At 48.0% G+C, this 228354-nt stretch overlaps 5 protein-coding genes and 1 long non-coding RNA gene across 11 annotated transcripts in view; 5 read left to right on the forward strand and 1 right to left on the reverse strand.

Annotated features, from left to right (window-relative positions):
• The first annotated feature begins 7967 nt into the window (after positions 1–7967).
• On the forward strand, positions 7968–59408 carry LOC144138107 (salivary peroxidase/catechol oxidase-like). Of its 3 annotated transcripts, none has more exons than XR_013315819.1 (13): positions 7969–8158; positions 12083–12303; positions 21714–21834; positions 22620–22846; positions 42824–43171; positions 44927–45028; positions 46139–46252; positions 48090–48217; positions 48743–48995; positions 53304–53631; positions 55173–55304; positions 55886–55994; positions 57510–57540. XR_013315819.1 is itself a non-coding variant. In XM_077670211.1 (13 exons), exons 1-13 carry the CDS (start codon positions 8130–8132, stop codon positions 57568–57570), a joined length of 2211 nt encoding a protein of 736 aa, XP_077526337.1. In that variant the 5' UTR covers positions 7971–8129; the 3' UTR covers positions 57571–57701. The 3 variants fall into 3 exon arrangements, 2 of the variants coding, with proteins under 2 accessions (XP_077526336.1, XP_077526337.1); XM_077670211.1 differs by having other exon boundaries at positions 7971–8158; positions 55173–55342; positions 57510–57701; XM_077670210.1 differs by lacking the exon at positions 55886–55994 and having other exon boundaries at positions 7968–8158; positions 55173–55342; positions 57510–59408.
• On the forward strand, positions 17518–19975 carry LOC144138942 (neprilysin-2-like). Its single transcript, XM_077671455.1, has one exon. The coding sequence runs from the start codon at positions 17518–17520 to the stop codon at positions 19951–19953; it is 2436 nt and encodes an 811-aa protein (XP_077527581.1). The 3' UTR covers positions 19954–19975.
• A 4791-nt stretch (positions 59409–64199) lies between the features above and the next one.
• LOC144138108 (serine/arginine-rich splicing factor 7-like) lies at positions 64200–75711 on the reverse strand. 4 transcript variants are annotated; one of them, XM_077670213.1, is made up of 5 exons: positions 75547–75711; positions 71236–71449; positions 68587–68757; positions 66124–66282; positions 64200–64562 (listed from the first exon to the last, which is right to left on the reverse strand). In XM_077670213.1, the coding sequence occupies exons 2-5, from the start codon at positions 71445–71447 to the stop codon at positions 64484–64486; spliced, it is 621 nt and encodes a 206-aa protein (XP_077526339.1). In that variant the 5' UTR covers positions 71448–71449; positions 75547–75711; the 3' UTR covers positions 64200–64483. The 4 variants fall into 4 exon arrangements, with proteins under 4 accessions (XP_077526339.1, XP_077526340.1, XP_077526341.1 ...); XM_077670214.1 differs by having other exon boundaries at positions 66124–66243; positions 71236–71522; positions 75547–75691; XM_077670215.1 differs by having other exon boundaries at positions 64200–64534; positions 66237–66282; positions 71236–71522; positions 75547–75691.
• A 368-nt stretch (positions 75712–76079) lies between these two features.
• Dor (vacuolar protein sorting-associated protein 18 dor) lies at positions 76080–126926 on the forward strand. The gene is made up of 27 exons (XM_077670216.1): positions 76080–76489; positions 77109–77179; positions 77566–77675; positions 80562–80743; positions 81227–81314; positions 91072–91151; positions 92952–93064; positions 93769–93857; positions 94822–94920; positions 95846–95930; positions 98038–98130; positions 98968–99025; positions 100235–100338; positions 101574–101634; positions 101815–101879; positions 103914–104211; positions 105071–105164; positions 106494–106567; positions 107152–107307; positions 108130–108270; positions 109412–109543; positions 110477–110558; positions 112107–112356; positions 119259–119376; positions 121786–121932; positions 125108–125166; positions 125769–126926. The coding sequence occupies exons 1-27, from the start codon at positions 76400–76402 to the stop codon at positions 125830–125832; spliced, it is 3003 nt and encodes a 1000-aa protein (XP_077526342.1). The 5' UTR covers positions 76080–76399; the 3' UTR covers positions 125833–126926.
• Positions 126927–149217: 22291 nt separating this feature from the next.
• On the forward strand, positions 149218–223921 carry LOC144139656 (adenylate cyclase type 10-like). The gene is made up of 29 exons (XM_077671949.1): positions 149218–149305; positions 153672–153818; positions 154877–155094; positions 162610–162661; positions 162795–162883; positions 163730–163877; positions 166263–166294; positions 166424–166536; positions 167112–167188; positions 167741–167936; positions 173261–173464; positions 179172–179361; positions 181604–181711; positions 190808–191094; positions 193103–193289; positions 196620–196683; positions 196784–196914; positions 198842–199041; positions 200583–200702; positions 203473–203644; positions 205616–205729; positions 208314–208444; positions 209967–210114; positions 213424–213518; positions 213595–213722; positions 215151–215247; positions 216683–216798; positions 219669–219810; positions 223687–223921. The coding sequence occupies exons 1-29, from the start codon at positions 149218–149220 to the stop codon at positions 223823–223825; spliced, it is 3933 nt and encodes a 1310-aa protein (XP_077528075.1). The 3' UTR covers positions 223826–223921.
• A 2756-nt stretch (positions 223922–226677) lies between these two features.
• LOC144139192 (uncharacterized) overlaps positions 226678–228354 on the forward strand; it is a 5954-nt gene continuing 4277 nt past the window's right edge. Inside the window, exons 1-2 of the long non-coding RNA XR_013316094.1 lie at positions 226678–227087; positions 228087–228168. This is a non-coding gene — a long non-coding RNA (uncharacterized LOC144139192). The remainder of the gene's footprint in view (positions 227088–228086; positions 228169–228354) is intronic.

Here is a 228354-nt window from a genome sequence, read left to right on the forward strand (position 1 = left end):
TAGACGTCACGCTTCCAATACCAGATTGATTTGATTGATTGATTGATTGATTGTAGGGTTTAACGCGCCGACGCAACGCAGGCGATGAGGCGCGCCGTAGTGAAGGGCTCCGGATTAATTTTGACCACCTGGGGATCTTTATCGTGCGCCGAAATCTCGTACACACGGGCGTTTTTGCTTTTCGCCTCCATCAGAAAAGCGGCCGCCGCGGCCGGGAATCGAACCCGCGACCTCGTGCTGAGCAGCGCAAGCTTCCAAAACCAGAAAAAAAAGACCTGGCTAGAGTGGTTCAAAGCGCGAGGCTTAATACCATTTCGGCAGAACGCACTTTAAAAAGCCTGCCAAGGCTGGTTTCTTTTATTATATCTTTTCATTGACACATTTCGGTATTCCTGAAAGGGGAGTAAGTGATGTTCTTGTTACAATTTTATTCCCGGTGTCGTTTGCAAGTGCATTCCGAGTGCCGTCCAAATTGGTCCCAAATTTTTTTAATACAGAATATTTATACGCGCGTTTTCATGAGAAAACCAACCGCGGTGTTTGGGCTGATCGAGACCGCAACAGAGTCTCCACACGCTTGGGAGAGAATGTGCTCCCTGTGATTAGGGAGAGGTGATACTGGAGCGACTGGGCGCCTCATATTCATGATTCTAGGTTATTGTTAATGTAGTTGTTGTAGTAGTTGTTGTTGCAACTTTTATGGGCTAGGATGGCTCAAAGCCATGAGGGGGGGGGGGGGGGGGGGGGGGGCGGTCGTGGTATGGGACGTTGCAGCCAGTGTTCGCCTTGAAGCGCGGAGGATGGTGTCGCATATATAGATATGCGATAAGTGCTCGATGAGTCGAAGGTGGAGGTCTACACCTACACAATACCGGTTGTGATAGACCCCTTTCAATGGAAAAAAATTGCAATGAGGGTGAGTGCATTCGTGTTTAATGTATGTGGGTCGATAAGGATATCTATACCAAGATTGATCGAGAGGGGCGGTGACAGATTGCGGTCTCGAGGGAATTGGGGGCAGTTCCAAACAAGGTGATGGAGATCGGGCTGTAATTTGGGAGACGTACTGGGGACATTTTGGGTCGAAAGGGATGCGTACTTGTTCCAATCCAATCCACGTTGTGATCACGGTGGTGGTAAAATACATTCGTAAAGGTTGAGGGATTATGTCGTGCTGGCCCGTTTTGGTGTCTTGGGGAAATAGGGAAAGAAAGCATGCGAAGTGGGGAAAAAGGACCTCAGTCCGGTTTTCATGCGTTTGTCACCGCGGGGTCCAACTGCGCGGGTTATTTTCCGACGTTCTTCTAGGCGCCACGTGTGCGGACATAATCAAACAGTTGTGAGGCTGTCTGATCATGTCTGATTACTTGATTATGCTAAGTTTTTTTTAGCAAACTGTCTATCAGGCTTGCTGATACGGAGGTTTACTTTCTGGCCAGGGTCGTTTGATTATGTCCGCACACGTGCCGCGTGTGTTCTTATCTTGTGCTTGCTTGCCAGTGTGCGCAAAGGAATGTGCATTATGTGAACTGTTATTTTTATGTGTATATATACGTTTTTCCTGTGGATTAAAATTTTCAGTTTCTAGTCCGCGCGTGTCCTGTCTCCGTTTTTTTTTAAAGCGTATATATCGTATCTTGTGCACCAAGTGCTCATGTGCCGCGCACACGCAGTTTCTCTGGCAGCAAGCGCACGCGTTGAAGATTGTTACTCCGACAGCATATCTGTTAGAAGGTTAAAGACACCATAATCTTGAATTCACAGCGCAAACAAGAAACAAGGACGATAGGGAGAGCACGACACACAGGCGCTGACTAACAACTGAAGTTTATTGCTGTGACGTCTGGCATATAAATACAGCAGAAATTAGGGCAACAAAGAAATCGACACATAACATGTGAACACAAAATAACAAATCCGCCATGACATCACTACCGCCATGTGCTTACACACCGTCTAGATATGGGATATCTTTTGCTGATAGCGCGACAGAAGGAACGCTTACACACTTTCCTTCTTATTTTGCTATTTTATGAGCCTCAATAATTTCCCTCCTCAGTTTATGCTTATTTTTACACAATTAATATTGCGGTGCTAGTGAAGATATGCTCGCACCCAGGACAGTCTCTACAATGCACTCCTAGATGATCGCTTTTGCTCTTTTCCACGTTGTAACTGTGTTCTTTTAGCCTATAGTTAACACATCTCCCCGTTTTCCCGATATATTCTCTGCCGAACAATAAAGGTATGCTGTAAACTACGTTTGTGGCACATGGAATGAACTGTCGTTGGTGCTTCTTCCTACAAACCGGAGGACAAGGGGTATCGCTATTAACGTGTCTACAAAGTCTCGAGAGTTTATTAGGAGCAGAAAAAACAACACTCACATCTGCACGCTTGCAGGTCTTTTTAGATCATGCGATACCTTATGTATGTATAGCAATACTGCAACCCTCCCTTTACTCTTGTTAATCAGATCATTTTATTCTTGCCTAGCCTTCATTTTCTTCAACAAACTTTCGGCAACGGACATTAATAGATATGTAGGATAACCTGCATTAATTAGGTGACTAACCTGATTCATGAAACAAGAGCGTATCATATGAACGCATGACTTAACAAGTGACTTTTTCAGGCACAGATTCGCAATTCCTCTTTTAGCCTGCAGTTTCGAATTCGCCGAGTCATACGCAAGAAGCGACTTCTTGCCTCGAGGTTCGTATTTACAACAAATGTGCTCATGATTAACAGAAAGGTGAAGATCGAGAAATCGGATACGTCCTGCGGATACATCGGATACACGCCCTCTTCCAAATACCATACATGCAGTACGTGTGCAATAAACGACGTTTTTTTTTTTTTTTTTTTTTTTCCCGCTGTCTCGGCGTGGTATGTTTGGCGTTGTGCACGAAAAGATACACGTTGGCGGACATAATCAAACAGTTCTGCAGCTGTCCGATCATGTCCGATTGCTTATGCTATTTTTTAGCAAACTCTATATCAGGCTTGCTGATATAGGGAGGTTGACTTTCTGGCCAGGGCCGTTTGATTATGTCCGCACACGCGCCGCTTGTGTTCTTCTCTTGCGCTTGCTTGCCAGTATGCGCAAAGGAATGCGCAGTGTGTCAACTGTTATTTTTCATGTGTATACATACGTTCTTTCCTGTGGATTAAATTTTTCAGTTCCTAGTCAGCGCGTGTCCTGTCTCCCTTTTTTTCTAAGTCCTTCGCCTTTGCGCTGTTTCCATCATCGACGCCCAAGCCTTTCGCTGGTCGAGTGCCCCCTTCACGAGCGGGAAACGAGCTGGCGTACTTACAACGGCGCAATGCGCGGCGGCGATACGTGCTGCTGCTGGACATACGACGATTTCCGGGACTTTGGCCACGCAAGCCTTCCGCCGGTAGAATGCCGCCTATATAATGACCGGCAACGGTCAGGCGACGTGACGAAAGTCTCGCGCAGCGTTGGCACCATCTTCTTTGGTGATGCTTCCAAGGCGCGGTATTTCAACGAGCCGTCGAGCCGAAAGGTATCCACCCTGAAGCTTCGGCATTGGTGGGTCAGGTTCAACGACTTTGACCACGAAGCTGTAAGTGGCAGGGCAGGCAGGATGACGTTTGCAACGAAGCAGAAAACGCGGTAAAGAGACGCAAGTATACCGCGCTGTTAAAGCGGAAAACTTTAACGGAGCGTACGCATAATTTGGGAGCGACTTTCCGGATAGACAAATGGGATTTAATTGCGAAGTGCGTGATCGGTTGTCTCGTTCGTCTTGCGCACGCGGGTCCTATAGCTTCCGGAACACACGTTGGAGTGTACACATGGCTGCGGCTCTTAATCACATGTCTTGTGTCAGTATAAAAATACGCAGCTTCTGGCGACTACGCACTTCAATCGTCTTCACCATGCTCGCTCCAATTCTTCAAGTATCTGCGCATAACCGCAATTTTCACCTTCGCTGGCCAGCCACTTCCGTAGGGCGAAATGTCCTTGAGTATTTTTAATGGCGTCTTCGCGAGCCGTTGCCTGCCATTGTACTTTACTCATCCAGCCGGGTGGTTTGAAGGTAGGCACAATACAATTTGACGGGATTCTGACTGCATTTCCAGAAACTGCAGTTATTGACCCAAGGGGGGGGGGGGGAAATTGCAAGGGATTTGTTACGAACTGATGACTCCTAAGCCGCTACGAGAATTGGCCGGAAAAGAGGGTAATTAACGGGCTGCGTATGAATGTAAGTTTGCAAACCGCATTGCTGCCGCAACTCAGATGCATCGTCATTTTCATTTCCATGTTTCGTGGTGGTCTGGCAAGGTGATGTCCAGATGCTGCAATCAGTCCCACTTGTACGATATAAATGTGACAAGGTCTATGTATCCTGTCCCAATTAACTGTTCCAACGCCCGAGTTTGATCATTGCTATCTCGAACACATTCCCTAATCCCGCTGTACTCCACCGAATCCACCCTTCATTATTGGCCTTGAGGACATACCGTGGCGCCACCTAAATAGACGCCGGGATATGTCGTCGTCGGCTAGAACATTTTTCTTGTGCTTATGCGTCTGCGTGTTTTGTTTTTTTTTTTGTTGTTGTTGTTGTGGGCATCGTGTGCCCGCTCCTCGTGGCTTTGATGCACATTACACAAAAAAGTGGTCTACAGACCGAACAATCCGGGCAAGCAATCAGCGACTAGCTTGTTCCCGGCGACTCCGCCGCGGCTATAGTTGCTACCATTGCGACCCACAGCTCGTACGCAGCCAGCTAACGCCAAGGACGATGCAACTGATGCCGAGAAAAGTACGCTGTTAATTCATTAGGAAATACTTGCGACGTGACATGTACGAGAGTGTGTGTATAACGAAAATAGACCTTGCAACAGCGACGGAAACGTACCGTTCAGTTGTGGCCTCACCCCGCGTATACTGCGCGCATTGCCTGGTAAATGAATGACTACGTGAGAACGGTGAGCGGATTGCTTCGCCGCACGTGCTGGTACGATCTGCAGTTTGGCTTAAGCAATGCCTATTTCCCCTGCGATGTTTTTTTATAGTTATGGCCTCATTTGTTTAACGATCACTGCCGTACTCTGTACGGCTGATACGTTTACTTTTCGTGACAACTTGTCTGCTATGTATGAATGGTACGAACGCGAGTTTTCAACGCCTCCGAGCGGGTTTAGACATGCCTATGTTTACTTTTCATTAGGACCTCACCGTGGGAGTTTATAATTTCAACGTGGGCTTTTGTCTGTTTACAGCGAGCCTGCCTTTCTTTGGCATCAGGTTCGAGAACACAGAAGGCGAGGCTGTGTACGAAGCGAAACACGCCGTTGTGTAATGATTTGGGGTAACGGGGAGTTTTAGAATAGGGGAACCAAGCGTTGGGGGCCCCCAAGAAGTTAGGGGAACCCAAACGCAACGCGCTCGCGAGCGACTAGTTTTAGGAGAGGCCTTCTCCAACAGCTCGCAGCCTGCTTCGGATGCTCGGAGTCAGATGTTGGGAACTTTAGGCTTAGCGACGCGGCAGATACTTCATCGCCGCTTTCGTTGCAGTAGCGAATGACAGTCCCTAACCGTAACAACTTTTCAGCACGCTGTCACCCCCTTTCTTATATGTGGAACTTTGTACCCGCGGTGATTGCCATTTAAGCGATCGACGATCGACATACCTGTCACGGCCTCGGCCGATTCTTGCGCGCAGGTATCGCCATCCTTCGGCCGCTCGCCGCACCGCACCTGAACGGGCCGGCGGTGGCGGGACCGATCTCCGCGGCCGGTCGGCGCAGATCGCGGCAGATATTCGAGCTTCGCCTTGAAAATCACAGCTGATGACACTACCTAGCACATTTTTTCACCGCGCTAACATTCACTCTCACGAATGTGGAACTTCTTTGCCGCCGCATCAGTGGGATTTTAAAAAAACTCCCACCTCCCCTCGCGGGAACCCCTGTGTAGATGCGACGCATAGGCGGAGCGGCGAAGGGACCGCGTTTTATAGCGCGCATAACGTTGAGGGGACTGCGTAAGCCGGTCCCAGTCGATGACGACGTTGGCGTACTTGTTAACGGCGTGGACTCTAGGTGTTCGAGCCAAGCGTGGATGTTGCTTCGCCGGAGAACGGCACACCGGTTATATGCGCAGCGCGCCCGAAGGAGAGGAAACCGCGGAAGAGAGAGTACTGCACATGCGCCGGCCCCAGCGCGTCTGCCGCGGCTATGACGCAACACAATCCAACACAATCCACTTTAATCCAATCCAAGCCAAGCCAAGCCAAGCCAATCCAATCCAATCCAATGCCCCTCGCGCGAGAGTGTTCGCTATCGGAGAGGAGAGGGGGTGAGCGGCGGAGAGCGCAGCTGGCGCGTCGAGGATAATGGGGGAGGGGTGGACAACGCCGACGACAACGACGACGACGCCGGAGGGACAAGGTGAGTGAATCAGATGCTCTGCATCTAAAATGGCGACGAGGTGTTGCTGCCGCGACCTGCGTCAGTTCGAGCGGCTTCGTGGGCCTTGCGGGAAGGCACTGCGGGCGTGTGGGCGGAGCGTTTCTGCGAGAAATGAACGCATCCTGATTTCTTGCTTCATCCATTTCTTGCGAACGGCAAGCGAAATGTAGAAATACATGTCGGCGATCGTCGTAGCCGATCGCCGAGATGATGATGGGGCAAATTAACGAGCCGCAGCTAAGCGTATACACCGAGTTCGGTCGCATACGTCCGCATAAATCACCGTGCTGAAGTTGTTTGCAGGAAGCCCACCACAGTTGATACCGCATAAAGTCCCCATGCGGTCAACCTACGCTTCGCGCGCTGAGAATTAACTTCAAACGCCGAAAATTAACACCCTAGAACGCGCGTCCTAAACGAAGTGTCACGCGCTGCAAGCCACCTATGCAGCAACATAGAAAGGGGGATCCTACAAGTGACGTTAAAACTACCGCAGAGCCGGCCTCTCCAGTGGTGGCCCTCGCGGCCAATTCTCTTCCCCGGAATTCCCTACATATGGCTCCTTCGCAATCGTTCCCCACATCTTCTGAGGATGTCTGAAAGACCATTTTCCCCTGATATCCTGTGATGAGCTGTGGGAGAGGGAGCTCAGACCTAGAGGCGCAAACCTCCTTGGTCACCACAGCTGCCGATGACGCCGCCCTGCAAAAGCTGGCTGCCACACCCACCCCATGAGCCTCACAAAGCTCAATAAGAATGTTTTTTTCTCTCCACCAGAGTGCGTGTGGTAGCCACATGGGCGTAACCAGACCTGGCGTGCCCTAGTAAACTCTCAAGTGCCGCAAACAGGCTTTACTTGAACCATATTCCCCTACCCTTACTTCCATATCCCACAACAGGCCCGGCCGGGCCCTTCTTGATAGAAAAGAAGTATTCCATGCCATTTTCTCTCTCGGCGAGTAAAATTGAAGTGCAGCTAGCGAACCTTCTTTTCGCTTGGGTTTCATTGGTGGCACCTTACTGAACAGATCGATCAACAGCTGCAGCACCTTTGAGAAATCTCTAAGAGAGGAGGAGGAAGAGAAGAAGAAGGAGAAGAAGAAGAAGAAGATGGAGCAGGAGGAGGAAGGCCGTGTGACTCTCGCCGCCCCTAACACGGACTTCCAGGCGGCGTTGTTCAGGCACTGCGATTCTCAACCTCTGCGTTGTCGCTTTTAGAGTAGCAGTGCAATTACCTCGCGCGATAAAAGTGCAACAAGAGATACCTTTTAACCCGGCAGTATCAACGCCACCGTGCGTGAACCGGACCCAGCCGTCTCTCACGACGGCGGTCGTCTGCCGAGCCCCCTCGGCGCTCTATAAAAGCGGCCAGGCATAAAATCACAGAGAGAACAATAGAATGGCTCCCTGTCAACCGGCCTCACTCTCTCCCTATCCCGCGGAAGAATTACTTCGTTATGCACGACCTGGGACGACGAAGCAAACACGTACAGAGGAAACAACAGAACAGGACGCGCTAAAAGGCGGAGGGCATGCAACCTGCATGAGTGGGCAAGGGAAAACAGCTCGCTTGAGTTTCGGAAGAGTCCGCGACGGCGGCGGCAACTTGCGTCGTCCTTCGCTCGCCGCTGACACGAACGATGCAAGGCCTCCTCCGTCGAGCGCCCTTGGAGTGAAACATGGCTCAAGGAAACGGCAACGCTCGGGGGTTCGTATACGGCGCAACGCGCACTTCGCATTATCTCCGCCGATGACCTTGTCGCTAACGTTTAGCAATGCTACCCTCGGGGCTGGTTTAACGCACCTGACATAACGTGTCGGCCGAGCGGCCCGAAGCTCGAGTGTGGGTGACTGAACTTGGGCGATTCTTCGTAGAGTAAAACGAGCGTAGTTTTTGCGGGCGAGCAAGGCAAAAATATTGTTTGAACACCCCCTCTGAGGAGTCGTTAACGAGGTTGAAGGGCTATGCGTGACCAACGGCTGTGTCGTTGCCCGCTGATCGCCGAATGGTTCTGACAGTGGGCGCTGTTTACTGTTCTGGGCGTGCTCCCTGACTGGGGTGATTGCGCTGTAGAACTGTGACTGGATCTCCGTTGTTTGGCGAAGGACGTGCGTGCCCTTGGATTGCCGAGCAGTGGTATCTTCTCCTGACTTTCATGAAGCTCTGTCGCATTTGCGGGTGCTATCCTTCGGGAATGCCAATGAACAAATTATCAGAAATTGGTTGAAGTACCTAGAAGCTTATCACTCGCATTGCATGGTTGGTTTTTCCTGTCACATTAAAGTCTGAAAGCGTATTAGGGATGCAATACCTCTAGAGGTGCCCGAACCATCTAGATATCTTTGTGCGCGCGAGTTCCTGAGCGCAGGTTTGTGTGCGCTGAGGCAATCTAAAAGATACCTTTTATCAAGAAATTTAATCGCAATGTTTTCTACCTGTTCAGTAGTAAGGAAGAAAATTCATTAAGGCATGTAGATATCACCACAGCCGATAACAGAAATGCGAACAAAATATAAACAATCATATGTCTATCAATAACGTACGCTAGTACATGCATGCGGCGGACTGGCCAAAAATAGCAGTCCCTCCCTCGATGCCGTATTTCCCACATACAATCCCCTCCAGTAATTGAAAAATCTTTTGAGTAATGGCCCTGCCATATTCAGTGTGGGTATATAACGCAATGGTGCCGCGATACGATAGTTTTTCCCCGAACGGCAGCTTCACTGCAAAGCGCGCAGCACCGTAATGCCGGTTCCATAAAGCGGGATTCACACGACGGAGAAACCCTCTCACGGAGGCGGACGGATATGTGACGTCAACAGCACGTGACCGGATTATCCGGCCTGGCGGCGCATCCACACATGCGGAGCTACGCGGAGTGAGTAGCAGACGACAGCGCCGAGGAACAGGTTCCATTCCCCGGCGAGGGCCACCGCCGTCGAGCGAAAACATGCGGAGGCATTTTCTTTCGCGGAGCCACCGCGGGCTATCCCCACCGAGGGGCGGAGCCTAAAACCGGTCACGTGAGCGGGTCCCGCGGGCCAAAAAGAGAGGGTTTCTCCGTCGTGTGAATCCCGCTTAACCGGCGTCAGTGAGCCTCCTCGATTATCTGTCCCGGATCGTCCGCGGACTGCCTGAGGCGTGATCTGGCGCTCGATTTTCCCATGTATCCCTATGGGACTTCCGGTCCGAAGGCAGTCCTTGGACTGCCCGCGGACAGCCCAGGACTGGTAAGTCGAGCAAGTACATTGAATACTAGCTCTTTCTATATTTGTCGTGACGTCACAGTGATGGCTTGTAAAGCAGAACTCACTTCCGGCACCTGCGCGGTTTTCCGTCGCTTCCACAAAATCAGAAAAAAAAAAAACACTGCAGTAATGTACAGTCATGTACGAATGAAACGCTTACATAACAATGTGAACGAAAACGCGAAAAATCGAATTTTGCTTCATGGAGATCACTCGTTTGTGGTGTATCTGGAGAGTAACGTTTACAAACGTTGCTGCTGCAATGGAGTGATGCGACAACTTGATTTGCATAGGAGGAAATTGCGCTATTTGTGTGTTCCCGATTATATTTGCGCGTTCGCATTTAGGGCTATTTGACGGCTAATATGACTTCATTCATGCAAAAAGAAAAAAATGAAATTTCAAATCAGTAAACATTTAATGAATGTATACAGTGGTCTTTTCTGCTACGTCCTTGCTAGCTACATTGTCATGGCTTGCGGTATTCGAAGAAGCAGTTGCGTTGCTTTTTCAGGAAGAGAGGTACATTGCATTTGGCGAACACAATTGCGCTAAAACTGCCTTGGTAAAGGAGGGTATTGATTTTCTTCTTGTTCTCTTGTTTTTTTTCTTGCGCCATTGCTAAAGCATCCTTTGACCGCTGTTTTGTTGTTTTCAGTTCAGGATGTCCATGGTTGTACACGTGAGATGGAAAGCAAAAAAAAAAAAAAACTGATTAGCATGCTCTGGAACCCTGAGCGCAGCTGTAAGCGTGCCGCTGTTATCTGCGAACAGCTAACGGCGAGTTCGAGTTTTCCGCATACCAACGGCTCAAAGATGCGCACGCCGTGAATACTAGCTTTCCGGAATCAAGAATGAGGATAATCATACGAGCGGAACGGCTTTGATCGTGTACGCCTCAAACCCAAGGACGTGCTTAGAGCACGAGACAAGTGAAGTGCGTACGAACGAGATGTAGCGAAAAGAGTACTGAGACTGATTTGCTTTCAGTAACGATAGTCGTTCGCTTTCGAAATCAAGGTTATTCCCTTCAAGTTAATTAAACGTGGAATTCTGCCCACCAATGGAGACGTTGCTTGTATAGGGATTAAGATCCGACTGGAATGTGGTTCTTCGAGAATTAAAACGAGATGTTTTTATTTTCTGCCAAAAAATTATTGGTGGGTGTTCATAGTGCCATAAATCCTTGCCCTGGTGCAGTAGCCAAGTGCACGCACTGCTTTCCTCACACTTTTCTGAGACCTGACACGTTTGAGTAAACCTGACAAACACAAATGTGTGCAAGTGTAACTCACTATACTTATCATCTGAACGAGAGCCGACTATCAGCGCACTTGGTACAGGACGCGCAAAAGGGACGTGGACACAGCGCTAATTACAACTGGAATTTTAATTGAAAGCGTGAACAAATGGAACAAATGTTCCGCTCTAACAAACACAAGTATGATTGAAGTACGCTAGTATAAGTTTCACTATAGCATGAACAAAACTGACGAAGAAAGATGCCCACACGACGCTCGCTAGTCATGTCACTCCTTTGTGCACCTTTCATCGTCTTGTTTTCGCTAGTGCAATGTATTCAGGTGATAACCAACTGGTCCAACTTTTTGCTTTAATCGAAGAATGCTAATCTCCTCTTTTTGTCGATCGGCCAGATAGGGCAGCTTTTCTCTCTCTCTCTCTCTCTCTCTCTCTCTCTCTCTCTCTCTCTCTCTCTCTCTCTCTCTCTCTCTCTCTCTCTCTCTCTCTCTCTCTCTCTCTCTCTCTCTCCTGTCTTTTCCACGCGCCTCTTCTGTGTCTTGTCCAACAGCGCTTTGCCTGAAGAATAATGCCGAAATACCTACTAGACCACCAGTTTCTTCCGTCACGAATACGCTCACTCTTTACACTTTGTCGTCTGTTTTCGAGGCTACCCAGTCTAAAATCACAACAGGAATACCGCGAAAAAACTAACAAGAATTTCTCTCGTACGACATAAAACTTTGTTGAGCCGACAGAAATCCTGTTGTTACGACAAAGCCATCTGCTGTTACACATTTCTGTCGTAACCACAAAGTCCATTTTCTCAACGACAAACCTTCCTGTAGTCACAACAGAACTACCACTTACGCTACTCTTCACAATGGGCAATAACATTCAAACCATGTGCGACTACTAATGGAACATTAGGATCACGACAAGACAGGAATTCGGCACGACGGAACATCAGAATCAGGACAAGAATACGACGCACGACAGAACATCAGAATCAAGACACGACAAGAATAAGACAAGACGACAGTACGACACGCGAAAATACGACAAACTACAGAAATTCTACTTTTCGTTTTTTTCGAGTGGGTTTTCTTATCCCCTCTACTATGCCCTGTTTTATGTGCAGCGAGCTCTGGGCACTGACGTCCTTCGTGCTGCTGGCTGCACTGTTGCCGTCTTCCTCCCCCGTGCTGTGGAACGTCGAGATACCGCGACCTCCTGGAAAGACCGACTTCGCTCCATGCGACGCCAGGCGCGGCGGCCATCTTGCCAATCTTAACGTCACCCTCCTATTGGCAGCCGCCCACCAGGGAGTGAGGGAGAGCGCAAAGTACCTGCAAAAGCACGGTGAGTACGCTGCACAACGACATTCCGTTCTCAGATGGGTACAGGCCCGTCACTTGATTATGATGGTGATGATTAGTGGCCCTCTCTTCGAATTGGGACGTCAATTATCAGCAACCGACTTGCCTGTTTTATTCTTTTGATTGCTAATTGTATACCCTATGTAACAAGCTAATGACGTGTCATTTGCCAAAGAAACTATAATATATCTATGTTTTAGCTTCTTAGTTTAATTCTAGCTCTGTTCTTAGGAAAGGCTCAAAATACTTTTTTTTCTGTCAAAGGTGGTAGCTGTCCTAGGCTCTCTGCTTTTAGTCCCCCAGCATTCTAATCTTCTTTTCCTCGCCTCGACAGCACTGAAGTTAACTTCCTCTGTGCTACCCTTCAATCCTAGGGCTTCTGGAAGCTGAATATTTCCCTCGTGTAGATATGGATAGATATCCTCGCATTCTAACACTGTGTACCGCATAGTTTCTGTTTCCTTTCCGCAGACCACGCATACCCCATCATTATGTGTATACTTCCCCACAAAGCTCTTAGTTCTTAAGCATCTTTCTCTAGCCTCTAAAAGCAAATACAGTCGAACACGGATATATCGAACTCCAAGGGGATCGCGAAAAAGTTCGATTTACGAAAAATTCGATATAAAAAATATGGTCTCAGAGACCTCACCTGTGGCAGGCGATCACTTACCGATCGACGCTTTCAAGAATGACAACGACTTCCGCAATCATGACGCAACAGGATGCTTTATTTGCGTGAAAAAAAAAAATCGCTGATCTTGGCCTGCTTCTACGTCCTGGAAATGAAATTAAAGACGCTGGTCTCGATCTTCTCGAGGCTGTCCAGGTGCGACAGCCCAGTTCCTTCCATGTCGCCGCAACAACGGCGAATCAAGCTGAACGCAGCAGCCACTTCAGCGACGGAGTACGATCGTGTAGCCACCTCCTCGTCCGGACGATCTTCGCCACTCGAGCTATCAGCCTGGGTTCCTCCGACCGCAGCTACGATATCCTCGTCACCGAGGCTTGCCCTGAACATTGCTGTCAGCGTTCATGAAGTCGTCGGCAGACACTCCGGCTGGAGCAGCAGCCGGGAAAAGGGACAGCTTTGTCGCGTAGTCCACGTTCTTGCGTTTGTTGACGATGGCTGCGGTTGCGGTGGCCATTGCTTCCGCGTCGCTTCACCACCAACCAGTCACACGTGTCGTGCGACGCGTACACGACGCCTGCACAACTAGCGCCTTCGCACACCGTGCACAACACGCACGGAAAAGAAGAACAACGCGCACGCAACACAAGAACTTTGATGGTGACGATTTGAAGGCTCTCTGAACGAACTCCAACAAAGCGCTCGCGATGGACACCTCCGAGAGAAACAGTGATCTACGAAAGGTGCGGGTCAACTTGCGAAACAGCAGCAACAGCAAAATGCAAAAGGAGGAGGCCGCCAGCGCATTCGTTCCTGCTCTTCCCTTCCCCGGGATGACATGGGGAAAGACAGACCCAGAGAGAGTAAAAAACATTTTTATTGGCAAGGCGGGGAGCGTACGCAGCTGGAAAAAAAGCTGTTCCTCAATACGGAGAACCTGCGCAGTCGGAGCGAAGTCGGGAAATCCCTACCTCACACTGTAACATTTTCCGAGCGTTTCGGGCTACTGTCCCTGTCGGGTTTCGGCAAAGGTGCGATGTCTCCCGCTAACCGACCACAGAAATCGGGGGTGCAGCGACCGCCGAAGAGCACCTTCCAGCTCGCGCGGCGTTCGATATACCCAATGTCGGGAAAAATACCGTTCGATGTAAACGTACGAATTCCTATACTTTTACAATGAATTTTCAAGGGGATAATTTATGAGTTCGATATAGACAATAATTCGATATACCCGTGTTCGATATATCCGTGTTCGACTGTACTGCCTTGAAATTATCGCAGAATTTTTTTTTCGTTTTGATGTTTAATTTCTCTCGCCTGTGCATCTCTAACGTAATTTTAGCTTTAATTTTTTCCCCTCCATTTATTTGTTACTATCTCCCTTGCTTTGTTTGGGGTTACTTGGCTGCCTTTGATTCTCCACTGTCGACACGCCGCTGTGGCTCAGTGGCTAAGGCGTTGTGTTGCTGAGCACGAGGACGCGGGTTCGATTCCCGGCCGCGGCGGCCGCTGTTCTGATGGAGACGAAAAGCAAAAAAAAAAAAAAAAAACCCGCCCGTGTGTACGAGATTTCGGCGCACGTTAAGGATCCCCAGGTGGTCGAAATTAATCCGGAGCCCTCCACTACGGCACGCCTCATCGCCTGCGTTGCGTCGGCGCGTTAAACCCTACAATCAATCGATTCTCCATTGTCCTTTCCGTATTTCATCGTTAGACTTCTAGTCTTAATTGCCTTGTCTACTTCCTGCGAGCACCCAGCGCCATCTATGGTTCGCTTGGAACACTCCAAGCTTGGAACACTCCATTTAGGTGGATGTCAAACTTTCCTTCATAGAAACTTACTCCACCTTGGGGATTTCCCCTAAATCTGGTCGATTAACTCCTTCTATATTTTCCAGCAACCCTTAAAGGAACTCCGGTGTTCGGCCTTCTGAGTAGCCAAGCGGCCTTTGGTGTGAATGGCCTGGGTTATGCAGAAATGCGAAAATTTTAGCCAATCAACCCGGTGATTTTTAATACTGTATAATGTTCTTATAGCTCAATTCTACCCGTTGTTCTGCAAACAAGGGTGGTTTCGTATCCTGTAGGGCTATTTAGGGGTGGGGCGCGGCACATCAACACGTTTTGTAGCGTGGGCTACACTGGCCGAGGTTGAGCAGTTTTGCGTGGCTCCTGGAGAGCCGTGTTGCGCATGCGCGAGGAGCAGTGGCGTCACACGGCGCACACCTGGCGCGCCGGAGCCACCGCCGCGCGCGCCTCGCCGGTATGCGCATTTCAGAGGAGTGACGTCATAGCCGCGGCAGACGCACTGGCGCCGGCGCGTGCCCACCTGTGCTCCTCCGTTGCGCAGAGTGTAGCGTGAGCTAAGGTTCAGCTGGTTATTCTTAGCTTTCCTGGTTGTCTAGGATTAGCTTGATTATTATGCTTACTGCTGCTTCAATGGCCCACACATGGTATACTTATTATGTGACACATGTATATTTATCAAGCGGCTCCGGCGCAGCGTCACCAATCACCCCAGAGCTAAGCTGGTTCCACAGGCGCATGCCGGTGTTGCTGCGACGCACGAGCCATCGGTTCCGCACCCGGCCACCGCTCGCATGATTATCAAGTGAACCCGGGCCGCCACGTGCGGAGCGGAGGTCGGCGGAAACGCTGAACCCAAAATCAAAAACTAAAGTTACGTCCGACGGAACTTTAAGCCAGTTACGTGCGACGTAACCCAAAGTTGAAAACTAAAGTTACGTCCGACGGAACTTTAAATCAGCCTCCAGAGTTACGTCCGACGGAATCCAGAATTGAAAGCTAAAGTTACGTCCGGCGGAACTTTAATTAAGCCAGCGTCTAGAGTTACGCCCGGCTTAACCTGTAAATGATAGAAGTTACGTCCGACGTAAGTGAACATTATCGGACGTTCGCCGACCTCGAAAACCTTACGGTACGTCGGAATAAAGTCCCTTCTCCGATGAAAGAACTTTACGTTGGACGTACCCGATGCCCAGAGGCTAAAGAAAGGCACGGCAGACTTAGCCGGTGGATGACTGTACAGTCCCGTCGGATGCGCCCGCAGGTGTATCCTGAGGTTGTGCTGTGTGGTTCCCTCTGGAAATGCAAATCCGGTGCCGCATAAGAAGAGCCTCGCGTGTGATCTCATGCGATTTACATTGGACTAGATTATCGCTGTGATATTGGTCGCTCGAGTGTTCGTCGTCAAAAAAGCCTTTGTTCAAGATGCGTTGTAGACTGGCTTCGTGGCGACAAGATACCGCCTCGCGCTCGTAAACAGAAGTCCTGGGTTCGAATCTCGCGGCTGCAGAACTTTCTTTCACCTCTCTTTTTTTGTGGATATGCTTTTAATTTTTCTGCATCATATTTTTAGAAGACGGACGGCAGTAGTACGTATTGCGCTGCTTTCATCACACAAAGCACTGCAACGATCACTCGATCTTTGGAAGCTGATGTGGAGCGGTACCATTTACCTTACGGTCAACACAACGTAAAAATACATTACATTGGCCAATCTCTTCGGCGCGCATGGGTTCGCGCAGTAGTTTTCGCTGTTGGTTGGTTGGCATTCTCGGGTCATGGCACATTTATATACACACGCGGGGGATTGGCCAAGAAGCTGTCAGCAAAAAATAGGCTGTGATCTAAGTTACTTTAGTTACAAAAATAAGTTGAAAAAGAAAACAAAAAAGCGTTCACTTGGAATGTGATAGAAGGTTCAGGAACACAGGAAAGAATGAAGCATTACAATAAGAAACAGCGCACTTTTTTTACTAGAACAAAGGAGAGAAGCATACAACACAGCTCTACGTGTGTTGTGTACGTCTCTGTTTCGTCATTGTCCAAAATAGTGCACTCTTCAGTCTTCAGGTTCCGGTCAACTACCACCAACTAGTCCAAAGTGGCGCATTAATAAAGGCCAACTGCACTCAAATTTCGCATCGACCAAATTTATTTTTAATGTGTAGTAAGTACCACCAAATCAGCTGGGACACGAGCGGTAGCCCCGTGAAACGCCTCCTTAATCCGTGAGAAGCATTTAAAAAAAGCTCCGCCGCAGACTACGCTGAGCCTGCCGGCGGATCACGTAAACAGCCATGACGTGCCTGTGACGATCCGGTCATCCGGGGCTTCTTCCTTTGACCAGCCACGCAGCTTGCGCACGCTTCACCCGTTTGCTGCTTCTTGCGTGCGTAGAGCATGCGCGCAGGCTTGCTCCCGAGCTGCTGACCGTCCGGCCACTCACTGGACGGCTGCAAGGTCATTTTAATGGCCGCGCTCTCCTCGGTTTCCGTTTCAAAATCGCCGATTTTTGCTGACCGCTTGCAGCGTCTACGCGCGTATTTAACCTTTGTATTTTGCATCCTGCTTTCTTTTTCAGCAGACTATATGGAAATAAGGTTTTCAAGAGGTCGAAATTTTGAGTTCAGTTCGCCTTTAAGAAATAGCAGCCTAGCAGGGCTTGTGGCGCCATTGCCGCCATTACTACCACCGTTACCACAGGTAGAAGAAGAAGCGGAGAAAGCAGATCGAAGCTGTCTGGCTGAGTCGTCCGCCGTCATGTATCAAGGCTCCGAGTACCAGGACTGCGACATCCAGCCGTACCATGACGAGACCGGTGTCCAGGAGGTCCCTTACCCGCCGCAGCCCACCTCACCGCCAGAGCCCGAGTGCACAGCTGTCCAGACGCGGTCGCAGACGCTCGTGCCGAGGTCACCCAGCCGGCTGCCGTACGTGGCCGTGTGCAGCGTGGGCCTGCTCGTAATCGTCGTCGCCACCGCCGTCACCGCCCACAAGCTACACACGGGACAGCACGCCATCGCGCTCTTCAACAACTCCACGGCCCTCCTCCTGAAACCCTCCGGCAACAGTCCCGCCCTCAGCGACAACGCCGCCGCGCAGAACCGATACCTGGTCAAGCACGAAAGGAACCTCGTAGCCGAGACGACCTGCAGGACGGACGTATGCGCGTGGGCCGAGAACTACCTGCGCGGAAGGCTCAACTTGAGCGTCAATCCGTGCATCGACTTCTACGGCCACGTCTGCTCGCGGCACTGGGAGGCGGGTGACATGGGCGCGCACTCGAGGGCTTACCGGGAGCGGACGTCGGGCATGATGATGCTGGACGTGGAGAGGTTCTTCCGGGACTATTTGAGGGAGAACGAAGGGCGCTACCACCAGTTTCCAGGGGTGTTCTTGCACCAGGCCATCTCGCTGCTTCCCAAATGCCAGTCTGAAGAAAAGGACGACAAGAACCTCACTTACTTGAGGCGGCTTCTGGAGGAATACAATCTGGGCGGCTGGCCCTACAGGAAGGCCCCTCGCGATGCAGACATTGTCACCATCTCAGCCTTTGTGGACCGAGAATTGGGGGTGTTCCCGTTCGCGAGGGTGTTCCTCCGAAAGCCCTTCGAAGACGACCGCGGCTACACGGTTCACGTCGAAGCGCCGAGCCTTACCTTGAAGAGGTACAACCTGGCGTACCTCAGCGAGCCGCCGGAGAACTTCACGCGCAAGGTGGCTCTTGCCTTGTCTCTCGTGGACAGCGAGAAAGACATCGCCGAGCGAGCCGCAGATATTGCGCTTCTCGAGAATAAGTTTCACAACATCACGACAGTACCACGCTTCATCGAATTCCAGGACAGACTCAAGAGTCTGTCCCAGATAGACCGCAAGGGAAAGTGGAACTGGAAGCAGTACTTGACGATTGTCTTCCAGGACATCGTCAAGTTCGACGACAACGCTTCTGTTGCCGTTATGAGCCCGGACTACGTAAGGAACTTGGCGCCTCTTGTAAACGAGACGGACACTGTAACTCTGTTGAATTACGTGGGTTACCGCCTCGTGGTGCACATTTCCCCCCTTCTTCCCAAGGTTGCAAGTCCTCTGCTGCGTCTGAGCCACGACGACCACCTGGATTTCACGTCAGACCGACTGCAGGCATGCATGTACATGCTGGAGCGAGTTTACAAGCACGGCATGCGCTTCTTCGGTCGGATGACCTTCAGCAAGGGGAACACTTCACTGCTTCTGAAGCACTACGACTACAGCATGTCGAGCCTCGAGGTGGAGCTGAAGCACGCCATCACGGACCGCCTTCTGTCCTCTTCGTCGTGGCTGGGACGTTCGGCGATCGGCATCGGCGTCGACAAGCTGGAGAACATGCGCTTCGTCTTCCTGGGCAGCACCGACGACATAAACACCGTCGCGAACTACTACAACTTCATCGCCCAGCCTCTGGAACCGAGCCAACTGCTCGAGAGTTACCGGGAGCTGCAAGCCGGAACGATGAGCGTGTACTGGCAGACCAAACCTCCGAAAGAGGATCTGGACGCGAGGTACGACCACACGGCACTGTCGCCCGGACACGAATACTTCTTCGCTCGGAACGTGCTGTTCATACCACACTCGAATGTCGCCTTCCTCAACGACATAACCAAGAGCATCGACCCTATCCTGTATCCTCTCGTCCTCGGCGAGATTCTGCGAGGCATGTTCGGTGCCGTGGACAGGCGCGGCGCCACCGTGAACCATAACCTGGCACTCGCCACGTGGTGGGACGCTGACGAGATGAGCAAGTACTCCCAGCTGGAACTGTGCTTCGAGGAGCAGTACTACGTGGCGATACGCGATCTCATAGGGGACAACTTCGAGACGCGCATGAGACTGGATGAGAACATCGCGGACAACGCCATCTTGGGCCCGCTTCACGACATATATATGAAGGTGCTCATGTCCTGGAACTTCGCCGCGGGGCTGAAGCTGCCCGTGGACGGCCGACAGCTGGACATGGAGCAATTGTTCTTCATTTTGTACGCCGTCGGACTTTGCGACAACCCGAACCACAAATTTTGGAAGCGAAAGTTGAGGTTCGGCGAGATCCCTGGCAAGCTCAGGGTCAACATACCGCTGATGAACTTCCCCAAGTTCTCGGCCGCCTTTGGCTGTGCAAGGGGCTTTCCCATGAACCCCGCACGCAAGTGCATGATCTGGTGAAGTCCTTGAATGGCCCTGCGGCGTCCCAGAACCAGTTTAAACACTTTCGGGCGTGAACCATTCGAATTGTGGTCTCAATTATTTCTATCGACTACCGTAATTAAAAAAATGTGATCCCCGATGAAGTCAAGCGCTTGGAAAGATGACCATTATCAGCGATCATCGTATTTGGCAAAACATAATTCTGGGAAAAGTCACAGTGGCCGATAAGTACGAGGCACATTTTATGCGCCAAGGCATTGAGTAAAAAAAATAGCAGTGGCTTAGCTCGGCTATATATGCTAGGATATACGAAGCGTGAGCTAAGGCTCAGGTGGTTATTCTTAGCTTTCCTGGTTGTCTAGGAAATGCCCCGTTATATGTACACCCATACTGATACCCCTGCGCATGCGCACTAAATGAGAGGCGCTATTTAGTCCGCTGTACCTTTCTTTAGCCTCTGGACATCGAGTACGTCCGACGTAAAGTGCTTTCGACGGTGGAGGGACTTCATATGGATGTACCGTAAGATTTTCCGGGTCGGCGTACGTACGACGTATCTTTAACCGCTGGGGTCGAGATACGTCCGGCGTACCTTTAATTTTCATTTCCGTCGGACGTAACTTCAATATTATTTACAGGTTAAGCCGCCGGACGTAACTCAAGACGCTGGCTTACTGGGTTCCGTCGGACGTGACTCTAGACACTGTCTTAAAGTTCCGTCAGGCGTAACTTTTTGGGTTACGTCGGACGTCACTCTAGACACTGCGTTCCTTCATTTGCAGCAATGAAAGCATTCAATAGGTGACCGGTAAAAAGCGCAAAGGCTCATGGGTACATTGTTTTCTCCCGCGGAGTGCCACCACTTCCGGTTCGGGAGCTCTCCTGGCCTTTCACGCGCGTGTGTGCTTGTTGTTTATAGGTTTTTACCGGGACAAAAAATGCTCTTGCATCGGGAACTTCCATAACTAACAACGATTGACCCTACTAGGGGTTTATCTGACAGGTAAGCGCCCTGTGACAAATAAACAACACACACGCGCACGCCTGAAAGTCGCCGACGTACGGGAGGGCAGGAGAAATATCGAACCGGAAGTTGAGGGAGCAGACGACGTACCCGTGAGCCTTTGCGCTTTTTACCGGTCACCTATAGCTACATTTAAAAGAAAGTCACAAAAGCAAAGCACAAACGGAAGGTGTATCTGCTGCGACGACCAAATCACGCAGTGCCGCTCCGTGCTGGCGATAACTTTAGCTTTCGCAGGGCTTCCAGACGCGAACGAAAGGGTGAAAACGTTTATCAGACGTGTTGCAAAGTCCCTTTAATGTCAACAAAGTGGCGACGTCTGTAGAAGCACTGCAAACAGACAGCGATGGACAGGCATTACCGGCTGCTGACCTTTTGACGAAATATTTTGGTCCTTCCGGCGTGCTGTAGTAGTTTCCCCCCAAAACCTTAATTGTCCTTTGCAATTCATCTGTCGTGTCTAGAAACGTCTAGCGGAGTAGAGTGAATATATCCGCTCTTGTGTCTATAAACGTATCCTGCGGTCTAGAGCCAACCTCTTCGCTCTCGTGTCTAGAAACGTGTCTTGCGGTGTAGAACTAATCTCTCCGCTCTCGTGTCTAGAAACGTGTCTTGTGGTGTAGAGCCAATCTCTCCACTATCATGTCTAGACACGCGTATTGCGGTGTAGAGCCAATCTCTCGCACGAAGACGGCCTCGATGTATTAGGATTGCTTTGCTCAAATTGGGGACCTCAGTGGTGCGGATGTTGCAGGCTTCCAGAAGTCCAAGTACGAGAACGTGACCTGGCCACGGCTACGGCGACGGCCGGGCGCCCGCGATTTCGAGACGGTCGCCTACGCCTCCCAGTTTGCCACGGAATACATTGCTCGTAGGTAGGCAGCATTCGCAGATCGATGGAAGTTTTATTCAACTCTGAGCAAGATGACGATGGTTTAGGGCCGTCGTCTTGCAGGAGAGGCGTCGAATACATTTCACTGCAGGCGAAAGCAAGGCGAAGACGAAGAAAGATGCACACAGGATGCTCGCTAGACTTCAGCAGACGGGCGTCCTGTGTGCATCTTCGTCCTCGTCTTGTTTTCACCAGTGAAGTGTATTGAAATAATAACAAGCTAGCCCAACTTTTTGGCTTAGCTGTGTACAATTAAGCCAGCTAAGCCATTCTGGACTGAGGAATATAGTCCTAAGTCTAGGATGGCTTGGAACTTGTTGGCAGTCCCCCTGGCTCTCTTCCCCAGTCTATATACGCTGATCCGAGAAGTCAGAGCAGATCAGCTGCTCTAGGAACTACTAATATGACCGGTTAGATGTTAAAATAAGGGTGGGGGTTTGTTGGCACTCCCGTACCAAATGGTGTAAGGTGCCAGTAGACGGGCAGTATTTACAACCACCGGCATACCGAGTGGGACACCATACATGAGAGTATTATGGGGATATCAATCTTCTTTGTAAACACCTAAAGGTGCTTGTGCCAACTGGAGAGAGTTGCGAATGTGCAAAACCTATTTGGCTGCCCGTGAGAGAGTTTACTAATTCCTAAAACGTGTTCCTTTGAATATACTAGCATCGAGGACTTTGCAAATACATTTCGTACGAACAGAGAATTTAAAGTGTGTTATAGCATAATATGGCCTAACAAGGCTCTGCGACTTTAATGCAGGTTGAAGCTGAAATCGGACGACGTCCACAAGTTCGTTGCCTGCATCGATGTCGGAGAGACTGTGTTAAGTCGCATCTGCCCGAAGGACCTGACGGACGACTACGTGTGCCCGCGAAAGGCACTACGGTACCGCACTGCGGATGGCAGCTGCAACAACTTCGATCAACCGTGGCGAGGCTCCACCTTCTCGACGCTCGTCAGACTCCTGCCAGCCAGGTACGCAGACGGTACGTTCTCCTTTAGGCCGTCTTTTAAGGCGAAATATTGGGAGGTGACCTTGAATGACCTCGACGTCGACACGAACGGTACAAAAACCGAAGGAAGGCAATATGCTCACTATAGCACGTCAGCACGATTACCAAAGTGAATTAATGACCAATTGATAGTATTGACTGGCCAGGTGAGATAATTCAGTTGGATTGGGATGGATTAATGGATTGAGACAATTTATCAAGGGGGATTTAAATTAATTAGAATGTAAAAATGATTCATAGTAATGATGAGTAAGGTGGGATTAAGGAGAATTAAGATGGATTACGGGGAATTAATTTGAATAAAGGTGAGTTAGAAGATATATTAAGGTGGATTAAGATGGATTGAGACGGTGCAATAGCGTGGCTGCTGTGTCAGTGGGTGTACGTGTATATAAAACGTACCCGTAACAATAGAACGCCAGGCTGCCACCTTCAATTAAAACACGCAAGAAGAACTAAGTGCGCGAGAATTTTTTAATTCAGTAAACTCTCATAACGGAATCGGTTTATTCTAATTCTCCCTTTAGTCAAAGTTTCTTCGGGCCACACGAGTGGAGAGAGATAATGAATCCCATTCGTTATTAACAAATAGCCGCTTATAACCGTCAGTTTCTTGTACCGAGGACTTCATTATAGCATGTGCTTATTGTACGTGGCGTTCTTCGGCTAGCAACGTGAAGGTTTGGGTGGGACCACATTTTCATCCTCGCCACTCCTGCCGCAATGGTTCTGCCGCAGGACCACATTTTCATCCTCGCCACTCCTGCCGCAATGGTTCTGCCGCAGGACCACATTTTCATCCTCACCACTCCTGCCGCAATGGTTCTGCCGCAGGACCACATTTTCATCCTCGCCACTCCTGCCGCAATGGTTCTGCGCAGGACCCCATTTTCATCCTCGCCACTCCTGCCGCAATGGTTCTGCCGCAGGACCACATTTTCATCCTCGCCACTCCTGCCGCAATGGTTCTGCCGCAGGACCACATTTGCATCCTCGCCACTCCTGCCGCAATGGTTCTGCCGCAGGACCACATTTTCATCCTCGCCACTCTTGCCGCAATGGTTCTGCCGCAGGACCACATTTCCATTCTCGCCACTCCTGCCGCAATGGTTCTGCCGCAGAACATTTTGCCAGAACATTGCCACTCCTGCCGCAATGGTTCTGCCGCAGGACCACATTTTCATCTTCGCCACTCCTGCCGCAATGGTTCTGCCGCAGGACCACATTTTCATCCTCGCCACTCCTGCCGCAATGGTTCTGCCGCAGGACCACATTTCCATTCTCGCCACTCCTGCCGCAATGGTTCTGCCGCAGAACATTTTGCCAGAACATTGCCACTCCTGCCGCAATGGTTCTGCCGCAGGACCACATTTTCATCCTCGCCACTCCTGCCGCAATGGTCCTGCCGCAGAACGTCACCTAGTTGCATTTTATAATAGCAAACCTGAAAGCGAAGTATGTATATAGGCGCTACCACTAATGGCAAGGTTCGTACATGCCAACATTGCTTCATGCACAAGTAGCCTTGGAAGGGTTAAGGCAAAAGAAAAGAACACGAAGGAGAAATTACAACATTCTTATGAATAAAAATTCAAATCGGATAGGCTTTTACGAAAATAAATAAAAATTCAGGCTAGACAATGGAATTGAAGAGCGCTGCCTCGGGCGTTGCAAGGCACAGCAAAAACAAAAACAAAAAGATGATGTACGGGTTGGAAGCGGTGTTGGCAACATACCGCATAGAAGCTGAACCAAAACAAAAGAAAAATAAACGATTCTGCCTCGCGCTGTCGCGAGCGGCGCGAAACACAACAAAAACAACACATGCTACTCTGTTCGCCTGGTTTAAACGCCACAGATCGTATAAACTTTGCCCGGTCGCCGGAAAAGAATACGAGAAGAAGACGATAAAATAATGAGTGCTACGCACTGGGTATTTCTAGTATAGGCAGTTTCTGACTTTTTTTTTTTATTCTTTCTCTGTGTGGAAGGCATGTGGTTGGTGTCAGCGGATCTGCTCTTGCAAATGGAGCGTGGTAGTCTACTTACTGCGCTTTCCGCCGCGACCTCAGCTCTTTTCGACGGAGTTTTTAACCCATGTGCAGTAATTTTCATTTGTTTCCGGAAACTCAAAGCAATGTGTATTTTTTTATTAAAAGAACTGTGTTAGCATGGGCTATGCACTTGCATTTTGTATAACATGTACTGAGAATTTCCTTTACGCTAAATAATGTTGACATGAATTAGACGTGCCACCACTGTTACTCTTAAAAAAAAGGTCGTGAAAGGGTAGTGATGGCCGTATTTACGAACTCATTACTAAACTTGCTACCCACCGGTACGGTACGTAGGCTTAGCTGCAACTGCATGGTTAGGAAATTAACTGGGTGTGGGAAGCAGTATACACTAGACTAAGGTCGTGCTTATGACTAGGTTATGCATGGCCAGGGCCCAGTTAGTAAACGCATGTAGCTCAGAAGGGTGTATCGCTAGGACTTTACTAGTCAATGTAGTTGGGTTTACTGCCTGCTTCATGATTTTGAAGGTACGTTGCGCTTGCTGTGAACACAAAGACTTGCACGGGAAAAAAACGTAGACTTTCCCGAGTGGATGGCGCACTAACAACTCTTTTTTTTCGCCGTTCTCTCGTGAAAGTCTACGTTTTTTTCCCGCGTCTTTGTGTACACAGCAAGCGCAACGTACCTTCAAAATCATGTTACACCAACTAGCCCGACATCAAACTTTACTGCCTGCTTCAGTTAGTAACCCTGACTAGTGCTGCATTTACTACCTCCAGTTACTAAGCACCTAGTGCATACTGGGACAAGTAACTTGTTAGTGTTCCGTTAGTGAATGCCACAACCTGTATCAGTTAGAAGCCTTATTGGCACACATATTCTTGTGATTTGTTTCCTCTGCAGTGATGCCAGACTTATGAGGTCAAGAAGTTATGGAGAATACCTCAGTAACCTCATATTTGCTGATGACGTTGCCTTGCTGAGTAACTCGGGGGACGAATTGCAAAGCATGCTTTCCGCACTGGGCGAACAGAGTAGAACCGTGGGCCTGAAAATTAATATGCAGAAAACTAAAGTAATGAGCAATAACCTCGGGACAGCCCAGAAGTTTGAGATAGGTGGCGAGGCAGTGGAAGTGGTAAGCGAATATATCTACTTAGGCCAAGTTGTGACCCGAGATCCCGGATCAGAATGGGGTGGGGTGAATACGGCAGACATTCTCAGATAATGAATAGCAGCCTACCTGTTGCGACGGATTCAGTCGCAGAACGCGAAGACGAAAGAAACCCCGCAGAAGCGGGAGAATGGACGAAGCAAAGCGCGCGCCGCCGCCGCCGGGGGCTGTCAACTGGGACGCTTGGAGCCAACACATCCATCGTGCCATCGCATCCAACGAGCAGAAACATCCAATTTCGTGCCAGCACATCCAACGTGCCATCACATCCAACGTGCCATCACATCCAACGAGCAGAAACATCCAATTTTGGCCACTGCATCCAACGTGCCATCACATCCAACGTGCCGCTACATCCAACGCGCCACTACATCCAACGTGCCACCACATCCAACGTGCCATTACATCCAATTTCAGCAAGTACATCCAATGCACCACACCTCCAACGTTTCATTACTTCCGGTGCAAATGCCCTCTTGCCTAACATCTTGTTTACGAACGTATTGAAAGGGCGCATGCAGTACGAACGAGTGAAGAAACAGTACACGAGAGTTATTTGCGATTTAACCTATTTTTAGTTCATGATAGTAAAGAAACCTGAGAGGGCTACAGTTTTATCCAGGATCGGGTATGACCCTCAGTGAGAGTAACTATTTTCTCTTTGCACTTTACGGGCCTACGACAACGCCTGCGTAAATGAGCGCCACTGCAAGGGGAAAAGAGTCTGCGCCTTTATAACGTAATAACAAATAAGTTTCAATTTCTTGGGGTTTTGTATTTGTGTGCGTTTCTTGCTCCTAATAACGGAAGTACTAAATTCGATATTAGCAATGGGGTCCTATTCTGGCCTCGCCATACGCTATTCGACGGGGTTGATGCGTCCGCTATCCATAAAGATGACGGGTAAACATTGCAAGGCTTAAAAAACAAACTTTAATTAAGGATAAATGAAAAAGAGGAAAAGGTTACTAGTCTAGAAAAGAAAAGTCCCTTCCTCTGGTTAGCTCCGTAAAAAAAGTGGTGCTGTCTCAAGGGCTGGCAGCGGCAGACTGGTGGTCGTGGCATCTCTGGACCCAGTCGCGGCACGGTTCCGCGTAACGTAACTCAACACCTCGCCGGGGTTGCAGAGCAGCAGGAGAAACGGGCCGAATTCCTTTTCCGGCCGTCCCCGGCTCGGAGAGGGAAGGAGAAGCGCGCGCACACGCACAAGAACAAACACACAACACACTAGTTTCACCCTCCGAGGGACACCGGCTGACTGGGAGTTCAGAGTTTGTGGCCCCTCGCTGCCTGCGCAGGAATACGAGAAGAACAGCAGTCATGGGCACGTTACCAGGAAAAAGTAACTGTGTTACAGCTGCAGGCCAAAAGCAAAAACGCCCGTGTGTGCGAGATTTCGGCGCACGTTAAAGATCCCCAGGCGGTCAAAATTAATCCGGAGCCCCCCACTACGGCGCGCCTCATCGCCTGCGTTGCGTCGGTGCGTTAAACCCCACAAATCAGTCAACCTAATTTGAGTGCCGCCGTGAAAGCGGAAGGTGATGACGGCTTTGCGAGAGACTCTATGTTTTGTAATTAACAAAACATTGAGTTTTGTTTATCACATTGGGTTACAAAATATAAAGTTTTGTAACACTTTAATGCCGCTGTTCCGACTGATAAGTTTTTGCTAACTGCATAGTTAAACTATCTCATTCTCATTTATAAGTCACTTTGTTTAACAGCACGAAGAGCGCTTAGTGCGTAAGAAATATTTTACGCAGCCATTATTCACATCAAAGCAGCGCCCCCTAATATGGGCGATGTTGGATCGCGGTTCATTGGTATCTCTGAAGCCCACATTCGGTACTTTTGTGAAATAAATCTTCGCTACTCAGAAGAAAATTTAAAAGAATGCCTTTAAGGGATTTATTAATCAATTCAAATAACATTTACGAGAAAAGCACACAAAGAGATGATCGAGGAACTATCCTCAACAAATATTTACAGGAGAAATCGCTTGAAAAGTATGCAGATTCATAAGTAGGCGCTAAATAATCCCAAGAGCACAGATGCCATAGATCCTGTCCATAAACAAATCAAAGGAAAAACAAAATAAAAGACAAATTTATATGTTCATGCACCGAACGCTCCTTAAAACCTCTAAGTTTTTTATGCTGAACCGAGATTTTCGACCGAAGGGGCTGCGGAATTCTGATGTACGTTCGCCGTGAGGGTCAGCCACCTGTCTTCCCCGAATTCCTGTCGAAGCCCTTGAAGTGGGGAACGAGTGTGCATGGCGCCTGCTTGCGCGGGAACTCGCCTAAAACTTTCGCCCCGGTTGGATCGGGCCACGGATGCCCTTTGTGTCGCTAAGTACGCGCAGCAGCTTCGTCTAGGCCAGGCAAGGGGGCGTCAAGGCACTATTTTTTCCGCAGAACGTGCGGAAGCGAAAAAGATCACGGGATGGGAAATGCCAGGGTGCGAATAAAAAAATTCTTAGGTGCCCAGAAACCGCCACGGGAGCTAGTCTTAATGCGACCGCTCTTGGTAACAGCTCCGGACGAACGAACTCGTTGACGGATGCGCGAGTGGTCGTAAACGAAGCCGCCTCCCCTCCGCAGCGCACCTACAGTCAGGATCAATTTGAAGGCTATCGCGGGAGCACCGAGCAAGCAAGACCAGAACGCCGTTCTGTGGCACTTTTTTTCATTCACGAAGATGAGATTATGCTGCCCTCCCTCACCCCCTGGCTGTTGCATAGAATTCACTCACCCCCTTCAGCAAAGGCCGACTGCCGCAGTTTTTTTTTTTTTTTTCATTCCTTGACGTATCCGCGTTTCGTTCCACGGCAACCTAATAACACCGAAGACACCTCGGCATTGCGGCATTGGGGAAGCAAATTACAATTTTTTTCTACACAACAATGCCCCGGCATGCCGGCATAGTTACCCTGAGAAGGCTGCGTATCAGTGCGAAGTATGTCGATGACAAGAGAAAAGGATAAAGAAAAAAAAAAAAAAACGAGCGTGTCCTTTATCGTTTTTTGACGGCAGTGCGGGCACTTCCTGGAACAGCCATGGGAGAGAAAACCTAGCATAATCCCGTCGTGGCTGATGCTAAAAAGTGTCACGCTAGGCGCTGTCGTCGTGGTCGGTCAGCGCTCCCGCGATAACCTTCGAATTGATCCCGACTGTACAAATTAAGGTTTTGCCCTGGGATACCCCTCTGTCCGTCCCCGAAGGGCAGGAGGAGGACAGGAACGCCTTCCCCGACGCCGCCGTGTAAAAAGCCCCGACTAGGCCCATACAAAGGGTTGCGACTCGCTGGCGTCGGCGGAGGCCACACCTCGCTTCCGCCGACGGAGGGGGACACAACAAAGCCACGAGAAGGGAAGGGGGTAATCGTCACGGCAGTGCCTATTGACGCTGCTGTCATTCCACCTTCCCTCTTCAGAAGGGTGAGCAACTACATCCAACGTGCCATCACATCCAACGTGCCATTACATCCAACGCGCCAACACATCCAACGTGCCATTACATCCAAAAGCATGTCAATACATCCATCGTGCCATCACATCCAACGAGCCAACACATCCAACGTTGGATGTGATGGCACGTTGGATGTACTGGCTCGTTGGATGTGTTGACTCGTAATCCAACTGGGACCACCGGCGGGGTCCGCGCGCGCGCCACATATGGTTCTTGTTTACCGGGGAACGTGGCCCTCTCTCCCTCGAAAGAAGGGACCGCGGCGGCGGGGAGCGGGGGGCCAGTTGGTTCGTGAAAAGCAAGTAAGACGGAACGGTGTAACCTTCTGTACTTCTGTATAAAGAAATCCTGTTGTTTTCCTTTGCACTCGAACGAGTAGTGGTGTTTATTTAACGACAGCGACCGAAAGGATCTACAGATATTCGCTACTACAAAATTTTGGTGCCGAAACCCGGGATCTTGAAAGATGACCGAACTGTGAGTGCATCGGCGAGCAACAGGGATCGACTGCTCCGTTGAACGTGGACGACGATCGACATGGAGCTACAGAAGAAGAAACGAAAGACTCTGCGGGCTCAAGTAAGTCGACTCATTGGCGAAGCAGAAAAGCTGCTACCGCTGCCTATGTCAAGTGTCGAGGAACTCGAAGTCCTGATCGAACGTCTGCTGCTTGTGGAGGCTCAGCTGAAAGATGTGAACGCGGCAATTGAGCCTTTACTGACCGATGAAGACGCAGAAGACGAGTTCACTCATGCCATCGAGTACAGTGACAAGATCGTAACCTGCCTGGCGAGACTGAAAGGCAGGGTCAAACGAAGTTGCAACAATAACTCAGGTGGTGGCAACTCCGAACAAGACAGCAACGCAACAAGAACAAGGACAGCAACGGCGGCAAAAGTCAAACTCCCAAAATTGGAGCTTCTGAAATTCAACGGAAACCGAAGGAATTGGCAGCCTTTTTGGGAGCAGTTCGAAACCGCCATTCATAAAAATTCGGACTTGGCGCCGTCGGAAAAGTTCAATTACCTGAGGGCTGCACTGATCGGAGACGGAGCTGCAGCAATTGCGGGTCTGCAGCCAACATCGGAGTGCTACGATGACGCCATGGCTGTAGCACGCGCCCCCCGCGGGCCATCCTCCCGTTCCGAAATCACAGTGCCGATTCCCCCGCATGTCACTTGCCACGCGGGGAAATCCCCCCTTTCCTTTCCCCTGCATGCGACTTCACCCGTGCCAGAACCACCCTTGAAACTGTTGGTCCCTCTCCCCGCGCGGGCCCCTCGGGTGGGCGCGGCTTTTGTGAACTTGTTTGGATGCGGAGGGCTTACGGTCAAGGGGAAGGAGGGCTACCACGACGTATTTTTTTTTTATTTTGTGAGTTTTAGTTGTTGTTTGAGAGTCTATAGTTCATCTCACAAGCTAGCTGCAGCACTGTGGAGGCTACATTGTGATCAATAGTGCGCCCGCTGAGGGTGCCTAATCCGCCGTGAAGGGGGTCCTGAAAGGACACTCCCTTCTCCCCTCTCGGCAAGTGGCACGGCACGACCCCAGCGCCTTTTGTCGCTTCCTTCGATGTGAGTTAGGCGCCCTGAGGGGGACAACAATGTAGCCTCCACAGTGCTGCAGGTAGCTTGTGAGATGAACTATAGTTCAAGTGAGCGGAGCAGCCCCTCTTTTTTGCCGAGCAAAACCGCACACGGGGGAAGGGGAGAGGTAAAAGAACGCGGAGTCAGAGCGCGTAAACTGCATTCTGTTCCTGTGTGCGGATTAATTGGTATTTACTGCCTTTCTCCTTGAATTTGGTCTTTCTTCTCTCTATCTTTGTTCTTTAAAAAATAAGTCTGAAAATCTCGCCAAGGCAGAACTTCTAGTGACCGGATATTGTAGCATCCTGCGGCAGAGGTTTGGAAACCAGGCGGCGCTCATCCAAGACCACATCGACAGCCTAATGAACCTAACACCGGTCTCGTCACCACGGAACGTCCGAGCACTGCGCCGTATGTACGACGACGTCCAAGCTCACCTCCGAGGCCTGAAGGCGTTGGGTGTGGGAGAGGAGTCGTACTGCGCCATGCTGTATCTCGGCCTACTTCGCGCACTTCCATCTGACCTGAGCCTGGATTACAACAGAAAGGTGACATCGAGGAATGCGGAAGAGGCCAGCTCTGCGGGAACATCGAGCAGCGATACAGGCTCCGAGACTTCAAAGAAGCCTGCCCACCTCGGCATGCTGAGTGACCTTTTGAACTTTCTCCGCATCGAGGTGGAGACGCTGGAAAAGTCCATCATCGAGCGACCTGACGGAACTGGTAAGCCTTCATCTCGCTTCCCTACGCATGAACGTGACAAGAAGCCACAGCAGTTTGCGAAGTCACGACAACCATCAGCTGCCGCGCTGCACGGCACAGTTAAATGGATGGAATGCTTTCTGTGCAACTCAAAAAAGCATGCCACAAAAGACTGCACCGGAGAAATCCCTCTGACAGAGAAGAAACGCATGTTGCAGCAAGGAAGGAGGTGTTTTAGGTGCACAATGCCGCATCATACAGCGAGAATGTGCACGTGCGTACTGAGTTGCGGCAAGTGTCACGGCCGGCACGCAACCAGCATGTGTGACCCGCATTACACTCCGCCTAAACGGATCTCTGACCGATCGGACGACGCGAAAAAAGAGAAGAATCCGAACGAGCCCGTCAGTCTCCAGACTACAGAAAAGGGCAGCGTGAGACCAGCCGTTCTATTGCAAACCGTAACAGCATGGGTTGAGAGTGGCAGGCAGATGAAGTTGGCCAGGCTAATGTTTGACAGCGGCAGCCAACGCACCTTCATAACGGAAAAGCTGTCACGGGAACTCAACTGCAAACTCCTCGGAACGGAGATTCTGGCGGTTGGCGTGTTCGGAGGTGAAAGCAAAGAACGCACCTTTCGGGGGGTTCTGGTAACCTTGAGAAGCCGACTGAACGACAAAAAAATTGAGATCGACGCGCTAGAAACGCCCAAGATCTGTGAGCACGACCTTCCCAGCCCTGATGAAAGAAAGCATTCTGATCAAGTTAGATGAGATTGGCCTCTCAGTTGGGGACGATTTGAGTGGACAGAGCGATCGAGACGTTGACTTGCTGCTGGGATCCGACCATTACTGGACTGCGATGACCGGACGGATCCACCGACTGACGGAAAGTTTGACTGCGGTGGAATCCGTATTCGGATGGGCAGTCCAGGGACGAACGGGGTCACGCACAAGCAGAATGAATTGTTCCCAAGCGATCGTGCTGAAGGCAACGGCGCCAGATCTCGAGTCTTCCTCGCTTCTAAGGAGCTTTTGGGAACTCGAAAGTGTGGGAGTCACCGACGCCTTGGATGACGACCCTCCGGGGGAACATGTTAGGCGAAACTTTGAAGCCAGCATCACTCAGTCGAATGGCAGATACGAAGTTGCCCTCCCTTGGAAGGCTGACGTGAGGCTCGCCGACAACAAGCAGGTGGCGTTAAACAGAATGGAGAACGTGAGGAAGAAACTGTCAAAAAACAAAGGTCTCCTCGAAGAGTACGATCAGGCAATTCGGTTCTATCAGAACAGTGGAATAGCAGAAAGGGTTGATGACGAAGGTAGCGATGAAGGAGCAGCGAAGGTGCTGTATTACATGCCCCACCAGGCTGTAGTACGAGAAAACAGCAGCAGCACAAAGCTCAGGATTGTATTTGACGCTTCATCCCACTGTGCAAACTCAAAATCTCTGAACGACAGCTTGGAAAGCGGCCCGAACCTTAATCCGGATCTGGTCGCCTTGCTCCTGAACTTCCGGACACATCCCATAGTCGCGGATGTGGAAAAGGCCTTGCAAATCGGAGTGAAGGAAGAGGATCGTGACGCGCTCCGATTCCTCTGGTACAAAGACCCTCCGCGACCAAATGAACCAATTCCGGAAATCGAGACTTGGCGAATGACGAGGGTGACTTTTGGAACGACTGCAAGTCCGTTCTTGCTGGCCGCTACCCTTCAGCACCATTTCCAAGCTATGGAGAGCGCCTACCCAGGCACTGCACGGACGCTAAGGAAATCGGTGTACGTTGACGATTTGTTGACTGGGGCGGCCAGCGAGGCAGAGGCGAAGCGACTGTATGCCGAAGCGAACGAAATATTCATGCTGGCAGGCATGAGACTCCACAAGTGGGGCTCAAATAGTGCAGCTCTAACAGGAATGTTTGAAGAGAACGGCGGCGTTGAAAGAAACTTGGGCCAAGTAGCGAACGTGCTGAAAGTGCTGGGAATGACTTGGAAACCCAAGCAGGACTGCCTGACCTTTTCTCCGGACCAAGTGGTCGAGTTCGCACAGCGCGGAGGAGACACAAAACGTTTCGTTCTCCAGACGACAGCGAGATTATACGACCCTCTCGGACTCCTGTCACCATTCGTCGTGAGGGCCAAAATCCTGTTTCAGGAGATCTGGAAACGCAACCTTCGATGGGATGACGTGCTGCCAGAGCAGCTACTGAGGGAGTGGATCGCTTGGTGCGATGAGCTTGCGAACCTGAAGGAAATCAGCGTGCCGAGGTATTACGCCACGGAGCTTTTGGGAAACGTGACCCATCGAGCGCTGCACATTTACGCACTGCGTAAATGTGGCCATGAGGCAGAGATGTGGCCCAACCATGAGGCAGAGATAATGCGAAGGATAAGAATGGATGGAGTGCATACGGCAGACATGATCGGTTAATGAATGCCAGCTACCATTGTCCCTGAAGAAAGTGTATGACAGCTGCATCTTACCGGTACTCACCTACGGGGCAGAAACTTGGAGGCTCACTATGAGGGTTCAACTTAAATTGAGAATGACTCAGCGGGCAATGGAGCGGAAAATGATAGGTGTAACATTAAGGGACAAGAAGAGAGCGGAGTGGGTCAGGGAGCAAACTGGTGTTAAAGACATATTAGTAGAAATTAAGAAGAAGAAATGGACGTGGGCAGGGCATGTAATGCGAAGGCAAGATAACCGCTGGTCATTAAGGGCAACAGAGTGGATCCCTAGAGAAGGCAAGCGGTGCAGGGGGCGGCAGAAAGTTAGATGGGCAGATGAGATCAAGAAGTTTGCGGGGATAAATTGGTCACAGTTGGCACAGGACCGAGGTAATTGGAGAATAATGGGAGAGGCCTTTGCCCTGCAGTGGGCGTAGATAGGCTGGTGATGATGATGATGATGATGATGAGGAGGAGGAGGGTACAAGAAGAACACCTCGCGCCCAGATGAAGTAATGGACAGCACAAATCGAGACGCGTAATTGAAGCAATGCACCGCTGTTCGTCGCGCGGAGTGTGCGTAAAACGAAAGGCGTTTTATTAGCCTAGAAATGCAAGAAATATTGAAAAACATACAAATTTCGCGCTACACTGACGCAATATGGGAAGGAGTGACGTAATGTGGGTCAGAACTGAAATCACAGATAGCAGTGTGTCAACTTGAGGTTAGCATACAAGTGATACGATCAAAATAAACTAAAGACCCCACCACAATCTACCCGGCCATGTTTACTGGCGGTGGCAGGCCGGCGGCAGCCAATAGCGCAAGCAACACTCTATGACGTCATAGAAAAGTTGCCGGAAAGTGTCTGGGAAGCCGCGACTGCACTTTAGGGCCGCGCCTTGTCGTCGTAGCTCGCTCGCTGGACCCGAGCCAACGCGTTCCGTCGTGGCGGCGTAACCCACAGGCTTCGAAAGCCAATCGGTTTATATAGTCATAAGCGTTCGAAACTCGAGGACCGCTGGCGCTTGTCATACATCTCCCCGTTGTTTAGCGCAAAGAAAACTGCAGGTACATTTGAGGCAAAATATAGGTAACTAACCGGCAGCGCCCGCGTTCATTCAGTTAGGAACACTCGTTGGGTTGGTTTTTGCGATAGCGATAGTAAGCGAAAACAAGTGAAAGTGCAACGCCGGCACGTGCGCGTCGAAAAGCAAGCACAAAAACACAGAACTCCCGCTGGCGCAGTTTCAGGCAGGGGGCGCGCGAGCACTGCGAAGGCGGGAAATTTGAACAGCATTGTGTGATATAGCGGTGAGCGGATAACGGCGCTACAGCCCGTTATGGCGAATCACTGCTCTGAACTTCCGACAGCTTTCACATCGAGTGGAACGGCTTTAATTTTTCTTATATATTGTTACGTGGCGGCAGAAGAGATGAGGCAATCCATGGTTGATGGGAAGCGGTCTATTTACAAAGAGATGCGATGGACGTACATATTTACAGACTGTGCAGTCATGAACAAATGAAATGCGAACACGATTTGACGTATTACCCTGATTTGACGTATGAGCAGAAACTACGTCAGAAACTCTGTATTGAAAAGGTTTAGTTTTGCTTTTTTATGCCTCACTGTTTTGTATTGAAAAAGCACTGTTTGCTGATGTTGCATGCCAGTACGGGGGGCCCGGGCTTTCTTCAAGTGAAGCAGTTCACTTTTCGCTCGGGCCTACCGCATCTAAAGGATGCAAACAAATAAACTGAAACTGAAACTGAATATATGAACCAGAACACACAAAAAAAATTGAAAATACTGTTCGTTGAAGCCCAATAATGGCGTGCTATTGGTATAGGGTCTATTCGATTCGGCCTGCACCTCTTGAACCAGTTCACAGCGGTGCAAAGCGGGTTCCGCCATCGGCGGAACCAGACCTGCACATTTTTCGTCTGCTTCTGCACCTCCTCGGCAGGGAGTGCAGGCAAAGCCATGAACCCGTCCTGCACCCGTCGGCACCACCGGTGAATCGAACGGCGCGGTTCAGGTGCCGCGAGCTGCACCGCTGAAACGAACGGCGAAGTGCGGCACCGCCTGAACTGGTTCACGCGGTGCAGGTGAAACGAATAGACCCATAGTATTTGGAAAGCAACATTCCCCAACTTTTTTTTTTAACTAAGCCAATCATCATTTTGACTTGCATGGAAAGATATCGTGCTATTTGTGTGTAATGGTTCATGTTTTCGTGTTCGCGTTTCACATGTCCATGACTGTACATGGCAGCCATTAGGTGGCGCGCGCAAGGACACAGCCACTTCTTCCACGTCGTCCTCATATCGTCTTGATTGATTGATTGATTGATTGAGGGGTTTAACGCGTCGACGCAACGCAGGCGATGAGGCGCGCCGTAGTGGAGGGCTCCGGATTAATTTTGACCACCTGGGGATCTTTAACGTGCGCCGAAATCTCGTACACACGGGCGTTTTTGCTTTTCGCCTCCATAAGAAAAGCGGCAGCCGCGGCCGGGAATCGAACCCGCGACCTCGTGCTCAGCAGCGCAACGCCTTAGCCACTGAGCCACCGCGGCGGGTCTTGTCTTAAGCCATGGCTGTATGGGGCATTGCCCGCCTATGTGTTCCGTGACATCATGTGCACCCCCCTGTCGAGGAAGCTGTCGGATGGGCAATGCGAATGGGCAATGTAATGGGCAATGCGAAGGAAATATACAGTGAGGAATCGCTTGCTGCCACGGATGACGATGACGTGCTTGGCGGTGCCTGGCCCCGCAACACCGATGACTTGAGCGGAGGCGAAGCGTCCAAGGTGTTGTCGGAGCCCCATGTCGGACGAGAGGAATGGGGCCGCATCTGCATTTCGTCTCGTCACGGCTGGTCTCGGCAGGTCTTGATCGGCCCCTCACGGGATGCGGGCACGGGCAGGAGTTTATTCAGAATTTTGATTTTGGGGGGTGTCGAAATTCTCCTGGGGGTGATGGAGTGATGTTGGTGTGTATATAAATTCCTACTCGTGCTTGTGGAATATTTTCGGGGGGAGGAGTGGTCGAAATCATCCTGTGGGTGTGCGGGGGGTTTGGGTGGTGTGTATAAATCTTTGGGCACGGGGAAGGCGACGTGGTCGAGCTGTAGTCGGGACGGGGCTGGGGCTACCCGAAATGGCTCACGTACCATCGAGGATCGTTTCCGGGCCGAGACGGCGCGAAGCTGTGGTCAGGATGGGGATGACCGACCTGCACCCTCCATCAAAATCCACAGTATTTATATCATCTGTCCGAAGTTCACGACGAAATTGGTGTCATTGTTATCGGGACAAAGCAGTCCTTTCAAAGAACCTGTTGTGAAATGGTTTATTGTTCAGCAGCGATTTAGATCTAGCACTTCACAGTCCACCAAGTTCGCGCATCACAGTTCCCGCAGCACCAACAACCCAGTCCCGTCGGTCCCGTCGACCCGCACACAGCACCCGACTACACCACCATCTCACTCCGCCATACTCTGTTGATGTCCCTGCCGCTCCGATCTCCGGTGGGCTCCCTCCGCTTGATCGCGATGCCGCTGCTGATCTGCCGATGGGCTCCCGCCCCCTCACAATTCTCCCCCCCTTAATCCGTGCATGAGGGCTTCCACGGGGGGTGGTACGTGGCAAGTTGGTCTGCGTTTGCCAACCCTTTCTGTTTCCCTGTGAGGGGATCTTTGAGGGCATACGTGTTTTGCCCTACACGGGCAGTCACCACGAAGGGGCCTAGCCGTCTGGGTGCAAGCTTTGCGGTGAAGCCTGTCCGTGCATTGCTCAAAGGGTGAGCAGTGCGAAGCACGAGGTCTCCTGCCCTGAAGGCAAACGGTCTACGTGTCCTGTTGTACTGGCGCTGCTGGAGCTCCCTAGCGTGGTCTTGATGCTGTTTGGCCATTTCAAGAGCATCTTGTAGGTAGATCTCCAGCTCCGCTGCCAGTGCATGAGAAGCGGATGGCGAGGTGTGCTCACTGCTCAGCTGCTGGCGCTCAGCCCAAAGTGTTCGCAGCTCCCGTCCATAGCAGAGGAATGCAGGAGTGAAGCCTGTGACCACGCTCTCTGTGGTGCGCATAGCAAAAGCTACTTCTGGCAGTCTCTTGTCCCAGTCTCGGTGAGATGCACAGTAGTTGACGATGGATTGCTTGACCGTGGCATTGTGCCGCTCCACTGGCTGGCCTGCTGGTCTGTAGGGCACAGTGTGTCTTTCGTCAATGCCCCAATGCTTGAGGACTCCTTTCCAGAGTTTGCTGACAAATGGCTTGCCGTTGTCGCTGGAGATGGCACTGGGTGTACCATGACGACAGAAAACTTCGACCATTTTGTCAATGATAGCCTTGGAGGTTGGTGCTCGGAGAGGGAATAGCTCGACAAATTTTGTGAATGTATCGAGCACAACCAAGATGTACTTGTGCTGCCGAGGCGTTGAAGGCAGTGGCCCAATGAGGTCCACGCTCAGTTGCTGCATGGGTTGTGTCGCCCAAGTGCTGTCCATGAGGCCCTTTGGCTTCTGTCGGTCCGGCTTGAACCTCTGACACTGCTGGCAGGCTCTGACATAGCGAGATGTGTCAGAGCGGAGGCCTAACCACATAAAACGGCTCCGGATCCGCCTCAGGGTTTTGAACAACCCTGGATGGGCGCTAAGTGGGTGGTCATGTTCCATTTGGAGAACTAGGGCCCTCAAGTGTTGTGGCAGCCAGACAACCCGCTTCAGACCTGCTGTATAGTAGAGAAGTCCCTCCGGTGATACAGAGCTGTCCTGAGCTAAATCTCGGATGCGTTTCGCCTCCTTGGTGTCATCAGGCAAGCACCCCGTCTGAAGATACACTAGCAAGAGCTGCAGCAATGGGTCTTTCTGCTGTTCTGCCACAAGTTTGTCCGGCTCGGAAAGCACAGAGGTGTCAGTCGAGCTTACCAGGGCAGCCTCTTCCAAGATGATGGTCGGCGGTGGCTCTGGTGTTTCAATGGGGAACCAGTCCTCGGCTATGCCAGGCGGCGTTGGGTCAGGAGAGCCGGTCGGGACCCGGCTCAGTGCGTCGGCCGGTATGTTGGCACGGCCTCTACGGTGCCTGATCACGCAATTAAGACCCTGTAGTCTCAGGACCCACCTCCGTACTCTGCATGATGTTTGCTCCGTGCTGAACATCCATGCCAAGGATGCATGGTCGCAGTGAACCTCAAAGGAGGAGAACTCTATGTAAGGCCGGAATTTATCAACTGCCCACACCACGGCCAAACATTCCCACTCCTGAACAGTGTAGTTCCTCTCCGCCGTGGTGAGAGTCCTGCTAATGAAGGACACTGGTCTGAGTTGGCCATTCACCTCCTGCAGCAAGACTGCTGCGATTCCTGTGCCACTGGCATCAGTCTCAATGATGAAAGGCCGGTTCAGATCTGGCAGGGCTACAACAACATCACTGGCCAGCGTTTCCCTCAACTCCTGAAAGGACTGCACTTGTGAATGCCCCCAGCTCCAGCGCGTACCTTTTTTGAGGAGCGTTGTGAGAGGCCTTGCTTTGTCTGAGAAGTGGGGTATGAAGTTCCTGTAGTAACCCACTAGTCCAAGGAACCTCTGGAGTTCCTTGACTGTTTTGGGCTCTGGGAAGTCTGAAACAGCCTGTACTTTGTCTGGATCTGGACCGCAGTTCCCAGGAGAAATAACGTGACCCAGGAACTTCAGTGACTGCTTACAGAGGGACACCTTAGCTGGATTGATCGTAAGATTTGCTGCTTCAATCCTGCGTAGCACCTCTGAGATGTGCTCGAGGTGCTCTGCAAATGTGTTGGAGTAGACCAGTACATCATCCAGGAATGCCATACAATAGTGGTGCTTAATGCCCTCCAAGACCTTGTCCATTAAGGCCTGAAATGTTGCTGGACCACCTGCAACGCCAAAAGGCATCCTTTTAAACTGGAACATGCCCTTGTGGCATATAAAAGCAGTCTTAGGCCGATCTTCAAGAGCAATGGGAACCTGAAAGAATCCCTGGGACAGGTCCAGGCTCGTGAACCACTTGGCTTGACCTAGCTGTGCGAGCACCCAGTCAGTACGGGGCATAGGGTGCACGGGCACTTTGGTTCTTGCATTTAGTGCCCTGTAGTCAACAGCCACCCTGTAGCCACCTGTTTTCTTGCCCACCAGAACAGGCGCGCTAGCCCACGGCCCCGTGCATGGTTCGATGAGATCTTGACTCAACAATTCATCCACACCCTGATCAAGAATCTCTCTTTTGCGGCCATTGGCAGGGCGTAGCTTGCAGCGTACGGGGGAATGTGACCCAGTGTCGATGTTGTGCACCATTAGTGTTGTACAACCTGGTTGTGCAGTGAACAGATGCCCAAAATCATGTAGGAGCTTCTGCAGTTGTGCCTCATCTGCCACGTCACCATCAGCTGCACTGTGGGACTCTTGCAGTTCAGTATCCTCTTGCTGTGTGGCAAACAGTACCGCGAATGGTTCTGTCAGGTCTAGGTCGTCTTCACGATCCATTTCACTGCTGCGGCCCCGTGAAGTGACCACGGGCATGGACTCTGTAGCAATTTGTCGGGCCTGTGGTGGTTTGTCAAACTTTACAACTGGCTGTGGGTCAATGCCCAGGGTCCAGCCCCCTAAGCCCATGTGCAAGGAAATGTTGGCAACTGCCAGAAAGTCTCGTCCAAGCACAACGTCGTGGCATAACTCTGGCATGAACAGAAAATGCTGTTTCCTCGAACCGCCTTCCCACTTAATGCGGCACCGCACTGCTTGAGCCGTCTCCGACCATCCTTTTGCCAGGCGAAGCGTGCGCTTTTCCTCCCTGATGGTAGCCCCCGATAGCTTGGCAGCACTTAAGGCCCGCGCATTCATCAGGCTGACACTTGCCCCTGTGTCTAGCAGCGCATAAAAGGCAGTTTGCCCAACCAGAATCTCCAGCAACGGTTCTCTGCCCCCAGCTGTCGCCAGTACTTGGAGGGACGATGCGTAGCTGCTTGCCGGAGGGGCAGCTACGCCTGCCCGTTTCCCGGGCAATCCGCTTGCCTGTGGCCTGGGCGGTTGCAGCTGAAGCACCGCGAACGAGTCGCACAGGCCCGGGCCATGTGGCCCCATCCGCCACACCGGTGGCATTTCACCTCGCCTGCTCCTGGGTTGCCTCGGGGTGGAGGTCCTGGTTGCCTAGGAGGTGTGCCGCCGTGGTAGTAGCCCTGTGGCCCCGGCGGGGCCAGGCGACGCGGTCTTCCTCCGGGTGCCTGCTGTGGTGGGAGGCTTTGCAGTCCGCTGGCTGTTGGCAGCGAAAGATGCGGCTCCGGTGTCTGACCAGAGGCCATCACTGCAGTCGGCTGGAGCGACCACATGTACGGCGTCGAGACATTTGGCATGGCCGCCACGTTAGTGCAGGGCGCACAGCCAGCAAACGCAAGGTCAGCGGCTGCCTGCGTGCTTCTTGGCGGCGGCGGTGCATAGCGGAGGCGATGCCACGCCCGTTCCATGATGGGCCCTGCCGCCGCAGCCATGTCCTTCAGACTAGCGAAAGTCATCCCCGCTGTCAAATCCTGGAATGTAGGGTGCATTTGTCGGCGGACCCTCTCCACCTTGTCCGCTTCCGGGACGGATTCGCCGATGCGGTCATAGTATTCCGCGATCACGTGGATGAAACGCTTTAAATTTTCGGAAGGGTGCTGCGTTCGCTGGTCGAGCTCAGCCTTTAGTTTGGACTTGTAGTCCACACCCGCGAACTCGGCCTCGAACGCCGCCGTGAACGCGCTCCATTCCGAGAATCCCCCAACAAAGCGCCACCATTGTTTGGCCGTGCCGTCCAACGCCGCTGGCAGCAGCTGCACCCGGCTCTCCGTGGGGATGCCGCACACGTCGCAGTATTCTTTGTAGCGCTCAAGGAATTCTCTTGGCGACTGTCCGTCCTCATAGCCAACGAATCTGGGGAGTGCGATGGGAGCACCTTTGAGGTTCGGAGAGTCGTGGCCAGCGTGGCTGAGAGGCCTAGCTGGCGCAGGCACTCCCGTGATGGTGGCGGTGGCATCGTCCGCTGACGGGGCCGCGAGTAGCAAGTTGCGAATTTGCGCGGCAAGGCGCTCCAGTTCTATCGGTGTGCCCGACGTGCTGTCCCGTAGCTGCTGTAGTAATTCGGGTGGAATTAACGGCGCTGGTGGCGTTGCTTCCGAGCCGTCGATGTTATTCATGGTGGCCGGCGACCGGACGAGCCCCCACTTGTTGTGAAATGGTTTATTGTTCAGCAGCGATTTAGATATAGCACTTCACAGTCCACCAAGTTCGCGCATCACAGTTCCCGCAGCACCAACAACCCAGTCCCGTCGGTCCCGTCGACCCGCACACAGCACCCGACTACACCACCATCTCACTCCGCCATACTCTGTTGATGTCCCTGCCGCTCCGATCTCCGGTGGGCTCCCTCCGCTTGATCGCGATGCCGCTGCTGATCTGCCGATGGGCTCCCGCCCCCTCACAAACCAAAGGTGCATTTCGCCTCCGTGGCCCCTTTAAGCAAAGCGCAAACAAGCCCGATAACCCGCCCAGGAATCTCGAGACCACGGATCGCGACCAGCGGATCGCCGCTGCCCAGCGGAAGACAGATCAGCCAGGCGCTGTCCGGTCGAGCCGCGAGCCCCGAGGAGCCCCGAGCCACGCTGATGCTGATGCAGTGGGGCCAGTTCGTGGACCACGACGTGTCCCTGACCACCCTGTCCGTGTCCCGGTCGGGCTTCCCGCCCAAGTGCTGCCGGCCGCTCATGTCCCCGGAGGACGTGCACCCGGAGTGCCTGGCCATTCCGGTCTCCTGGAGGGACAACTTCTACCGCAAGTTCGGCTCTACCTGCCTGGAGTTCAGCCGCTCGGCACCCGCCGCCAAGCGGGACTGCAGGTTGGGTACGACGTCCCCGAGAGACCACCCGCTCGGCGCGTGAAAGTCAGAAGGGCTGCTGGTAACAGGGCCAGTTGGTGTAATGACGGAACAGCGCGATCTTGACGGTACAAAGAGAAGGCAACAACACGAGCGCTCGTGTTGTGTTGTTGTCCTCTCTTCGTCCCGTCCAGATCGCGCTGTTCCGTCAAGATCGCGCACGAATTCGCATCCCTCCGAAGCTACACAACGTAGAAGGGTCTGTGAGCGAATTTGTTATTCCTGTGAATGTCTTGGATACGTACGCAGAAAAGAAAGCCGGCAGCCAATAATGCCAAGTGGGGCAAAGAGGAAGTAGATCGTCATTTTTAAAGAAGGTAGTTTTTCTTGACTAAAGTTTGGTCTGTCTGTCTGTCTGTCTGTCTGTCTGTCTGTCTGTCTGTGACTCGATCCAGCCACCCGGTCAAAGTAAAACAGAAACTACGCAATAGTCTTGTATACCCACAGCCAAATCTAAACGTCTAAGCGCTGTTTATATGTTCATACTTGTTCATAATTGTTCATACTCGTAAAGATCGTTGAACAAGAGCAAGACATTACGCAAATATATAGGAGAAAATAAATCATTAGTGATATTTGCAGTGTCCCTTTATTAAAAAAATTCTGGATGCTTGGTTTTTGCGATAGCAAAAGAAATACATCAACTGCAGAAAACCGTTGCCTGCTGTTGCCCGCGCTACCTGGCGGAATTTAAAAAATAAAACGGCAAAACCAATGAAAGGTTCCACTAGACAGGTTCTACATTCCGCTTGGAACGCTCGTGGAGTAGGGCAACGTGGTTCTATAAAAGTTGTAGTAGGGTGCCTCGATTCATGCGTGTCTTCGTCGTACGGCAGTGCTGGCATCGAGGCACCTAACTTGGAGCAGTGGAACGCGGTAAATTTAAATTTACTTGAGCAAACCTCTAGCGTGCTACCTTGGGAGGAACGAGACGGCAGAGGAACAGAATGAGAGGTGCATGAGCGGGAGAGAGAAGGGAGGCGTTTACTGTCAGAGATGCCATTCGGCTATCGTCTTTCGTCGACATTTGCAGCGAAAGGAGCAGATATGCGGCCATTTTAGTGAGGAAATAGATTGCTTTAAATGATTTTCAGAAGGAACGTGGTTAAAAAAAAAAAACTACAGCAAGTTACTAAACCCACAACCTTCGGACTGAGCGTGCCATGCTTCACCAGTTCGGCTATCTGGGCGACTGTATACCCTCCGCCACTTTCTGTGGTTCTTATGTTAATGCTACTGTATCCTAAGCTACTTGGGGGGGGGGGTAGCCAGCCCCTCTCCGACAATTCAGGGTGAGGGTGACTCCTTTTAACCCCCGGGCCGTGACATGAGTGTCTACAGCAGAGCAGTCGACTTGCGGGAAGCGCTCTTATGATATGTCTGCCTATACATGTCTGTCGTTCTGTCTGTCTGTCACTCGGATAACCCGACCAAAGGAAATAAATTTAGCAGTCACAAAAGACAGCGCATCAGAGTAACTGGCGGCAGTCGGACCATCGTCTTATACGTAAAAATTGGGTGCATGCTACCCATTAGGCCACGCAAGGCGAGGAACTCCCTTTGCAGACTTCCATGACGCACAACTGTACCGAGAGTTGGTCCCATGACGCTAATATTCTGCGGTCAGAGGTCAATTGATGTGAATTTGTGCTAACCACGCCATTACGAGCGGCATAGAACAGGGATTCCTAAACTACACCGTGGCGTATGTTGTTTTTAAGGCGCACGGGATCATACCAACCAGGTCACCGCATTCATCGATGCTTCCGCAGTGTACGGTTCCACGACTGAAGAAACTAACCAGCTGAGGACTTTTCGGAAAGGTCAGTGAGATCTTGTAGTTGCTAGACCTTAATTTTTATTTAATTCAAACATGCCCGAATGCGACGGCTGTACGGTAAAAAGGAAGCGGTTGTAATACGGTGACAGCTCGTAAGGATACAGGATACACAGGGCCGAGCCACTTCCTTCCGGAACATGATCGCATACTGTGCAGCCTGTTTCGCAATTGTGATGCTAAACATTAAAATAAGCGCGTTGTGTCAGGCTAACCATGGCCTTCTCCAGGTCAACGAACTATCTGTGTCTGTAGACTATTTTACAGGGAGAGCTAGCGATGGGAGAGGTCCAAGCGTTTCAGTGAGACATTTAAGACGCAGGCCCCACGTTTGAATCATGAACACAAAGTTCACCTTTGAAAGTTTTTCCCTACAACTAGCAGTACAAATTTAAAATGACCGTGAATTTAAGGTACGTTTTTGTTTCATTTGAAAGGAGTGGCTTTTGATAGCTCGCTCAAAACTATTCCTGTGTCCGAGGAAGTTTGTTCATTCACAAAAATAAAGATAACAGAGATGGTAAACTTTACATTTCTATTTGCACAACTTCAGTGGCATTATTAAAAATGTGCCAAAAACAGAGTAACCCGGACGTTAAGTCTACGGTGTAATTCAAGCGACGCGCTCAAAGATAACAAAAGCTATCAAAATTACAGCGTGCAGCTTCTGTCGGCGACCTGTAATTGCATAGTGTAGTCCTCAGATGGCACAGGTATACAGTGCGATAAAGTGGCTGGAGAATCAGCACTGTCTTGTTATCTTGTTATCTTGGTATCTTGTTTTCCTTGTTATCTTGCTGAACCGTTCTGACATTAGCGCCAAATTTGTATTTTGACATGGAAATATCTTCAAATGAACCAAACTATAGTACTTCGTCTTTATATAGGCCCTCTAATTAATAAACCTTTGACAATTATTTTTAAAACTACGCTGCTTCCTTTCACCTTTTTCTTGTGCACACACTGATGTTTTATTAGCACCGAATAGACAACCTCCAAGAAATTCTTATCAGTTGTCGTTGAAACTCTCGGTAAAGTGAACGTTCACTAATATCTCGTGACATTTTTTTTTCTTTTCCTCGTTTCCTCGTGACAGGCATGCTTCGGACACTGGAAGTGAAAGGGTCTAAACCGCTGTTACCTCCCGGTTCTGAAGCCGAGATCCTTGAGTGCCAGGAGAGGGGCCGCAACTCCAAGTGCTTCATGGCAGGTTCGTGAAACAAAAAAATCGCGAATCCCACGCGCAGGCGGAAATCGATGTGAAGCGAAACTTTAGTTGCGTGGCGTTCCAAATTCCTCCATCAGAAAGGACCTTTTTAACCATTTCTCTGCGCCAACAAACGACGCGCTGTTTTCGCAACGTCATAAGACGTTGTTTGCTTCGGCCCGCGATCGCAGCGAGGTCGGTGGTGCTTCCGTCAGCGCGACGAAACCTCACGAGGTGCTTGCTTGACCTTGACTGAGTTTGAAGGTCAGAGGGACGCTACCAAGCGTTTTCTGTGTTTGTTCCTAAAGAAATCAGCGTCGCTTAAAAATTCCCTAATATTTCACGTTGGTGCAAGTGCAACCGAACCACAAGCCATCGACAATCTAACTACGCCGTCTCGCTAATTCTTTGAGTGATTCCAGAGCAAAAAAGCCTCAGAAGCTAATCACAAGGCACCCCTATAACAATAAAAAAACTGTTCTTCTGGTTGATCGCCGGCAGAGGAACTGCCTCTATTCAACTGGTTGCCGATGGATTGAGCGGCTGCGCCGCACGACTTAGTGACATGTAGATTTGATACATGTTTTTGGCGCATGGCTGATGAACAGCGTTCAGAGAACATTGCTCATGTTCATTGCTCATGCTATGGGAATTAGCGTCATTCGGTTCTCATTTCGCCAAAGAAAGTAGGAGGGACCAAATAATTCAAAAGAGGTACCTAGTCTACGAAGCGCGCAGTTGTGGAGGCTGCGGGTGAAATTAGGACACCTGGAAGTCTTTGACCTGGTAAGAAATCTGGACACCGGGCTTTTTTTTATGCTCGTCTAGATAAGAAAAGCGGCTGCCGCAGCCGGTAATAAAAACCAGGACTTTAGGATCAGGAGCGCGACACCTGAGCCACCGTGGCCGGTGAAACACAAGAAATCACAAAAGCAAGGACGCAGGTGTCGCTGCGCAATCACATTGAACGAGACGGAGGATACGTGAACGAGTTGTTGATGCTTTTGAGTCTTGCAAACACAGACAACGAAATTGTTGATGCTTCTGAGTCTTGCAAACACAGACAACGGAATTGTTGATGCTTTTAAGTGCGAATGCACTTTATAAGCGACCCTGAATTCCGGTGACCGCCGTCCGTCCACATAGCAACAGCTGCGGGTGCGCGCGCTCCTCGTCTTCCTTGGCAACGGGGGGAGATGGGCGCGCGCTGCCTGGCCGCTGACATGGCACATACCCACGTGGGGGATTGGCCAGGAATCTCCTCGTCTTCCTTGGCAACGGGGGGAGATGGGCGCGCGCTGCCTGGCCGCTGACATGGCACATACCCACGTGGGAGATTGGCCAGGAATCGGGCGTGAGAAGGGCTAATGCACCCGCTTAAAGGAGTACTGACACGAAATTTCAAAGCTGAGATCCGCTCTAGCAATCAAGTACAACGACAACACAAATAGGTGTCTGTGAATAAATGCATCTTTCTTTCTTTGTAGTTGTGTGTGTGTGTGGTCTCTCTTTCGCGAACATTACCGAACCGCGCAAATTCAACTCATGCATTCGCACTTTCACATTCTTCCCCTCGGGGAAATGCGGGGAAAATTTTTGAGTCTTGCAAACACAGACAATCTGTCAGCGGTTTTTTACTCTGTTTGTGGCGTGAAGATGTTGGAACTCTGCGGGCGGGATTCTTTTTTTTTTTTTTTTTTTTTTGTCGACGACCATTGCTTGGTCATTATTACAGTGAAAAGCATTACCCACCGTGATGGCTGAGGCAATGTGCTGCCTCTTGACTCGCAGGTTGCAATCACTAGCTGTATTTTGCGGCATTTCCGTCTTGTGCCACCAGGTGACTCCCGCGTGAACGAGCAGCCTGGCCTCACGGCGCTGCACACCATCTGGGCACGCGAGCACAACCGCGTGGCCTGGAAGCTGGCCGCGGTGAACCCCGGATGGGATGACGAGCAGCTGTTCCAGGTACGCGACAGCGCCGGGTCAGCAGAACGCGGACCATGGAGTGGTCTCCGCACTCTCTTTCGTGTTGACATGTTTACAATGTTGAGTAAATCTTCAGGAGTTTCCTCAAATAAAAACTCTAGCATGTGATTGTGAAAGGATGGCTTGACAGGTTCGTCGTCATCGTCTTCGGCGCGGCGAACCCGTGGCGCGCCGGTCGCTACACGACGACGAAGGCGGTAGCTTCTCATGTGGCGTAAGCGTGCACGTGCAAGCCTGGACGACGCCGGACGCGTATACGTGCGCTCGGGGATTTACGTCTTCGGCGGGCGGTTTTGTGTCGGCCTAAACAGCTCTGCTGTTAAAAAAAACCCTATGTTGCTTTTCTTGTGCGTGCAGCAACCTCGCCCTGGCCATTCAAAGCAGACTTTTTCTTCCGCTACACGTCGATGTGGCTCGAAGTTGGTTTTCACTAAAAATCGCACGCATATAAAACTATTCAGACTTACAAGGACGCCACAATTTCTCTCTCTTGTGCTCTGACAGGAGGCGCGAAGGATCGTGGCCGCCGAAGTTCAGCACGTGACGCTGGTCGAGTTTCTGCCCGCTGTGCTGGGGGAGTCGGTGGCGCAGATATTCGGCCTCAAGCCCGCTGCCAGCCACTATTTTCGGGGATACGATCCTTCGGAGGAACCTGGCGTATCCAACGTCTTCGCCACGGCCGCCTTCCGGTTCGGCCACAGCATGGTGCCGCACGCCTTCTACCGCTACGACAAGCAACACAGGCTCCTGCTCAACGGTGCGCCAAAACCGGATATCGCTAACGTTGTTTAAAGGGGCCATGAAGACGAAACACAACTTTGTTCTATATTTGAAAGGACTACCCTTTGGCAACTCACTCAGCTCCCCCCCACGAAAGACGTTTTAAAGACGATAGCCTTTCTTGGCCTATACTTAAAAGCAGAAATTTTGGTTTGTCTGTCTGTGACTCGATTCAGCCACCCGGCCAAAGTGAAACAGAAGCTGCGCAATAGACTTGTATACCCACACCCACAGCCAAATCTAAACGTCTAATACCCCTGTCACACGCGCCAACCTAATGTCATTTTAGACGAATGAGATTCGTTTCAAATGACATTCGTTTTCAGCATAGGTGCTACACGAACAAACCAAATGTCATTCACGTGTGATGTCAATGGCAATCGGTAGTATACTTGGCGCACTCGAAATTGCATAGAATGATGATGTAATCCAGATAAGCGTTTATACTTTGAGAAAAAGTATCTAAAATGCTTTAGCATGCGTTATGCGCACTCTTTTTAGGCCGTAATTTGTTGCAATAAGTCATACGAAGCCAAGACAAATAACAAGGAGATCCGCCATGATCCATACCGCAATTTGTCCACAAACATAGCGGCGCGCGGGGACGACGCTGCGATGAGCGACGTGAAAAAGGCTGTCGCCGAGCGAACGTCTCGCTCTCGGACCATTGCGTGCGTTCGTTTGGGTGTCCCGCGGCATTGCGGGCGCGCGCATTTTCCGTCCCCATGCCGGCGGCAGCCATGTTGAAATGGTTGAAAGTTGGCAAAGGCCCGCAAAGCCGGGAACCCATGCGGTCACACTGAAAGCGGAAGTAATTCATTCGAAGTGCTCAATAAAGCAAGCGAAAACTTTGAAAACAGGCAAGATCAAATAAAAAGTGGCAAACAATCAGTTTCTTATTTTTTTAAAGATTTTTTTTTCTGGTCTTCTGCTGTTGAGAGTACGCAGTTGGTCCGAATTCACAGTCGAATGAGTTCTCTGGACTCATTTGGTACCGAATGTCATTCGCAGCGAATGTCATTAGACTGAGCCCGTGTGACAGCAGACGAATGTCATTTGAAACGAATCTCATTCGTCTAAAATGACATTAGGTTGGCGCGTGTGACAGGGGTATAAGAATGGTGCCAATGTTCATACTTGCCAACATTGTTGAACAAGAACAAGACATCACGCAAATATAAGGCAGAAAATCAATACATAATTGATATTTGCAGTGTTCCTTTATTAAAAAGTTCATAGACGCTTGGTTTTTGCGATAGCAAATGAAATACTATATACATCAGCTGCAAAAAACCGTCGCCTGCTGTTGCCCGCGCTACAATAGCTACTGGCGGTATTTAAAAAATCAAGCGGCAACAGCAACGAAAGGTTCCACTAGATGGGTTCCACCTTTCGCTTGGAACATTCGTGTAGTAGGGCAACGTTGTGCGAGGCCAGCAAATGTGAGACTATAAGACGCAGCTGCAGCGTGGCCACTGTCACCCCTGAAGAAGAAGCCGAGCCGGCTTCGAAACGTCGGGTTTTTGCCTTTTTGCATTGTATTGGTTGGAGCCTAATTAAATCTCAGTTCAACGTTGAAGTAGGGCGCCTCGATTCACGCGCGTCTCCGCCGTACGGCAGCGCTGGCATCGAGGCACCCGACTTGGAGCAGTGGAACGCGGTAAATTTTAATTGGCTTGAGGAAACCTCTAGCGTGTTATCTTGGGAGGAACGAGACAAGAAAGGAACAGCATGAGAGGTGAGCGGAAAAGAGAAGGGAGGAATTTCCTTGGCAGGGAAGCCAGTCGACTATCGTCTTTCGTCGACATTTGCAACGAGAGGAGCAGATACGCGGCCATTTTTTAACCGGAAAAAAATGCAAGAAATATTAAAACGCTTTCAAACTTCGCGCTACAGTGACGTAATATGGGCAAGAGTGACTTGACATGGGCCATTACTAAAATCGCCGTTATCAGTGCGTTAACTGCAGGTTGACATTCACGTGATGCGATCAAACAGAACTACAGGCCCTCCTACTATACAATCGCCCAGTCATGCTTCTTGGCGGCGCCTTAGATCGGCGGCCGCCATTCACACAAAGAAATATTCTGTGACGATATAGATAAGTAGCCGGAATATGGCTATGGTGTCACCCATGCTTCGCACCCTAAACTTTTTTTGCACCCTTTCTGGCCAAAAGGGTGTAAATACTTATCCCGTGGCCACCGTGCCCGTGGCACACACTTTTAAAAGGCGTTGTGACTAAAAAAGGGTTTAAAACTAAAAAAAGGGTGTGCTTGTGCACACCCTAAAATAAGTGTGTAAGGCTTCTTAACACCCTAAAATAAGGGTGTGGGCATCGCAGCTACGCGTGACAATTTTGGATCGTCTGAGCGCGCAGCACGACATACAGACACGTGCAACACGCACAAGGCACACTTGGACCACAAATGAATTGAAGAAAAGCAACGAGATGCACGGGGAGTGCGATTATTACCAACTTACCTTACAGCTACTTCTCCTCTTCTTGCTTTTACAGCCAGCAGAGGAGAGTCATTTGATAGAGTCGGTGGGCTTGTCGCAAAAATGAAATATTATAGCAATAACTTTGAAATTATGCATTTTGATGTCAGCTTGTACAAGTCAGCATGGCGATTGCAGAACTTTTAATCGTGAGACGGAGTGAGAAAAGTGCCGTTGTTATTATATTCAATAATTCATAAAATTTTATTAGGTACCAAACACCTATTGTACACCCTTTCAGCACCCTCCAAAAACGGTGTTCATTATTTCAACACCCTTTTTTGCCACATGGGTGCAAAGCTACAAATTAGGGTGTTAGAACGTAAAAGAAGGTGCAAAAGACCTTAAAATTTGGAGTTTTTTCCACCCTTTTACAGAGGTGTACACGAACATTTTCTGCGAGCGGGGGAATGTTTTATACCTCATGGTGTTTAAACCAATCCGAATTGGCATAATTTATTAACAGCGGAGCTGTTTAAACTTGAGGTTTGTCCGGTAGCATTAGCAAAAAAATATCAAGAAAAAAAAACTGCGCCGCCTGTAAAGGGTTCACCACCGCAGGTAGGGTATTATAACGGTGAAGCCGGCTTTCATGCATGCTCAAGTGTGAGCACAAGGGTGATACTATTTTAAAGGTGAAGTCTTTTTGGCTACCAAAACGAAAAAAAATAATGACGCAGCTTTCACTATACTACTCGGTTACAACTCAAGAACGGCACCACCTCATGTAGTGTATCACTCCGCCAAAGCGCCGGACCCGTGACATCAGTGCGCGCGCTTTGAAAGGGGTTTGCTATGAATGCGTGATATCGTCTGCTTGTCTCACGCAGTTTGTTTGTCGTCACTGGAGTCGTTTATAAGCATATTAAGTCCAAAAAATCACGGGAACGGATCACGCCATGTTCAAAATATTCCCAGTAACGCCCTACTTGCGCCGCGCGGAGAAACATCCGGCTACGGTGACAAGGCACAGCGGCAACTTCCGGTGCCGTTCTTAAGTTGTCACCGAGTATAGGCTGGAGAAACAGCGGTGCTGGGGCACACCCTAGCTTGTTTTCCCCTGGGATCCGCTGTCAGTGTGGGGGACCACCCGGAACGGCCTCGTAAAATCCGGCTATACTTGGCCTGATCCCTCAGCACTTAGCCTACAGCCTAGCAAGAACATCGCAAAACCTTACAAAATATAGCGAAGTCTAGCAAAACATGGCAAAACCGGAAGAAGTTGATCGACCCCAGCTCCGCTGTTCCTTTTGCAACTAACGCCCATCTCACACCCTCCAGAAAACCAACGGTGTTGCAGTCGGCCAACACCCTTTGTGCCACACAAAGAGGGTGTAAAGCTACAAATTATGGTGTTGGAACCTAAGAAGAAGGTCTAAAAAATTTACTGTGCATGCTCGCTCTCATATCTCGGTTATTTGTTAGAACTTCACGATAAAATTGGTATCATTGTTACCGAGAAAAAAAAAAGTTCAAAACACTTCTTCGTGGTAACAATGATAGCGATTTTATCGCTGTTTGATCAAATAACAGATATGAGAAAAAAAAATGCACACTAAACATTTTTACACCTTTTAAACTTGTATTTTGCTATCATGACTCTTTTAATACGAATTAACGAAGCTGAAGAATTTGATCATTGCGGCGGCGTTCGGGGACGGGTCCTTTTCGGAGTTTTAAAAAAGATAGTCCGTCCTCTCCTGGTGTATATGATGAGGTGCACTCTTATTGTGAGATGAAAGCAACTTATCAGTGTCTTGTTTTATACTGACGACGTCTGCAGACACGCCGCTGCACTCGGAGTTCTTCAACCCGACGCGCCTGTTTCGGCCCGGCGCTGTGGACCGCCTGGTGCTGGGCCTGGTGAATCAGCCGGCGGCCGGCATGGACGAGCAGCTCAGTCCCGAGCTCACCAATCGGCTCTTCCAGCCACAAGGGCAGGACTTCGGACTGGACCTCATGGCGCTCAACGTACAGAGGGGACGGGACCACGGACTAGCCCCTTACGTAGCCTGGCGTCGACACTGCGGACTGCAGGATGTTCGAAGCTTCCAGGAACTGGAACAGTTCGTGGGACCCGCGGCTTCCAAGACGCTCGGTCAACTTTATGCGTGAGTGATTTGGAGTTGATTCAAGTGAATGCCCACAGGAGGACAACGCCTGCAATGCTGAAGAACTTCATAGTCTTTTGAAGACTTTTTATTTACCAGTCATTTATTTATCATTTACGATTTATTTATAACGGTTTTATGAGTTCAAAGATTTTTGTTATACATTTTCATATATACGTACATATTGCACGTATACTTGTTAAGTATAGGAGGTCCGAAAGTAAAACCGTCGAGGTGACCTCCTGTTAATAAGTGCGATTATGTAATAGAAAACAATTGTGGCAATCAAGGTGCGGGTCAGTATACCAGAACCAGTAGAATATCTAAGCATTAGAGCAATAAATTATATATTATCTCTGGGTCAGCGGCGTAGCCAGAAATAGTTTTCTGGCGGTGCTATACGCCGGCAGTAAAAATTCAGGGAAGCTTGCACAAACGCGCAAGCCACTCTTTGGTTGGAATGGTAACAGCTGTAAGTACTAAACACACGGGAAGAAAAAATAGATATATGGATGACTTTATTATAGGAGGAGGCCGATAGTTTCTGTTGTGGGACATGGGAAAAAGGGTAGGGAAGATGGTTCATATAAAGGCTTTTTACTGCACCGTGAGCGTTCACTTAGCACGGTATGCACAGTTGACGTTGTGGCGAGAACACTCTAATACGACCATCATCGGGGCATCCAAAAGGAGCCATTCAGGATACACAAAGGGTGTTTTTGAGGAGGCATCTAGAGAGTGGGTGAACGATCCGCCATCATACTACTTTATAGAGACCTGTTTTGAGAGCGAATTCTGTAATTTGCTGTAACATTTGGGGGTTGTTTCTGACATGTTCTTCAGAAGTCGTCGGGCGTACTTGCGTTTGGTCGCGGTCAGTTGAGTAAGCTGAACAAGCCCAGATGAGGTGGAAAAGGTTCGGTGTGTTGTTGCTGCCGCAGTAGGGGCACCGAGGACTAGCGAGGTGCCTATGCGAATCCATTTGGAGATGACGTCCGGAGTGTAGGCCGAGTCCGTGTAGACCTTATTGGCAAAAATTTCTCCTGTTCTTGCAGAGGAGCAAGAAAACCAGGTGGTGAGGCGTCAGCAAGCCGTTGCCGGCAGAGGTTCTTAATTCGACGGTATTTTTGCTACCCGCCCAATTCGCATGCATGAAGGGGGTCAGGTCGTTCCTGGATGAACGCGGGAACCATGGGAGGATTGGGAGGATTGTGTAAACACTCCCGGGAAGCATTATGCGGCGAATGGTTTCCGTCCGCTCCATGCGCGGCTAGCTCAGTCGGTAGAGCATGAGAATCTTAATTTCAGGGAACAAAAAAAAAAATTTTTCCAAGAATCCGTTAACCAAAATGAACGGTGAGAATGCAACATAATGTCATCCATAGTTGTATGCCTGCAAAAATAGCCGTGTTTCCTGCAATTAGTGTAGACCTTAAGCCGCAACAATTTATGACTTCGTGCGAAGCTTGTGAGTTTCATATCTCGGTTTCATAGCTTATCTTCGCTCGTTATCACATTTGTGACAATTGATGCACATGTAGGTCAGTGGATGACATGGACCTGTTCCCCGGCGGCCTGGCGGAGAAGCCCGTTCTGGGCGGCGTGGTGGGACCGACGTTCGCCTGCCTTATCGCCGAGCAGTTCATGCGTCTGCGCAGGGCAGACCGCTTCTGGTACGAGAACGGCGGCCTCTCCAACTCTTTCACGGCCGGTGAGCGAATGCGGCCCTGTGAGCACATGCAGTTGTCGTCGGCGCCATAAAAAGTGGCAGTCAAACGCCAGCTTTACTGAACAAACACAGCATCGTTTGTCGATAAGAGCCACAAGTGCTACCAATTGGTTGTGATATTTTAGTTGAAACAAAGTTATTTAAGCCTTTAGCACTCCTTCAAATACGTTTCGTATCGCAGGTGCGTTGACTGCACATGAATGATAAGATTAGAACAACATGATCTTCTCGAGAACTGCAGCAGTATCAGCTCACGACATGTGATATCTCCACCGAGTCTGCTACAGAATTACGCCGGTTTACTATAACGAGTGTGCTCTTAAGTGTGCACGCTTCTTCGCACCACTCATGTCTGAGTACACCTAAATTCTTCCACCGATCATTGCTCAAAACGGCACAGAGGAAAGCCATTATCCATAGCTGACTGATTTTGCGCAGAACGGACCCATGATAGTCAACTTGGCTCATTTCGAACTGTTCACAGCCGCCTTTCAACACTTTTTAACACCTGTTAACTGTTTGCAGATCAGTTGCGCGAAATTCGCAAGGTGACCTTGGCCCGGGTGCTATGCGATAACCTCGATGAGATTGAGACGATCCATTCCAGAGTCATGGAGCAAGCGGACCAGAGACGGTAAGCCCACGCACTCGCAAGAACCCCGGAATCATACAGGGCTCCCCCGAGGGCTCCTCACGTGATGCGAAGCACACTTACTCGGGGTGCTTGTTCAGTAAACCGTTGTTCAGTAGAACGCGATAGAAACGATGATTCTTCGTACGTCGGAAACGCACAGCAGGAAAGCCAACTTTCTCTGACGATTATCGTGGGTTGAGTGAAGAAAAATTAAAACGCTTCCTGTGGTCGGAATAGAACCTGGGTTTCCCTCGTTATGAAGCCGAAGTCTGTCCAATTACGCCACGGCACGGTTGAATTAGTTTGAATGTGGATAGGGGTGCATGGACGTGCAAAATGATAGAAAATGAACGCCTCCATATCTAACGACGACGACCACCATACTAATCACCATTAATAAATATGGTCCGCTCGCTTCTGGTTTTGTCAATATTGGTTCGCGTTCCGCCATCGTTGCCGTTTCCAGAGAGGTAGTTGATTTTTTTATAGCTCAACTGTAGAAGAGGTATTTATTTCCCTATGGTTTAGCTTGCATCACCAGCTCGCCCTAATTCTCGCTTTGGGTATTTAAAAGATTTGATTTGGGAAAGTCAAAGGTACAAGTAAGTGTGGAATATTTAAGCCATTTGAGATTTGTGGATGCCATAATCTTGTTCCGAGTACGAAGAAAACGAGTGGTTCAGAACTTTTTGAAAGCTTTGCATTAGGCTTAAAGATTAATAGGGAAAAAGATTGAAAAGTAAGGAAGTCTAGAGATATGGACAAATGTTATTATAAGTTCAAGCCTTTTTTGATACTTGTGTTTCTACCTTCAAGCAGATGCCACACCTATAATTAACTAATGTACGGATAACGGAATCAATATTAAGACAAAAAGGCTTCTATCTTTAAATCTACCCTTAGAAATGTTGCTTATAATGTGAGCGTTCCCACTAATGATTTATTGGCCTTTTTGCTGCTGCATTCATTTGGTCACTATTTTTTCAGACTGTGGTTGCAAAACATTTTTGTAACAGTGATTTTCTTTTTCCGTTGGTCCTTGTCAGACAACTGAGACAGGTTGCAAAACATTTTTGTAACAGTGATTTTCTTTTTCCGTTGGTCCTTGTCGGACAACTGAGACACCATGCATGACACATTTACTACCTTGAAGTGTTATACCAGTTTTGGTCGTTATACATGACAGTATTACGTTCCTAACATTTTTAATTCTTTGCCTACTGAACTGTGCTCGCTCTCATCAAAACGTGCACTGAAACTCTACCTAAGAACAAATCATTCTTCTGTGTCGTGGCTTAGACTAGTTTTTGTTTGGTTTAGATTAGTGTACGCTCTATTTTTGTACTAGTTCGAACCAGTATAGATGCCCCTCCAGTGTCAAAATTTTTTCTGCCCTCTTTTGCATCATTGGGCCCATGTGCACAGCAAGCGCGGAAAAGAGCTCTGAACTTGTACATACAGCCTTATTACATCCGATCTGGCCTTGACGACTTGAAATTTTTGTTTGTATTGCAGGAACAGAAGGCAACCATGCACGAGAATCCCGGGAATCGACTTTTCCTTCTGGAAACATTAATGCCTTTGCATCAACACGTGATCAGTTCTGCGGTTGCAGGCAGGACAAAAGCAGCCATGCAAGGCTGTATGGCTCGAAACCACTGCCATGTCGTCTGTTTCGAAAACAAAGTGTCACATGGCCTTTGGAGCACCTGTCCGTGTCAAATGCGCAGGAATGTTAAATACCTTTACCCGATTCCCTGACAGCGAAGGCATGCAGCTGGGCCATTCAATGTCACTTGCCACAGGGTTGCGTGTTCCTTCGCGGTTTCCCATGAATTCACCATGTTTTCATGTCGGTGAAACAAGCGATCGACAACCCATGCCAGCGGCATGTGGTTCGACACAACAGCTTGCAAAAATGACTTCCAAATGACCTTCGATATACATTAAACGCATTACCTGCCTCGCCTAGTCCATTTTGGCTTTCATTCATTATGTCATTATTTTCATTTCATTCATTTCATTATGGTCGCTCCCATCTCTTTGGTCTTCACATTGCAGCTGCCCTCTCCTGGTGCGACAAGCTCCAATATTTACACCAGGGCTGCCTTTTCAGCCTTCGTTAAAGGATCCATGAAGAGAAAACCCAAGTTTGGTTCATTCAAAAGATTGCCTCGTTGGAATCATACTGACACCACTTTTAACGTAAACTTCACTCAAATAATTAAGCTATATAATTAGGGAAACAAAGAGTGGCCATGCGACCCACTAGCTCATTTTCCACAACAGAACCTTTTGATGTGATACCAGACTGCTCAGCGATAGGCGGAGGCCGGCAAAAGCAAACGCGAATTAGGCAGAGCTTATAAGCACGCCAAACAAGCTATGTGCGCCTAAATGTAATGCATATCCATTCTACAGCAGTAAGAATGGTGCAGTAAACAGAAAAAGTTACGAAAATACACTTAAACATAGAAGTATCGATGCGCACTGCTGTTGGTACGGGCGCACTATGCTTGTTTTAGCTGGACAGCAGTCCGACGCTTTGGAGTTGTCGGATACGACGCTGGCCGAGGCGTAACCGACGTTGCCTTACGTGACCCTGTTTGTCAAGCATGCCCCCTGGCTCACGAAGCGATTACTTTCTACCGTAACAAAAACAAGTCATGTGTAAATATGCTCAAAAACAATGCAACGGCGGAGTGCTGACTATGCTAGCGCCATCTGGGAGGTTTGACGGCAAGCAAGGCTGCAGACCCGAATGGCGCTGTGGAAGTTCTTTTGTATACGCGACGTTATGACTTCATTGAAGACGTCACCAAAACACACGATTTGGCGGGAAAATCAAAATTCTAACCTAAATTGATTAATTTCTTAGTGCATCATTTGCTGCCGCACAAGCGCTGGGGACACTATAAAACACGAAATCTTTCGAATAAAACGAACTTGTATTTTGTCTTCATGGCTCCTTTAAAAGTTCTACGCTCATTCTTTTTTCTTGCCGTTATTGATAGTTATGACGTGGGTTTACAAACTGAACGGGAAATAAAGACTACGAACCACACGAGTCAGTGGACACTCAAAGGGAGAGCTTGAAATTTCAACCAAAACGCGGAACATACGTAGGGTTCTTGGTTTGTAGTTTTTGTAATTTTGGGTTGAAAAATCGAGCGTTGTTGGCAAATTGGAGAGATCAGGGTAGTAAGAATGCATTACAAACATTGGTTTTATTTTCGTGAGCAAAAATATCCAGCAGCATTTTTTACTCAAGTGAAGAAACTTCGACACTCACACGATCTTTTACAATAAAGTTGAGTAATTCGTAGAATCCTTGTGTGTTGTTCTTGCTGCGCTAACAGCAACCTGAATTTGCAATTATGAATAGCATCAGAGCAAGAATTATAGTTGCTAGTTATAGGCCTCCTGCGCTGGAGTTTTGGCGACATGCAGCGCCCCTAGCGGCCGACGCCTCTGGGTAGTACAAAAGCAGACGACCCTCGCCGCCCTTCATGTGTTTTCAATTACAAGCCAGAGTGAAAGTTGGTTGTGGCGCTTTGTGGCGTGTTTAAATGACTGCATACTGTATGAAATAGCCCTTAAAGTAGTTGCAGAGGCCAAACAAAATAATATCCACTAAAAGAAGCCGATATGTCGGCTTTCTCTTGAGCGAGCTGTCGCGGTGGTCGCGGCGTGGGACAGTATCGCCATGTCGGGTGGTTTAACTGTTTGACGACAGTAACAGTTTTTTCTTCTTGCGTGCGGTCGACAAAGGAAAGTTCACGAGTAGCATAAACATGGAACGCTGCTCATCCTATATCCTGAGGTAACTGCAAAAGGTTGCTTCAGCGGGAGCATGCAAGCGAACGCAAGAATTGCGCAGCCGACTCAGCTGACACTGCTGGCCTGGCAGTGCTGGCACCGCCTTTGAAACGAGTGGACATTTTGTTTCGTATTTTCGCAAACTAAATGATTCTTGCGTAACGTTTTACGCCGCACGATTTACGAACGGCAGGGTACATGTATACTAGCGAGTAGGTGGGGCAATAGCGCCAAATAAACAAATTAAGCGCTATTAAAGGACGCAAAACATGCACCAAATCACACGCCCGCTGCCTGCAGAGATGATGTACTTCTATAACATCACATAACAGAGCCGCATACACGGCTCGGGGCCCCGAATATTTATATGCGATCATCACTGACTGTGTTGGTTTTCTAGTGCAGGGCCCGTCGAATCTGAACGCCGACTCGCCGGTTTTGACTTCAAATGGAGTTAGACAGCGAGACAAGAACAGAGAAATGGCGTCCTCCAGTTAATTGCCCCCCCCCCCCCCCCCCCCCATCTTCACACTTCGCCAGATTATTGTCAAATATTATTAAAAATTCGCTGAATTTTTTCTCTTTGCATTCTCTTTGTCACCTAGAGTGTTAGCTTAAACTAGAAATTTCACTTAAAATTTCACTCGTACGACCATCGATCGGTGAACTTGCGAGTAGCAGACGCCGTCACGGTCCCGGCACTTTCGTCGGCGCTGTAAACGTGTTTAGCGCTGCAAATCTTTTTCCCCTAATGCGAAGTTGATCGCTGAAATAGATCGGACGCGTCGGGGATGAGCTGGTGACCACGTCGCAAAATAATCGGGAGCGTCGAGCTCATTTTGCTTCTGTCAACACGGGATCCTATGGGACCCGCCGAGCTTTGTACTACCCGGAAGTACTGCCCGGAAGCCGCTTGCGCAGCGCCCCCTGGGCAGCGCAGGAGGCCTATAGGCACTGCTTTCCTATCAGGGGACCGTTGAGGTCTGGTTGATATGGCAGTCAGCTTAGCAAAAAATAATGGTGTTTTGCACACAGCGCCAAATTGAGTTCAAGGCATGCATGATACAATATAAGTAAAAGGAAAAGGAAATTTAAGGAAAACAATGAACCGAAAGGTCGACCTCAATTACTTGAGCTCGACCTTTGCAAAATTTGAGCTCAAGGTCGAGTTCAAAGGTCGACCTTTGCAAACTCTGCAAAATAACCCAAGCGTCATTGGACTGAAACCATTCTCTCTCAGCCAGGGGTGATACAACTGAAACAGATTTAGGAGCAGGTTTTCAAAACGGCAAAATCTCGATTTTGGACCAGAAGAACCTTAATTTGGAGCAGCTAACATTTAGAACATCATCTTAATTAGGAGCCTAAAAATCAAATTCGTAGCAACTAAGGGGGGGAGTACAGTTCTTCGTCAGTTTGGAGTATAAACATTGAAACACCCTTTGGAGAAAGACGATTTGTAACGGAGTATCACAAAGTACGAAGCACACTGCCTTCCTAAAAGTTTCCTAAATTTTCATTTATGCTGTATGCATTGACAAGGAATAGAGCGGTTTAAAATATGATCAAAGTACGGTGCAACACCACGGTGTTTTTTAAATTATTTGAGCACTAGAGATATTGATTTCTTAATCCCAGACTGTGTTGCACGATCGAGTGTGGAGCCACGGCAAAAGTTCCGTGAAATAAGGTGACGACCGTTGCACAACGCCAGCCCCTCCCATTTCGATCCGCAAGGTGCATGTTCACCACAACCGTAACTTGAGCATTGTTTCCATGTACAGTCGAGTCCACCTATAACGATACTGTTTATAACAATATATCGGGTATAATGATGAACAGCTATGGAACCGTCCGCTTTTGTATGCTTTCCATGGAAAAATAAACCGCTTATTACAATGCTCCAGCGCCACGATATCGGATATAACGCTTGAATCGGGTTGCAGCAAGCACCAAAAATGCAAGGTGCCGCCGGCTCCCCACGCCAACCCCATGCGCCTCGCATCCCGTTCACCTCTCAGAAAACGAGTCAACTGCGCAGTTTACGAGGAAGCGAGAGGAGGAGGGGAACAGTTCTCCTTCCAAACACCCCTTCCGATGCCGCCGCCGCCGCTTTGGCCCCGTCCCTGCTGCTTTGAATTTGACTGGGTACCTCCCTTTTTCGCGGATCAGATGTCAGGGCCGGTATTTTGGAAACATCTGAGTGCCTCACTGAAGAGGCGATCGTTGCGCAGATACGTGCTGCGGACAGTGGCGGCTGTGACAACTGTGACGACGCGGTTGCACAGCCTACTCGGGTAGGACCTTCGCAGGAGGCCCAACGCATCATAGTCCTTCAGGTACTTCGTTTCCACCAAGGACCCTTAACTCAGCTAGGTGAAGCACCTACAGATGCTCTTGAAAAAGATGTGTGCCAGCTTCATGTGCAGCAAACACAGCTGAGACAGAGTATGGCTTCTTTTCCACAAATAGTAGCAGCTCCGCTATCGGGCGCCGCCCGAACGCTTTGCAACAATGCAGCCCGCGCTGCAGCTTTCGGCGTGTCAATCAACCCACTTTTGCGGCTCGTAATACAAGCTCGCTGTCATAACTCAGCGTTTCATGACACTGCAATCAGTCCAGAATTTCGCTTCACGTACCCCGATTATTGACGCGCACACTGTGTTTCACACTCAAGGACGAACGACAGTGAAGGCGTTTTTGATGAACCCTGTCTTTGAGCTGTGCAACTTCCCATAGCCTGGCACACATTCACAAGCATTATCGCTGCGATAACGTCACTGTTCAGTACCGCGAGAGATAAAATGGCTAAATGGTAACTGAGCCGCCCGTGTAATCTAAAAAATGGAAAAAAATCGGCGAAGCACCTAAACTACACAGTAGCCGCTTCGCGTACCAATCGGGAAGACTGTTTACGCGAACCTGGCAAGAGAGCCAATCACGCCCTCATAGAAGCTATTGTTTTCTTCGTTTCACCATCTTGTTCTGGCGTTTGCATGTTTGTGAGAGACAAAAATATTCACGGAAGCTTGTGCTCACATGCAAGACTTTAAGAGAAAATGTCGTAGGTAATCATTTACGTTGTGTGGTGTCGTGGTTGACGTCGACAGCATGGAATTTCAACGTTGTGCAAGGCCAGAGTGAGCACGTAGTTTCGGTCAAAGTTTTTGTACGCCACTCTGCTAACGTTACTTGTCTCTGGTGTAGCTCTCAGTGTGGCCTCTTCCTCAGCTGGACCATGTGGAGTCAGCGATTACCTACAGCAGCTTCGAAATTCAAGTCGTGGCTCTTCGATGGCACAGAGCGCATGCAACAAACGAGGGGCGTACGCTATGACGGGTCTTTCTCGTTTCAAGCAAGTGTTGCCACGATACAGCGAACACTGGAGTGTTTTTGTGGCCAATGTTGGCCAATCTCCTCAAGACCCGTTCTACATGGTGCGAATTCGCAGCTCCGGGGCCGCTCGTGCAGCAAAACGATTTTTTGTTCCATTTTCACTGCCCCGATAAACTGCCAAATGCCAACCAGCATTCACAGATGTTTGACAGTTCCAAACACTTGTAAATTTGCCATGACAACTAGAACAGACTGTTTTGGCGCACTTGCAGCACCGAGGCTGCGAATTCACAGGCGAAATTCGCGCCTACTAGAACGGGCTAAGCTTGGTTTGACGAATGTGCGCTCGAGGCTTGTGTCCAAAAGTGCTCGGCATTTTCTTTGTAGTTTTAAAGTTTACAGCTGCGGACACCATACACAGACTATTTGCTAACAGCTTCGCTGTTGAAAGCTTCCCAAGATGGCGGCACATTGTAGTGTAGTTCTGGAGACGGAGAACCAAAAATAGTTTTTTCGTTACCTTGCACAAATAGTTTGTCAAGAATATTTCTCTATATAGCACTTCGCACTGGTTTTCGACAAGGAAACTTTGGAAACACAAAATAAAGCATGCAATCCGAAAATTACTTTTAACAGAACTGTGCAATATGCGTACCTGTCTTAGTAGAACAGCCAGGTCTTTCCCACCGCTGCAGGACAACTGAAAGCCTCGATATTACCCTTGGCCTTTTATAAATGCTGTTGGCATCTCTGCAATGCTGATATTTGATTCACAGTAAGGCTGTCTATACACAGCAGGAAAACGTACCATCATTGAACAAGCGCTGCTGGACTTAACCCTAGCTTCTCCGTAATTGGTGTGACTAAGCGTCGACAAGGCACAAATGTCTTATTTCCACACGCCAGTACCAGCTAGTACGAATTGAAAGCCCAGCACTAAACATTTGTAACACCTGCACAGATCAAAATTTATACCTCTTGTAACTGCCACTTTTGTTGCAGACCCCTTTTTATACCAGCAAAAAGAAGTAACACACAAAGAACACACAGTGAGTGGTGCCAGCACTTTTATTCTCACACAGAAGCAAAGGTGGGGTGAATGGTGACAAAGCTAGGGCAAGATTGTGGTTGGCAGCTCAGCGGCGACACCCCTAGCACAGCATGCATGTGAGTCTGCCTGGAACTGGCCAAAGAGGACGATGAAAAATGAGGGGTCTTCCTTCGAGGAGCAAATGAGAAAAAGCGGCACTGCCGACGGGCGTGCCAGCTTTCTAAGGGGTGAGGAAGGAAGCGCCCCCGATGCTGGCACCCACGACTGGTCGTGCCAGTCGTGCTCAGTCCAGGTTCCCGTTGCGAGAGTCCCTGCGACTGGGGGACTTGGAGCCGCTCCGGCCCCGCTTGCCCAAAGGCGACCTGACAGGAAGGAGAGACATGTGTGGGCCAATGAGAAAAGCCATACACTCCACTAAATACAGCAGAACGGAAAGTTGAGCTAGTGATCGATTGACTGTAGGGTTTAACATGCCAACCCAATGCAGGCGATGAGGCGTGCTGTAGTGGAGGGCTCCAGGTTAATTTCGACCACCAGGGGATCTTTAATGTGCGCCGAAATCTTGTGCACATGGGCGTTTTTGCTTTTCGCCTCTATCAGAAAAGCAGCCGCCGCGGCCGGGAATCGAACCCGCAACCTCGTGCTCAGAGTTGAGCTAGTTGGATCTGATTCATATTTAAAGCGCAGACAGACGATACAGAAGAAGAGGACCTCTTCTTGTGTATCATCTGTCTGCTCTTTAAATATGAACCGCTAAATACCTGTTGGCCCAAACAGCTTTGGATGTTATAGGTCTGCTGACCATATTTGCATGATTGAAATACGCCCCCGACTAACGCGCAAGCAAGTTTACGTAGAAAAATTTGAAAAATATTACTTCACGCTGACAACCACGAAGATTAAAATTTAATTTTGGCGGTAGGCCATGTCTGTGGAATTGCTGCTTTCCGCTTTGAGCAGAATTTGGCTTTGATCCCTATTGTAACGCACACACAAATTTGAGGGCAAATTTTTGAGAAAAATGGCGCACGTTAGAATCGTGTAAAAATGGTAGATGTGCACGAATTAAATTCCCAAAGCTTGCCCACAGACAGCAGACTTTTAGCTGCACACCAAGAGTATGAACTGCCTGCTTCTCCTCTGTAGTGCATAGCACCTAGGTCCCAATGTCTGGGCAGAATTACCAAGGGAACACAAGAAGCCAGGATCATGGGTGAAGGGGCAGTACACATTGCATAAGGATGCAGAAGAGATCCACCTCCACTCAATGAATCCTCGGAGCGCATAGTCCAGTATACGTCACTTTTTTTTATTAATGAAATCTACCCGTGACGTCTCCGAGTCACTGGTGTAAGAAACCTGCAAGATGCAGCAGAAGCACTCACACACACGGCAACAAATGGTGCTGACACCGCTTGTAGATTACCGCTCCCTTAGACGAAGGACATCTTGCAAACTCAGCTTTTGTACCAGGGTGAATAAACTAGCACAAGTGCAGGAATCTGACTTGCACGCTGCCTTGGAACGCAGCTCGGCACAGTTCTTGCTGTCCTCACACTTTTGGCACAAGAAAACAAGACCCTTAATATTTCCTTTCAAAGTGGGGATAACCTCGGAAGCCCCTGTAAAGGGTTTCGCAAACAATATTAGTTTGAACAACAACAATAGGGCCCCAAGAGACAGTAGATTACCACAGTTGCTCTTCACGAAGACTAAATTTGTCTGGTGCAACGCAAAGAAGTGTGCAAGCTGGGCATTGTTATGGTACAGTCAGTTTATACTGGCCCCTCTCTCTCTCTCTCTCTCTCTCTCTCTCTCTCTCTCTCTCTCTCTCTCTCTTTTGTAAACATTACAACTGAGATGGCATTTTAAAAGCAACCAACACTGCAAGCATGCAGATTCCTGTGGCCAGAAGCAACTCACCGGCTCCGCGAGCGGCTGCGGGAGTCAGCTGGAGCATAGCGCCGGGGTGACCGGCTCGGTGACCGGCCCCCTCCACGGCGAGGGCTGAATCCTGGGCTGCGGGACCGGGAGCGGCTCCGGCTGCGTGAACGGCGCCCCCGGGACCGCGACCTGTCGTCACTGGGGTCGACCGACACCAAGTCCCAGTCACGACTCTTGCACCAAAACATGCTATCTCCGGGCTTCCCCCCCCTTTGCTCACTCAACAAGAACTCTTCAGCCATCCAAACTATCTTCCACAACTGCAACAGCCTGGCCAATGTCCCAACATTGCATGCGCACGACAACTAAAGCTTTCGATTAATTCTTGCGCTAACATTTGGATTCTTTAGTATGGCCAACTGTACTGAATGCGGAACTCGGTCCAGGGGCGAAAGGCACTGGAAAGCTTTGTTGGTGCGTAGATTGAATGGCGCACCTCAGCAGAGAGAAACATTTTGTGAGCAGCGATTTCATATACACTACCTTAAGCTCTCTCTAGCATAGCCAGCCCCACCACCACCCCCACCAAAAAAACTACACACGAATCCACAAATATCAAGCCTAGTAACCAAAGCACCGCACGATTTCAACTTTCCGCCTACGCTAAAAGGGTGCCGCACGCCCAAAGAAAGACCCAAGTGCTGGCAAATGATCTAAGCTTGTATACAAGATTACAGACGTCCCAAGTGCTTACCGTTCATCCCAAAATGCCTGCAAGCAAGCCCGCATCAGTGCCTCCGTGTAAAATTGCTAGAAGAGCGTAACTGTGTTTAATAAAAGACCCACACACATCCCATGCAATCGTTTTCCCAAGCACCGAGTCCAAGGAACCACAACTAATGAGAACAATGGTAACACACACCACACCCGCCATCCAAAGAGGCCGCCCCAAGACCAACCCCTAACCGTGCCATGCACATGGGCAGCACAGTGTTCCGACCTCCACATACCACCATGGCTTCTACCAGGCTTGACCGGAGCAACAACATGCGCCCCCAGTGCTCCCCAACCCAACCCCACTAAGAGCAACCATGAAGACAAAACACGGCCTCGTTTGCCTTCAAAGAACTAGCCTTCGGGAACAAACCGGGTTCCATTCTAGCCCCAAGAGACTTTTTAGCTCATCCGGGGCAACGGCATCCGGGGCAACGGCATCTAGTATTTGTTGTCACGCGGCGTCAAGCACGCAAACAGGCTTCGAAAAGATCCCCCCTTCCCCTGGTTGGGACCGAAACTGGGCCCTTCGCATCAAGAAGCCAATGTCAATCCCACTGGGCCACGTAGGCACACTATACTCATACGCAAAGTGTTGGGGGTGATCTTTGCACAGCGCCGTTAAAAAAAAAGAGAGAGAGAGAAACATGATTGAACACATTAATTACCCCATATTAATGAAAACCCAAGCCAGTGTCTATGGGCCTTTCCAGGGGGCTGCGGCACCCTCTCTTGACTACTTTCGGTATCAATACTTCGGCTGATACTGAAACTAGTCAAGAGAGGGCGCCACAGCCCCTCAAGCGAATCACTGATCCGCACTTCACAGTTTTCATGATAAGAACCTTATTTTTCTTTAACACACAGACTATTTCTTTGAAGTTTGCAATAAAACTAATGTCATTATCGGGACAAGATGCATCGCATTTTGTCTTCATGGCCACTTCGAAAGAAGGACAGACCCTCTTTGCTGTGCTCGAGACAAACCACGTCCTCGGCATATCCACCCACATGGGGTGACCTAGCGCCAACCCGGCTCGACGCCATCGGCAACCACAACAGCACTCCCGTGACACCACTCACCTTTGGGGCAGCAGCCGCAGCAGCAGTAGCCAGCCGCAACCCAACGCTCGCCCGCAGAGACAACTCTCGGCTGCCAGCAGAAATGCAGCTCTTCCCGATACTCTCTCCCTCTCTCTCAGTAGTAGTAGTGGAAGTAGTGGAAGTAGTAGTAGTAGGAGCGGATGTAGTACTCTGTGCCTGGCCCCCACCGTGCGTGTGGCCCAGTGGGGAAGAGCACGCTAGCAGAACTGACGAGAGCCGTGCCGGTCGCCCCACCATCGCTCTTAGCGCCGCCTGCTCTAGCAGCGCTGCAGCCGTAGGAGTTCGGGCGTCGCAGCCACCGCCGCCGACTCAACCGTAGCCCCTCGGGCATTTATGACAAGGGGGGCGAGGCTCAGGCCTACAAGACACGGGGGGGCACCACCGTTACTCGCCGAATGCACTCTCTCCCCACCCCCCGCTGAAGAAGAAAACAAAAGCCCCCAACATCACTCGCTGCAGGGATGCAGAAATGAAAAGGGCACCAGAACGAAGCTTGCTCTGCCAGAGGCCTCATCAAGTAGCCAGTTAGGTTTATTTAAGAACCGTAAGCAGCAGCCTAGCACTGCCCCCGCTAACCAGAAAAGGAGGAGAAATTTTAGCACGGAAAAACGCGCAAAGCCTTACCGGGATGGGCCGCGGCGTGTGTGGCCCCTGCTGCAGTCCCGGGCATAGTGGCCTCTTTCGCCGCAGTCATAGCAACGGTCGGTGGGTTGGAACGGCCGCGACGAGCCGTGGTAGGAGTTGCGGGACTTGCCGGTGGACAGCTCCACCCGCACTCGACGACCGCACAGGGTTCTGAAAGCGCGCAGCCCCTCTTTTACGGCACTGCTGCGACCAGGAATCACCTCATAAAAGTGCCCGGACAGGAAACAAGTGTTTTTTACAGGGCCGCATAGGTGCTTTCCAGGAAACCAAATGTAGCAGCTTGTTTGGGATAAAGTTTACGGAGGACAGAAAGAAATGTCCTGCTCAACAAACCAGGTGAACACAGAAAAAGCATTTTGCAAGTGCCATGAGAAACCTGGTTAAACAAGCCGTTTTCTGCTTCTGTCACAAGAGAGGTGTGGTGCCTAACATAACAGTGCTATCTCGAAGGGACCGCCAACCGATTTTTGTCAAGTAAATGCTCTGTATCCAAACTGCATCACACCTGAAACTGACAACGCTTTGCTAATAATGCCCTGGAAAGTTTGAAAGTGGAATTTTTTTTTAGATCTGCCACTCGCTGGTATACATAAGTGGACGAAAGGATTTCCGCAACCACGACACCAACCCCGAATGCAAGTTGCATTTATGTGCACAAAAGGATAAAAAATACTGCTGAGAACATGGTTGAACTTACACTAGCGTTAAGTGACCAACCTATCAATTTCTTTGTGCATGTGCAGTGTTTTACGCGTAAGCCTGTGACGAGTTTCGACTGCACTTCAGAGTGCAGAAAGCCATAGAGTCAATACTGTCAAGACAGCGGTGCTTAATGGTTCAATTCAATATGCCTTAACTTTGGTGCCAGGTAAATATTTCCCCCAGCTTACCATAAGTTCCAAGAGAACGCCCTCCCCCCGAAACAGCACCCACCCCTCAAAGGCCAACTGCACTCAAAATTTCAACCTCTTGAAAACACTATTCTTGCATAGTCTGCTGAAAAAGAAAGCAAGATTCAAAATACAACAGCTAAAATAGGCGCGTGGACGCCGCAAGCGATCACCAAAAATCAGCAATTTTGAAACCGAAATCGAGGACATTGCAGCCATCCAGCAAGCGGCCAGACGGTCAGCAGCTCGGGAGCAAGCATGCGCGCAAACGGGGCAGCAAATGGGTGGAGCGTGCGCAGCAGAGCTCGACCAGTTTTCCAGCTGCGTAGCTGGCCAGATAAAGAAGCCCCGGCTGGCCGGAGCGTCACAGGTGTGTAATGGCTGTTTACGCGATCCGCCGGCAGGTGCAGCACGGTCTGCGGCGAAGGTTTTTTTTTAAATGCTTCTGAATGGTTAACGAGGCATTTCACGAGGCTACCACTTAGCTTGCAGCTGATTTGGTGGTACGTACCACAGATTAAAAATAAATTTGGTCGAGGTGAGATTTGAGTGCAGTTGGACTTTTTAACGGGTGAAATATTCAATTTACTAAAAGACTTAAAATCACCCACCCCCTGAAATCGATGGCTTTAGTACCAATTCGTGAACAAAATAAACGCGAATCATCTATTCATGTTTTGATGCAGTCACTTATCTGTCCTTTCCTCATTTGATCTGAAAGTTCTCCCATTTTGCATTTTTCTTGACCTCTGCAGTTTTGGCTGACTAGTTTTCCGCACATCACCCGAAAGCCCGTCCATGCCGTATTTTTAATTTGATACACCTTTACTTTGGGTGGGCGTTCTTTCGTAACTTTACAGTAACTGAAAATCGCTCACTTGTTCTTGCACTAACGAACATACTGCCACGAAGCACCCGTTCTGTTTGCTTTTTCTTTTTTGTAGCATCCATGTTCGGTCGCAGAGCCATGTTTTTTTTTCCTAAGTAAGGCTTGTGACGTGTGCGCTGACCGACTGGAAGACGCAGCTGTTACGGGGAGCCATCGGCCCAGCTTGGGTTACAGCGCGGTAGCGGCATTCCACCCCCCCCGTGGCGTGTTCCGGACTTTCGGTAAAGTTCAAACGACCTTTCTGCCTTTTCCACTGTTTACTTTAGTAAACATGGATGATTGGTGTTAGCATCTCCCCAATTGGCTGCAAGAAGTGGGGCGTCCGCTTGAAGCGAATATAAACCCTCTCGGCCGGGTTCACGGGGCGGGTGGCCTGCACCAGGGCCTGATTTGAGAGACATTGCCACCCATCAACGGGCCCTTTCGGTTGAGATTCCGCAAACCAGTCAGCAATTTCCCGTTTACGTACTCTTGTTCTCTTGACTGTTTTTCTCATTTGATGTAATAAGTGTATTCAGCCAAATTTGTATGCGTTAAAAAGCAGCCAATGTCATCAGTAAATTAAATCAGTTAACCTTAAAACTTCTTTAACGTCTCGACTGCTTCACTGCTGGACCATGATGCTACCATAGTGGCAGGTGTTAACCTAACATCGTCGTTACAATATGCTCGAGAAGAATCGGCTGGCGGTACATTGGAAGAACGAAGTTGTCGCAATCTGTGCTTCACGTGCACACTGCCTTGTCCCAAGGCATGCTGATAAAATGTGCCACCTTCACAAACAGGTTCCTGTAGCCACCCCCGTATCCTGCTCCCCCTTCGCAATCGCACCCCAGCCCTCCCACTCACTTTCCGTTGAGCGCGTGGGCGGCGTCCCTGGCGTCCCGGCTGTCCTCAAACTCGACAAAGGCGAAGCCGGGCGGGCTCCGAGCCACCCAGACGTTGCGCAGCGGCCCGTAGTGGCCAAAGGCCTCCTCGAGCTCGTGCTTGGTGCCACTGTTGCCCAGCTCGCCCACGTACACCTTGCAGTCAGTGGGACACGAGTCCCTGTAGCGAGCCATGTCTGCAGGCAAGGGTGAAGGGGGAGACATTTGCCGTATTTTCGCACCTATAACCCACGCCCCACTTTCAGCCCGCTGGAAAAGGAGGACAGGAAAAAAAAATCATCGCATATTGCCCACATTTGATAGGGAAAGGCTGCACCAACGCTACTGCCCAAGCAACACGTCACATACTATGTAGACAGAAAAAGCATCTATTTAGCCCATAGAACAAACAGACTGACTGCAAGGCGAAAGTCAGAATTCCCTAAGAAAAGTCACAGTGCGCTCGTCCTCGTTTCTTCTTTTTTGTCCTTGTATGTTTTGTGCAATCGCTGCTACAGAAGGCTTAGCGTTTTACTGCGTAGGAGCTTCCCGACACAACGCGCATTGCGGTGAAGCTGCACTAAAGGAAAAACCCGCACCCCTACTTAGCCACCGACATTTTCGCATTTTTGGGTGTGGGTTATACAAGCGAAAATACGGTACTGAAGGATCAAAAAGGGGGTGACGTTGAAATGATGGGTGGGGCCTTTGATCCAGGGCTCCAGACTCCTAAAGAAACACCCCGCCAGGCCCTAAATAAATTCGAATTTCAGGGTTTTGGCGTTCCAAAGCTGCCCCTAGACTATGAGGCGTGCCGTAGAGGATGACTCTGGATTTTTCTCGACCACCTTAATATCTATAACCTGCGCCAAAATCCCACCATCTGAAAAACAGCCTCTGAGGCCTGAACCAAACCCACATCCTTGGGCTCAGCAGCACAACACCTCGGCCACTGAGCCACCGCAGGGGTTCCAGGTCACAAGTGTCAGGTCCCTCTGGACCCTTAACTCTTTAACTGCCACTACCGAGATAACTCGTGAAACCACCCACGCGCACCCCCTGCTACTCCTGAGTATACTCGTGCTGCTTTTTAAGCTAACTCCCTGCCACTCCCGCGACAACTCGTGCGGGAAAAAAAAATGCATTAATGTCCCGCTGTCTATAAAGAAAGAGGTCACCTAACACATAGAACTTGTAAATTAAATTTAAGACAACAGATGTGGAGCACACTTTTTTACACCCGCGTTATAGAGGCTAGAAAGGTTTTCCTATACTTGGTTACAACCCAAGAACGGCACCACCTCACGTAGTGTATCACCCTGCCACAGTGCCGGACCCGTGACGTCAGTGCGCGTGCATTTTGAAAGGGGTTTGCTATGAATGTGTGATATCGTCTGCCTTGTCTCGCGCAGTTTGTCGTCACTGGAGTCGTTTAAGCATATTAAGTACAAAAAATCACGGGAAATGGCTCGCACCATGTTCAAAATATTCCCAGTAACGCCCTACTTGCGCCGCGCGGAGAAACATCTGGCTACGGTGATAAGGCAAAGCGGCAACTTCCGGTGCCGTTCTTAAGTTGTCACCGAGTATAGTGTCGGGAAGGGGCACGCCGAAGCAAAATAGTCTGCAATGATCCAGAATAGAGGGCACCACGGCTCGTTGGCGCGCGGCTCTCGGCGTCTGCGCGCTTTTGTGCGGCTGTTCGCGTGCGAGCATATTTTTTTAAGTGCGAATGCACTTTATAAGCGACCCCAAACCTTCCACCGCCGGCGGCGGCGTCCGCAGTCCTCCTCTCTATATAAAAAAAAAACAGCATCCGGCGCCAGGTTTCGATACGAGGACTTTGCGGCCGCAGCGCGACGCTCTACCGACTAAGCCACGGACGCGACGCTGATATCAGTGTTAGTAACGCGCCTTATATCTTTAACGCATTCAAACTACGTCGTCAGCGGCGTACGTTGGCGACTCAGCGGCGTTATAGCAGCTTGATAACTGCGTGTACACGTGATACTACAAACCCGATGGAAGAGATGGAAGAGAAGGCGGCGAGGCGGTGGGCTGCGGGGGCCGAGCGCAAGCGCCGCAAGCGGGCCGACAACCGTGCATTCGCACTTTCACATTCTCCCCCTCGGGGGAAATGCGGGGGAATTTTTTGGCCGCTCACTACCCGTGCTCCGCAGACACATGAAAAATAATCAAGCATGTGATTATATACAGTCATGATGGCGATCTTGCGAGTTTGACAAATACACTTTATGCAACCATGGCTTGAATGCACAAACCCCATCAGAAGGGGTAGTTTGATTGTGGGGATTAACGCGCCGAAACTGCGCCATAGTGGAGTGCTCCCGATTAATTTTGACCACCTGGGGATCTTTAACGTGTGCCGAAATCTCGAGCACACGGGGGGTTTTCGCTTTTCGCCTCCCTCAGAAAGGCGGCCGCCGCGGCCAGAAATTAAACCCGCGTCATTGTGCTGAGCAGCACAACGCTTTAGCCTAATGTCACGGCACATGCTGTTGCAGTAACAACTTTATTGAAGGCGAAGCACTTGTAGTGATAGCACACGTACCAGAAAATCTGACGTCTTATTGCCGTTGATTGTAATGGCCCGTGAAATGACCATTGAAATGAAAAATACAGGCAAGGAGCGTAGCCCGTACGGTTTTATGCTCCCTTGAAAGTGGTCCTACTCTCCATTGACAATTCTCGCAATATCCTCCCACAATTTTTTTTTTGTGAATGCAATCAACACTATCAGCTATCACTCTTCCAATCCGCTCTCAAAGACAGTTGCAGTGCTGCGGAAGGTAGCACCGTGCTGGCTTTCTAATTGCAGCAGGCCTGATCGTGACGTCTACAGAAATTTCCTGGTGTACAGCAGTTGACTGACAAGGGTGCCTCAATGCACATGCTCCCCTCTGCTTTTACATCAGCATGTCCATGACACCAGCTGTGCGTCCAACGACGTTACAATTACTCCAGCCACAAGCTGGCAGCTAAAGCAAGGTCAACCCGCTCATGAAGAGCTGAACTACACCGTCACGTCAGCTTCAAAAACATTTTCCTGGCATGTTTGCTACAGCGCCGGAACGGCTTGCTCCGGACGTCGACGTCGGCCGATAACACCTGGTTTCAAATTGCTGGTCTCTGAATGTGCGATGTAGCGTTAATATATCCGCTGCGTCTTTTCCCAGCTTGCGCAGTGCTCGGGCTTCAGAGTAGGCGGTCGACCGCCAGAAGCGGCTCGTAACAAAACAAAAAGCCGATAGAACAACGCCACGCACTGAGGTAACGAACGGGAATCCTTTGCATCAAAGTTGCTCCACGAGAACGTTTTACAAGAGCGTTTACAACCCCTCCCCTTTTGTTTTGCGACCCGCTGACGACTAGGGCGATTGTCCGCCGCTCAAAGCGGCGGAAAAAATAAATCGAGAAAGGACAAAGCAGATAAATGGAACGTGAACCCGCATTTTAAGACGCAAGCGATCTAGGTCCGGGAGTTATCAGTAGATGCCGCACTTGGCGTGCAGAGGTCGCCGACCAAGCAAACCGTGTAGAAGGCTGTACTACAAACAAATCCACTGACAACGCAAGCTCCATGCGTTAGGCCCACTCTGCGTAGTGCCGCCATGATAAGGAAAGACGAATCCAATTTTTCTCAAGGTCCGTTCGTCCCACCGGGTGCTCAAAAAAACTAACTACTAACTAATCCACTTATTTCGGTTCTGTGAACTAACGTCGAGTATTTTAACTTTACGCGTACACGTCGCACTGATTATGCAATATGTTTTGATGTCACTTGTTTTTTTCGATACCCAAAAAAACCCCAAACGTAACTCCCGCTGTAAAGCCCGAAGCTTCGCCAAGACCGCAAACACCAAAAAATAAGCAAAAATACCTCCTCCAGGCGAAATAAAGACGTCCCACCGAGTGAACACGTTCAGGATTTCAACGAAGCCCGCGAGGCGGGCCGTAAGCTAGAGAACTAGGCGCCATCTTTGAGCCGGTAAGCACAAAGCTTCAAGCCGGTGTGTGTGCTGTTTCGCGATAAACAAAAGGAAGCGAAACCCATTCCTCTCACTCCGCTACTCATAACTACGTAGCTTGCGCGACATCGTTTGGCACAACGAATAAGCCCTCATTCTCTGACAGCGTGCCACGACGCATACGGCCGCTGCCGCTGCCATTGCTTTGTGTTTTCGTTTCGCATGACGTGCCAGAGCTACACGTAACCATTACATTGCAACCCTAGGAGAATGGGATGTTTGTACAGATGCTATGCAGTTCTTACCTTATTTTGTTAGTAGCTCCGTGAGCAGAAGAATGAAGCCGACTCCTTCACAGCAAACACCAAGCCTCACTACCAACCAAGCCTTGTTTTCCCAGAATGCAGCAAACGACGCCGGCACAATGAACAGCGAGGTGCCCTACTAATCTGCACTCTGGTGGGCATTAATTTTGACCACCAGCGCCAGTTTCTATTTTAGCGGTTTGGGGCTAAAATATAGTAGTATTTTGTTATTAAGATTTTATTTAGGTAATATTTTAACAATAAAATAAAAAAAATTATAATAATAAACTTTGTGACTTTAAAAATGAGCTTAACAAAGTTTCTAGCTACAAAATTTTTCTCCTTCTTTCTTCTCCAAAACAATGCGGCGAGGCTACCGCTCTTTTTAATTATTTTCGTTGAAAGTGAACAAAAAGTTGTGATTTTTGAAGTGTATTGTTGATGCTTCGTCACGAAACAGGGTGAATTTTGCCTCCGTTATCGTGAATAGATTTCGCTATCGAATAAAAATCAGTTAGAAACAATGATTTCTGTCATGGCTGCCTCCATGGAGTTTGCGTCTTCACCGTCGATTGTTTACTCTTTGCCATAACTTTAGTTTGTGGTGCTTAATTTAAAGCGCGTGACGCGCTAGCCCTGCGTAGTTCACTTAGCGTTTCGATAAAGCGGAACTGTTTAGTTTGTATATGCTCGGAACAGTGTTGATTATGGCGTGAAATTCTGCTCTCAAGGTGTGACGCACCTCGGGTACAACGCCCCCATTTTAGGGCTTCATTTTGAAGTCCTTTAGTTTCGACTTGACGGACAATTAATTGGGAAAGCACTTGCTAGTGCGCTATCAGGATCACTGAGGATGTCGTCCTTGTTCGATCAGTACGAGGAAGTAACCTCGCAGTCCGCTGGCTATTTGGGTTCCGCCGGTAGAACTGCCTTTCCGGAGCTGGTAAGTGGTGGCTTTTGTAAACACATCCTCATCTGACACCCGCGATCACTTCTCATGACTGTTCAGCTTGTGATTCCAAGAGAAATTCAGTAACTCTGCCTTAAAATACTCAGTATTTAAAATTTGTTCCTGCGGAAACATTTGCTCTGCTTGGCTCCAAAGGCAGTTATTCAGCTCCTACTTACAGATAGGAAAAGGTTATCCAAGCCTTCCAGTACTACTCAAGTGCTGACAAAATGACTTGAGGCCGAGTCTGTACGCATGGCTATAGCACGGCTTGGTGAGTTTCTGAAATTTAGGCAGTGTTTTATGCACGCTGTGTCGACTGCAGCAACCCAAGCAGCACCATTACACAACAACTTCTAAGAATAATGTGTATAAGTATTGAAGTATTGCTTCAAAAAAGTGCCCGACTAGCTGTACCGCGCTAAAATGTCCGAAAGAGCTTGTATTTCGACCCAGAGCGTCTGTACACAAGTTGGAGACTGTAAAACTAAACAGTTTCTTTCTCGCAACCGATGTTCGATAAGATGTGTGGTCTTGAGTATACCCATCTCCACTAGGGCTGCATGATTTCGTACGTATAGCATTATATTCTTGCAACTTTCTCCACTTTCAGACAACTGGCTACATCAATGCCTCGCTTGAAGTGGAAGCCCCAATCTTCAAAAAGACGAGGATAACGTTTACGTAAGTTCTTATCACACCATCCTGCATCAGGTTCCTGTGCACTATACAAGTGCGACGCCATGAACCGTAATCCAGCTTTATTACTTCTTCATTCATGCACGTCATTGTCTCAAGCCAAAGCAGGGCTAAATTTGACAATCCTACTAACGGTTTGAGAGAAAAGGACAGAAGGGTGCCAAAATATGCAATACCTCTGTTGACGGTGTTGACTGGAAGTACAAAATTCTTGGGGCATTTGATCACTTACACTGTGCTGTGCACTGTAGTGTTGGCAGAGGGGGCTTCGGGACCCCTTTAATGTTGTCGCTTGCCTCTACAAGAAGTTGTACAAGAAGCTGTAGAAGAGGAGAATAGATTTCGTTTTTGCTTCCTTGCACCCCACACAGCCCCCAGTGCCCGATCACCCACCTGGTCGTCAGCAACCAGATCTTGGTACTTGCCATGGCCAACAAGTGTCTACTTCGCATACCCATCGTAACTCCCAACAACCCACATGGTAAGTTGGGCTTGTTTGCATCCAGAGCACACACTATGCATCATTGGCCAACCCGTTGCTTAAAGGGTTCATAAAAGCAAAATACAAGTTTGGTTCATTCAAAAGATTGCCTTGTTAGAACCATACTGACACCACTTTTAACTCGCACTTCACTCAGATAAGCTACATATTTAGGGAAAAAGGGAATGGTGATGTGACCCACTTGCTCATTTCCCGCAACACAACCTATGATGTCGTATGGACCCAGCTGGGCAATTGCCTGAGGTCGGCAAACGCAAACACAAATTAGGCAGGGCTTATAAGCTTGCCGAACGAGCTATTTGCACTTAAATGTAATGTTCATTCATTTTAAAACAGTAAGAATGGTGCGGTAAACAATGAAAGTTACGAAAATACACGTACCATAGAAGTACTTATGTGCACTGCTGTTGGTACTGGGCTCACTATGCTTGTCTTAGCTGCTCAGCATATCGCTGCTTTGGAGTTGACTTGCACGGCACTGGCCGATTGGCGTAAGCGATGTTGTCTTACGTGACCCTGTTTGTCGAGCATTCCCCATGTTTCATGAAATGATTACTTTCTACCGTAACAAAAACAAGCCAGGTGCAAATACGGTCAACAACAAAGCAACGGTGGACAACGGTCCGTGGCTGAGTATGGCAGCGCCATCTGGGAGTACTGACCATAAGCTAGGCTGCAGAGCCGAATGATGCAGTGGAAGTTCATTTGAATACGCGCACTTATGATTTCAGTGCTGACGTCCCGAAAATGCACGATTTGGCGGGAGAATCAAAATTTTAGCCTAAATTGATTGATTTCTCAGTGAATATGGCATCATTTACTGCCAGAGAAGCACTAGGGGCACTATAAAACATGAAATCTTTCGAATAAAAGAAACTTGTGTTTTGTCCGCATCACCCCTTTGAAGGGCCATGATGAACAAAATACAAGTTTGGTTCATTAGAAAGGCTGCTTGGTCCTGACAACAAGGATACCAATTTTATCGCAAACTTTGAACAAATAATGGAGATATTTTAAAGAAAACGTGTGAGGAAGGGATGACTCCCTGGCCACTTTCTGGCAACTCATATGACGTCACAGAATCACGTTTGCAAACTAACCCATCGCTAAGACGATTGTTAAGATCGCTAAGCCGACTGAACGGTTGTAGTGGGGCCTCTAGTTCCGTTTGGTCGCGTCACGGGAGTGCTAACATGCGGCTAACACACACTGATAACCATGTTTGTAGTGCTAGCCTATATTGCGTCATTCCTGCCTATAACATGTCATTGTAGCGCAAAATATGAAAGTTGTTCACTACTCTTGTTTTTTTTTTAAACATCTTTTGTGGCTAGAATGGAGCTGAGGGGGGGGGGGGTACTGTGAAACCTTGTTCTTTCTAATTAAATGAAGTTGTATTTTGTATTCATGGCCCCTTTAAGGGGGCGCGTGGGTCTTTTTATTTTTACAGGTATGATAAAAAAATGGGAGGCACATGTAGTTTATCATTCTGATTATACATATAAAATGTGTGTTTGTGTAAAACAACTATGTTCAAATTTATTTGGATTTTTCTATTTGATTTTTTGACAGCCTTTCTAAGAAAACTGCTGGAGGGATTCAGCTGAACAAGGTACCTGTCAACTGTGCACAGATCAAGGAGTGCAATAAGACCAACAGTATCATTCTGTCTCGTCTGTAGCAGAAGTTACGACCATTTGAAGTTTGGGCCTGGAAAGCGAAACCGTTTTTTCTTTTTTTTGTTTCCACCTTCCAGGCCCAAACTTCAAATGGTCGTAACTTCTGCTACAGACGAGACAGAATGATACTGTTGGTCTTATTGCACTCCTTGATCTGTGCACAGTTGACAGGTACCTTGTTCAGCTGAATCGCTCCAGCAGTTTTCTTACAAAGGCTGTCAAAAAATCAAATAGAAAAATCCAAATAAATTTGAACATAGTCGTTTTACACAAACACACATTTTATATGTATAATCAGAATGATAAACTACATGTGCCTCCTATTTTTTTTATCATACCTGTAAAAATAAAGCTTTTTGGTTTAATACCAGTGTGTTCCCTTAAAGCCTGCTGTTTATCCGTGCATTTTGGGGCGTTCAGTGCTGCGTTCCTATTAAGAAGGCAGCTCTAGGTGAACTTGAACCCGGAATAAAATTTCTTTTGTCAGTGTACTGGGAATTGGATGTTCCATATGCAGAGAGGGGTAAAGCGGGGAGTCATAGCTCTGCGCCATAACGGCATTTTTCGCTTCAAGTCACGCCAGTGGGGATTGATTTATAAGCTGCCCTCGTTTTTCAGGCCTTGCTTTGCCTCCACTGGGCGAGTTTCCTTCTTACAACCTACAAAAGCATTTATAAAACTGCCACTACTCACTTCAAAGGAGCAATCTGTATTTGTGTCTACCATTTTATGCTTTATAGCGCCTTTCTTTGTGTTAGCTCTTATGCAGTTTGTAGGGACTGAATGAAATCACAAATTATGAAATCCTGCCTTGCGGTCCGGCGAGTGCGCTCTCACAGGTGATGATGCGCCGGGAATGGTGGGGAAGAAGAAACAGAACTTCCGCGCACTTTTCTCGGTACAAAAATGTGTCCTAAAGCAGTTTGAAAACCCCCTCAGTGTAGCTCACTCAGTGAGGCTGTTTGATTTACAGTCCCGAACCTTGCTGCGGAGAGTCCACTGGTAGCCCTAGTAATCTCCACGCCATTGAAATGTGTGTAAAAACGGATGCCAGATTGCTTCTCGGAGAGTCCGAGTCTGATAATCAAGGAGCCCCAGTCTGTACTTTGGGCATTATCGTGTTTGCACCTCTTCAAGCCTCTGATGTCCTTGTCTTTGGCTGCTGCCCAATGGTCACCCCATGCAGAGGTGGATCTGAGCCGATCGCTCGGGGACAAAGGTCACGCGGCCAAGATCCACCAGCTGTTCCTGGACCCCATGGGTCGCCACCTGGTGGTGAGCGTGGTCCACTCGGACGGGGAGGTGTCCTTCGACAACTGCTACCTGCACCAGACGGCACCAAAGGCCCAGTCGCTGGCCAAGCTCAAGGTGCGCGGGAGGGGTGGGCGTGCGGGCATTATGTTGGGCCTCAGGGGACCCTCTGTGTGAACACCCTTCAGCCACCTCCTTTGTTTCTTCACTCCTCAGCACTACCCCAACTGCACTTTGTTGAAGTGAGGGGTATTGTTCGGCCCTGTACTTGTCTCTACTTTATTTTATCATTGCCCGGGCGATCCCAGACTGTAAGGCTCTTGTTACTTTTTCGGCGAATGTGTTTGAGGCATTGATTGTTGAACACTCCTTTGCCCTCCTCTCCAGCCCCAGTACCCAAAATCCTTGTTGCATGCTCGCCACACTCTTCGCTGAAATGTACCCCGGACTCTGCTCTTTTAATTTTCATTCGTGTTAGGTTTCATTCACATTTACTTTCTCATTTTACCACACAACCGTGTGTAACTACAAGCATCTGGTTTCCCTTGGTTGTAAAAGACATCCAACTCACGGCCTCCCCTACGTTGCTTCCCACTGCAGGGGCACGTGATCAGTGCTGTGGGCTGGAACTACGACAACCCGCCGGAGAGCAACTCAACCAGCTTCATACTCGTTGGAACAACCAAAGGTGTGAGAGACCAGGGGAATTTGAAATCTTTCCCCTGCTTGCATGCATATCTCGAATGCCTCGCGTGCACTACTGTTATAAAATGAGATGCTGGGGAGGAATTGTTACACTTGTCAGAAGATAGTTCTCATCATAGTGTAGGCAGGGTGGTTGAAAGGCCCTCTCTAGAACCTCGCTCCTAAGTACACTGCACCATCATGTCTTCAGCACATACTGAGCTTGTTTCTATCACATGATTCTTTTTACGTTGTACTTTTCTGTAACCATTTGTTTAGAGGAGGTTAAAACAGACTGCATCTACCCTAAAGCTTGAAAAAGGGGGAAAAAAACTGACCCTTAGTAAGTGAAGAGTCTGACCTTGCGGCCTGCATTCTCAGCATTGCGTTCATTGTGTTAGCATAACGCCCACAACTCCAGCACCTGAAAAGAGGCTAAAACCAGTCAGAAAAGGGGTCCCTTGTTGAATGAAACCTAAGAACACTTAACTAAAATTTTGATGAAATATGTCGGCTTAATCAGGATGGAGGTAGGGGGGGGTGGGGGTTATAACATGTGCACCTTAGGCTGTTAAAAGCTGACTGGGTGGAAGATACCATATTTATTTGAATATAAGGTGAGGGTTGTGAGGGTTTTTTTCCAAAATCTGTAGTCTCAAAGTCATACTCTGTCTTATCTTCTAAGCTCAGTATATATATATGTGGCGATTTTTTTTACTCTCCTAACTGCACCCTCGCCTTATAATTGAATAAATATAGTAATTATACTCTTGAGTTCACCCCCATCTCTGGAGTCTTGTGTACAGAAAGATTTTTTTGCTGGCTGTGAGAGCTAACTTGCATGCTGACAAGCAACGCAGCACGTTAGGAGGCATGTGTCGGAGGCATTGTTTCGACGCCCTCAGAGGAAATAATGGAGATGCTAGTGAAACCAGATGAAGCAGTGGCAATTCCCCGGCCACTTTCCGGCCATCTCTATATTCAACACCAAATCTTTTTTGTGTGATTGGCGGTCACCGACCTAACTAACCCTCCGCCAAGAAACATCACTGGGCGATTGCAGCGAGACCTCTGTTCCGGCCACTTTCCGGCCATCTCTATATTCAACACCAAATCTTGTTTGTGTGATTGGCGGTCACCGACCTAACTAACCCTCCGCCAAGAAACATCACTGGGCGATTGCAGCGGGACCTCTGTTCCATTTGATTGCATCACTTGAATTTTACCATGCCCGCTTTTCTGATGGAGGCGAAAAAGCGAAAACGCCTGTGTGTACAAGATTTCGAGGCACGTTAAAGATCCCCAGGTGGTCAAAAGTAGTCCGGAGCCCTCCACTATGGAGCGCCTCATCGCCTGCATTGCGTCGGCACGTTAAAACCCTACAATCAATCAATTAATTGAGTGGTAACATGCACTTAACGCACTGCTGACTGTGTTTTTACTTCCGGCCCATATACGTAGGGTTGTTCGTTTTCGGGTTTTATATATTAACATGAAAGTGTTTTATGCCGCGATACATCAAGATTTCACTGACGCCATATCCGTCACGGAAATGACGCCAGCACACCTTTGCGGAAGCGACCCACCAGCAGGACGTCGCTGGCCAAGCACACCCACAAGACAGCCGCCGACTCGCAGACCATGCTCAGCTGCAGATTTCGCTGCAAGTTTCACTTTCGTGTTTTAGCGATTCCTATGACAGAGGAATCAACCACAGAAATTTTTGTAAGACGGAGCAGCCAGTAGCACGGACCGTTGCGAGTCTCCTGGAGGGCTTGCGGTGCGTTAAGTTTGTCGCGGTAACCTGCCTTGCTTATTTAGACCAGGTGGTTGCGTTGAGAGTGTACTCGGTCGATAAGGGGGCAGAGCTTGGTAAAGAATCAAACCAGGTTCACAGCTTTGAAGTGCGTAAAAGGAAAAAGAAAAACCAGAGGTGTCGTGGCGGGGAAGAATGGCAATTTAGGCGGAGGCAATGTAGCAGATAGCAGCGGCCCAATCCCAGTGGCCAGTGGAGACTAAGGAGTAGGGGGGGGGGGGGGGCGTGGTCCTAAGTTTCCAGTTGATAGTAGTTGTAGTAGCCTTTCGATGAATGCGTACCGTTCGCGGATGGTAAGCTGTGGGAAATTTGTGCTGAGTTGAGCGGGAGCGAAGGAGCTAATCAATAACATTGAACAAGAAGTATCGGCCGCAGTCCGTGAGTAATTAGCGGGAAGCTCCAACAGGCAGAATTACAACAATGCATACATTCCTTGCAACATAGGTCGGATAACAAGCAGCCAGGGTGGAGGTGATTGCGAAGCACGGCGCATAGTCCATCGCAACGGCCGATGTCTTGTTTCCGGACTTAAAAAAACGAAAAGAGTCCACTAAGTCCAGAGTAACACAGAAAGAAAGTTCAAGGGTAGTCTCGATTAGTGGGGTAAAGGAAACGTGGGCAGTGCTTTTCGCCGCCAACACAAGTCGCATCCAGTTACGTAACATCGCGCGAGTGGATATAGACCGGGCCAGAGGGAACGACTCCGCACGGGGTCGTACGTGCGGGGGACTCCGAAGTGGCCAGCCGTTGTGACAGGGGCATACGACAGATTTCATATCGGCGGAAAGGAAAAAAAAAGGAAAGGAATTACATTGAAAAGGAAAAAAATAAAGGAAAGCAAGCAAAATTACATGAAGTTGAACAGCGCAGGGACGGGACTAAGAGCAGATGCGACAAACACGGGCGCTGTCCCGTCCCTGCGCTGTTCAACTTCATGCAGTGAACCAACTAGCCCAGTTACAAACCCTCCTAAAGCAAAATTAATAAGCTAAAACAAGAAATTTACACTAATTTAAAATACAAGGACGTCGAGGTGACGTCGTACTCTACTTAACCTTCGCATTGCTCTGTTCATGTTTTTGTATTAAGGAGCATAGAACTTTATTGTTGCCTCAGTAGAGTACACCAATGGAATGTAGTTATTACAAAAAGGGGCCCCAGAGTAATATACCGTAGTGCGACCCCTTTTCCGCCCTGATATTTCAAAATGGCCGGTGTTCGTGGTAAGATTAACTAACTCCGAAGCCGCCTGCGTTGGTGGGCAGTTTATCCACACAATAACAGTTGTCAGTAGTCAATAATTGTTGACAGACCGAGTTAGTTATTTTCGCTTTGGTCACCCCGGCCCACCTCACAGTATCGAAAATACCGTGGGAAGGGGGGATAGGGGAGCTTCCCCGATGGTAAAGGAAATGAAGTGTGTCCACCTACTTTGATAGAATAGGTGGATCTGATTTTGTGGCATTAAAATTTCTCTATGAAAAGTCCATTGAGAGCCACAGATGGCTGCATTAAAAAAAACTTGTATAATCACTTCTGGAACAGGCCATTTGGGGATTTTCCTTGGTTAAGGTAAACATTATAATGGTCTAGCAACTTAATTATTCATTAAAGCGAAACTGCCTTGCGCTAGGTACTGACCAAAACAGAGTGCGTCTGTAGCTCAAAGTTCATTTATCCAGCATTGCAATCTCATACAATGTTGAAATAATAATAAGGGCAGACACCAAAAGCTGCTAAGAAGCAACTTGACAGGGTTTCTGCCCCGTATTTTGACAGCGAAAAGAACAGCAGAAAAATGAACAGTTCATTTATCCAGCATTGCAATCTCATACAATCTTGAAATAATAATAAGAGCAGAAACCAAAAGCCGCTAAGAAGCAACTTGACAGGGTTTCTGCCCCGTATTTTGACAGCGAAAAGAACAGCAGAAAAATGAACAGTTCATTTATCCAGCATTGCAATCTCATACAATCTTGAAATAATAATAAGGGCAGACACCAAAAGCTGCTAAGAAGCAACTTGACAGGGTTTCTGCCCCGTATTTTGACAGCGAAAAGAACAGCAGAAAAATGAACAGTTCATTTATCCAGCATTGCAATCTCGTACAATCTTGAAATAATAATAAGAGCAGAAACCAAAAGCCGCTAAGAAGCAACTTGACAGGGTTTCTGCCCCGTATTTTGACAGCGAAAAGAACAGCAGAAAAATGAACAGTTCATTTATCCAGCATTGCAATCTCATACAATCTTGAAATAATAATAAGGGCAGACACCAAAAGCTGCTAAGAAGCAACTTGACAGGGTTTCTGCCCCGTATTTTGACAGCGAAAAGAACAGCAGAAAAATGAACAGTTCATTTATCCAGCATTGCAATCTCATACAATGTTGAAATAATAATAAGGGCAGACACCAAAAGCTGCTAAGAAGCAACTTGACAGGGTTTCTGCCCCGTATTTTGACAGCGAAAAGAACAGCGGAAAAATGAACAGTTCATTTATCCAGCATTGCAATCTCATACAATCTTGAAATAATAATAAGAGCAGAAACCAAAAGCCGCTAAGAAGCAACTTGACAGGGTTTCTGCCCCGTATTTTGACAGCGAAAAAGAACAGCAGAAAAATGAACAGTTCATTTATCCAGCATTGCAATCTCATACAATCTTGAAATAATAATAAGGGCAGACACCAAAAGCTGCTAAGAAGCAACTTGACAGGGTTTCTGCCCCGTATTTTGACAGCGAAAAGAACAGCAGAAAAATGAACAGTTCATTTATCCAGCATTGCAATCTCATACAATGTTGAAATAATAATAAGGGCAGACACCAAAAGCTGCTAAGAAGCAACTTGACAGGGTTTCTGCCCCGTATTTTGACAGCGAAAAGAACAGCAGAAAAATGAACAGTTCATTTATCCAGCATTGCAATCTCATACAATCTTGAAATAATAATAAGAGCAGAAACCAAAAGCCGCTAAGAAGCAACTTGACAGGGTTTCTGCCCCGTATTTTGACAGCGAAAAGAACAGCAGAAAAATGAACAGTTCATTTATCCAGCATTGCAATCTCATACAATCTTGAAATAATAATAAGGGCAGACACCAAAAGCTGCTAAGAAGCAACTTGACAGGGTTTCTGCCCCGTATTTTGACAGCGAAAAGAACAGCAGAAAAATGAACAGTTCATTTATCCAGCATTGCAATCTCATACAATGTTGAAATAATAATAAGGGCAGACACCAAAAGCTGCTAAGAAGCAACTTGACAGGGTTTCTGCCCCGTATTTTGACAGCGAAAAGAACAGCAGAAAAATGAACAGTTCATTTATCCAGCATTGCAATCTCATACAATCTTGAAATAATAATAAGAGCAGAAACCAAAAGCCGCTAAGAAGCAACTTGACAGGGTTTCTGCCCCGTATTTTGACAGCGAAAAGAACAGCAGAAAAATGAACAGTTCATTTATCCAGCATTGCAATCTCATACAATCTTGAAATAATAATAAGGGCAGACACCAAAAGCTGCTAAGAAGCAACTTGACAGGGTTTCTGCCCCGTATTTTGACAGCGAAAAGAACAGCAGAAAAATGAACAGTTCATTTATCCAGCATTGCAATCTCGTACAATCTTGAAATAATAATAAGAGCAGAAACCAAAAGCCGCTAAGAAGCAACTTGACAGGGTTTCTGCCCCGTATTTTGACAGCGAAAAGAGCAGCAGACAAATGAACAGCAGCAAAGCTCTTAATGTAATGTATGTATTGTGTGAAAAATTACACTGAAACTGGATGCCGAGGTTACTCCATTATAACGCCAGTTTCATTTACTCGGCACCATTAGTTAGTTCAGAGTCAAGTTGTAAACGTTGCGGCATTCTCGTCTGCTTTGAATACATGGCCGTCTTTGAAGGTTCTAAACTCACAAAAATAGCTGCAACTGTTGCTTTACCAAAACTACGCCGATAAAAAGTGCATAAGAAATAATTTAGAAACATTTTATGGACGTTATGTGCCCTCATTCAGACAATATACTAAGTTACTATCCATAGCTCAATGCAGGCCCGCCTTCGCTGTTCTTCGCGATAGCGCAAGAGCTGTAAAATTTTTAACAGCGAAGCTGTTTAAGCTTTCTTCTGTCCGTGCGGATCGTTAATAGAAAGTGCCGCTCAGTGAAGTGGAGAGGGAAAAAATTCTAGGCCAAGAAGCGTTAAGAAAAGTATCGAGGAGGAAAGGAACCCACGAGCAGGAACCCACGCCTCAAGAATAAAAACGCTTCCCGGGGTCGGACTTGAACCTGAGTTCCCTGCGTTATGAAACCGTCGTCTATCCGATTGCGATATCATCGCATTCAGGACTCACAGCTTTTTCTTTGGGTATATAGCGCGGGCGTTGGCTTTGGACTTCGGTTGAGTTAAATCGGACTTTGGTTTCGGACTTTGGTTTCGGACTTCGGCAGTTCGAATTTTGGATCTTTAGGGGTGTGAATTGTGGACTTTGACGTAGCTCAGTTTGCATGAATAAAGCTTCGCGTTTTAGCAGTCTTTCTCTCAAAAAAGGGGCAGACCACAAAAAAGCCAAGTAAAACCTACTAGACCACCAGCTTTGCTGTGTCCTCCGTATTTGCATCTCAACGTCGAAGGTAGCCGAATTGTTTTCGTCCCTTTCCCACAGGCGTTGGCCAGCCTGAACCATTCGCCAAGGGGAAACCCAGCCGCATGATGTCACAGTCACTATGTCCTTTGTCTTCTGTCCTGTCATCTCGTAATAAATTAGCACTAAATCACCCAGCTTTTCATTCTACCGGGATGCGTGACATACTTTCGGGAATGCCACGTGCGGGTCGAATCCGGGCCTGTTGCAGTGTTTGAATCATTTCTCATTGACTACCGAGCGCGCTGTCACATGTTACAATGTCATATTAATGACCTGTACGAGACTGAACGAATAAAGTGAGAGGGGAGGCCGAAACAACCATTCTATTCGGGCTCCTAGAGACGCTACCGCTGCTGACTGCTTGAATTGATCGTGATAGGCTACGTCGTGTTGAAAGCGAAACCACGTGTAGTGGCGTACACCCAAGCAATTAGAAAGAACTCACTGCGGAGGTCGTTTTAAGTTTTGCAAATTTTTCTGTGTATACCGTGGTACCAGTATACACGCTGCAATTGAATAGCGTAGAGTAACATGCTAGTTTGCCACATTGTTAAAGGTACTCTGCAAAGCTCTTTTCGACTTTTTATATCCCAAATACTTTCAGGACGTTGTCAAAAAACACACTCAGTACTCAGAGTAAGGGGTCACAAAGTACCTCAGTCGAAAATTAATGTTCTATGCCCATAAAATAACTTCGAAACTTGCTAAAGAAAATTTTCTCTCTTTCCCGGCCTTGGCTTTTTTGGAGAGCTCTAATTACGTCATTACAGCGGTGTAACGGCTATTGCCCGGCTTTGTTTCAGTAGAAGCAATACACGCTATTGATAGCAACTTATCATATGCAACAAAAGCAAAGAAGAAAGGGAAGGCACATATGCTGCGAAGAATACATTTCGCAGTGTTCCAGCGGGCTAGCGATAACTGTAGCTTTAGTGAAAGCTTTTATCGGCAGTGTTGCAGAGCCCCTTTACTGGTATTAAGCATTTCTGTTTTCCAAAAAACGCGTTGTTTATTCATCTGTTTTGTCTACGCAAAAAAAAAAACGAGAATTTACTGCCACCGCTTCCGACCTGAATAAAACTCATTGTTTTTAAAAGTATCGATACGTCTAATGAAAATGACCATAAGATTGCAATTTTGCACTTCCTTTCGCGTAAGTGCATGCGTGAAAATTTGAAAGCAAACAAAGAATAGGGAACAATGGCCTTTACAAAATTATCTCGTAAGCCACATTACGCTTCAATTTATTTTAAATTTCTCTTATTAAGCCTTTCCCAAGCCGACAAAATTGACAGGGTAAGTTTTTTCCTCTTGAGCTATGATTCGGCTTGTAAAGTGTCTACGAAAGCGGTAAGCACAAGGTATGAATAAAATATACGTTGCACAACAAAAAATAATTTCTCTTTCTAAACGTTTCAGTCCACAAAACGCAAGACAAATAAAAATGATACCCGTCTCGGGTGAAGAGGTGCGACATTTTTGAGTGAAACTGTTATACATTTTGAAATTTAATAATGATGACATAGGTTAAAATTGTACAAGCAACATCTACTGCAGTTCGGATTTTTTAAGGTCCAACATAACTAATGCCGATCAGTTCAGTGCTCACAAATGACTCCCGCTGACCAATGCACTCCTGCTGACCAATGACCAATCCATTTCTTAAGTATTATACAGTACATTTGCAATACCTGTAAATACGTATCACACATTACATTTGCGCAAGGCTTCCTTGCAACTAGAATAAACAAGCCTGCCGCATCAGTTAACACCGTTAACACCACATCAAACGAGTTGCGTTATGTTAACGACGACATTTGTTGCTTAAAGGCATTAGCGCAGATATGTTTTTTCTCGGCTGCCCACACAGGAACAGAAAGTGGTTGGCACCGAGATGTGCAGTCGATAAAGTATTTTTGGAAGCCACGTGTTCGCGCTAGCTTGCCTAACAAGCCTGAAAAATGGTACAGCGGCCGTGTTTCAATATCTATTTTACAGTTTTACTTCCCTTGGTTTCGGCTTTTTTTTCTTTGCTTCTCGTATTAAGGATTATTGCGGATATAGCCTTACAGCGTTCTCGCTGGAAGATCCGCCTCAACGCCCCGAGTTAATGGGGGATGACGGATTTACTCAGGCGGCTCATTCTAAATGAAGTATTTCGTTCGCCCCATTTACTTTCCTTGAGTTTTCGCTTAAAATCTTCGCGGGTTACTGATATTGACCGCTTAGTCGACTGATAAAAAAATGTATATTTTCGGCGTCCAAACTCCTTGCACTTCGAGTTCCGTGTCTTTTTTTTATATCTTCATCCCGTTTTAGGGACGAAGCACCTTAGCGGCTCGGGCTGTCGGCGTCTCATGTCGCCGTCGTCGTTCGTCGTCGTATTCTTTGTGGTCAGGGTACTAAAACACCGGGACACTTGTTTTTCAACGCCTCGCGCTAGAAAATTTCATCTCCATGGGAAAAAACGCGTACCAAAAGAACACTCCTCGACACTCGTTTTTTGTTCGCGCTTGCTTGCTTGCTTCTATTTCGCTCCGTATTTGCTTTAACTTTAAAACTCCCAGTTCTTTGTTTCGATTTTCACTTCCCCGCCGTCTTCGTAATCGGGATGTCACGCACATCAGCGCGCGCCGTGTGGCAAGCGAGATACTTATAATCTCTGAATACACTTACACACTGCATGCTTCGCTCCTTCCTACGTTAATGGAGATGGCCCGGTCTTCACCCATGTGTATCGCAAAATGCTAAAAACTGTGGTTCATTACTCTGTCATAGGAATCGGTAAAAGACGAAAGTGAAATGTGCAATGAAATCTGCAGCTGAGCATGATTTGTGGGTCGGCGGCTGTCTTGTGGGTGTGCTTGGCGAGCGACGTCTTGCTGGCCGATCACTTCGGCAAAGGTGTACTGGCGTCATTTCCGTGACGGATATGACATCAGTGAAATCTTGTTGTGTTCCGGCATAAAACACTTTCGTGTTCAAATATAAAACCCGAAAACGAACAACCCTACATATACGTCACTCCTGCCTATATTACTTCACTGTTTTGCGAAATTCAGAAGTTTTTCAACATTTCTTGAATATTTTCGATTAAAGAAGCGTCTTTCATGGCTGTAATGGAGCTGAGTGAGTTAACAAAGGCTGTTTCTTTCAGGTTGAACAAAGCTGAATTTTGTTTTTTTGGCCCGTTTGAAGATTTCGGTCACTTTGCTGAACATTTACTAGTCTGTCTGTTTAGTAGTCGCATTGTGTCAATGTAGCCAGGCTCTCTATGGGTCACTCCCTGGACTCTCTCCAGGCATCATCTTTGAGACCGAGCTCGCAGCGACCGACGACCGCTTCTTCCTGCAGGGTTCGCCTGAGCGCTACTGCAAGCAGGTAAGCTTTGTTTCGCCTGCCATTTTGTTTCTCCTCGTTGACGCGATGGGGCTGAAGAGAAAGTCCTCAGTTGAGGCATTTTGGCACTACTGAGAGGGCCGGTGTTCGGTACCACTCACCTCAGCCTTGGTTCCTGGCCTGAGGTTGGTCCTAAATAGCTGAGCGTTGAGCTTCAAACAAGTGGCAAGGTATTATGGGTGGGGTTTTTGCATTTACCTGGCTGGGTCTCATGCGTAGACCGGCTACTGAAGCGCTTGCCAAATGGCCGTCGGGCCTAAGCAGTGCAGTAAGGTTTGCCGGTAAGGGAACACACAGATGGTGGTGCCGGGACGCAGTTGTTTATTTGGTGACTCCCAAAAAACATGCGGCTGTGTGGCTCGATAGCGTTAGAGCCATCTTAGCTGCTAATTCTCACAATTTTTTTTTCAGGATAGTTTCAATGAATTGTCGCTTTCTGTAACCTTACTCCTTCCGTAGACGACCATGTATCGACAACTTCACCGTGAGCTAACTATGACACAAAAATGAAACTCAGCATAATGAGAGAGTCATCATAGTGGCTGACTTGAGTGTTCTTTTTTTCTCCAAGATACGTGCATTAGATTGAGAGTGACAGAGAATTTGCGAGAAACTGGAGAAAAAAAAAATTACACCGTCTAGCCGTAGGGGAACCCTGAGCAGTATGCGAAGCAGCCATGGGGTCGACTGAAGTTCCCATTAGTTTTCAGTTCGTCATTTCCGTTGACGTTCAGCTTCGCGTGCCTTCGTTGTATCAGTAGCTTCTTGACGTAGTTTGAATGAGTGAAGGACATAAGGCGCGTTCGTAGCGCATGCTCCCGTCTCTGTTTGTAGCGCAGTGGGAAGAGCGCCACATACCTCCCGTTGCGGCCAGAGAGTCGTGGGATCAAAACCGGGCGCCGCCTGACTATTTCTTTTTATGGTGGACTGCGCTGACGTCAGCCCTAACGCTGATGGGACTGAAGAGACGCGCATGCGCAGTAGAGTGCGGACGGCGGACAACGAGGGAGGGAGTGACACAGCCCCGAGCATGAGATGCTTCGCATCTAAAATTTTGTGTTGATACAAGACGTAGATGGACGGACGTTGACATTCGTTGGAGGGTAACTAAATACAGCTTCAGTCTAAAAAAAAAAAAGGCATGAATGGTTGAATGGAGCAGTAACACAATGTCAAATATTCGGAAGGAAGCATGGCAGGTTTTTTTATCTCAACGTCATGGGTATTTTCACTTCTAAATGGGCCGTCGTATGACATTGACTGTGTGTGCTGTTATGTTGTGAAATTGGGGATTCGATGTATCACTTTCATCGAGAGTTTGGTGGGAGTGTCTGCCGTAAAAGGTGGGTTGTCATTTAACTGGAGGATGCATAGTTGGTGTTCTACTGAACCATCCTCCCTTGCCACTGCTATTGAGGCCAAGAGCTTTCTTAATCAAAAACTACATTTATTTAGTCATCCAATTGATAATTTAACCGCTCAATCAGTCCCTTACGACCCTGCATGGATTGACTTAAAAAAAAGTTAATTGGAGTGTTGTCAGAATCAGAGTAGTGTTAGTCTATGTTAGCCAGAAGGGTCAGGAGATCTCTGGATGAGTAAGTGGGTCTACAACGCTGACATGAAGGGGAAAAAAAAAGCAGCTCTTTTGTTGTGACTATTAATGTTTGCTTGTTTACTTATTGCATGTTTACTTCCTCCTGGTTGGTCCTGAATTTTGGTGAAAGGTTGTGTTAGCACAGCGGGTGTGAAGGTGTTCGTCTGAATAAAACTGTTTTCCAGGTTTTCCAGCTGAGCCAAGACCTGAGCATAGGGCCCATCACGGGACTCGAGGTTCGGCGCTTCGTCCCGAGGAGTTCAGACCAGCGGTGCTTCATCATCGTCACTACACCAAGGTGCGTTAGCTGTACTGTTTCGACTGAACCTAGAAGCCCGTGCTGTTTTCTTGTGTACGTTCTCCATACCAAGTGGAAGAGAATCACTGAAAGAGCACCGTTGTATATTGAAGTGATGTTTCAGTTAGCGTCCTGAAGCATCTATAAATGTACTTTGTTAGTTGTAAAGACGTAACACCGACGCATAATACTGTTACCAGCTGCCAGTGCTTTGCTGGCCTCGCAAGCATTTGGAGCAAAGGTCAAAGTAAGGAAACAGTGCAAGCAGCAATGAGACCATTAGAGAACTGTTGGTAGCGTGGTGGTACACTTTGTCATAATGCCAAGGACGTCATGTGAAATAAAGCTTTGTGGACTTGTGGTGCTTCGATTGTATGCGTAAAGTCTTTTCAGCGTGTCTTCTTTCTGTGTGTTTATGTTCGCTGCTCAGCTCGGACAGCCTCCAGCAACATCAGCAACTTTCTATTGTACTACTAGGGTGTGATAGTAAAGAAATAGAATTTTTTTACAAGCACAGCGTACCATTGTCAGGACTAAACAGCACAAGTTGCATGAGCACAGCCTTACTCTGAAATTATTTTGGCCCGCATTTGTCTAATTTGCCTACAAGCACATGTTTATACACTTAGAGCATGGTTTACCAGTTCTAAGGAGCCTTAGGGAATGTCGATTCCTCCTTCCTTTTTTTCTCTCCCTAATTTCAGGCGGATTTACCAGTTCGTGGGGTCATCTGCCCCATCTGGAGAACAACCGATGCTACTGAAGGTGTTCAACACAAGTGATGATGTCCTCGGTAGGGAATTTCGCACTTGTTTTTTCCCCGCTCAATATTGGCTCTGTTTTTGTTTTTTGCCTTGTAGTGGCACAAACACCTAACCTTGTGTCGTCTCTTTGCCACACAGGAATGTTGCACTCGCAAGTAAACGCTGTCAGAACTTAACCTCTGTCCCTCTCTCTTTGGTGTTGTGTGCTTTGACACATTTGGGAAGTCCTGTCGTACCCAAATGTTAGCAACTTTTTTTTTGTTTTTGTTTTCTAGGGTGTAGTGGGCTAAATTATTATGTGCTTCACTTTACTCCCTTTTTTGTTTGCTTGTAAAAGTGTAAACCCTTTCCACCTGAACACACCAGACCGCACTTATTCTAACTGCACTTATTCTAACTGCCAGATTCTAATCGCACGGTAGGTGTTATTCTTTGGAACCATTCATCATATCTGAATTTTCTCTTGCACAGAAGTATAGGGGAATTCTTGTGACACACTGCAAAAAAAATGTGTGGCCCATTTTTTGACTTGTATTTACTTGGCCGTGCCTAATTTTCACCTCCTTTGGATTTTCTCTTGCTTAGAAAGTACTGGAGAATTTTTTGACACGTGAAAAAAAAAGTGCGTGGCTTTTTTCGCCGTCCACATGTCTTGGCTTGGCTACGTTATTATCTTGGCGCAGCTTGGCCAGAGCTACTGTACATGTGCTCCGATTTTTCTCTTGCCTAGAAAGTGCTAGAGAATTTTTCGACACACTGAAATAAAGGGCCTAATTTTTTTCTTCCGCGACTTGTCTAGGCTTGGCTAAGTTATTTATCTGTCAGGGCTTGTCCAGACATACTGTTCATCTTCTCTGGATTTTGTTTTGCTTAGAAAGCACTGAGTGATTTTTTGGCAGCTGTGAGAAAAAAAAAATATTTGTGGCCCCCCCTTTTTTTTTCTTTTACTTATCCCGGCTTGGCTATGTTATCGACTTGTCTCGGCTCGTCCAGACCGCTGCAAGGACATCCCAAGCTACCTCAAGTACAGCTGCCTGCAGCTTTTCAGCCATGGACCAGCAGAGCCTGCGCAGAAGTTTGCCCTCATGCTGGGTGAGTGATTTCCTTTTAATATACCCACAGAAATACAGGGCAGGTTTGGCAGTTATGAAGCGGCAGTTTGGTTCCTCGCACTACCAGGAATTGAAAAATTACGAGCATATTCGAGCACCCCTTATCATGTAGTGATTGTGAAAGCATTAGTGTCCAATTGCCGAACGTGACCTCTCATATTATCATCACCCCATGCCTCTGCGCCATCTTTTTCTTCTTTTCTATATTACTATGGCTTGGCATCTACCTGCGTTCTTGTCTCGTAGTAGAGAGGAAACTTGCAGAAACGTACTTTGCCACTTGCCTCACTGCTGCTTCTGTAATTAGCATGCTCGTATTTCTCACGCAGGTGCCAGCGGCAAGAAATTATTTTGTATGCCCATTTCAAACATTAAATTTTAATGAGCTGTAAAATTAGTTCCAAGCAGTGGATCCAAAAAGCGATTCTCTTATTGCGTTCACAAGGGTTCATAGTGTTGGAAAATATAAAGATTACAGTTTCGTGATTAACACTGTTTTGTCCATTGTTCCTCCAAAAATTGCTAATTATCGGTAATTATCTTGGGAACTAATTGATCCGACTCAAGAAATAAGGGTAGCGTTGAAATCAGTGGGGAAAAAGCATAGAGGCTGACAAGTTTCACAGAGTTTACTTTTAATTAACGAAAGCTGTTTTAAGAGCCAGAACCATGTCCCCCCTTAAATACTGTAAAGGGTACTGTGCAGTTGCTCTGCTCTAAATTCCACTTTGATGGTCTGTACACAGACTGTAATGAGCTTATAATCTTTTTGTGTGTGTTGGTTTTGTCTCTCTGTGCGGTTTGGCATTGAGAGGGGAAAACCAGGCTGTCACCAGCAGCTTCACAGTGTAGATCATGGACGTTAGTCGACTGAGCCTTAGAAAGACTCTGTCTTTTCCCTGCAGAGCCCGGCGTTTACTTTGGCGACATTATGCTGCCCGTTGCCGACCCCAGTGCCAAGGTGGTCATCTTCAACCCAAAACTCCTGGAGTATCCTTTGCGCTATCACATGGTTGGCATCCCTATGGGGAAGCCAACAACTTTGCGCAGTTGTGCGCTTGTTATCTCTAATTTTCGCTTCATCGTGCACGGCTGTTCACGAACCACTTCCAACTTGTCACCAACCTACACTTACCCGTAAACCTCGTTTCGCAGTTGTTGTTTCGGGCCACACGGTGTTATGACGCAAGAAGGTTTAGCGGCGACTGGATTTGCCTACATTGACGCTCGATCCACCATAGGCTTCAAAGAGTATTCAATGCAGTTCTGATTTCTTACCCCCTGTATGGCTGTTAACCTGACAAAGCTGAGAAACAATCCCAGTGGGTGGCTGGTTTTGTAATGCATTGAAGATGCGTGGTTAGTTTGAAGTAGCCCGTCTAGTATGAAATGCCTGGAGCCCAGGTTTAGCTTTGGTGTGTTGAAGTTGAATTTGAACGTTGAAAGTGGGACCCGTTGCACACTTCTCTGAGAATCGGTATACGATTGTCCTACGGCAGTAGCACGTGCAAGAGCTCTATGGCTTGACGTGGTGTGGGATTTTTTTGGTTAGTTCGCTCCAGGCCATGGAGTAAGAGCAAGACGGGAGGGGAAACGTCGCTTCCTAGGGCGGCCAGGTAATGTCACAAGCACTTGGCCTAGGTTGAGGTAGCGGCATCTGTCAGGGGAGAAGAAACTGCACTGCCGCCGCAATTGGCATTTCACTGCGCAACCCTGGAATAAATCGTGGCCGCTATTATTTTGTCTGTCAGATGCCGCTGCACTCTCCTTCACCATCACAGCTACGGAGCTTTGTAGTCCATGCTTGTTTTCATTGTGACGTTATCTGGTCGCTCTGCCTAGATCTGGTCTCTGCACCCACTGCAATGGGCCATTTCGCCTCCTATACAGTGGAACCTTGTTATGAGAGGCATCGATGTAAGAGACAAAGAAGTATAAGAGACACTATACACCCACATGGATGACCACCCTATCTTCCCCATTAAATTGACCCCTTTTATAACAGACATCGGATGCAGAAGACAGTTTGTTATAAAGGACAAGTTATCACTGAATTTTGGTCAACAATCTCGCTTGCAAGAGATATTTTAACTTCAGATGTGGGGCCACCAGTCACTAACTGCAGTTGTGGCTGTTGTGGAATTAAAGGAGATGACAGACGCCTGCAGTCGCTATTTATTATAACATCAGCAAACACACAGTGGTTCAGTCAGCTGTGAAACGACGAGAAAAGCCCTGCCAATGGAATTGCAACCTACGGAAGTGGTTAAAGCCTACCGCCAAGTGTGCAAACACGACCCCGCATGCAGCACTCTGCACAAGCCAAGAATACTGGGAATGTGCAGTGGGCTCTCCCACTCGCATAGCTCCCAATCAAGAAGCATCGCAGATGTTGAGTCCTGCAAGCATGATGAATAGCCAGAGCACACAACGGATGAAGGTGTGTCCTCTCACTGTTCATCAGGCTTGTGAACTCGACATCTACGATTCCTTTTAAGAGAAAGCTTGTAAAAGCTATAGTAAAAAACAGTGTAAATAACAACCATGAAACAAAAATAAGGATTCAGAACCACTTTATAAATTCTGGGGGCGAAATATGAGTTATAATAAACCTTTTGCAACATGCTGTAGGGTTGTTTTGGGCTTATTTTAGTCGTACGGTGCCCGCATTGAACTAGGGGTTGATCAGTTCTTGAAAACGTGGTCCCTTGCTTATAAGAGACTGTGAAACATGGTTAAGTAGCATGGTAAAGATAGGACAGAGGTAGAGACCACACAGGACTAGCGTTAGTCCTGTGTGGTCTCTACCTTTGTCCTGTCTTTACCGCGCTACTTAACCATGTTTCACAGTTCGAACCAACTAGCCCACATTTACGCGTTGACAAGTATTATAAGAGACGTCTCATATAAGAAACAAACTGCTCCCCAGTACGTGCCTCTTATAAAGGGGTTCAACGATGTATATTCTTGCTCCGTGCTTTAGGCTTACAAAAATGACGGGGTCGCGAAGGGGCTTTCAGAAGACATGTCAGAGAAGCCTGCTTGTGGTTGAGTTTGCCTCCAGGCGCAGTGGTTTCCTTAACACCAAACTGTTTAGGTACTCGGACATGACGGGTCGCAAGAACTTGCCCGGGAAGCCCCTGGCCATGGTGCTCACGGAATTCCACACTTTGGTGCTCTTCGGTGACAGGTGAGCATCGTGAGTGCGAGTGTTGTGAGAGCGGGGCAGAACCATACTGCTGAGGGGAGCATGGCGGTAGGGATGTCTCATGCTCCAAACACCTCCTTTGCTGCCTACTTTTTATTTATTCAATTATTTATTTCTTCCTTCCTTCCTTCCTTCCTTCCTTCCTTCCTTCCTTCCTTCCTTCCTTCCTTCTTTCCTTTTTTCCTTTCCTTTCTTTTGGTTTCTTTCCTTTCTTTATTTGTGTATTTTCTTTCCTTCTTTCCTCCTGTATTTCCTTGCTTTCTTATCTTTTTTCCCTTTCTTTCTTTCTTTTCTTTCTTTCCCCTCTTTCCTTTCATTTGGTTTCCTTTCTTTCTTCCTTTGTTTCTTTTCTTTCCTTCTTTCTTCCTTTCCTTTCTTTCTTTGTTTCTTTCTTTCTTTCTTTATTTCGGAATACTGTTGGCCTTTAGGCCGTAACAGGACAGGCCAACACTTGGAATGTCAAATATCACTACATATAATTCATACAGCAGCATAAACAGCAACACATCACGCTTGAGATGTTACATAGCACACATAGTAAGCATAACCATTGCGCTTCCCATGTGAGAACTGCCTTCTGTCGCAGTTTGAAAAGGGTATTGATTTTACATGGTGAGGTATTCGCAGTGTACCCATGTGCTGTATACTAAGTGTTTCAAGGCTTTCTAAAGGGCTAACCCACAAAATGCTTTCAGTCAAGGTGCGTTTGGAAGCAAGCAAGGCTTTGGATTTCTGGCTTCCCATATCGGCAGCATCTTAGAGTGGCTTACTGAACTGTCCTCACCCTCCCCCCCCTTACCACCCTTCCCTTGCTTGTAGGTTGAGAGCCTACTGTTTGCTGAATGAAGAACTGGTCTTCGAAGATGTGTTCCCCGAGGTATGCAACATTGAAGCTCTTGTGTTCCCATCACGTGTGGCATTGTGACGTTTTTCTTATTCGCAGTTCTATGGGGCAGTTATTTGCGGTATGTCTAATTAGGGACAGCGTGTTCAAGTTGATTTAATAACTTCACAGTATTTTTTTATTGATACATGTCTCTTTCCATCAAAGGAACTTTTGTAACAGCACTGATCTTGTGTCTTTGGCTTCAACTTGGGCTTTACCATGTGCTGTGAAAACCTTTTTAATCACTTGGCGGCTGATGATGCTTTTTTTTTTTTTTTTTTCATTGAGCTGTTGCCAAGGGTTTAGTGTTTGAGGTACAATTCAGGAAGGTTATGTTAAACTAAGATACTCAATAGAAGGATGATGAACCCGTGAAATTATTGCAGGAGAAACTGTAGCCATTGGCCACTCCTGCCATTACCATTTGTAGGTCCCTTGTCACTATCACTATGATGGCGCCAATGGTACTAGCCGTCATGGTACTTTGGTACAATGGCATCACTATTGGCGGCATAATTTGCAGTACCATCATTAATGCTTGCTAGCTGACGAGGAATGCTAGATGGTTTGCTATTATACCTCATAATTGGGCCGCAGGGTGCTTCAAGAAGCACGAACCAAATTTCAGCAGCCGAGATTGCAGTACAGTTGCATTTGATGCCGACTGGCAGGTTTGTCAAGCTCTGTTTTAGGGGCGTAGCCCCTTAGGGGCTGGAGCTGTTGGCGTCTCTTTTCGTCGTCGTAGTCGTAGTCGTCATCTCATGTAGTCACGGTATTGAAACACCCGAAAACTCATTTATGCCTTGTTCTAGAACGTAATGCGTACTAAAAAAACACCGGGACTCTCGTTTACGCCTCACACTTGAGCACTTCGTAACACGTATTAAAAAAAACACCGGGACATTCGTTTACACCTTGCGCTGGAGAGGGTTGTGCTTCAAAGACGCGAGACTTTTACAGCAAAGCTGCATACGTCTACCCCCCCAACAGTTTTATCTCTGTTGGCAAAAACACCAAGGCGCCAAGAGTACACTGCGTGCTTCTCCCCTCCCCGGGTTTCACGTCAGTGGAGATGGCGTCGGGATTTTTTTTTTATGCGGCTAAGCAACTCCGTTCTGGTGGGGGCTTTGCTCTTACTGCTACCATAGCTTGTGGATGTTGTGTCTCACCCTGTGAACCCGTGTATGTCGGCTTTTCTAGATGTATGGCCGGGCGGTTGGCTTGACCAGAGACCCCGTTCAAGGCTTGATCTGGGTTTTCTCCGAGCTTGCCGTCTACCGCTACAAGGTGGAGAACGAGGACCGGTGAGTCGGTGGTCTGTACTGGCGTAAGCGAAAACTGTGAGCCGTCAACCCGAGCTTCTAATTAATGCCTAGGATAGATCATAAGCGAAAAGTGGCCGTAGTTGCCATCGACAACATCACGAGTCGAACCAAAATGGCCGCCACTGCAAAGAGAAAATAAATGAATAGAATCACATTGGGGTTCATGTGGGATTTGAACCCGGGTTGGCAGAGAAGCAGCCAAGTGCACTGACCACAGTACATATATTGCACCGTGAATGGAACAAGAATCGACAGGTGAATGCGACTGCACGTGCGTGTAGAGGAGAGCTCTCGCTGCGAGTTGCGGCCAGTCTGCCTGTCCGGTAATTTGCGTCAAAAGATGAAGAAATGAAAGCAAGGAAAGAGACGCAAATACAACGCAGTTGTGGAAAAGTCTTTGGTGATTGCTGACTTTCGCCTTCAAATCACGGGAGCAGACTTCATTACCCGAACAATTTTCATTTCCATCTTCAATCGGAAACGCCAGGTGCAGTTCCTGAGATAAAATAAAATTTGCAGCGCTTACAATGTAGTGTTTTATTATTATTTTTTTTTTTTTGGACCACAGATACAGGTAACCTGGTTGTGCGCGCAGTAGTTGCAGCGCATTGGCTTGGCCCTGTTTGTAGTTGACTTCTTTTTTTTTTTTTAGAGTGAAACTGTTTAGCAAATCGTAATTTTTCGTGTCTGCCGTTAAAAATACCAAGAAATTGCTGAGTGCGCGCACGTGAGCGCAGGCCTCGCGGCGGCCGCCTGGCAGTTAACAAAATCAAGAAAATGCCTAGCGCTTGTGTGTGCGTGTTTCACGACGACCGCCCACCGTCCCCTGCGCACGTTTGTCAAGCCAAGCATACCCACTTAGGGAGATCGGCCAAGATTGGCCAAAAAAGGAAAGAACTCCATCGTTCGCCATAATCGTGGTGACACTTGCTCGAAACGAGAAAGACTCCAGCGTTCCCTGTAATTGTACGCTCGCTCGGAACGAAAAAGACACATCATGGCATACGCCCCTCCAAGGTGACGTCCAGTGATTATCTCTTCCAAAAAAATGACAAGCTCACGCTTACAGCAGCGAAGAAGCAGCAAACTGGCTGCAATTGTGGACTTAAACCGTCGTAATGTTCGGTCGTGAAGGTTGTGTACAGCTTCGCTACCTTCAAGTCTTGCGCCTTAGTGTGAGCTTTCTTCATTTTCTTCTTTTTGTTCTCCTCAAGGAATGTCTGGGAGGTCTACCTGAAGAGTTGCCAGTACGACCTTGCCAAGAAGCACTGCAAGGTTCGTATTCGTTAATTCACAGTGCTAATTATGAGTCAACCAGTCCAAGCATAATAATTTGTGCACATTTCAAGCCCATGCCTTGGATTTCAACCCCCTCTTCCCTTTTTTGTGATGAAGAGGTGGCTTCAACACTTCATTAGAAATTCTCATCGATGATTTTCCCACATCCTTGCACAGGGTGACCCACAGAAGCTGGATCAGGTTCTCACCAAACACGCCGAAGACCTTTTCGAAAAGAAAGAGTAAGTTTCAGCATGGCCGGTGGTTACAGAAGAAAGTCCCGCCACAGAATTTCACACTGATATATACTAGAGGGAAATCTGGTGCTAGATATACTAGAGATATATACTAGATATATACTAGATACAGTCTAGTCTACTTATAACAATATCCATGTGCCAAGGAAATCCCATCGTTATAACCGATAATTGTTATAAGCGGGTTGCGAAATAAAAAGATGGAATAGAGCTCAAAACATTTTATTCGCATGCCAGCAAGGTGGCACTACTACTAATTTGCGGAAAAGAAGCCACAGTCGGTCACCATTGTTTGCCGCGTGTGAAGGTAGCACAAATCTTTTCTTCCAAGAGCATCTATATGTGTTTCATCTAGCTAAGGTAAATGTCCTTGGCGGAAACAAAGTCCCCGAGGGACTGTGTCACGCATTGGGCGTCCTGCGAAGACACTACCTGAGTAGGCTGCACAAGCGCGTCATTAGAGGGGTCACTGTTGCACTTTTGGTGCACAATATAACCGCATTCAATCGTTATATCCGATATCGTGGCGCTGGAGCATTGTAATAAGCAGTTTATTTTACCAAAGAAAGAATACAAAAGTTGACGGTGCCATAGCTGTTCATCGTTATATCCGATATATTGTTATAAACGGTATCGTTATAAGTGGACTTGACTGTATGTACTGGAGGGAAGCCTCGCTTCAGCGAGCGTGCCATTGTGTACTGCGCAGGAACTTTCCGCTTGTCCTTGGCATGGCTCGTGAACCGGCTGAATAGTTGTCTTTGGCAAAAAAAAAAAACTCAATATCATTGTAAAAAGTCACTCAAAGTTGTTTTATCAGTAGAAAAGTGGAGCTATAAACAATTTATTTGTCACAAATTTTTTAGAAGCTTCATGCAGGCCGAACAAAAGGAAAATGTTACCCCTTTTTGTGGATTTTGGCTTCGAGAGCGAAGCGAAGCCATGTGGCTAGCCAAACCAAGTATGAGAGGAACGTTGCACCTCTATTGTGGCGCCCACGACAGCACGCGATTGCAGCGCCACATTTTCGTCAGTATGTATTACAGTTGAACACCTTTAAAAGAGACACGTACCGGGGAGCAGTTTCTGTCTCTTATATGAGAGGCCACATAAGCAGGGAACCATGTTTTCACTAACTGATCAACCCGTAGTTCAACATGGGCACCGTACAACTGAACTAAGCGCAAAGGTACACTTACAAAAGGCTTATTCTAATTTATGTTTTGCCCCCGGAGTTTATGAAATAGTTCTGAATCTTTGTTTGCTTCATGACTGTATTTACGCTGTTTTTTTTTATAACTGCTTCTACAAACTTCTCTTCTTTCACTGTCTGCGAAAGATGAAGAATCTTCGATGTCGTGTTCACAAGCCTGATGAATAGCCAGAGCACGCAGCTGCTTCTGCTGTGTGCTCTGGCCATCCATCAGGCATGCAGGACTTGACATATGCAATGCTTTTAGATTGGGAGCTATGCGATTGGGAAAGCCCACTGCACACTCCTAATATTCTTGGCTTGCGCAGAAGCTTGCATGCACAGTTGCGCTCGTACGCATGGCGGTAAGATTTAACCACTTCTGTACCTTACATTTCCATTGGCAGAGCTTCTCATCATCATTTCATGGCTGACTGAACCACTGTGTGTTTGCTGAAGTTATCATAAATAGCAACTGCAGGTGTCTGCCGCCCCTTTGATTCCGCAACAGACGCAACTGCAGTTTGTGACTGGTGGCACTTCATCTGAAGTTAAAATGTCTGTTACAAGCGAGATTGTTAACCGAGATTCAAGGATAACGTCTTTTATAACCAACTATCGTCTACATCCGATGTCTGTTATAAAAGAGGTCAATTTAGTGGGACAGATAGGGCGGCCATCCATGTGGGTGAATAGTGTCTCTTGTACCCGATTGTCTCTTACATCCATGCGTCTTATAACGAGGTTCAGCTGTAGTGTGGAACTCTGTGGTTCCCGCCACAGTGGCCCCTGAGGGAGCGGAAGGAGACTAGATGGGACACTCGCAGGTACGTGAAGAGTGCGGAGCTGTACGCACAGACGCGCGCCTCGTTCGAGGAGGTGTCGCTCAAGTTCCTGCGGGCAGACACCAGCGAGGAGGAGGCGGCGCTGCGGCGGTTCCTGTCGCAGAAGCTGAAGGGCCTGCGGCCGGCGGACAAGACGCAAACGACGGTCATCACCTTCTGGCTCATCGAGCTGTTCCTCAACCGATTGGGAACGCTGCGCACGGCGGGCCGACACAACGAAGGCACCTACCTCAACCTGGCCGCCGAGTTCCGCGCACTGCTCGAGGAGCCCAAAGTGGCCGTGGGTGGCCTCCTTTTCATCCTCCTCATCATCCTGCTCATTACAACCATCCTCCTCATTATCATTATTGCCATCGTCCTCCCCATCATTGTAATCTCCAGTATCATCATTCACCCTACTGTCATCTTCGTTATTATACCTACTGCCTTAATCATCATCATCACCATCACTGTCACCCTCCTCCATTTTCATAATCCTAATGATCATTCTCTCCAATACCATTGCCCTTCACATCACAACAATCATCATCATCATAAGCCCCATTGTTATTGTCATCATTCACACTGCTCTCATAACCATCATTGTCATAATCCTACCATTATCGCAATTGACCTCCCCCTCATCATAACCCTCATTATCGTCATAATCCCCAGTATCATCATCATCATCATACCCACCGTCATAATCACCCTCATTGTCATCATCCTCCCCACCACCACCATTGTCATCCCCATCATTACCATCACCCTCCTTTCTCCTCCTCTATCGAGCAGTCAGGGGGAGCATGTTTCAAAAATCCCAGAGCATGATTTTTTTTTTTTTTCGATTCTTGCTTTCTGTGTTCTTTGACATGTCGTTGGCATACCCTTACCAACTCTGTTTTTGCTCACTCCCTTACATACATCATATGGGGAATTTCGTACCGGATGGGGGTTAAAAAGCAAGTGGGCAATTAGGCATCTGTTATTTTCAGTGCAAATTCTTCCGTAATACAAACACCATTTCCCATCAAACCAAATGGTAGCGCCGTATGAGCTTTCCAGTCGTCAGAAAAAGACAAAGTACACGTTTCGTTTTATCAGCTTTTTCACGTTATCCTCTTTTCCTTTGTCCCACTGCTGTTTTTTCATTTGTTCAGGAGTGCGTCAGCAATAATCGCAGTGCTGTCTACAAGCTCATAGCGAAGCATGGTGAAGAGAACATTCTCATCGACTTTGCCAACATCATGAAAGGTCAGTGGTGCATGCTTAACTTTCCTCAAAAATGCTGGTTTTGTTGTCTTCTTCATCACAGAGAGGCAAGGCTTGACGGGATACAGTTCTCTTTATTGAGCAAGCTTTAGTTTCAAATGCAGCCGCAGAGTTGTCACTTGTGCAAATAGTATGTGAGGAACATGTAGAGCAAATCCCTGCTTTTCTTTTGGCAGTTGTGTGTATTTTACGGTTGGTTCACTGTGTGAATGGTTGGTTAATATTTTAGCTTTCTGTAGAGCCATCTGTGTCCATCCTTTTCGACAAAGCAGTCGTGTTTGCTCCCAGAATGTTTGCCTCCAGAATCAAGATGGAGGCTGTGAAGAAACGTCGTTTCATTGTAAAGATCTGTGGAGAGATCTGTGGAGATACTGATAGATTGTTCATTTCACTTAAAAATTCTTTGAAAGTATGCATTTTTTTTTTCTTTGGATGCAAATGCATGCAGTAAAACCACACTGTTACTGAGTTGTAGTGGGAGTTCAAATTCCATTATCATGATCATTGCTTTGTTATATAACCAATGCCCACTTTTACCACCAGTCCGACAAAGGGCAAACGAAAGCGGTCCCGTACACTTATTAGTTTGTCGTCGTCTATTTGGTTTTTGTCATGGTCTAACTACCTACATGTGGGGCTGTTTTCTTGGCTGCTGTTTTTTTCTTTTCGCTTGGGTCATTCTGAAAATGGGATGAAATAAGCAACAGGCCTTTTTCGGGCTTTCAAGATTAGACACGCATTATTTATTTATAGTTCAGATTTTCATCCCAACATTGCGTAGGATACTTCATTTGTAGTTTTTGAAATATTTTTTGGTTTTCCTCTAAACATTTCACAAGGCAGGGGCCTAGAGGGAAATAGGTCTTCTGTGTTGTAGTTTTCTTCTTCACATGCTCTATGTTCTTCCCCAACTAGCCTCACAGTAAACCTTAAGCAGGCATAAATTTGTAAATGTGCTGAAGTGAAATGACCTTAACAACCATTACCAGGGCATAAATTCTCTTTTGTGCAAAGCTGGTAAGCAGTGTTTAGGAAAAAAAATTTCACAATCCTTTTTATCGAGCCATTTTGGTATAGTACTGTTGACTGTCCGTTTACTATAAACCATGCTTTGCCCGCTTTCACATACGGGCACACTGAGCTTTCTTGTAGAATTAAAACGTCCGCCAAGTTTTGCATAAATTTGGCCAACACCAAGAGCAGTGCTTGGGTGGCCAAGGTTGCGCCTTGGTCCCTGCACTGTGCAGAATTTGTGTGGGCGCTCATGCCTAGACCTGTTCAGTCTTTCCTCATGCCTCTCTCTTTGTGCAGATTTTGAGCGGGTCATTCAGTACCACCTGCAAAACAAGAACTACGTGGCAGCCCTGGAGGTCCTCACTAGGCAGGTGGGCAGCATTGCTTTTTATTTCGTTGGCTCTTCTGAGGCCATAGGCAACCCTAGCTTGCTTAGTTTTTGAACCTGTTCAGCAAGTGTTTTCTGATACAGCCTTCCACTGTAGTCGTCTGTAGGTCTCTGCTTTGTCATCTTGGACCACCCAACAACCGCGCAAAACTGTTTCGGACAGGCAAATAAAAGAGCAGGGATGTAGGGAAGTCTCTGGGTGCACCCTCACCCTCATTTTAGGTAGACTCAAAAGCTATTTATGTTGAACTTGGCACGCTTGTTGTTCTGATGTGGCGCTCTTTCAAAGGAAGTGAAGTTGCATGTTGTCTTTTTTTCTACGTCCAGTTTCGGATAGTGTGAAACTACAGCTGGAAGAGGTCGTCAATATTTTTAAAGTCCACTCTGTGGGTGGTTGATGCTTGGAGTTAGCGAGCCCAGGCCTCATATATTAAGGGGGGAAAACTAAACTATGGAATCTTGTCTATAGTAGATGCAGGGTTGAGTTAGTATTGTTGAAACGGATCTGGCTTGCAGTAGACTCCGCAGATTCTTGAGCGTGCTAGTGTGTTGTTGTTGTTGTTCCAGAACAATCCGGAGCTGGTGTACCAGTTCTCGCCGACCCTGATGCAGAGTGTTCCGCAGCGAACAGTGGACATGTGGATCGCGCAAGAAAAGCGGCTTGATCCCGCGCGGCTCATACCCGCCCTGGTGCAGTACGACAACATCAGGGATCGCTCGCAGGTCGGTGGCGCCCCCACGAGAGCAAAGCATTTGCCCAGCTTGAATGAACCACTGGGTTTTTTGCCTTTGCGGTAACCAGTGTTCCTTTGTTCCCGTGCATGTTCCTTTTTTCCAGTGATGGAACTAGTGTTGCCTTTGAGGGAACGTAGTGTTAGGTGTGCAGCGGATATTAGCAAAAGGTGACTGGACTATTGGTGCTGAAAGAGCAAGGAAGGAATGATCAAAGGCTATACTAACTCCGATTAGCGTGATAGCGTTGTGCATTATCGAAGACAAAATACAAGTTGGAGTCTCGAAAGCGATAAGCAGTTGTAGGTAAGTTACTTGTGCAGGTGAGATGGGATGTGCCATCACCCCGATTCAAAGGGGAAGCTTTTAGTCGATCAAGGAAGAGGGCTGGGTGCATTTTGTGATACAGGGAAACAGTTGATGGCACATTTTGTGTTGGGGAATATAGAGAATCATCCAATCGGTGCAGCTACCTGAACCACTGCAGTTGGGGCTCCAGCAGGCAGAAATTGTCTTTATTCAAATTAACCGGGCAGGTATGGTTTCTGCTCGTGGTGTTACATTTAACCATAAGATCTGACAGAATTTGAGCGTAAATAAGTGGGATGTTGAGGCAAGATTAGGTTTATATAACTGGCTCCGATAGTGTTGCCACCCTACGTGTCCCTTGAGTTGCCTGTGAGATTCGCAGACAAGGTTGCCCCTCAATTTGTAGTGAGCATTGCGGCGTGAAATTCACGACCACGGGGTGCTCAAGTGAGCCAGCCTTGTACCGCCCTTACCGGTACCGTGTGGTACTGTGCGCGCATGCAGGGCTGCGAGGCAGTGCGGTACCTGGAGTTCTGCGTGTACCAGCTGGGCAGCCGGGACGAGGCCATCCACAACTACCTGTTTGCCCTGTATGCACGGCTGGACCCCGACAAACTCATGCGCTACCTAGACCTCGAGGGCCAGGTGGGTGGGCGGGAAATTCAAATGTCGAATGGGATTGTCAGAGAACAGAACTTTTGCTACACACTTCAAGAGTCTTCTCTGAAAAGAAGTGCAAACCTGCAGAAACGTCTCTCCGCATTTTTACTTTCCGTTGCATGGTGGCCAGGTATTATCCTTTGATTTAGTAAGCCACAGATTTAGTATTAGCGTTAGGGATAGTGTTAGGGATAGTGTTAGGGTTAGGGATACATTTTTTTTTTTTTTTTTTCATTCTTTGGATGAATTTGGACCGATTGTTAAAGTCCTTGCCTGGATGGGCAGTGTGTAAATGATGGGCAGTACTGGGTTTGTCCCTATTTGGTGATGTCACTGGAATCACATTAAAACCACTGCCAAGGTAAGGGATGCAATGACAATGAAGGATGGCAATCCTTAATTAAGGATGGCAAACTTGTGCAGCATCATATTTCTCTAGTAAGGCTTCCTGGAAAGAAGGTGGTGACACCGTGGTAATGTGAAAGCTGGCTAATCGTGTGTGTTTTATACCATGCCACTGTGTCAAGTATTGTTCACAAATGCAAATAACTCGGAAGCGGCCGTTCTTATCTCTTACCTGCCCCCGGAAATTGCATAAATGGAGGAGAGGTAATCAGTTCATAAGAGTAAATATACCCTGATTATATTCATACTGAACTAACTTTTATAATTGAGATTGCCGAATGAGGCCAAAGTGGCCCCTGCTTGCGATATCTCAAGGGTCAGAAGATGCTTGTTTTTTCACATGTTATCAATTTTTGCAACGGCTTTCAGGTGATTCTGTCTATTTTTGCTCTAGTCCATTAATCTTGTACAAAAAGCAATCACCTTCAGTTTTCACAGTCGCACTCAGAAAATAGTCGCTTCGCCTTCGACAGTGTTTACTTAGATTTGAAAACTACTTGAATAAAACCAACATTTTCTCCACATTCACTTCAAATGTAAAAGTCATCATATATCCTTTCTATTGTCTAAGGCCCATGCACCTTTTTTTTTTTTGCCTGGTTCCCGTCTAAGTTCACGCACCAAGTTCTCTCTTCCTAATTCCCCCGACAGCAGTCCGATCTTACTTCTTAGTGAATGGTTGGGTGGGAAGCTGGGCTCAGAGTTTGACTGGTGTTCCCAGGACCAAACGACAGTGCCGTATGATCTCAAGTATGCCCTGCGGGTGTGCTCTGAGCTAGGCCTAACGAGAGCCTGCGTCCACATCTACACCACCATGGAGCTGTACGAGGAGGCGGTGGATTTGGCGTTGAAGGTGAGGGAGCTTGCATGGTGAGGAAAAGGGGTTGGAGTCGCTGTAGTATAGAAGCAGCGCACGTGTGCTGTGGAAAGGAAGAAGCCTTGTTACATGCTTAGATTCTAAAAAAAAAAGCAAGGTTGTGCCTATTCTGTGGAACAGAGCACAGCGTAAGGCGCATGTTTATTCTGTAGACTGTACCATGGTATAGTTCAGTCTTATTCATCTAAAGCGATCCAAAAGATACCAATTCACACTTATTTACATAAATAATGTGTAGAATTGACTTAAGAGAACATGTTACAGCAAAAACTTCAATTCAGAAAAAAAAACAGTTCAAGTGCTGGAACTTGAACCCAGCCAGGGTCATTAGAGTCGGAACCCGAGACTCTACCTCTGCTCTACGGAAACTGACGAGGGGGATTTCTTTTGTTCTGTTTTTTATGTTTTGTTCGCAAGGTCATGTTCTGTTTTGAGTAGTAGCTCTAAACAGAACATCACCCTGTGATCTGGTCTGGAAAATAAAGCAGAACGTTATTCTGCAGACTGGTCCAGAGAATAGGCAGTGCGAAATAGCGACAAGATGAAGACATTCAAATTCATGCAGTTCCCTGTGAGAACAAGCATTTATGCAAAGCATGCTCTGAAATGAGAATGTGTTGCTAAGGTGACACTAAAAGTGGAATAACCCATGCCTTGAACTGAAAAAATTGTGCCTTTCACAGCGCTCTCAGGTCTTGCTTGATGACAAAAAAAAAAGTGGCTTTGCAAATCCTATTCTCTTATGCAGATTAATGTTTTATAGGTGCACTTGTGTCGTGATGTGCACTGCCTCAGTGAGATCCTCAGTTGGGAGTTCTAGGAACAGTTTTTTTTTTTTTAGTCGTGAAAGATACCGCACCTCGAAGGGGGATGTGGCACGTATATGATTGCACGCTCTGGGATGCCCAGGTGGACATTGATCTGGCCAAGCTGAATGCCGACAAGCCGGACAACAACGAGGAGTTACGCAAGAAGCTGTGGCTCAAGATTGGTGAGTGACCCACCACGGTGGCTCAGTGGCTATACTCGGGAACATGTTAAGAACGGCACCAGCTCATGTACGGTATCACTCCGCCTAAGCGACGGACCCGGATGTCAACGGGCGCGTGCGTTTTGAAAGGAGACTGCCACGAATGCGTGATATCGTCTGCCTTTTCTCACGTAGTTTGTTTGCTGTCGCTGCAGTAGTTTATAAGCATATTAGGTCCAAAAAAATACAAAAACGGCGCGTGCCATGTTCAAAATATTCCCAGTAACGCGCTACTTGTGCTGCGCGGAGTGACATCCGGCTGTGGTGATGAGGCACAGCGGCAACTTCGGTGCCGTTCTTAAGTTTTAACTGAGTATAAGTCGTTGTGCTGCCGAGCTCAAGGTTGCAGGAGCGATTCTCGGCGGCGGCGGCCGATTTTCAGATGGAGGCGAACAGCAAAAATGCCCGTGTGTTCAAGATTTGGGCATGCGTTAAAGATCTCCAGAGGATCAAAATTAATCCGGAGCCCTCCACTACGGCGTGCCTCATCTCTTGTGTAGCGTCGACACATTAAACTCCCAAAATCTGAATATTGGTGAGTCTTTCCTCTCAGAGAGGAACGTTCAGCTGTGGCTGTGACCACACAAATCTCACCACTACTCTTGGCGGACTCATTCTGTATGGTCTGGTGCCACTGCAGGTGACGAAGTCCTTGAGAAATCGTGTACGGTGACCCCTCATTATGGCAGAATCATCAGGTGAAGGAAAATGTTGTGATAAGCAGAGTTTTGGTGTGAGCAGAGGTGACTTCAATGTGTGAGTCCTGTTTGTCACTGTGGATAATTAGAAGTGGTAATTGGAGTGTGCCATCTTCATTATGCATCATAATGAGGGCTTGCTGTATTTCTAATATAAATTCTACTATAAATACTATTATTATAAATTGTATTAAAAGTTCTATTATAAATATTATAGGTAATTTACAAAGTGACTTTGTCAAAACTGCTGGCACGTTTTACGCAGACGTTTTGCGTTATGCTTAAAGCTCTGACTTTATAGTTGGTTTTGTTTAATTCCAACATGGGCATTATTTTTGCCTATAAGAGCTGCTTCTTCTGCTTCTTCTTCTGCTCAACTTCTGCTCTGCTCTGCTTCTGCTACCATGTTCACTACCACGTCTTGAAATAGCTGTGCCGTTTGTTGTGACAATGGCTTACCACGCGCTGGAGCCAACCATTTTGTTTCAATCTTGGTAGTGAACAATGGTGCTGTTTTCAGGGGGGAGGCTGCCCTTGAAGACCAAGTTTTTTTGTTTTTTTGAGATATCTGAATGGATTTTTCAGGGTAGTTTTTAGCATCAACATTAGAAGAGAGAGAGAGAGGGAGTTTATTTAGAAAGCTCCCCCTAATCACTTTTGTAACAGTGTCAGCTTTAGCTGCAGCGCGAGAGACATTGTAAACTCTGATAACCTCAAATAAGGCTGCCCCGACATCCCTGCGTTTCCCACGTGCCCATACCGTGTGCCTCGTATGTCTGAACTCAAGCTGTGCCACGCGTACTGCATGCAGCCCAGCACGTGGTGACGGAGCTGAAGGACATTGGGCGGGCCATGGAGTTCCTGCAGGAGTGCGAGCTGATCAAGATCGAGGACATCCTCCCCTTCTTCGACGAGTTTGTGCGCATCGACCACTTCAAGGAGGCCATCTGCCAGTCCCTCGAGGAGTACAACGAGCACATCGAGGGCCTCCGCGCCCAGATGGAGGAGGCCACCCGCAGCGCCCGCGAGATCCGCGCCGAGATACAGGCCTTCCGCAACAAGTGCGTGCCCTCCTTGGTCCTTTGTCCTTTGTCGTTCGTTCTGCACTTCGTGCTTGGTGGGAGCGTAAGCTCTGCTGTGGTAGACGTTTGTGTGTTCATGGGGTGGAATATATCGGGTTAGGGCAGTATGAATCGCAAGTCTGCGTTTGTCACTCGGAGAATTGATCCATCAGCAGGTGATGGCTGTTGGGCAGGCAGTGACCACTGTACTTCATCATCAGCCTATCTACGCCCACTGCAGGGCAAAGGCCTCCCATTAATCTCCAATTATCCGGGTCCTGTGCTAACTGCGGTCAATTTATCCCCACAAACTTCTTGATCTCATCTGTCCATCTAATTTTCTGCCGCCCCCTGCCACGCTTGCCTTCTCTAGGGATCCACTCTGTTACCCTTAATCAGCCCAACCCGGCACCACGCCGCTTGCTGAGGCAGCAGCGGTTGTGGTGCAAACCACTTCTGTTGGGACCGGTGCCGCTCCCACCTCCGCCTCCCCGTCTTCCAGTGCGTTGGAGGTTACCGAGGTGATGGACACCACGGGCCCCGTATCGGCTCCCACCGCCACCGCACCGCCCGTGCCACTTTTGGCGTCCCCGACGCCCGCGGAGGTGGCGGCTCAAACGAAGGGCTCCCGAAGGGGGGCCAAGTTCGGGGGGCCCGGTCCGTCGGGCACCCCTCGGACATCCGACGACGAGATGGATGTCGGGCCGTTCCTGCCTGCAACGCAGCGCAAGGAGCGGCCTCCGTCGCCCAAGCCAGCAGCAGAAAGGCCCAAAAAGCCAAATCCTAGAGTAACAGCCCCGAAAGACACATGAACACACATACACACAGACTTCAGTAGCTTCTAAATCTCCATAATAGGAAGAGAAAATATTACTCAATGGAACTGTAGAGGCCTCATTAAAAATCTTGATGATGTCCATGAGATATTGCATTCGAACCAGCCAAGTGTGATGTGTCTTCAGGAGACGCATTTGAATCCCAATCACACAAATTTCTTAAATAGGTACATGGTATTCAGAAAGGATAGGGTTGGCTGCACACACTCTTCGGGCGGTGTAGCCATAATAGCCCGGAAATCCCTAGCATGCCACCCTATCACTCTCAACACCGTCCTTGAGGCTGTAGCAATACGCACAATAATTTTTAATAGGTTGATAACGGTATGCTCAATTTACATTCGTCCTGATTATGCACTTTCCAGCTCTGACTTCGAGGCGCTGGTCGACCAGCTGCCCGAACCCGCCGCGGTGGCTCAGTGGCTAAGGCGTTGCGCTGCTGAGCACGAGGTCGCGGGTTCGATTCCCGGCCGCGGCGGCCGCTTTTCTGATGGAGGCGAAAAGCAAAAACGCCCGTGTGTACGAGATTTCGGCGCACGTTAAAGATCCCCAGGTGGTCAAAATTAATCCGGAGCCCTCCACTACGGCGCGCCTCATCGCCTGCGTTGCGTCGGCGCGTTAAACCCCACAATCAATCAATCAACCAGCTGCCCGAACCGTACATCCTAACAGGCGACCTTAATGCACACAACTCTCTTTGGGGCTTCTCCAGAACGGATGCCCGAGGTCGCCTGATAGAGAAATTTCTTACATCTTCAGGAGCATGCCTTTTCAACAAAAAGCAGCCTACATACCATAACTTAGGACATAATACATACTCACATCTTGACTTGGCTATTGGTTCTGCAATTCTCTTTCCATGTCTTGAGTGGAACGTGGGCACTGACCCATATGGTAGTGACCATTTCCCCACTTCCCTAACATATATAGGTAAAGGCCCATGCAGTCCATCTTCCCATAACAGGTATAATGAATCAAAAGCAAACTGGAGTATATTCACAGAAACATCTAAACTACACCACACAACCATAGAACACCTACACGTGGAGGAAGCATCCCAACTCATCACGGCACACATCCGCGACGCTGCCGAAAAGTCCATTCCCCACGCCTCCAGCGCTCCGCGCAACCAAAAGAGGCCGTGGTGGAATGAGGACTGTAGGCGGGCACGAGAGGCCCAGAACAAGGCGTGGGGTGTCCTTCGCCGGTACTCCACATCAGATAATCTCATTTCGTTTAAACGGGCCAAGGCTTTTGGGAAGCGAGTGCGCCGTGAGGCGAAAAGGGAGAGTTGGCGCACCTTCCTCACTTCCATCAACTCATACACTGACACGCGAAAAGTATGGACACGAATACATAAACTAAAAGGACAACAGACACACAGCCTGCCCCTGGTTAGTACAACAGGGGACACACTGGAAGACCAGGCTAACACACTCACACAACACTTCCAACATGTGTCCAGTTCAGCGCACTACACCAACACTTTCATAAAACACAAAACATCCTGTGAGAAGAAGTCCTTGCGAGACAGGAATAAGTCGACCTCATCTTATAACACCCCCTTCTCACTGCATGAGCTGAAGATCGCACTTAGTACTTGTAAACCTTCAGCTCCAGGCGCAAACAACATTACATACACTATGATTCAACACTTGCACACAGACACACTTGAAACCCTCCTTCACCTCTACAACAAAATATTTCTTTCGGGGCACCTCCCAGGGTCACGGAGGGAGGCCATCGTAGTGGCCTTTCTGAAAGAAGGGAAGGACCCTTCCTCTCCCGCAAGTTATCGTCCCATCGCCCTCACAAGCAGCCTGTGTAAGCTGTTCGAGAAGATGATCAATAGGAGACTCATGTACTTCTTAGAGTACAATGGTCTTCTCGACAGCTGCCAGGCTGGCTTCAGGGCTGGGAGATCCACCAATGATCATCTGGTTACATTGGAAACATATCTAAAAGATGCCTTCATTCATAAGCAGTATTGTATAACAGTCTTCTTCGATATGGAGAAGGCCTATGACACAGCCTGGCGGTACGGCATCTTGTGTGACCTCAAGTCGTTTGGTGTTTCCGGCAACATGCTGAACACGCTCAGTAGCTACATGTCGGAAAGGACCTTTCGAGTGAGGGTTGGCAGTGCCCTTTCGAATGTATACGTGCAGGAAAATGGCGTCCCTCCAGGCGGTGTCTTGAGCTGCACACTGTTTGTTGTTAAGATGAACTCACTTCGGAAGGCATTGCCACCAACCATTTCCTGTTCTATATATGTAGATGACATTCAAATATCTTTTAAGTCCTGTAACTTTTCAGTTTGTGAACGCCAAGTCCAGCTTGGGGTGAACCAACTTGCTGGCTGGGCGGACACAAACGGTTTTAAACTGAACCCTGGAAAGAGTACTTGTGTTGTGTTCTCCCGCAAGCGCGGGATTAAGGCAGACCCGGAGATCACCCTTCATCGCGCTTCTATCCCTGTAAAAAAGGAGCACAAGTTTTTAGGTGTCATATTTGATGAAAAACTCACGTTCATTTCACACATCAAGCAACTTAAACATAAATGCCTGAAAACACTAAACATTCTCAAAGTCCTCTCCCACCAGTCCTATGGTGCAGACAAAGAACTCCTTCTTCGCGTTTTTACCGCCTTAGTCGGGTCTCGGCTAGACTACGGTAGTGTTGTGTATGGGTCGGCATCAAAAACAGCACTAAAAATGCTTGACCCAGTTCTCCATTTGGGCCTGCGCCTTGCGTGTGGTGCTTTCCGCACTAGCCCGGCCCAGAGTCTGTACGCTGAAAGTAGCAAATGGTGCCTGGAACATCAACGAATGTACATAGATTTATTATATGCTTTTAAGGTCTCATCATTCAATAACCATCCTTTTAAACCTGTCCTCAACGATACATCTACAACCCAGCTATTCTCAAATCGTCCATCTGTTCCTTTGCCCTACTCTCTGAAGGTGAGAGAGGAAGCTTCAGGTATTTCCGTTGAGTTTTTAGATGTCTGTGCATCATCATCATTTTCTGACGTTATACCACCATGGCAACTGCAGCCTGTTTGTTGTGATGTTTCTTTTATGAAATTAGATAAAAACAGGGTTCCGAGAGCTGCGATTCTGCAGCATTTCTTGTCGCTTCAGGATAAATATAAATGTGCCGAATTCTATAGCGATGCTTCGAAAACTTCAACTACAGTGTCGTGCGCCGCTCATGGTCCCAACTTTATTGCTTGCAGAACCATGAGTGTACACACCGCTATCTTCTCTGCAGAAGCATATGGCATTTTACTCATCGTTCAGCACATTCTTAAAAAACAAATTCCTAAGTCCGTCATCTTCACAGACTCTTTGAGCGTTGTGCGTGCATTGTCATCACACAGACCCAGGAAAAACCACATTGTCAATCTTGTCTTTAATTTCATAATGTCTATATATGCAAATAATTTTCAACTAATCCTGTACTGGGTTCCAGGCCATGCTGGAATCGCGGGGAATGAGACTGCAGATGAAATGGCCGCCACTGCTGCACTTGCAAACACAGTGGACATAACAACAATACCCTACACTGACCTCAAGCCACACATCCGACAACACCTTCGCAAAACATGGCAAGCCGACTGGAATACACAGACAGACAACAAGTTACACATAGTAAAGCCACACTTAGGACAATACACTAGTGGCTCACACAACAGATTCATCGAAGTTGCCCTAGCTAGATTACGGATAGGCCACACACACGCGACACACTCCCATCTGCTCACTGGATCTCCAAGACCCCTGTGTAGCAGGTGTGGGGAGGGCCTATCCGCACTTCACATCCTCATTACATGCAAAGCACTCCAGACAACAAGACGCAAGCACTTCCCTCAACTCTACAGACAACACATTCCACTACACCCAGCACTCTTTCTAGCGGATAATCCCGTGATTCCTGTGCAACGCACTTTTAAGTTTCTCAGTGACATCAAGTTTTTACATATCATTTCCTATCACGCATAGTTTTTTAAAGCTTTATTTCATGCCACGCACCATCACAACCTGGCCCTTTACACCAGCCATCCTCACTGTCTTTTTTTATTTTACTTTTGTTCTTGCTTACTGATTTCACTGTCTACGTTCTCACCTCTCATATTTAACCACTGTTTTGGCGCTCTTTGCCCCAGTTGGCCTTGCGCCATTAACATCCAACCATCATCATCATGTTACCCTTAATGACCAACGGTTATCTTGCCTTCGCATTACATGCCCTGCCCACGTCCATTTCTTATTCTTAATTTGTACTAATATGTCCTTAGCGCGTGTTTGCTCCCTGACCCACTCCGCTCTCTTCTTGTCCCTTAATGTTACACCTATCATCTTCCGTTCCACTGCTCGCTGAGTCATTCTCAATTTAAGTTGAACCCTCTCAGTGAGCCCCCAAGTTTCTGCCCCGTAGGTGAGTACCGGTAAGATGCAGCTGTCATACACTTTCTTCTTCAGGGACAATGGTAGGCCGCCATTCATTATCTGAGAAAGCCTGCAAAATGCACTCCACCCCATTCTTATCCTTCTAATTATCTCTGCCTCATGGTTTGGGTCCGGGGTCACCACTTGGCTTAGGTAGACATATTCGTTTACCACTTCCACTGCCTCGCCACCTATCTCAAACCGCTGTGCTCTCCCGATGCTATTGAGCATTACTTTAGTTTTCTGCTATACTTAGATACAATTAAAGAATGACAGCACAAGTTGCCCGTGCACTTCCTTCATGCGTTGCAAAGAGTGCATTACTGCGGGTATTTTGGACATTACACGAGTCGTTTCTATGATTGTGTGCACTTAATCTTTTTATAATTTACTGCAGTGACAGCAGACTATGTTAGAAAAAGCAGACAGTGTCACGCATTAAGCGCAATCCTTTAGAACCGCACGTGCGCATTGTCATTGTGGGTCTGTTGCTTCGTTGGAGTGGCCCAGCACATGAGCTACTGCCATTCTTAACTTGTACCCAGGTATACCAAAACTTCTGTGCAGTGTATGTAATGACCAACTGCCCAGTTGAGGTGGTGGTGATTTTTTTTGTTTTGACGGGGGAGCTTTCAAGGACATTATGGGGTGTTGGTTCTGTGTATGATGAATGCGTTCTGCTGCCAAGAGGCTGAGGGTGTTAAAATGTTGGGCAGAGCAGTTTTATTCCAGCAGACCTTGAATGTACACGCGTACTAATGTCTTGAAACTAGGAATGTCCACCAAGTGACGAGCAGACTTAATTTCAATTTCTCTCTGTTTGTGGCAATGCCATAATGAACCTCAAAAGCTGGGCCTTCCAAGCGAAAATGGAAGTCTGATCATCCTGGATACCCGGCCAGCATGTTTTTTCGTTTTTTTGACTGAGAGGGCCGAAGATGATCGTACTCTGATGGTCGCACACACTTTGTTTTCATCACTGTCTTCATCTGATGACCGTCCAACCAACTCTTGAGCTGCTCTGCACATTCATTGTCTTCCTGATGCTAAACTAATCAACTTCCATTCTTTCAATTTACCAACATACCGTATTTATTCGATAATAAGGCGGTCACGATTACAAGGCGAGGGTGCAGTTTAGAGAGTAAAAAAATCGCCATTTATATATATACTGAGCTTCGAATATAAGGCGGGGTATGACTTTGAGAATACAGCTGGGTATGAATTGAGATTTTGGTATATCGAATAAATATGGTATATCGCTTTAGAGACTTCTGCCGGCTTATTAGAATGCCTGTACATTTTGTTCACGGTGCCCTAGGTGGTGTGTGTGAGCTGCATGGACATTAAACACAACATTTCACCTATAAAGCATCCATGTGCGGCTGAGCGATAAGCGCAGGTTCAGTCACGGCTGCAGGAGCCATCCTCTAATGGAGGCCGAAAACGCAAAAACGCCCGTCTGTCGTGATTTTGGTGTGCGTTAAAGATCCCCTGCTGCTGGTCTAAATTAATCCGGTGCCCTCTACTGTGACGCATCTCCCAGCACAGGTGCAGCTTTGGCTCATAAAACTGCCAGATTAATTGATATAATTAATTCCCCCTTCTCTCCCAGGTATGTGGTCGCCCAGTCCACTGAGAAGTGTGCACTGTGCGAGTATGCGGTGATGAACCAGGCATTCTACATGTTCCCCTGCGGTCACATGTTCCACAGCGACTGTCTTTCGCTGGAGGTGGGTCCCGAGTGTCTTTCTTGTTTGCTTGTTTTTTGTTCAGCATTTTGTGGTAGCAGAAAGTCTGTGTTACTGGATTTGTAATGCTCCTGTTGCCGTGCTTGGCTTGCAGTCTAACAGCCAGCTTGTATCGTAGGGATTCGTGTCTGCACCACTATCATCATCACTGTCAGTCGCAAGGCTTGCCTGTAAAGGTTGCTTTACGGCAAGCACGCTCGCACTGCAGTGAAGAGACCAGAAGAGCGTTTACCGTGAAAACAGGACTACAGCATCCGCTTGTACTGTATTTGCACGATTCTACCACGCAACCTTTCTTGCTAAAATTAGCCTTCATATTTGCGTGTGCATTACTGTCGTGCTCAAAGCCGAAGTCAACTTCAAAGCAGTTACCAGCATTGGTATGGACACGGAGTCCTCCCAAAATCCAATTCTAAATCTGCGTGGTAGAATAAGCGTGAAGTAATTTTTGTGGAATTTTTATACGTAAGCTTACCTGCGCGTTACAATCAGGGGCGCGTTACAGTTGTGAAAATGCGGTAATTGCAGCGATAATTTATGGTAGCTTATACCGGGGAATGCTGAAGTATCAAGGCAAGTCATTACTGAATGGTAAATTTTTTTTTTTTTCTGTTTTTCGCAGCACGGCCCACACTTATTTTTATTCCGTAAAACTTTGTTAGGTGCACTTTGCTTGTTCCTACCTCATCGAAAACTGTGTTCAGCATGCAATCTTTGTAAAAAAAAAAAAAAGGAAAGTGACATCACCTAAACTAAACTAAACATGGGGTGTCCCCATACTACACTTGTAGTTTAACGGTCCCTGCTTAGTGCATCCCCTCTTGAAATGGAGGAGGAGAAACATGGCGCAAAATTGGTTGCCGGGTGCCATTATGGTGTTGCATGTTTGGTGTTTGTTTGCTTTTACTGCAGAGCTATGAACTGTCACTGAAAAAGCTGGTATTGGGAGGCATCTTGTGCATGCTTTGCAGCAAAGCCAACTTTTTGCAGTGAAGCTGTTTCACACTTGGTTCCGGCCAAGATTGTGGGTGTCTGTTGGGTTGCGTCGATGAAGTCTTGCAAGTGCTCGTTCAAGAGCTAGTGTAAAATGCTCCGTAGCTCTGAATCTAATATAGGTATCTTGGTGAAAAAAAACATTCTGGAATTGGCTGCTGTGGGACATCGTGGGATTCTTAGGGGCGACCTAGCCAGTACTCTGGCGTAGGCCACCACGCTAGCTCCTGGGGTGTCAACCACGCGGGCTCCCATGCCTACGGCAGCCCCGCGAGGTTCGCTGACACGAGAACACAGTAGACAGTAGTGCCAAAGCACAGCCGTTTATTTGGGGACTCCCAAAGCATGCGAGCACAAGTCTCGACGGCGTTCACAAATCACGCCGTCCGGGTCGTGACCGCGAACGGGAGGTAGGCACTCACGGTGCACGACAAACAACAGTTCCCATCAGAGATACAGGGTATCCGCCAGCGCCGCGCTGTTCGCTGATCCTGCCTCGACCGGGCCTCCTGCGAGACTCTCACCGTCTCCTGTGCGCACATGTTCGTGCCGCCTGCGCACCTATGCTCCGCATGGACCGGTGGTGCCATCTCTCGGGGGACGCCGACGAACCAGTGGAGCACCGGACCGGTTTCATCGCAAAGTGTCTCTCCCAAAGCGCGGGCCAGCTCGGAATCGCGGGCTTCAGTTCTCCACGATTCCCACACTGCTAAGACGACTTTACCATTGTGCCAAGTTCCAGTTACCTGTCATAAGTAGATACTTTACAGTGAAGTTGTAAACGTTAGAGAATTCCCATCTGCTGCCAACGTGGCCGCAGGAACACGCGGCTATCTAATCGACCAGATTTAGAGGAAATCCCCAAGGGGAAATCCACCTCGGGGATTGCCCTTAAATCTGGTCGATTAACACCTGTCCATCACTTCGCTCTTGTGCTACGAACGGCTAGCCTCCTGGTTAGCTCAGTTGGTAGAACGACTGCTCCGGTTAAGTGGTGGTCCCGAGTTCGAATCCTGGACCAGGACAAATTGTTCTTCAACTGCGAAGTTTCTGAGGAAGCTGTTAGCTTTCCTTTGTAGCCATACGGCGGCATTGAGGTGGATGTCAAACGTTCCTTCGCACATGGCTGTCTGTATACAGAAGGATTATGGTTACAAAAAATGGCTGTGACTCTTGTTTTGTTGAAACTACCCCGAAACACATTACATGAAAATTAATTTAGACGTAATTAAAAGAAAGTTGTGTGCATGTGTCTTTATTAGATCACAACTTAGTCGCCGTACACAACTCAATATAGTTATAGAGCTTCCAATAGCTCTTACATCATCACAGTAGTGGAAGGGCTATAAATTTCTCCCCCCCCCCCCCCTCCCCCCCTTTCTCTTTCCATAATGGCAGGTCCAACAGCACTCGCTGCCGACGAAGGCCAACCGCATCGAGGAGCTGCACCGACAACTGGCAGTGCTCGGGGGTCGCAGCGACGACAGCGCGTCGGTTTCCTCGGCAGCGGGCTTGCCATCGTTGTCGACGCGTGAAAAGCTCATGGTGAGCTGCGTGGTTGCTGGAATAATGTGTGCCAAGCCACCCCTACGGCTGACTGAAACTGCTGAACCATTCGCTATTAGCGGCACTGGACAGCGTAGAGTGCGATAGGCGGGCGATAGCCATCTTCTCATGTTAGTGTGGCTATAGTCCCTAGAAATTTGGCTAGTCTGCCATTCGGGCCAGTTTTGTATTACAACAGTGTGCCACCGCAGCAATGAAAGAATGGGAAAAACAACACACTAGTTGATGGTGGTGCCCTCTCAGTGCACCTCACATTGCTCACCGCACTTCCACTGGGGCGTTTTTCGGAATAAAATTGCTGTTCTAATGAATTTTTATTAAGATTATTTGTTTGCTTACTTTTTCTTGCATGAATTATTTTGTCTAGTAATTAGGGGGGAAAAATTAGTGTCGTCTGCTTGCACGCTGCTTTTGGCTGTGGTTGTCTGCAACTTAGAGTGTGTCTGCATGCTGCCGTGAGCAGACGATCAGAGGTAACAACGGTACTGGTCACGGTTAAAAAATTCTTAAATAAATTTATTCAGACCCAGAAAAGTATGCAAGGAAATAATATTGTCAGAAGAAGGTATCAAAACAACCATTTAGTTTTTTAGAATGCCGTCTCGGTAGCAAAAAGGGCCAGTTTACTGAGAGGACGCTGCAGTCGACCAGTGTGCTGTCTGTCCACGGCTTTCATCTCAAAAAAGGACCCTTCTGAAGGCCTTGGATGGCAGACTAACCAAATTTCTCGGGACTATAGTGTGGCTGTAGAAGCATAGCTGACGCATATGTTGGCTAGCTTTTTAAATGCAGAGCATTTCTTAGCCTCGCCTCTTCCTGCGTCGGACGGTGTCAACAGCTCCGCGTCCGCAGCAGGTGCGCCTCTCCTTCCCTCCTCTCTCTCAACAGCAGCTGGCGCGCGCATGCGTTGTAGTCAGCCCGTTCGCTCCGTCGCGGTCTCGGCGTAACAGGTGCGTGATAGCAGCGCGGTGGGGCGGGGAAGGGCGCGCGCTGCTTGCGCATGCGCGCTGCTCTCCCTCTACTGCGCACGCTGCAAATATAGCGGCTAGCGGTCGCTCGTGTTTCAGTCACTGCGTTGCTCCTTCCTTCCTTGGTTGACGCTCGTGCCCACGTTTACTCGTGTCTGCTACTCCAGCATCACGGAAGAAGCGATGGAAGCAACACTGCCTTCAATCACTACTGAGGCCCCAATGCTCTGCATTTACTCGTGTTCCCCTCGCGGGAAGGCGCGGGAATTTTTCATCCCAAGTTCTGACTTATCATCAGTTAGCATTCTTGTGAAACTGGACTATTTTGCTTTGCATCTTTAGGTTCCATGAGGCCTGTGTGGTTCTTTATAAGCATGGTATAAAATTTTGAGGGGGAAGCCCCTTAGGGGCTGGGGCTGTTGGCGTCTCCTGTCGTCGTCGTAATCGTCGTCTCATGTAGTCACGGTACTAAAACACCGGGAAACTCGCTTACGCCTCGCGTTAGAACGCAACACGTACTAAAAAAAACACCGGGACACTCGTTTACGCCTCGCGCTAGAGAGCTCCGTGCTTCAAAGACACGAGACTTTTACTGAAAAGCTGCATATCTCTACCCCCAAACGGTTTCATCTCCGTTGGCAAAAACGCCAAGGTGCCAAGGATACACTTATACACTGCATGCTTCACTCCTCCCCAGGTTTCACGTTACTGGAGATGGCGTCGGGATTTTTTTTTTTTGTGTGTGCTGGGGACAGCTCCCCCTCAGTTATTATGCCCGTGCTAATGCAATAATAAGGCATGCACAAATAGTGATTTTTTATTACGAAGCACATTTCAAATTGCACAATTTTTTCATTTAAATAATTTTGAAGTGAAGCGAATATTGTTCAATTGCGAATATGAAAACTGAAATTTATCCTTTCTCGTAAGGTTCATTAAACAAAGTGATGTCTGAAAGTCTTGTTACAAAGGTTTCTGTGCAAAGCGAACATGCCAAAGCTAAACGGCTGCACTGAGCTTTATTGGGCCACCCACAGGCCTTGCCAATTTTTTCATTCAGCGATGATTCATCTTGGTGGGATAGGAGTTGCACAAGTTTTAACAGCAGAGCAGTTTAGGCCGAGCTTTGTCCGTCCGTCGCCCCAAAACACCTCGAAGCCTGAAGAAAAAAATGTGGTTAGGGAGGTCCCGGGAATCAAACCCAGGGCCTTTATGCTGTGAAACTGGCAACCGAACCACTGGGCCCCCTCCAAAGGCCCGAGTGGTACAGGGTTAGCAGCGGCAGGAAACGATAGCATGTGCAGCCAGTTGGAAAGAAAAAATGGCCTCCCGTGGTCGGATTTGGACTTGGGTTCCTCGCATTATGAAACCGGCGTCTATCTGGTTCAGCTATCATCGCACTTCAGGTGCACAGCATTTCCTTTGGGTTTGTAGCACAGCCGTTGGCTTTGTACTTTGATGCGAGTTGTAGCGCATGCCAACGGGGTCCACTTTGGGAGAGATGTGAAAGCCTGTGGACGAAACGATCCGGGCATGCCAGTCATGGAGAACTTTCGGCCCAAGTTTGGAAATAAATGTGAGGTTGAACAGCTGGGTCTTCGACGAAGGGAGAGGCCTGGCCGCCAGCTCTGCTGTTTCTCCAGCCGTGCACCACTGGTGCAAGCTGCACCAATTTTTTTTGGTCGTCTTTCGGTCCTAGACTCTAAAAAGGAACATTACATGTCTTAGAAAGTTGCAATTTCTCCCATCATTTGATGAAAAAAGGGTGGTGGCTACAAATGAGGCACTGTGCAACTAGGCTTTCTTTTCTAGAGGTTGTTAGCCAGGTCTCTGCCGGCGCTTGACTGGGGAAGTAATAAGTGCCGCAATGTCCCTTTTCTCTTGGCTTCCAACCACATGCCAGCAGTGCATTGTGGGCAAGATTGTCACCGCTACCAGAGGGAGCCAGTGGTCGCAAGCGTTCAGTGCAACACTGTACATCCAATGCGTAGCTCACTGCAAGAGGTATCTCTTGCAGTGAGCTACGCATTGCAAGAGGAAGAATCAGTTAGATGTTTCAAACTTTGAAATGGTGTGAGAAATTAGAACATTGATGGCTAGGAATTAATAAAAAGACATTCCAAATTCCCTGCAGTCAATGATGGGCTGCTGCCACGCTGTTTAAGATGACCATTCTTGTCTTTCAGAATGAGCTGGATGACCTGATTGCTTCTGAGTGCTTGTTCTGTGGTGAGATGGCGATTAGGTGAGTGCCGCATTTACAATTCGCTGTTGAAGGAGGAAACTGTGCGCTATTATTAAAGCGATGTTATAGAGCACGTAAGCTTTGCAGAAAAGCATTGCAGAAAAAAAAAATTGGCTCCTGAGGTTTTCAGGAGTAGTGTAAGGTGCAGGAAAGGGGCAGTGACTTCTCACACTTAGCTGCATGACCACCCTGTACCATACCTTTCCATAATTAAGACGTGGGTTTTCTTCAATTTATGTGTAATTTACATATTGTTTTAACAAAGAAATGGCTGCCTGCCAAAGGCGCACCTTAAACCATACGTGTGAACTATCTGCAAAGTTTTTCAAAACAACAACTTTTATTTCTCGCTATCACCTATACAATGATCCAGCTTAACCTCCACAAGGCACAGTAATTAGATATTTGGCTTAGTTGATCATGGCCACGTAGCGTAAAGATTTTGCGGGTTTATTTGCCACGTTTGTAAAGCAGTTTTAGGACCCTTATGACAGCACACTTCAAAGAACATTCTGCTCTTTTTTGTTGTTTCAGCTGTGTGGCTTGCTTGAGCTTTTTTGTATAAACTGAGGCATTTTCTGTGTGAATTCTTTTTCCCCCAGGTCTGTGGATGAGCCATTCATCAACCCCGAAGACTTTGAAGCTGTGATGGAGGACTGGCGCTGATGCTTGCAGAAACATTGTTCTGACCAGAGCCCTGGAGGAGCACTGTATATACCAAATACCTACGCGATTATATAAATTTATAAAAGAATGAGAAAGCTATTGTTCACAATTAATTTGTTCATTGTATTATTTACAATGTTATTTCCCCTACACCACAGCTGTACTTCTAATGGGAACAGAATGTGAACCACTCGTCACCTTTTTTTGTCCATATTAAAGGAGTACACATGCTTATAACTCATCCCATCAGCATGTGTGAACGCTGAAGTTTCTGCACTGACCCCTCAGAGCCACAAATTTTGAGTTCTTGATGCGTAAGTTTGCATCGAAGTACAAGTCTGTAATTTGCTTGCTGCAATGCCTACCTGCTTTAAACTCAGCTGTGTAATGGAAGTGTGTTACAGTGTAGCCCACTTATAGTGAAGCCAGTTTTAACGAAATAGCGGCGATAACAAACAAATGTCTGTTTCCTGTTACCATTTGTATACGGAGATTTTGTGTCCAGATATAACGAAAAGCGGATATAACGAACTGATTTCAGTTTCCCAATGTCTTCGTTATAAGCGGGCTTGACTGTATACTCTATAAAGGCAGAGTAAGTGCATTGCTTCGTCAAACAAATAAAGATTGCAGTTTAATTTTCCCCGCCACAAAATTATCGAGCGCATGAATTGGGCCGAACAACTAATCAAGCCGGGAAGCATTCCTCCAAGTTGAAAATTTGGCCCCCAAGTTCAGTGAGTGGCCCCCAACTTGAGTATGTGGCTCCCAAGTGTACATGTGCCCTTAAAGTTGACTATGTGTGCCCCAAGTATGTGGCCCGTTAGTGATAAAGTATGTTTGTAAATCACAAGTAAGTGTGTATGTGCTTTAATGAGCGCAATGCAGATTTCTTGATACCAGACGACTCTCCAGACACCTGGCAACAGATTAACCGATCAACTCGTTCCCCTTCCATGAGAGAGAGAGAATACATTTTAAAGGAGTACTGATACCAAAATTTTATGTTCCACTTTTGTTGCTTTTATCGATACTCAATGGCCTGGTGAACCTGAAACAGCACCTTAAATACTTGAGCACGCGAGATAATTAATTACATTGAACAGCCTGAAAATCGTCCGTTTCAATTTCCCACACTTTCATCCCGGGAGGCGCATATGACAGAATTGCGGTATGGCCGCACTGTTTTGTGCGGACATCAAAACACTGAGGAGGCCGGTGGGGGCGTTGTTTTGACCGCGTCGTTGCTGGAGCTGAATGGCTGAGCTGCCTGAAGTGTTAGGCCTATCACTGCAGCGGAAACTCGATGACCATTCTCAATAAAATTCCTGATGGGGGCTTCTATTGCGATTCTGGGCTATATTACTGGCTCCTTTCCCGTGTGTGGAACTTTATTTTTGGCATGAGTGCCTTTCTTGGCAGCGGTTGTGCCTTTATCTCTGGCTATGTGCATCATTTTGTGAACATGCCAGCGCCCAGTCGCCGCTTACCAGGCCGCACGTGTGAAGGGACGCCACGAGTTTCTGACGAGCGCTGGAGGCACTCGGCCAAGTTACTTCTTTTTACCACATCGGGGTGATGCCACGCTGATGTCCAATCCGCCTCTTTCACAACCCCAATGCGCATGCGCAATCCCCTAGCGGCCAAGTCCCTAAGCAGTCCAGTAGGGGCAGCAGACGACATTCCCCACAGCTCCCGCACAAGCGGGAAGGGGTCGTGGTTGTATTTACATCGTTTGATTTTTTGTGTGTGCTCGTTGTACGCCGAACAATGCCCACAACTTGTGCTGCGTTCCGCTCTAACTCGGAGTGCCGAAAAGGGAACGGTGTCGGCTTCTATCGCTTCCCGTCGGCCGCACGCGATCGGCTACGGCGGCTTGCGTCGCTCGCGTCGGCTCGGGTGATTGATCGCTGCTATCTGTGCAACTGCGAATGACAATCCGCAACACAACTTTTCACTACACTATCATCCCTTTTCTCGCATGTGGAACTCTAAGTTATAACTGCCGTTTGAGAGATCGGTGACCAAGTCATCTGCGTAGCCTGTTTCGATGCTTGTGCGCAGGTATCGCCATCTCTCGGCCGCTCGGCGCACCGCACACCGCGGCGACCGGTCAGCGTAGGCTTGCAACGCGGCAGATATATCTGATCGCCGCTTTTAAAATAAGCCCTGACAACAATCCCTAGCACAATTTTTCACCACACTAACACCTGCTTTCTCGCATGTGGAACTTTTTAGCGATCAGATTGATTCAGAAGAGCAGCGACAAGCGCGGTTGCTACCGTGGCATCATGGTCTGCGCAGTCGGCGCCGGTTCGAGCCGCTGAGTGTGCCGAGCTGGTAGGCGCGGCCGGCGTGTGCGCGGACTGTTTCCGAAGGCAGAAAACGCTTCACGATTGCTTGATTTATCCATTTCTTGCGAACAAACGCGCAGAATCTACAAATTCAGCTCAGCGATCATCGTAGTTGACCACGGAGCAAAAACAGTGGGCGGAGCGACGCCGACGACGCATTTCATGCGCGCATCGGGCCGTCTCAAATTCACACGTATGACTAGTCGTGGTGACAGTCATAACGATCAGTCGCATGCGAATAGCGTGTACCAATCGTACATGTGTGCAGCGCTTAAAGGCATTTTGTGAACTGCCGGCCTTTGTTGAGCTGGCGATCGCACTTCATGCCAGACGACTCCAAGCAGTGCTCGCTCTGCTACTCGGACGGCACACGGATCTGTCCGAGATTTCTCTGCCAGCCCTCATTCAGTATAAAAAGCCGCCTGGTATTATGTGATGACCAGGGGCTGTCATCTTAAGGCGTTATAACACCAACACAGTAGAAAAATTTCGGCTGCTCCTCGCCGTAGTGCGGGATTGCCGTGCATACAACGAGAACGCAGCCGGAGGAAACGCCGACAAACCCTACAGCTTCAACTTCCGCTGGGCACGCTAGGTGGCAGCACACCGCAATGAAAGAGGCGGATTGCTATGCGCCGCTCCGTGTGCTGTTCCGTCGGCGCGATAAATGAGATCAAATTGAAGTATGTTCCACGCATCACAAGCCACTCATATTTCAGCCAGGGTATTCTGTTGAGTAAAGGAAGTGAACTGTGTAATAATATTAACACAGAAAATTGGCGTCAGTGCTTTTTTAATGGTAGAAGCGAGGTTAGCCGAGCCATTTCGCTTCACTTGCTACACCATATGAAGAAACAAATACATGAAGGTCCGTGAATTAAATAAAGAAATGTGCACGAATTTTCAAGCTCATACACAGAGTTTGGCAGAATTAAATAAAGAAATGTGCACGAATTTTCAAGCTCATACACAGAGTTTGGCAGTAAAGTTAATCACAACACTGGGTCCAAGCCAGTGCTCCGCAAGAACAACAGAGCTTTGGTAGCTCATACGGCCTGGTGTGGATCCAACCAAAGGCCCAGAACTGCACTCAGTTCAAGGCCTGCGTGGCGTGGCATGCACAAAGACGTTAGAAAGTCTGCCTTGGCATTGTGAACTTTGGACAGATGCAGATGGCACGCTTGATATCTTCTGTTACATCACATGTTGAACAGAGTGGTGAAGAGTCCCGCTGAATTTTTCAGGGGAAATGACGCGTGTATGCTATGTTCAGACGTAGGCGATGCAGTGAAGCCTTCTCAGGCTTTTATGTACCTGTGCCGTAAAGTATTGTGGCAGTTTTACGGGTGAAGCACCTTAGGGGCATAGGCTGTCGGTGTCTCCTGTCATCGTCTCATGTAGTCGGGGTACTAAAACACCAGTACACTCGTTTTTCCAATGCCTCGTGCTAAAGCGTTTAATATCCGTGGGCAAAAATGCGCACTAAAAGGACACCGGGACACTCGTTTTCCAACGCCAGATTTTCTTCTGTAAAGCATACTTCTGAGCATGCTGCGGCTGTGCAATGAAGACAGCTCGCGGCCAGTCTGTCTCTCATTTAATTGCTTACATCCGGTTCAACGCCACTGCCTCAGCAAGCGCGCGATTGCTTCTCCCACCGGCGCTTCTCCTGCGCCCAATCAGCGCGCGCCGTGGGGCAAAAGAGAGGCCTGCAATCTTTGAATACACTTATACACTGCATGCTTGGCCCCTCCTCGGGCTTCACGTTAGTGGATGGCCCGGTTTTTTCCCTTCACAACACACGACCCTTTAACCGCTGGGTAACGACGTGTAGGGAGCGTGGTCCACTTCGACAGGGAGGCCTCTTTGTGCCCTACAAACTAACACTTATTCGCACCCGAAGAGGTGCCATTATATAGCCACCGCCCTGCATCCTCCTATGTGCTGTTGTGGGGAATCCGGGACCCCTTTTTATTAGTTCGGCGACTCTACACAAAGCCCACTTGACCTGCCCAATTTCATTCACACTTATAAGCTTTGGGAGAGGCGCCTTGGCCAGCTCTTCTGTGAACAGCACAAGTTGGTGGAGAGGGCAGAAAAGGCGGCTCGTGCAAACAGGCTTCTGTAAAGAGGATGCCACTGGAAAGACTCTCTTCTAAAAAATATGTTAACAATGCTAGCGCCCCAGGCGGCACAGAAAGTGTGCCACAAGACCGGCCCGTCTATGGCCGCTTTCTGGCATGTCCGGCCAGCATCCAGGTTCTAGCAGCCACTGATCATGCGTTGAACGGCCAACATTCGTCAACCAGCGCTTCGGTATTTTTCCGTCCGCCTGTGTCCGGACGCACAACGGCAGCTAACGCGCCGGCTGCCAGATATTCAGTTCTCTTACGGCTGCCGATGTTTAAAAAGAGAACGGCCGAAGTACAGCCTTAGGGCATCCGTTTTTTCTTCGGGAAGCGGTAATCGGCCGAAGCACGGCAAGGGACCGGCCACAGAATGCGTATTCTTGCGGCAGTTGGTGTTCGAATGGAGACCGGCCGGAGCGCGGCTGCCGTGCATTCGTTGTTTCAACGGTGAACCGCGCGTCCGGCGGTAGAATATTCATTTTCTTCGGGCAACCAGTGTTATGAAGGATCCCGGCCGACGTACGACCCCAGAATATACGTTTTTCATTCGGTTAGCTGTCCTGGGCCGAATTACGGCAAGCGAATAGCCACAGAATATTTGGCAACCGGTGTTCAAGAGGAGACCGGCCTACGTAAGGTATCTGGTTATACGTCATTTTTTCGGCAAACGGCATACAGCCGAACAACGGCACGCGCCTGGGCGCCGAGAATTCATGCACAGACGTGTTTGGAAGGAGACCGACCGGTTTTTTCCTGGGGGGAGAAAAAGCCGTTAGGGAGCCGAACGACGGGGACGCGTTTTTCATCCGCTCCGTGTTTCTACGTTTTAAATGAACGAACATCGTTTGTCAAACAGTAATGCGTGTTCTCGGTGAACGGGCAAGGTGCAAGGACTCACTGGACATTAGCAGGGAACCTTTTAGGCCATCGAAATGTCATTTATTGCCACTAGAAGACTGTGCCACACCGACGGGTGAGCTAAGCCTCGCCAGTCATCGCCGCTACCACGCCTCTGCCACCGGCTTCGTCGACGCATCAGCTCCAGGCTATTCGCCCCCTCAAGAAATGGAGAGAATTGGAGACATCGACCCGGCAGAGATGTCCGATCCGAGATGGAGATGGTTCACCAAAATAACTGGCCTTCAAGGGCATCGAGCAAGCGGCCACCGCGCAGGAGCTAACCGCCACCATGTCAAGGACTTCCCACCAAAGAAAGGCAAGTGCGAGCAAAAGCGCAAGTTATTCTGCTTACAATTAAACTGCGACAAGCAATGTTGCACTATGTTGTTGGTGATAAACGTAGAAGAGACTCACTCGTGCATTGGTAGGATGACGAAGCCTAGCTGTTAATTTAGTTTCGATGTTTGAAGGTGAGCTAGCTAGCGCTTCTCCTGGTATATGCATGACTCATTTGGTTAAACATAATCGCCAGCATATCCTAGCAAACACGGATTTTGTCAGGATTTTCTTGCTCAACGCAGGTTGAGTTCACGCACGATTTGGCTCTTGCAATAGATAAGCTTAAAGTGGTTGACTGTATATTCTTAGACTGCAAAAAAGCAAATGATGGTGTTCCGTATCACCTTCTGCGTAGTACATTTCATCCTATGAACTGAAGGAATCGGTTTTCGCATTGTTATTACTATTGGCCCTATAGCTTTGTTCAAAAGTACTGTGTAGTTTACCGGACTATAGCGAGTGAACGTGTTTCCGTATACCTGCAGCTTTATTCGAATTTAATAACATCCTGGTGTGCTGATTCAGAAAAGTTTTTGGATGTTAAACAGTGTGTTAACGGTACCTTTACAAGAAAACCTTCATTCCAATCGAATACGTATACCGTAAATTATGCTGCTGTGACAACGGCCGAGGAATATAAATACCTAGGAGTTTATTTAGGGAGTGGTTAGAGGTTAAATAGGCAGGTTCACACCATAAAAGTTACGGCTGCATATGTTTTTGGCTTTCTGAGACGAAATTTCAGTGAACCTCCATCTAACTGAAAAGAACAACCGTATTTCACTCATGTGCGCTCAGTCTTGGGGTACGCATGTGTTTTCGTGGATCCCTACACCAAAGAGCTGGTTGATACGCTCGAAAACATACAGAATATGTCAGTTCGATTCGTATTAGGTAATTGGCACGCTCAACTTAGCATGATAGAAAGTAAAAGTAAACTGAAATGGCAGGACGTGAAAGATCACAGACGAAACCACAGGTTGAACTTTTTTGGTAATATCTATCATTCGAAAACTGGAGTAGAGAGAAGTATGTCCAAGCGCCATTCTACATATCGCAAAGTGGGACCGCTAGCTTAAAGCAAATTATTAACTTTCCTTTAAAGGTGACGCCTTGCGCGATTCATTTTATTTTACATCAATACTGCGGTGTAATTATCTTCCACGTATGATTGCATTAACTGTTTATTTTGACGATTTTCAGCGCGCTTTGTAGAATTGTTTTGTTATTTTGTCTCATATTTAATGCTTAGTGTTATGTATCTCCCTTCTGTAATGCATGCAAAGGCAAGTAGTCATCAAATAAATAAATAAATAAAACAATGAATAAATAAATGAATAAAAATATACAAATAAATAAATAAACTTCCAGAGGCGCAAGTTTGCCTCCGACGGGTTGAGAACCCTATCGCATTCAGCCTTGACCAATAAAATATTTATTGCCCTATTCGTTGCAGTATGCAAGGTTTCCTGTATGCATGCTACAATTGCTATGTTATTGGTTTGAAACAAATTATGTAACTCTAATTTTACGCCTTTCCTTGCGTGAACACAGAGGGATACAAATGCAGCCACCTGAAGCAGGGCGTCATTCGCAACGCGTCTAGAATTTTTTGAACGTAGTATGGCATTAGAAGAAAATTAAGTTCTTTTGGACTATTAAGCGGTGTGGACGTATACTCATGAAAACATTAAAATAGATTGAAAATGAAAGTACCTGTTCGCTCCTTCTTAGGATCAGCCCTGCGCAAGATCATCAGAAAAGTTGATCGAGTAGAAAATGTCTGCAAGAAAAATGGGCAAAAACTGGAGATACTTTTTGTGAAGGAGTTATATTAAATGCTCCTGAGTGTTTTGTTGAGAACCAAAACGCTTCGTAAAGGCATTCACGCCGGTTTTATATACATCAAAATTGGTCAAGCAACTGTTATAAAAATAGTTTTGTAGTCATAGCATGAAAGTGTTCCGGAATATTGCCCTAAAAGAAATTGGCTAAAAGCGGCGCAATTTATCTGTCTGAAATTCAACCCACTAAAGTATGCGCCCTCCGCCGCCCCCCCCCCCCCCCCCCCTCATTTTTCCACGTTTATTACAGGTAAGCCGCCCCACAGAGGATATCAGGACCTGGACAATACATCTATTCAAGCTCTACAAAGAACTGAATATTTTCTGTGTTCGGCAATAAAAGAGGCACAGCAATTAAAGGAACGACAATTTGTGAGCACTGTTTAATAAATGAATTTTGCTGTCAACTGAGGCTGGTAATTAAGCAAGGCTGCGCTGAAAGCTTGACGGCTGGTGGTTGCGCGCGAGCTCACTTTGATGTGGCTGCATTGGTCCCGAAATGCTGGGTTTGTGCTGCTTCTGCACTGCGCGAATGAGTCATCTGCTTGCGCGACATGCAGTGACCGGCCTCAGTACAGTTAACGTACTGTGGCTGAACTCCAATGCCCGTAGCACGGCCGTATTTCCGGTAGCTTTAGTCCGGCTGGAGTCCGACGACCGCATCTCGGCTGTCCTCCGGCGGCCGTACTTCGGCCTTACATGGGTGGCTTTGCAATGGCCGGAGCCCTACGTCTGGAATCTGGCCGTATGACCGTAAGCCGGTCGACTGGCCGACGGACACTGGCCGTTGGACAGCCATGGGTGTACGGCCGTATACGGCCAAAAGGCCCACATTTGGACATGGGCCGAACATGGCTGCCGGAAAACGGCCGGACAGAAAATCACCGGCCAAGGTACACTGGCCTGTTTTAGGCCGAACAGTCCTGTGCTGCCTGGGGCAGCTGTTCTAGGGCTGGCCCTGACGACAACGTCTGCTGTTATCGTGTCACACTCCCTCTCGCTCAGATTTGGTGTAACTGCTCCGCCACGCAATAACTGGCTCTTAGTACAAAAAAGAAATTATAAACAAGAAAAGAAGATCCTAGGAACTTCTTGCTTTGACACAAGGCGGCTTAGAACGCCACTGAAAGGAGATCACCCCAGCAGTGCGTTTGTGTTTAGAGGTGAAGCCGACCTTCAGGAAATGGTGCATGTTTGGTCTTTGTAAGATGCTTTTCCCACATTGGCTGTTGCACAGTGAAGCGCGGCCATCTACGGAGGGTGTATGATTACAGAAAACGGCCGTAATTCTTGTGTTATGGGCAGTTTCGGGGAAAAAAATCTATATGACAATTAGCCGCTAAGACGATCGTCTCTACCATTACGCCCAGTTTAATTAAGTTGTCATGATTAGTTCACAGTGAAGTTTTAAACGTTACAGAATCACTGCCTGCTGTCAATCCATGACCTTCTGGGAAGGGAGTATGGTTACAGAAAACAGCTGTAACAGTTGTTTTACCAGAACTACCCGGAAACAAGCTAAGCCGCTAAGACGACTCTTACATTACCAACCACAGCTTCGCCAGTCATTGTTCTTCGCCCAGAGGAAGGGCACTGATTTTTAGATGCAAAGCATCTCTTTCTCTCGGCTCTGTCGTTCGCCCGTCGTCCGTCCGCACCTCTCCACCTCTCCCCACCAGCTGTGCGATAGCGCGCGCGCTTCTCCTCCCCTCCCCCTCTCCACGCCAGCTGTGCGATAGCGCGCGTGCTACTCATCACCGCAGCTGCGCGATAAGCGCGCATGCACGTCTCCTCTCTCATCTCTTCCTCTCCACTCTATCAGCTTTATATAATGAACCCGGTCCGCGCGCCGCTCCCTCAGTTGCTGCTTCGGTTGAGTCACGCTGCGCCGTCCGGAGTTCCGTCATTTTCCGTTATTTGGATACCCAATGTCGCGAACGTTTCGGAACCTCCGAGATGCTTCGCATCAACTCAAGGTTCCCTCGCGGGAAGGTGGTGTCATTTTTTTTACCCCCTGTCTTACTGTATACAACTTCTACCTGCACCAGGCGGTACCCAAGGCTCAGTCGGTTACGAAGCTCAAGGTGGGGCTTTTTAGTTGCAACCCAGTGGCTGTTATGTTGGGCGCTGGGTGAAATGCGCCTGCCTGCCTCTTTAGACCTGCATACCCCTTGTGGCCACCGTCTTTCCACACGATTAGTGGCCTCTTTCCGGGGTTTACGAATATTCGAAACCTGTAAACGTCGAAGCGAATAACGAAATATTCGATTCGGCTCCGAATCGAACAGCCCTCTTTGAAAATTTCGGACAAATTTTTGTAGTACATTTGTAAGTTCGAAAACGTGCACCAGCGTTTCCCGCTCGCGGCGATGGGCTTTTCCGCACTGCTCCGGTGACGTGCGGACGGCAATAAAAAGGCGCTTAGAAGGAGCGCCCCTCAACTCCTTGGCGTTGGAACCAGGGTGTCGAACCGGACTTTTTTTCGGGTTCGGTTCGGGTTCGGGTTCAAGCCTTCCGGGTTCGGTTCGGGTTCGGTTCCAGATCACCATTCTGTTCCGGTTCGAACCGATACCGGTTCAAACGGGTTCAACGGGTTCGAAGAAAAAAAACAGGCGTGTTTTTTTCTGTTAATTATTTTGTTGTCGTTTTTCGTCTCCTTATCAAGGCGACATAAAAACAATGTCATAAAGAATGTTTCTTCGTGCAAATATTTTGCCTTGGCCAAACTAAAGCGACCCTGCAACACTTTTTTCAACTTTTTTCTAAATGCTTGCAGATTTAAGTAGTCAACCAACACATCCTGTACTTAGATTAGGGGGTCGCAAAGTGCCTCAGCCAAAAATTACTGCTCTCTCCTCATCAGATAACTTGGAAATTTGCTTAAAATATTTTTCTCTCCTTACCGGTCTTGGCGTTCTTCGACCGCTGAATGACATCATTACAGTGGTGTAGCGGCTATTTGCCGGCTTTCCTTAAGTTGCAGAATAGAACGCATTTCATAGCCACTTTAGAAAGAAAGCCACAAAAGCGGAGCAGAAACGGAAGCTGCATCCGCAGCGACGAGCAAATCACGCACTGTTGCTCTGTGCTGGCAATTGCTATAGTTCTCGCAGTGCTTCCAGAGGCGCAGAAGAGTGATAGCGTTTATCGAATGTGTTGATTTATTTATTTATTTATTTATTTATTTATTTATTTATTTATTTATTTATTTATTTATTTATTTATTTATTTATTGTTGGATTTAACGTACCGACGCAACGCAGACGATGAGGCGTGCCGTAGTGGGAGGCTCCGGATTATTTTTGACCACCTGGGGATCTTTAACCTCCGCCGAAATCTCGTACACACGGACGTTTTCGCTTTTCGCGTCCATCAGAAAAGCGGCCGCCGCGGCCGGGAATCTAACCCGCGTCTATGTGCTCAGCAGCGCAACGCCTTAGCCACTGAGCCACCGCGGCGAGTTTATCTAAAGTCTTCAATAGCTCCTTTAACTGTACAAGCTACTGCAAAATGTTTTCTATGGTAGTGTGACGAGTATGTGGCGCCCCCGCCCCCTCCCCAATTTTCGTTGGCCGCTAAGTTCGGTGGCCCTGCTAGGCTCGGTGTGAAACATTGTGCACGGCTGGCGAATAAACACCGACGAGCACAGCTGCTCGCGGTCAGTCACCGTCACCACCAGCACGCTGCGGGTGGTCACTCGAGTGGAGGGTACTACGACCCCCCCACGTTCACGAATGCGGGCCAAATCGTGACAGATAGGTCAACGATTACAACAATAACTGAAGCTAAAAAAAGGGTTCGTTGCGACACTTAAGGCTACCTATTTGTATGAATGTGAAAGCATTACTCTTTATGACCGCAAGTTTACCTTTATTAATTTAAGTTCGTTCATTTTCATGATTTAATTTTATTTTATACTTGGCTTATACCACTGCAATTTTATACACCACAGTTGTTTTCTTGAGGAAACAAAAAATATGGCAGACGATTACGGTAGTCTTTTTTTTTTTTTAACGGTAGTCGCTAATGCGAAATTTAAGCGCAGCACGAACTGTAGTCTTCTCGGCGACGGCGCATAGCTGCTGTGTCTTAGAAAGTCATCGCGTCCTCAACAAATGCACGACGGCATGCGGTATACTCTGTCGTTATCTCGTAAGGCGTTGCTGCCGTGGAGCATGTCTGGCGCGGTCTGGAAATTTCGCCCTCCCCTCCTCCTTTCGCCATACTTTCGTCCTCCGCTTTCCTGCTCGCTCCATCTTCGGTGGCGTCTTCGTTCTCTCGGTTACAACGAGGCCGACGCTGAGAAACTACGCGAAAGCGAAACCACAGAAGCGGGCGCTTAAGGGCTGCGCTCTAACGCATTGCTCTTCATAACCACCGCTGTGCCGCCCTGTGATCCACTCCCTTCACCGACCGGTGGCTGGCCGCACATCGTCTCCAAATAATGCGTCCTCGTTACAGTCTTCTCGAAGGCGAACATGTACCCCCCTGGCTAGCGAGCAGCGCCCTGGGGCCGCCAGCGCCTCCCCCATCAGTGCATCCTAACCAGAATCTTCTGGCAATGGGCAGCCTCCCTGCAGGCTGTTTTTTGCCTCGACCTACTAAGCAGACGACCCGTCCGTCCACAATCGGGTACCCTTGAGTGTCGCCGTGGTGGGGCATTTTGCGTCTCTCTCTCCCCCCCACCCCCCCCCCCTCCTTCGGCAGCTCGTGACGGGCCGCCCCTCGTCCCCAAATCATGCATCCTGACCAGAATGTTCTGCCTGGCAGGCAGGCAGGCAGGCAGGCAGGCAGGCAGGCAGGCAGGCAGGTAGTTTACTGGCAAACGGGTGGTCTCTTTGGCGGGAGGAGATCGTACGCGCCCGCCATCTTTTTTTGGATAGATCAAATGTTACGCACGCACGCACGCACACACGCACCCCTATTTTCGCACTATGAGGCAAAAAATATGCATTGTAAATAAATCGGTTGGTCTGCTACGCTTTTCATCTACCCCAAGTTTCAACGGCGCTTTAGCTTTAACTCGAAATGAGCAGTGCTAGAAGTAGAAAACGGTCCGGCATCGGCGTTAATTTCCGACTGCCAAGCGTGGCATGTGGCATTTAGAGCAATTTCTTTCTGCTCATCTTTTATCTGCTAACAGAGCTGTTGGAAAGAAAGAACGGCTATAAAGGCTCATTGAACGGTGTGTATAGGACGGCATTGGATAGGGAACCACCGGAGATAAGAACTTTCTAATGGCCGTTCAGCGACCGGTGACAGCGATTGGGCTTTAGGAAAGATGATAGCCGAGTGAAGTCACAAGCAGCAGTAATGATCACTTGTAGAGAGAGAGAGAAAATGAAGTTTAATTAAATCGAGGCAAAGGTTCAGAGAGGCGTCCTCATTCGAGGGGGCCGAATCGACAGCCGTTTCCATCAAGAGCAACTGATCTTGAAGGCCGGAGCTGGCCATGGCTGTCTCCCAAATTTCTATGGTAACATGGAGGTTGGCTGGATACACAGTACACTTGTCGCAGCCGCCTACTATGTGTATGAGGTTCCCAGGCTCTCTACAGAAGCGACGAAATGGAGAGAGATGTGTCCCGTCAAAGAGGTGGAGTCTGGTGGTTTGTGGGATGGTGTATGCCCGCAAGGCGCGGAGTAATCTTTCCTGGTTAATCGGTAGCGAGTTGTGCTGGGAGGAATACGTTCTACGAAATAGGCTATAGTTCTGAGTAACTTCCTGGTCCGTGACTGCAGGATGCATGCACTCGGGCCCCGGCTGCGTATAGGCCCGGCTTCATCAGCGCTGGCTAAGCGGATCAAATCTCGAGCCACGAGGTTGGTGATCTTGTTTGCCGGAAATGCCAGTATGAGCTGGTGCCCATAAAATCGTGACTGTCTCGTTGGTGGTCTCCGATTAATCATTGGAAGTGCTGTAAGATGCAATCGATCGTTGGCAAAGTTGGGCTACGCCTGCTAAGAGTCTGTTATGAAAGTTTTGGCTCCGCTTCCTCAGCTTGAAGGGGGCTGTGTTCGGGTGTTGAGATGCTACACCTGTGGGAGGCTGCAGAACGGTAGTACAAAGAAAGAGAAGGTATTGAAGAATGCTATCGGGGGTCTCTTGCATCAAACCAGTTGGTCGTTCCTCCCTTTTTTTCTTTCAGTTTAGTTTCTTTCCAACCGTCTCCCCTCATATATATACACTTTTTGGAAACCCTTTGATGAATATAAAACATGCATTAGGTAATTAGTTAGTATTATTAGTGCGAGATGTCAATTTTGATATAGAAAGAACATAACAGCGCAATAAGGGCACAAAGAAAGAACTTTTATAGCGTTCAGGTGGTCGTCACATAACTTTGCGGTTACTTTGTGCTTGACAAAATTTCGTGATTGGTCGAGAAGGAGAATGCTGCAAAATTTCCAAATGCCAAGGACCCCCAAGATATCATGTGTGGTCCCACCACCTAATCTGCCTTAACTGACTCGCTAATTCCTGTAATCCAAATTAATCAACACACCAGTCCAAATAATTCACATTAGCTCATTCACTCGCCTAACTAATCCACCCCAGTCTACCCGCTAACCCGCATTAATCGACTTTAATCCATCCGCCTTTAAAGTTTAAGGTTGAGCAAATTCAAGATAACATGAAAATGCTATCAAATATACTTTAAAAGTGGAAATTAGGATCCCCCATTTTTTATATCTCATGTTCTCTTTGAGCAGTAACCAAATGACACAACGGCACTGTATACAAGAAGAAGTGACGTTAATTTTGAGAACTACGAGTGTTTGTGTCGCAGTGCTGTTTGTATACAACTGCCCATTCAAACTGAAATAAGTGGAATATATGGATTTATTGCTGATGGTGTCCCTGAAGGCCTTCACAGGTGGACAGGGATGCACGCGAATTAACAACACATTAAAAACTTTACACAAATTTAAATACCATGCAGATAGAAACCACGAAGAATATTCCATGATATGTTGCCTCGGAATATGCGTTCTAACTTAGGTTATGCTAAATGTAAAAGAGAATTGGGAGAGATGGGCAGTACCTAACGCAAACTTATAGTATACACGGTCAACTTTACATTAAATTGAGGGGAATAGTAAGAAGAGAACATGATGGGCCTTGGGAACTGCAGACTATGCAAATATTTTATGGTTCTGTCTGGCGAGTGGCAAAGGTAGGGTACCGAAATGGAAAACTAGAAATCATATTTTTGAGGCCCCGGAACAGGTTCGGAACGGTTCCTTCAATTCGTTCCGGTTCGGGTTCAGTTCCAAAATGGCGGAAAGAATTCTGTTCCGGTTCAGTTCCAGTTCCGGGCAAAAATTCGGGTTCGGTTCCGGTTTTCGGTTCTGTTCCGGTTCCGGTTCGACACCCTGGTTGGAACAACTCTTCCCTCGGTCTTCACCAATAAAAAAAGAAAAAAATCCTGATGTCGCGTAAAAAAAGGGGAACATAACAGGCTAAGCAAAACAAACTTCAGGAAACCGTGGACTAGGGGACTATGCCAGTACGTAGCTAGAGGTGGAGTAGGAATAAACGTTTATTTTTAAAATCTAGAGCAGATGAGCGGCCGCCTTAGTCAAGCTAGCGGCGTGCTGTCGCTGCTCGGGTAGCCCGCTGAATCAGGTTTTGCTGGTCCTGCAGGTTCCAGGGGGTCAGGGTTGTTGAAAATATTACGAAGGAAAAAGAGCTGGGTATCAACACCTGCCTCCTACTATCATGATCTTTGTATAGCAGTTCCATCCTCGCATAAAGATATCATTTAAGTCCCGAGACCTGTTGCAAGTCAGAACGACTGCAGGAAAAGAGCAGGGCGATGAAACTCGCACGAACGAATCGGATGCGTGGGACCGGTTGGAACGTGCTGTCATAATCACTCTGTTGAATAATGATAATGGTGATGGGCACTGCATCCAGAATATCGTAAAGTATCTTGAGCACCTTTTCATTAAATTTGAAGTATGTAGTAACAATAGTTTTAGAGATACAAACGTTATTCTTTTTGTAGGTGCGGGGCGGCCGCTCGCGTTGAGTAGCACTCAAGTAAAGCGAACCTATAGCTAACTTCACGACTAAAACCGACTACCGGACTTTCTTCCTAACGTCACCATGAAGAAGAGGATACCATCCGCATTTCTGAATATTTGTTTTTATTATTCTCCTCCTCCTCTTTCTCCTCCTCCTCCTTCTTCTTCTTCTTTTTCTTCTTCTTCTTCTTCTTCTTCTTTATTTAGCTATTTATTTATTTATTTCCTTTTTTTTGTTTCAATATTGACCAAATTCCAAACTCACTTCCTCCAACACAAGAAAAAAAAAAGCTTCAAAATTTTTCTAATTTTCTTTGAATCATCCACCTAGGCAGTAATCTCATTCGAATTAACGACTGATGTTTGGCCGATCCCCTGATTGTGTATGCGCCAATAATATCAAGGAACAACAACAACAACAACAACATTCCCGTGAGTCCAAAATTCGAAATTTTACAAGCATCTCAAGAGGACAGACGCGCTAAGCCTAACACTTCGCCGGCGAGGCAACCACGCCGCCGGCTCCTTTGCCGGCGAGCATTTCTTAAGCGCGCACCACCCCCAACGACGATCAAAATGCAAGTTTGGCACCTCCCTCAAACACACTTGTAGACATGATGGAAGCCAACGACATAGAAACCACATCCCCTCCCCCCACCACCACCGAGAAGGAGATATACAACCCATGGATTGAGCGTACGCCGCTCCCTCCGGCGACGTCCTCCTTCCCCGTCGAGGTCTGCTCCCGAATCACCGCCGACACCAGTGCTCCGCCATCGCCCGTCGACGCGTCAACCAAGGCAACCACCTATCTACCGGCGGACAACTTCAAAATGGGCATCCGCCCAAGAAACGGCCTCCATCTTTCCCGAGCGGACCCGATTTCTCTCACTGCGTCATTCGCTCGGGAGATCGGGCTCCCCACTACACCAGCACCTTTCCAGCTCCGCGTCGGCACAGAGCAGAACGTCATAGTCGTCAGCACACCTTCTCCAGCAGCTGCACGAGCGCTCGAAAGCCTTCAGAAGATTGTGGTCTTCGGCAACCGACACGAGGTCTCAGTTTACCCAATCACTCCGGAGAACTCCTGCCGTGGCATCATACACAACATCACACAAGAACACCCAGAAGAGTACGTCAAGTTACATGCATCACCGCTACGAGGTTCTCACAGTTCGTCACCTCGGAGAGTCCAAAGCCTTCGTCGTTACGTTTCGAGGCAATCGAGTGCCGTACTACGTTTGCGTCAACCAAGCCCTACTCACAATGCTAACCTTATCGCCTCACCAGTGGCGCACCCACGGGGGGTGTTTTGGGAATTGTAACCCCCCCCCTTCCCCTCCCCAGATGTCCGTCGACCCAAACCCCCTCCGCACGCCTCTCCCACCGAACCGAAACCGAAGTTCACCGAGCGCAGTGTGTAGTCTTGGAAGCTTTTAGATACAAATAGAGCCAGATTAGGAATTCCGAATTGAATGGGAACCGTGACAGAGAGATTAGCTAAATGGACCGCTAGCTCGTTGCCCCTGATGTCCGTATGGCCAGGTACCCAAGGCAAGAATACCTCCTTCACGTGCCCAGGAACAAAAAATAGTAATGTGTGGTACAATGGAGGGTGGGAAGAGGAAGTTACTGCCATCGAATCAGGTAATATGATGATTTTTGATACATGCAGCGGTACTTTGCATAGAGCGAGAGCTATTGCTAAGAATTCGGGCATAAAAATGGGTGTGTAATCCGGGATTCGTAGCGAATAGCTCCAGTCTAGAGATTGTGAAAAAATACCAATTCCAGCTTTCTCGCCATTTTGAGATGCTACAGTGTAAGTCACAGAAGAAGCAGGATACTTGGATAAATATTTATTTAAACATGCAAAAAAAAAAAAGCTTCACCGTCTTCTTCGCGATTTCATTTCGGCCACTAGAAGACTCCTCTGTTGATACTTGCTTTCCTTCATGCCCACCCCTTCTCACCCCTACGGACTGTGTGCGGTTCTTTTTCTGCATTTCTTTGGTCCATTCTTGCCTGTTCACTTTTAACTAAATAAGTAGCTCAATAACTTTTAGCCAGTCCCCCTCAATGGGCCAATCCCCCTCCGCAGCCAATCCGTTTTCATACTCTATAGGATTATGAGAACAGGCTAGTACGGCACTGGCTCTTGGGGGTCCTGTCGTTGTGTATTGTCCAATCGAGAGTTTTTAGATGCGGAGCGTCTTATGCTCGGGGGTATGTCCCGCGGCCTCGGCGCTGGTCCGGCGTCCGCACACCACCTGCGCATGCGCCACCGTCGTCATATTCCCATAGGGGAACCGCTGAAGACGAAGAAGGAGAAGAAGACAAAGCTGCGAAGAGGAGGGCGTCTACGTTGATGTCGCCCCGTCCGCAGCGCTTCTGATGATGATTTTAGCAGGATGCCCCTAGGGATTGACCTAGGGATTGGCCGCATGCTTCGCTTGAATCCGGTTGTGCTTGCGCTTGACTATGTGATTCTTCAGATGAAGTAGGATGGAAGCAACAGCCCCGTCAGTGAGTGTGCTGACGCAATTAAGTGAGAGCATCAGAGCAAACACTAACGGACCTTTAGATACCAGTTCAATCTCGTCTCACTCGCGTATATACGCATGCAATAAGGAAAATTACACCCATTTCCCCGAAGGGAACCATGAGTAGGATATATGAGCATTACGGGGTTTACTACATTTCCACCAAATTTGGCTAACCAACATCACGGAAACGCAAACGGAACCCCCATGACGCTCCGCATCCTACTCATGGTTCCCTTCGGGGAGATGGGTGTATCTTCTGTTGGGGGAGAGGTTCAGGCGCCTTCAAGTTTTACAAATTAATCGGCAGGATGCCCTTCGTTCATGCTCTGACTAAACTCCCCTCTCTCACTTGTGGAAGCCTAAATTCCGCGAAAAGGGGGAATTCTGCGATGCAGAATTCCCCCTTTAAATTTTTATCTACACAAAGCTGGTCAGGTCCTTACTGCAAGGCCCCCAAACTACAGACGCACGCACCTTGAATACACGTTTATTCGGCTTAATCTCCCGTTATCTTCCACCGTTGTTCTTTCCCTGGGTGCTTCCGTCCTAGGTGTTTGCCACAGAGATGTTGTAATCGCTTTTCACTCCTTTGTTGCGGCGGCAGGCCGGATGCCCGGCTATAGACAGCTATGTCTTTCATGATTTTTTTTCCTGACAATTGTTATATCCAAAGATTTCTTTTTCTTCTCTCAATCTTTTTCTATTACTTTACTCTTTTTTTCTCTCTCTAAATTAACCCGGGTCACAGACTAATCATTACAGGCAGCTTCTTGGCCAATCCCCCGCGTGGGTATGCGCCATGATTTAAGGGTCCAACCAACCAACCAACCAACGAGGTGCCGGCACGCGACTCACGTGCTGCCCGTGCCCGCACAAGTGGACCCGCATTCGTCGGAGCAGGACGCTCGAAGCCCACCGCTCCTGAGCTCCCCAGCCAGACGCTGTTCCTGCCCGGCCACTGTTCGCCAGCCCGACCAGAGCCCACCCGGAAAGACGTCCACACCCTCTTCGGGTCACCAGGGCCGCCAGCATGAAGAACCTGCTGCAGAAGGAGGAGAAAAAGGAAGAGCGTAAGCATTGAGTGCATTCTTGGCTGCCTGTTAGGCTTAGCTCTGATCCAGACCACACCTGCTAGAGGGCAGGCAAGTTGTGAGGTTCCGAACATCTCGCCGAGGGAGAAACGGCGAATTCCTCTATCGGGCCTCCGCCCTAACCAGCTAGTCCAGTCCCGGCGCTGAGGTTAGGCCATCGACAATATTTCACCGCCGTAGTAAGTTGCTGTTGTTTTGGGACAGTGTAAAAGACACGCGCAAAGTCATGCGGGAGGACGTATGGCTTCGGGGTTAGGGTATACCGCCGCTTTGTTTGAGAATGTAATGACTTTGGGGCTAAGGCACCGAGAAAATTTCATCGACGTAGCAAGAGACCGCCGCTTTGTTTGTGAATGTAAAAAAAAAAGCGTGCAACGCGTTATCAAAGGCGCGCTGGAAGCACACGTTAACGCTAATTCGTACTCGTTGGGCATCGAATCCCCTCATATGCGCGGGAAGCCGTCAAACGATCTTAGCTGACGTAAAAATGATTTCGCGCCGTGCTATCGTTGCTCTAGAACTCTGAGGAAGGTGTGAGCCTTGCGGTGCCAGACTTTCTCAAGAGTGCCACAGTGGAAACGACGTGCATGTTTCCACCTTCCATCAGCAGCGGAACAGGCCGTGCCATGCGACCACAAGACGGCCTCCCGCTGCCTCCTCAACCTCGCGCCCGTGGTGTCGGAGACGGTGAGCGGGAATCTGCTGAACGGAACCTTCCTGCCCGACATCTGCCTCGAGGTCATACACAACCGGCCCTTCCCGAAGATGCCCTTCTCCAAGGTCAACATGACGGTGGTCCTCTTCGCGGACATCTCCGGTGAGTCCATCGATTCTTACACTTGGAGGCCGAAACGAAACCCGCGGGGCGACGCTGTAACCCCATGCCAACCGTGGCGTCGAACCTTCAGTCTCCTGTGAACGCTCCTCGCTCAGGGTTTTTTCATCTTGGCTTGACACTGAAAGCTTACTGGTTATCTGAAGGTTGGTTCTCCGAACAGCTGGAGTTAAAATTTAGTCAGGCCTATTTTTGGAGCAGACCACAAGATACTGTGCAGCATTATTCTGTGGACCAGATCACAGGGCAATGTTAAGCTGTATTCTGTAGACTGTACCACGGTATAGTTGAGCCTTGTTCATTCAAACGAAACCGGGAGATATCGAACCACCGTTCACAAAAATTATGCGTACAGTGGACCTCAGAGAACATTTGATAGCACAAAATTTACTTTGCTCGCACCCTGGCTGCTAGCGCTAAAGGAGCCATGAAGAGAAAATAGAACTTCGTTTAATTTGAAAGAACTAGGATTCAGTATCTCACTCAGTTCCATTAGAGCCACAAAAGATGTTTTTCTAACGAAAAAAAAGCAAGAAGTATTTAATAACTTTCAAATTTTGCGCCACAGTGACGTGTTATGAGCAATGATGATGTCATACGGGCAAGCAATCAAATATAATTTTCAGTGCGTTAACTTCACGTTAGCATTTAAGTGGTGCGGTCAAACGGAACTAGAGGCCCAATTACAGACGTCCAGTCATGTGTCGTCGCGACAGGGCAGTTAGGCGGCCGCCAATCGCACAAACAAGGTTCTGTGACGTCATAGAAAAGTTGCGGGAAATTGGCTAGGGGGTCGCGACTGCTTCACACGTTTTCTTTAATATCCCCGTTATTTGTTCGAAGATTGCGATGATATTGGTATCATTAATTGTTATCGGGACTAAGCAGTATTCCTAATAAACCCAACTTGTACTATGTGGCTCCTTTAAAAACCGATCGCTCTACCTCTGCACTTAGCAGTAGTCCACTTCTCAGAGCGGAACATCAAGTTCAAGATTAAGTTTATTTCACTTTTTTGGATTATATAAACGAGTACAGAAACAAGAGGCCCAAAGTTGAGAACTGTCGCCGGGACCTCGACAGTTCTCAACATCGCCCTATTGTCTGGTCCACAGAATAAAGCTGAACATTACTCCGTGGTCTGCTCGAGAGAATAGGCAGGACGTAAAATGTATTGTAGGTTGTCCGCATGTGGAAGGCTGGCCCGTACACATGCTGCGCCAGGAAGCCATTGTCGGCCTTGCGCTTATGTTACAGCGTAACCGACGCAATGTGTGACTAATTTTCAAGCTTGTGCACTCTCGCTTCACTGGTACTACACTGGTGGCCACATTGGGCAGTGGCCGGTTATCGCCACCCTTTGTGGTGGCCGCGAAGCTGAGCGGGGGAGCAACCCCGCTCCACGAGTGCCGAATGAGTGGATCGTAGGCTAGTATGACCGGCCGACATCATTAGGGAGAGGATTGGAGAAGAGCGCGTCTACTTGCGTGCCTATGAACACACGTTGTGTACCCGTTAGATTTCCTATATAATCACCCATTATACCCATTTCGGCCCTGGTGGAGTCAATTTACGCCATCACCTAAAAGTTCCTCTAGCGCGCACAGAACGAAACCAAAGCTGATAGGTTTCTGGGGAATTGTTCTTCAATGATGCCTGTTGTGATAGATTTCACTATTGTTTCATTTTAGTGTAGCTGGACGCTACAAAGAAGCTCCGCTGAAGACGAAATTACGACATTGAGGCTGAAAAAAATGGCGGTCCGAGTTTTATTCCCAAGCTTGTAAATCTATAAATACGTACACTATAAAGCTCATTCTTTGTTTGTAGGTTCATGTAGTCTTACGGTTTAAGAAAATATGCAAAAGGGGTGTCTCTGCTCAATATAAAATTTTTAATTGCCAGATGTCCTAATTAATTGCATCAATACTTTGTTAATATTTGCGTTTTGAGCTCTATTTTTTGTTTGTGAGCACTTGGGACCATAAAATTTAGGAAAACAAAGAGAAAACATCGTTTTGCTCGAAATTAAGCTGAAGGGATACCGAAGTGCTCTCCGCTCCCCTTTGAGTTCGCTCTATTAAAGCAAGCTATCTCCAACTTGTGGTGGTCCTGGAGAAAACGCACTGCAGAAAAGTCATCTTTGCCCAATGGGGATTCTACAAAGAAAATACGCGATAATGATGGTAGTGGTGATGATAAAACGCGAAGCTTTCTCCATTCCAAAGTCTTCAATGCAATCAGCAAAATTCAAATAAAAGACAAGGCTGAGCTAAACGAATCAGCACATTCCAGTGACCCAATCACAAGCCAATAGACACAAAATCATATCAGACTTGGTTAACTCAGCTCGTCGTATATTTGGACTTTGGCTGGTTGGATTGTGGCGATTGCATTTGTATCGAAAAAATCTTCGCGTTTCAGCCATCGTTTTTGCAGAAAATGGCGGTCGATTTTCTGAGTTGGTTACACGAACTTGAGTTTGTGGTATGCGTATGGAAAGAAACCGGTGAGGAACGAAAGGTGTCCCTTTAGAGCACCCTTATGCCTTTGTTAGGTTAAATGTCTCTCATCTAATGCTTAACCCTGCAACATGTGGCGTGGCACCACCTCGTGCTTACACGAATGCTGTCGGAATTTTCGAGCACCCGGCCGCGTGTTTCCAAACGCTTCGCTGCACAGAACACCCACGTGACATGTGTGATGTCACTGCGCGGGCTATTCTTTTGAGCGCCTGCTAAAACGAACCCACAGTTCTGGCTCTGTAGCCTTTTTTTTTTTTCTTTATTGTAGCCTCGACGTAGAGCACTAAGTAATGGCGCTGACGGCTTGGGTTCGAATCCTAGTAGGTCTCTTAGTTTGTTTTTGTCACGGGGGGGGGGGGGGGGGGTTCTGTGAAGCGAAGCGTTTCGAAATACGCCACCCGGCCATGATGATTGCGGGCGCTTCACTCTGTCACATCGAGGCCTTCCACGTGGTCCTTCTGCCGTACTCTGGTTGCGCCCCTTGAAGGCCACTTTTCGTTTTCCGGGGGCGCTGCACGCTGACATGGCGGTGTTCTGCGGCGGCAAAAGGGCATGTTACCTGGTGCATTTACCTGGTACAGACCAGAACTGCGGTCATGTCGAGTGGACGCGCATGATATCGGGCGAGGTTCCCAGTTCCAAGTTGACCTTGTGTTGCAGGCTTCACCGCCATGACCGAGACCTACTCGCTCACCGGCTCTCTCGGCATCGAGGCCCTGACTAGGACACTAAACCACTTTTTCGGACACATCATTCATCGTACGTCATGTCTACTTTCGAATTTTTTACCCCATGACTGCTCAGCCGACTAGGAGCATCGATAAAATGTTCTTTCTCGCAGATATTTCCGCTGCCGGAGGCGACATCTTCAAGTTTGCCGGTACGTTTCTCTCAACCAACCTCGAGTTTTTACCTAAATGGCCATTTGTGTCGAGACAGGCCGTTTGAGTCTGTGAAAGTCATCTTGTTCGTGTTAATCCCCGAAACAGTGAGGTGAGCAGGCTTCACTACCAGCGCACTCTCATGCGCAGTAACCAATGTCGTCTGAGACAACCCCAAAGCCCCGCAGTCCTGTGCAGCTAAACCAAGCATAGTGCGCGCAGTACCAACAGCAGTACGCATCGCTACTTCTATGTTTACGTGTGATTTCGTAACTTCCACGGTTCGTCATACGATTCTTACTGCTTGAAAAAAAAAAATGTGCCCTAAACGTCAGCGCAAATAGCTCCTTCGGCAAGCTTATAAGCTCTGCCTAATTTGCGTTTTGTTTTGCCGGCCTCCGCCAATCGCAGAGCTGGCTGGTGTGGCATCATAGGTCCTGTTGCAGGAAATGAGCTAGTGGGTCGCATGGCCATTTCATTTTTTCCTAATTATATAGCTTATTTGAGCCAAGGCTACCTTAAAAGTGGTCTCAGTATGATTCTAACGAGGCAATCTTTTTAATGAACCAAACTTGAATGAAAAACACAAGTTTGGTTCATTCAAAAGATTGCCTCGTTAGAATCATGCTGACACCACTTTTAAGGTAGCCTTGGCTCAAATAAGCTATATAATTAGGAAAAATGGAATGGCCATGCGACCCACTAGCTCATTTCCCGCAACAGGACCTATGATGCCATACCAGCCAGCTTTGCGATTGGCGGAGGCCGGCAAAACTAAACGCAAATTAGGCAGAGCTTATAAGCTTGCCGAAGGAGCTATTTGCGCTGACGTTTAGGGCACATTTTTTTTAAAGCAGTAAGAATCGTATGACAAACCGTGGAAGTTACGAAATCACTCGTAAACATAGAAGTACCGATGCGTACTGCTGTTGGTACTGCGCGCACTATGCTTGGTTTAGCTACACAGGACTGCGGGGCTTTGGGGTTGTCTCAGACGACACTGGCCGATTGACGCAAGCAACAGTGTCTCAAGTGACCATATTTGTCGAGCGAGCACTATGTTTCACAAAACGAGTATTTTCTCCCTGAACAAAAAACAAGCCAGGTTTCGATACGGTCAAAAACAAACCAGAGGCAGGAAACGGCTTGCCACGGTATGGTGGCGCCATCTAGGTTGAATAACAATAAACGAGGCTCCGCAATCGGCTGCAGAGCGGTCGGTTCCTGTGATGTCATTGTAGACCAGGAAAATGCGCCATTTAGCGGGAAAATTAAAATTTTAACTTCAATTGAATTATTTCTCAGTGAATAAAGCATCATTTGCATCCGGAGAAGCTGTGGGGGCACTATGAAACAAGAAATGTTTCGAATGAAACATACCTGTATTTTGTCTTCATGGCGATCCTTTAAATGTACTCATCACGAAAACGGGAGTGCGGGTATCAGCGGTCAGGGCAGCCTACTATTGTTAGTACCTTGGCGCGAATCAACGCGCATGCGCCCTGCGCAGCAGCGGAGACTACCCAGCGCACGCAATGTACGTAGAGTACAGTAGCGAATTGAGACACCTTAACAAAATGGAAGAATGAAGAGAACGGGAAAAGAACAAGATGAAAGAGGAGGGCGCGTTGGCGCTAGGCGAGCCGTTCGGCGCACGCGCAACGCGCCTGGGCGTTGCGAAGCAAAGACGACGGGGCCTCGCTTTTCTGGCTGCCGTGGAAATGTTTCTTTGGAGGCTTCGAAATCACGGCTTGTGCAGAAACAGGACATGCAGTTGTTTCACCCTCGCACTAAGATTTGTTAATGTAACGCACACGACTTTTGATAGTCCGTACTGGCGTGCGCAAGTTAGATGCGTGAGTGTGCCGTCGGCTCGCGCAACCAACACCGTGCTTGCTTCCATGGGACCAGCTTGTTGTTCCCCAACTACTCCCTATTGCCCACATTGAAAGCCATAGTTTCGCGCAGAGAAGGAAACTCGCTGAATTTCTGCCATACGTGGAATATTGTCAGCCGCTTCCAAAATTGGTAACAACGGTTAACTCGTGAAGCTTGTCCAATGTGGGAGTTTTCTGAACATTCGCACTCTTCCTGCTCACAGCGCCAGATACTTTATAAGATTATTTAAGCCTTTTGTCTATAACTGAAAAAATACGAAGACACCCTTTGACATGGTGTAATTAATGATGAAACGACATTTAAAAGGGGGCATACGCTTGTATTTTTGTGTATGCGGTAATTTGTGATAATGTGACAGACGCCTGGGAATAACAATACGTGATAACGCTAGTCGACCACCGCATCACTAGAGTGTAAAAAATCCGGGTGGCCCCGAAACTACTGAAACGTGAGTGTCCCAGTCTACGATTGGACGTGAGAGTTGTTTAGTCTACGGGCATGTATTTCCGTACATTGCTAACAGCGGAGCTCTTGCAGGTCGACCCCGTTCGTCCGTCTGTGTTAAATTGTGCTTCACACAAGAATAGGAGCAGGTCTCCAGAACCACCGATAGAGGGCGCAGTGGTCTCATCCTTTTTGGTTTTCCTTTTTGGTTTGGTTTGTTGTCCTTTTTGGTTTTCCTTTTGTTTAGTTTTTTTTTGCTACGCCAGTTTGTTATATCTGCTGTGCTTTGTTGGTTTTTATATGTAGGAGGTATTTGTTTGTAGAAGACTAGGACAGCTTACTATGTCCGCCCGTTTCAAAGGGAAAAATCCCATCATTATAATCATCGTCGTCGTCGTCGGCAGAGTAGAAGGCTAACTAAAAGGAAGATTAGAAGGCTAACAATGAAATACGCAAAGAACAGTGGAGAATCAAGGACAGCCAAGGTAACCAAAAAAGACCCAAGGCAGATAGAAACGAATAAATGAGGGAAGAAAAAAACGGAAGCTAAAACGTCGTTAGAGATGTGCAGGGCTGAGAAATTGGACATCAGAAAAGAAAATTTTTACGACGATTCCCAGGGCAGTGCTTTGCTTTTTGAGGCTAGAGTAGGTTGCTTGCGAACCAAGAATGGCGTATGCGTGGTGTGCAGAAAAGAAACAAAATATGCGGCACGTAGTGTTAGAATGCGAGGGTATCCATCCAAATCTACATGAGGAAAATATTCGGCTTCCAGAAGCCCCAGTAATTAAGAGTAGCACAGGGAGTTAACTTCAAGGCTGTCTAGGCGACGAAAAGATGATTGGAATTCTGGTGGACGAAAAGCAGAGAGGAGAATATTGCCTAGGACAGCTGCCACCTGTAACAGGGAAAAAAAGTATTTTGTGCCTAATAAGTTCTTTGCGCATGCCCTAAGCAGCGCTAGTATTGAACCAAGAAAAAAAAACGGCTGTATTAATTCCTTTTTGGTCAGATGACACATCATCACCACGCTGCAAAGGGGATACAAATAGCAATAATAATAATAATAATAATAATAATAATAATAATAATAATAATAATAATAATAATAATAATAATAATAATAATAATCATCATCATCAGGCGGGTTCCTCTCCCTCCCGCAGCTGACGCTTAGTTGCCGATTCGTTGGCCCGAACCGACGAGTGTGCGCGACGATGATGCTGCCGTTCTCGATCGAGGGCCCGTTGATGTTCCAGCCCACACAAGAGAACCACAGCTCCGCTGTTACAGCATATTTCCCGCTGGGTGGAACTTGGTTCAATGTTTAGTACGCAGCACTTTGGCGACCGCTACTGCGGTTTGACATCAGCGTCGGCGTCGTAAACGAGCGAACGAATACACAACGAAAACGGCGGAGGAAAGTGTGGCTAAAGTGTGAGGGGGAGGGCAGTATGCTGAGCCCGCACGAGACGCTCCCCGGCGGCGACACATGGAGAAAGTGGGAGGAGGAGGAGGCAGTGAGACATGCTGGGCGGTGGCGACGGGCTGCGAGATGACGCCATAGCAGCGCGTTCCGGAGTGCGCTGGACGGTTATGTGCGTTGAATTCCTGAGACGCAGTTTGCGCCGCCGACGCAGAGGCTTACCGTCGCTGCCGTCGACAGAACCCACGACTGAGTGCTGCCTCAGCGCACTCCAGCATTTAGGAGTGAGTGCTGAACGACTGAGGCAACCGGTGGATGTGCTTCACCTCCTCCTCGTTGCGTGGCTCATCAGAACCAGGTGACATTTGTGCGGGAGATTCAAACACGATTTGCCATAACATGCTTGGCGGCGTCGACGCGCTGCCACGAGATAACGGCGGAGTAGCGGGCCCCGCCGTGCGTTCGCTGATCACGGGATCACTTCGTCAGACGTAGGAGCTATGCGTCGTGACCGAGCAGTTTCGCTCAAATTTCGCGTTAAGGAGTTTAGTAAGCGTCCGCCTGTTTTTTTTTTTGTTATTCCGCTTGTCCTGTAGGCGACGCCCTCTTCTGCATCTGGAAAGTGGCGGACGAGAGCAGACTGAGTGAGACCATCCAGACCGTGGTGGATTGCAGCCTGAACATCCAGAAGAACTACGGAGAGTGGCCCACCTGCATCGGAGTCACGCTCCGTGTCAAGATTGGTGAGGATTAGGCGAGCTTTTGGCACGCGTAGACGATAAATGGACACTGCATGCAATCAGTAAACGTTAGAAAAGAATGCCGCGAATCGATATTTTGGTTCTTAATGTTCGCCTGATATTCCGTGCTCCCAGAGAAATTTTGTATTTTTACAAGATATCCTTCGTCACTCCCAGCAAAAGGAGACTTCAGTCACCCACACGCAAAATTCAGAATTACATCGTTGAACTTTACTGTACCTTTTTATGCACATAAGTAGGTAAAAAAAGGCGCAGATTACGGGCTTCCAGCATCCTGTATTCTTGTAGGAATACAATATTCCCGGGTACTAAATTTTTCTTTTGGGTAGAAGCCGAATAAATGAGAGCCCTGAAATTAAGCCATTTTTTCTATAGTGAGTATAAAAACAGCGTAAAGGTATGCCAACTGCCACTGATAGAGCCAAAGCGGACGGACGAAGCTCATGGTGAAACAGCTATTTTCAGCGATATATAAAATACCATTATCTCGTAGCAAAATGCACCTAGGAAGGAGCCAAATGAGCTAGCAGACGATCCGAAAACCCGCTTTCACATTTTCTGATCGTCTGCTGCACCATTTGGCTCCTTCCTACCGTGAATCCCAAACGTGCGTTTCCCTCTGAATACCCCAGGTGGCGCCGTCGTTCCAAGATCAACTTGCCCTGGCTCGCACGTCCAAATCAGCCGCCATTTTCCCATAGGCGAAAATCGTTTTTTTTTTTTTTTTTTTCAGAATAAATGGGTACCGTCGTAGATCCCAGTGTCAAACAAAATAGACCACAAAATGCGACCTTCGTGCGAATTTTGATCGCGAAAAAGCGGCGGTTCGTTCAGGCAATAATTAATTTTAAAGTGTTCCAATTATCGTCGCACCCCCCTGTATACAGGGCTGTGCCGGGACCAGGGCGTAAGTTCGAATTAACCGTAAATTCGAATTAGCGAGCTTTTACTGTAATGCCTAACGCTAACAATTGAAGAAATTGCGTCGCGGCGGTCTCCTTCGCTCTTACGTCTGCTCCCTCCGCTCGTCTTCACCGCAGGCATAGCGACCGGGTACCTGGAGTACCAGTTCTTCAACGACGACTACGACTCCGTGCACTACTCGGCCAGCGGGACGGTGGTGGAGTACGTGCGAAACGCCGAGATGGTCTGCTCGGCCGGAGACATCATCCTCAGCTGCGACGCGTGGGAAGCCCTCCGGAGCAAGGGCATCGACGCTCGCTACGTCCACGAGCTCCTCGAAGACAAAATGGTCAAGGTGCGGACGCGTCACTTGGGCTACACGTCCTATATACCTTATACAGTCGTGAACGAATGAAACGTGAACACGAAAATGGGAACAAGAACAGGCAAATAGCGCGATTTACCTCCATGCAATTCAAAATGACGCATGGCTGAATAACAAGAAATCTGCAGAAATTCTGAGAATTGTCTACTAATCCGTAGCATATTCTATGCCACTTGCCTTGAATGTGAGTTCTTTACAGCCAAATTTTTGTGTTTTCGTAAGCCCTGTCCGACCAATTATCTCCAGCTACGCTATTATAACGATTACGGGTGGAACTTCCGCGAAATCTGCATTATTGTGGAAATTCAGGGCGTTACACGATTTGCCATTTGCAGTAATTTTTATACTTGTTGTTTTGTAGTTATTCGAATTTTGTTCGATCAATTATTTCCATTTACGCTATTATAACGATTACATGTAGAACTTGCTCTACACCTGCATTATTGTAGAAACGGAGGGCGTTAGACGGTTCGCAATATTCCATAATTTTGTTTTTTTAATTTCTTTTAGTTTTTCAAAGCTTCGTTGTACCAGTTATCTCCATTTACGTATAACGATTACAGGTGGCACTTCTGCGAAATCTGCTTTGCGCGTTTCGCCATTCTCCGTAATTTTTTTTGTTTTTCTTACTACTTCTAGTTTTTCAAAGTTTTGTTCAGCAATTATCTCCATTTATACGCTATTAAAGCAATTACAGGTGGAAATTCCGCGAAGCCTGGATTTCTGAGGAAATTCAGGGCGTAACACGGTTCGTGATTTTTCGTTTTTTTATATATTTTTATTTTTTAGTTGAAAAATTTTGTTCATCAATTATCTCCATTTAAGCGAATTTATAACAATTACAAGCGTAACTTCCGCGATATCAGCATTTTTTGGGGGAAATTCAGGGTGTTACATAGTCCTGGCTGTGGGGGTACTCGGCGAACAATGCTACGCATTAAAACAAATTTGGGAAATGTGGCTTTCAAATACACAAATAGCGCGCCATTATAGGACCCCCATGAACAGTATTTTTAAATTTTGCCTGTTTTGGTTCATATTTTTGTTCGCATTTAATTTGTTTACGACTGAAGACATCACCCGTAAACGATGGGCGTTATGCACACGTTTTTGGCCACTTCGGAGACGTCACGAAATATTGCGCATGTCTCGTAAAAGCCTCCCAGATTGGCCAAGCAAAAAATTATGTTGATTCCTCTGTCATAGGAATCGCTAAAACAGGAAAGTGAAATGTGCAGTGAAATCTGCAGCTGAGCATGATTTGCGGGTCGGTGGCTGTCTTGTGGGTGTGCTTGGCGAGCGTCGTCCTGCTGACGGGTCGCTTCGGCAAAGGTGTACTGGCGTCATTTTCGTGACGGATATGACGTCAGTGAAATCTTGGTGTATTCCGGCATAAATTCGTGTTAAAATATAAAACCCGAAAACGAATACTAAGTATAACGTGCTCCTTAGTACTAAAAGTTGCTTCTCCGCAATAAGACCCTGTGTGCAGGGGTGCACCCTTTACAGGCCGCTTGAGTCGTTGTATTGGCGTCATTTCTGCGTATATGTCGCCAGTGACTTTTGAAATAAGTGTATACCAGAATAAAACACTTTCGCGTTAAAAACCTCGGTTTATGATCTTTCAAATGCCTCGCTTTTGAGAATGAACCTCCACTGCTTCTCTGATAAAGGAGAAAGGCAAAAACGCCTGCCTGTCAAGATTTCGGGGCACGTTAAAGATCTCCAGTTACTCAAAATTAATCTGGTGGAGTCCTACTACGCCGCACCTCAAAGCCCAGGTGTGGCTCGGAGCTTTAAACCCCCATAATCAGTTAGAATAAGCGTTAACAGTTAAATGCGGCAATTGCAAATGTATATTGGAGGCTTTCTACCGAAAGTACTCAGCACAATCGATTACATACTACAAATATGTATGGGCGGAAGTTGCGGAGAACGCCGCGGTAAATTACATTTGTTGAGGTGTTCCAACGGAATGCATATGTAGCCAGACGAAAATGACAAGACAAAGTTCTGTTGGTCGTACTTACCAGTATCCGAAACCGTCGAGACGAGGGGGATTAGTACCTATGTAGGCTGGGCAGGTGTCTCTTGAGTACTCGGGGGACCTGGTGGGTGTTGGCCGGGGGCTGGTTGTGAAAGGGGTCCAGAGATTAGGTGTCGTCACTCCGTCGCAGGTTCTCCCTGTTCTTCGATGTCGGAGCTCAGATGTTTGGAACCTATAGTGGGGTCCGCTGAATTCCAATTGGAACCGTCTGACGCCCATCCTGAGTTTTCAGGCCTATTTTAGGAGTCAGACATCTAAGGATTAGAACAAAAACCTCGCTGTCCCCATTCCCACCCACTTTCCTTATTACCACCATCCGCATCCCTCATCCCAACCTTTCCTGCTACCGTCCCAGGGGAGATCAGGGGAGTCTCCCCGGGCCCGCTCTCCTGGCTGTGGTGTCGCTGTGTAGCATTTTTCCCTTTTATTTTCCACTTCGGTGGGTATTTCCTTCTCTTCAAAACTCTAGTTGACCTCGGTCCAGTTTGTTTATTAAGTGCGAATGCACTTTATAAGCGACCCTGAATTCCGGCGACCGCCGTCCGTCCACATAGCAACAGCTGCGGGTGCGCGCGCTCATCGTCTTCCTTGGCAACGGGGGGAGATGGGCGCGCGCTGCCTGGCCGCTGACTTGGCACATACCCACGTGGGGGATTGGCCAGGAATCTCCTCGTCTTCCTTGGCAACGGGGGGAGATGGGCGCGCGCTGCCTGGCCGCTGACATGGCACATACCCACGTGGGGGATTGGCCAGGAATCGGGCGTGAGAAGGGCTAATGCACCCGCTTAAAGGAGTACTGACCCGAAATTTCAAAGCTGAGATCCGCCCTAGCAATCAAGTACAACGACAACACAAATAGGTGTCTGTGCATGGCACATACCCACGTGGGGGATTGGCCAGGAATCGGGCGTGAGAAGGGCTAATGCACCCGCTTAAAGGATATACTGACACGAAATTTCAAAGCTGAGATCCGCTCTAGCAATCAAGTACAACGACAACACAAATAGGTGTCTGTGAATAAATGCATCTTCGTTTCTTTGTAGTTGTGTGTGTGTGTGTGATCTCTCTCTCGCGAACATTACCGAACCGCGCAAATTCAACTCGTGCATTCGCACTTTCACATTCTTCCCCTCGGGGAAATGCGGGGAAATTTTTTTTAATTGGCGTCACCCGTGATACGTATGTGGTACGGGTTGGGCTTTTATTTTATATTATAGCCCTTTAGCTTTATGTCGTCTTGTCGTATTCTTGTCGTGTCGTGATTCTGATGTTCTGTCATGTGTCGTAGTACCGAATTTTTGTCCTGTCGTGATCCTGATGTTCCATCAGTAGTTGCCCATGGTTTGAATGTTATTGCCCATTGCGAATGGTAGCGTAAATGGCAGTTCTGTGTGACTACAGGAATGTTTGTCGTTGAGAAAATACGTTGAGAAAATGTGTGTCGCAACATATGGTTTTGCAATAACATTACTTTCGTTGTCACAAGTTCTTTCTCGGACGACAGGAATTCTTGTTAGGTTTCTGCGGTATTCTTGTTGTGATTTCATACTGGGAGGAGAACATCCGAAAAATCGATCTGATCCAATTCTGGTAATTCTTGGTGAGGCGCACTATATACAAAAGCTGCCACACGCGACAGACACGTCCTCTTATTAGGAGAATAATATCCCGAAAAAGTAGCCATTGCGCGCACCAAATCTGGTTGTCCAGAAAGACCATGATTTCATGCATCTCCCACTAGACATCAAACCTTAAATGAAATAAAAGCGTTCGTAAGGAGGCCATTAGTCGATACGGTGTGAATGCAAGAAGCTCAACGTAGCAGCGTCGACGCAGATGATGTAGCACATAAAAATCGTTCACTCCTCCGTCCAATGACGACTGTGGTTGAACGCGAAGCTTTCTGACGGATTTCTTGATTGGCTAGTACTGCACTTCGAGTACGAGTTACTCTGAAGGTACGCGCCGCTGTTCTAATACACCCACAGCAACTCTCAGGGGCGGTATTCTCGTAACTGTACCTTTTGAAAACGCCCCTTTTGAGTCCCTTTCATCGTGACGTACTTCCGGTTAAGCAGTGGCCGTTGGCAGTAGGTTTATTGCGCTTGAGTTACGTCACTTCCGGTTGTTTGCTTTTAGCCAATCAGGGCTCGCCAAAAGGGACACTTTGGAAAGGTACGCAAAAGAGACAAAACTCGAGAAAAGCGCCTCAGGTGTGCACTCCGTAGACCTAACATTTGGTTTTAAGGTCTACGGCCTGAATTGGTACGTCCTTCTGGCGTACAGTGAGTACTTTTTCGAGTGGGTGCCGGTTCAGGGTTTTAAACCTCTAAATGTGATGTTAGGCGCTACGTCCAAAAGCTATAGTTCAGTTCAGAAGCTGCGTACAGCACAATGGAAGCTACTATGTTATTAACAGTCCGCCCACTGAGCACGCCTAACTCACCGTGGAGGATGCCTTAAAAGGACATTTCCGCCCTCCCTCTGGGCACGGAAAACCACTAACCCCGGCCGCCTGTTGTCGCTTTCCTTCGCGGTGCGTTAGACGTGCTCAGTGGGCCTCCGCAGTGCTACACGCGGTTTCTAAAATTAACTATAGAAATGCAATGTTAGCCCTGATGTCCTGCGACTTGCGGCATGCGGAGCAACGTCATTCTCATCGTATACGTCGTCGACGTTCGCCTCAGGGCATTACGTAAGGCCTATACGTGCAACCAACGATTGTTGGATAGGGACACTTTCATTACAGCGTAGCCTCTAGTACGCCGCCGAGGAACTCGCGGCATTGCGCAATGGTAGTGGAGGGGAGACTCCTCGCGTGGCGTGCTGTATCAGCACCACCTAGCTGGACTGTGTTGGCAGTACACACGACTCGGAAAAGAGCGGTGCCGGTGCAAAGGAGCTGTAACACTAGTCAGTGTTGGTTGTAATCATACTCTGTCCATAGATGGCCATACTTCACTTGTCAACAAAGGATGTGGGAAAGCCAGCTTAGAAAAAATTACCCCACCTTCCCGCGAGGGGAACCCTGTGGAGATGCAACGCATCTTGGGGGTTCACTTGGCGTTTCCGTTGGGTTGATTCTCTAATTGCGTGAAACGTGTGAGGAACGCGTATGATGTACCGTAATTACCCGATTCTAACGCGCACCCTTTTTCCGCAAAAATAGGCCGAAAAATCGCATGCGCGTTAGAATCGGATACGAAACCTAAACTGCCGAAACAGCTGAAATTTTGTTCCACTCATCGCCATCGCCATCTCAAGATGGCGCCAAAGCTTTTAGCAACAATTTTTCGGATCTAGGCGCCTAGGCTTTTCTTTCGGCGTTCACACAAATCCTCAAATTATTCCACTTGCGTGCTTGATAACAGCAATGGCAGCAGCGGCAACGAAGGTGCGCCGCTTCCGCGGCTTACGAGCGGCTCCCACGCGTTCACAACGAGCGGTTGGCTGAAGCGTATGCCTCTGGAGAAGCTCGCGGAATGGGCATGCGAGGCGTGGGCCATGATCCCATCGAACATGGTTGAACGTTCGTTCAGAAGTGTGGCATCGCGAACGCGCTTGACGGCACCAATGACGAGATGTTGCGGTCAGCGGAAGGCGACAAGGAGCTCTCGGAGAGTATACGAGGAGTGAGATGAGTGAGATTACTTCGGGGAATAAATCACCTGTTTCTCTCGCATTCGTTTTTCTTGCTCACAAATTTCCTTGCGCGTTACAAACGGAGGTGCAAGTTTTTTTGGTTTTTTGCCTGGAAAATGGGGTGCGCGTTAGAATCGGGTAATTACGTATTCTTTATTTCTTTGGCCGGTGCTGCAACGACCGCGGCTAATACGCAACACAATCCAACACAATCCACTTTAATCCAATCCAATCAAATCAAATCAAATCCAATCCAACCCAAGCCAAGTTAAGCCAACCCGATCGAATCCAATCCAATGCCCCTCATGAGAGAGTGTTCGCTATTGGGGAGAAGAGGGGGTCAGCGGCGGAGAGCGCAGCTCGCGCGGCGAGGAGAATGGGGGAGGGGTGTGGACGGACAACAACGCCGTATGGAGGGACAAGGCGAGTGAATGAGATGCAGTCGCATCTAAAACCAAGCTTGCTCCGACCCCTTTACAGTCTGCTTCACCTCTAAACTGCAAATGCATGACTTGGGAAGACGCTTTTCTAAGGACAACGAAAGACATGGATGTATGATGCCCTACGATTTTTGATTTGTTTTAAATTTGTCCGCTGGCCGAGCACACGCCGCTTAATGAAACGAGGCGCGCACGAGGCAGAGTCACCATTTATTGACGAGGAGAGTAGCTCACAAGCAAGGATAAATCGTAATGCCCACCAGATGGTGAACCAAGAAAGCGTTCCATTTTCCCCTTTACACGGCTTCATTGCCGTCTTCGCGGACAGTCCGCCATGTTAAGCGCCGTTCCAACTCAAACGAAGCCAGCAATGAAGACTGCTTCGTGAAGACGGCGTTGAAGTAACAACGATGCGGGCTGGAGTTCCCAAATACTACCGCCACTGAGACACCCAAGTGGGCAACGGCGGCCATTTTGTTGCTTATCAATGTTTCCAGACTGCCGCTTCTACGCCCTCGCCGCTAACTTTGACCGGGTCGTATGTAAACAACACTGCCGAAGACACCGCAAAATAGCATCTTCGGACTTCAGATGAAATGCTGCGAAGCGCGGTATCTTTGATTCGCGTTTGGAACGACGTCAGTCGCGCGCAGCCGCCGATCAGGGAGGACAAGCTAAGGCTACCACAGTTGACCGACTAAAACGCATCAACAACAGAATGGCGCCCCAAAAAAACTGTCGCAGTAGGGGGCTCTTAAAAGAACGTTCTAGAGCCCTGTAGTCAAAGTGTAAACAAATGTCACGTGATGTGAACTCAATTATGATGGCGGCGGCACGGAAAATAGGAGAAAAGAGTTCCGATACTCTGAAACCTTATACAATGAAACTAATGCAGGGCAGGCCACTTTGCGGTCTAAGCTGGACCGTACCTGTGAGGCAACCTTCTGTAAAAAAAATTCCGTATTTTTACGGACCAAACCTACTTAGAAGAACGTAAACTGCTTCCGTATTTTGGAAAACGTAGGGCGACAAAAAGAGTGAGGAAAAGAAAATTGAATTTGGCCTAACTGCGATATAGTCACTTTTAGGACAAGTTTTTACGCAGTTCGTTGCACCAAATCTTCGTGTCTTCAATGGCACCGCCGGTGCTGCGCACACGCTCATTTCCACACCTGGCGAAAGCAGTTTTCATGGTGCTTTCTTCAACGCCGATAGCTCGAATCGGGTACGGTTTGAACGAAGTATCGCTTATAGCAAAGCAAATTTTCTTTCCCGAGTACTGCGCTTATAACGAAATTTCTCCATAATTGCCTGACCACTTTACGAATTTCGGCGCTCCGATTCCCTCGTTAACAGGTTCTCAGCTTCGACGCACATGTATCCGAGGCCGACCGCACCAAATCCGGGGGTGAGCTCACACGACTTTCCTTCATAACTAGTTTAGATTCCCCGTGGCTATGCCCGTTTCCTCAAGGGTGCTCAGGAAAATAAAGTTTACTTCCTTCCTACACCTTATCGTATTTCTGACCTTGCTTGCGCAGACAACTTCACCGTGCGTCCGTTCCTCTACAAGCTCGTCTGCGAAGACGCACCATACCTTAAAAAGTTCATCACCCCTGTCGTCGTCAACGTGAGTTACCTGATGTTGAAGAGGGTACGCGTACGTAGTTCTCAAGAGTAACCATCGCATTTTAAAGCGAAGCTTTCTAGGTCTCACTGATGGCGTCGTGCGTCCGAAAGAAAACGCACTGCAGGAAAGTCACCTTTAAACAGACTCCAAGAAAGCGATGCCATGATGATGAAATACACTCCAGGAAATCAAAACTTTAAAAACACTGCAAGAAAACGGCAATTAAGGAAATGTGCTGCGAGAAGGCCAACCTTAAACACACTGCAAGAAAGTGATGATAGTGAAATGTACTACAGGAAAGTGAACTTTAAACACGCTACAGGAAAGCGATGAGGATGATGAAATACATTCTTTAAGCAGGCTTGGACTTTGGCAGATGGGATTTTGGGCTCTGGGATATTGGATTTTATACTTCGGCTGTTTTCTCCCGAGAAAGGGGTTGTGATATTTTTTGTGTGTGTGTGGTGGCTCCAGCAGCCTGTTGCGGTGACGCGGATATTTACGCGCACTAACAATTTTTTTCTGAGTCGTTAAGTTGGACTTCAGTTTAAATAAAAAATGTTTACTTTACAGGCGCTTAGTACAAAGACCATACGCGTAGTCCAGGCTATTTGTAATCCACTATAACAGTAACGCTGAACTCGCTGATACTAATTTGCAAATTTTATCGAACCTGATGGTCACTCGTACAATATTCGTTTTTTTTTCACACGAGCTATTTCTAGTGTTTACCTCAAGCCATAGGGAGTAGTAATGTCGTCACGAATTTGCGTTCCTAGTTTTCGTCGGTTTTATTAATAAGTTTGTCCGCAGCAGCAGCCGAAATCCCCCTTGCGCGTTTCTCAGATCAAGAACCAGGACGAGCTGACGTTCTTGTCCGAAATGCGGCACGTGACCATCGTGTTCATCTGCATGCCCGATTTCATCGACATCGAGCTCAAGATGCTGTCCACGCTCTACAGGATCGTCAGCGCCGCCCTCAAGGAAACCGACGGTGGGTGGACGGAACGCTTTTTTGAGTATACTGCAGACCTTCTCGGTCCAAGCAGGAGTGGTACATAGGGTATACAGGCAACGCCGTCACGTACAGAAAGGCACAGACACAATCCAAGAAAAAAATAAAACTATTCGATTCCCAGTGGTGTAAAACAACAGTGTCAGATTGCAAAGTTCAGAATCATGCGGAAAAGTACAATCCAATCCAAGGAAAAACTGTTACAATAAATCCCCTATTCGTATACATTTGCATGTGTTGGTTAAAACTTATCAACAATTTTAATCTTTTCAATGAAGGATTCTATTGTGTCATAGTTCACTGCTATTGATGGAAGTTGATTCCAATATGCAATCGATGACAGAAAAACAGGTGAATGTTTTTGTGACTTTTGGGCAGTCGTATTGTCTTATTGTGGCTAATTCTCGTGGAATGCCTAACAGGGTTCAAGAAAATGGTCTGATTTTGATAACGAATATACAGAAATTTAAGTTTAGTGTATGTTCTCCGTTTGAAAAGACAATGAAGTTCGGCTCTTTTACGCAGATACGTAACACTGGTATACCTGGAGTAATCGAAAAACACAAATCGAACTGCCAAATTTTGCACTCGCTCAATTTTATTATTGATACATTTTTGATATGGACTCCAAATTATATCTGCGTATTCTAGTGCTGGTCTAGCCAGAGTATTATAGGCGGTTAACTGTACTGCAGGGGGAGTGTTACGGAGTTATCTTTTTAGGAAACCCAGTTTACCTTGCGCTTTCGAACAAATAGCAGTTATATGTGGTTCCCATTTAAGGTTGGATGTTAATGTAATTCCCAAATATTTAACTTGATCGCTTTTAGTAATTTTCAAATTGTCTAATGTATAAGCAAAGTTGAGTGATTTTTTTTATTCGTCGCCAGGCCGGCTATCTCTGGCGCCTTTGGGGTTGGATGCGATTGGAAGACATTTTTTAAAGACGAAAGTTTTTCTTGGGCTGCTTAAGACCAAATATTTTGGTCTCTCTGTCTCTGTTCCTCGATTCAGCCATCCGCCCAAAATTAAAAGAAGTTTGAACCGGAAGTTTATACAGTCGAACCTCATTATAACGAACTATGATATATCGAATTATCGGCTATAGCGAACTAAATGTGAACTTTGGTTGGTCACGCTTTATTTCAATGGCACTTATTCTTTTATTACGAAACTCAAACTGTGACAGCCGCGCGCGATATCGGATATAACGAAGAAATATTTGACCAGGAGGCTGAGAAGCTACTTTGAAAAACTCTCCGGCATCCGAAACTGCAGAAGTATAAAGGCCCTTTTGTTCGTGGATACTGGAAAACTTCATCCTGCACAGGGCTGTGAGTAGAGATGATCACATCCTACATCAAATAAAGACGCAGGCCTGTTTTGTCAAGTAAAAAAATCACCATTTTCCGCAGGGGAACCCTGAGTAGTATGCAAAGCAGCCATGGGCTCAACGAAATTTCCCATTAGTTTTCAGTTAAATCGCGGCGTTGCGGGAGGAGAACGAGGGGAGCGGAGCGCGTGCGCGCGCGTCATTATACCGCTGAGCTACAGTGGCGCCCCCAGCGGAGTATGCAGCGGCTACCGTCGCGCCTCTAACCCTAAGCTGCTTCGCATTATCGCGCGCGGAGCCGCAGGTGTTGCCATTCGTTGCGCAATCCCGGAGAGGAGAGGAGCTTCGGAGAGGAGTGCCGGAGAGGAGATGCGCGTCGGAGAGGAGAGGAGGAATGCGGGAGAGGAGAGGAGATGAGACAAGGAGAGGAGGAGGAGGAGGATGCGCATGCGCAGTGGGGGTGTGGACGCCGCACAACGGCGGAGGGAACAGGCGCGACCATAAGCTGTTCGGCGTCTAAAAAGGTGATGCGTGGTTAGGCCTGATGAGTGAAGGTCTCGTGGGCTGAAAGTTGAAACATCGCGACATCGCTTCCCTGCGGCCTTTTCAGACCGCTAAATTTGTGCGGAACAACGTTATACCCAAATTTTCTCCCGCAATCTTGTGTGGGACGTTTCTCATCCGAGTGAGTCACACTCATTAGGCAAATGTTCGGCCAGCACAGTCATGGTTATGGAAACATGTCGTAAGTGCAGTCCGCTTAAGAAAATAACAAATGGGTGGACCGAGAGAGAGGCAGATTGCCTGCGAATGCTAATTGGTCACGTTAGGACTATTTCATTACAGCATTTATTACCCCCGCTCTGTCACGCCACTTACGTTACCTTCTTCCTGCGTGATCCTCCTTGGATGACTTCAATATGAGATCACCCGGTGAAAATTTGTGGGGAAGCGCAGCTTTCTCAAGTTGAAAAGGTATGAACTCGATTAATATGGCATATATCTCCTTTTTTCATTTCCCATTCCATTAGGCGTTCTGAACAAAGTCATCACCTTCGATAAAGTAAGCTTCATCCCCCACTCTGGTGGGACTCCACAATGCCCCACACTGGGGCCTCCGCTTGTCTACTATAACACGTGCTGCTAGGCATGCGCAGTGCTCCTAACTCACGACCTGCTTACCTCACTGCAGGGCTGCTCCTTTCTCGCTGTATTCGGCCTACCCGGGTACAAGGGCAAGAACGAGACGTGCAACGCCCTCATGTGCTGCAACAAGCTCGTGCACGAGATAAGTGCCTTGTCCATGTGAGCAGCCTTAGAAGCCGCCATGCGGAATCCTGAATCATTGGTTCCGGCCATCATTTTCACAGAAGGCGACGAAAGCTCTTATCCATTCCTCCAACGATCCCTCCTTACACAACTGAACGCCTGACAAAAGGAGTATTAACACTAGTGCCGTGCTCCGATTTTTCTTCTCCTTCGTCTTCTTCCTCGTCTTCTTTTTCTTCTTCTTTCTTATCTTCTTCTTATTCTCCTTCTTCTTCTTTCTTCTCTTCTTCTTTCTTATCTTATTCTTCTTCTCCTTCTTCTTCTTTCTTCTCTTCTTCTTTTTCTCTTCTTCTTCTTCTTCCTCGTCTTCTTTCTCTTCTTCTTTCTTCTCTTCTCTTCTTCTTCTTCTTCTCCTTCTTCTTCTGGAGCATACTACTTCAGTAAGAACAGTACTGTTTCACCTTCCGGTACTGGCAAACCTCCCACAGTACTGGTTAACCTCCCTGCCACTCCTTCTGCTTCATCTTTCTTCGTTGTACCCAAGTCAACACTGCTCTTTGACCTTAAATGCGGTGACACAGCCTCGTCAGAATTTCCCCTCGTTTTCGCAGAAAGGTGACCGCCGGGATCACTTCTGGCATGACCTTCTGCGGCATCATCGGTCACCCGCTCCGACAGGAGTACACCGGTGAGCTCTCCGTGTCAATAGGGTAGCTGGGGGCACTGCGTTCTATCCAGTATCAGAGTTGAGACCTGTCTTGTGGTACTGGTGAAGCAATCGTCGAAAGTCCCAGCTGAAAAGATTGTACAGCGTGAACTGTGAAGTTGGCTACAGAATCACGACGCTACGTACCACACGCACGCTTGTTCCACGTAACAAGCAGATGTGGTTAACGCTGCGTCCGCACAATCCTGAAACCTCGGTCTACGGCTTGAAATTTTTCACCTACGTAATATTGCGGTTTGTGTGCAGCTGTGGTGACAAGTTTTAAGGCCAACCAACCACGTGATGCTCAAAATCGAGTGACGCTGGCATTGTGAAAGAAGGAATGGGCGCCACACGATGTGAACAACTTTACAGCTGCTTTGACTATGCGTTGTGGAAATTCTACGTGCGAAAACTGCGGCATGATTGGTAACATAGTCTGGCCGTATGCTCCGTCCTTTCGCTTTATCGTACGAGCAAGGAGCCCTGCGGTTGTAATTTGAAAATCAGCGGTGCTCGCGGTCGGTACTGCAGTGATCGGCCGCAAGGTGAACCTGGCTGCGCGGCTGATGAGCAAGTACTCGGACTACCTAATGGTGTGCGATGAGGACACCTACCAGCGCTCCGTGCTGCTCATGGGACAGAACAACTTCAAGGAGCTCGAGTGGCGCAAGCTCAAGGGAATCGAGCACATGGGCCGCGTCTTCGAGGTGAAGATTAGCACGGAAGAGTGAGTGCTCTTGTGGCAGATTCCGTTCCCCTGGGTACAAGCCGGGCGCTTCCCGTGCGAAACCAGCGCCATCTACACGTTCGCTTGGAACACCTGTTCTATTCTTTTATGCAGCTGTTCTAACTCCGCTGTTAGACCTCAGTAGTTTAGGGGTAGAATCTTTGGTTTTGGAGCGAACGTCCTGGGTTTGAGGCCCAGTAATGTTCTTTTTTTTCGAGAAGCGGCCGTGATTCCTCTACATTAAATTGTTCACGTAGGTCAATTCTGTACGCATTTTTTGTTATAGGGACGACTTGGTATCTTAAGTCTGTTGAAGGGTGAGGAGGCATATTTCCAAACCCTTCGCTGTACAGGCACCCCACGTTTCATGTCTTTCGCGCTGTGCGGAACGTTAAATAAACTGGGTTGCGCCCCGAAGCTAAAGTGACCTAAAACATACCGAACGACTATTATTATTAAAAACAGTGCGTAAAATTGAGTTTGCAAGAAAAAATTGCAAAAAGAAAAACATTGTGGTTGATTCCCCTGTCATAGGAATCGGTAAAACACGAAAGTGAAATGTGCAGCGAAATCTCCAGCTGAGCATGATTTGCGGGTCGGCGGCTGTCTTGTGGGTGTGCTTGGCGAGTGACGTCCTGCTGGTGGGTCGCTTCGGCAAAGGTGTTCTGGCGTCATTTCCGTGACGGATATGATGTTAGTGAAATCTTGGTGTATCCCGGCAGTCACGTTTTTGCTCGGGTTCGTGACAACCCGTGAGGGGACACTGGGACTCGTTGCAGGACGGAAGGCTGTTTCGCTGTTTATTCGCCGCACGCTGGCTTCCTCTACGACATACCGCAAACGTTGCACACTTCACTTGCAAACGCTCTCGGCCACATGCCCGTTTTTTCGTCTCAAACGCCGGCCACCTCACTCGTCGGCGTCCGGCTCTCAACTCCTCGCTCCGGCGCCCCCAGCCCGTCGCGTCTTCCCCACCCCACCAGAACAAAACAATCACAACAAGCCCATGAGCGGTGGCAAGCCCGAGCGAAACCGTTCCTAAGAATTCGGTGTCTCGACCTTCCCCCCGCGGGCCAAGGCCGGCCCGGAAGCCTCTGAGTTATTGCACTTCCCGTCTCCCGGGGCCACTCCTACGCCGCCCCCCTGTCGCCACGGCGTCCTGGCAGGCGAAACCTCGACACCGGCATAAAACACTGTCGTGTTAAAATATAAAACCCGAAAACGAACAACTCTAGGTATAACTCCCTCTTTAGTACTTAATATTGCTTTCCCGCAAAAACACCCTGTGTGCAGAGGTGCACCCTTTACAGGGCGCTTGCTTCGTTGTATTGGCGTCACTTCCGTGACGGATATGACGTAAGTGAAATCTTTGTTAATCCCGGAATAAAACACTTTCGTGGTAAAAAAAAACGTAGACTCACCGGGGCTCGATTCCAGGCCGTCAGCGCCAGCACCCAGAACTCAACCTCGAGGTCACAGAGCCCGAACAGCACGCTCCTTTCAGCAGGAGTTAAATAGAACAGCGCGCGCAGTGACGTCACACATGTCACGTGGGGTGGCTGTGCAGCGAAGCGTTTGGAAACACGCGGCGGGGCGTGGCATATCGACACGTTTAATTAACGTCCTCCATCGCACCGGAAGTGCCTCACTTGTACATATCTTGGAACGGAATATCGTTGCTCTTTTAAGCAAGTGCCTCAGAGATCTAGGCGGCATTCCCGTGCCGTCACTAAGAGCGGGCGACCGTTCCATGCGCACGCACCAACTGAGATGTCCGGCATCCCTGGCCTGCACAAAACGAATGCACGAGCAATACCGCAAACAGTGGATGCTGCTCCGTACTAAAGGGCAGCATCCACTGCCATTAAACTACATTCTCTTCTCTTCTCTCCGCACTAAGCGACGTATTAGGTTGTGGTTAGAGCCTATGACAGTTGCCACCGCATCGCGGTTGTTTTTGTACGTTGCTTCGTCGGTGGTGACTGTGTCGGCGTCTTGGAGATTTCTTTATAGAAATGCTATTTATGCTTTTCTTCTTCCTACACTCAGCACTCACAGCAGTCTGGGCACTATACCCGGTCCCTCACAAAGAGCTAATCGCAATAGAATCCACCTCCTGGAGACAGATACAAACACCCAAACCACCGCAGGCATAGCCTCACGTATCCTGGAAAATACTGCTCAGATTGTCTAACCTGCCGCAACACTCCCACACTCTACCGCAGCACCTGCGAGTGCAAAAGCAGTTGGCGGGCAGACACAACACCAGAGAAAAAAAAAAGAGCAGGTTGACCAGACGGCTCGAGCCAGCTCGAGCCGTCTGGTCAACCTGGCCCGGGAGAAGGCCAGACTCAGTGGAGTCCTGGACTAGGGACCCCCCATCGGCGACACCAGAAGTTATGCGCTGCAATAACTATTTTTTCATTCTTTCCGCACTAAGATCTATGGGTCAGGGTTAAAAGGTGTCTGAACCCGCCAGGGATTACTTGTGGAGCACAACCGTACAACTGGGCCCATTTCTGCATGCCCGTGCATTAGCGTTGCTTTCAGAGCGCCTGCCTCAGCGATGTGCCCAAAGGGGGCGCCAGGTCATAAGACCTGTTGGAAGGTTGATAAGGTAGACGAAACGGAGGTATGAATTGAGACAAGGGGAGTCCAGAACGACTAATTTGAAACCTAACCGCTTTGAAAGGAAAAAGATACGTTTGGCTGTGTCAGTCATGGTTTATCGTACGAAACCACGTCATCTTCAACCAAATTAGCCTTTCTGGGCACCAAGGTAGACATCGCTAGGCCGATATTTGATAGGTTGATAACAGAATTCTTTGCGGCCGCAATGTCTGTGTTAAACTACTTTATTTCATCTTGATCAGGCGGCTTCACTTCAACGCTCAGCACAGAAAAGCCAGCTCACAAAAATCATGCTGGCGCAAAGTTCCTGAAAGTGGGCTTACTCATACAAAAATGCAGTGCCTTGAAGACTTCTTCAGGGAAAATATAGAGTCATTAAAATTAAGACACCTAAGACTGCTTACCTCTGAGAATTCGGTTCGCAAAAACATGATGTAGCCTTACAGTTTGTAGACAGCCCTCTCCTTAGGCCGTATATATTAAATGGTAAAGCTTGGTTATGTTTGGTGACTAGCTTTATAACGTTATTATAATAATTGTCGAACACAAAAGATAGCTAGATAGGTCCGATATTCCAGAAACAGAGGCTTTCCCGGCTTTAATGTGAATGCAATGCTAGCGCCTAAACTCTCCTTCATCGCACATAAGACGGCGATTATCTGATTAGGACGTCTGACACTGCCCGCTATAAAGCTTCCATCGTATGGTACTTTACAGGGATCCAACGTTTCCCCGTTCCTTTATGACCTAGCAGAGGCATGTACACCAAACACCCTGTATTACACACCGGAATTTTGTACACATTCCCGCGGGCGACATTGCGTTCTGGGTTAATCGAGGCGGTGATGCACTCCCAGAAGCCACCCTACAGGCAGGAGCAAAGGTCTTTAGGGTAAGAGGCGGCTCCTTCAGAGTAAGAGGATTCTTCCTTAGCCTAATCAGACCTGCTACTCCCCCTACCCAAGGAATCCAGACCATAACGAACCTCCTCCATCACGACATAGCCTGGGTGGGGAACACCCGTACTACGTGTAATGGCATGAAAAAAAGCTGAACATACATCCACTGCAGCAAGATCGACGCAACGCGGCGTACATAAGGTAATAATTTGCTTCTGCAATGACATATCATAGGGCTTCTTGGGCGAATTGTAGCACGTCGTCAAAGACTTAAAGAACAAGATCGGCTTAATTTGATCATAAGTCGGATGACATATGCGCTCCACTACATCAGCCTTATGAAGAGAGAAATTCGGAAAGTGGATTAGGAAAGCTTATCGAGCCGCGGTACAGACTGAAGAGTGAAAGCATGTTCCACGCGGCTAGGGAACTTAGAGAGGGACATCGCACAGCACAACTTGGCCGCCTTACGGGGAGTGCAGCCGGCAGAGACCTCCTGGACCACCGACGTGTTGGCTTGCCTACAAGATCCCGAGCCGCAATCATCCATCGGAACGTTGACGGGAGAGGACACCATTTTACTGTCCTACCTCGCGACACGCATTCGCCATATCGGGCTGGGAAATGGGTGTAACATGCCACTGAATTCATTGCGCTGAAACACTTATTGAAACCAAGTGCTCTGTACGTCGATTCATCGGAACACCGTCACGCGGACGCTTTTGCCTTGTCGGTTCATTCCCACCAACTCTCCCCCACTCACGGCCCTCCCCGTTCAAACCAGTCACCCTCAAGGGGCCGAAAATGTGAAGAAAGCACCTGCACTCACTCATAGTCCAACCCGCGATTGTTATTCGCAGAATCGAAGACAGCCTTGTTAGCCTGTACCAGACTTCAGATCTCCTCTCGGGCCATCATATACCTTGAATCACCGACTGAACCTGATAATCGGTATGGCTCCTATCACACAAGGAGATGGAGGAAGTGAAGTGGCACACACTGTAGCCCGAGTTATCGTCTCCCGGGCCTGGAATGCCAGCGCTGCTTCCACTGGGGCCACATAAGCTCGTGACAGTCTTTTCACGCGCACAGACATCACAAAAGTTTGCTCCTCTCCCCTCGGCAAATGACCCCCTTTTATCCCTATCGGTGGAAGAACGCCTTCAGCGACAACCCTAAACGGAATCCCTTTCTTTTATATCCCTACTGCACGCCAACCACCAACAACGCTCTGCAAGCACTGTGGAGAATGGCCACAGTATAACATCATTTTTGATGCTCCAAATTTGGCCCCTTACCTCTCATCAATCACCTCCCTCGACCAGTGGGAAACAGCGCAAGGTTGCTGAGACTTGAATCTCCGGAGTGAGCTCACGGGTCCGGTGGCCACTGTGACCGAAATACTATGGTCTTCGACCACCACGCTGCCCTATACACCTTTGCTTTATAAACTTTTATCTCTCTCTCTGCTTTGATTCAGCGCTTGAGACGGCAATGTGTAGCGCGTCGTTAACCGGTTCCTTTGCGGCACTGCCACCCGGACGCAAAGGGCCCTCCCTGGCGCCGGCATAGACCTTCCGTCCTAGCAAAATGAAATCAACGCTACCTTGAAGTGTTTATCATTGGCTTCCCATCCATATTCGTCTAGACCACGTTCATGGTATCTTCACATAAGGATGCAGTGGGAGCATGGAGAGTGAGGAAGGAGTGAGAGACACCTTTTTCTGCCATCGTGGTCGAAGTGTCACGTGACCATTGCTTTGCCTCCGCGTGCCCTGTCCTTGCCACCCGCAGGGAGGTGATCGACGAGGTGGCCAAGTTCACGGAGCCGGCGCTGGGCATGGTGCACGAGAAGGAGGTGGCCGACTCCTTCCTGTCCGACTTCCTGGTCCGCCGCCGCATCGCCAAGCACATCCTGCTGCTGCGAGGGGAGGCGGGCTGCGGCAAGAGCCACCTGCTGCACTGGGTCCTCAAGAGGGCCATCACCAAGGGCTACAAGTGAGTGTATATCAATAGGGGGGGGGGGGGGCGCTCTTATGAAGTCGCCACTAGAACTACTAAATAAGGTACGCTTGAGTAACGACACTGACGCACGGCGGCAGCCATTTTAGTGCCTCACGCCAGGGTGACCAGCTTTATGCGCCTTATTGCGGCTGACGTTGACGGGCGTAATCGGTCCGGCCTCCGCTTGGCAACCATGACAGCTGTGTTTACTTTTTGAAGATTTAAAGACACCGCGACGGTGCGACAGGGGCATGCTCGTTTACGCCATCGTAGCTTATTTAGTTGCTCTAGGTTACGCTAGAGCCACTGATTGGGCTACGTTTTTAAAGTGGGTATAGGTTACGCCAGGCCACTGTCGTTTTTTCCCCGGGGGAAGCGATTCCGGCGTTTTCCACCTTTCCGCCGGTTGAAGCAGCCGAGTTCAGAGCAGCACGGCATCGCTACTGTGTCTGGGGGCTTAAAAACTCACTCTCGGCGTGTCATACAGCTTCGCATTGCTCCGAAAATCACGACTTATCGAAGAGCGCGCGCGCGGTAACACAGAGGCACCAAAATGTCAGCGCCCATGGGTAGTCCGGGGTAAGCAAATGTCACGTGACGCGGTTCGGCCAATGGCCGCTGTCGGCGGCATAGAACAATGACATAAGAGTGCCGATACTATAAAACCTGATCTAGTGACTCTAGTCGCCACTAGCAGGTGTTCAATCGCAGCACCTAGGAGCTGGTTCATGGCTTGCGTCTCATCTCACGGCAGCCGTGAGAATTACCTCCGCGGAATTCTCACGGCAGTTTTCACAAAAGCTGGCTGGCCTAACATTTGCTGAATAATATTACGCCCCAACGTAACCTAACGTAACATAACCTCACCGAACCTAACTTAACCTAACCGAACGCGTCATAACCTACCCAAATCCAGCACAACTGCAACAAACCTAATCTAACCCAGCACAACGACACAGAACACAACCTATATTAAACGCAATTCAACCCATTCTAGAAGTCCTGCGCGTCGATCTCTTGATATTGTAAAAACCAGCATTAACAAAATCACGATGACTGAAAAATTCCAAAAGCTAAAAAAAAAAAACATCGCAATGTCCGACTCGAACCTGAGCTTTCTCGTTTAAAACCAAGTACAATACCACAGGGGCAGCTGCAAACTCGGCTTCTGAAGGACTATTTATCTCGTATAATCTCCGGGTAGCGTCCTAAGCCAATGAGAGGCGACTGCCGTGAGAAATTTCTGACGGTAATTCTCGCGGTTGCCGTGATAATAGACCCATTATGCAGGATTGGCGATGCCGTGATCCAGCGAGCACACGGAAGGATGGGAGATATTGCCGCGAACCATGCATTTGGTTTGTTTATTTATGGATTGTTTTTACTTCCCGGCTGCGCCCGGCTGTTTTGTCTGTGTCCCAAGCGAAGCGCATGTTCCAATCTTTACTTTTATGCCGCACGGGTTATCTCATTCGGATAAGGAGAGCGTTTCGCCCTAACGTCACTGGCCTGGAATAATCTTGTTTGATCTGCAATGTTCTGGATGTAAATCGACGGTTCGAGAAGCACTTGCGGCGAAAGATAAAAGCCTGCAGAGCAGACGCCGCGGTATTCGACTCACCGACGCTCGCATGCGTACGTCACTTTGTTGACTGCTGCTTCGCCGCCTGTGTATTCTTTGAGGGGAGCACAAGTTCGCTTAAATAAACTTGTTTTCCTTGAAGACAACTGCATCGTCTTTGTCTACGTGACAATATCTGTAACGGGGAGCGCACCGAAGAATGAATGACTTTCACCTTCACTTTCAACTTTATTGAGCATTTCATACATACAAATACAAGGACAAACACAAAAACCTGCAAGACTGCAGCCCGACGCGGTGCTTGCCCCTTACGGCTATTGTCATGGCAGAGCAGGAACAGGAGTTCAGAACATGCGCACAAGGAACAGTTCTGAGAAAATAAATCTCACCTTAACAAGTCGATATTACATTCAAACATAATAGAAACCATTAAAAGGCGCTATAGCTCAGATTTTATAAAAGAAACTTAACAAATGATTACATGCATACATAAATACATGCATACATACATACATACATACATACATACATACATACATACATACATACATACATACATACATACATGCATGCATACATACATACATACATACATACATACATACATGCATGCATACATACATGCATACATACATACCTGCATACATACATACATACATGCATACATACATGCATACATACATACATACATACATGCATGCATACATACATGCATGCATGCATACATACATACATACACACACACATACATACATACACACATACATACATACATACATACATGCATACATACATGCATACATACATACATGCATACATACATACATACATACATGCATGCATACATACATACATACATGCATACATACATACATACATACATACATACATACATACATACATGCATGCATACATACATGCATGCATGCATACATACATGCATGCATGCATGCATACATACATACATACATACATACATGCATGCATACATACATGCATGCATGCATACATACATACATACACACACACATACATACATACACACATACATACATACATACATACATACATGCATACATACATGCATACATACATACATGCATACATACATACATACATACATACATGCATGCATGCATACATACATACATGCATACATACATACATACATACATACATACATACATACATACATACATACATACATACATACATGCATGCATACATACATGCATGCATGCATGCATGCATACATACATACATACATGCATACATACACACATACATACACACACATACATACATACACACATACATACATACATGCATGCATACATACATGCATACATACATGCATGCATGCATGCATACATACATGCATGCATGCATGCATACATGCATACATGCATACATACATACATACATGCATACATACATACATACACATACACACATACATACATATAAAGGTTACAAAACAAAACAGGGTATACAGGTACACAAAAAGAAAAAAAATAATGGATACGTACGGAACCTGTGTACACGCACAAAAGAAGGTTAGAAGAATACCCATGTTATATACAGGTATATGCATACACACATACTGCTCTACATAAGTATCCACATAAATACATTCGCACAATATTGGCAAAAGCAGCGTTCGGTACTTTTGTGGTCATTCCGTCTGGTTATTTGTGGTTATTCTGTATTCACTGAGCGCTGGACCCATGGTTTCGCTGCATAGGAAGGTTCGGAGGGTTGAGTTGATATGGTAGCACGGACTGGGGTAAGGCGGTACAATGCTACGAAGGAAAGGTCTGTGACATGTCAGCGCGTGAGCACCGCTGAACCAGTGGCTTCGGGTGGTCCAGAAACAAGTCGGTTCAATGCGGCGCTTCAGAAGCGGTTGCTGAACGCCTCGTCGTAATTTTAACTAATTTCTTTTGGTTCCAGATTGATTTGGAGTCATATATAATCATAATATAACGCAGTACACCCACAGTTACATGTATCAAGAGCTGCTCTCGAATTTCGCATTATCCAAGAACATAATTGTCCATCATTAAGTTTTTTTTTTCGTATATGTAGTTGCGAGTATTGGCACTGTTAGCGCGTGTAATGTACTATTACAAAATTGCCCCCATCTCACCGCGAGGGAACCCTGGTGTGATGCGGCGCATGGATACGCGAAATGAGAGAGTACACGTGTTTTAGCGACCACCCCCCAGCTCTTTATTACATTTAAGAATGATGACTTTATGGTCAGTAAAGTGCACAGTGAGCGGTTGCCGCAGCAGTGGTCGAATCTTAGTTTCATCGTCGATGTTCGAGAAGAACGAGAGCGAGCGCTGACTGAACCGCCGCGGAGCGATACCCGCTTTATATTCACAGCGCTTGAAGGAGAGCAGACCGCGGGAGAGAGTCGCGCATGCGCGCACATGCGCACCGGAGCAGCTGTTAACGCAGCGTTAACGCAGCGAAGCGCGCGCCAACCAAGCGCGCTAGCTGTCGTTATGCTATATAATGCACCGGAGTGAGAGTGTTGCGCACAGCTGTGGGAAAGACGAACGGAGGCGAGTCGCGCATGCGCAGGGGGCGTGCGGACGGACGCCGATGACGCAGGAGGGACACGCCTCAGAGCAAGAGATGCGCCGCATCTAAAAAATCTGAAAGGGAACACAGGAACGCGTAGAGAACACCCTCAGACCTAGAGTTCCTGTATATAGCTCCCGCAGGGAGCTAAGATAGAGTGAACTAGTTCACTCTAGCTAAGAGTTCCGCGACCGACCGCCATCTTTGTTATCCATATTGCTGCGGGAAAGCCGCCCGTCGCGAGTGAAGGAGCCTCGCCGCCACGCTTCCGACGGCGGCCGACGCGCGGTGGGGGCGCTTCGGTCGGCGGCGCCTTACGGCGGCTACGCTGGATTCCTGGGCGGGGCGCGGTGCCGCCCGCGTCGGTGGCTGCGGCGCAGCCGTAGTGGGGGCTTCTCTGCGCGGCATGGATAACCGGAGTGTCGCAATCACGGCGGCGCGTGGAAAAGGGTCGCGCAACTCTTAGCTCCCTGTGGGAGCTATATACAGGAACTCTACTCAGACCCAGCTATGAGTGACACGCAGCGGCCTCCGTCGGAAACAAAGTGGAAGGGGGACGCTGTTCTAACTGTTCCCATTCCCGCCGTGAGTCTTATCAGCAGTTAGACTATACCATATTATCAGCGAAATGACGTAATCGGCTGATTTTTAGAAATGCCAGCGTGGTAGGAGTGTCAACAGTTAGTGGAAGAGCGCCCTCTTTTTCCCCTTCGTTTTTCATGGCGCCATACGCGTATCGCTCCGAGTTTGTTTCGAGGCTGTTCGCCACGCGTTCCTGTCTGTTCGCCACGCGCGTTCCTGTGTTTCCTTTCATATTGTGACGTGGCAACGAAGGTGATATATTTACAGATAGTAATTACAATAAAAATTAGCAGTGGCTTAGCTCGACTATACCATGATGTACGTAGCGTGAGCTAAGGTTCAGCTGGTTATTCTTAGCTTTCCTGGTTTTCTAGGATTAGCTGATTATCATGCTTCTGCTGCTAAAACAATTTACAATCCAACCCAATCCAATCCAATCCAATCGCGGCGGTGGGGGCGGCTCCGGTAAGGTGGCTAGAATTCTAGCCACCTTAGCTCCGGTGCGCCAGCTGTGCGCCGTGAGACGTCACTGCTCCTCGCGCGTGCGCAGCACGGCTCTTCAGGAGTCACGTGAAACTGCTCAACCGCGGCCAGTGTAGCCCACGCTACAAGAAACGGGATAGTAAACGGGATATTGCTCAAAATAGTACGTCTATTTAAACTTTGTATTTAGCGGGGTGTATTGGGACAATGTAGTACATCGAATGGCATGCCTAAATGTGTATTGGGACAATGTAGTACATCGAATGGCATGCCTAAATGTTCTCAGTTACATTGAATGCACTAGCAAAAACTCCCGTGTGTACGAGATTTCGGCCCACGTTAAAGATCCCCAGGTGATCAAAATTAATCCGGAGCCCTCCACTACTCTGGGGGCCTCATTGCCTGCGTTGCGTCGGCGCGTTAAACCTCACAATTATACTGAATGCACTTCCTCCTTCACAGGATGGGGTCGTGCCATTCTGGCGTGCGCACGATGCGTAGTCCATTTAGCTCGGTGTGTTCCCTGCTGAGCCGGTTGCTGGAGAGCCACGGCCTGAACCCGAACCAGGAAGCCAACACCATCCTCGAGGACATGCTGGGACCGGAGTCCTCGACTCCGCTGATTATCACCAAAGGCTTCATCCGACTCAAGGTACATCGGAGACGCAACCAAGAGTAGCCATCTTGAATTTTGACTCGAAGGAATCAGAGGAAATTATAAAACCCTGGTACAGAGGTATGACCGTGTGACCGAGAGAGACGTCACTTTCAGAAATAATGGCGACGATTACGACACGCTCGTTACGCGATTTGTTCAAAATTTGTTGAGTTCACTTTCAAAGCGAGCAAATTCCCTTGACTGGATGGTTATGAACAGTCTCGGTGATTTTTTCAAACTTGTTTTAGTAATTACGGTATTATAGTCCCTCACATTCTCCCCAATGGCTTGAAGCAAGCCTGTGTGACTCAAATGAATGGTAGTTTTTAAATGTCGAAAACTACAGGTTTATGTTCATACATCCAAGAATCGCCTTACTGTTGAAAAAAATACGGTCATTTTGTCATGCTGTACTTTGTTCAATCCAATATTTTCCCTCGAGTAATTTTAAAGTCGTCTATAAACTAGGACCTCTAAGGTGTTTTAAGTAAACCATGTGCTAATTTTCGCAATTGAATACAAATAAATCACTCCTGATGCGTTCTTGGGCCTTTGTATGGTGTTCAATACTGTAAACCATTTTATGACTTAATGGATTCCTTGAGTATTTCGTTAATCATTCATGTAATCGATCGTACGCTCCTATTTTTGTAAACCTCGGGCGTTCATTCCTTTTTTAGAACGGTGTACCCCTGGGTTCTGTATTATCACCACTGATATTTAACATGATCTTTATCTTAGCTACTTTCACATTCGAGTATTTGGATACGCAGACAATGCCGTCCTGGTAGGTTGGTGCTCCAGTTATTGTCAAGCGATTAGCAACCTCCAAACATACTCACGTAATCAAGTGGTACCACAACATATCCAAAGTTAACAATTAGCGCGTTTTCTTTTGTTTAAACCTATTGCAGTGCAACATTTTGTATTGCCATCACTCACCCTTAACAGTTGCAGTTGTCATTCTCTCCGTAATGTAATATCGGTTAAAGTATCTCGGTCTTTGTCAACGAAATGTCCTCACTACTCAACTACACACATGTTTCCGATTTATTGCACTTATTGAAATTGTTATGACTGTTTGAAGTGTATAAACGAATAGTGCGTTTTTTGCCTATGGATGTTGCGGATGTTGCGGATGGATGAACTGCTTGTTGTTTTTTGGGTTCTCTGTTTCGCGTGGTAATGTCGACTGTACGTTCGAAAGTATCCAAAAATCAAATTGACGGAAATCCGCAGTGGCATACCTCTGTTTTCATATCTACTGATGTCTAATTTTGAGCTGTTGTATAAAGAAAGTGTTGTATTAAAATACTTATAGAGGAAACAGCTATGTGGTGCTTATGATCCTGTTCGGGAATTTTGGCCTCGACATCAATTTATTGCACTCCGAGTTAGCACTCAATGTGGAACGTGTACATGGTCGCAAGTACTATGTGCTGAAAATTTGTGAGATTAAATGTCCGATGGTTTATTTTTGCTTAATGGTCAAAGAACTGTCAAAAGAAAGCTGTACGAGTAGCATTTTGACTTATTAGTTCATTACCTGTCGATGCAATGCGCATGGGCCCTGAAATGTGCTTATTCAGATGTAAGTAGTCTATACCTAATGTTATTTGTCCAGTGCCCTACCTTACACCTTGCACTGTACCAGCAATCTGTCACTTGGATTATGCTGACCTCAAAATTCTTTGCATTTTGCTTCAATAAACATTAACGTTTATAATAAGGCACTTTAAAACTTATTTTGTTGTGTTATTATGGGCTGAGCGAAAGCAACGTAACTTAATGTAACAATTATTTGGTTCACCGTGGTTCACATACCCCTCACGTACCCCTGGCTCACGTACCCCGACGTCTCGTAAGGCAACGATTGCTATTTGGTTCACGGTGGTTCACGTACCCCTGACGCTTCGTGGCACAATACACCATTACTGTCGTTTCTGTTACCGCTTCATTTTTTGGCATTCGTTGTGGAGAAACTGCACTGGGTTAAGGTCTCTGACAAAAACTAACCCAGTCCCCATCCCAAACCGGGTATTCATAATGAGTGATCCAAGCCTGTTTGTTTTCTTTTGAATTTGCGTTCCTTAATTTTAAATCTACTCGAGCAACGTTCGCTATCTTCCGAAAACCGTTATAGCGACGAGGGTTAAAACGCTTGCTTACAATTCGCTATAACTCCATGGCTGTTCCAACGGCATAATGACACTGTTGACATCATTTACTCGGGCAGAACGCGCCCACGTTGAAGATGGCCACGCAGAACACTACCGGCGCGGACGCCTGGCAGAACAAGAGCGTCGCCCAGGCGAAGGACCATCTCATCATCATCATGGAGCGGGTACGACTAAGAACGAAACGCGCGTTGCTCTTAAACGAGTCATGGAAAGGAAATACTACTTTGTTCAGCATGAACGAACCCGACTTTGGAAGCTCACTACGCTTTATTTTACTCCCAAAAGACGTTTTCCTAACCACAAGAAATATTGACCATCTTTCAAATTTCGCGCCACTGTGACGTAATACGGGCAGGCTCAGGAAGGCGGCCGCCAACCGCACAAACAAGATTCTGTGAAGTCATATGAAAATCGCTTGAAAAAGGCGGTGGAGTGGCACTGTTATTGGCGGTGAGATGTTTGAGTGGCGCCCCCTGGCTCTGACGTCGGCTTAGGGACTCGCGCCGCTGTCGTCTGCTACACTCCGCTTGTGAGGGGCAGCAGTGTCTGTGCTAGATATCGCCCGCTTTGTTGCTTTAGTGCATTACAAAGCGTATTTATAGTGATTAAGTTACTTCACCAGCTTCTGACGCATCTGAATAATTTGAAGCTGTATCGTTCACAAGTTTGCAACCCACGAGGAGATAGAGAACAACTTTCTTCAGAGCATCGCGAAGAGCGTGTGTAACTCGTCCTTTCTAGCTTATTCGCGAGTATCAGCACTCAGAGCTCTTCGATAAGTATTTAAAATGCGTAGGCTTCCCTGCAGTATTTTTGAGATGCTCTTATGAAGAATCAACAGTTTAATGCTACGTACCAAGCAGCGGAGCCCTACACGCGCGGACCGCACAGCAGGAAATATAACGACTGTCTTCTATTTCTTTCGTTGCTGTTGTCTTGTATCAGATTAATGTTCCTTGTTTTTTTTTGTGTCCGACCTTTTGATTTTTCTGCACCGTCACCAACTTCTTATTAGGAGGTTTCGGGATGTTTGGGATCCTCACAAAGATACTGTGGATATTTTCTTCAGGTTGTATGGCATACATTCCCACCTTCACAAATTGGCTTTCATTCCGGCTGCGTGCAAGAAGGTGCATATCCGCTGCGTGCTTTGTTTCTTCACATGCAAATACAATGAGAAGGTTTGTGCTACGCCACCGCAATCGCGCCCCAAACAACGTTGTCCACAGTATTCGAAGGCGGCTTGTGTACTTCGAATTTCTATCGTAACCATCGTTATCATAACGAACTGACTCTCAACCCGAACAATGATGACATGATTATGGTATTGAAGGCATGATATACTCGCTAACTAACGGAATATATAGTATACCTGCATATATTACGAGAATCGCAACCGATTAATATTTCCAAGCAACTGTTTACTCCTTTCCAACTGTTCCAGGCGCAAAGAACAAATCCTACTCTACTCGGGGTGGCGTTCTATGAATCGTAGAAAATTACTTTTATCATCTTGTCCTGGACTGAGGACCCGGCCTACTAACCAGCTCGATTTCATTGTTAAATAAAGTTTTCTCCTCCTCCCCCTACTCCTCCCCCTCTTGACTGCAGTTTTCGTATAACGCATATCCGAATATCGGGAAGATATGGCTGTGGAAAATGTAACAAAATATCCCTCCATGTATTAACAAACATAGTGTTATTGTATTTTTAACGTAGGCGTGACTTGTTTTGCTCAATAAACCTCCATACTGGTTAGAATCCCGGTATAAAACCACCACGTGCCTATGCACATAGTGGGTTGGAACTCAAGCTGTAGTTTTTGCGTGGCCCATAGTGCATGTTGGCATACTTTCACGCCATGACAACGTACAGTGATGTAATACAATTCTTTCGAGCGTTAGGCAAGGTTGCAAAAACTGTTTCACCTTACATGTGATTACCGGGAATCGTAACGCCTTCTGCCAAAGCCGGCAGCTTTGAAGGCCTAGAATTTGTTTTGGTCGTCCATTTTCTCTGTTGTTGGTTATTAGCAGCTGAATGTTCCCTTTGTTCGAAAGATGGCTTAATACAGAAGCTGACGCCTAGCTCCTACTCTTCGAGCTCCCCACAGGACCGGCTTCGCGAGGAATGGGGCGACGCCGGCAATGTTTCTTCCGTAGCGGTATCCAAAACTATACTTTAACTCACACCATGAGCTAGTGTATACGATTTTAGGACTATTATTGTGATGCAAAGTTACCCACACGCCAATTCTGGTGCGCAGAAGCATCAGACGTTGACCGAGCGCAAGGAAACAGCAGGGAGAGCGAGCCCGAGTGAAGCAGACGACAAATGCTAGAATCCCTAAGCCGACGTCACGGAGGCGCGCTTCGCAGCGCCTCCCGTGTTCGCGCTCACCGCCAATCGGAACAAAACAGCTTTCCAAAGCAAAACTTTCTAGTTCAACAAGCCAAAGGTTCTTTCGTGGCGTGCGGGACAACAAACTCCCAACGCGGCGGAGGCTGCGACGGAGGGAAGATGGTGGAGGGGGGGCGGAGGGTTTCACTCACGGAGCACACTGTAGATGGTGCAGCGAATTTACCCAACATTCCCCGCGCTGACGTTCCTGCTCACCGGCGTCGGCGTCGGCGGTACGGCTTTGTCGTCTGCTTTAGGACGGTTGTTTTATGCCTGTTTTGGTGCAGCTTCGCGTGCATTGCGCGCTGCCTTCGCATGGCTTGATTAACTTGTTCGACATCACCTCCAGGGTAACCCGGACACCACGGAATGAAATGGTCGTACGGCAAACATACGTTAAGGATTGGTTTGCAGGGCGGGAAAACTAAATGTACAAACCACATAGACATCTGGCCACTAGAGAAACGCTATCTTTTGCGCACTGCTTGCCACGAATGGGACTGTTTTCTAAATTGGCGAATACCAATTCGGTTGTGTTTTAAGAGGTATTACAAAAGGTGAAAGTAGCAACTGGTATTGATAAATAGCGATTATAAAAGTTCCCTCTCAGTTTTCTCGCAATTCTCACTTACTAAACTAGCTAGTTTAAGTCCGTATAAGTGGGAATCACTAAGCTCACATGCCGAATTGTTTCGGTGTCTGCGCTTGTGTCGCGCGGTGGTGTACTAGCCCCAAGCTAACACATCAGGATGGCTACGTTCCGCTGTTTCACCATTCGAAAGACGCTACTCTCCGTTTTCTTTCTCCCAACTCACAGTCGAGCTGCAGCGGCGGCGGGGTCCGCCGCTCTAGCCCGGCCACTTGAATTCAAACCACAATTCAACGCCACTTGAATTCACACACGTGGCTCTACAAAGAGTGAAACCAGAGATTCTTCCAGCCATTACCTGGAATTCGCGGGGGCAGCATCGCGAACGACGCAGCAGCGTCGGCCACGGCCAGGCTAGCTAGAACGGCGGACGCCACCGCTGTAGCTCGAGTGTGAGTCGGGAGAAAGAAAACGGAGAGGAGCGTCTTTCGAATGGTGAAACAGCGGAACCTAGCCATCCTGATGTGCTAGCTTGGGGCTACACCACCACGCGACGCAAGCGCAGACACCGAAACAATTCGGCATGTGAGCTTAGTGATTCCCACTTATACGGACTTAAACTAGCTAGTTTAGTAAGTGAGAATTGCGAGAAAACTGAGAGGGAACTTTTATAATCGCTATTTATCAATACCAGTTGCTACTTTCACCTTTTGTAATATCTCTTAAAACACAACCGAATTGGTATTCGCCAATTTCGAAAACGGAGTGCCATTCGTGGCAAGCAGTGCGCAAAACGTAGCGTTTCTCTAGCAGCCAGATGTCTGTATGTGATTTAACATTTCGTTTTCCCGCCCTGCGAACCTATCCTTAACGTATGTTTGCCGTACGACCACTTCATTCCGTCGGGTCCGGGTTACTCTGGAGGTGCTGTCGAAACAGTAAATCAATCCGTGCGAAGGCAGCGCACCATAAACGCGAAGCTGCACCAAAACAGGCCCAAAACAACAGTCGCTAAAGCAGACGACAAAGCCGTACCGCCGACGCCACCGCAGGCGAGCAGGCGATTCTGCGCAGGGAACGCTGGGTAAATTCGCTGCACCATCTACAGTGTGCTCCGTGAGTAAAACCCTCCCCCCCCCCCCATCCTCCCCTCCGCCGCCGCCTCCGCCGAGTTGGGCGTTTGTTGTCCCGCACGCCACGAAAGAACCGTTGGCTGGTAGAGCTAGAAAGCTTTGCTTTAAAAACACCGGGAAAGTGTTTTATCCTGAAGGAATATTTATTTAAACTTAATCCTGTGTCGTTCTTGTTCGTCGAGCTTAATTCGCCTTCAAATAAAACGTCCAGGCTATGAAAATATATAGAGGAATATTTGACTGAGCTGGAATGCCGTCAATCAAGGAATAGGTATACGGTACGTATGGTTGTCTCGATTGCTATGGTGGATGATAGTTTACAGCACCTTCAGAGGAAGCTCTTTATCTTAGCGTGGAAAATTCGTAAAAGATAGTCAATCTTGCAGTGTATTTGCAGTCCTTGAAATGGTCAACCTAACAAGAAAAAAATACCCTTCAGAATATTGTGTTAAGTTCAAAAACATGCCACAACATAATTTTTGACCTTGCCAAGCTAACTTCAGGATTTTACCTTAACGGCCAGTGATGTTATCTGTTTATACAAACTGGATTATTTACGTTTTGGGAGACTTCCCCACTAAGATATTGGGTGAAGACTCATTTGTGTATAGCTTTACCAAACTACACTGTTAAATATAAATCTTCTGCCGAAGCAAGATTCTAGCGGTGGTGTATTTTAAAGGCGCATAGGAGCAATTTGTGAACATTGTCCAACACTCGAACGACTTGGCCTAAAAAGCATATGCCATTCTTTGTAAATACACCAAAAATTGATACACGAAAATGGAAGATCTGTCTTCGTGTGTCTATTCTTTGCGCTGTTTTACAAAGATCTGTGAATTAACTCGCCCAGCAGCAATTTTTATTAAACACACGCATGTATGTATACAACGGTATTTTAGGAAACCAACTGTAATTTAACAATGTTCGCTCAGAAGGGCCGTTTACGTCGCATCAATCTTCCAGCCGTTTTTATGGCAGGGCTATAGGAACAAATTTGGCGCATTAATAGCTTGTTACAGCTGCACCGCTTCTTCGTGAACCTGCAAAAAGTCGATGTGAGCTATAAAATTAGTCAAACAAAATTGACATAGGATTGCACATGCCAACCAGTTTGACGGCGTCATTACGAAATTGGTGTGGTGGCTTCGAATGACCCGGTGTTTCTCGTGCCCCGCTGATAAGATTAACTGGGCCTTACGGGTTCATCTCCCGCATGAACCCAACAAATTCGAGTGCCTATTCAAGAGCAAGTGTTTTATTACAACTCCATGTTTTCTAAAGATGGCAATTCGCATTGGAATAAATTTATGCGCAAGAATGAATAACTGCTTTAAGAATTAAAATAAAAATACTGTGGTTGATTCCTCTGTCATAGGAATCAGTAAAACACGAAAGCGAAATGTGCAGCGAAATTTGCAGCTGAGCATGATTTACGGTTCGGCGGCTGTCTTGTGGGTGTGCTTGGCGAGCGAGGTCCTGCTGGTGGTTCGTTTCGGCAAAGGTGTACTGGCGTCATTTCCGTGACGGATATGACGTCAGTGAAATCTTGGGGTATCGCAGTATAAAACCTTCGTGTTAAAATATAAAAACAGAAAAAGAACAACCTTAAGTATAACCAGAGACCTTCAATGATGTACTGGTCACAAAACTGCTCCGTAACTGAATGGGAGAGCTTCATATGCTGAGTTTGGCCGCCGCGCGGTGGCGCGGTCACGAGTGACTGAGGTCACTCCTCGGGCGGCGTTGCGCTGGGTTGAAAGGCGGAGACGCGGCGGCGAGTTGTTTGTTTCGTGCGGGAAAAAAAAATGTAACGTGCATCTCGCGCTGTTGTGATGCGACTTAAGTAGTGCAACGACGACGCCGAACACGTGTTGCGTCCCGGGATGTCATTCCTTGTACAACGATACAACAGAAAATGTTTCCTTGTTCTGCTACCGAGCGACGGGGAGCTGCGTGAGAAATGGAAGCACGCCATTCCAAGGCAAGAAACGGAAGATTTCAGCTTCGATTATAAGTGTGACAGTGTGTGGGAATGCACTGTGTGTGAGAATGAAAAAAGCAATGTACCCTTTTAAGAGCATCTTGGGCCTAGAATTGTACAAGGCTAACTTTAAGCCGAATTTTGGTCAGATCAGTCAGGTAGTAGCGGTGCTTCATTACCTGTTTGCAAACTTGTATTACCTTGCGCTCAGGCTCGGATGTCAAAAAAGCTTTGGGACGTCCTTGTGCTTTTACTTTTCATATTTCCGCAAATTATCCCTTAGGGTTCATTTTGTTTGTTTTGTAACCGCGCGTGGGCGCTTCCGGTTTTATCTGGCGTTTCAATTAACCGGAGCGCCCGTTTGCTCTTTTTGTCGTACGTCCCATCGGGCAATATTGTTTGATATGGAAAGGCTGTCACCTTGTCGCTAACTTGATTTTTTGTTTCTTCGACAATGTTCTCGATCCAATTTTCATGGATCTGAAATTAATAACGTTCCGAGAGTAATGCATGCATAGCAAACGCCACGCCACTCACTTTATCGGCAGTCATCTGTGCACGTCACACTGCGGACTGCTTCTTCGACGTTTGTGTTTCATTCTAGCCTTTTGTAGAGCAGGAGGCTCTTTAATAAACTTCGTTCAGAAAAGCTTTGCGTCGTTCTTGGGTACGTGGCAATATTCTGTTTCCTCCGTGAGCTGCACATCGCGGCGCAAAAAAAAATTTTTTGTGCGCTGGACCACGCTCTTTTGCCTTCCTTCGTAATATTGAATTTTTTTTTTGCGGCGTGTGATAAAATCAGTTTTATTTTCTTTTTTCGCTTCCTTTTTTTGCAAGGATTGCAAAGCGTGGAAGCGGAAATACACATGGTGCAAGATATATCTCTTTGTGTTTTGATCCTTCGCGTTTCTGCAGCGTTTTTAGATGTTCTCAAGTATGTACCCACCCATCGAAATGACAATACTATTGGGCTATCTCTTTTATCGTTCTGTGCATTCCAGAGCAATCAACGGATTCATTAAGCGTAGTCTGAACGACGCGTACTGGGTTCCTTTCAGTTTTTTATTGTATTATCGATAGGCCCGCAGCAGTCCGTTACTACGGAGCTACCGTATGTGTGGTATTTACAACTTTTGCTTTAAGAAAAGAAGCAATGGATTCAAAAATCCGTAAACACGACGGCGCAGCGCTTGTGCCAAGAGGACGCAGAAGCCGTTGCCATTCGTGGCCGAAGTCTACGGTAATTTACTTGGAAAAATAAAACCCCATTGAAGGCAGGTGATATATACAATGACTGGACTATTCATTACTGACTACTACGAAAGAAGCACACTTGGTCAGCGCGCAGACACCAAAAGCACCGAGCGTTTGCACTCCAAGAGCTGGCCAATACGCCGCACGCACGGCGGCCTGATGCCCTTCGTGCGGTGGTGGCGCCTGTGCCTGTAAGTTTCGTGACCAGTAAAGCATTGAAGGACTCTGGTATAACGTATTACTTAGTACTAAAGGTTGCGTCCCCGCAAGAAGATACTGTGTGCAAGGGTGCACCCTTTACAGGCTGCTTGCTTCGTTGTACTGGTGTCACTTCTGTGACGAATATGACGTCAGCGACATCTTCGTGTATCCAGGAATAAAACACTTTCGCGTTAAAAACGACCACTGGGTACTTATTCAGGCGGCAGCCTTAGGTGTCTTATCAAATTCGAGAAGTGACCGTAGTCGCCATCGGCAGGATCAAGAAATGACCCCTGCTATAAACGGAATATAAATTGTATTTTTGTGTGGGTTTTGAACCCAGGTCGCCAGAGCAGCAGCCAAGCGCTCTAACCCCTACTATCCTGCCACAATGGAACAATAGCCCGATGCGTGCACCGGGACGCGTGTTTCCAAACGTTTCGCTGCACAGAGCACCCATGGTGCACGTGACATGTGTGAAGTCACTGCGTGCGCTATTCTTTTGAGCGCCTGCTAAAAGGAGGTAGCATCGCTGCAGAGTTGTGAGTACTGACGCTGAGTGCTTGGGTTCGAGCTCCAGCTGATCTGTCTCTTAGTTTCTGTTTTCATTGCTTAACTTCTAATCTTAATTTTTTTTCCAAACCCAAATCTATGTGTTGTTATTGTTAATAATAGTGATTTGGTATGTTTTAGGTCGCTTTAGGTTTGGGGCGCAACCAATGACGTTGTTTAATTGCCGTCCTGCAACGCGCGAACAGTCATGTCACGTGGGTGCTCTGTGCAGCGAAGCGCTCGGAAATGCGCCACCGGGACAGGTTCACGTGGCGGCACGCGAGCAGAGCGGGTGAATACGACCATGGGAAGCTCCACGGTGAAGTGCGGCCAATCTGCCTGTCAGAGCAATTCGCGCGTTGACAGGCGACGAATAAAGACATAAACTCGAAGTAGCAGTAAAGCATTATTTGATGATCGCTAGGCGTTCGCCTGTAAATGGGCGATGCAGACAACATACAAGTTTGTTTTATTCGAAAGATTTGCCGTTTTCTAGCGCCCCAAGCGCTTGTACGGCAGCAAACGACGCCGTATTCACTGAGAAATTAATCAATTTAGGCTAAAATTCCCCCCAAATCGTGTTTTCCTGCCGTCTGCCATGAAATCACCAGAACGGGTATTCAAGCGAACTTCCAGTGCGTCATTAGGCTCTGCAGTCTTGCTTACCGTCAGTCTTCCCAGATGGGGCTACTATACTCAGGCGCGGACCATTGTCCGCCGTTGCTTTGTTTTTGACCGCATTTTCACCTGGCTTGTTTTTGTTACGGTAGGTAGTAACCGTTTCGTGAAACAGGGACACGCATAAGACAACGTCGCTTACACCAATCGCCCAGTGCCGTGTAAGACAACTCCAAAGGAGCGGACTGCTGTGCAGCTACCATAGTGCGCCCAGTACCAACAGCAGTGCATCGGTACTTCAATTTTTACGTGTATTTTCGTAACTTTGATTGTTTACCCCACAATCTTACTGCTGTAAAATGAATAGGCATTACATTTAGGCGCAAATAGCCCGTTATGTAATGTCAGCAGGATTCCAACGAGGCAATATTTCGAATGAACCAAAGTTGTGTTTTGTCAGCATGGCTCCTTTAAGCAACAAATGCCCGAGGATTTTTTTGGGCTGAGTTTTTTTTTTTTCGCACCCCAGCTGTGCAGCAAGTCGCCGAACATTCTCGTGGTTGACGACGCCAACTACATGGACACGCTCTCGTGGGAGCTTCTGGACAAGTTCGGCCAGCTGACCAGCCAGTACCCGTGCATCGTGGCCATGACGTCCATCCCGCACTCGGAGCGCGTCCAGCAGCCCACGCAGATCCTCAAGGTCATGTCCAAGTCCGTGCTCGTGGTCGAGATCCAGCCGCTCAGCAAGGAGTACATCCCGGACTTTGTCTTCCAGAGGCTCAAAGTCAAGGGCGTCCACAACCAGATACTGCGGTAGGCGTTTGTCTGTAGAAGTGCGCATTGGCGGGAACACGGCTGGGTGCAATATTAGGGGCGAAGGCCCTTAGCGGCCTGGGCTGTTGGTGTCTCCTGTCGTCGTCGTCGTAATCGTCGTCTCATGTATTCAAGGTACTAAAACACCGGGAAACTCGTTCACGCCTCGCGCTAGAACGTAACGCGTACTCAAAAAAAAAAAAAAAAAAAAACGGGACCTCGTTTACGCCTCACGCTGGAGCACTTCGTGCTTCAAAGACAAGACTTTTACAGCAAAGCTGTATACGTCTACCCCCCAACGATTTAATCTCCGTTGGAAAAATGCCAGGGCGCCAAGAATATACTTGTACGCTGCATGCTTCGCCCCTCCCCACGTTTCACGTTAGTTGATAGTCCGGGATTTTTTTCCTCCTTTAAAGGTTGACCACACTCTCGCGTTCACTAAGTTTCTGAAATACGAAAGTTCTGCAAAACATTCAGGTCTCATGAACGGCGTTTAAGGTCGAATTTCGGTAGTCGCAGCCGCAGTTCTTTATGCAAATCCTCCTGTCCTTGACAGCTGTTTGGATCCAGCCATTGAGCACATCCTGTTCGCTAGTTCCGGAAGAACATTTAGTGCAATTCGAACATTGTGTCAGATACGTTGCCTAACTATGGAAAGCCCATTTCTGGGCAAATGATTTTAGTTTATGAAGAGCTGTCCCTAATCTGCGCTTCCTTCCGCAAATGGGCGCGCAGAAACAGATATGCTGACATTGAAATGAAAAACGTTGTGGTGACGAGTCAATTCTTAGTGGAGTTCAGCGCTTTTAAGGAAAATTACACAATCCTCGAGGGTATGACTAATTGATCGGAGGAGCAACAATACGAGCGGAAACAAAGTTGGGACATGGATGCTACGAACAACGTTTGAAAAAAAAAATGGTCGCCATTCCGCTTTTTAAAAGTGGATGTCCAACGACGCTGTTGTAAACCACTACAAATGCTGATGGGGGAGGGTATGAAATGTTTCTCGTTCTTTGGGCGGGCTTGTCGCTTGCGCTCGGCTTCTCTGGCGGCAAATTCTGGGTCCTGCCTAGCCTGGCACGTTCGCTCGACGCGTTGCGCAAGAACTTCTCTATTTAGTGACACTAGTCCTGCCTAGCCTTCAAACATAACCTGCAAGCATAACCTTTACATGGTTGGGGCCTCATTGTTCACAGGCGTCTTCATCCATAATGCGGTTTCGATGCTTGCTTTGTGGGTTTTTTTTAACGAATATTGAGCTATATATGCTGTATGTCTGATTAGCCTAATGCACGCGCTCGGCGACTAAGGCGAGAACTGCTGGGTCCTTCCTGCCTGGGTTTTTTGTTTACGACACCAAATTTCCCGACCAATTAAGGCTAACAGCTTTGCTGTAAAACTTGGAAATAACTTTCTACTTATATGACTACTATGTGTCTTACTCACATACGCTCTCCAATTACGCCAACTGAATGTAGATTTAGGTGTCTTTACACCGGGGGTAGACAGAAAAAGAATCAGAGAACACGTGGGACGAGTTGTGGGGATGATATAAGGAAATGTGAGATGAAATGACACCCAGGGCATCCAAAATAGTACAAAGTAAATGTCTACGGGAAAAAAAGCATTCTTTGTGCAATGGATATCAGCATACTGAAAGCCGTGACGATCGTGATAATGGTTCGGGTAGTGTGGTGGGGAACCATTAGTGCGAAAGCACTGAATTGCAGAAGGATTTTGCTGGGCTACGTTTGCGCGGAGAAAACTTGCTGCCTGATCATTCAGTATCATCATAATCATCATCATCATCATCATCATCATAATGAGCCTATCTACGCCCACGGCAGTGCAAAAGCCTCTCCCATAGATCTCCAATTATCTCGTATGCCTAGTACGCCCTCTTGCGATTTAAAAGTGGCGCCGTTTCCTGTGGACTTCTCCCAGTGCACCGTCCTCTTGCCAGAAGACCTCCTTTTCATTACGAGTACGGACTTTGCCGCAGCCTGCTCAAGGAGTACACCAAGGGCAACCCGGCGGCCATGATCGAGATCCTGCAGGCGCTGAAGCAGAAGGGCAACATCCACATCGTCAGCTCCAACATGATCCCGGACTCCCGCTTGAAGCGCGAGTACACCGTCGCCAGGGAGGACGACCACGAGATGAGGGAGCACTCGCCCGGAGAGGGATTCGTGAGTCCTCTTTTTCTACTCACTCTTCCGCACGCACAGGCACTTCAGCACTGTAGATAGTATTCACTGAAGGGTTTAGCTGTCAATTTCTTCGTTTGGCAACACTGTAAACGGTCACAGACGTGGCCGAAGCGCCAGGGACATAGCGCAGCTTGTGCCACTGCGCGCGCACGCCGCAGAAAAAAAAAAAAAACAGCGGCGTGCGTCGTCTGCTCCGTTTCGATCCGATTCTCAGCAGTGGTTTCAACAGAGGTGTTATTAATCGCACTCACATTGGAGTCGAGGCATTACGTTGCGTTCGCTGAGGTAGAGTTTGGAACGTTCTAACACGCATCATGTGCTTAGCACGGACAAGTACCGCCATCCCGCGGAGCCCGGCGTAACCAGTGACGGCGCGCTCACATGGTTGCCTGCATGCGTGCCTCGCCAGTAAATACAAGCTATTGGCGGTGAGATGTTTGAGTGGCGCCCCCTGGCTTTGACGTCAGCTTAGGGACTCGCGCCGCTGTCGTCTGCTACACTCCGCTTGTGAGGGGCAGCAGTGTCTGCGCTATAAATCGCCCGCTTTATTGCTGTAGTGGATTAAAAAGCGCATTTCTAGTGCTTCAGTTATTTTGCAGCTTCTGACACATCTGAATAATTTGAAGCTGTATCCCCCACAAGTTTGCAACACACGAGGAGATAGAGAACAACTTTCTTCAGAGCATCGGTCAGAAGATCGCATGTAACTCGTCCTTTCTAGCTAATTCGCGAGGATCAGCGCTCAGAGCTCCTCGATAAGTATTCAAAATGCGAAGGCTTCCCTGCAGAATTTTTGAGGTGCTCTTTTGAAGTCCCAACAGTTTAATGCTGCGTACCAAGCAGAGCGGGCACCTACACGCGCATCGCACGTACAGCAGGAAATAAAAAGGCTGGTTTCTATTTCTTTTGCTGTTGTTGTCTTGTATCAGATGAATGTATCTTGTTCTTTTTTTGTGCACGACGCATTAGTTTTTCTGCACCATTCCAAACGCCTTATTAGGAGGTTCGGGGGTGTTTGGGAGTCTCACAAAGATACTGTGGATATTTTGCTTAGGTTGTATGGCATACATTTCCTTTTTCACAAATTGGCTTTCACTACGGCTGCGTGCAAGAATGTGCATATCCGCAGCGTGCTTTCTTTATTCACATGAAAATACAATGAGGAGGTTTGTGCTGCGCCACCGTGATCGCGCCCCAAACAACGTTGTCCACATTACTCGAAGGCGGCTTTTGTGCCCTGAACGTCTATCGTAACCATTGTTATCATAACGAACTGACTCTCAACCCGAACAATGATGACATGATTACGGTGTTGAAGGCATTATATACTCGCCTACTAACGCAATTAATAGTATACCTGCAAATAACACAAGAATCGAAACCGATGAATATTTCTAGGCAGGTCTTTATTGTTTTCCAACCATTTCCAAGCAAATCCTATTCTACTCGGGATGGCGTTCTAAGAATTAAAGAAAATTGTTTTTACTCTCTTGTCCTTGACTGAGGACCCGGCCCACTAACCACCTCTAATTCATTGTTAAATAAAGTTTTCTCCTCCTCCTGTTCCTCCTCCTCCTTTTAAGTGCAGTTTTCCTATAACGCATATCTGAATATCGGGAGGATATGGCTGTGGAAAATGTACCGAAATATCCCTCCAGGTCTGAACAAACAGTGTTATTGTATCTTTAACGTAGACGTGACTCGTTTTGCTCAATGAACCTCCTACTGGTTAGAAGACTCGTACAAAACCAGCGCCCGCCTATACACACAGTGGGTTATTTGGAACTCAGCCTATAGTGCAGGTCGGCAAACTTTCATGCCATGACAAAGTAAAGTGATGTGATACTTTTGAGCGTTCGGCAAGGTCGCAAAAACTGCTTTACCATACATATGATTACCGGGAATCATAATGCCTTCTGCCAAAGCCGATAGCCCTGAAGGCCTAGAATTTGTTTTGGTCTTTCATTTTCGCTTTTGTAGGTTATTATTGCAGCTGACTATTCCCTTTTCGAAAAATTGCTTAATACAGAAGCTGACGCCTAGCTCCGACTCGTCGCGCTCCGCACAGGACCGGCTTCGCAAGGAAGGGGGCGATGCCGGCAATGTTTCTTCCGTAGCGGTATCTAAAACTATAATTTAACTCACACTTTAAGCCTATGACTATGATAAAAAGTTACCCGCACGCCAATTCTGGTGCGGACAAGCATCGGACGTTGACTGAGCGCAAAGAAACAGCAGGGAGAGCGAGCCTGAGTGAAGCAGACGGCAAATGCGATAATCCCTAAGCTGACGTCACGGAGGCGTGCTCCGCAGCGCCGCCCGTGTTCGCGCTCACCGCCAATAGGTGAGGGACGTTGGACGCAAGCAACTAAATGCGGATAGCGGCAGGCGCTCACCGCAAGTTGTCAAACGCTCTTAACTATTATACCACGCTCACTTTCAAGTTCACGTATTTCATGCTTGACGAATTTAGTCGGCCCGTTCCGTTAAAAGTGATTGCTTGTGTGCTATGCCCTGTTGCCTTTCATGTACTTGATGAGCTGCGGAAAGTGTCGGACGCCTACCATCTCTACAAAACGACTGCGTCAGTGTTCGTTGATGTCAAGCAGTAGTGATATTTTAGCGGCGAGCAGCACAAGCCTTACAGGACCGAAAGGACCGTCACATGAGGCTGATTCGGTGCGAAAGCAGTAGTATATCCTAGTAAACTGGATTTAACCTTTGAAGCCTCTTCTGAGCGAATGAAATAGGAAACGCTGGCGGGGCCAGAGTCGAACCTTGGTTTGTTCGGTTGTAAAGCAGATGCCTTATCGACTATGCTTTGTTGTTCTTCATGAGCAGAGCGTTACCCTGATGCCGCCTCTCCAATTGTGCGCGACGAACTTGGCTCCGATATGAATGAAACATGGAGAGTAAATCGACATTGTCGTCAGAAATGTCTAAAGAGATTCGTCACGCCAGGCCCATGAACACGCAGATAACGTATCCATATGGGTGATTGACAGAAAACGGTACACCCGAAATCTGTATGGACGCGTGTGCGCTTTACACCCATACCCACAGGACCCATAGTCATGCTTTAGACGTGTACCCGTTTAGACGCATACACATGATTGCGTAATAATTCGGTAGTGCTGCTGCGGTGTCCCTTGCGTTCATCTATAAGTTGTCGCATTTCCAACGCTAGACGTCGTTCTGCCAAAGCGGCGATACCAAACACATTGCTATCTACCTATCCTTGGCTTACGTTGGGCGTTTCTTTTGCTAACGTTTCGTATACTTTCCCGTTTTCTGCATTATTCCGCGCAGCAAGTCTGCGACGTTATTGGAGATGGCCTCAAGGACGAGCTGCAAGTTCCGGACTACCTTCAAGGTAAGGATCTACTCCATACTCACAGCGCCAATGGGAAAAGTGCTGATTACCGTGGCCACCCTTCGTAAGGCGTAGCCGACAATACTAACAAACTTCGCAGCGCTGACCTCGATGCGCATGGAGGTGTTGAACGAGCAGGAGGTCGTGCTTCTCAAGAAGGCGTCCGTGTGCGGCAAAATATTCGAAGTGTCCCTGCTGAAGTTGCTCAGCGCCACCATGACTACGACCGAGGTGGGTAATCGGTTTTATTCTCTACTCAGGCGCCTCAGAGAGCTGTTACCATTTTAACGGCGGAACTGTTTAAGCTTTTTGCTCCGCGGAAAAACGCGATCCGGGCCGGCCAGTCATAGAGAACTTCAGCGGTCAATTAGGATATCCATGAGAGGTGTAACAGACGGGTATCCGACGAAGGGAAATGGGCCGACAGCTCTGGTTTTTTTTAATCTTGCACCACTAGTGCATAGTGCAGGCTGCGCCATTTATTTTCAAATCCTGAATCCGGTTATGCCGCCAAAAAAATTCAAACAACCTTGGACGCTGGTAAAAAAGGTCTGGAAGCAGCAGGGATGTGGCCGTAAACGCATACACATTGATTAGCTACACGCGTACCGAAGGCCTCGGTTCCGGCAGTCTTGGTGCCGCAGGTGCCTTAAGAACGCTTCTCGCTAGTCAACTGCTCCTGACAACTCGTAAATTCTCGAAACTTGCCATTCGTGGTACGACAGGATATTCCGAGATGCCCCGAACTACCCATATCAGCACGTAATAGCTGCTTCTCAATAGAATTTTGGAGGTTTACCAAAATATTGGCCTACCAAATGATATATACCAAAATACGACGCTTGCCCGGAAGAGGCCACAATTCGGCATCCGCAATGCAAGCAGGATGCCGCGATGGCTTCGGCCGCCTACTAGCTCCACAAGATTGCTTTACGGCCATCGAACATGCTAAGGGTAGAAGCTTGAGTCGGTCAAGCTTCTGACTGTCAGTCAGTCAAAGATAGAAGCTTGAGTGAGGTGGCTGGGTCGTAACCGCAAGCGAGCACAAAAGGGTAAAAAAGGCAGACAGCCCGTACTCGGCAGTTGGCGGTGCCTTCTTCCACATGTCCCCACCAACTGTTCTTTACGGATCCACCACAAACTTGAGGGACACTCGGAATGGTATACACTTTTGATTAAGTTCGGTTGGGCTGGGTTTTATCGCACAAGCAACTACGGCCATCATACACCAAACAGAAGGTTGTGTGTTTGCTTCGCGTATAATTTTCTTGTCCGCAGTTAAAAAATAAAAATAAAATGCCGAGCGCACATGAGCGCGTGCACGTGTGGGCGTGCCTCGCGGCGACCGCCCAGCGCCCCCGCCGCACATTTGTCAAGCCAAGCATACCAACTTAGGGAGATGGGCCAAAATCGCCAAAAAAACCAAAAAAAAACAAACTCCAGCGTTCGCCGTACTCGTGGCAACACTTGCTCGGAGCGAGAAAGACACGTCATACTGTACGCCCCTCTAAGGTGATGTCCAATGATTATCACTTCCCACTTATGACAACAACGATAGAGGAAAGGTCGTTGCGGCAGCGAACAAGTAAATCGGCTGCAATCGTGGACTTAAACCGTCCTGATGGTCGTGAAGGCTGCGTACAGCTTCGCTACCTTCAAGTATTTCGCGTTAGTGTGAGATTCCTTCCATATTTGAGATGTTATAGGTTTTTGAGAGCATTAATTTCCGCTCTCCAAAAAACTAAAAACGGAGAAAAATTTGGCAAAAGCGTCGTCCCCTACGAGTAAACTGAGATGCAATGGGATCTGTTTGTTGTAAATCTGCCTAACGTGATGTTTTTCTGGAGCTCAAATTTTGAACGTGACATTAAAATGTGGTTTTATGTTAGCTCCTGGAAATACCCATTATGTCATGAGAGCTTCCATTTGGATGTTAGCTCCTGGAAATACCCATTATGTCATGAGAGCTTCCATTTGGCTGTCAGCTTACTCTGTCCCCACCAGTGCCCCTCCCCCCATGTCCCCACCAACTGTTCTTTCCCTATCCACCGCAAAATAGCGAGATACTGTAGCAACACCCTTACTTAAGAACGAAATGCTACACCAGGGAACTGTGGCTATAGCCACACGCTGATCTCCTTTCCCGACGGGCGCACAGATCAACGCGGCCATCAAGAGACTCGTCGAACAGCACTTCGTCACGTGCGCGGCCAACACGACCACGTCGTACGTCCTCCTGCTGGAAGGCAAGGTTCCAGACGCGCCCGAGTGCCCGCAGTGCGGACAGGTCGGTTCCCTCATGCGCTTCCACTCGGCCGCCGTCCAGAAGAGCCTCTACGCCAAGCTCACCTACGACAGGTAAGGTACACACAGTTATGTTCGTGATGCGCAGGCATTTACTCTTATTTGTTAATTCATAGAGAACATTTTCGATTGAAGGAATACTATAATATTTTGCTAAAAAATGTCCATCCTCGATGGTACGGAATTATCGTGAATTACGAAACATCCCGCGCATATTGGTCGATTTGTCGATAGCCGTGGTCGTCCCGGGGCCATCCCGGGACAACCGGGGCCAAATCCCGGGTCCAAATGCTTGAACTAATATCCCTTGAGCTAACGTTCCTTGCGGCTGCTACTGCTGTCGCTGCTTCTGCTACATGGCCAGTTCGGTCTTCCCAATAAATCGTGCTTAATTGCCGACATCTTGTGGGTGCTTAATTGCCGACACCTTGATTGCCGACATCATGACACGCATATACAGTAAAATATACTTTTAGAGTCGTCGAGGGGCATGTAAACGTTGTTCTGATTTTCATACTCTTTATAGTATATGAGCTATCGAGCAACATTTAAAAGAAATTCAAAAAGCTGATGTGAAGTGTTCGTTGCCTGCCTTTTTTGCATGATCTTGAAAGCTAGAACAACTCATCGTTTCCCGTCTGGGCTGAACGGTCCGTCACGCACGGTGGTGCTCAAGCAGATGTGTGTGTTCCGCTTGTCTGCGGTCGTCATGAGAACAGTCAGTGTATACAGTGAACTGGATCAAAGATGGCGCGAAAAGAGAATCGCATTCCGCACGTTTGCAACGGAACAGTGTGCCGCTATGGTTCTGCGACAGCATCAAGAGCCTCAGGCATGGGAAGAAGACAAAATGGCCGCAAGGACATTTGAGCGCACCTCAACCGTCAAACCAACAGCAACATATAGTTTTCACCGTGCCTGATCTACGTGTGATTTGTAATACGCTGGTGCCCTCTTTCATTTCGACTCTAGCCATGGCCCATCGTCGAACACGGCCATCGACCAAATCGACCAATATAGGCGGGTTGTTTCGTAATTAACGATAATTGCGTACCATAGAGGATGGACATATTTCCAGGTTCGTGGTTGCACTAGGAATTATTTTAGAATAACTTAGCCTCGAATTAAACACCTTTTTCTGCATAGACCTTTAAAGCCCAGTCAGGTATACGGTTTCACTCACGTCTGTACGTACTACGCAACTACTCTCGTTGATCTTAATGGCGACAAAACGGCATAAATTTGACGATGGTCTCAGTAGTTAGTGCCCTCAAAATAACGGGCTGTGGGAATTACTGTTGCGAATGTCTATCATTTGCACTTTTTTTTGAGAAACTGGAAGTCAGTAGTTAGTGCCCTCAAAATAACGGGCCGTGGGAATTACTGTTGCGAATGTCTATCATTTGCACTTTTTCGAGAAACTGGAAGTAGTCCCTAGGGTCGATCACATCTGGAACGTGAGACATTTGGGAGCCCTCCACAAATTCTTTAAATGACGATTTGCTGAAACAAATACAACAACATTAATGCAGGATTTTCAAACCAGGGTGAAACATTTTGTTTTCGCTTGCGATCACCTTCTCGACCACATTTAGCAAGGCGGAGATCCACCAGGACGTCGCCACCTGTCTGGAGGAGAACGCCCTTCAGTGCCGCTTCTGCAAGGAGTACCTGAGTGGCGAAGTCTACAGCGAATGGACAGACGAGAAGTTCATGTGAGCCATTTCTCGCAGCCGCATGATCTGCACGCAGCAATCGTCTGCAGACAAAATAAAATTAAAGGTTGTCTATTGGCAAGATTTGGTGTTTTGTATACTGCCTCCAGCGCTTTTCCGGCCCCAAACGATGCTTTATGCACTGAGAAATTAATAAATTTTCTCTCGTAAAATCGTGTTTCGGCACGTCTGCGATGACATAACCAGGACGTAACGAACCCCAGTGCGCTGTTTAGTCAGCAGCGGACCGCGGAACGCCTTTTTTACCGCTAATCCTCCTAGATGGCGCCGCCATACTGCGCAGGACCGCTGTCCGCCTTTTCTTTGTTTCTGACCGTATTTGCACCTGGCTTGTTTTTGTTACGGTAGGTAGTAACCGTTTCGTGAAACAGCAGGTATTCTCGACAAACAGGGCCACGTAAGACAACGTCACTTATGCCAATCTGCCAGTGTCGTCTGAGACAATCCCCAAGCGCCAGACTGTTGTGCAGTTATAACAAGCATAGTGCGCGTAGTACCAACAGTACGAACTGCTACTTGTATGTTTACGTTCACTTTCGTAACTCTCATTGTTTACCCCACTATTTTTAGTGCTATAAAATGAATATACAATACATTTAAGCGTAAATATCTCGTTTTGCAAGTCCCTCTTAACTTGCGTTTGCTTTCGCCGGCCTCAGCCAATCGCACAGCTATCCATAATACGTCATAGGTTACAGTGCCGAAAATGAGTTAGTGAATCGCATGGCCATTCCCTTTTGTCCTAATTATATTGCTTATTTGAGCGAATTTTACGCTAAAAGTGGTGTCAGTATTATTCTAACGAGGCAATCTTTCGAATGAACAAAACTCGTGTTTTGTCTGCATGGCCCCTTTAAAGGGTTATATAAAACTGACTTTTGTGGAGTGCATGTCTTCTAACTCACATGAAGACCAGCGTTTTATATGCTTAAAACCACACGTATTCCTCTATAAATTGGTGGAAGCAATTTTATTTCAGCGCTAAATTTTCTGAAGTCTAAAAGGGGGCGTCTTATGGTGTCCAAACATGACACTACCATACGTGTACAAACAGCTCTGTCTGTTTCAATGCGTGATTAAAAAACCGCATACATTATATTGTTTTAGTTGGGGACAAGTTTTTAAATACCACTCATCTCGCGTACAGTTGAAACCATGGTGGAAAGAAAAGCTTATGAGAGTCCGTGACGTCACGTCTTGGTGAAAGTAGTAGTAGGTGGTTCGATGGAAAAGGAAAAGAAAATGGACTGGGGATATTATTGAGCCCAGCTGGGGGCTCACCGGCATACAACCCAGTCCGGGGGGTAGGGAATATAGAAGGGGATGAATAGGATAGGGTAGAGAAAAAGGAGATAGGTAAAGAGAAAAGTTGAGGCGCCGCGAGGAAAAGAAGCGTTGCCACAGTCACTGGGGGCCACCGAGCACAGTACACACCACAAACACAGGTCCTGGCGTCATGCTGCGTCCGGGAGAAGTTCTCGACGGGAACGGTGGAGCGTAGAGGCGAGGCTGTGCTGCGATGAGTCGTGCGCGGAGGTCCGAAGTGAGGGAGCTTGCTGGGTGATGTTCGTGGTAGTAGAGCAGTTACTGGCGAGCGGGAGCAGGCGCTCGACGGCCCCACGCAGCAGAGCGCTCGACGCCCGAACGAAACACCCATGGCTCGCGACGCGTGGCCGGCATAATCGCGATACCGCCCCGGCAGCGCAGGAGCGAACGAAAAACACGTCCGCACCCCACGACGACCGAGGCCAAACTCCTCTTGGTGAAACCCCTCCGCTATTTTGGTTGGTCTCGCTTTGCCTGTATTTTCGTGCCACCTCCCCCGCCTTCGGTCGCTCCACTGTCGTCTGCTTTGTCTCCGCCTGCCGACCACTGGCTACCGGCTGAGCCGCACAGTGACGGAGGGCCTCGGTGGGCCGGCCATTTTTGCCGTTGCTAGAACGCGGTGGCCAGTGGCCTCCGATGAGCGTGAAAAAAAAAACAATTTGACGTCATCCACACATCTCCCAATACGCCGGTGTCCACCGGGGCCTGTCCTAAGCTTTCGTCCCTCCATATTTAAAAGTATGTTGCTGCCCGGCTCACTGTCAAGGTGGCCAGAATTCGCTTGGCAGCACACCTGAACCTGGTAGGCGTAAAAGTTTCGCTGTCAAACGTTCTATGGCCATATCAGGGAAACCGTTCCGGTTCAAGGTGTTTCAGGTGATGTTCCTTCATTTGGGATAGAGAGTGTATACTCCATAAAAAAGCTGGTTAATTCCTCTGTCATAGGAATCGGTAAAACACGGCAGCGAAATGTGCAGCGAAATCTGCAGCTGAACATGATTTGTGGGTCGGCGGCTGTCTTGTGGGTGTGCTTGGCGAACGACGTCCTGCTCGCGGGTTGCTTCGGCAAAGGTGTACTGGCGTCACTTCCGTGACGGATGTGACGTCAGTGAAATCTTGGTGTATCCGGGCATGAAACTTACGTGTTAAAATATAAAAACAGAAAACGAACGACCCTAAGTATAACGTACTATTTAGTACTAAAAGTTGCTTCCCCGCAAGAAGGCCTCGTGTGCAAGGATGCACCCTTTACAGGCCGCTTGCTTCGTTGTACTGGCGTCATTTCCGTAACGAATATAACATCACTGAAATGTTTATGTATCCCGGAATAAAACACTTTCGCGTTAAAGTCTGTTGTCTGTTTCTTTGACACTGTGGAAAACTCTCTCGTCGCGTGTGACGGTGTCCTCGTGGCCGTTTGCAGGGAGCAGCCTCCGGACAAGGCGGACCTGCGCGTCTGTAAGTGCCACAAGATGCGGGCCAACGCGTACGGCACCATCGGCAATAACTACAGCCTGTGTGGCATGCGCGGGCGTGCGCTCGAGGCCTACCTTTCGGCGGCCCACAGCTCCCTCGAAGTGGACGACATCAAGCAGGTGGGCAGACGAAATGTGGCACATCATTCCACCCCTAGAAGCCACAGAATGTTTACTTCTGTTCCGCCGCTGGAAGCTTATCTTCCACGACTCGAATCTAAGAAAAGGTTACTTCTTTCACCACTAGAAGATATGGAAGGCTAACTTCTTGCGCCTCTAAAATCTACGAAAAATTAAACTTCTTTCGCCAGTATAAGTTGAAAGATTACGCGCTGCTTGAGCGCTCGACGATCAGATTGAGCATTTTTAAGTGAAAAATCTTTCTGGAAATTCAGTGACTTTTTTTTCATTGCGGCTAAGAAAAGATTACTTCTTTCACCACTAGAAGTTCATATTCAAAATTTAACTGCGCGAAAGACGGATAAAAGAAAGGACACGGACGAGCGCAGTCTCACAACTGAAGTTTTACTGAAAAAACAGAACATATATATGCGCAGTCACATGACGCTTAATATGACATTGTGGGTAACCGATCAGCCAAGGCCACTCCAAGAACAAAAAAAAAAAAAAAAAAGGCACGTATTCCAAATTCACTGGTCACCCGGCTTAGGCTTATTTCATTTACATGTTCCGCACAGATAGGCATACTCTTTATCACTAAATGCAACCGACGTATGGCTCACGCATGCGCTACCAAGTCTCTTAATATGAAAGGCCTCTATAATCTCCCTTTTCAGCTTGCTTTTTTCCCTCGCTAGTACTTTTGAGACTGCGCTCGTCCGTGCCCTTTCTTATATCCGTCTTTCGCGCAGTTAAATTTTGAATATGAACCCCTTCTAACTCATTCTAATCCACCAGTAGAAGATACGGAAGGATAATTTCTTGCGCCTCGAAAATCTACGAAAAATTTACTTCTTTCGCCAGAATAAGTTGTTGAAAGATTACGCGCTGCTTGAGTACTCGACGATCACATTGATCGTTTTTAAATGGAAAATCTTTTTGGAAATTCATAGTGACTTTTTTTATTTGCACAGAGATATCACAGGACAGATGACACGTTTTTAAACTCTTATGGACGTCTCAAGAAACGTCGAGTGTAATTCTACCATTCCATCTAAACAACACATATTATTTCAATTCGTTAATCAGGGCCACGTGAAAATTTGGTGCTTCGATGGATACGGCTCGAGGGTATCATCTTACGCGAGGTATTTGTATATACACCTATTCAAGGTACATCGCCAAACGCAGGACGTGATCCAATCAATCTTCGGTAGACATAGCATTGAATGTAACACAAATATGATTGATGGCACGAGACGAGGAGGTTTTACATAAGTCCAGTAAAAAAAATTAAAGCCGTTCCACTCAATGTGAAAGCGGACGGAAGTGCAGAGCAGTGATTCGCCATAATGGACTGTAGCGCCGTTATCCGCTCACTGCCATCACCCAATGAAATTCAAATTTCCCGCCTTCGCAGGGCTCGCGCGCCCCCTGCCTGAAACTGCGCCAGCGGGAGTTCTGTTCTTTTTTGTGCTTGCTTTTTCTTCCGCGTGCCGGCGTTGCACTGCCACTTTTTTTCGCTTACTATCGTAAATTGGGCCCATCTCCCTGCGAGGGAGACTCGAGTAAATGCGTCGCATAGGGGGTGGGTGTATTGCGTTAACGTTTAGTGTTTGGGGAGTTGGTGGTAGTGAATGCGTTGTATCAGCAGCTTCTTGACGTAGTTTGAATGAGTCAAGGATATAAGTCGCGTTCATAGCCTCCCATTCTGTGTCGGCTTTGTGGCGCAGTGGGTAGAGCACCATGTACATTGCGTTCCGCCCGCAGGGTCGAGGGATCGAAACCAGGCGCCGGATAGTATTTTTTTTATATAGTGTAGGGGGAGGGGTGCGGACTACGACTACGGACGTCAACGCGGGTGACATCGTGGGTTACTGAAATACCATGCATTTAAAAAACGTTTAAAGTTTACACCGAGTTTCGGAGCGTGGGAGAAAATGATAATGCATACGTCGTGGATGCTCACAGGCGGAGGAGTACCTGGAGTTTAGCGAGGGCGTCTTCAAGAACTCCAGTTGGGAGAACGTTGACGAGCGCTACCTCAAACTAAAGCGCATCGCCATCAGCCGCATGAGAGCCAACGTAAGTTGCTCAATTCGTTTTTCTTTTGTTTTTGCTTCTTCGGAGGATAGCATACGAAGGCGTAATTCTCAAACTCGGTGCCCAATCAACTTGTCCGAACAGTCCGGTGCTCCGTCGTTGTTGAGGTATTGCTACTGGACTTCGACGAGCCACAGTGTAAAATGGCAGCCGCACCATCACCATCACCACCCCAATCATCATCATCATCAACAACAACAACAAAAACAAAAACAGCCTGTTGAGGTCACTGCAGGACGCAGAACACTCCCATCGCCCTCCACCCGCTTGCCCTGCGCTGCCGGAGTCCATTCTTTGCCTCCGAATTATTTTAGTGCGAAGCACTTTGGCGGCCGCTACTGCGGTTTGGCGGCGGCGATGGCGACGGCGTTGTAACCGAGTGAGCAAAGGCAGAAAGAAAACAGCAGAGGAAAGTGAGGCGACAGTGTGAGCGGGAAGGCGGCACGCGCTGCTATGGCGTCATCTCTCACTGCCTTCCCCTCACACTTTCGCCATGTTTTCACCGCCTATGAACGCCCTCCTCCACCTCACACTTTCGCCAGGTCCTCCTTCGTTTATGGCTCATCGGAACCACGTGACATTTCTGCGGGAGTTTCAAACACTATTCGCAACAACATGCTCGGCAACAGCGACACGCTGCGAGGTAATGGCAGAGTAACGCGCGCCGCCGTGCGTTCGCTGATCACGCGATCACTTCCTGAGGCGCAGCAGACATGCGCCGTGACCGATGAGACTGCAGCTCGCGCTGCGCCAAATTTTTTTATTAAAGGTTATAGTAATCGTCGATGGCGTATTTCGACTCTCCGAGTTAACAACCTTCCCCCTCTTCCAGTCCTTTCTCTCGGCGTCCATTCTGTCGCCCTCGTGGTCCACCTGTTATTAAGTGCGATGCACTTCTTAAGCGACCCTGAACCTGCGTCCACCGGCGATGTCCGCATAGCATACCCACGTGGGGGATTGGCCAGGAATCTCCTCGTCTTCCTTGGCAACGGGGGGAGATGGGCGCGCGCTGCCTGGCCGCTGACACGGCACATACCCACGTGGGGGATTGGCCAGGAATCGGGCGTGAGAAGGGCTAATGCACCCGCTTAAAGGAGTACTGACACGAAATTTCAAAGCTGAGATCCGCTCTAGCAATCAGGTACAACGACAACACAAATAGGTGTCTGTGAATAAATGCATCTTTCTTTCTTTGTAGTTGTGTGTGTGTGTGTGATCTCTCTTTCGCGAACATTACCAAACCGCGCAAATTCAACTCGTGCATTCGCACTTTCACATTCTTCCCCTCGGGGAAATGCGGGGAATTTTTTCGTCGTACTGCATGGTTTTCACGTTTCCTGTCCCTTATCGTTGCTGCTATCATTATTCGCTTCATCGTCCGTTGGGTGGATCTAAGTTTGATATCTAGTTGTTTAGTAAGGTGCCAGGTTTCTGCTTCGTATGTCATCACCGGCATGCAGGACGCATTGATTGAATACCTTTCTTTTCAGGGATGGAGCTAGCTTACTTTTCATTATTTGCGAGTGCTTGCCGTCGTTGCCGAGTGCACCACAACCCAATCTTATTCTGCGCCGCATTTCTTTCTCGTACAATCCAGGTGATCTACATCTAACATTCGAAGCAAATCCACACCTTACACTCAAAGCCAATTCCAACTGTGTCTTCAATATTCTAAAAGGTTATCCCACTTGACTGCTATGCTCCGTGGAGTTTCCAACTCCTACGTTACCTGACAAAGTGGCGGACGTGCGTTCTCTTCGATGTGGTCGAATATGCACACTGTAAAATGGTTTACACCATTTCTGTCTATACATAACACCCTTATATTTCAAAAAAGACGCAGTACACGAGGACAGAAGTGAAAAACTAGAGCACTGACGAACAACTGAGTTGTTCGTAATCGCTCGAATTTGCCGCTTCTCCCGTCCTCGTGTTTGCGCTGTTCTTGAAGTGTTAAATATGCGTACCGAACTAGCCCAGCGCCAAGCCTGAACCCCCTTACAGCCTATCAAAAAACAAGAAGAAAAACACCATCTGAAAGGGTGTAATTAACAATAAAACACCCTTTTAAGGTGTATATCTGGTGTTTTCGCTAGAGTCCAAGGCAGCTATTAACGACAACACACACTAAAGGGTGTTTTCTTTTGGGTTTTTTGCTAGGGTGTAAGGATGTCATAGACAGTGATTTACACCCTTAGGATGTAAATAATTTTAAAGTGCGGTGTATTACGTCAGTAACCCTAAGCTGAGTTCGGGTGTAATTTGAACTGCCAGCAGCAGGTAGAAAAGGCTGGGGATTTGGACGTAAAACATATCACAATAGGGTGTATCGTTTAGAAAACTTAGTGGGCTGTATACGGGTTGTCGCTCTGGATGTGCATGGTTATGGGAGTGGTCCGCACTGACCGCTCATTCTTATTTAGAGAAAAGAAATAACGAAAGCCTAGAAAGCCTAGTAAGCGCGTGTAAGCAAGCTTTTCATGGCAGTCGTTTTTCGAAAGCTCCTAGACAAAGCGAAGGCTTCAGCTTCACTCTAACAAATTCTGCGCAATGGCATTTGACGCAGATCCAGCTCTACTACGGCAACATCGACGCCTCTCTCCAGGAGATCAAACTCGCGTTTCAGTGGCTCGGTCGCAACATCCCGAAGGACTACAGGAAGAACGCCTCCAACTACGCCCTGCGAGTCGTCCAGTGGTGCGTGATTACACTGTAAAAAAATTTCCGTATTTCTACGGACAAAGCCGACTTAAAAAATTCGTAAAGGTTTCCGTTCGTTAAACGTATACGAAGTGTCCGTAATTCGCAACTCCACGTTCCGCGACGCAGTCTGGCAACATTCGTCAAAACAATTAAAATGGCATCGCAAAAAAAAAGTCCCCCGTTGCAGTTTCGCTTGCTGTCTAAAGCTAAAGCTAGGGAGGTGGGAAATTTATTGCGCTTTCGGAACTTTAGGTAATCACCGGGCACCCTGCATTGCCATAACAAGTAAATCAAGGAACAATTAAATCAAGAACACCTGAAAATAAGTGAAATTGTTTACTATTGCGTTTAACGACCAGTATTTCTGCGTCTGGGGGCTGTTCAAATCGGATGTATGGCATTAGATGTTAACATAAAAAAGCAGCCCGTCTGGGACAGCGTAAATTGGTATAAAATAGTAAAATGGGAAAATGTCCCAAAAAAACAAGGGTTGGCTTTGTTGCATAAAATGCGAATAAGTAGTAAGTGGATAAAGATCATATACCCCTATTTGGGTGCCACTGCTTCTGCTCTGTGGCGCCTGTGACTCGGTTAAGGCGTTGTGCTCTACGGAGACGTGCTTTGACAGCGGTCCCGGGGTCCATTTTTTTTATGCAGACGGGAAACTAAAATGCCAGTGTATCGAGATTTTGGGGTGCGTAAATATCCGTGCGAGGCAATCGCGGCCGCTCTTTCTTTCTCCAGCCGCGTTAAATACCCCCAGAAGGTATAAATTGCTCTGCACTCTAAAATCATTTACACCCTTGACGGTGAATTTCACTGCCCATAGCTAACACCCGCACGCTTTAGCAAAAAAAAAAACAAAAAAACAAACACAGGAAACACTTTTTAACGGTGTTTTGCCGTTTATAACACCCTTACACACTAACAAAAACACAATACGCCCTTTTAAAGGGAATTTTATCAATTGCACACTTTTAAACGCTGTTTTTCTGGTTTTTCGATAAGGTGTAAAGGTTTTAGTTAAGGACACAGTGTGTAGTCCTCCTCCTCCTCCATCGCAAGGTTGATGGTGTAGCTTCGATCAGAGCCTAAGACCTCCTATTGGTTTTAGGGGCGAAACCCCTTAGGGTCCGTCGTCGTCGTAATCGCCGCCTCATGTAGTCACGATACTAATACACCGTGAAAGTCGTTTACGCCTCGCGCTAGAGAGCTTCGTGCTTCAAAGACCAGAGACTTTTACAGCAACGCTGTCTACCTCTACCCCCCAACGGTTTCATCTCCGTTGGCAAAAACACCAAGGCGCCAAGAATACACTTATACACTGCATGCATCGCCCCTCCCCAGGCTTCACGTTAATGGAGAGGGCCCGGGATTTTTCTCTTTCGGGAAATTTCTGGCTTGGCCTCCTTCAGCAATCACCACTGTCAATAACAAGTTCATTTGCGAACAACGGCCCGTCGTTTCGTATATGTTGAGGGCGTCTCAGTAGACCACCTGCTCGCAAACGCTGCAGCTGCCGCGTGGACGAGATCGAGGAGGAGGAGTTCTGCCTGGACACGGCCGCGCGCGTCTTCCTCAACCGGCGAGACCCTCGCGTAGCCCTGGACGTGTCCAGCCACTTCTGGGAGCTGGTGACGTGCAGAAACGCGCCGCTCTACAAGGTACGCTGTGCGCAAAATGCCGGCATATGGAAGCCACTTTGTGTGTATAGCATAAGGAGCGGTGGATATCCGAACGGGGAGTCTGTAGACGCCCTCGGCATCAGTCTACGCTAAAGCGCCGCTAAAAGGGCAATGCATAGGTTTCAATAACATCGCGCCACTGACCGTTGACGGACAAGCAGGAACCAGGTGGCGTTAATTTGTTGTCAGTGAGAAGCCTTTAAGGGGGCCATGCAGACACAATACATGCGTGTTTTATTCGAAATATTTGGTCTTGGTCTTTTATAGTGTCCCAAGCGCTTGTCCGGCAGCAAACAACGCCGTATTCACCGAGAAATTAATCAATTTAGGTTAAAAGTTTGATTCTCCCGCCAAATCGTGTTTTCGTGACGTCTGCCATGAAGTCACAAGGGCGGGTATTCTAACGACTTTTCCAGTGCGCCATTAGGCTCTGCAACCTCGCTTACCGCCAGTGCTTCCAAATTTGACCGTATTTGCACCTGGCTTGTTTTTGTTACGGTAGAAAATTAATCGCTTCGTGAAACATGGGGTGTGCTCAACAAACAGGGTCACGTAAGAACAATGTCGCTTACCCCAATCGGCCGGTATCTTGTAAGACAACTCCGAAACGCCGGACTTCTGTGTAGCTAAAACGAACATAAACTGCGTCCAGTACCAACAGCAGTGCGCATTGGCACTTGTGTGTTTGTGTGTTTTCGTAACCATCATTGTTTACCCCACCATTCCTGCTGCTATAAAATAAATATGCATTACATTTACCCGCAAATAGCTCGTTCGGCAAGCTTATAAGCCCTGCCTTACCTGCGTTTGCTTTTGCCGGCCTCAGCCAATCGCACAGCTGGGCATATGAAATCATAGGTTCTGTTGCGGGAAATGAGCTAGTGGGTCGCATGACCATTCCTTTTTTAGCTTGTTTGAGCGCAGTGTTCGTTAATAGGTGTCAGCATGATTCTAACGAGGCAATTTTTTGAATGAACCAAACTTGTGCCTTGTCTGCATGGCCCCTCTGAGGTGAATGTGGACAGAACAGATCAGTAGAGGGAGATAGGGGGAAGGGTTCAGAAGAGAGGAAAAGGGTACATAAGGATTGAATAGAAGGGCTGAAGAATTGAAGTGTTCAGCTCGTCAACACAAGTCTCTCACATTATAACCCAAGTAGCACAGACCACACCACATTAATCGGAACTATGGCCTTGAACTTCGCTCTGAAACAGCGGTCGTCGTGCTTTTCAGAAGACTGACCCGCAGACCGTACCCAAATACCTTGTGCCTTTTGTGCCTGAAGGAGTCCCAGTTGCCACGAGAATTTGCGCTGTTTGCCTGTCCCAGGTTCATAAATATTAAAGGGACACTGAAGTGAATTTGTCAAGCTCCCGTTTTTGCTTGCACTGCGTAGACTGGCTCAAATTAGCACACTTTTCATCGTTTATACGGTTGACAAATCGGTAATTATTTTACAAAGCGCGAACGAAGAAAAACTACCATGCGCGGTTTGCGGCGGCCGCACCAACTAAGGCTGTGACGTTGAGAGGAGGGGCGCCGTGATTGGACGATGCCCAAGGTTAGCAGTCAAACAAGTTTCGGTTTCGGTTCTGTAAAACATAACCAATGGCGTTGTTGGATGGGCATTCTCAATATCTCAGTAATCATCGTACCGCGCTTCTGCCATGTTGGCGGCTGTAAAATGCACAAGCCTCCCAGGACGGCTTGTAGTCGTAGCATTCACTAGCCGAGACCTACGCAGTGCATGAACGCCCTCCGCGTACCCGCAGACGCCCAAATGTCATGCGCTTTTCCCCCATATTTGGAGCTTGCCTCCCTCATGCCTGTATCGTAAAAAGCGTGTTCGCACCAGGCCAAGGGTCTGTTCATTCTGGCCTGTGCCCACTGCCTGCAAGCAGTCGGTGCTTATGGCAACAGCACGCCAACGAGAAGTCGCTAGCGCGCCAGTGCCAGCCTGCGCGTGTTTTGTGAACCAGTTCGTGTAGACATGAACGTTGCGGCCCAAAAAAAGGTGAACTCAATATAGAAAACATCGGCGGAAAACATAAAAGTTAACTTACAAAAAAAAAAAAAAAAAAGAACGTACCCGCGGGGATTCGAACTCGTGACTTGCAAAACATTTGCGGTGAACTACGTAACGCCTCAGCCCACTCGGCCACGAAGCCGGATCCCCGAGCCTTCCTAATATAAGGTATATATTGCACAACCGGTTTACACTTTTATTTAGTTTTGGCATTTCAAGCAGCTTAGGTGACTATTTGTTGTACTGCGCTCGTGCAGTAAGCGTCGCCCGAGTTTCCACAGTAGCTCACGTCTAGCAATTGCATTTCGTAGACGGAAAAGCGTTCGCAGATGCGTAGTCGTGCTGCTAACCGCTGTTCTTGTTCGCCCAGCGCAAAAAAGTGCTTCCCGCGCCCTAGTTTTACGCTGTACGGTAAAAATATCAGTTGATTTTATTTATTTAGTACCTATATTAACTTCGCTGACTCTTCTCCCGCCTTCAAGAGGCCTTATATTTTCCTACTGGCGTACCAGTCAGCGAAGCGTCGCATGTGCGCTTGTGCAGCGCCTGTGTGAAGCGACCTTGACTTGGAGCTAGATACAGTGTACAAACAAACCAAGTAAAGAAAGGCACATTCTTCCATTCACAAACGTGTCCTGGCTTCGTTTCAACTAAGCGAATGAATTGCGACCAAGCAATTTTTTTTAACCTCCTTGATTGCGACGACCCGCCGGCGGCTGGCGGATGAAACGCTCGGCCGACTGACTCTGTCTGAAGGCCGGGGAGCCGTGCAGTAGCGCAGCCAGCCAATTGCCACCTCATCCCCTCCTGACGTCACACGAAAACGCCACAGAAAATGGGCGAGCGTAAAGAGAGGAGGACAGCATTTTCGAATTAGTTTTTCTACTAAATAAAATCGCGTAAACGCGCCTAGAGTGGTCGAAACATGGCCTGGGGACTCCGGACTACAATTTGCGCTAGTAATCCCGCAATGTTTACATATCACTTCAGTGTCCCTTTAATATAGTGCCTGACATTTCAGGCCGAAACTGCCATGTCGGCCTCCATGGAGTTAGGAATAAACAGGTAAACGGGTGGTGGTTCTGAAGCCGTGTCCGGAGGTCGCATAACACATGCGGCCCGTGGGTCTCAGGTTGCTGACTCCTGCTCTAAATCACAAAAAGTGGTTTCGCATGGGATAAATGGAGGAAGTGTACAGTACAAGCGTTTAGAATTGTTTCAGAAGCCCGATAAAAAATTATGTCGTCTTTTCTACACCGCAGAAGATGCCGGCCATCTCGCTGGTAATCGAGAGCAGCCACTATGTTCACATAGCCTACAAGAAACAAAAGAAGCTGGAGGACACGGCCATCAAGGAGTGAGTATTGAATACTTACACGCAAAGGCGAGGTACGGTAGTGTACGGGACTTCACCGGTCCTCCCGTTCTCGCAGCTGCGTGCACGCGATCGAGGCGGACAAGAGGCCCCGCGTGAGCGACCTGGTGGCCGTCCTCAACACCCTCATTAAGATCGTCGAGGTGCGCTTCCTCCGCAACGAGATAAGCTCGGCCGTGGACGTTGGTGAGTGCGAGGACGAGCGCGAGTGCAAAATCTGATCGAGAAGCTGTGCTGGCCGTGTACCCATCGGCAGGGGTCTTCTACCACTCTATATTAGCCAGAATGCCTGCTCTCATTTCTGTTGAAGCTTTGTTCAAATTACAAAGACCGAGAATCAAACGACGCGTGTTTGAAACTTGGTTTTAAACATTGTTATGAGGACCAGTGCGTTTACGGAGAACACCAAAGTTGCCAAACCGCCGGAGACGAAATCGGCGCTCTCCAGCTATGCTTGCAATAACCTTTTTAAAGTTGAGGTGTTGGTGGTACGTTCGTCGGCATTTTTTGTGTCCTCGTCGTCCTAAACCTAACACTGTGCAAAGCCAACTCTTTTAACAAAGCTCCGTAAAGCTTCAAACTTAATATAGATGTCTTCAAACAAATATTGCTGCAAATGACCGCCAACACGCGTTCACTGCTACCGGATCGGCTGCTACCATTGCGCTGAATTTTGTTGTATTACTGTAACTAATTATAGTGCAGTTGTACACGCTTTAGAATTCCCGCCTTCTGTCAATATGTGCGCTTCTATGGGAGAGACATGCTTTGCCATACTGAAAAAAAAAAAAAAAATGTGGCGTTCGCTGCTCAGACGACTACAGAACCATGGAGCTTCATCTCACCTGGTATCACCGATATTTACCCCACACCGAATCGTAAACAAGAAACAACGCACTCGTTTCGTTTCCTCTCGTACTTGCTAGGGCAAAACCGCGGCCAATAAAAAAAAAGTATTTTACAATTGCCATGCGAAGCTTATTCGCCATTCACTCAGCTATACCATTTTCACTGAAATTGGAAACACTTCGCTATTTTAATAGGCTATCCCGGCGTTCATTGCGAGAAGAACCTGCCTTGGGATAGTCCGTCTTCTATAGTTAAGGTATTTCTTGCCTCCCGCCCCTACCTAGGCAAACAACAAGATATTTCTATTTTACTCGGTATTTGCTTAAGGTATTTTGGCAGTCAGCGGTGTCAGATAGCATAAATGCGTACTCAACTAAGCTACAGAGGGCTGATCAAAGGTTCAAGGGGCTTCTAAGTCCAAGCGAAAAGTGGGGCAACAGAGCACCGCATCCGGTGTATTTACTTTAGACCAAAACAAAGCTATTTTCGATCCCCCATCTACTGAAGATAATAACGACTCCAGTAAGGAGCAGATACAACAATTGAACCGAAGGTAAATCGCTCTGGTTTGAAAATAGGTATTCTAGAACTCGACATTGGCGTAACACCTGTACGTAACACCCTGTAACGTAATATGAATCGTGAGTTTTTCCACCTAAAAGTCTCACATTCTTGCGTTTCCTAAACTGCGGTGCGGTGGAGTGCGAAATTATTTCAGTGTGGATACGGCGCCGAAAAGAATTTTCATCTCAGTTTTCTGCGCAGGCTACGAGGCGTTCCGCATCGCACTCAATGTACACTACACCTCGATGCTTCTCAAGATCTTGCCGCACCTCGCCCAGACGCTGCTGTACAGCAAAAAGTGAGTGCGCCACATTTGCCTATAGATACGAAAACTCCAGAGTAGAAAGTACATGTTCGGAAACAGCCGCGTCGGCGGATTGCCTCGAAAGCGCGTCATCCCTATTTCATATTTGCCGCGCTTTCGAGGCGCTTTTTTCAAAGAAAGTGCTACGAGTTGTGCCGCGCCTCCGCCAGATGGCGCCACGGGTCCCGCGACCGAGAGAAGACGCAGTGAAACATCCCCCTCGCGAGGGGCACGATCAAATGCAGAGCATTTCCGGGGGCGCACGACGTTAAGTAGTTTGCGTTACGTTAATGTTGTTGCACTTGTGGCAACTGCTGACGAGAGAGCGCTCGTCAGCAGTAATTTGAATGAGTCAACGATATAAGACGCGTTCGTAGCGTCCCATTCTGTGTCGGCTTTGTGGCGCAGTGGAGCACCATGTACATTGCGTTCCACCCGCAGGGTCGACGGATCGAAACCGGGCGCCGGATAGTTTTTTTTTTTTTTTATAGTAGGGAGGGGTGCGGTGCGGACTACGGACGTCAACGCGGGTGACATCGTGAGTTACTGAAATGCTCTGCATTTAAAAATAATAAAGTCAGTTCTACACCGGCGAAATTTTCTGAAACAGGGGAGCTGACTTCGACACGCTGGCGGCCACCCCACCTCCCGGGAAGGCGGGGGTCGCTAAGCTACAACGCCGCTCGCAGCAATATGTACGAGTGCGAAACTCGCCCACGGATGTCTGGTATTTTATCCATACATGTATTTGGGGTGGGTGTACGCCGGGGGCCCGGTGCACAAGCCGAGATCGCACAATGTACGGCCGTTGATGCGGTGGCGCCATCTGACAGCCCTGCGTTGTACTTTTGCCTCGCGTGACGAGCATCAGCGGACGTCGCGAGCCACAAAACAGCTCCGCTGTTAAAATGAGAAAACTGAGGCCTCTGCTTCTACCACGTACGGCCTCGATCCTCCAGAAAAAATTCATGTCCTGCTGAGTTACTATCTCCTGCTGGGGAACGTGGACGCAACAACTTTCGTAACCTAATCTAACTTAAAGTGCATGCTACCAGAAGCAGCAACCGCGCTGCTTGTCGACGAGGTCACGCCAAGTGGATCATCGGGGAAGGGCCGGGAGGACATTAACTCTTAACAATTGGCCTATCTGAGACTTCAACCACTTCGTACTCGTGGCGACATCTATGCGCTGTCGGGTCAAACAGCTGGTTTTGCGCCCCCAGAGGACGTTCCTACATCATTACGCCAGGGTACAGCGCTACATGCTTATATGGCACCGGACGCACATAAGAGTGGTGCTGGTGCAAACCGGGCCTAGGCCTGCAACATAAAGGAAAAGAGTTTCATATGAGAAGCATATTTTATCGACTTGTTCTTATTCACACTTACGGCTGGTAGCACTGATCGGTCGTGTTTCTTTGTTGCGCAGCCACAGCAAGTGTCGGGAAGTGCTGGCCCATCTACGCCACGTGGCCGAGGTGGCCGAAGACACCGTCGGCATGGCCCTCTACTTTGGCGGCCTCGCCGAACTTCTTGTTCACCAGTGTGAGTCCCCGCACGCGATAGAAATGATCGCGCAAGCCGCCCGTAGAGCCGCAAGGTCGAGCGTAAAGAAAAGGGACATGAAACCGCGAATCAACATTGAGCCTTCCAGGTTTGCCGCGTCTTCACGCTAGAATTTAGCAAAGTGCACTACTCAATTTGTTCATTTACGTGGTGCAGAGCTTTATAAATAAAAAAAATGGCCGCGTATCTGCTCATTTCGTTGCAAATGCCGACGAAAGACAATAGTTGACTGGCACCCCTGCCAAGTAAATGCCTCCCTTCTCTTTCACTTCTCTTTCCCGCTCACCTCTCATGCTGTTCCTCTCCCGTCCCGTTCCTCCCAAGATAACAGGCAAGAGGTTTGCTCAAGTCAATTTAAATTAACCGCCCTGCTCCATGTAGGGTGCCTCGATGCCAGCGCTGCAGTACGGCGGTGACGCGCGTGAATCGAGGCACCCTGCTACAGCGTTTATAGAACCGCGTTGCCCTCCTCCACGAGTGTTCCAAGCGTAACGTGGAACCTATCTAATGGAACATTTCGCTGCTGTTGCCGTTTGATTTCTGAAATGCCGCTAGGAGTTATTAGTAGCGCGGGCAACAGCAGGCGATGGTTTTCTGCAGTTAACGTAGTATTTAATTTGTTATCGCAAAAGCCAAGCATTTCATGAATTTTTTAATAAAGGAACACTGCAAATATCACTTGTGTATTGATTTTCTGCCTTACGTTTGCGTGATGTGTTGTTCTTGTTCAACAATGTTGACAAGTATAAACGTTGACACCGAACTTAAACGTTTAGATTTGACTGTGGTTATATAAGGCTATTGCGTAGCTTCTGTTTCACTTTGGCCGGGTGGCTGAATCGAGTCACACACAGACAGACATACAGAACAAAATTTCTGCGTTTTTAAGTAGCCCGAGAAAGACTATCGTCTTTAAAAGACGTGTGCAGTCACTGCGCCTGTCGTTTCCGTTACGTGATCGGCATCTGTGTGGGAGAGGCGTCACCGAAGTCGACCAATGAGGACAGAGGTGTTTGGGGGTTACCCGTGCTACAGTGAAAGCTCGTTAATTAGAACTTGAGTCATTCGAATTTATGAAGAATTCTATAACTGTGCGATTTGGTCCAACTAATCTCCATATACACGTCTAGGTTTAATAAAACCCGTGACTTCAATAGTGAAAATGTTCTGCTACGGATAATTCTAAACACAGGCCACCGCGCCGGTAGCTTGGCGCCTGGAACCGTTGCCTTCGTAATGGAGAGAGGAATGGAGAGACAGTAAAATAGGGCAAAACATTGTTTTCATGGTATAAATCCGGGCAGACTACGTTGCGAAAGTATACGCGTACATGTGGACGCAAGTGCAGAGATGTGCGTTTCTTCTCACACAGATGAGCGCATCAATTCTTAGGCCCGCCATCACGAACTTTTACGAGCTTTACTTGTGGACATGCCTGCTACATGTCGCACCGTACGGTTGTTGTTCTTCACTTTCGTTAGTTCGAAGTAACCTGGCTTCCCCTTCTAATTCGAACGCGTGCTTTTTTATTACGCGTGTGTCAATGAGCTCTAGTTAAAACGTTGAATAAAAGTGCGTGTTTTCTCCCAGTAGCCAAAGGTAAATTTAAGCATTATTTGTCTGTCTTTGCAGCCTTCTGAGGTAATCCTTTACACCAAGCTGAACCTTAATGTTGTGCTTACACAGCAGCTACTATAAAAAAAACAATCATTCGCTATCTCCCCGTTATTAACTTTCTTGAAAATGGATACAGGAATTAAAATTAAAACACTACCGTATAATAAGCGTATTGAGGCATGTTGTGCCATTTTCGCCATGACCGGGAAGTCGCGAAAAAGGAGAAATAGTTTACGAAGTATGGGTAGGTCTAAAATTTCTTCATTACTACCAGTAGCAGGCTCTCGCGTTTATTATTCGCAGGCACATGGCAAACTTTCCTTCCAAAAAGAAAAGAACGTGGTCCGGTACTGCTTTTTTTTTTTTGTCGAAATGCACCTACTCCCCCCCTCCAGTTACTACCACTCTAGGTTAGCAGCGACCGTATTCATATTTACCCCCTATTTTACTCCCGATTCCAGAGCCCCATAGAGACGAGGTGTTCATGCAGCAACTCCCACCAAACACGAACCGTTCTAAACCTTTAATTCATGAAGCATACTACCAGGGAGTGTGCATACGCGCCAAGGGATTCTCGCGGCCTCTCCACAATAACGATACTTGTGTTGGTAAATAAACGAGGAAAATTTGACACATGTCCGTAGTGCCCAGAGCAAATTATTGCTCCAAGCCAAGCATTGATCGCATTCTGCGATACCGAAAAGGAATAGCAGGCCATGTGGCCCGTTGGGAGTGGAACTTTGTTTACCGGAGCCCATATGACGTCTTCGATGCCTGCGCCCTGTCGACTAGCGCAAGATGTGTCGCCAGTTAAGAGCTGGACATCAAGATCTCGCGTTGTTCTGTAAAGGAGGGGATAGTAGAGGGTTGGATTTTCAGATCTGAATTCGTATTGCTCAATTATGTGGCGTAGTGATCCTGTTTTTTTACAAGATTTGAATTCGGCATCGTACTGCTCTGGAAACATGAGGTGTAACCTTGTTGGGGGGGAGGGGGTATCCAAATTGAATTGGGCGAAGCACCGTCTGTTAGCCTCTATAGAGGCTGGGATGAGGTGAAAGGAGCGTGTGTTACACTGCTGCTGGATTTCCCTGAAAGGGATGAGCGGGCAGTACTCCACGTCTTCTGCCGCCTGGGGTGCGAGTGCGCAGGCTTGTTGTTTGCAATAACGCGCTAACATACTTCAAGAGCGCGATGTACCGATCTCCGCTTCAATTTATCTCTGGGTGCAGTCGGAATCGACGTCCCGGCCCTGGACAACGTCCAGGAGCTGTACAAGACGTGCCTGGAGTTTGCCATCAGCCAGAGCGCCAAGATTCCCTACTCGTACAACAACGAGATCGAGTTCTACCTGACCGCGGCCATGGCCATGTGGTATGCTTCAGACTACGCTTAGTGCTGCTAGTCTAGTACAACGCGAGAAAGGGGTGCGCACGTGGGGTGCTACTCGACGGACACGTTGATCAAACACGCGGCGGGCGCATACCGGGACAGAGACAGCTTAGATTAAATAAATCTTATGTGCCATGGCAGCCTCAGTGTGTGCAGCGGTGGAGCTCGGACCCTGCAGGGGCTGTCCATTTGTATATAACGTGAGTGGTGTAGGCCGCATTAGCGTAGACTTGTTCGCGAATATTTCCCACGAGCGTGAAAGAGGCTTGACGAAGTCGAGGACTCCTTTCGGGGTCGCATTTGCGTACGTTGTCTGTCTAGTTTCTTTAGATGCCGAAGCCGAAGTTGCCAATCCGACTGGAGTGATGGGGGTGGGGCAATGGGAACCACTGTAGGTGCTTGAAGTCACTCCCTGGGAGTAGTGTGTGCCAGAAGGTTGCCATGTGCACCCATGCATGGTGTGCCCTGGTGTCAAGACGATGCGAATCGTGAAGCCTTCTGCATGTAGGTCGCGTGCCGAAGTCAAAATGCGGGTCGCCGTGCTTTTAGGTGAGAATACATGGTTAACTCCCGAAGTGTGACGTGGGAGTCAGTGATTTTTCTGAACGTCTTGATGGAGAGGGCGGAGAAATGGTCGTCTATGTGCCGGATTACTTCCACAATTCCCATAAGTTCGACGTATTAGTGACGCGATGGGATCCATTTATTTGAGGGACATCCGTAGACTCCCAGGCTAAGGCCGCCGTTGTTCCGTCAACCGTAGCATCTGTGTAGATGTCTGCCTCATCCTCGGCCTTGTCATCGACAAGGGTGCGAACATGCTGCTTTCGGGCCGTTTGATGGTGTTCCCCAATTCGTCTGCGGCGCGAGATGCCGGTCGGAGGTCGCGCCCATGGAGGAATGGGCGGCGTTAGGTTCGTTTGGCTAAAATCACTCCTAGTTGATCCCATTCGCTGAGAACTCGTCCCTGTGGAGAATGGTCCACATGATGCTGGAATCGCAGCTTGGTTTCTTATGAACGGGTGTACGGGGGACAGACCACTTGATGCAGAATAATGTAACGTGGAAACGAATGGGATGTATTCACAAGCAGTATGTACAACAATAAACGGGATTGTAATGGCAGGTAAGGCGGCTGTGATGTCTCAGGGACAGCACGCACACCATTGTTGTTGTTGTTGTTGTAGTTGTTGTTGCGCCTGTAGGGAGCGTCTTCGTCTTCCTCATCCAGCCTATCGGTCGGCTCATTACAGAGACGCGTACCCGTAGAGAGGGTTCGGCTACCGGTTCAATTAAAGTAGCAAGGAGCCAAGGGAACCATCCCGTGGCAATATCAACTCGCGTGAAGTTAGGGAGGCCGCAGAGAAGGGGGCGCATGAGCTTGTGAAGGGCTCTAACATAGGACGGACGTAGATCATACACTGTGAAGACGTAGCTTAAACGTCCATGTGTCACTGCACGAGCAAGCATGGTACAGGCATGTCCCCGCCATATTGGACAACTGGGTGACCAGGTGTAAAGTAGGACGCCAGGCCTTGCAAAGGCGCCATCCATTGTTTCGGGGGTGTTGCAACTGCTAACAGGGAGACTCAGCAGGCGAATGAGATTGTCTTCTACTTGAAGAGAGATTATCTGGTCCTTATTTGTAGCACGTTTACCGTCGACACTGAGCAGTTCTGTTTTGGCAGTGGATAACTGGAGTTTGAAGCTGGACAAGCTGCTCTCCCAGACTGAAGGTTTATCGAGAGCTGAGCAATCTGTGGCCGATACAAAAAATTGGCCCCATCTCCCCGCGAGGGGGACTCGAGTAAATGCGTCGCATAGGGGGTGGGTGTATTGCGTTAACGTTTAGTGTTTGGGGAGTTGGTGGTAGTGAATGCGTTGTATCAGCAGCTTCTTGACGTAGTTTGAATGAGTCAAGGATATAAGGCGCGTTCGTAACCTCCCATTCTGTGTCGGCTTTGTGGCGCAGTGGGTAGAGCACCATGTACATTGCGTTCCGCCAGCAGGGTCGAGGGATCGAAACCAGGCGCCGGATAGTATTTTTTTTATATAGTGTAGGGGGGAGGAATGCGGACTACGACTACGGACGTCAACGCGGGTGACATCGTGAGTTACTGAAATGCTCTGCATTTTAAAAAAAAACAGCTAGCCAGCGGCTGATCCGCGCCGACAACTTCACTCGTGTCTTGCGACAGGTAGACTGTAGGGCCCTACGCGAAACAGAAGTCAATGTCGAGGTAATGCTTTTGAGCTCGCTGGGACGGCCTCAGACGTGCGCCGCCATGCCGGAGTCTACCAGCGCGTCCAGCTACGGTATTCTCGTGTTCGTCCGTTTTGCGTCCGTTTTATTGTGACGTCCTTCCAGTTGTAGGTGGGCTTTGGGTTGGCTTTTGCGCAAATGTTCTCGTAAACACATTTTGAACGACTAAACATATTTTAAACTATTTTTAATGTGAAATTTATTGTTCCGTAAGCGTATACCAACAACAAGGCTACGAAAAATCGTCTGCTCACAGCCATAGTTGATACTACTCTCATAGCTCCACTGGCTCCGCCGTGCTTGCATGGCGTCTCTTCCGGGTGTTCGCTTTTATACAATGAGGGCTTGCTCAAAACGGACACCTTTGAAACGGACACAAAACGGACAAAACACGAAAATACCGTCCCAGGTTGATAGCTCTGGACACGCATGGCCGCCGGCATGCGCGCCACGCCCGTGAATACAACGCGTTATTGTACGAACGCGGCGAGGTTCGAGTACCTCAACGAGGTGTACAGTTCCCGCTATACATAGCATGTTCTTCAGTCTTCAGTGAGACACACTTAAAATTGTCAGCGAAATGTAAAGCTTAGCTCACCCCTTTCAAAATATTTGCAGCCTTTCCGAATCGTGCAGATAATTAGGCTTAAGCATTTTTTGTTCGGCTTATGCGATGCCATCATACGAAACTACAAAATTTCCCAATTGGTGTTATAGGATTACACAAAAAAACTGTCCATACATGAGACGTAGCACCAGGAAGTGTTGAAACCGAAATAAAATCAAAGCTTAAAAAGAATATTAAAGAAAAGAAAACAAAAGAATCATTAACTCCTACCAACTTGATCCAACTGAAAAATTAATCCTTAACAAACAGCTGGCTGGCGCCGCATCTTTTCAAAGTGCTACGAGTTGTGCCGCGCCTCCGCCAGATGGCGCCACGGGTCCCGCGACCGAGAGAAGACGCAGTGAAACATCCCCCTCGCGAGGGGCACGATCAAATGCAGAGCATTTCCGGGGGCGCACGACGTTAAGTAGTTTGCGTTACGTTAATGTTGTTGCACTTGTGGCAACTGCTGACGAGAGAGCGCTCGTCAGCAGTAATTTGAATGAGTCAACGATATAAGGCGCGTTCGTAGTGTCCCATTCTGTGTCGGTTTTGTGGCGCAGTGGGTAGAGCACCATGTGCATTGCGTTCCGCCCGCAGGGTCGAGGGATCGAAACCGGGCGCCGGATAGTATTTTTTTTTATATATAGTAGGGACAACGACGGTGCGGACTACGGACGTCAACGCGGGTGACATCGTGAATTACTGAAATGCTCTGCATTTAAAAAATATGAATTGCGAGTTGGGATGGTTGGTATAGGTTCATGATGGGTACAGCGCAAAGCAAAACTTGGACAATAGTCCCATGGTCTTTCTTGTCCGTTTTGTTTTGCGGGGTCCCCATCATGAACGAATAACTATTACCTTACCCGCACTTCTATGAAGTCTGATGGCACAGAACGGAGTGCAGGGCCGCTGCATTTTCCCTTGTGTGTTTTGACAGTCACTGTATGCGTGGACCCGAGGTGAACGTTGCGCATGCCTGCAGGACCTCGTCGTGTGGTTTGGACCAGAGCTGCAAGGAGTGGCTGTTCCGGGCCAAGACCCTCAAACGATCCTTCCACTGGCGCTCGTCATACTGGGGACGCCGGGCACAGCGCCACCTGTCGGAGATCAAGTGGAAGTAGAAGCCCGCCCTCACTGGCACTGTTCGAATTGGACCGCCCTTTTAAGCCACCCTATCGCGTCGGGTGATAGATGCGCTACAACAAGATGATCCCATGATCAAAAAGGGGGCACCAATGTCCTGATCTTGAGACGGTTGTTGCCGCGCGAATTTGTTGCCGATCGTATTTTCTTACAAAAATGTGCGCGTTTTAACGTGCAGTTTTGTTTGATTTTGTTTCTCGTGCTTGTTGTATTGGATGGCAAAATATTGCTGAAATAAATGCGCCGTGTACTGAATTCCTGGCGTCACGGTTACTGGGCTTGACTTAAGCTTTTTCGAAGCACCCGCCGTGGTGGCTCGGTGGCTAAAGCGTTGTGCGGCTGGGCCAAAGGACATCATCATCGTCGTCGTCATCATCATCATCATCATCATCATAATCCCACTCAGATCCACTGCAGGACGAAGGCCTCTCCCATTGGCGTCCAACCGCTCCTGTTATGCGCTGCTCGAGTCCACAGTTTACCCCCAATTTCCTGATTAACAGCGGAGCTGCTGTTATTGGCCGCAAGTTCGGGGTGCGTGCGCGCTGAAAACCCCCCGCAAGGAACATAATCACGTAGGCGTCGCGGAGCTGTCGCATTACCCACTCTACAACACTCGAGAGGAGCGTCCGCATGCGCTCAGTATCGTACGAGAGCCCTTCACGCTAGAGCTCGCATCGTCGCGCGCGTGCGATCAGTATACAGTTAAACCTGGATATACCGAAGTTCCGCATTTTTTCGTTACATCCAGGTTTTCGTTACATACATGTTTCGAGTTATAGCCCGCGGGATTGAAGCAGAAACAAAACCAATACGCAAGGCATGAGGGATGCTGAACTCGCCCTTGTTAAATGATATATTTCACGCAGAAAAACTGTGTGATTTGCGCTTGCTGCTACTACACAGCCCCCGAACCGGGCGGTGACGTTCTTCCTTCTCGCCGGCGGTGTCTGCATTCAAAATTGAGCTTGTCTTAGACAAATTTCGTATTCAGGCAGCAGAAATCATCCACGAACCCATACCAGGGGACACACGCGACTGCACGCCGACAGGCAGGCGTAGCACCTAACCGACACCGCACTCACACGTGGAAACGCACGAGAGATTGCGGTGCGGGCGAAATTCGCTAAATTAGTGCATTTAGCCAGCCGATTTTTCAGAAAAAGGGCAAAAAAACCTTGACTCATAGCGTAGCGAATTCGTTACATCCAGGTTAACCGTTACTTGCATAGAGTTCGCAAACACATGGGCTTCAATGAAGTTTGAAAGGGGGAATTGAAAAACTTCGTTAAATTCAGGAATTCGTTACACAGAGGTTCGTTGCATCCAGGTTCAACTGTAGTACAAAAGACCTCGCGCGCAACATCTTCGTAGTTCTCGGCATGGCCCGGCCGCGGATAGTTCGCATGGCCGTGGAAGTGGCCGTGAACCGAAAGGCTGGGCGGGAGGCAGTTAGCATATCGTTACCGTGTTTACGTTACCGTTTACGTGTTTGCGGGAGCAGACTGCGCAGCGCGAGAGTTACCGCGAACGGTAACTTACCGGCACAGGCTTCACCGTCACCAGCGCTTCCGGTAACACGGTAAACGGTAACGCAAACACGGTAACGATATGCTAAAACTGCCTACTGAAAGTACGGTTACTGGGCTTGACTTAAGCTTTTTCGAAGCACCCGCCGTGGTGGCTCAGTGGCTAAAGCGTTGGGCGGCTGGGCCAAAGGACATCATCATCATTATCATCATCATCCCACTCAGTTCAATGCTCACCTACAACAGCTTCGCGATTCAAGTATTGCGCATGAGTGCAAGCGTCCCTAGATTTTTCTCGTCCCTCCATCGGGTTAATGGCCTTTCCCTCCCTTATCTCTTATCTCTTGGTATCTCTTGGTATCCATTCTGTTATTCAAATTGTCCACCGGTTGTCGGTTCGTCTCAACGCATGACCAACCCAAGTCCATTTCTTTTTCTTTACTCCTAACATTATTCCTTCCACGGCCCGTTGAGCCCACCGAAGTTTGCTTGGTAGTTGTTTAGTAAGGCGCCAAGTGTCAGGTCCGTAAGTCATCCCGATTCAGTATGCATTGGTTGTAGATTTTTCTTTTTTACATTTTTCACACCCTTCTTGGCCAGAAAGGAGCACCCTTATTCGTATCTCTACACCCTTTTTGTGTCGAAAAGAGGTCGTTAACGAATTCCTTCAACACCCATAGTTTTTGGTAAGGTTTTGAAAGAGTGTGATAAAGGGGTTCAGCTGTTGGTTAAGGTCATGCATGCATGTATAGGCTCCGGACAGCGAAGTTTGCCGCGCAAGCGCAGCGCCAGCCGCGACATACACGCGCCAACTCTGGGTCGGTCCCACCGCGCCGACCGCCTTCAGCGCCAGTGAACGCAACTTAGCAAAAAACGTTTGTTATAACGTTATTTGCGCGTATATGTACTACATAGTGCAACAAAGTCATGTAAAATGTTATGCAGTCGGGGGAAGCCTCCAAATAAAACGGGGCACTGATAAAATGCTGTCGCCTCGCTGCCGAGCCGTATAGGCTAGCACAACTGGGAGGCATGTGTTCAAGGCTCCGCATTCTCCCGCGTATTCTTCTTCTCTGTTTTTTTTTTCGCAGATACCGAGCATGGTTACTGAATCTTGAAAGGCCCACATTAAGCGAGCGGATTACATGCTGCCGTGGTGTACGATCAGCTTGTTAGTACACTCTAATCCTGGTAACCCATAATGTAACTTCTAAAGGGATGTAACCTATAAAATAAAGGTTACAATGGATCCATTTTGATGTTTTCTTCATCCCAGTCCATTCTAAGGGTTACAAGCGGGAAGTTAAAAGCGGTTTATAGGTTACATTAATGATTTATAGGTTACATCGACAAAATCTGTCATGTAACCTTTACGTTGTAACCTATAAAACGCCCTGTAACCTATAAGAGATGCTCGTCGCGCCTTCTCTCCAGGCGGCCGTTGATTTCTCTGTTGCATGACGGGATATAGAGAAATGGCGGCGCCCGCAGGTCCGGTGGCCGCGTTTTCGCGCCACTCGAGCCTTTTAACCGCTGTGATACCCCTACGATGAAGCGAGGATGGCTGTTACAAGACTTATTTGTCGGCGTGAGTCGCGGAGGCTGCGGCGAGCCCATTTGTGACTGGCAGCGCTACACGGCCCGTTCTTCTACGACCAGCGTCAAGTTCGCATGTTGGACCGATGCCCCGGCGCCAGTGAAAGCGAACTCGGTGAGTATACTCCCGTAACGGTTTCCGTGTTTTCATTGGATGTATCTTTTCGCTGGGGGCTTTTCAATTTGAAATTGCAGCATTCGAGAGGGATTTTCGTTACCCGACTGGTTGCTTCGCTGGACGTTTTCTGTTGCCCGCGACGGCAATTGAATGAAATCACGGGCTTGCGTTCGCTGCGTCAGATTAGAGCGGACGATCGTGAAAGCCCGTACATTATAACAGATAACGGCGCTCGTGGCCTGCTTTCTGCTCTGCGCGTCTTCGTCATTTGTTGAGCATTTTGTTTACGCTGTTGGCTGCATCGGGCGCACTTTTTTCCCAATAAAGTCTTATATTATCGCGCTATTCTCTGGGTATTATCATTTTGTTTCAGCCATCGGGAAATATTCATTTTTCAAGCTGCATATATTCGGAATGGTGTCTAGTTTATTGGTCTTGTAGTAATACATCCGGATAAACACAAGGTGTGTGCTGCAGAAAAGTAGTCCACTAAATGCTGCCCGAAATTTTCTAAACTCACTTCTGTCCAGCGCAAGCCTCTTTTTTTGTGAAAGTTTGCCTTACCGCACAATAAAAAGTTTTTATATCTACAACATTCTTCATTTTTGTCAATCTTTTCCTTGAGTGGGTAAATTTGGTGTTAGTCATTTTGAGGTATCGGGGCATTGTCACCATGTTAAGTGGGTTTATTATTCCCAATCGCACAAATCAGTCGTTTATTTATTCGCGTGGTATTGCAGGGCAAATTGTTGCGTCGCGTTATACTAGTGTAGTGCAGTAAAGCGATTTACAGAATGGTGGTATGTATGAGCCAGCATGCAGGCTGCTTGATTGTTGTTGTTTTTTGATGATACAGAAATTGTGACGAATTACACAGAGACAAGTGCAGGTGTAAAAATGGGTGCTGCACCCTCATCGGTTCCTGGCTGTTGGAAAAGTGTGGTTGCATCTGGCTACCTATGCTATGACTTATGAGCACTATTGTTTTTCTTGCAGGCAGTGTTCCTTGAGCTGACAACCAGAACTCCCCTGCACATGAGACAACTTGAAATGCAGTCTGATTTCCGTGGAAACAACGGTATGAAAATGCAATAACTAAAACTCATTCATTCAAATATTCTTTGTAAAGATGGCACCCAGGCCTACGCAGACAAAAGTATGATTCACTTGTAAAAATGCGAGGCCTTACTTCAAGTGTTATGATGTTCAGTTCAGTTTATTCCCAGAAGCATCTGGACGACTTCCTGGCTAAAAGCTGCTCGAG

This window comes from Haemaphysalis longicornis, unplaced genomic scaffold, assembly GCF_048455015.1.
Source record: "Haemaphysalis longicornis isolate Haplotype H1 unplaced genomic scaffold, Haemaphysalis longicornis Haplotype H1 scaffold_5, whole genome shotgun sequence".
Taxonomy (NCBI): domain Eukaryota; kingdom Metazoa; phylum Arthropoda; class Arachnida; order Ixodida; family Ixodidae; genus Haemaphysalis; species Haemaphysalis longicornis.

Bases quoted from the DNA above. Each gene is read 5' to 3' on its own strand.
- LOC144138107 (XM_077670210.1), top strand. From the start codon at position 8,130: ATGGCTCAAGGAAACGGCAACGCTCGGGG. The intron at 8,159-12,082 runs GTTCGTATACGG...TTTTATGTGCAG, and splicing joins GGAAACGGCAACGCTCGGGG to CGAGCTCTGGGCACTGACGT. The intron at 48,996-53,303 runs GTGCGCCAAAAC...CGACGTCTGCAG, and splicing joins ACACAGGCTCCTGCTCAACG to ACACGCCGCTGCACTCGGAG.
- LOC144138942 (XM_077671455.1), top strand. From the start codon at position 17,518: ATGTATCAAGGCTCCGAGTACCAGGACTGCGACATCCAGCCGTACCAT.
- LOC144138108 (XM_077670212.1), bottom strand. From the start codon at position 71,477: ATGTCTCCCCCTTCACCCTTGCCTGCAGACATGGCTCGCTACAGGGAC. The intron at 68,758-71,235 runs GTGAGTGGGAGG...GCGCGCTTTCAG, and splicing joins GCCCACGCGCTCAACGGAAA to AACCCTGTGCGGTCGTCGAG. The intron at 64,563-66,123 runs GTGAGTTGCTTC...CCTTCCTGTCAG, and splicing joins CGCAGCCGCTCGCGGAGCCG to GTCGCCTTTGGGCAAGCGGG.
- Dor (XM_077670216.1), top strand. From the start codon at position 76,400: ATGTCGTCCTTGTTCGATCAGTACGAGGAAGTAACCTCGCAGTCCGCT. The intron at 93,858-94,821 runs GTAGGGAATTTC...CGGCTCGTCCAG, and splicing joins CACAAGTGATGATGTCCTCG to ACCGCTGCAAGGACATCCCA. The intron at 98,131-98,967 runs GTGAGCATCGTG...CCTTGCTTGTAG, and splicing joins TTGGTGCTCTTCGGTGACAG to GTTGAGAGCCTACTGTTTGC.
- LOC144139656 (XM_077671949.1), top strand. From the start codon at position 149,218: ATGACTGCTCAGCCGACTAGGAGCATCGATAAAATGTTCTTTCTCGCA. The intron at 167,937-173,260 runs GTGAGTGCTCTT...TGCCACCCGCAG, and splicing joins GTGAAGATTAGCACGGAAGA to GGAGGTGATCGACGAGGTGG. The intron at 213,519-213,594 runs GTGAGTATTGAA...CCGTTCTCGCAG, and splicing joins GAGGACACGGCCATCAAGGA to CTGCGTGCACGCGATCGAGG.